A 288358-nucleotide genomic window follows, 5' to 3' on the forward strand; every position below is an offset into this window, starting at 1 on the left:
ATGGCTGACTAATATTTCATTTTATATATATATATATCTTCTGTATCCATTCATATATCAATGGATGCTTAAGTTGCTTCCATGTCTTGGCTATTGTAAATAGTGCTGCAATGAACATAGGGGTGCATGTAACTATTCAAATCAGTGTTTTTATTTTCTTCAGATAAATACCAAAGAGTGGGATTGCTGGATTGTATGGTCATTATTTAATTTTTTTGAAGAATCTCCATACTGTTTTCCATAGTGGCTGCACCAATTTACATTCCCATCAACAGTGCACAAGAGTTCATTTTTCTCCACATCCTCACTAGCATTGTTATTTGTTTTCTTTTTGATAATAGCCATTTTGACAAGTGTGAGTTAATATCTCATTGTGGTTTTGATTGGAATTTTCCTGATTGTTATTGATGTTGAGCATCTGTTGACCATCTCTATACCTTCTTTGGAAAAATGTCTATTCAGGTTCTCTGCCCATTTTTTAATTGGGTTATGTGTTTTTTTGTTGTTGAGTTGTATAAATTCTCTGTATATTTTGGATATTAACCCCTTATCAGATATATTGTTTACAAATATCTTCTCTTGCTCAGTAGGTGACCTTTTCATTTTGTTGATGGTTTCCTTCACTGTGCAAAATCTTTTTGGTTTGGCATAGTCCCATTTGTTTATTTTTGCTTTTGTTTCCCTTACTTAAGGAGGAGTATTCAAAAAAAATATTACCAAGACCAACATTAAAGAGCCTACTGTCTGTGTTCCTTTTTAGAAATCTTATGAATTCAGGTGTTACATTTAAATATTTAATCGTTCTGAATTTATTTTTGCACATGGTGTGAGAAAGTAATCCAGTTTGATTCTTTTGTATGTAACTGTCCAGTTTTCCCAAACGTTTATTGAAAAGGCTATCTTTTCCCCATCGTATATTCTTGCCTTCTTTGCCATAGATTAAATGACGATCTAAGCATGGATTCATTTCTGGCCTTTCTATTCTGTTTCACTGATCTATGTGTCTGTTTTTGTGTCATTCCGTACTATAGCTTTGTAGTGTATTTTGAAATCAAGGAGCATAATAATCCAGTATTGTTCTTCTTTCTCAAGATTATTTTAGGTTTTGGGGATCTTTTATGTTTCTATACAGATTTTAGAATTATTGTTGTAGTTCTATGAAAAATGCTATTTGGTAATTTCATAGGGGTTGCATTGAATCTATAGATTGCCTTGGGTAGTATGGTCATTTTAACAATATGGATTCTGCCAATCCATGAACACAGTATAACTTTCCATCTGTTTGTGTCATCTTTAATTTCTTTCAGCAGTTTCTTATCTTTTTCTGAGTATAGGTCTTTTACCTCCTTTGTCAGATTTTTCCTAGTTATTTTATTCTTTTTGATGTGATTGTAAATGGAATTTTTTCTTAATCTCTCTATTTGATAGTTCATTGCTAGTGTAAAGAAATGCAACAGATTTCTATATATTAATTTTGTATCCTAAAACTTTACTGAATTCATTGATGAGTTCTAGTGATTTTTTAATGGTGTCTTTAGGATTTTTAGGTATTGTTTCATGTTATCTGCAAACAGTGACAGTTTTAATTCTTTCTTTCCAATTTGTATGCTTTTTATTTATTTTTTTGTGACCTAGCATGTGATTTATCCTGGAGATGGCTCCATGTGCACTTGAATGTATATTCTACTGTTTTGAGATGGAATGTTCTGTGTGTATGTGTTAAGTTCATCTGTTCTAATGTGTAATTTAAGGTCAGTGTTTCACTGTTTTTCTGTCTGGATGATTTGTCCATTGATATAAGTGGAATGTTAAAGTTCTCTACTATTATTCAATTACTCTAAATTTCTCCCTTCATGTCTGTTAATATTTGCCTTATATATTTAGGTGCTCCTATGTTGGGTTGATATTAAATTTACAATTGATATATCTTCTTGAACTGAACTGGATCCTTCATCATTATGTAATGTCCTTCTCTGTCTCTTGTTACAGTCTTCATTTTAATGTCTATTTTTTATGTATAAGTATTGCTATCCTTCTTTCCTTTCATTTCTATTTGCTTGGAATACCTGTTTTTCCATTTTCTCACTTTCAGTCAGTATATGTTTGTCTTTAGTTCTGAAATGATTCTCTTGTACATAGATCTGCTAGTTTTTGTATCAATTAAGCCACTCTATTTTTTGTTTGTTTATTTGGAACATTTAGTCCACTTACATTTAAAATTATTACTGATAGGTATATACTTATTACCATTTTGCTCATTGTTTTGGAGTTGTTTTTGTACTTCTTTTAGTTCTTTTCTTCTTTTGCTCTCATCCCTTGTAATTTGATGATTACCTTTAGTGTTATGTTTGGATTTCTTTCTCTGTTTTGTGTTTGTATCTATTATAAATTTTTGGTTTGTGGTTACCAAGAGGTTTATATAAAGCAATTATATATGCATATGATTGTTTTAAGTTGATGATCTGTTCATTTCAAACCCATTTTAACAACCCTGCATTTTTACCTCCCACCCCACATTTACTATTTTTGTGATGTATTATTTTACATCATTTTGTTTTGTATATCCCTTAACTACTTATTGTGGATATAGGCGATTGTACTACTTTTGTCTTTTAACCTTCCTACTAGTTTTATAAATGGTTTATCTGCTACCTTCACTGTATATTTGCTTTACCAATGAGATTTTTACTTTCACAATTTTTATATTTCTACTTTTGGTTTTTTCTCTTCTGCTTAGATAAGTCCCTTTAATATTTCTTGTAAAGCTGGTCTCTTGGTGCTGAATTATTTTAACTTTTCTTATTTTTAAAACTTTTTTTTTCTTATTTTTAAAACTTTTGATCTCTCCTTCAGTTGTGAATGAAACCCTTACCAGTAGTGTACACTTGGTTTTAGATGTTTCCCTATAATCACTTCATGCCACTCCCTTCTAACCTACAGAGTTTCTGCTGAATAGCTTAGCTGATAGCCTTATGAGAGTTCCCTTATACATAACTTGTTGCTTTTTCCTTGTTGCTTTCAATATTCTCTCTTTATCTTTAATTTTTGCCATTTTAATTACAATGTGTCTTGGTGTGGTCCACTTTGTGTTGATCCTGTTTCAGACTTTCTGTGCCTGGACTTGAATATCTGTTTTCTTTCACAGGTTAGGGAAATTTTCAGCTATAATATCTTCAAAAATATTCTCTACCCCTTTATCTCTCTCTTCTCTTTCTGGGGCCCCTATAATGAAAATGTTAGTATACATAATGTTGTCCCTTAGGTCTCTTAAACTATTCTCTTTATTTTTTAATTTCTATTCTATTCCACTACTGTTTGTTCCAGATTATTGATCCATTTCTCTGTATCATCCGATCTACTATTGATTCCTTCCTGTTTTTTTGTTTGTTTGTTTTGTTTTGTTTTGTATTGTTTTGTTTTTAGTTATTGTATTCATCAACTTTGTTTGGTTCTTCTTTATATTTTCTAACTCTTTGTTAGAAACTTCTAACATCTCACTGTGTTCATCCATTCTTCTCCTGAGTTCTTTGAGCATCTTTGTACTCATTACCTTGAACTCTGAATTGGGTAGGTTGCTTATCTCTACTTCACTTAGTCCTCCTGGGATTTTTTCTTGTTCCTTTCTTTGGTACACATTCCTCTGTCACCTCATATTACCTAAGTTGCTTTTTATATTTCTATGTATTCGATTGGCTGTTTCCATATCCCAACTTGGAGAAGTGGTCTTACATTGACTATGTTCTATGGGGCGCAGCAGTGCATATAGCTCTGGTCACCAAACTATATGCCATAGAGTTTTTTCTCTATGTGAGTTTATGGGCCTTCTGTTGTGCTGGGCTGACTACTTTGGGTATGCTGGTAGACGTGGCTGGCTCCTAGTCTGGTTGATTGCCAGGCCCTGTCTTGTACAGAGGTTGCTGGCTCCTGTTGGACAAGGCTGGGTTCTGGCATGGCTTGCTGCATAGCCAGGTGAGTCCCTGTCATGGTGCTTGCCAAGTGGTAGGTGGGACCAGGTCATGAGACCTCTAGCTACAGAGCCCCAAGGGGTGTCCAGTGCTAGTGTTGGCCTACTAGTAGGCAACACTGGGTCCTGGGGGGGCTGGATGCAGGTCTGTGGGTCCTGAAGCTAGTATCAACTCACTGGTGGGTGCAGTCCTTTCCTAAATCAGCTTACTGTGGGGCCCATGTTATCCCAGTGATGACACTCTGGTGGGTGGATCTGGATCCTGGAGCTGTTTCAGGGTCCCAAGGTGTCTCAGAGCTGGCTTAGGTTTGCTGGCTTGTAGAGCCAGACCCCAATGTGTCCAGGGGATTATGCCAGCACATTGATGGGCAGAAATGTGTCCTGGGTCTTTGGTTGCAGGGTCTGGAGGTTCTGAAGCTAATGTCTACCCAACAGTGGGTGAGTCTGAGTGCTAGCCTACTGCTGGAAAGACCTTGGGACCCAAGTCTTTGGTTCCAGGGACCTGGTAATCCTGGAGTTGGTGTTCAGCTCCAGGTAAGCAGGGCTGGGGCCTGCCCCCTGGTGGGTGAACTTGGGGCTGACTCATAGTTGATGTCAGGTTTTGGGCCCTTTGATGTGTTGAGCCATGTCCCAGGTCACTGGTAAGGAGGATCAGGGGACCCTAGGGCAGCAGGCCTGCTGGTAGATGGGACAGTGTCCCTGCCCAGGTAGCTGCTTGGCCTGTGGCATCCTGTACTGGTGCCATCTGACTTGTGGTCAGGGCCATGCCCTGTCAATAATCAGTTAGAGGGAGGATTCCAAAATGCTGCTTGCCAGCATCAGTATCCTCATGATGGGGTGAGCTCCTAGAAATGTCTGCAATCAGCATCTAAGTCCCCAGGGTGAGTCCCAATTGTCTTCTCTTCTATCTATGAGGCTCTCCAAGATCAGCAAGTAGGCCTGACCCAAGCTCCTTTCAAATTACTGCTGCTGCCCTGCATCCCATGTGAGACTTTATGTGTGCCCTTTAAGAGAGGAGTCTCTATTTCCCACATCTTTTTTGCTCTACTAAAACTAAACTCCACTGTCTTTCAAAGTCAAATGTTCTGGGAGCTCATCTTCCTGGTGTGGGAACACCAACCTGGGGAGAACTCTGTGGGTCTTGGACCCCTTGCTCCTTGGGGATGACCTCTTCAATTGTAATTATCTTTGTAGGTCATCTTCCTGGGGGTGTAGGTCTTGTCTATATTACATCTCCGCCCCTTCTCCCCATATCATTGTGTTTTCTTTTTATCGTTACTGTAGAAGATCTTTTCTACTATTTTTCAGACTGTTCTCATCAATTATTGGTCTGTAAACAGTTGTAATTTTGGTGTGCCTGTGGGAGGAGGTGAGCTCAGGGTCTTCCTCCTTTGCCATCTTGGCCACTCCCCAAACTGTATGTATTATTTTTCAGTCTCCCATAAGAGATAAGTTCTGACCACAAATTATTCTGGGATTCACAATGGCAAAATACAGAAAAGTTTTAGATTGCCTTGAATTAAAGTTACAGGATATTGGAGCTAAACCAGTAATGGCCTTCAAGAAATACAAATTCTCCTTGTTGAATTGGAAGGCACTTGACATTATGCAGGCCTGTGGGGTCATTTAAACTTGGAATTTACCCTATTGAAATGGATATCTTCCTTAAACAATTGTAAAAATTGTTTGGTTTTTGTTTTTTTTGGGAAATGCTTTAGACTGGGTGGGAAACAGAATCCAAAAAGAAACAATTTAAAAGGAAATTTGAACAGATTACTGAACATGAAAGGATGTTTTACTAAAGACTTTTCTAGGGAATACAAACTCTATCTTCCAGAAAGCAGCAATGCTCATAGATATCCTATGACTTTATTTATATGACCCTCTGGGAAAGGAAACACTAAAATAAAAGAAATCTGGACAGTGATTGTAGGGGCTGAAAGTAGGGAAAAGGATTACAATGAGGCAACAAGGAAATATTTGGAGGTCAAAGATATATCAAATATCTTGAGTTTGACATTATTGTCACAACTCACAGAACTCTACATCAAAAACACAAAAAGGGTAAACTTTATTCTATGTAAATTATGCAATATGAAAATGACTTTAGAAGTTTTTGAAAACTTATATCATGATAACAAATATCAAACAAATATTGAACCCTGATTAGTGATATGTATGCTAAAGTATTTAGGCTGAAGTATATTGACGTCTGCATGATATTTTACAATGCACCAAAAAGGTAAGATGAGTTGAAGGATGGTGGGAGGATAGAGAGATGTCAGACAGGTATGTGTTAAAGCAAATACAGAAAAATATTAACTTTTTACTCTACAATTCTCTCAAATTTTCTGTATATTGGAAAATTTTCAAAATAAAATATCGAGGAAAACTACACACACATATTTGTAAATGTATGGGAAAAGTTTCAGAATCACAGTGCAATCACACACCAAAATATTTACAATGTTTTCTCCTAGGTAATGGGAATGGTATATTGATAACATGTGGTAAATGGATGGCAAGTTTTGCTTTATAAACTTTCAAGTTTTTTGATTTTCTTACATGCCTCTATATTTTATAATTTTAAATGCAAAGAAATAAATAAATGGGATGGTAATGATATACTGGTAATTTTACATATATATATATATATATATATATATTTTTTTTTTTTTGCTCACATGAACATTCTGTTATGCCATGTCTCCAGATTCCAGTCTTATGTAATTTATCTGTGGGTATTAATAGATAATCATATGCATGTGGAATTATAAGGACAGAAAGTGTCAATGTCAGCATCAGCCTACAACATACACTCCATTAAGTATTAACAGTGTCCCTTGGAGTAGTGAACCCAAGGCTGGAAATAACAGCATGGCAGTTTAAAAAATAAATCATGCCTGTCTTTAAAGCTTCCTCAACTGTCTCATAAGAAGTGGAGGTAACCAAGCCAATGCAAGTCAGATATCTCTGGCATCATTGACCTTACTACATGTAACAGTATTTCAATACTTATCAAACTATATAAATTTCAAAACATGTGTTAATGATTATCTTGTTGGTCAACTACGAGTGGTCACTTTGTGTGACATATGGATTCATCAGTCAAAACAATAATAGATAGGGCCATTTTGACCAAATTAAAGTAAAACTTGTGATTTTCTTTCACATGGATATTCAAACATATAGATTTGTGGAGGATTGAAGGGATAGTTCTTAACTTTTAATTGTTATATGATAATAAAAATCTTCCCAAGTCCATATAAGAAAGGAACTGAGCTAGGGTAGGGACTGGGTGCTAGGGTCAGAAGAAAGTTGAAAAAATAAAAGAACATGTAATAGTAATATATTTTTAACAGCATAATTATGAGTCTGATTAAAATCTTCTATCAGTTATTTTGCACTTAAAATGATCAAAATATAGGCTATAGACATGGTACTGGGTAAATTCTCTCCTACTTCATCCTCTCCTCATCTCTAGTCATCCTCTCTATGTTTTTCTAAGATCTAGCCCCATTGCGCTTTTGCTCAATGTTCAAGCACACAAAGTTTTCTCCTGTTCCAGAATAATACTCATATTTGTTTTAGTCCTCTTTTAGATCTATTATAAACTTTTTTATAGAAAACCTAAATATGATTTAGCTTCCCTTGAATTTATTCTTTCAGAATATCATATGCTTCCTTCATATAACTTACTATAATTGGTAATTATATTTTTGATGTATTCAATTGTTAACCAACTTTTTCTTGATTGTGAACTCTAGAAACTATGAACATGATTCCTCTGTTCACTACCACTCAGTCATTGACACACACAAGGACTACTGCCTTGTAAACACCCAATAAATGTCTGTTTATGGATGAGTATTCTAAATTACTTATGTAAATGCCATCTCCTTATTGAAGTAGATACTATCTTGTTATGTGTTCAATGCCAGGAATTCCTAGCACAGTATTTTACATATGATCTTAACATATGAAAGTTGGAAACAGTTAAGAACAGCGAATAATCATCAATTAATCAATATTTATTGAACCCCTATTAGGTGACTGACACTGGGTTAATTATTACATTTGTGGATCTCAGTTTTCTGTTCTGTAAAATTAAACTGTTGTGCTATGAAAGATCAAAGTTTTTTAGGAACTTACATTTCTAACTTTGAAAATATTCTACTTAGGATTTCCCTGGTGGTTCAGTGGTTAAGACTCCATGCTTCCACAACAGGTGGCAAGGGTTCAACCCCTGGTTGGGTAATTAAGATCCACATGATGCACGACACGGCCAAAAAATAAGTACATAAAATGAAATAAAATATTCTTCTTACCTATTAATGCCAGCTCTAAAAATTTGGAAAAAAAATTAAGTGTCTTACACACTACCTTCCTTCAAGGGACTGGTTATATAGAGGTTAAATAGTACCAGGCAATCTTAATTTTACCACAAAAGGTTGCAGCAAATTCTCAAATTTGAGAGAAAAATGCCTGAATAATATTGAGCATATAAATTTGATATTGAAAAAATATATATGTCTTTTGACTAGACTTCACAGAGGCTTCTTTAAAAATTAAAATTGGCGCTTCCCTGGTGGCGCATTGGTTGAGAGTCTGTCTGCCGATGCAGGGGACGCGGGTTCGTGCCCCGGTCCGGGAAGATCCCACATGCCAAGTAGCGGCTGGGTCCATGAGAGCCATGGTCGCTGAGCCTGTGCATCTAGAGCCTGTGCTCCGCAACGGGAGAGGTCACAACAGTGAGAGGCCTGCGTACCGCAAAAAAAAAGAAAAAAAAATTAAAATTTGTAGAACTGATATTTCTATGTCAAAAGATTTCTGAGATAATCAAGGTAGTTTTCTAAGTGAAACAGAAAAAGAATTCTGATTGATAAGCTCATGTTTTCTCTAAAAGCATTTGTGTGATACCAATTTTATACCAGATATAATATTGTTTGATGATATTGAGCTATCATTTACACAACTATTATCATTCAAATTTTAAGTTGATACTCCATATTTTTATTCCAAACTTAACCCAACAGGAAGCCATAAGGAATGATATATTGAGAAATATGATGTATTGTTTCCTTAGAGTGAAAGTAATAGATCATTTCCAAAATGAGAAAAGACAAAATTAATAGAATACATCTTGACACATTTTATTCAAAATTGAACACCTTTACATATCAGCATTCATGATGGCATTCCAAAGATAAAAATAATGTCTTACTTGAAGGTCAAAATAAAAGATAAGAGAAACTCAGGCTCATTAACATCTCAGAACATTTCTGGGGCTGATTTAATTAAAGATCATGGAAAAATTTGTACACTGTTCCTCAAAGATAGACTTTTATAGAAACCCTCATCTATTTTTAGCCTTTATTGGTATATGCAAGTTTAATTCTGTATATGTAAAATTTTTCATGTGGTAAAGAATATCATATATACAAATCAATAAGTGGTAAATGATTTAAAATATGATATCAAATGTTATATTTGTAAATATATCAATATGTATTCTTACATATAACTCAAAATCTTAAATATCTTAAACAGAAGACAGATCCTATGGCAGAAATATTTAATTTCAATAGCCATTCCAGATTACAATATTTGACTGCTTGGATTCATTTGGATCTTTTGGACCTAGGATCCGCTTGGATTTGGACCTAGGAAAAAAATTTCTTTTTCCTAATACCATATTTTTTTTTTCCATAGAGAGAATGCTATATAGAAAGTTATATCAAAAGATAAATGAGGGCTTCCCTGGTGGCGCAGTGGTTGAGAGTCCACCTGCCGATGCAGGGGACACGGGTTTGTGCCCCGGTCCGGGAGGATCCCACATGCTGCGGAGCGGCCGGGCCCGTGAGCCATGGCCGCTGAGCCTGCGCGTCCGGAGCCTATGCTCTGCAACGGGAGAGGCCACAACAGTGAGAGGCCCGCGTACTCGCCCCCCCCCCCAAAAAAATGATAAATGGTTAGCTTCAATTCCTACACTGTACAACATATAAACAAATTCTTAATAGAGTTAGCAAATATTATTAGGTCCCTCTTATGCTTATGCCACATCCTTAATGTTCCTTTCTTTCCTTTAGTGGAGACAAACCTGCAAGACAATGAATTTAGTAATAGAGGGGAAATATGTGAAGGTTTTATTAGCAATCTTCCCCAGATTATCTCCTTTATGAGATCTGAAATTTCTAATCCTGCTGTGTTCTGTTGAGAGTGTGGTGAAGACAATGAAGCGTGGTAGGCCTGATAGAAAGATGGTGGAGAAAGAGATTATTAATCTGAAACTGATGTTTTCAAGTATGCTTAGCTCTCTTTACTCCTTCTAAAAACTAGGATGCATATTGTCAACAAGACAGGTGACTATGCAATATTTTAAAATAACAAGTAAAATATTCTTTTTCTTCTTAGATCATGATTCCATGAGCAATTATACCTCCTCTACTTTGTAAACTAGTCCAGGTGTTCTTTCAGAGGTTCATCTGAAGAGATTCACCTGCGTAGTCTCACCTGTGCCATGGGTCATTTCTCAAAGGTCAAGTCCTATTTTATAAACAGACATTCATTTGTGGAGTTCACAAGGTTTTAAAAAATTGAAGAATCCTTCATACAGGCAGAACTCAAGGGCAGAGTGATCAGTATCTAAATATTCCTTGCAATCATATTTGATAGGTAAGAAAACTCCTTTAGCTTAATCTGTTTCCTAGAGTTCTGAAATTTCTATTTCATTGCAATAAAAGACTATATAAATTAATATAAGCACAATGTGGCTGAGATAAGCAGACATTTCTAATGTTGGGTAAGCTCCAGAACAAGGACAGTGTATAAGAAAGGAAGGATGCTGAGGATGAAAGCAGTTGGTATTAAGGTTTCAAACTGAAGCATTGCTCTTAAAAGCTTGATGCTGACATCTATCCATATCTGATGACAAAAGCATAAGCTAGAGAAAGGCCACCATTTTTTGGTTCTATTACAGGGATTAATTAAAATATACAAATACAAGAAAAATCTCGAGACCCAATAGAAGCCTGGCTCTTTTATCATTGTTTTATTATAGAAGTAGAATGTACATATGCATGTATGCATAACTGAATCACTTTGCTGTGACCCTGAAACTAACACAACATTGTAAATCAACTATACCTCAGCAAAAAAATTATACCTATTACTTAAAAAATTATGAAGGACAGCTGATTAGCAACTGTAATTTTCTCTGCAATCTTAATTTTCCTTAGCTATATAAGATAAAATATTCAGTTTCTGGAAATTAGAGGTTGAACATCTGTGAGGGTAAATATTCTGCCTACAGGTATGTTTTGAAAAATTTAGATAATGGAGGCGATAATTAACATTTAGAGTAGTAAGGAAAAGCTATGTAAAAAACATGAAATTTATGCTATACTTTGATATGTGTGTAAGATACAGGACAAAAACTACTGGAAATCTTGAGATTACCGAGTAAGAAAATCTCTATATTTCTACATTATTAGTTCCAATAAAGTCAGGACTTGCAGCTACTCCATGAACCATAAAGATAAATGTTATAGGGCTTCCCTGGTGGTGCAGTGGTTGAGAGTCCGCCTGCCAATGAAGGGGACACGGGTTCATGCCCCGGTCCGGGAGGATCCCACATGCAACGTAGCGGCTGGGCCCGTGAGCCATGGCCGCTGAGCCTGCGCGTCTGGAGCCTGTGCTCCGCAACGGGAGAGGCCGCAGCAGTGAGAAGCCCACAAAAGAAGATAAATGTTATATATTCATGTTTTTTATACTATCAGGCCTAAGTTAATCAAATAGTTATTGAGGACAGTGTTTTGTTTTTTTTTAATGTGTTAAGGTCAGCACAACTTTTGGCAGATCTCTTAAAAAGTATTCTAATCCAAGACTGTAAAATGTACATTTTTTTAATTATAAAGACATAATAGTACTGAAAACATATTCAGACAAGCATATAATTCAGTATGGCTGAATTTTATTTGCAACAAAATTCCATTATTTCTGCTAATTTATAGTATTTTAATTCCTTAAAAATTCATAGAGTTTAATAAAATGATAAACTCTCAGTTAATCTAAATATAATGTTATTTTCTTTAAAAATACAAATACTCTTGGTTAAGGAGAAGCATTGAATTTTCTAAAACTTTTACAACCATCTACTTTTAAATGCATTTGAGTCAGTGGCTATTTTTTATATCATTTTAATCTGGATGTTTGGTGTCTCAGGGAGAAAAAAAATAGTTCTTATTTCATGAACATCTGAACAGACCTCAAATCTAGATGAATGACACTATTACCTGGATAGATAATCCATTTTTCTATAGTGACAATCTGCTGTAATATTTCAGTAGTGCTGCTTTCAAGATATGAAGTTAAATGCCCAAATCTATGCTTTATTCCCTGAAGTGACAGTTAAAGAAAGGTACCACGAATGAGTATTTAATAAAGGGAATGAATATAATACACAAAGGACAATGATCCTTCTTGTATAATTAAATGATATGACAATGAGGAGGTAATATTCTTATTTTAATGTATTTATGATAAATAAGACAATGATATCTTTTCCCCTAATTAAATCTTGAATGCCTTGATGAAAATGCCTTTGATATAACAGATATCTTCAAAAATGTAAGGTGCAGCACCATTGAATTTCTGTTTATTATGTCAAATAACTGATACACTTTGGGGGGTCCATGTATTATTATATAATATCACACACTCTGTCACATATTCATAGCAAATGAATATGCTAACTTAAGAGCCTCCTTCGCATAAATACTACTTTATAATCGATATACTGACAGTTGTAAAGACAATAGGATTTTAAATATATTAATACGACAAATCAGAATAGTTATGAATAGAGAAAAGGTAGTTGGTACTTCAAAGTTCCTATAGAAGTTGTCCCAGGTTGGGGGCATTAAAGTGAATTTCTGAAAGGTCAGGAACAGATGCTTTCTGAACTGAGTTTTTCAAAAATTCGTACTATATATATATATATATATATATATATATATATATATATATATATATATATATATATATATATATATAATACTCTAGTTGATCTTTTAAGGAGTGTTATTGGCTGCTATCTCTCCAAATATTTCTTCTGTTCCATTTGTCTCTCTTTTTTGTTTTTCTCTCTTTGTGTTTATTTTGGATAATTTGCATTGAACTGGACTCAAGGCCACAGGTACTTTCCTCACTCATGGAAATATATATTTGATTATATACATTATAAATGTAATTATATGATAAATATTACATATATGATTAATTTATTTTAACTCTCTTGCCCTTCTCCCTGAATTCTGTGGACCACTGCTTTGCACATAGAGAAAATTAGAGAATCAGCATATACCTGCCTGTCTTCATTTTCAGAAGCTAAAGTCTTGAGCTCTGTGAATTCCTGGAATAAGATATAGGTATGGGTATAAATTAACTCTTTTGTCTTTTGATATACTATCCTTAAAAGCTTAGTAAAGAAGTGTGGGACAGAGTTAGTGGATTGTGGGTGGGACCCCACAAGATTCTAATACTTGACACTAGCTAATATGTGCTCATTAAAGTCATTGAAAACACCAGTTTATTCCTGGGTCATGTGGTAGTTCTATATTTAGTTTTTTAAAGAACTTCCATACTGTTCTCCATAGTGGCTATACTAATTTACATTCCCACAAACACTGTAATATTGTTCCTTTTCTCCACACCCTCTGAAGCATTTATTGTTTGTAGATTTTTTGATGGCCATTTTGACCAGTGTGAGGTAATACCTCACTGTAGTTTTGATTTGCATTTCTCTAATAATTAGTGACATTGAGCATCTTTTCATGTGTTTGTTGGCCATCTGTATGTCTTCTTTGGAGAAATGTCTATTTAGGTCCTTCACCCATTTTTTGATTGGGTTATTTGTTTTTTTGATATTGAGCTGCATGAGCTATTTGTATATTTGGGGGATTAAGCCATTTTCAGTTGCTTCATTTGCAAATATTTTCTCTCATAATGAGGGTTGTCTTTTTGTTTTGTTTATGGTTTCCTTTGCTGTGCAAAACTTTTAAGTTTAATTAGATCCCATTTGTTTATTTTTGTTTTTATTTTCATTACTCTAGGGGTGGATTCAAAAGGACCCAGAAACCCCAATCCTGGGCATATATGTGGAGAAAACCATAATTCAAAAAGATACATTCACCCCAATGTTCACTGCAGGGCTATTTACAATAGCCAGGACATGAAAACAACTTAAATGCCCATCAACAAAGGAATAGATAAAGAAGATGTGGTACATATATATAATGGAATATTACTCAGTCATAAAAAAGAACAAAATAATGCCATTTACAGCAAAATGGATGGAGCTAGTGATTGTCATATTGAGTGAAGTTAAGTCAGACACAGAAACACAAATATATGTTATTGCTTATATGTAGAATCTTTAAAAAAAAGGTACAAATGAATTTATTTACAAAACAGAGATAGAGTCATGGATGTAGAAAACAAACTTATGGCTTCCAGGGGATAAGGGGGAAAGGGATAAATTGGGAGATTGGGATTGACATATACACATTACTATATATAAAATAGATACCTAATAAGATCCTGCTGTTTAGCACAGGGAACTCTACTCAATACTCTATAATGGCCTGTATGGGAAAATAACCTTAAAAAAGAGTGGATATATATAAAACAGATTCATTTTGCTGTACACTTGAAATTAACACAGCATTGTAAAGCAACTGTACTCCAATAATTTTTTTTTTTTTAAAAACACAAGTTTATTCATTCTTACCCCCATTGATATGTGACCATTTTGAAATTGCTTGGTCATCCATGGAGGAAATCTACTATGGATCATACACCCACTGGGAATGCCCAGTCAATTTCTAGATTTTAGTTCATTTAGGTTTGTTTGGAGTTCTCAATTTGCTAATATGTTTTCAAAAAACTATAACTTTGCAATTTATCTAGCTTTTTCTCATTGTTAGAGTGGGAAATGACAATCTCTTATAAATTTCTACAATGAAGTCCAATATATATTTAATTTTAGGAACCTAAAATAAGTGTAAGAATTTTTCTTTAATCCATTAAATTTTATGCCATAGATATTTAAGCTCCACTGAATAAAATATTCAGAATGAAAGCATAGAATACAAAGAAATAATATGGAACAATTTCTTATATTCAAAAATTCTAAAACTTCTAAGAAAATGAATGGAGCAAACAAAAGAGAAGGTTAATAAATAGCATTTGGCAGTGATAAATTATGTGGCACAGATAAATCTCTATAGGAATTAAAGTATGTTTATTTAAGGCCTCTAGTTACTTCTCAGCCATCACAGAGGAGAAGAGATAAAAGTTGTACCTTGAATGTCTCTTTAAGTCAAAAGAGAAGTATATAATAGCATAAGAAAAACTTCATGTGCTACTGGGTTCTAGTTATTCATTTTCTATTCATATGTATTTATAGAGCATGTAGGAGGCCATAAACTCAATATCATGAACTATAGCTAGACCTCAGCTGGTACTGTAAGTAACCAGTCCAAAGACAAAATAGTTCTGAGAGATCTAGATACTGGAGGTAATGCCAAACAAGTTTCATTAGAATAAAATAATAGACCAAGGGTTCTAAAGAGAAAAAAAAATTAGCTAAAACTGTAGATTTAAACAGCACAAAATAAAAACAAAAATCCTGCAATTATTAAAGACCATAGTAAAACAGTGAGTCCAAAACCTGGATTACAATGCTATTTTTTTTTGTGGTCTATATTTCTGTTTTTGTCTGATTCCAACAACCCAGTCAAAATATGGACAGAAGACCTAAATAAACTTTTCTCCAAAGAAGACATACAGATGGCCAACAAACACATGAAAAGATGCTCAACATCACTAATTATTAGAGAAATGCAAATCAAAACTACAATGAGTTACCACCTCACACTGCTCATTACAAACAATAAATTCTAGAGTGGGAGTGGAGAAAAGGGATCCTTTTTACACTGTTGGTGGGAATTTAAATTGATATAGTCACTATGGAGATTCCTTAAGAAAATAAAAATAGAACTACCATATGATCCAGCAATCCCTTTCCTGGGCATATACCTGATGAAAACCATAGTTCCAAAAGATATATGCACTTTAGTGTTCATTGCAGCACTATTTACAATAGCCAGGATATGGAAGCAACCTAAATGCCCATCAACGGAGGAATGGATAAAGAAGATGTGGTATGTATGTATATATATATATATATATATATATATATATATATATATATATACATATATATATATATATACAATGGAATATTACTCAGCCTTATAAAGGAACAAAATTGTGCCATTTGCAGAGACATGGATGGACTGAGAGGTTGTCATACAGAGTGAAGTCAGAAAGAGAAAACAAATATATTAATGCATATATGTGGAATTTAGAAAAAATGGTATATATGAACCTATTTGCAAAGCAGAAATAGAGACACAGACATAGAGAAAAATATGTATGAACACCAAGGGGGCGCTGGGATGGATTGGGAGATTGAGATTGACATATGTACTGTACTATATATGAAGTAGATGGCTGGTGAGGGCCTACTGTATAGCACAGGGGGAAAAAAAAAAGGAAGGTACAATCTGTTTTCAGGACATGTATTAAGTAACCTTATAAATGCACTCCTATATACTTAGGTGCAGACAAATGTTTGATTCCACTTATACGAGGTGCCTAGAGTAGTCAAATTCATAGAGTTAGAAAGTATACTGTAGATGCCAAGGGTCAAGGGGTGAGGGCTTGGGGAGGGGGAATGGGGAGTTAGTGTTTAAAGGGGACAACATTTCAGTTTAGGAAGGTGAAAAATTCGGGAGATGGATGATGGTGAGAGTTGCACAACAATGTGAAAGTACCTAGTGTCCCTGAACTGTACAGTTAAATATGGTTAAAATAGCATGTTTTATATTATTTGACTTTTACCACAATAAAAAACAAAATATTTAAAAGTTGCTATTGATTTTTCTATTATGGCAAACCTTGAGTCTGAGAGTTACATATATATTTTCTACTTCCTATATAAGTGTTGAAGAATCCAAATGTGAAAACAGGTATGGGTATATAGCGGAACAGGAAAGTGAAGAGTAGAATTAACCAATAAAACTGATTATACAGTGGGATGTTGTCCCAAGATGGTGGAGTAGGAGACTCCAGCCTCTTTTACAACATAAAGATCAACAATTAGACAGAAATCCATTAACAAAAACAGGTCTGGGAAAGCTCTGGAGTCGGATTAAGAAGTTTCAACAATACAGTAGAACAAAAAAATTTGAGAATAACATCACAAAATGAGAAGGAAGAATAGCTTCATTTTGGCTGTATTCATTATCCCATCTGCAGGTTCACATTGCTCGGCACCAAGAGGAAACTTCCCAGCAAGAGTTACCCTCAATGGAAAAGGAAGAGCTGGGTGAGCATTCAGGGCATTATACAAAGGATCTCTTTCAGTTTCACCTCACCTGGAGACCAGCAAAACTGAGAGGTAGAGAGACAGCTGGAATAAGCAAGAAAAGCAAAGGCTACCGGCATCAGCCAGATAGCAGGAGCATATGCTGTTCTCAGTGATCTGCTTTGCAGACAACCCCAAAATCTTTTGCTACTGAAGAAACCAATGGCCAGCATGGCCTCTGCAGACCCCCTGCATATTTCACCAGTTATTGTCCCACATGTATTTACATTCACTGATGTCAACTGCATGAGTCCCTCCCTTCTCCCTACCCACCTCACCCATGCCAGAGCCTGGAACCTACAGAGGCAGCCATCCCAGGTCTCTGTGGCTGTGAGAGTCCAAGACACTAGCTTAGACTCCTCTAGCTGACCCTCACTGCTGTGTGTGAGCTTGGGGTTAGCCTTTCCAGCTGTGCACTGGCACGCAGATGGCTTAACACCCATCACTGGCCTCCATTATTTTGTGCATGCTAAGACAAAATATTATACCCACAGAAGTGCACGCTGAAAGCCAGGGACCCCATAGCTGTTTATGAGCCTAGATCTAGCCCTGTCTCTTGTCACTGACCTACATCATAGCCTCACCAGCAGCTAGCCCCTCCAGCTGTGCCTCTGCACAGCCCAGCCTGACTCCTCACACTAACCTTTACTGCTCTGCACCAGCAGTGAGAACCAGCAGCAAGAGGAGTGCACTGCGGAAGACAAAGTCTCTGCAGCTGCCAGTGGACTTTCACAATTGGACCTGTCACTTGCTGCTTAACTTGGCCCCCATCACTAAGTGTATACTTACAACTGGCCCTTGCCACTACACAGATACCTGCAGCTGACCCTCACAGCTGAGTGTGTGAACACCACTAGCTCCAGCCACCAATGTTGCCTGCCCTTGTTCTTATCTGCTGAATCTGGAGACACTACTGAGGGTCAAAACAGTCATTGCGGCTTCAGTGGATCTCCTTCAGCGATCACCAAGGACTATGCATTTGTTGATGCTTTGGTACCCATTGACCCAAGTTGATGAGTCACCTCACTTCCTGGACCCAGAGCCACCACATGCTCATGCACTTGACACCCTTTACCACTGGACCCAGAGTGACAGCACACTTCAATATATACCGACAAGCAAGTGAAGGTCTTTCTTTCATGGGTAAAGTCTATCAGACATTTAAAGGAGAATTAATTGCCAATTGTTCTCAAATTACTCCAAAAAATTGAAGAGAAGTAAACACTCCCAAACTTGTTTTACAAAGCCAGCATTACTCTGATACCAAAGACAGATAAGGATGATACAAGAAAAGAAGTCTACAGGCTAATATCCATAATGCATATTGATGGAAAAATTCTCAACAAAATATTAGCACACTGAATTCAGTGGCACATTAAAAATATCACACACCATGAGCAAGTGATATCTAAGCCTGAACAAGGACAGTTCACACATGCAAATAATATAATACATGTTAATAAAATGAAAGACAGAAGTTATATGATTGACTCAATACATACAGAAAATACATTTCACAAAATTTAGCATCCTTTCACAATAAAAATTCAACATGTTTTTTTTGTGGTATGCAGGCCTCTCACTGTTGTGGCCTCACCTGTTACACAGCACAGGCTCTGGATGCGCAGGCTCAGCAGCCATGGCTCATAGGCCCAGCCGCTCCGCGGCATGTGGGATCTTTCCGGACCGGGACACGAACCCGTGTCCCCTGCATTGGCAGGTGGACTCTCAACCACTGCACCACTAGGGAAGCCCTCAACAAATTTTTTATAGAAGGAACAAACCTCAACATATAAAGTCCGTATGTGACAAGTCCACAGGTAATATCATATTCAACAGTGAAAGATTGAAAGTTTTTCCTCTAAAATGAGGAATAAGACAAAGGTTCTCATTCTTACCATTCTTATTCAGCATAGTAATGAAAATCCTAGCCAAAGCAATGAGACAATAAAAGTGAATAAAATATATCTAAATTGAAAAGAAGGAAAACTGTTGCTGTTTTATGAAGATATAATCTTATATATAGAAAATTCTGAAGACTCTACCAAAAACATTTTACACCTAACAAACGAATATAGTAAAGTTTTGGGATACAAAACTAACATACAAAAATCATTTGCATTTCTATACACCAACAATGAACTACCTGAAAAAGATATAAAGAAAACAATCCCATTTACAATAATAACAAAAAGTATAGAATATTTAGGAATAAATTTGACCAAGGAAGAAAAACATCTATGCACTGAAAACTATAAAATATTGATGAGAGAAACTGAAGAACAAATAAATGGAAAGATATATCATGTTCATGGACTGGTAGAGTTAATACCAATTTAATGTGAAAATATTGTGAAAATATTCAGTGCAATCCCTGCAAAATACCAACAACATTTTTCAAAGAAATAGAAGGAAAAAATCATAAAATTCTCTGTAAGATGCTGAAAAGCAAAAGCAATCTTGAGAAAGAGGAAAGGTGGAGGCATCATTTTTCCTGATTTCAAACTACTTTACAAAACTATAGTAATCAAAAAAGTATAGAACTGGCATAAAAACAGAAATATAGGCCAGTGAAACAGAATTGAGAGCCCAGAAATAAATCCACACTTACATGATCAACTAGTATTTGCAAAGGAGGCAAGGATACTCAATGCGGAAAGTATAGTCTCTTTAATAAATGGTGTTGGAAACCAGATATTCACATACAAAAGAATAAAATTAGAACAGTTTCTTATAACACTCACAAAAAAAAAATAACTAGAAATAGATTAACAAATTAAATGTTATGACTCAAAACTGTAAAACTCCTAGAAGAAAACATAGTGGCAAAACTCTTTCACTTAAGTCTTGGCAATGATTTTTTGGATATGACACCAGCATTGGGACTATAAAAAATAAAAAAATCTTCTGCAAGGCAAAAGAAACAATCAAAAAAATGAAAAGGCAGCCCATGATATGGGAGAAAACATATCAAACCATATGTCTGATAAGGGTTTAATATCCAAAATATATAAGGAATTTACAATTTAATAGCTAAAAAACAAACAATCCAATGTAAAAATGGGCAGAGCAATGGAATAATTTTTCCCAAGAAGACATACAAATTGCCAAAATGTACATTAAAAAGGTGCTGTTGATCATCAGTCATCAAGGAAATGAAAATCAAAACCACAATGAGGTATCATCTCATACTCGTTAGAGTAACTATCATCAAGAACACAAGAAGTAAGAAATACCAGCATGGATATGGAGAAAAGGGAACCCTTGTGCACTGTTGGTGGGAATGAAAATTGACACAGACACCATGGAAAACAGTACAAAGTTCCCTCAAAATATTAAAAATGGGACTATCATATGATCCAGCAATCCCACTTCCGGGTATATATTCAAAGAAAATTAAATCACTATCTCAAAGAGGTATCTACATTCACATGCTCATTGCAACAATATTACAGTAGCTAAGACATGGAAACAACCTAAGTATTCATCAATAGATGAATAAATAAAGAAAATGTGGTATATATTTATACAATAGGATATTATTCAGGCATAAAAGAAGGAAATCCTGCTATTTGTGACAACATGGATGGACCTTGAGGGCATTATGCCAAGTGAAATAAGTCAGAGAAAGACAAATATAGTATGATCAAATGGTACAAACTTTCAGTTATAGATTAATAAGTTACAGAGGTTTAATGTACAGCATGGTGACTATAGGTAAGGATACTGTATTGTAGACTTGACAGTTGCTATGAAAGGTGAGCTTTAATGCTCTCATCATAACAGCAACAACAAAAAGGTAATTATGTGAAGTGAAGAATGTGTTAACTAACTTTATTGTGGTAAATATTTCACAATATATACATTTATCAAATCATCATATTGTACACCTCAAACTCACACAATTTTATAGGTCAATTATATCTCAATAAAGCTGGAAGAAAAATTGACCATGTGTGAAGAAAATTAGAGGTTTTTTTTGAGGATACATAATGAATAAATTTCCTGTCTTCAAGGATTATAAGCTTAATTGAGAATGAATCTAAATTGAAGTAGTTAGGAATATGTTGAGAGTCTCACTAAAGTAAGAGTTTGGGACAATATTTATATACTTTCAAGCAGTTTAAAGGTCACAAAAGTGCTTGAAATATTTAAAAAATACCTAATTCATGAGACAGTGTTGAAATAAATGAAAATTTTATAAAAACCTTTCAAATTAATTTTCAAGTTTTGTTTTAATTTTATTACAGAAAAATTAGAGCAGATTGAGAAGCAATAAGTCACAATAGATTCATTCAAGGTGAACATTATTTCCCTATTCCTTGCATTCATGTGAAAATTAGAGTAAGATAATTGCTCAAATAAATTCTGTATTTATCTTTAATTATGTGGGCAGTAGATATGACTTTTTAAGTTTTATTTTTTTTAATATCACAGACTACCTCTAGGCATTATCTTTATATAATGACTTTAGTTTTAGTTTTTAATTTTGTCCAATGAAAAACTATCTTTGTAATGCAGGGTATATGTTACAAAAGTAAACATACTTTTAGTATTGTTTAAGAAAAACAGATGAATGTGTATTTAAATTTCCCAAATAATTACTTAGTTTGAAATGCAACTTTAACTGCAGAGACCTGATTAGGGAGAGTGTAGTGAAATTATTAATAACTTGTCAATATGACCCTCTAATTAAAAAAATATGCTTAAAACAAAATACCAACCATAATATTATCATTCTCTGTGGATATACCTGTATTTGTGAAATATTTAAAGGAATCTATATTAAAACATTTAAATGGTGACACTTCTACAGCAGCACTTAAAATTAAAACCAACAATTAAAAGCATGACTGTTTAACCAAATTATTCAACCATATGGTAAAATACACATTACAAAAAATAGTAATATAGGCAATTAATTAGAATGGAAAATTGATTAACACTAAATCTTTTCAAAATATTATAAAACTAAATGAGAAATCAGTCTATTATTATGTTTTTGTTTAAAAATTCAGAATATAAGGATAATCTCATTTACTTTTATTGGTAAGTAAAGCAGAAATTTGCTTTAAAATAATAGTCACAATTTAAGATTAATATTGGATTTCAAAAGCTTATATATTTTGTTCTTAAAATACTTTAGGACTTAGTCCTGAAACTTAGTTTGATTCTATATAAATCTGATTTATTTATTCTTTCTATTTTCCATTTTTGATTGGAAATTTTTCCATAAATGACAAACTACAATTGCTTTTATGGTGCCTGTTGATCTTATGCACATTTTAACAAATTGATGGTGAATATATACTGAAAATGAGAAAGCACCTACATATTTCTATTATCGTATTTTCTTATTGATTCTCATAAGAGACTATCAGAAATCTATATATTCATCTAACTCTACTACAAATAAGGAAAATGAAAAGGAGATTTTATTACTTTTACCCCTGCCAAAGCAGGAAATCTAGCATTATGATTTTAGATTATCACATTAACTGGAATCCAGAGTATCAAACTGAGGACATAAAAATCGTTTTATGGCTGCAAACTTTTCTAGACTCAGTGGTACGACTGGATTGATGACTGTTTATAATAGCAATAATCCCAGCAAAATCAGTCATTAGTACAGTTAACAACAATTTGTTGGAGCGTTAACTGCCCTTGGCTTTGCCTCAAGCTGTTCGCAAACTGTCATTAACGGCTGGTTACAATTGATTTCTTGGGGCCCTAGTTAACAGAAATTTGATTTCAATTCAATACTGCAGAGGCTAATTTTGACTCAGTAAACAAGTCTCTTTTCTTAAGGTTAGTCTTGATATAATATTGCTTTTCCCCTGATATATCAAAAGACGTATCCCAAAAGTCAATGAACATGTGGAAAATGTGTGATTACTCTATAGATAGAGTAGATCTAGATTACTCCAGATCAATGTTTGTGTTTTCAACCCACATGGCAGGACTGACAGACAATATAAGACAAGAAAAGCAGTGAAGGGCTTCCTTGGTGGCGCAGTGGTTGAGAGTCCGCCTGCCGATGCAAGGGACGTGGGTTCATGCCCCGGTCCGGGAAGATCCCACGTGCCGCGGAGTGGTTGGGCCCGTGAGCAATGGCCACTGAGCCTGTGCGTCTGGAGCCTGTGTGCTGCAACGGGAGAGTACCACCAAAAAAAAAAAAAAAAAAAAAAAAGAAAAGAAAAGAAAAGAAAAGCAGTGAAGAATAAAATGTCTTCAGTTTAATATATTCATATACTACATATTTCCAAGGGTGTTCCAGTGAATGAAATCACAGTATATACTTCAAAAACTTATTGTATTGTTGAGCCATATAATGGTAACAAAAGAAATGGCTAACAATAAATAAGTATGAAAAATGTCTTATTTCACTATGAATAATCACTAAAAACTCAACATGTTATCTTATTATAGTCATGTTTGATTTCCAAGTGAAAACCTACATTCATATACTTCCTCTGAAGAGTGCTATTTAGTATGTCTTAAGTAATTCATTCATTTGTTTAACAAATATTCGTTGAGCATGATCTATGTGCTAGGCATTGTTGATCACATTTGAATAAAACAAATATTACTAATTTGGGGAAATATAGTTTCTAGTGGGGTTAACAGAGAGTAAACTAGAAATCAGAATAAAATATACGTTAGAAAATAAATTCTATTTAAAAAAAGGAAAAATAGAATAATGAAAGGAGTATCAGAAGGCAAAAGAAGTGTTGTTATGTTGGAATTTGAGATTAAACATAGGATGGTAAGGATAGGCTTCAATAAGAAATAGTTTCAACAAAGACTTGAAAGAGGTAAGAGAGTTAGCCAAGTAAATATTAGGCAAAGCACAATCCAAATAAAATAGCTAGAGGAAAAATTCTTTTATTTCTAATGTGGTCACATATACATAAAATGAAGTTTACCATATACACCATTTTTAAATGTACAATTCAGTGGAATTAAGTACATTTACAATTTTGTATAGCCATCACCACTTTTTATTTTCAAAATGTTTTCATTATCCTACACAGAAACTCTATAACCATTAAGCAATAATTTCCAATTACCCATCCTAAACTCTTCGTAAACACAGTTCTTCTTTCTGTCTTTATGGATTTTCCCATTCCAGATACTTCATGCAGAACTATGTGGAATTATGCATTATATTTATCTTTTTGTGTAGCATGTTTTCAAGGTTCATCTGTGTTATAGCATATATCAGATCTTTATTCCCTTTTAAGGCTGAATACTATTACATTGTTTATCTATTCATCCATTAATGAACAGTTGGTTTGTTTCTACCTTCTGTTTATTGTGAATAATGCTGTGAAGAACATTGGTGTACAAGTATCTGAGTCCCTGTTTGCAATTCTTTGGGTATATAACTTGGAGTGAAACTGCGGAGAGATATGGATAAGAATATTATTATAAGCATATTATGCTTAACTATGTTTAAATTTTGTAGGAACCACAAAACTGTTGTCCACAATGCCCCACCCCCAAACATTTGTTTCTTTCCTTCTTTTTTTTTTCTCATTTAACAGTAACCAGCCTAATGGATGTGAAGTGGCAGCTCATTGTGGTTTGATTTGCATTTTCTAATGACTAATGAAGTTTAGAATTTTTTCATATGCTTATTGGTCATTTATATATCTTATTTGATATAAATGGCATGATATACTTAAAGTGATGAAAGGGAAGAACATACAACCAAGATTACTCTACCTGGCAAGGATCTCATTCAGATTCGATGGAGAAATCAAAAGCTTTACAGACAAGCAAAAGCTAAGAGAATTCAGTATCACCAAACCAGCTATACAACAAATGCTAAAGGAACTTCTCTAAGTAGGAAACACAAGAGAAGAAAAGGATCTACCAAAAAAACCCAAAACAATTAAGAAAATGGTCATAGGAACATACATATTGATAATTACCTTAAACATGAATGGATTAAATGATCCAACCAAAAGACACAGGCTTGCTGAATGGATACAAAAACAAGATCCATATATATGCTGTCTACAGGAGACTCACTTCAGACCTAGGGACACAAACAGACTGAAAGTGAGGGGATGGAAAAAGATATTCTGTGCAAAAGGAAATCAGAAGAAAGGTAGAGTAATTATACTTATATCATTAAAAAAATAGACTTTAAAATAAAGAATGTTACAAGAGACAAGGAAGGACACTACATAATGATCAAAGGATCAATCCAAGAAGAAGATATGACAATTATAAATATATATGTACCCAACATGGGAGCACATCAATACATAAGGCAACTGCTAACAGCTATAAAAGAGGAAATCAACAGTAACACAATATTAGTGGGGGACTTTAATATCTCACTTACACCAATGGACAGATCATCCAAAATGAAAATAAATAAGGAAACAGAAGCTTTAAATGACACAATAGACCAGATAGATTTAATTGATATTTATAAGACATTCCATCCAAAAACAGCAGATTACACTTTCTTCTCAAGTGCACATGGAACATTCTCCAGGATAGATCACATCTTGGGTCACAAATCAAGCCTCAGTAAATTTAAGAAAATTGAAATCATATCAAACATCTTTTCTGACCAAAATGCTATGAGATTAGAAATCAATTACGGGAGTAAAAACGTAGAAAACACAAACACATGGAGGCTAAACAATAAGTTACTAAATAACAAGAGATCACTGAAAAAATCAAAGAGGAAGTCAAAAAATACCTAGAGACAAATGACAATGAAAACACAATGATCCAAAACCTATGGGATGCAGCAAAAGCAGTTCTAAGGGGGAAGTTTATAGCTATACAATCCTACCTCAAGAAACAAGGAAAATCTCAAGTAAACAATCTAATCATACACCTAAAGGAACTAGAGAAAGAAGAACAAACAAAACCCAAAGTTAGCAGAAGGAAAGAAATCATAAAGATCAGAGCAGAAATAAATGACATAGAAACAAAGAAAACAATAGCAAAAATAAATAAAACTAAAAGCTGGTTTTTTGAGAAGATAAACAAAATTGATTAACCATTAGACAGACTCATCAAAAAAACAGGAACAGGACTCAAATCAATAAATTAGAAATGAAAAAGAAGTTACAACAGACACTGCAGAAATACAAAGCATCCTAAGAGACTACTACAAGCAACTCTATGCCAATAAAATGAACAACCTGAAAAAAATGGACAAATTCTTAGAAAGTTATAACCTTCCAAAACTGAACAAGGAAGAAACAGAAAATATGAACAGACCAATCACAAGTAATGAAATTGAAACTATGATTAAAAATCTTCCAACAAACAAAAGTCGAGGACCAGAGGGCTTCACAGGCGAATTCTATCAAATATTTAGAGAAGAGCTAACACCCATCCTTCTCAAACTCTTCCAAAAAGTTGCAGAGGAAGGAACACTCCCAAACTCATTCTATGAGGCCATCATCACCCTGATACCAAAACCAGACAAAGATACTACAAAAAAATAAAATTAGAGACCAATATCACTGAAGAATATAGATGCAAAAATCCTCAACAAAATACTAGCAAACAGAATACAACAACACATTAAAAGGATCATACACAATGGTCAAGTGGGATTTATCCCAGGGATGCAAGGATTCTTCAATAGACACAAATCAATCAATGTGATACACCTTATTAAAAGACTGAAGAATGAAAACCATATGATCATCTCAATAGATGCAGAAAAATATTTTGACAAAATTCAACACCCATTCATGATAAAAACTCTCCAGAAAGTGAGCATGGAGAGAAGCTACCTCAACATTATAAAGGCCATATATGACAAACCCACAGCAAACGTCATTCTCAATGGTGAAAAAAAAATGAAAGCTTTTCCTCTAAGATCAGGAATAAGACAAGGATGTCCAATTTCACCACTATTATTCAACATAGTTTTGGAAGTCCTAGCCATGGCAATCAGAGAAGAAAAAGAAATAAAAGGAATACAAATTAGAAAAGAAGAAGTAAAACTGTCACTGTTTGCAGATGACATGATACTATATATAGAGAATCCTAAAAATGCCACCAGAAAACTACTAGAGCTAATCAATGAATTTGGTAAAGTTGCAGGATATAAAATTAATGCACATAAATCTCTTGCATTCCTATACACTAATGATGAAAAATCTGAAAGAGAAATTATGGAAACACTCCCATTTACGATTGCAACAAAAGGAATAAATTACCTAGGAATAAATCTACCTAGGGAAACAAAAGACCTGTATACAGAAAATTATGACACTGATGAAAGAAATTAAAGATGATACCAACAGATGGAGAGATATATCATGTTCTTGGATTGGAATAATCAATAGGGTGAAAATGACTATACTACACAAAGCAATCTACAGATTCAATGCAATCCCTATCAAATTACCAATGGCATTTATTATGGAACTAGAACATATCATCTCATAATTTGTATGGAGACACAAAAGACCCCGAATAGCAAAAGCAGTTTTGAGGGAAAAAAAAGGAGCTGGAGGAATCAGACTCCCTGACTTCAGACTATACTACAAAGCTACAGTAATCAAGACAATATTGGTACTGGCACACAAACTGAAACATAGATCAATGGAACAAGATAGAAAGCCCAGAGATAAACCCATGCACCCATGGTCAACTAATCTATGACAAAGGAGGCAAAGATGTACAATGGAGAACAGACAGTCTCTTCAATAAGTGGTGCTGGGAAAACTGGACAGCTACAGGTAAAAGAATGACATTAGAACACTCCCTAACAGCATACATAAAAATAAACTCAAAATGTAAGACCGGACACTATAAAACTGTTAGAGGAAAACATAGGAAGAACACTCTTTGACATAAATCACAGCAAGGTCTTTTTTGATACAGCTCCTAGAGTAATGGAAATAAAAACAAAAATAAACAATTGGAACCAAATGAAACTTCAAAGCTTTTGTATAGCAAAGGAAACCAAAAGCAAGACGAAAAGATAACCCTCAGAATGGGAGAAAATTTTTGCAAATGAATCAATGGACAAAGGATTCATCTCCAAAATATATAAACAGCTCATGCAGCTCAATGTTAAAAAAACAAACAACCCAGTCCAAAAATTGGCAGAAGACCTAAATAGATATTTCTCCAAAGAAGACTTAAAGATTGCCAAGAAGCACATGAAAAGCTGCTCAACATCACTAATTATTAGAGAAATGCAAATCAAAACTACAATGAGGTATCACCTCACACCAGTTAGAATGGGCAACTTCAGAATATCTACAAACAACAAATTCTGGAGAAGGTGTGGAGAAAAGGGAACACTCTTGCACTGTTGGTGGGAATGTAAATTCATACAGCCACTTTGGAGAACAGTATGGAGGTTCCTTAAAAAACTAAAAATAGAATTACCATATGATCCAGCAATCCCACTACTGGGCATATACCCAGAGAAAAACATAATTCAAAAAGACACATGCACCCCAATGTTCATTGCAGCACTATTTACAGTAGCCAGGTCATGGAAGCAACCTACATGTTCTTCGACAGATGAATGGATAAAGAAAATGTGTACATATATACCATGGAATATTACTCAGCCAAAAAGGGAACAAAATTGAGTCATTTTTTGAGACATTGATGGATGTAGAGACTGTCATACAGAGTGAAGTAAGTCAGAAAGAGAAAAACAAATATCATATATTAATGCATATATGTGGAACCTAGAAAAATGGTACAGATGAACCAGTTTGCAGGGCAGAAGTTGAAACACAGATGTAGAAAACAAATGTATGGACACCAAGGGGGGAAAATCACGATGGGTTGGGGATGGTGGTGTGCTGAACTGGGCGATTAGGATTGACATGTATACAATGATGTGTATAAAATTGATGACTAATAAGAACCTGCAGTATAAAAAAAACAAAAACAAAAAAACAACTAATACTAAACTTTCTTTGGGTTATTTGTATGGAAATATGTTAATATAAATCTTTTTAAAAAAAGACAGATGTCTATTAAAGACTTTTGTTCATTTTTGAATTGGGTATTTTGTTGTTTAATTGTAAGGGGTCTTTATATAATCTACATATTAATTTTTTAACAGACACATAATTTGCAAATATTTTCTCCCATTTTATGAGTTAGCTTTTCTTTCACTCTCTTTATGGTGTCTTTTGATACACAAATGTTTTTAATTTTGATGAAGTTCAATTTGTCTATTTTTTCTTTTGCTGCCTGTGATCTTGGTGTCATATGCAAGAAATCATTGCCAGGCCCAAGGTCATAAAGAATTTCTCCTGTTTTCTTCTAAGATTTTTATAGTTCAGCCTTAAATTTAGTTATTTGATATACTGTGAGTTAATTTTTGTATATGGTATAAGAGTTCAACTTCATCTTTTTTTATAAGCAGTGTCCAGCTTCATTCTTTTGCATATGGAAATGCAGGTTTGTAAAAATAATTTGTTGAAAAAACTGTTCTTTCAACACTGAATTGTGTTGGCACCCTTGTTGAAAATCGATTGATCATATATGTGAAGGTTTATTTCTAGGGTTTGTATTATATACTGTTGGTGTATATGCCACTACCACATGGTTTTGATTACATTAGCTTTGTAGCTAGTTTTTAAACCAGGGAAATCAGGAAATGTAAGTCTTTCAACTTTATCTGTCTAAATATAGAGAGTTGCTATTTGTGGTCCCTTGAGATTCCATATTGTGATGGAATAAATAATGTTCTCTCCAAATTCATCTGTTGAATCCCTAAGCCCCAATATTATGGCAGTTGGAAGGTAATTTTGGTTAGTTTATGTCATGAGGGCCCTCATGATGGGATTAATAATTTTATAAAAACAAGAAGAGACTTGAGATCCTTCTCTCTCTCTGTATACACCAAGCAGAGCCATATCAGGACATGATCAGGAAGAAGGCTCTTATCAAGAACTTGACCATGCTGGCACACTGATGTCCTACTTCCAGCCTCCAGGATGTGAGAAATAAACGTTTGTTGAAGCCACCTAGTGTATGGTATTCTGGTATAGTAGCCTAAACTGACTAAGACTCCTATAAGTTTTAGTATGAATTTTTCTATTTATACAAATGTTTGTCTTTGAGATTTTGATGGGAATTGCATTGAATATGTAGATCACAATGGGTAGCATTCAGATCTTAACAATATTATGTCTTCCAATCCATAAACGTGGTATTCCTTTCTATTTATTTGTCTTCTTTAATTTTTCAGCAACATTTTTAACTTTATGTGTTTGTCTTTTGCTTCTTTGATTAATTTTATTTCTAAGTATTTTATTCGTTTTCAAAGCCACTGTAAATGCAAATGTTTCTTACTTTCCCTTTTGAATTCTTCATTGCTAGTGTACACAGATACAGATGATTTGGGGATATTAATGTTTTTAACATCTTTATTGTAGTATAATTGCTTTACAATGTTGTGTTAGTTTCTGCTGTATGACAAAGTGAATCAGCTATATGTATACATATATCCCCATTATCCCCATCCTCTTGCATCTCCCTCCCACCCTCCCTAACCCACTCCTCTAGGTGGTCACAAAGTACCAAGCTGATCTCCCTGTGCTATGCAGCTGCTTCCCACTAGCTATCTATTTTACATTTAGTAGTGTATGTATGTCAATGTTACTCTGTCACTTCATCCCAGCTTACCCTTCCCCCTGTCTGTATCCTCAAGCCCATTCTCTACATCTGTGTCTTTATTCCTGTCCTGCCGCTAGGTTCATCAGAACCATTTTTTTTTTTTTTAGATTCCATACATATGTGTTAACATACGGTATTTATTTTTCTCCTTCTGACTTACTTCACTCTGTATGACACCTGTTACTTTGCTCCATTAGTTTCTTGGCTTTAACAGTTTGTGTATGTGTGTGTGGGAGGGAGATTCTTTACGGTTTTATACCTATAAGATAATGTCATCTGCATAGAGAGAAAATTTTACTTCTTCCTTTCCAATTTATATATATATATATTGTTTTTTTCTTGTCTAACTACTCTGACTAGAACTTAGAGTACTATGTCAAAAGTTAAAGAAAGGTTGTAATAGTGAGCATCCTTGTGTTGTTCCTGACTGTAAAGGAAAGATATTAGTCTTTCACCATTGATATGGCAGTAGCTTGGATTTTTAAATACATGGCCTTAATCACATTGAGTAAGTTTCCTTCTATTCCTAGTTATTGTGTTTTTACCATGAAAAGTTTGGATTTTGTCAAATGCTTTTCCTGAATCAATTGAGATGATCATGTGTTGTTTAGGGTTCCCTTATTTATTCTTCTAATTTGTTATTACAGTGACTGATTTTCATATTTCTAGGGTAAAACTCACTTTCATGGTGTATAATCATTTTAATATGCTGCTTGATTCAGTTTGCTATTATTTCATTGAGGATTTTTGCATCTTTATTCATAAGGGATATTTCCTGCAATTTTCTTTTCCTCTAGTGTCTTTATCTGATTTTTGTATAAGGATGATACTAGCTTTATCTAATGGGGTAGTGAGTGTGCCTTTTCTTACATTATTCAGAAGAGTTTAAGAAAAATTATATTAATTCTTCATAAATGTTTGGTAGAATTCATCAGTGAAGCAACTTTGTCCAGAAGTTTTCTTTGCTCTGAAATGTTTTATTACTGATTTAATCTCTTGTATATAATGAAACATTTCTTTCTTACTGCTTTCAAAATTCTTTGTTTGACTTTGGGTTTCAACAACCTATGTTTCTCAGTGTGCATTTCTTTAGGTTTATATTGCATGGAGTTTGGTGGGGTTTTTTGTTTGTTTGTTTGTTTTGTTTTAGTTTCTTGAGTGTATGTATTCTCTCTTTTCATTAAATTATAGAAATCTTCAGCCATTATTTCTTCAAATATTTTTTTTCTGTTCCTTTCTCTCTCTTTTCATCTAGGACTCATATGAAATATATATTGATATACTTAATTTGTGTCACATAGGTCTCTTAAACTCTATTTTTTCTTCATTCTTCTTTCTTTAAGGTCCTCAGACTTGATCATTTCAATTACCCTTTCTTCAAGTTTGCTGATGCTTTCTTTTACCTGCTCAGACCTGCTGCTGATCCTTCTAGTGAATTTTTTCATTTCAGTTATTATATGTTTTCATTTCAGTTATTGTACACTACTGTGGCTCTAAAATTTCTGTTTGGTTCCTTTTTATCTTTTTCTTGATATTCTTCTATTTTTCATATATCATTTTCCTGATTTCATTTAGTTCTTTGTCTATGGTTTCCTTTAGCTCATTAAGTATAAATGTGACAGTTGTTTTAATGTCTTTGACTAGTATTTCAAATGTTTAGGTTTCCTCAGAGATGGTTTCTGTCATGTATTTTTTTTTTCCTGTGAGTGGTCTATATTTTCCTGTTTTTTGTATGAATTGTATTTTTTTGTTGTTGTTGCTGTTACTGAGAATTGGAAACTCTGAGTATTATAATGTAGTCAATTTGTAAATCTGATTCTCTAACTCCTCAGGAGTTTCTGATTTCTGTTTGTTATGGTCTGGAGTTGTCTGCTGTAGACCTTTCTAAACTATATTTGCAAAGTTACATTCCTTGTTGTGTTTAGTCACTGAAGCTTCTGCTCTATTATCTCCGAAGTCTGTGACTTAAGATTTTCTTAAATGTTTGTCTCCAAAAAGGAAAAAAAATGCACTAGCTCTTTAAATCTTTTTGAGAGATGTCTCTGGTGAAAGCTACTGTGGTCAAAGGGTTGAAACCAAGGCAAGCATCTATGTGGGTCCCTTAGGGTACCAACCAAACTTCACACTTCCAAATTTTTGTAGAATAAGGATTCCGCTGCCCACCTTGATAGCAGCTAGCTGCTCCCGTTGTTCAGAAACTCCCCCCCACCAAATTTTGCTAGGGCTGAGGAATGGATATGGTGGCTTGTTCATAGTTACAGCTCTCTTTCTTTAGAGTAGCAACCTCTCCCTTCAAACTCCCCTAGTTGTAATAAGTATCCAATCGAGTACCAGAGTTCTAAATTATTTTACTTCAATGTCTCTTTCCAACTCACTTGTTGCTTGGGTGGTGGAGCCAACACCAGAATTTCGTACTCTGTGTGCTTGCATAATATCACTCCAGAGAAAATTAAGAAAATAACATGCCCATGTTAGGGAACAATTCTTCATGAGTCAGTCATCTTGTAAGCAAAGGCATTTGTATTCTGAATTATCTTTGCAATGTTGTTTGTATGGCAAAAACCCTCAGAGGATAGAAATGTCTAGGTTTGTTTGCTGTGCAGTATAATAGAGTTAATGTCTCCCTCTGGAAAAAAATAGGTAGTTTGTTGATAGTTCTTTTTTAAAAATTAGGATTTTCTAAGTTTGGAGTTTCTCTCATATAACAAAACCCATTGTATGTGCCAGTATCATCTGGTTCCTAGTATGCTGCCCTGCTGGAATTGGGGCTTGGGGGATGAGTAAAGAAAGTGTGATATTCTACCTACTTCTATTTCTTTAATATACTGTTCTTTGTTTCTGACACAAGAGTCTTATAGCTTCAGCCAGCTTCTGTCGGACTGTAGCAGACTAGCTTGTTAGCTTGCCCAAAGAATAAAACTTCAGACCCTTCAGAGTTCTTAAATGTCTAGTGTGTTTGAGGAATAGCAGAGTCCAATGTGAATTAAGCAGAGTAAAAAGTGGTGGTAGAATATTAGGAGATGATGTCAGAGACGAAGGAATTGGAAGGATGGACAGTGTATTGTGAAGGGTTTTGTAGGCTACTGGAAGGAAAAATATACTTGCAGTGAGTGAAGTGGGAAGCCATTGAAGGGCTTTAGGCAACATATGACAATGATGTGACCGAACTTATAAGGAGATCATTCTGGCTGCTATGTTTTTGCAGTTTACTGGGTATACTTGGTAAACAGGATGATGGATGGTGATTGGCTAATGGATATAAGAAAAAGGGTGTTGTCAAGGCATATGCAACTGCCATCACCTGAGAAGGCTGTAAGTGGAGCAGGTTTTGGTAATAACATCAGGAATTCAGTTTTGATATGAGATATAGTGTTTGAGATGCTTAATGAGTCATGCAAACCAAGATGTCAGTTAGACTGAATATAGTTCGGGGCTGGAGATAGATATTTGGTAATCAGCATATGAATAGTATATGACTAGACTGTACAAATCATTAGACTATATGTCTGAAAATGTCTTAATTCAACCTAGAATTCTAGCCTAGGAGTATTGTATTCTGGCTTCTACCTTGTGTGTATTTGTTGAATCATCAATTGTTAACTAGATTTTTACTCTTTGAAAGGTAATCTGTGTTTTTCTAAAGAGGTTTTTAAGATTTGCTTTTTGTCTTGATTTATTAGAAGTTTTACATAAATGTGTTTGTATATTGACTGCTTTATTATTTATCCTGCTTGAGGTATGCAAATCTAGAATCTATGGGTCATCTTTAATAAACATATCCTTAATTATAATCCCTTCAAATATTGTTTCTAGTCTATTCTCATCTCTCCTTTTGGGTCTTCAGTTACATATATATTAGACCATCTCACTGTGTTCTATATCTCTTACCATATCTTCATTATTTTTCAACTTTCTGTCCTTTTGTAATGCATTTTAAATATTTTCTTATGATCTGTATTCATATATGGTTTTATATATCCAATTTGTGTAGGTTTATAAATTGATGTACTGATTTTTCTATATGTTGTCTTATTCCCTAATGCACCTAGCTATGTTTGGGTCCAGATGTTATATTTGGATAAGTTTTTAGAAATATTGTAAAAACTAGGATGATATCTTTCTCCAAGGAAAGTTTGTTTCTTTCAAGGAAAAAAAGGGCATAATCACTCCAATATCATCTTAAACCAATATCAGGAACTAATATGATTTAAAAATGTACTACACTCTCTGTATTATTCTGAATTATTCTTTTTCATATTTTCAAATCATTTTGTCTCAACCTATTGTGAAGGGATTCACTAGGCATCCCACTTTGGCAACATGTAGAATTAAATTTTTCTTCCCCTCTCCTTGGGAGACTGTCAAAAGCTCGACTCCACCTACTGACTTTTGTCCAAGATCTTCAGAATTGACTACCTACAGCAGAAAAGAAGACTGGTCAGTCTCACCTCCCTGGTTTTTCTCCTTTCAAGCATCTTTGGTAAATTCTTTGAAACTTTGTTAACTTTCTAGTGCCTTCAATTATTCAGAGGATTGTTGTTGTTATTGAGCAGTAGTGCACTGAGTGTTTTTTGGTTGTTTTTTTTTGTGGTACACGGGCCTCTCACCGCTGTGGCCTCTCCCACCGCAGAGCACAGGCTCCAGACGCGCAGGCCTAGCAGCCATGGCCCACGGGCCCAGCCGCTCCACGACATGCGGGATCCTCCTGGACTGGGGCACGAACCCGTGTCCTCTGCATCAGCAGGCGGACTCTCAACCAGTGCGCCACCAAGGAAGTCCCGGTAGTTTTGTTTTAAATTACTCACTCACCATTATCAAAGAGAGAGCTGTCTCTATGAGTTTTCAATCAAATCTCTGGTTCTATAATTGGTTAACCAAAAAATTAACCTAAGTGTGTATAACAATGACACATGTCAATGCATTGTCCTAAATACCCAGGTCTATGGTAAATTATAATACTCTAATGTTCTTAATTGGAAGTTGTGCATATATTTATTCCATCTTTGGTACTTCCTTGCTAAAGTTTAACCTCTATTGAATGTCCTCAGTTCTTTAGAACTATCATCTTGCTTCATGCTCCCTGACACTGCAGAACACATGACAAGTATGAAAATTATCACAAATTAATGCAGTGGCTTGGGGGGGGAGGGTGTCATTAATTTAAATTTAATGGAATAAAAACTTTGAAAAGGTATTAAAAATTGCAACTAGTGATGTCTAGGTAAACGTTAGGTAGCTTATATTTATAACTAGAATAAGAAAGAAGGCAGTATACTGCTTATTCTTCTTCAAGTTATCATTATTATTTTGCTGGCAATGGCAACATAGAATGTTATTTTATGCCTTTTATATATATTTGAATGTATAAAGAAATTATACTGATTTCACACTAATGTGTTTGCCTCTATTTAAGTAACTTTCAATTCACTACTTTTGCCTTATATGATGAATATCCTACTCTTCAAGTAAACTCAACCCCAAATGCAGAAGCTGTACATTTTAAACCATGATGCTGTGATCAGAGAAATCTGCATCCTAATTATAGAAGCACTTTCCTGGCATGTAAAATGTTAGGGGGCCATAATATCTTATCTTCTCTGTCCTTCAAGTTAAAGACATGTTCTGTGATCAAAATTTAAAGGCAGCATACAAATGCATGCTTCTCAATTCAGCATGTTTCTTTAATTTTATTAATTTTTATATTATAGTATTCATATTATTTTGTATAGTAAAGCTATATAACTTCTTTTATTTTTTGCCTGAGGCAAAGCGCTAGTATTTGATTTATCTTCTATACTTGTCTTTCTTTTAACAATATGAACTTTTTCTCAGACAAGTGCAATGCTGTGTGTGACCCCACAGGGAAATCGCTTTCTTTTTAAGAAATGTGTACAAAGTACTTAATAAGTCATGTCATTCCATGACTTACTGTATATTATATTTTCAGTGACTACAGTTAACTTTCTTGGTCTCTAGATGCCAACATTTTAATAAAAACAAGACAATTTTCAACAAAATGTCAGAAATGAAGTGATCAAAGTGCTGTGGGAGCAGTTTGACAACAGTTTGAGCTTTGAATTTCCTATTCACTTTCCAAAACATTCACTTAAAAAGCATTTATTGAAGCTGAACTGCCTTTATCAGCCTGATCAGAGCTCCATAAAGAGCATGCATGATTCAACTGCCTTCCCAAGCTTTAAAAAATATAACTTTGATATATACCTCACAAGTGCAGCACAATAGTTTTCATGCTCATGTTTGTTAAGATTTAGTGCAGCCATTAAAGAACAGAAGGGCTCTATGGTGGCAACCCTCAGACATACCAAATATCCCAAAGCAAAACCTTCTACAAATCAGAGATTATGGTACTGACAAAAATTTCCACTTGATTGCAGTTTCCCCTTTTAAACCTTATATCAGGAGTGACTATCTTTTCGATCAAGTCTCTTAGGGAGGTGAATAGATAGGTTTTTTCCACTTGGAGAAAAATATCAACTGAAAGATAAAAAGTGACATTTTATGTGCCTTGTCCAAGAATCAGTCGATTTATTTAAAAAATGGTATGTGAGCCTGACCTATACATGAAGTTTGTGGCATGTCTCTTGTCAAGTATTGATCACTTAAGACTTTACTGTTTTCCTACTGCAGTGTAGCAATAATCTCTTTTTATTTAGTTTGTGGCTTTGAATTCTTATCATGGCTTTACTGATTTCTCTGGGACCTATTAGATCTTGCATTTTCTGTGCAAATGGCTATGGAAATTAAGCTTGCTGAAGCATTTTTCCTGTGCAAACACTCTTTGTTTTCCATCAGTTCATGTGTCAAGTGGTTTGCATGCAGATAGGGTCCATTTGGAAGCAGCAGGTGCCATCAATCTTCATGACTTTGCTATACACACCATTTCACCTCGACGTGTTTCAATGGGAGATTGTAAAGGATGGCTGAGCAATCAAGCTATTCCCCTTGACTGACATCAGGTATTTCTATCTAACTCACCTTAGTACTTTGGGGTCGATGCTGGGTGTTTAGAAAAATTGGCCTCTGGTTGATGTGGTCAAATGTCTTTCACATTTTGAAATATTTGCCAACTCTGTTGGCTTTCAAAATTGTATTTTTTAACTTATTCCACAAATCAGAAGCAAAACTGAATTTTCTCTGCTTATATGTATCCTCTACTTGTAGTATTGTCCAAAATTTTGTGAATGGTTAGTACAACTGTTTTATTTTCTGCATGACTACATCGAGTTATCTCTCATTCAACCAAGAAGTGAGCCATACTTATGAGAAATATGGTGTTTCACTTCCTTGTATTCCAACATGATCTACAATAAACGAATTAAGTGTCAATCCTTTCAAGACAGTGTTTGATATAGGTTAAGGAAATTATAATAACAATAAAAAAGTCTCATGCAAAATATTCTTGTGTGTGTGTGTATGGGTGTGTACATGTGTGTTTTGGTGTATATTGGTATACACATAGAAAGTAATATGCTATTCTATTATATATCAAAATTAGCAAATTGATCAATAGTGTTCATAGTTGTACATTACCATTTAGTGTATCTATCTGTTAGTCCCAGTTCATAGCTCAAAAAATAACTCACAATAAAATCAGATTATGTTGGCTATATAATAGCCACAAGTTTTCATTTTTTAATTGAAATGATATTGGTATCAAAATGTAACTTAAAGGAACTCCTCCAGATAGGAGAGTAAGAAAGCAGTATATTTAATTTTTTAATTTGGAAATCATATTCAATAATCATTTGCATTTGCAAATCAAGTTTCAGTGTAAATATCAGAACTATATTGCATGTGATACACTTGAATGGGAATACTGAAGGAAGAAAGTAAAATTTAAAAATTTTCACATAGATTAATTCTAATCAGTAGAGAAATATAAAGATTCAAACTCTTCCCAAATTAACACAGAATCCTTTGGTTTCTATATGTTCCAATGCTTTGGTTTATAAGTAAATATATGTTAAACATTCCATGAAGCCCTCTCAAACACTCAACTTTTTTATTAAAATATAGTTGATTTTCAATATAGTTTCAGGTGTACAACATAGTGATACAAAATTTTTATAGTTATCATAAAATATTGACTATATTCCCTGTTTATAAGTAAACATATGTTAAATATTCCATGAAAACTTCTTAAACACTCAATTTTGAATTGGTGACAAAGTTAGAATTGTGAAAAACTGTATGCATGTGTGTGTATGTGTGTGTGTGTGGCGTGTGTTTGAAGATACATGAATGCAAATATATAATGCTCACTTACTGAAAACAAGACTTATGTACTCACTAACTGAAAACAAGATGCTCACTTACTGAAAACAAGAATTATGAACTAGAATCTTTTAGATAATATACCTTAGAGAATATGTCATTTATATATCATTAATGGCTGCATTAAAAATAATAGTTCATGGCATTAAAAATTTAAATACTCTCAGAATGTATATAACTATTTTTATAGTATGTAATATTATAATTTAACCCTACTGTTTCTAAATATTTAGCTTCTTAATCAATGAATTCAAGTTACTAAATATTTACTATGAATAGTTAAAATGTATAAATACAATTTTTTGCAATTTTACTTATCCTTTTTGTCTTCCTTTATTGATAACTAGACATCTAAAACTATATCTATCTGCCATTAATCCCTTCCTTTGAAGACTGTTTTTCCTCCTCACTTCACACTCTAAGATCTATCAGGTAGTAGTGCCAAGGAGCAGTCATAACCTTATGTAAACTCTGGACATATTTGATTCATCCAGGAATTGGCAGTAGGTAAAATCTGAACAATAATTTATTCTCTGGAATTTTGCCAGGAAGTAAGTAATAGGAAAAGTTTATTTTTTGTGAGAATTACCTTTTACTATGTTTAAAATACTTATAGTAGTATCTGGCATATAGTAAATTCTCAATAAATGCCAGTTATTACCATGATTATTATGATTATTATTATCATATTAGAACAGGAGAGTCAAAATCTTGGTTTTAACCTTCAAATGCCACTCTCATAGGCAACATGCAAAGATTTTCTTGTGTTGTGCAATAGGAAAGCAGAAAAAACTGAGGACCAGGCATAGCATTTGATTGTCAGCATGGTTGATCTCCAAAGAAAGTTAAATTTCTGAACAAAACTGGGCTGCTATGTGAAGGTCAGGACCCTGCTTAGTAAATAATGGGACTACTTGACACATGGAATGGAGATATCGGGCTTGAGTCCTTGGAAAATCTTATATATACAGGTTCCTCTGAACCTAGAGGTCCTGCAGAAATGAGCCACTCAAGCACAGGATGTACTAGCATAAGCTTCTTGTCTGAGATGTTGCAGTGGTCTCTCCATTGCAAGATAGCATAATCCCCTCCCCAGTCAGGATCTGCCTCCCATTTCCTTTTAGGCCTATAACTAGAGATAAGTTACAACACTACCTACTGAAGATATGCTGGGCCTTATCAGAAAAAGGAGAAAAAAAATCACTGAAATCCAAAGGATTTGCAAGACTGAGCTAGTATGTACCACTAGGATACAGGAGAGTGTGTGAGGGATTGAATTTTGTGACTCTTTGATCCAGGGAGACTTTATTAGAGAGCACTGACCTGGAACACAGGATTTAACAACTTGGAAAGAGCCACAGAAAGACTTGCTACTAAAATGACTTACAGACATGGAAAAAGTAGTGGTCTACTCTACATGACATTGAAATGTTGCCCTTACATAAAGTGAAAGGATTAAAATACCTGGTAACTGGGCTTTGCTGGAGTGGTTACTTTATGTAAAGGATTAAAAATTGTAAGATACTTATATTACAAGAGAGAATCCATACAATATACAATTTATCATGTCCATTAGAAATATACTAATGAGAAGAGTACTAACACTACCACAGATTTGATGGTGGCTCTACATGTAGGTCACTCCTGACTATCTGAGAGGTTACTATAGAGTTAGGCTTACTGATAGCAATTAGGATGATAAGACTCTGAAACAATGGTACTTATGTATTAAGTCAAGTGGATGCATCAATTGTGATATGTGGTAAAGTCAAAAGGGCAACTATGGAAGCCTGACTTGAAAGTAGTATTAGAAATAGCATCCATAGTTACAGAACATGACATCCCAGGGAAAAATAACTGGGCAACCTACAAGTGTCTTATTCATTTTTTAACATTCAATGAAATAAAAAGTCTATAACCAAGAGGCTAAGGGATGTCACCTTAATAAATGTCAGCATATCTTCCCCAGTTCTTGGGACTGAGACTGTTTTCAGACTCAGATTCTTTGATTTAAGAGTTTGAATATCAGGAGGAAGGATCTTATATTGCCAACGTAAGTGTACAACTCAGATAGTTATGTATTAGAGAAAGGGAAATGTTCAAATATTCTGAGGACTCTTGGACACAGGACTAAATTCCTTTGATACCAAAGGATATGGAGAATTATAATGACACCCTTCTTAGATTGGACACATTGTTGCTATTGAACCAAACAAAGGCCCCTCCCTGATGCACAGCAAAACCAATCTACTGGCACAAGGTTGTGGTGAAGGAAAGTACAGCATTTATTGAAGGGCACCAATGAAGGGAGTGAACGACAAGCCTCAGATCCACTCAAACTTGGTCTTTGAGTTAAGATTTCTTTTTAAGCAGGAAGAACAAAGAAGCTGATCTTAATCACCCTCTTGTGACATTTCTTAATCATAGATTTGGGAGTCAGAATGTCTCTGGTTTACAATTCTTTGCCTAGGTGGTCTATGGATAAGGGTTTTCTTAGCTCATCTTGCGTTGGAGAAACAAACTGAGTTTGTCCAATAATGGTGATATCTATAATAGCAATTTTAGTACATTAATGATGTTATAGATGATAGCAATTTTGTCATCTGATTCTGGTTGATTTGTGTTCAGTTAACATGGGAATGAGGTCAGAGGGGACAAGAAAGGGAATAAAGTTTCATATAAAGGGATTAATCATAAACTCAGTAAGGGAACTTGGTTTTAGGTGGACTCGGTTTCAATGTGGAGTACGTGCAATAAGTGGCATTGTGACAAAAGTTTAACTCCCACTGTCTCCATTAGTTCTATAATCCATCCAATGGTTCTTTTAGAGCTAGAATAGGCATAACTCATAGTTGGCACAAGGTTCTTTTTGGCCTATGAGATAAGGGCTATCGTCATAGCAAAGGTAAAGTGGAAGCCTCTATAATTTATTCCCCCAACCCTAGCCAAGATAATAAATTTAACAAACAAATAAAATTATTATCTTTTCCTGAGGATATTATAGAATATATAACCACTTTTAAGAATATAAAGGATTATATGGGGACTCCACACCACTGAGGACTCCTTACACCAGGAGAGAGGACCTGAAAAAGAAGGCTGCACCAATGACATGGGTGGTACAGAGAAAGAAGAGAACATGGGCTTAAGAGAAGATTACCCCCAAAGAAACATGGCCACCAGAGCCTGTGTGTCCTGAGTACAGGGCACCAGGGCACAGTGCTAAGATGGGATGAGCAAAAGTAACTCAGGGCAAGGGTTGCAGTGGGACAGCAACAGCAGGGTGAACTCTGTGATTGCACCTCATGTGGCTAAGGTGACCTCAGCTTCAGTCATGCCACCCCCTGCCTGGGCCTGTGAACTCACTGTGCTTGAACCTGGTTGAGGACCACATCCTGGAGATTGTGAGAGACAGTTCCAAATATTCGGGAAAAATGAGATTGTGAAAGACACCATCTGCACACAGAAGGTTGGGACACTGAGGTCAGTCCTATGTCACCCCAAGTAAAAATGAGTCTGACCCATAGTCATACACAGTCATAAAGGATTTTCAAGATGGTGGAGGAGTAGGAGAACATGGAGTTTATTTCTCTTCACAAATACATTAAGAATACATCTACAGATGGAATAATTCTCACAGAGCACCAGCTGAACACTAGCAGAAGACCTTTGACTTCAGAAAGGACAGGAAAGATCCCTGTGTAACTGGGTAAGATGAAAGAAAGAAGAAGGGAAAGAGAAGAAGAGAGGAAGCTGGATGGGACCTGTGACCCTAGGGAGGAGCTGAGGAAGAGGAGAGGTTGCTGTATCTGGGGAAGACCACTCACCAATGCGGAAATCAGTTGGGACAGAAGGGGAGCATCTAAGTCTGTCAGAGCAGGGTGAAAGAGCCAGTCTGTGGCAGACAAGACAGAGTGAGACCTACAGATGGTCTGTGTCACAGCCTTGTGCACACCAGACTGGGACATGTGTCTGCCTGTGCACACCAGAGCTGGGAGCTGGAACATGGAGATTTTTTTTTTTTTTTTTTTTTTGCGGCACACGGGTCTCTCACTGTTGTGGCCTCTCCCATTGCAGAGCACAGGCTCCGGACGCGCAGGTTCAGCGGCCATGGCTCACGGGCCCATCTGCTCTGCAGCATGTGAGATCTTCCCGGACCAGGGCATGAACCCGTGTCCCCTGCATCAGCAGGCGGACTCTCTACCACTGCGCCACCAGGGAAGCCCGAACATGGAGATTTGAGAGCAAAACTGGAGAGAGGACTGCCGTTGTCTGCGAAGAGTCAGCCTGAGAGGATGGGAGGAAGGAAATCGGCAAACGGGAATGCTTGTGGAGCAGACCCAGTCTACTTCAGAAGCAAGGTGCCACTGTTGAGTGACATGCAGGGGTGGAGCAGCCATTGCAGCCTCTCTTTCCCCATGTGCCAGCCCCTGCCCCCTGGGTGCTAGGAAAACCCCCCAACGGGCTGGCCTTCTCACGCCTGCTGCCAGGTACTAGGATAGGCCCTGGCCAAGGCTGGCCCTCAGACATCAGCCACCAGACCCTAAGAAAGGCTGCCTCCACTGTTGATCCTCTCATGAGGCTACCAGGCTCTAAGAAAATCTCCAGCTAGGGCTGGATCTCTCACGCCTGTGGCCACTGGCTTCCATGTGCATCTCTTCACTGGTGGGACTTGACCTCTTGTAAATTCCACCCACCTTGCACACTGGTCGTCACCAGGGCTCCTAAGACTCTGGCAGCTGTGACACTTCTGCACACTGTTCTCACTGGGGCAGACCCGAGTGCTCCAGGGAAGCCTCAGGAGCAGGTCCCTGTGGGTGACCCACACACAGAGCCACCTCTGTGGCTAAGACAATAGCTGAGCTCCTGGGGAGGGGGGCGACTAAGGAAGAGGAACAAAAATCTCTTGGTGCAGCTGCACAAACCACAGATTAAATTCCCATGATCGGCTTGGTAAACCCTGCATCTGTGGAATATCTGAATGGAAATGAGTGTTCCCACAACTGACACCAGTCTAGCTTTAGCAGCTGTGGATTTTGGGAACAAGTACATATGGGAGGGAGTTGGGCCTGGTCAGAGTCTGAGCTGCCCCCACATTTCCCTCAACAGGTCCAGAGACCTAACTAGAGGTACTGAAGGGCCTCCTGGGGAGGCAGAGGTTGACTGGGGCTTACAGTGGGGGCAAGGACATTGACAGCTGAGACATCAGGAAAATATTGTTATTACTACTTTTTAATGTTTTGTTATTTTCTGTTGTTTTTTATTTATATTTTTTAAAGTTTTAAAAATTTTTAACACATTTTTTTTCTATTTTTACTTTACTTCTTTGTTGTTTGGTGTTTCCCTTGTTTTCATATTTTTATTTCTTTTCTTTGCTCTGTTTTGTTTTCAATCTTATTTTTGTGATCATTTTTGTGTGTCTCTTTTAGGTTTTCTGTGCCGTTTTCTTTTTCTAGTTTGCATTCTGCTTTTGTTTTGCTTCCTGTTTTTTTGTTTCTGTTAGTTTTATTTTTCACTGTTTGAGTTTGTTTTGGGGTTCTTTTGTTTGGCTGTTCTCTTGTTTCTTGTTTTCTTTGTTTTGTTTTTGTTCTTTTTTTTTTTGTATTTGTGTATGTTTGTTAGCTTTTGGTTTTGTTTGTTTTTGCCTTTACCATTTGTCTTGGGTTGTATTTGTCTGTTTGTTTGTTTTCTTTTTTTTAATAGTTGTTGCTGTTTGTTTGTTTTTGCTTTTGCTATTTGTCTTGGGCTTTGTTTTCTTTGCCCCACTTTTTTTAGCCATACTGGGTGGCTTGTGGGGTCTTTTTTCCCGAGCTGGGGTCAGACCTGAAATTTTGGGGTGGGAGCACTGAGTCCAGGATGCTGGACCACCAGAGAATTTATGGTCCCAGGGAATAATAACTGGCAAGAGCTATCCTGGAAGTCTCCACCTGCACACCAAGACCCGGCTCCACCCATCTGCCTCTGGCTTGAGTGCTGGATGTTTCATAACAAACAACAAGCAAGACAGGAACACAAATCCTCCCACCAGCAGACGAGCTGCCTAAAGTCGTACTAAGCTCACAGACACACCAAAACACACCACCTGATGCAGCCCTGCCCCTCAGAGGGACAAGATACAGCTCCACCCACCAGAGTGCAAGCACAAGTCCCTCCCACCAGGAAGTCTATACAAGCCACTGGACCAACCTCACCCACCAGCGGCAGACACCAGAGAGAAGAGGAACAATGACCCTGCAGCCTGTGGAAAAAAGGGCTCAAACACAGTAAGTTAGACAAAATGAGAAGATAGAGAAATATACTGCAGGTGAAGAAGGAAGGTAAAAACCCACAAGACCAAATAAATGAAGAGGAAATAGGCAATCTATCTGAAAAAGAATTCACAGTAATGATAGTAAAGATGGTCCAAAATCTTGGAAATAGAATGAGGAAGATACAAGAAATGTTTCAGAAACACGTAGAAGAAATAAGGAACAAAGAAGTAGTGAAGAACAACACAATAACTGAAATTAAGAAACACACTAGAAGGAATCAGTAGCAGAATAACTGAGGCAGAAGAACAAATAAGTGAACTGGAAGATAGAATGGCGGAAATAACTACCATCAAGCAGAATAAAGTAAAAACAATGAACAGAAATGAGGACAGTCTAAGAGACCTCAGGGACAACATTAAACACACCAACATTCAAATTACTGGTGTCCCAAAAGAAAAAGAGAAAGAGAAAGGGTTTGAGAAAATATTTGAAGAAATATATTTGAAAACTTCCCTAACATGGGAAAGGAAATAACCACACAAATCCGGGAAGTGCAGAAAGTCCCATATAGGATAACCCCAAGGAGAAATATGCTGAGACACATATTAATCAAACTAACAAAAATTAAATACAAAGAAAAAAAATAAAAGCAGCAAGGAAAAAGCAACACATACCATACAAGGAAATCCCCATAAGGTTATCAGTTGACTTTTCAGCAGAAATTTTGCAGGTCAGAAAGGAGTGGCAGGATAAGTTTAAAGTGTTGAAAGGGAAAAATCTACAACCAAGATTACTCTACCCAGCAAGGATCTCATTCCAATTTGACAGAGAAATCAAAAGCTTTACAAACAAGCAAAATCTAAGAGAATTCAGCACTACCAAACCAGCTTTACAACAAGTGCTAAAAGAACTTCTCTAAGTGGGAAACACAAGAGAAGGAAAAGACCTACAAAAACAAACCCAAAACAGTTAAGAAAATGGTAATAAGACCTACATATTGATAATTACCTTAAATGTAAATGAATTACTCATACCAACCAAAAGACAAAGACTGGCTGAATGGATACAAAGACAAGGCACATATATATGCTGTCTACAAGAGACCCAATAAAGACCTAGGGACATATACAGACTGAAATTGAGGGGATGGAAAAAGATATTCCATGCAAATGGAAAACAAAAGAAAGCTGGAATAACAATTCTCATATCAGACAAAATAGACTTTAAAATAAAGACTATTACAAGACACAAGGAAAGACTCTACACAATGATCAAGGGATCAATCCAAGAAGAAGATATAAAAATTGTAAACATTTATGGACACGACATAGAAGCACCTCAATATGTAAGGCAAATGCTAAGAGCCATAAAAGGGGAAATCAACACTAACACAATAATAGTGAGGGACATTAACACCTCACTTACACCAATGGACAGATCATCCAGGCAGAAAATTAATAAGGAAACACAAGCCTTAAATGACACATTAGACCAAATAGACTTAATGAAGATGTTTAAAGGACATTCCATCCAAAAACAACAGAATACACTTTCTTCTCAAGTGCTCATGGAACATTCTCCAGGAAGAATCATATTTTGGGTCACAAAGCCTCTGTAAATTTAAGAAAATTGAAATTTTATCAAGCATATTTTCCAACCACAATGCTATGAGATTAAAAATAGATAACAGAAAAAATAACTGTAAAAACACAAACACATGGAGGTTAAACAATACACTGCTAAATGACCAAGAGATCACTGAAGAAATCAAAGAGGAACTCATGAAATACCTAGAAATAAACTACAATAAAAACATGATGACCTAAAACCTATGGGATGCAGCAAAAGCATTTCTAAGAGGGAAGTGTTTTAACAATATGATCTTACCTCAAGAAACAAGAAAAAATCTCAAATAAACAACCTAACATTACATGTAAAGCAACAAGAGAATGAAAAGTAAACAAAACACAAAGTTAGTAGAAGGAAAGAAATCATACAGATCAGAGCAGAAATAAATGAAACAGAAAGGAAGAAAAAAATAGTAAAGATCAATGAAATTAAAAGCTGGTTCTAGTGGTTGAGAGTCCACCTGCCTATGCATGGGACACGGGTTCGTGCCCTGGTCTGGGAAGATCCCACATACTGCGGAGCAGCTGGGCCCGTGAGCCATGGCTGCTGAGCCTGTGCATCCGGAGCCTGTGCTCCGCAACAAGAGAGGCCACAACAGTGAGAGGCCCGGGTACTGCAAAACAAACAAACAAACAAACAAAAACAAAAAACCTGGTCCGTTGAGAAGATAAAACTGATAAACGTTTAGCTAGACTCATCAACAAAAGAAGGGAGAGGACTCAAAGCAATAAAATTATAAATGAAAAAGAAGAAGTTACAACTGACACCACAGAAATACAAATGATCATAAAGGACTACTACAAGCAACTATATGCCAATAAATAGCACAACCTGGAAGATATGGACAAATTCTTAGATAATTACAACTTTCCAAGACTGATCAAGAAGAAAGAGAAAACATGAACAGACCAATCACAAGGAATGAAATTGAAACTGTGATTAAAAATCTTCCAACAAATGAAAATCCAGGACCAGGTGGCTTCAAAGGTGAGTTTTATCAACCATATAGAGAAGAGCACCCATCCTTCTCAAACTCTTCCAAAATATTGCAGAGGAAGGAACACTCCCAAACTCATTCTATGAGGCCACCATCACCCTGATACCAAAACCTGACAAAGATACTACAAAAAAAGAATATTACAGGTCAATATCACTGATGAACATAGATGAAAAAATCTGCAACTAAACACTAACAACACGAATCCAACAACACGTTAAAAGGATCATACACCATGATCAATTGGGATTTATCCCAGGGTTGCAAGGATTCTTCAATATATGCAAATCAGTCAATGTGATACACCATATTAACAAACTGAAGAATAAATACCATGTGATCATTTGAATAGATGCAGAAAATGCTTTTGACTAACTTCAACACCCATTTATGATAAAAACTCTCCAGAAAGTGGGCATAGAGGGAACCTACCTCAAAATAATAAAGGCCATTTATGACAAACACAGAGCAAACATTATTCTCAATGGTGAAAACTTGAAAGCATTTCATCTAAGATCATGAAGAAGACAAGGGTGTCCACTCTCACCACTGTTATTCAACATAGTCTTGGAAGTTCTAGCCACAACAATCAGAGAAGAAAAGAAATTAATGGAATCCCAGTTGGAAAAGAAGTTAAATTGTCACTGTTTGCAGATGACATGACACTATACATAGAAAATCCTAAAGATGCTACCAGAAAACGACTAGAACTAATCAATGAATTCAGTAAAGTCACAGGATGCAATATTAATACACAGAAATCTCTTACATTCTTATACCCTAACAAGGAAAATCAGAAAGAGAATTAAGGAAACTCTCATTTATCGATACTACTGCAACAAAAAGAATAAAATACCTAGGAATAACCTTACCGAAGGAGACAAAATACCTTATGCAGAAAACTATAAGACACTGATGAAAAAAATTAAAGATGATACAAATTGTTATAGAGGTATACCATGTTCTTGGATTGGAAGAATCAATATTGTGAAAATGACTATACTACCCAAAGCAATCTACAAATTCAATGCAATCTCTATCAAACTACCAGTGGCATTTTACACAGATCTAGAACAGAAAATTTCACAATTTGTATGGAATCACAAAAGACCCTAAATAGCCAAAACAATCTTGAGAGAGAAAAACAGAGTTGGAGGAATCAGGCTCCCTGACTTCAGACTACACTACAAAGTTACAGTAATCATGACAATGTGGTACTGGCACAAAAACATAAATACAGACCAATGGAACAGGATAGAAACCTCAGAGACAAACCTATGCACATATGGTCACCTTATCTTTGATAAAGGAAGAAAGAATATACAATGGATAAAAGACAGCCTCTTCAGTAAATGGTGTTTGGAAAACTGGACAGCTACATGTAAAAGAATGAAATTAGAACACTACCTAACACCATATACAAAAAAAAAAAAAATAACAACTCAAAATGGATTAAAGACCTGAATGTAAGGCCAGTCACTATAAAACCCTTAGAGGAAAATGTAGGCAGAACACTCTTTGACATAAATTGTGGCAAGACTTTTTTGGATCCACCACCTAGAGTAATGAAAATAAAAGCAAAAATAATAAATGGGACCTAACTAAACTTAGAAGCTTTTGCACAGCAAAGGAAGTGATAAACAAGATGAAAAGACAACCCTCAGAATGGGAGAAAATATTTGCAAATGAAGCTACTGAAAAAAGATTAATCTCCAAAATTTACGAACAGCTTATGCAGCTCCATAACAGAAAAACAAAAAGCCCAATCAAAAAATAGGTCAAAGATCTAAATAGACATTTCTCCAAAGAATACATACAGATGGTCAACAAACACATGTAAAGTATCTCAACATCACTAATTATTAGAGAAATGTAAATCAAAACTACAATGAGGTATCACCTCACACTGGTCAAAATCATCATCAATAAAAAAATCTACAAACAGTAAATGCTGGAGAGGGTGTGGAGAAAAGGGAACCCTCTTGTGCTGTTGGTGAGATTGTAAATTGATACAGTCACTATGGAGAACAGTATGGAACTTCTTTTAAAAGCTAAAAATAGAACTACCATATGACCCAGCAATCCCACTACTGAGTATATACCTGGAGCAAAGCATAGTTCAAAAGGACATATGTATCCTAATGTTCATTGCAGCACTATTTACAATAACCAGGACATGGAAGCAACATAAACGTCCATCAACAGAGGAATGGATAAAGAAGATATGGTACATATATACAATGGAATATTACTCAGCCATAAAAAGGAACGAAATTGGGTTATTTTAGAGACATGGATATAGCTAGAGTCTGTCATACAGAGTGTAGTAATTCAGAAAGAGAAAAACAAATATTGTATATTAACTCATATATGTGGAATCTAGAAAAAATGGTATACCTGATCTTATTGGCAAAGCAGAAATAGAGACACAGATGTAGAGAACAAAAGTATGGACACCAATGGGGGAAGTGGGGGTTGGATGAATTGGGAGGTTGGGATTCACACACATGCACTAGGTACAAAATAGATAACCAATGATAAGGGACTGAATAGCACAGGGAACTCTACTTAATGCTCTGTGGTGACCTTAAGGCAAAGAAAATCCAAGAAAGAGGGGATATATGTATACATATAACTGATTCACTTTGCTGTACAGTAGAAACTAACAACATTTTAAACAACTATACTCCAATAAAAATTAGTAAAGATAAATACATAAAATTTCTATTAAGAAAAGAATATAAAGGATTGTAGTTTGGTCATATCTCCATTTCATTCTCCTGACAGATGTATGAGAATGAGAGTAGATTACCACAAACATAACCAAGTATTATCCCAGATTGCAGCCACCATGCAACCCTTGCTAGAGAAGATTAACACAGCCTTTGTTGAATGTGTTTTTGTTTGTTTTTCTCTCTTTATCAGAAAAAATGATCAGAAGCATTTCATGTTCACATGGAATGGGCAACAATAATTATTGTATATTAACACCAGTGGTATGCTGACTCTTTTACCCTCTGTATTAATCAAGCCCAAATGGATCTGCACTACCTGGTCATCCCTCAAAATATCACATTGACCATCTCTATTGTTGGCATCATGCTAATCAGACCAAATGAGGAAGAATAAACTACCAATCTGAAGATGTTATTATGACACAAGCCTAAGAGTGTGGGAGATAAATGCAATGCAGATTCACCTACAAAATCAGTGAAATTTTTAGGAAATCAGTGGTCAGGAGTATGTTGAGACATCCCTCCAAAGAAAAAATTAGCATATCTTGCACCTCTCACCAGGAAGAGGAAGCAGAATGTCTGGTGGTCCTCTTCAGGTCCTGTAGGTGGCACAACCACACCCGGGAATACTGCTCCATATAATATGTTGGGTCACAAGAAAATCTACTAGCATTTTGTGAGGTCCAGAGGAGAAAAGGACTCTGCATCAGGCCCAGGCAACAGTGAAAGCTGTTCTGAAGCTTAACCCCTAAATTCCAGCATACATTGTCATATAAAAATATAAGTACCAGGAACAAATCCTACAGAGTTTATGAATAGCTGTGATGGAAAATGCGAGTCTGGGTGGGCTGTCAGAAAAAAAATCTTATGCTGTCAGCTCCTTCATGGGTGCCTCAGCTTCAGAGAGCTACTTCCCCAAGGGCACACTCTTCTCAGGGCAATTCACGTCAAATAATGGATTGATGCAGGGGTGTAATCTAGGACAATTTTGGAGTTGATCAAGGCTGCCATTAGGCTTGCATTGTAGCACAACTTCTCAGATTTGGCTTCCACAATTATTCTGTGGGCTTTTTCCTTCTAACTTCTTAATATAGTTGATTACTTTAATTGATGTTATGCAAAATTTATAGAAAACCCAAGACTAATTTACAGTAAGCTCAATTTATTGATTAGAAATAAACCCAATTTTTCATATAGCTGGATTTTGTTTACTAATATTTTAAGTTATTTGCATCAAATTTCCTTTGTGAAATTGGTCTGTTAATTACCTTACTGCTATTGTCTTTATCAGATTTGAAATCTAGTTTTTGTTTTTATTTTTTAACTCATAAATTGAGCTGGAAGAACACTATCTTTTCCTATTCTTGGGAAGAGTGTGATAGTTCACTATTATGTAATATATATTATTAATAAAATTATTGATTATTATTACTTAATTATTGATTTTTATGTTTGGCATAATTCATTGAAAAATCATCCTGATCTGGGGTCTGCCTTGGATTATTTCAATTATTGCTTCCGTTTCTGTATTACTTCTGCTACCTATTTCTTCTGTATTTAATTTTTTAAGAAATATTTTTTTTCTAGAAATTTGGTCATTGCACTTAATGGTTCAAATGTAACTGCATACAGTTTTTTGTAATTATTATTATATTTCAACATCTATAGCATCTATAACTCTTTTTATCACTGATGTTGGTGAGCTAGGCTTTTTAAAAATCAATCTCTTTCTGACTTCACTCTGCATGACAGACTCATTTATTGAGTTATTGGTAGAATTTTTGGTGTTTTTCTTCCTTCTTATAATCATTTAGGAATACATAACCTTTTGCATAACCATGGTACTTCATCTAGGCACACAAAGTATTTATTAAAGTATATTGAAGTTCAGAAATGCAAATTAAGACCACAAATTGACATCACCTCACGCCTGTCAAAATGACTATTTTAAACAAAAACAACAAATAAAAAGCATTAGCAAGGATTGGGAAAAGGGAACCTTTGTATACCTCATTGGAAGGAATATAAATTGGCAGAGTCACTATGGAAAATACTACAGAGATTTCTTAAAAAATTAAAGACAGAACTACTGTACAATCCAACAATTCCACTGCTGGGTATTTATGAAAGCAACTAAAAACACTGATTATAAATGATATATGACCTCTATGTTCATTGTAGCATTACTTACAATAGCCAAGATATGAGAATAAATGTCAGTGCCCACTAAGAGATGAATGGATAAGGAAGATGTGAAATATATATATATATATATATATATATATATATATATTTCCATTATACACACACACATACACACACACACACACACACACACACACACACACACACATAGCTGAATATTACTCAACCATAAAACAGAATGAAATCTTGCCATTTTCAACAACATGGATGAATCTAGGGAGTATCATGCTAAGTAAAATAAATCTGACAGATAAAGACAAATACGGTATGATTTCACTTATATGTGGAATCTAAAAAACAAAACAAACTTAACAAAACTGAAACAGAGTTATTGATACAGAGAAAAAATAGGTGGTTGCTAGAGGGAAGGGGTGGGGAGAGGAAAGAAATAAGTGAAGGAGATTAAGAGGTAAAAACTTTCAGTTGCAAAAAAAGTAAGGGTATGAAATGTACAGTACAATATAGTCTGTACAGTACAATATAGTCAATAACTAATATCTTTGTATGGTGAAATATCATAACTACATTTATGGTGATCATTTTGAAGAGTATAGACATACTGAATTACTATGTTGTGTAACAGGAACATAATGTTGTTTTGAGTCAATTATACTTAAAAAGCAAACAAATAAAAACTTATGGAAAAAAGAAATCAGATTTGTGATTACCAGAGGTGTGAGGTATTGTCAATAATTATGAAGATATTTATGTGGTGACTTATAACTAGGCTTATCATGTTGAAATGTATAGAAATATAGAATCACTATGTTGTGCAACAGGAAGTAGCATAGTGTTGTTGTACATCGATTTTACTTTAAAAACAAGCAAACAAATTCACAGAAAAGAGAGATAAGATTTGTGGTTACCAGAGACAGGGGGCTGGGGAAGGAGAATTGGGTGAAGGCAATCAAAATGTACAAACTCCCAGTTATAAGATAAATAAGTACTAGGCATGTAATGTACATGATAAATATAATTAACACTGCTCTATATTATATATGAAAATTTTTAAAAGAAAATGTCCTGAGTTCCCATTATAAGAAAATAATTTTTTTCTATTTCTTTAATTTTATATCTATGTGAGATGATTGATGTTCACTAAACTTATTGTGGTAATAATTTTATTTTGTATATACATCAAATCATTTTGCTGTACACCTTAAACTTATACAGTCTTATGTGCAAATTATATCTCAATAAAACTGGAAGGAAAGAATATTGAAGTTAAGATTTTTATGGGTAGGTAGAAGATTATTTGATCAAGTTCTAGAAAAATTTTAATGAGACAGTTATCCTCAGTTAAATAATTTTGTAGAAGTGTTGTGTCTGCCGAAAGTGAGGTGTAAAAAGAGATTATTATGAAATGGTTGATATGCGTTCCATTGAAAACAATTTGACAGTCATATATGTTTTCTAAACACAGAAATCAAGTGTTCAATCTGTTCCTTATCCATTTCTTAAAATATTGTGTGTTTACATTGTGACAAATAGTCTGTGTTTATTATATATCTTAGATTTTTCAATTTCATTGATTTCTACAAAATATAGAACAATTTTCCCAATATTTTAAGTGATAATTTTCAATTATAAAAAGTAATTTTAAAATAATACAACAAATGCTAATCTACCTTACGTCTAGGTTCTATTTTAAACTCATATCTCCTAAAAATATTTTTTAAATATAAACACATAAATGGAACAATTTAAATGGAAACATAACCTCAATCTTTAAATTTTATTTGTGTTGTTAACTATATTGAAATAATTGGCAATTATTAAAAATCAAATATCATTTTAAAGAATCACCAAAAAAATCTGAACACTCTATTTGTTCACAATATTTGTTCCTGTGTGCATTCATATATGAACAACTATAGATTGAATACAGTACTTGTTTTCTTTACAATTTTATTTTGAATAATCATTGTATCTTGAATAATCAATAATCTAATATTGACCTATTAGTTAATTTATAATTTTATGCAATCTTAAGTATGTGAACATATTTCCAAATTATTGTTTTGTAGTCATTACAAATTTCAGTTAAAGTACCTGTAAACTAATGGGTAGAAATGTAGAAAATTGCATGTGATGTATTACAGTTGCAAAATACTCTTTTATTCAAAGTAATGGTTAATACAAACACACTCTCACAGAATCATTAGTTTTGCTTTAATCATAGTCTATATGTTTTAGAAAAAAAATGACAGCAGATCTCTAGAGTACCTCTATGTTCCTAAAGTCACAGTCTACCTGTCTTTAAAATGGAAGCTCACAATCCCCACAACGGGAGAGGCCACAACAGTGAGAGGCCCACGTATCGCAAAAAAAAAAAAAAAAAAAAAAAAAAGGTAGATTTTCCTGTATTTCCAAAAAGTCTTAGAAAACAATAAGTGGAATTTTTTCTTTAATACCTTTATATTTTTTGTTTGCTTTTTAGTTTTTATTTAGTGTTTGATAGACACATAGAGATATATTACTCAGAGTGATTCTTTTAGCTCTAGGCTAGAATCTTAATTTCTGCATACTTTATAGAAGAATATGTCTATCAGCAGGGTTAGTGTGTAAGCATGCTTTATTTTCCTTGTGAAAATTTGAGGTGTATTGAAAAGCATTTATATTTTTTTTTCCCAGTTCAGCTAGACAGCAGTTTAATCCAATATCAGTTTATTTTATCAAAATCTTAGGAAGTTTTCAAAAAGCATTGATTTCTGAATATACATGAGAACTACTTGACTTTACTTAAAGATTATTTTTCAGTAAAAGTGATATAGTGCTAGATAGGACTATGAATATTAAATTAGAACAATTTTATTTAAAATATCCTTGAAATATAAAATATATAGAAGAGAACAAGATAATCTTCCTGCTTAGAATAAGCATGCAGTTTTGCTTATTATATAGGTAAACAAACACATGAAATCTAAAACATTGCAACAGACATTTAGGAGCATACAGAGATTGGTATGAGCACATGTGAATGAAGTAGAAAATACAAGGAGCAAAGCAATAAAAAAGACTTTTGCTTGGAGAATAAGAACACGAGAATATAGCTAGATTCTTGACACTCTTGTAGTGTGAGACATCTTTATGTTTTTCAATGTTAATCAAGAATTTGCATAAATTTTAATGTTCTTTAAAATTCAAAAATTATAATGTAAGCATCTAAACAGTATATAATTTTAATTCTCTAAAGCTTAGTTGTTCTAAATGCTAGATATGTAAGGGTCTCGCTGCATCATTTAATCTAAGAAACTAACTGTATCTTCAATAATGTGTTTACAGAGATCACTGCAATAAACACACCTGCTTATAAGACAGGTGGTGTTATCTGCATATATATGAAGGATAGAATTAAGATAAAAAATGTGAATTTATTAAAGAACAGCAATGGACAATTTGGTCTGAAAAGTGTCTTATTTTTTAAAAAAATTGTGCTCTAAAGGAGATCATGGAAAAATGGGTGAAATGGGTGAAATGTCAAGAATAATTAAGAAAAATGATAGTGTTTAATATCAGCAAAGGAAATGCATCTTTCCTCCCACAATTTTCTTTCCAATTTTCTCCCTTAGTTTTAAATGTCATCTATATTTTCAAATTATTTAGGATAGTGTTTGCAAATGGGGAGAATAATTTTTAGGTAATTTGACATATCCCTTTGTTAAAGTTGTTGATTTGCTATTTTCTTATATATAGATCTATTTAACTTGTGAGCCTACTTTATTCTATGACTTAAATGGGTCAAAATTCAATAAAATAACTGAGGGATGTTGGCTTATCAAGGGGAACAGCTTAATTTATCTTTGGATTGTTTTCACCTCATTTCAGAAAATCTTTTTTTGGTTGATGCTTCATATGCAATTTAATAGATATTTAAAGTAAAGCCATAATGAGGTGTCACAGAGTAATTTATACTTTCATTATTAGTTAATTATACCAATAAGTTAATCCATGTACTAAAGAAAGTTTTGTTTTATTCTTTAACATAAATATTAAAATCATACATTTTAAAATTACTATATTTTGTAATGGGTAATTTTAGCTGAAAATACTGCATTTAAACAATTGACATACTTCTGCTTTGATAAAAAAAAATAATGTAGCTAGTTCACACAGTTCCTAGAACTAGTTCAGACACTTAAATAGAAGAAGATTTTTTTAAAAAATGAATTTTTAAAGCTCATGTAAGATCAAATATATGTAATTTGAAAAATCCAATGTATTAGCTTTGAAATTTTATGGAGTGTCAGGTAAAATTTCAAAATTCAATAACAAAATAAATCTTTGAAAATGGAAATTTTATAATGACAAGAAGTGAAGCCACTGGTAATTTAGCTGTAAACAGCTAAAGAAATAAAGTTTTATAGCAGTGTTGCTTATTTCATTAAATGTTAACTATCAGTTACTAAAAGGTACAAAATAGAAGAGTGGCCAAGATGACAGAGTAGGAAAACCCTGAGCTGACTCCTCCCACAGGCACACATTACAACTATTTATAGAGAAACCATAGATGAGAACAATCTGAAGACTAACAGAAAAGATCTTCTACAACTAACGATATAATGAAGGAACCACAATGAGACAGGTAGGTGGTGTGGAGATCCAGTATAGTCAAGATCCATACCCCTGGGCAGGTGATCCACAAATAGGAGAATAATTACCATTGCAGAGATTCTTCCCAAGAAGTGAGGATTCTAAGCACCACATTACGTTCTCCAGCCTGCAGGTCCTGCATCTGGAAAATAAGCCTCCAGAACACTTGTCTTTGAAGGCCAGCAGGGCTCACTTTAGGAGAGCCAAAGAGCTATAGGAAATAGAGACTCTAACCTTATGTACACAAATCTCACAAGTTTGAGACTTGAGAAAGAGTCAGAAATTTGAAAGGAGTCTAGATTGGACACACCTACTGATCTTGGAGAACTTCCCAGAGATGTGGGAGGGCATTGGGACTCACCTTGAGTACATACATGCTAGCAGCAGCCACGTTGGGAAGTTTAGTCTATCACGAGGACACTGGTGTTGGCAAATGCCATTTGGAATTCTCCCATTAGCTTATAAGGGCTGAGACGTAGTTCTGCTCACTAGCCAGTCAAAACCAGTCCTGATACACCACAGGCCAAACAGGTAGCCAAGCAAGGACACAGTTCCACCCACTAGTAGGCCAGCTGTCCTAGGACCCCCTTGAATTCAGCTGTCCCAAAACCTGGCCCCAGCCACCAGAGAGCCCAGAATATAGTGCAACCAACCAGTGGGTCAGCACTAGCTCCAGAACCTGCAGTCCTGCAGTCAGCCACACTAAGACACAGCTCCACCCATCCGTAATACAGCATTAACTCAGGACCTTCTGGGGCTCTGCAGCTACCTGTCTCATGACCCAGCCATGCTCACCAGCAGGTCTGCACCAGGACTTGGACTCTCTGGGTCATGGTGTTAACTGTGCCAAGACCCAGCCCCACCCACCAGTGGCTGGCAGCTTCTGGAATAAGCAGGGTCTGGTAACCAACCAGATGATGGGGTAGCCACATGTAATAACATACACATGTTAGTCAGCCCAACACAAGAGAAGGGCCCATACAGTTCACAAAGAGGGTACCCCTAGAGCATATAACTTTGATGATCAGTTATATGCACTGCTGAGTCTCATAGAATGTCTTCCACATAAGACCACTTCTCCAAGATCAAGAATTTTAGCTAACTTACCAAATACATAGAAATAAAAACAGAGAATTAGATAACATGAGGAGACCGAGGAAATTGTTCCAAAAGAAAGAACATGATGCAATCCCAGAGGAAGAACTAAGTAAAGTGGAAATAATCGATCTACTTGATAAAGAGTTAAATGTAATGATCATAAAGATGCTCAAAGAACTTGGGAGAAGAATAGATAAACACAGTGAGAAGTTAGAAGTTTCTAACAAAAAGCTAGAAAATATAAAGAAGAATAAAATAAAGCTGAAGTACACAGTAACTGAAATAAAATGTACACTAGAAGGAATCGACAGTATGTTAGATGATACAGAGAAACAAATAAGCAAACTGAAAGAAAAAGTAGTAGAAATAACTGAAGTTGAACAGAAAGAAGAAAAAAGAATTTTAAAAAATGAGGACAGTTTCAGAGGCCACCTGGAAAACATCAGTTGTACTAATATTCACATTGTAGGAGTCCCAAAAGAAGAGAGAGTGAAAGGGACAGAGAATATTTTTGAGGACGTAATTTCAAAAACTTCCCTAACCTGAGAAAGGAAACAGACATCCAAGTCAAGGGAGCACAGAGTCCCAAATATGATCAACCCAAAGAGAACCACATCAAGATGCATTGTAAATAAAATGGCAACAGTTAAAGATAAAGAGAGAATATTAAAAGCAGCAAGGGAAAAGCAGCAAGTTATGTACTTAGGAATTCCCATGAGGCTCCCAGATAACTTTTCAGCAGAAATTCTACAGGTCAGAGGGAGTGGTACTATATATTTATAGTGATGAAAGGAAAATATCTGCAACAAAGAATACTCTACCAGCAAGCCTATCATTCAGATTTGAAAGAGGAGATAAAGAATTTTACGTACAAGTAAAAGCTAAAAGAATTTAGCACCACTATAAGAGCTTTGTAAGAAAGGTTAAAGGTACTTCTATAAGCAGAAAAGAAAAGGCCACAACTAGAAATATGAAAATTACAAAAAAAAATCTCATTGGGAAAGGCAAATATACAGTAAAGGTAGTAGATCAATTGCTTATAATGCTAGTAGAAAAGTTAAAAGACAAGAGGAGTAAAATCATCTATATCCATAATAAGTAGTTAAGGGATAGACAAAACAAAAGCAAAAAATATGATGTCAAAAATATTAAAGTGTGTGGGGGAGTAAAATGCATATTTGTTAAAATACATTCAAGCTTAAGAGACCAACAACTTAATATATATATATGTATATATATATACACACACACATATATATTTTAAGTTGCTATGTATATATATATATATATATATATATATATATATATATATATATGGTTATATGTAAACTGTATGTACATATATATTCATTTTATATATATTTTATTATGTATACACACATATATTTTTAAGTTGCTATGTATAGGTGTGTATATATACACATACCTATATATATGCAAACTTCATGGTATCCACAAATCAAAAAAATATATAATGAATATACAAAAAAGAGAAAATAATCCAAACACAATATTGAAGGTAGTCATTAATCACAAGGGAAGCAAACAAAAGAAGAAAAGGAAAAAAAATAAGAACTGCAAGATAACCCCAAAACATTAGCAAAATGACAATAACAACATACCTCTCAATAATTACTTTAAATGTAAATAGACTGAGTGTTTCAATCAAAAGACGGAGTGGTGGAATGGATACACAAAAAAGACGCATATATATGCTGTGCAAAAGAGTCTCACTTCAGATGTAAAGACATTCACAGATTGAAAATAGGGAATGAAAAAAGATATTCTGTGTTAATGGGAACAAAAAGAAAGCCAGGTAGCAATATTTATATCAGACAAACTAGATTTTAAAACAAAGACTGTAGGAAGAGACAAAGAAGGACATTACATAATGATAAAGGGATCAACCCAATAAGAAGATATAACCAATAAAAGTTATATGTACCCAATATAAGAGCACTGGAATAGATAAAGCAAATACTAAAAGAAATAAAGGGAGAAACTGACAATAATAGTAGGGGACTTTAGTACTCCACTAACATCAATAGACAAATCACCCAGATAGAAAATCAATAAGGACAAATTTGGTTTAAACAACACATTCAACTAAAGGAGCAGAATACACATTTTTTTTCAAGTGCACATGGAACATTTTCCAGGATAAATAACACACCAGGCTACAAAACAAATCTCAATAAATTTATGAAGATTAAAATTATAACAAGCATCTTTTCCAACCACAAGAATATAGAAAAGATCAAAGAAACTGCAAACTGGTTCTTTGAAAAGGTAAACAAAATTGACAAATAGTTAACTAGACTCATCAAGAAAAAAAGAGGGAGGGGCCAAATAAATACACTCAGAAGTGAAAAAGGAAGTTACACCTGACATCACAGAAATACAAAGGATCATAAGAGATTACTGTGAACGATTATACACCAATAAAATGGACAATTTATAAAAAATAGACAAATTCCTAGAAATGTATACAATCTTCCAAGACTGCATCAGGAAGATATAAAAAATATGAACAGACTATTTACCAGTAATGAAATTCATTCAGAAATGAAAATAACTCTCAGTAAACAAAAATTCAGGATCAGAAGGCTTCACAGGTGAATTCTATGAAATATTTAAAGAAGAAATCACACCTATCCTTCTCAAATGATTCTAAAACTATTGCAGAGGAAGAGGTGCTTCAGAACTTATTTTATGAAAACAGCATTATCCTTATAACAAAACTGGACAAAGGTGTCAGAAAAAGCACATAATGGGCCAATATCACTGATAAACATATGTGCAAAAATTCTAAAAACAAAAATTGGCAAATAGAAGTCAACAGTACATTAAAAGTATCAGACAACATGATCAAGTGACATTTATCCCAAGGGTGCAAGAATTGTTCAATACCTGCAAATCAGTCAATGTGATACACCAAATTAACAAATTGAAGAATAAAAATTATATAATCATCTCAATAAAAATCCTGCTAACCAAATTCAACATCCATTCATTAAAAGCTCTCAACAAAGTGGGTATAGAGGGAACATACCTCAACCTAGTAAAGGCCATCAATGACAAGCCCACAGCTAACATCATACTCAATGTTAAAAAACTGAAAACATTTCCTTCCTCCAAGATTAGGAATAAGACAAGGATGCCCACTCTCACCACTTTAATTTAACAAGTTGTGGAAATCCTAGCTACATCAATCAGACAAGAAAAATAAATAAATGGAATCCAAGTTGGAAAGGAAGAAGTAAAACTGTCACTGTTTGCAGATACACAGAAAATCTTAAAGATGCCACCAAAAAGCTACTGCAACTCATAAATGAATTCAGTAAAGTTGCAGGATACAAAATTAATATAATAGAAATCTGTTGTGTTTGTATGCAATAACAAGGAAGTATCAGAAAAAGACATTAAGAAAACAATTCCATTTACAACAGTGTCAAAAAGAATAAAATAACTAGGAATAAATCTGAGGAGATACAAGACCTGTACTTGGGAAGCTATAAGACAGTGATGAAAGAAAGGTGACACAAACAGATGGAAAGGTATCTTGCTCTAATGGATTGCAAGAATTAATATTGTTAAAATGATCATAGTACACAGGGCAAAAGTACCCACAGATTTAATGAAATCCCTATCAAAAAACCAGTGATATTTTTTCACAGAACTAGAACAAATAATTCTAAAATTTGTATGGAAACTCAAAAGACTCTGAATAACTAAAACAATCTTGAGAAAGAAGAACAAAGCTAGTGGTATCACAATCCTGATTTCAAACTATACTATAAAGATACAGTACTCAAAACAGTATGGTACTGACACAAAAATGGACACATACGTCAGTGAAACACAATAGAGAGCCAAGAAAGGAACTTATGCTTATATAGTCAATTAATCTATGACAAAGGTGGCAAGAATATACAATTGGAAAAAGACAGCTTTTTCAATAAATAATGTAGAGGAAACTGGACAGCTACATGCAAAAGAACCAAACTGAACTACTTTCTCACACCCTTATACAAACATAAACTTATAATGGATTAAGAAACTAAATGTAAGCCATGAAACCATGAAACTTTTAGAAGAAAACTTAAGCCATATACACTTTGACATCAGTCATAGTAATATTTTTTGGATATGTGTACTCAGGGAAGGAAAATAAAAGCAAACATAAACAAATGTGACTACAGGAAATTAAAAAGCCTTCTCCTAGCCAAGGAAACTATAACAAAAGGACCACTTACTGAATATTTGAAAACATTTGCAACTGATATGTTTGATAAGGTGTTAATAGTCAAAATAATCAGAGGATTTCTACAACTTGATATCAAAAAGAACAAATAACCCAATTAAAATATGAACAGAGAACCTGAACAGACATTATTCTAGAGAAGACATGCAGATGATCAACATGGCTAGTCATCAGGGAAATGCAAGTCGAATACACAATGAGATATAACCTCACACCTACCAGATAACACCTGTCAGAATGGCTATTATTACAAAAGACAATAAATAACAAGTATTGGTGAGGATGTGGAGAAAAGGGAACCCTCAAGGCACTGTTGGTGGGAATATGACATGGTACAGCCACTATGGAAAACAGTATCGTTTCACCAAATAATTAAAAATAAAACTACTGTACAACCCAGCCATTCTTCACCTAGGCATTTATATGAAGGAAATGAAAACACTGATTCAAATAGATATACACACCCCTATGTTCACTGCAGTATTATTTACAATAGCCAAGATATGGAAACAAACTAGGTGCCAACTGAAAGATGAATGGATAAAGAAGATGTGGATAAAGAAGATAATATATGTAATGATATATTAGCCTTAAAAGAATGAAATCTCACATTTTAGGACAACATGGGTGGACCTAGATGGAATTACGTGAAGTGAAATAAGTTATATAGGAGAAAGACAAATACTGTCTGATATCATATATATGTGGAATATATAAAGAAAAACAAATGAACAAACATAAATAAACAGAAACAGAGCCATAGATACAGAGAATAAACATCTGGTTTCCAGAGGGGAGGGCAGGTAAGAAGATGAGAGAAATAGGTGAAGGAAATTAAGAGGTACAAATGTCCTGAAACAAAATAAGTGAGTCACAGGTGTGAAATGTACAGTGTGACAAATATAGTCAATAATAATATAACATCTTTATGTGGTGACAGATGGTAAACTATACTTATCTGGTGATCATTGTTAATGTATAGAAATACAGATTACTATGTTGTGAACCAGGAATGACAAAATGTTGCAGGTCAATTATACTTCAAAAATAATCAAACACACTCATAGAAAAAGAGATCACATTTGTGGTTACCAGAGGTGGGGGCGGGGAAAAAGGGAAATTGATGAAGGTGGTCAAAAGGTATAACTTTGTTATAAGATAAATAAGTACTAGGGATGTAATGTACAACATTATAACTAAAACTGTCGTATGTTATATACAAAATTGTTAAGAGAGTAAATCCTAAATGTTCTTATCACAAAGAAAGATTTTTTCAATTCATTAAATTTTGTGTATATATGAGATGACTGATGTTCACTCAACTTACTGTGGTAATTATTTCATGATGTATGTAAATCAAATCATTATGTTGTTCAGCTTAAACTTATACAGTGCTGTATATAAATTATATCTCAATAAAATTGGAAGAAAAAATGTTTTAAAATAGTAAATGGTACTGAAAGAGACAATAGGTATATAAAATGAGGAAGATATGCTTCATATCATCAAGTTTAAGTTTTTGTCGTTTTAATTCATAAATATAAATACTGTTTAAAAACTATATTTACGTGTGTCAAGAAACATTAATAAATATGCAGTGTTTATTAATCCATGAATAAACATGTCATACATTTAGAAGTCAAGAAAATCATGATAGAGCAGTCAAATTTTGAACTACATTTTCGAATAGAAACATATGTTTACCAGGTATTAGGAGAGGAAGTATTTTCCTAGCAGAATAAGTATACACAGGAATTTCACATGAACCAATGGGGGAAGTGTGTTTCGCTGGAGAAGAGAGTTCAAAAGCATTATGAGTCCAGAGAGAGAGATGAATAAAATACAGACAAAAAGAAAACTAGGAAAAGACTTGCATTTCATGGTAACTAGAGATTTTTTTCTGTGTATTTAATGAGAGATATTTAAGTCTAGAAAGTGTAGAATGACTTACCAGGTCATCCAATGGTAAAGAATCCATCTTGCAATGCAGGGGATGCAGATTCTATCACTGGTCGGGGAGCTAAGATCCCACATGCCGCGGGGCAAGTAAGCCTGTGTGCCAAAACTACTGAGCCTACACACCACAATTCCAGAGCCCATGCACCACAACGCCAGAGCCCATGTGCCCTGGAGCCTGAACACCACAACTAAAGAAGAGAAAACCCATGCACCACAACTAGAGAGAAGCCTGTGTACCACAATGAAAATATCCTGTATGCCGCAGTGAAGATCATGCATGCCACAATTAAGACATGATGCAACCAAAAATAAAAATAAATTAAAAAATACATATTTAAAAAATAAAAGTGTGGAGATTGCACTAGAGGTCAAGAGCGGCAGACAAGTTCAGAACCTGTAACCATAATGTAGGTGAAAAATGAAGAAAGTCTGAATTATACCCACAATGTGAAAGACCAAAAAAAAAAAAAAAAAATCCTTGAGCAGAGTGCATCCTTGGAATCTTATGGGTTTTATCTCTGATTGAACTGAGGGAAAAAAGGAATCAAAGAATTAATGGAAAAGGAAAAAAACAAAAAATATCATTTTTTAAACGGTAATATTAAGAAATATTAAGAAATAGTACCTCACTTAGAGAATGCTTATATCAGTTATATTTAAGCCTTCATGGCTGCAGGTCCAAGAGTCTTTGTTTTACCTATAGTTGTATCTTTCTCCTATGTCCCAGAGTAATGATTGATAGTAACACCCTTACTCTCAAGTGTCCCAGTTTAGTTGATAAATTACATGGTCCACACGGTTGTAACTTATATCTGCATATCTCTACATATTTTTTATTCTACATAGTATTAAAATCAAAGAAAGGATAACCATCCCCTAGTTGGAAAAATTACGGGTAAAATTATATGTAAAAAGCAAATTTAAAGAATTTAATTCAGCATTCAATAAATTTTATCACCTGAATGAAGCTAACTAATACTGAAAAAAATTCAAATTCAAGATCTTATGTACTTTTGACCAAAGCATAAGCAACTGTGTCTTTTCAGTAGTCAATATTTTCAGTGTTTCTTATAATATCCCCTATAGTACTATGCAATAACAATTTAAATTTTAAATAACAATCTAATATACAGTCTAATATATAGCATATATTATTCCTTGAAATTAAAACATTTTAGAAGCTATGTAGTTCAAGACATTTGTTTGCTACATATTGAGTCATTAACTTTATAACTGGCATTTTCATCTTATAGATATACTTTAAAACTGCTTCACTAGTAAAGCTAGACTCACTATAAAATATATATTTATATTCATGACGTAAGTCATTCTTATGAGTGTTATTTTGACTTTTTAGTTATAATTAAAAATTGTAATTTCTATCTTTTAAAATATAACAGTAAAACAAAGGAGTAAGGAAATCAAATTGTCAAATGGAAATCAATGTACATAAAATGCTTAGGACATTATTTAGCATGTCATGTATAATTATACAATTTTTATCTTTAATATTACTAAAAATTAACAGTATTATTAAAACTTCACCACAACAAGGCAACTTTAGCCCTTTTGCTGATAACAGCTCCAAACTCTGGACAAAATATCAGTGACTATCTAAATTCACTGAATAACAAGCAAGTGGGGAAGAAAGAAATTTGAAACTTGGAAAAAAGTAGTTACATTGGATAAATTTGTGCACATGTATGTGTGTGTGGTTTAATGGCTTTTATCCTTGGGGCAAGCCTCAATGTGTGGATCTATCAAATTCTTAGAAATGTTTACCAAAATTTTCTTGCATTTCTAAAGTTTTCTTTTATATACTTAGTCCCTATGCCATTTAGTATATACATTATTATACATAATAATTTCCTAAAAATCTACACCTCTTATCAGAACATAGTGTGTGTGTGTTTGTTTGTTTTTTTACTATTTAGTGTTTTTATCCTTAAATAACTTGTGTCTGAAATTGTTATTCTTTTTGTATGCACAGAATATTGTATTTATTTGCTCATTCACATATTTTGAAACTTTATTCACTTTGTGTTAATGTATTCCTTAATCTTATGTTGCTATGTTATTTAGGACAGCTAACACAGTTTCATGTGTTACACATAGGCAAAAATAAGGGATAAATTTTCCATATAATTTTCCCTCTAAGGTCTTTAAGACACTTTATATATACTTCAGCTTATTTTAGGAAACTCATCTTTTTTCTGTCTATCTACAGTCCTTCTCTACTTTAAATTGCAGGCAAGATAAAATTTACCCAAATATATAGACTGGCTCCTTACTAAAGTTACACAATTCTCTCCAATTAATTTCTGATGGAATACATATTCTCAATATCATAATTTTTCTCACACTGTTTATTAATCTCTTGGAAATGTTAAATAAAAGTCTTAATATTTATGTAAAATGTAAAACTTCAAGAATTTTGCTTCTATACACTCTATGACAGACTGTGATTCGAACATTTCACCAGAGGCTTCTTCAGTAATATTCAGAAGCTCAACAGATTCGCAGGGTTTTTGGTTCTCTCAGAAGGATTGACATCAATTTGCAGTAACACTGAATGTTCACATGCTTTTGAATACATCACAGGCAAGAGTCTATACACTGATTACCAAATGTTTAATTTTAATACTTACCTTGTCCTTCTTTAAATATCTCCCCTCTTTAGAATTAAAAGGGTCTCAAAAAATAATTTGGGTTTTTAAATAACACTGGATGAATAAAAGTTCTCTTCAAAAGGTTAAAAGAACACATAACTCTTTGAATAGAGAAAACACAGATGATCTCTTTTGGTAATTGTTAAAGGTCATGTTTTAATCTAGTGCCTCAAAGTGATAATAGGGAACAGCCACAAGACTATAGTTGAAGGTCATAGCATCAAACTGAACTCAAAGTATATTAGAGTAAAATCTATTAAGCATGGTATTTGTCTTTTGAAATTACTGGGTTTAACCAAGTTCACACCCCCATATTTGATATGAATATTTATTTAAATATTTTGAGGCAATTGCAATAAAGAAGAAAATAAATGAGGTGAATTAAAATATAATTCAATCATTTTAATATTTGTGAGTATTACCTTTTACTTACATGAAAGTCATTTTCATATATGCTGATTATTAAATAATACCTTGACCAGAGTTCTTAATTTAAAAATTATTTTTTAATTTTTTCCTTCCTCCATAATATTTATGTCCTGCCAGATGAAATATATAATTAATTGTTCTGATAAAATATGTCCAGATTTAAATCAAAAACAGATGCAAATTTTAATGTGAACTTCATTGCCTTTCTCTTGGTACATCTTCATTATATTGAAATAAACTTAACCTAAAAACTGAAAATTGTGTTGAAACTGTAACATTTTATGTTGTCAATATAGAACTCAATATTATTCACTATTCATTAAAAGATTAAGATTAGAGAAGTAATAATAATAAAGTAGATATTTCCTCAATATACTTGATGAGTTTTTGCATCCACGGGAGAAGGGATCCAATAATTTTACTCGCTTATAATTCTTCTTTACTAGGGTAAACCCTATGAGACAGATTTTTTTATGACAAGTTTTGAACATGTCAAACTAGGGTTACATTAGTTGTCAAAGTTTACCATATAAATTAGAAATGGATAAGAACCAACACAGAGATCTTTATTGGTTTTCTTTATCTACTAGCCCTCCTGCACTCTGTCCTTTGAATGATCTCTTCAAAGACTGGCTTCAGAGACACAGACAGTGCTCTAAAATTGTAAACCAAAGGGCAGGTGCAGAATGGCTTCTGGGCAGTGAATATAAAATAAAATACGGAGGAAAAAGACAAAATGAGATTATATTCTCCAAAATTAAGAAAGAAAAATAAGAGAGTAATACAAATAAGATGGAATTAGTTATTTACTTTCAAACACTCAGTAAAACCTATTATTGGAAGATTTTCTCTATTTATTGTTAATGAAAAAAATACAGTTTGTAGTCTCCAAGCTTTAGATTTGCTTACAGCCACAAATTACTTTGGAGGAAGAAAGAGAAAAAAATAAAAACATTCTACTATGTGTTAGAAACTGCTCCATATACTTAAAAACATAACAAATTTACTTATTAATTGCATGCTTTTTAGAATTTATTTAAATTCTAGTACTTTATTCTCACAATATCCCTGGGCAGAAGAAAGTGAGATTCATAGAAATCAATATTTCAAAGTTCACAAGGCTAGCTAGTGAAAGAATTGTTATTAAACCCAGTTCTGTTTTCCTCAAACATTTCATTGTGAAGATGGAGAGATGAAAAAAGAAAACTTGCATAAAGAAAATAGGAAGCAAAATCTTAAAACAGAAGATACAGGCTGTGATAGTATGTTGATATTTTCCATCTCAAGGATCATGAGTGATTACTACAAGCAACTATATGCCAATGAAATGGACAACCTGGAAGAAATGAACAAACTCTTAGAAAAGCACAACCTTCTGAGACTGAACCAGGAAGAAATAGAAAATATAAACAGATCAATCACAAGCACTTACATTGAGACTGTGATTAAAAATCTTCCAACAAACAAAAGCCCAGAAGCCGATGGCTTCACAGGTGAATTCCATCAAACATTTAGAGAAGAGCTAACACCTATGCTTCTCAAAATCTTCCAAAATATAGCAGAGGGAGGGACACTCCCAAACTCATTCTACGAGGCCACCATCATCCGGATACCAAAACCAGAAAAAGAGGTCACAAAGAAAGAAAACTCCACTTCAATATCACTAATGAATATAGATGCAAAATTCCTCAACAAAATACTAGCAAACAGATTCCAGCAGCACATTAAACAGATCATACACCATGATCAAGTGAGGTTTATCCCAGAAATGCAAGGATTCTTCAATATATGCAAATCAATCAGTGTGATACACCATATTAACAAACTGAAGAATAAAAACCATATGATAATCTCAATAGATGCAGAAAACGATTTTGACAAAATTCAACACCCATTTATGATAAAAAAAAAAAAAAACCCAGAAAGTAGGCATACATAGAACGAACTTACCTCAACATTATAAAGGCCATATATGACAAACCCACAGCCAACATCATTCTCAAAGGTGAAAAACTGAAACCATTTCCATTAAGATCAGGAAGAAGACAAGGTTGCCCACTCTCACCACTATTATTCAACATAGTTTTGTCAGTTTTAGCCACAGCAGTCAGAGAAGAAAAAGAAATAAAGGAATCCAAATCTGAAAAGAAAAAGTAAAACTGTCATTGTTTGCAGGTGACATGATACTATACCTAGAGAATCCTAATGATGCTACCAGAAAACTACTAAAGCTAATCAATGAAAGTGGTAAAGTAGCAGATACAAAATTAATGCACAGAAATCTCTTACATTCCTATACACTAATGATGAAAAATCTGAAAGAGAAATTAAGGAAACAATCCAATTAACCATTGCAACAGAAAGAATAAAATACCTAGGAATAACCCTACCTAAGGAAGTAAAAGACCTGTACTCAGAAAACTATAAGACACTGATGAAAGAAATCAAAGATGACACAAACAGATGGAGAGATATACCATGTTCTTGGACTGGAAGAATCAACCTTGTTAAAATGACTATACTACCCAAAATAATCTACGGATTGAATGCAATCCCTATGAAACTATCAATGGCATTTTTCACAGAATTAGAACAAAAAATGTCACAATTTGTATGGAAATACAAAAGACACCAAAGAGCCAAAGCGATCTTGAGAAAGATAAACGGAGCTGGAGGAATCAGGCTTCCTGACTTCAGACTATAGTACAAAACTACAGTAATCAAGACAGTATGGTACTGCCACAAAAAAGAAATATAGATCAATGGAACAGGATAGAAAGCCCAGAGATAAACCCACACACATATTGTCACCTTATCTTTGATAAAGGAGGCAAGAATATGCAATGAAGAAAAGACAGCCTCTTCAGTAAGTGGTGCTTGGAAAACTGGACAGCTACATGTAAAGAATGAAATTAGAGCATTCAGTAACACCATATACAAAAATAAACTCAAAATGGATTAAAGACCTGAATGTAAGTCCAGACACTATAAAACCCTTAGAGGAAAACATAGGCAGAACACTCTGTGACATAAATCGTGACAAGATTTTTTTGGATCCACCTCCTAGAGAAATGGAAATAAAAACAAAATAAACAAATGTGACCTAATGAAACTTAAAAGCTTTTGCACAGCAAAGGAAACTATAAACAGGATTAAAAGATAACCCTCAGAATGGGAGAAAATATTTGCAAATGAAGCAACAGAAAAAGGATTAATCACCAAAATATACAAGCAGCTCATGCAGTTCAATATCAAAACAACAAACAACCCAATCCAGAAATGGGCAGAAGACCTAAATAGACATTTCTCCCAAGAAGATACACAGATTACCAGCAAACACATGAAAGGATGCTCAACATCGCTAATCACTAGAGAAATGCATATCAAAACCACAGTGAGGTATCACCTCACACCTGTCAGATGGCCATCATTAAAAAATCTACAAACAATAAATGCTGGAGAGGGTGTGGAGAAAAGGGATGCCTCTTACACTGTTGTTGGGAATGTAAATTGATACAGCCAATATGGAGAACAGTATGGGGGTCCCTTAGAAAACTAAAAATAGAACTACCATATGACCCAGCAATCCCACTACTGCGCACATACCCTGAGAAAACCATAATTCAAAAAGAGTCATGTACCACAATCTTCATTGCAGCACTATTTACAATAGCCAGGACGTGGAAGCAATCTAAGTCTCCATCAACAGATGAATGGATAAAGAAGATGTGGCACATATATACAATGGATTATTATTCAATCATAAAAAAGGAAATTGATTTATTTGTAATGAGGTGGATGGACATAGAGTCTGTCATACAGAATGAAGTCAGAGAGAGGAAAACAAATACCGTATGCTTAACACATAAATATGGAATTAAAAAAAAATGGTTCTAAAAAAAAATCATTCTGAAGAACCTAGAGGAAGGACAGGAATCAAGGTGCAGATATAAAGAATGGACTTGAGGACACAGGGAGGGGAAATGGTAAGCTGGGACAAAGTGATAGAGTGGCATTGACATATATACACTACCAAATGTAAAATAGATAGCTAGTGGGGAGCAGCCGTGTAGCACAGGGAGACCCGCTCAGTGCTTTGTGACCACCTAGATGGGTCGGATAGGGAATGTGGGAGGGAAAGGCAAGAGGGAGGGGATAGGGGGATATATGTATACATATACCTGATTCACTTTGTTATACAGTGGCAACTAACACAACAATGTAAAGAAATTATACTCCAATAAAGATGTTAAAAATAAATAAATAAATAAAGGTTATATTGAAAAAAAAGAATAAAAGAAGTTATGTATATGCACCACTATATTCAAAAAGGATAACCAACAGGTACCTACTGTATAGCACAGGGAACTCTGCTCAGTGTTACACGGCAGCTTGAATGGGAGGGGAGTAAGGAGCGAATGGATACATGTATATGTATAGCTAAGTAACTTTGTTGTTCACCTGAAACTATCACAACATTGTTAATTGGGCATACTCCAATATAAAATAAAAAGTTAAGAAAAAAAGAAGGAAAATAACAGAATCCAGATTCTCCACAAATTCTCACTAACTAGTATAAAATCAAATATTAGACATGTGAAAACTAGAGTCCATAGTAAAAGAAAAAGAGTTAAAAAACTAATGGCATAGTAACCCATATGTTGAAATTGGTGTGAAATTGAACTATTATAAATATATTGAAATACTTGAAAAATATATTCATAATAAACACATGAAAACTCTAAATAAAAGATATTATGAAAATATTTTAATATTAATAATAGACTATTTTTAGAGCAGTTTTAATTTTACAGAAAAATTGAGCATATAGTACAGCAAAAATTTCAATATACACCCTCTCCTCTCTTGCAGTTTCCCCTATTTTCAATGTCTTGCATTATTGTAGTACATTTGTTAAAATTGTTGAACCAATATTGATACAGTATTTTTACTAAAGTCCATGGTTTGCATTAGGATTCACCCTTTGTGTCATACAGTTCTATGGTTCTTGACAAATGCATAATTTCATCTATCTACCATTGCAGTCTCATAAAGAGTAGTTTCACAGTTTCACTGCCTTAAAATTCCTTGTATTACAACTATTCACCCCTTCTCCCCTCTATCTCCAAACCCCTGGCAACCACTGATCTTTTTACTGTCTCTATAGTTTGTCCTTTTCTAGAATGCCATATAGATGAAATCATACATTTTGTTCTAGTTTTTGAACTGGCTTCTTTCACTTAACAATATGCATTTTTGGTCCTCCATGTCTTTCTGAATAGCTAATAGCTAATAACTAATACTTTTTTATCACTATATAGTGTTCTATTGTATGGAACATACATAAACAGTTTTTTTATTCACTTACCTATTTGGGGACATCTTGGTTGGTTGCAGTTATTAAATATTTGCAGATATTTGTGAACTAAATGGAAATTTTAAATTAAAAATTACAGTAACTGAAATAAAACAAAATAAGTAAATGACTATAATGTCTGAGGAGGACAGTAGAAATGTTTACTGAATTTGAGTAAAGACTTATAGATATAATTGGATCTGATGAATGAAGAAAAAACTTAAAAAAAAAAAAACCCAGAGTCTTATATTTCTATGGGACAATATCAGTTCATTTAGTGTATGTGTATATATATAGTTCTTTTTTTTGTAATTCATGCTTTATTTATATATACTTTTTATTGAAGTATAGTTGATTTACAATCTTGTGTTTGTTTCAGGTGTACAGAAAAGTGATTCAGATAAATATATACATATATTTATTCTCTTCCCATATATGTTGTTACAGAATATTGAATAGAGTTCACTGTGCTATACAGTAGGTACTTATTGGTTATCTTATTTTATATATAGTAATGTGTATATATTAATCCCAAACTTCTAATTTACCCCCTCTGCCAACCTTTCCTCATTGGTAACCATAAGTACGTTTTCTAAGTCTGTATGTCTGTTTCTGTTTTGTAAATAAGTTCATTTGTATCATTTTTTTTAGATTCCACATATGTGATATCATATATTTGTCTTTCTCTGTCTGACTTACTTCACATAGTATGATAAACTCTAGGTCCATCTATTTTGCTGCAAATTGTAATATCTATTATTTTTCATGGCTGAGTAGTATTCCATTGTGTATTTATACCACATCTTCTTTATCCATTTATCTGTCAATGGACATTTAAGTTGCTTCCTTGTCTTGGCTATTGTAAATAGTGCTGCTATCAACATTGGGGAGCAAGTATATTTTCAAATTATGATTTTCTCTGGATATATGCCCAGGATTGGGATTGTAGGATCATATGGTTACTCTCTTTTTAGTTTTTTAAAGAACCTCCATAGTGTTCTCCATAGTGACAGCACTAATTTACATTCCCATCAACAGTGTAGGAGGGTTCCCTGCTCTCCATATCCTCTCCAGCATTTATTATTTGTAGACTTTTTGAGGTTGGCCATTCTGACTGGTGTGAGGTTATACTTCACTGTAATTTTGATTTGCATTTCTCTAATAATTAGTGACACTGAGCATATTTTCATGTGCTTGTTGGCTATGTGTATGTCTTCTTTGGAATAATGTCTATTTAATTCTTCTTCCCATTTTTTTATTGGGTTATTTGTCTTTTTTTTATTAGGTTGTTAGTTTTGGGGGTTTTTTTGTTTTGATATTGAGCTGTACGGGCTGTTTATATATTTTGGAAATTAATCCCTTGTCGGTTGTATCATTTGCAAATATTTTCTTCCATTTGGTAGGTTGTCTTTGTTATTGTTTATGGTTTCCTTTACTATGCAAAAGCTTTTAAGTTTAATTAGGTCCCATTTGTTTATTTTTGCTTTTATTTGCATTACTCTAGGAGACAGACCAAAAAAAAAAAAGTATTGCTGCAACATTTAATTTATATTTAGTTAGATTCCCAGAAAGAGAGGAGAGTTAAAAATGCATAGAAACATATATGAAGAAAAAATGATGGAAATTTCTTCATTTTGGTGAAAAAAATAAACTTACAGTTAAAAGAAGCTCAGTGAATTCCAGCAGAATTAAAAAAAAAAGAAAAGAAAAAAAAGGAAGAAAAAGAGCAAGAAAGAAAGAAAACAAAGTAAAGAAAAATATAAAAAACACATTTATAATATAGTAGTCAAACTAATGATAACCACAGATGCAAAAGGAAAGATCTTGAAGGTAGCCAGAAAAAAATGCAGCATTACATAAATGGCAACCATGATAAGAAAGATGGCTGAATTTTCATCAGGGACATGGTGGTCAAATGACAATAAATCAACCTCTTGAAAATGCTGAAAAAAATGTCAGTCCCAAATTCTACATTCAACTGTTAATGCATATAAGCTTGTACCATTCACTGCATGACAAGCCAATAAGTTGAGAAACAAGGTGTTAAGGAAAGGAACAGCAACTCTTCAGAAAGCCAGCAAACTGAGAAGATGGTGGACTAATGTTCTAAAGAACATCTTGTCTGGGTTTGAATGCTAGTTTCTTTTATGCTACAAGGAGGGGGAGGTGGGAGGAAGTAAGGTCAAAAGGTAATAGACTTCCTGGTGCTGGCCAGACCTTGGAGGGGATGTGTTAAATTCCTTGTTCTTTCAGAAGTTTGTCATGGGTCTTGTCACAATATTCCTGTAAATCTATATAAAGTATTTTAGCTTAAGTCTCAAGCATGGGAGGCAGGGTACCCAGAAAGTGGCTATCATGTATATTTCAAGCTATAGGCAACATTCCTATAATGATTAACTTGCCTGTGTGCTGAGCTTGCAAGACTAAGCAAAAGCCATAGAATACAAAAGTTAAAGCAAAAGACACAGATCCAATATGGAGTCAGATTTGTTCTTCCCTATTACATAACCAAAAAAGCCCCACAAACTTGCTTTAAATATGAGACTAAAATTCATATATTTTCAGAAAATATAAAGTCTGAGAGAATTCAGTAGAACCAGGCCTACACTAGAAGAAGTGTTAAAGGAACTTCTTCAATTGGAGGGAATTGACAGTCGATTGAATCTCAGCTATACAGGAATAAATTCCAAGCACTGGAAATAATAAGAATAATAACTTAATAATAATATTGAGTTAAATATAAAATGCTATCATTTTCCTCTTTATTTTTTTTAAATCATAACTAATCAAAGCAAACTACATGGTGCATTACATTAAGTAGATAGATAGAAGGCTTATGGAAATAAAAGTGCACAGATGAGAGGTAAATAGGTTACATCATGACAAGCATCCTATACTATGAGTGATGTGGTGAGATATTAACTCTAAGTAAAATTATAGTGTAATGTGATCCCTACCACATCCAACAAAAGCAACAAAAAGAATCCCTAAAACAAACAAACAAAATTTAGAACTAAAACCAGAAACCTAATGAAAAAATGTATACAAACATCAAGTACTGAGAGGTATATCAAACATCAAAACTGAGATAAAGGAAAGAGATGTGGCTTTTGTGATAGTCTATCAAACACTTTTATTGTATCTCTGTAAAATACAGTGTATGTATGCATGTAAGTGTTTTCATCCTAATGTTGCTACTCCTATGGCAAAGAAAAAAAAGAAAGAAAAAAAATTGGAAAAAATTAGGCTCATAGCAGCTACTGTGTAGAAATTACCCCCTACTTTTAAATATTGTTTTTTATTTTCCTCAAAAAATCAGAATACTTACAAAGGCAAAACATTTTATTTGTTTTCTCTTTTTTTTCCCTTTTAATTTGATCTTCTAATCTAAAAAATTCCTTACTTCAATTTAAGATATTTTCTGTTAATATTATTAAGTTTAATTATGAGGCTAAGAATTGTTAATTTTTGTTTAGAGCCCACTTTGTAGCAGATTTATTTGAAATATTTTTTTATGAATATGTACACTTTAGAGAAACAATACAACAGCAACCATATCAATGTAAAATACATTAAAATATTATTAATTATACTATTATTAAGTATTTTAAAGTATTTTAGAGTCAACATTTTGAAAACATTGAAATTTCCTTTGCATATTTTTTGCTGTCTGCTTAATACATATCTGGAGACAAAATGACTGAAGTATGCTTTCCCTACAAAAAATTCTTTAAATTTTTTATAGTTCACCTTCTGATATCTAAATAATTCACATGTAATAATTCTTTTCTCGAAACATTACAATTAGTGTACTTCAATTTTTTTAATAGAAGTATTAAGTTAGAGGTAGCTTGACTTCAAATCATATATCTGAATTCCAGTGACATGTCTTTATTTCATTAAATGTAAATATGATAACTGTAATAGTTCTGATATCACTTTTTTTAAATTAAGATTTATGTAGATATAAAAACAATAAAAATTGTTGTTACAGAACATGTAAAATGATTACAGATTGTACAACTATAATTAATTAAATACTGCTTTGTACCTGGTACATTTTATAAATTATTTCTTAATATTTTGTTTCTATTTTACAAGTGTAGGTATTATTATTATCTCAATTTTACATTCAATCCATTGTTGACATCCTATTTCATCATTGGTCTCTTGGCCAAAGTCTTATCAATTCCCTTCATACAATCATAAAAATAGTCTAGCCATTCTTATTCACCTTGCTAACTCATTTTCCCAATTTATCTGCTCTAAATCCTAAATTGTTTACTTTCTGTTCCCACATTATATCACGCCCTATTCATTTTGGGGCACTAACAGGTTTCATTAATCCTACATACCAAGAGTATTACACTAGTCCTAAAAAGCCTTCTATCGAATTCTGTTGCCTTAGTTTACCTAAATTTGAAAAAATTTCTTCAGCACATGAGGTTGGCGGTAGGCCAAATAATTGTCCTCCAGAAATGCTCACATCTTAATTCCCAAAACATGTGTATATAATTTATATGGTCAATGGGACTTTACAGGTGTGATTAAGTTAAGGATCTTGACCTGGGGAGATTACCCTGGATTATCCAGGTGGACCGAATGTAATCACAAGAGTCTGATGAGAGACAGACAAAAAAAAACAGTCAGTAGTGGAAGAGGTGATGACAGAATCAAAAAGCTGGAGTAAGGCAAGAAGTCCAGTGTAAGTGATGCAGGCTTTGTTAAATAACCTGAAAAAAACAAGGAAATGACTTCTCCTCTGAAACCTCTAGAAAGAATGCAGTCCTGCAGACGTTTTGATTTTACTCTTCTGAGCTCCAGAACTGCAAGAGAATAAATTTATATTGTTACAAGACACTGTTTGTGATTTTTTATTATAGCAGCAATAAGAAACTATTATAGATTTTGGCACCTGGAAATGGAGTACTGCTGTAAAAATATCTTAAAAATGTAGAGGTGTTTTTGGAATTATAAAATGAGCAGAAGCTGGTAGAGTTTTGAGACACTAAGAGAAAAAGAGATAATCATCATAAACTGTTGGTAGGAGTATGGATGTTAAAATCTATGCTGGTGAGGGCTCAGGATGAAGTGAGGAGCATGAATTCATAATTCAGGAATCCTCTAGAAGCTGAAAAAGACAAGAAAATAGTTTCACCCTTCAGAAATTCCAGAAATTTACACCTTGATTTTAAAGCAGTAAGCCTGATTTTAGAGTTCTGACTTCCAGAACTGTAAAATAATAAATTTGTGTTAAGTCATTAAATTTGTGTTAAATTGTCACAGCAGCAACAGGAAACTAATAAGTCTGAAGGCAGCTGATTTAACTTCATTCTCAAACTTATTTTCCTTTCAGGTTATTTCAAGAAGTGTGATGAGGAAATATTAATCTTGTAGGGACAGAGGTTGCTTTCTGAGGGATTTCTGTGATTAAATTTGGTGGAAAAGGAATTTGATAGTGTAAGAATTTCTGTCATGTTTATGAAGAATTTTACATTGACATGAAAGTTGATAGAATTTCAAAGTGTCTCTTATAATAATGTAACACACTTCACTTTAATCTTGTCCACTAAGGTCCAATTAAGACTATTTTTTGCTGTATCCTCTCAATGAAAAGGAATATTTTGCCACTTTAGTAACTAGCACCCACCTCAGGTAGGTCAAAGGTGGGGTCACATTGAATAAATACACCCTATTCTATAGCTAATTATGTTATGCTGAGTTTCCCTGTCTGTATTTAACATTTATTTCTTGGTTCCAGAAAACCCTAATGATTGTGAATAAAATCATTTTTAGTTTTATTCTTTTAAAGGTAATAGTTATAATTTATACTTATAAATTGCCATTGTCTTGGAGTAGTTTGAGCTCTGCACATATTATGTCAGTTGTCAATATAGAAATTGAGGAGAATTTATTGGACACAATGTAAATAATTATTTAACAGAGCCAATTGTAATTACATGCTAATGTAAGTCTGATAAGCTATTTTTCTCTTTTTAAATGCAGCCCTGATTACCAGCTTAATAATATGAAAGTATCCTTTCCTCACCGAACAGCAAACAAGCATCAAGTTTTAGTACTAGAGTACTGATCCACTTTTTGAACCTAAACATAGGTCAAGTGAATTTTAAACAATGAAAGAAACTAAAGTAAATTATATTTAAGTGTCCAAGATATACGGTTATATTTTTGGCATATATTATGTTCACTTTATTGGAAAAATAATGAATAACTTCATCAGAAGTAATTGTTTTCTTTACTGTTGTCCCCATGATTGTTTTCTTTAATTCTTATATCTTTCTATTTATTCCTCTCTTCCCACTCATAGAACTTTTCACTGGCTAAACCTAAAGGGAATGCAAACTTCCTATAGTAAGACTTTATAGTCATTAAAAGTTCCAAAACTGATTTGAAATTCAATATACCACCTTCTACATTTACCCAAAATTTCCCAAACCAGCATTTAATTCAGTGAAATATATTTCAATATATTTTTTTGATTATCCATGTAAATGTAAATAAAAATACATTGCATTGTTCTTTTTTTTTTTTTTTTTTTTTGATGGTACGCGGACCTCTCACTGTTGTGGTCTCTCCCATTGAGGAGCACAGGCTCCGGACACGCAGGCTCAGCGGCCATGGCTCACGGGCCTAGCCGCTCTGCGACATGTGGGATCTTCCCGGACCGGGGCACGAACCCACGTCCCCCGCATCGGCAGGCAGACTCTCAACCACTGCGCCACCAGCGAAGCCCTGCATTGTTCTTAGTTAACAAATTTATGGTATTCTTGGCATAACTTACCTCCAATACAGTTGTAACTTCTAGTAAACTATGACAGAATTTATAGTCTTTATTACCAAATTCCCTATAGCAGAATCCACAATGAAAGTTCAGGTTATTTCACCTAAGCAACAGAAAGCTTCTTTTCTAAATAACCTCAGTGATATTTCTTGACAGATACACTATAAAAACAAAGTGAGATGTCGTGCCAATATAGAATCATCCTACTATAGTTGCTTCATAAATATGGAAGGGTATATCTACCCTATTTCTTTCTCTCCCACTCTCTTCCTCTCCCACTCTCTTCCTAAAAATGCAAGATGAGTTGAAAAATACATCTTTACAAGAACGACAGGTAAATTTTTATTCACCTTTGGTTGTGCAGAAACATTAATGAGTATGAGAGGCTGTTGTTGTCTTCATATGGGTTTGCTCTAAGGTGATGACAACGGCAATCTCAGAGTGTTTACCTATAGTAGTTAAAGTCCTAGAAAGAATTGTGTGTGTGTGTGTGTGTGTGTGTGAGTGTGTGTGAGTGTGTGTGTGTGTGTGTGTGTGTGTGTGTGTGTGTGTGTGGTCTATTGCAACCAATGGAACCAATAACCTGCACAGGTATATCAATATGTTTTGAATATTCTATAGACCTGTTACACTTTTTAACCTCTAAGCTTCTACAAATGTCCTAACAGAACCAATTAATAAGCTGCCATATTCTGATACCTAAAGACAAAACACCTGCAACAGACTATAAAATAGATAATTAATAATACAGCAATAAACACAAAATAACAGAAAATAAAGAGCAGACATTACCCTACCATTGCAAACTTAGGGTCAAATGAAAATATTTACTTGGCTTAACACTCCTGAAAAAAATCTGAAATTTTAAAGCCCTCTCAGTAAAATGCAAATCCATAATCTAGAGAAATAAAAACATGCCAAAAGATAAGTAAAATGAGAAAGATTTCAGTGGTCACAGAGAGTAAGGGTAAGATCTTAGCACTGGAGACAATACAGGTTTCTCCAGTGTCTGCCATTTCTTAGTTGTATGACCTTGTGCAAATTAGATAATATCTCTGTGCCTCAATTTCCTCATCAGTAAAATTAGGATAAATTCAATAGCTGATTTACAAAGTTGCTATGAGGAGTAAATGAATTAATACTTTTTAAGCACTTGAGCAGGGGTTGGCACACAGTAAGAACTGTGTATTTTTTATTTAGAAAATTATTTTAAAAATTCATGGCAATTGTAAATAGTGCTGCAATAAACATTGGGGTGCATGTGTCTTTTTTTTTAACATCTTTATTGGAGTATTATTGCTTTACATTGTTGTCTTATTTTCTGCTGTATAACAAAGTGAATGAGAAATACGTATACATATATCCCCTTATCCCCTCCCTCTTGTGTCTCCCTCCCACCTTCCCTATCCCACACCCCTAGGTGGTCACAAAGCATGGAACTGGTCTCCCGGTGCTATGGGGCTGCTTCCCACTAGCTAGTTATTTTACATTTGGTAGCATATATATGTCAATGACAAACTAGCACTTCGTCCCAGCTTACACTTCCCCCTCCCTGTGTCCTTGAGTGTATTGTCTAAAACTGTGTCTTTATTCCTGTCCTGCCCCTAGGTTCTTCAGAACCAATTTTTTTTTTTTTTTTTTTTTTAGATTCCATATATATGTGTTAGCATACAGTATTTGTTTTTCACTTTCTGACCTGCTTCACTCCATATGACAGACTCTAGGTCCATCTACTTCACTACAAATAACTCAATTTCCTTTCCTTTTATGGCTGAGTAATATTCCATTGTATATATGTACCACATCTTCTTTATCCATTCCTCTGTCAATGGACACTTAGGATGCTTCCATGTCCTGGCTATTGTAAAGAGAGCTGCAATGAACATTGTGATACATGTCTCTTTTTGAATTATGGTTTTCTCAGGGTATATACCCAGTAGTAGGATTGCTAGGTAATATGGTAGTTCTATTTTTTGTTTTTTAAGGAACCTCCATACTGTTCTCCATAGTGGCTGTATCAATTTACATGTCCACCGACAGTGCAGGAGGGATCCCTTTACTCCACACCCTCTCCAGCATTTATTGTTTGCATATTTTTTGATGATGGCCATCTGATCGGTATGAGGTGATACCTCACTGTGGTTTTGATATGCATTTCTCTAATGATTAGTGATGCTGAGCATCCATTCATATGTTTGTTGACAATCTGTATATCTTCTTGGGAGAAATGTCTATTTAGGTCTTCTGCCCATTTCTGGATTGGGTTGTTTGTTTTTTTGATATTGAGCTGCAAGAGCTGCTTGTATATTTTGGAGATTAATCCTTTTTCCGTTGCTTCATTTGCAAATATTTTCTCCCACTCTGAGCGTTATCTTTCGTCATTATGATTTTCTTTGCTGTGCAAAATTTTTAAATTTCATTACGTCTCATTTGTTTATTTTGTTTTTATTTCCATTCCTCTAGGAGGTGGGCCAAAACGGATCTTACTGTGATTTATGTCACAGAGTGTTCTGCCTATGTTTTCCTCTAAATATAGTGTCTGGTCTTACATTCAGGTCTTTGATCCGTTTTGATTTTGTTTTTGCATATGATATTACTGAGTGTTCTAATTTCATTCTTTTACATGTAGCTGTCCAGTTTTCCAAGCACCACTTACTGAAGAGGCTTTCTCTTCTCCATTGTATATTCTTGCCTCCTTTATCAAAGATAAGGTGACCATATGTGTGGGGGTTTATCTCTGAGCTTTCTATCGTGTTCTATTGATCTATATTTCTGTTTTTGTGGCAGTACCATACTGTTTTGATTATTGTAGCTTTGTAGTATAGTCTTAAGTCAGGGAGCCTGGTTCTTCCAGCTCCATTTTTCTTTCTCAACACTGCGTGGGCTATTAGGGGACTTTTGTGTTTCCATATATATTGTAAAATTTTTTGTTTTAATTCTGTGAAAAATGCCATCGGTAGTTTTCTAGGGATTGCATTGAATCTGTAGATTGCTTTGGAAAGTATAGTAATTTTCACAATGTTGATTCTTCCAATCCAAAAACATGGTATATCTCTCCATCTATTTGTATCTGCTTTAATTTCTTCCATCAATCTTTTATAGTTTTCTGCATAAAGGTCTTTTGTCTACTTAGGTAGGTTTATACCTAAGTATTTTATTCTTTTTGTTGCAGAATGGGAGTGGTAAATGGAAGTTTTCCTTAATTTCTCTTTCAGATTTTTCATCATTAGTGTATAAGAATGCAAGAGATTTCTGTGCATTAATTTTGTATACTACTACTTTACCAAAACCATTGATTAGCTCTAGTAGTTTTCTAGTAGCGTCTTTAGGATTCTCTATGTATACTATCATGTTATCTGCAAAACAGTGACAGATTTACTTCCTCTTTTAAGATTTGCATTCCATTTATTTCTATTTCTTCTCTGATAGCTGTGGCTAAAGCTTCCACAAATATGTTGAATAACAGTGGTGAGTGTGGGCAACCTTTTCTTGCTTCTGATCTTAGTGGAAATGGTTTCATTTTTTCACCATTGAGAACAATGTTGGCTGTGTGTTTTTCATATATGACCTTTATTATGTGGAGGTAAGTTCCCTCTATGCCTACTTTCTGGAGGGTTTTTGTCATAAATGGGTGTTGAATTTTGTCGAAAGCTTTCTCTGCATCTATTGAGATGATCATATGCTTTTTCTCCTTCAATTTGTTAATATGGTGTATCATGCTGATTGATTTGCGTATATTGAAGAAACCTTGCATTCCTGCGATAAACCCCACTTGATCATGGTGTAAGATCCTTTTAATGTGTTGTTGGATTCTGTTTTCTAGTATTTTGTTGAGGATTTTTGCATCTATGTTCATCAGTGATATTGGCCTGTAGTTTTCTTTCTTTGTGACATCTTTGTCTCATGTTGGTATCATGGTGATGGTGGCCTTGAAGAATGAGTTTGGGAGTGTTCCTCCCTCTACTATATTTTGGAAGAGTTTGTGAAGGATAGGTGTTAGCTCTTCTCTAAATGTTTGATAGAATTCACCTGTGAAGCCATCTGGTTCCTGGGTTTTTGTTTGTTGGAAGATTTTTAATCACAGTTTCAATTTCAGGGCTTGTGATGGGTCTGTTTATATTTTCTATTTCTTCCTGGTTCAGTCTTAAAAGGTTGTGTTTTTCTAAGAATTTGTCCATTTCTTCCAGGTTGTCTATTGTATTGTGATATAGTTGCTTGTAGTAATCTCTCATGATCCTTTGTATTTCTGCAGTGTCAGTTGCTACTTCTCCTTGTTCATTTCTAATTCTATTGATTTGAGTCTTCTATCTTTTTTTCTTCATGAGTCTGTCTATTTGTTTATCAATTTTGTTTATCTTCTCAGAGAACCAGATTTTAGTTTTATTGGTTTCTGCTATTGTTTCCTTCATTTCCTTTTCATTTATTTGTGATCTGATCTTTAAGATTTCTTTCCTTGTGCTAACATTGGGGTAGTTTTCCTTCTTCCTCTAATTGCTTTAGGTGTAAGGTTAAGTTGTTCATTTGAGATTTTTCTTGTTTCTTGAAGTAGGATTGTATTGACATAAACTTCCCTCTTAGAACTGTTTTGCTGCATCCCATAGGTTTTGGGTTGTCGTTTTTTATTGTCTTTTGTTTTTAGTTTTTTTTTTTTTTTTTTTTTTGCGGTATGCAGACCTCTCACTGCTGTGGACTCTCCCGCTGTGGAGCACAGGCTCCGGACGTGCAGGCTCAGCAGCCATGGCTCATGGGCGCAGCCGCTCCACGGCATGTGGGATCTTCCTGGACTGGGGCACTAACCCATGTCCCCTGCATCGGCAGGTGGACTCTCAACCACTGCGCCACCAGGGAAGCCCTTTAGGTATTTTTTAATTTCCTCTTTCCTTTCTTCAGTGATCTCTTGGTTATTTTGTAGTGTATTGTTTAGCCTCCATGTGTTTATATTTTTTTACATTTATTTCCTGTAAGTTGTGTCTAGTCTCATAGCATTGTGGTCAGAAAAGATACTTGTACAATTTCAATTTTCTTAAATTTACCAAGGCTTGATCTGTGACCCAAGAAACGATCTCTTCTAGGCAATGTTCCATGAGTACTTGAGCAGAAAGTGTATTCTGTTGTTTTTGGATGGAATGTCCTATAAATATCAATTCAGTCCATCTTGTTTAGTGTGTCATTTAAAGCTTGTGTTTCCTTATTTATTTCCATTTTGGTTGATTTGTCCATTGGTGAAAGTGCGGTGTTAAAGTCCCCTATTATTACTGTGTTACTGTTTATTTCCCCTTTTATGGCTGTTAGCATTTGCCTTATGAATTGAAGTGCTCATATGTTGGGTGCATAAATATTTACAATTGTTATATCATCTTCTTGGATTAATCCCTTGATCATTATGTAGTGTCCTTCTTTGCCTCTTGTAGTAGTCTTTATTTTAAAGTCTATTTTTTCTGATATGAGAATTGCTACTCTAGCTTCCTTTTGATTACCATTTGTATTTAATATCTTTTTCCACCCCCTCACTTTTAGTCTGTATGTGTTCCCAGCTCTGAAGTGGGTGTGTTGTAGACAGCATATATACAGGTCTTGTTTTTGTATCCATTCAGCCAGTCTATGTCTTTTGGTTGGAACATTTAATCCATTTACGTTTAAGGTAGTTATTGATATGTATGTTCCTATTATCATTTTATTAATTGTTTTGGATTTTTTATTGTAGGTTTTTTCCTTCTTTTGTGTTTCCTGCCTAGAGAAGTTCCTTTAACATTTGTTGTAAAGCTGGTTTGGTGGTGCTGAATTCTCTTATCTTTTGCTTTTCTGAAAAGTTTTTAATTTCTCTGTTGCATCTGGATGAGATCCTTGCTGGGTAGAGTAATCTTGGTTGTATCATTTTCCCTTTCATCACTTTAAATATGTCCTGTCACTCCCTTCTGGCTTGCAGAGTTTCTGCTGAAAGATCAGCTGTTAACCTCATGGGGATTTCCTTGTGTAATTTGTGTGTTTTTGTTGCTGCTTTAAACATTTTTTCTTTGTATTTAAATTTTGATAGTTTGATTAATATGTGTCTTGGCATGTTCTCCTTGGATTTAGCCTGTATGGGACTCTCTGTGCTTCCTGGACTTGATTGACTATTTCCTTTCCCATATTAGAGTAGTTTTCAACTATAATCTCTTCAAATGTTTTCTGAGATTCTTTCTGTTTCTCTTCTTCTTCTGGGACCCTTATAATTCAAATGTTTGTGTGTTTAATGTTGTCCCAGATGTGTGTGAGACTGTCCTCAATTCTTTTCATTCTTTTGTCTTTATTCTGCTCTGTGGTAGTTGTTTTCACTATTTTATCTTCCAGGTCATTTAACCATTCTTCTGCCTCAGTTATTTTGCTATTGATTCCTTCTAGAGAATATTTAATTTCATTTATTGTGTTGGTCATCATTGTTTGTTTGCTCTTTAGTTCTTCTAGGTCCTTCTTAAACATTTCTTGTATTTTCTCCATTCTATGTTCAAGACTTTGGATCATCTTTACTAACATTATTCTGAATTCCTTTTCTAGTAGACTACCTATTTCTTGTTCATTTATTTATTCTGGTGGGTTTCTACCTTGCTCCTTCATCTGCTGTGCATTTCTCTGTCTTCTCATTTTGCTTAACTTACTGTGTTTGTGGTCTCCTTTTCCCAGGCTGCAGGTTCATAGTTCCTGTTGTTTTCGTGTCTGCCCCCAGTGGGTAAGGTTTGTTCAATGAGTTGTGTAGGCTTCCTGGTATAGGGGACTGGTGACTCTGTTCTGGTGGATGAGGCTGGATCTTGTCTTTCTTGTGGGCAGGACTACATCTGGTGTTGTGTTTTTGGGGTGTCTGTGAACTTATTATGATTTTAGGCAGACTTTCTGCTAATTGTTGGGTTTGTGTTCCTGTCTTGCTAGTTGTTTGGCATGGCGTGTCCAGCACAGGAGCTTGCTCGTCGTTGAGTGGAGCTGGATATTAGCATTGAGGCAGAGATCTCTGCGAGAGCCTTTGCCAATTGATATTATATTGGGTTGGGTGGCCTCTGGTGGTCCAATATCCTGAACTTGGCTCTCGCACCTCAGAGGCTCAGGCCTGGCCAGAACATCAAGACCCTTTCACTCACATGGCTCAGAAGAAAGCAGAAAAATAAAATAAAGAAAGAAAAAATAAAATAAAATAATTAAAATAAAATTCTTAAAAAATATTATTAAAATAAAGAGGGTAATAAAAAAAAGAAAAGACAGTAATCAAACCAATAAACAAATCTGCCAATGATAACAAGCACTAAAAACTAAACTAAGATAAACATAAAAATCAGGAACTAGTCAGTCACATACAGCACATCCCAAGTCTATAGTTGCTCCCAAAGTCTACCACCTCAATTTTGGGGGTTATTCGTTGTCTATTCAGGTATTCCACAGAGGCAAGGTACTTCAAGTTGATTGTGGAGATTCAATCCACTGCTCCTGAGGCTGCACAGAGATATTTGCCTTTCTCTTCTTTGTTCACACAGCTCCTGAGGTTCAGCTTTGGTTTTGGCCCCACCTTGGCATGTAGGTCTCCCTCTGACATCTGTTTACCCAGACAGAAGGGGGTTAAAGGAACAGCTGATTAGTGAGCCCTGGCTCACTCATGCCATGGGGCGGGATGGGTATGGAATGTGGGGTGAGACTGCAGCAGCAGAGGTCAGTGTGCCATTGAAACAGCCTGGGGTGTGCTGTGTGTTTTCCTGGGGAAATTGTCCCTGGATCGCAGGACCCTGGTAGTGGTGGGCTGCACAGGCTCCCAGGAGGCATGGTGTGGATAGTGACCTGTGCTTGCACACAGGTTTCTTGGTGGCTTCAGCAGCAGCAGCATTAGCATTTCATGCTCATCTCTGGTGTCCACACTGATAGCCGTTGCTCGTACCTGTCTCTGAAGCTCATTTAGGTGGTGCTCTGTATCTTCTCTCCTTGCGCACCCAGAAACAATGGTCTCTTGCCTCTTAGGCAGACACTTCCCGGACTCCCTCCCAGCTAGCTGTGGCACACTAGCCCCCTTCAGGCTGTGTTTATGCAGCCAACCCAGTCCTCTCCCTGGGATCAGACCTCTGAAGCCTGAGCCTCAGCTCCCAGCCCCTACCTGCCTGGTGGGTGAGCAGAGAAGCCTCTCAGGCTGGTGAGTGCTGGTCGGCACTGATCCTCTTTGCAGGAGTCTCTCTGCACCACTGTTGTTGTGCTCTCCTCCATGACTCTGAAGCTACTCCCCACCCACCCACCGTCTCCACCAGTGAAGGGGTTTCCTAGTGTGTGGAAACTTTTCCTACCTCACAGCTCCCTCCAAGAGGTGCAGGTCCCATCCTTATTCTTTTGTCTCTGTTTTTCTTTTTTCCTTTTGCCCTACCCAGGTATGTGGGGGAGTTCCTTGCCTTTTGGGAGGTCTGAGGTCTTCTGCCAGCGTTCAGTAGGTGTTCTGTAGGAGTTGTTCCACATGTACATGTTTTTCTAATGTATTTGTGGGGAGGAAGGTGATCTCCACATCTTACTCCTCCACCATCTTGAAGGTCTTCTGGATTTTATAAGCTTTAAAAAGCATTGCCGGGGCTTCCCTGGTGGCACAGTGGTTGAGAGTCCGCCTGCTGATGCAGGGTACGTGGGTTCATGCCCCAGTGCGGGAAGATCCCACATGCCATGGAGCGGCTGGGCCCATGAGCCATGGCCGCTGAGCCTGTGCATCCAGAGCTTGTGCTCCGCAACGGGAGAGGCCACAACAGTGAGAAGCCCACGTACTGCAAAAAAACAAACAAACAAAAAATGCCAGTTTCATAGCAAAATAATGATATAATATTCTGTTTACCTTGTGAATAGAGCCTAGGACATAGTGAGACTCCAACAATGTTGGCTGTTGCTCCGTTATATTATTGTTAATACAGAATTTTTCCTTTCCCCACTAATCTCAATATCCACTTCATTATATATTAAGTTCATATACATACCAAGATCTGAACTTTCTGTTTTGGTTCTGAATTTGTACCCCCTCTCTCATAATCTATATGTATCCGATCAAAAGAGATCCTCTAAAATATTCTTAACTTAACCCATTGGAGTTACTCTGGCAATAAAAAATTTAAGCGAAAAATAAAAATATGGGATATGGGTGGGCAAAAATAGGAACAGACAGGTTTTTAATCATACCTCCCAAATCACAACTGCTGTCACAACTTAACCTTAGTTACGAGTTATTTCCTCTGTCTGTCTTATATAAACAAAATAATTCAAAGCATCAACTATCTCTACTGTATTGACCAATATAAATTTACTGTAGGAGGAAGACAAATTATCCATTGTTAAAATACTGTTGAATAACAAACCACCCCAACAGAGCAGCTTAAAACAAAAATTCTTTATTATATTTCTTGTGTCTATGGATGAGAAGAGTAGTTATGATGATTTGGGCCATTTCTGGGTAGAGCTCAGCTGGGTTTGTTCATTCCTTTGAGGTAGGTTGGCAGTGGATGATGGTTGGCTGCTAGAATTGCCTTGGCTGGGACACTGGGCTCTCTTACATGTATCCTTCACATTTCTACAGCATTCTAGCCATATTTTCATGGGTGAGGCAGGCATTCAAGAGGAAGCAAGCCCAGTCACAAAGTGGGAAGCACGTACTTCTAAAACCTATGCTTGTGACATGCTTGTTATTAATATCTAGTTGACCAAAGAAAGTCACATGTTGAGCCTAGAATAAGAATGGAAGGGCACTGAAAGTTACAATATTAAGATACAGGCTACAGGAAGACATTTATGGGCACAATTAATGCCACACAGTAAAAAAATTCTGAAGGTTACTGTGAATTGTATGAATTTTCAGAGATACCTGTGTTCCAGCATACTCAATTATTAAGGCCCTTAATCAATGCAAAAGGATGAATGGTAATTAGAGTCATTTTGTATGTTATGATTATAAAAGTATTAATTATAAAAATTGAAGAATTTCTGATAAATCAACAGTCATGTTAAAATTTTATAAATATTTTAATAATTTTGCTTTAACTATACATGTATGTGATTACATGTTAAAACAAAACTGAAAATATACTGTATATATATCATGTTTATACTGTGTTTATATGCACATAATGTGTTTATATGATCATGCATACATATACAATGTCATATATAAATATATACATGAACACACACATGTACATGTGCACACACATCCAGACACCCCCCACATATATGTATATTCTCATCATAAACATTTCTCCACATAATTAAAGATTATTGAAACTATCCTTTAATTCAACACCACATTTATTAAAATGTTTATTGTTGGGATCTTATAATGAATCTATATTATTCTTTCTAATACATAGATATTTTATAGTCCTAATTTTTTTTCCAGAAGATATCTTAGAAGTTGAATTATTGGATCTAAAATATAGACGTTGATAAAGTTCTTAACATATGATCATCTATTGCCCATGAGAATACTCTTACAATTTACCCTTCTAGTAAGAGTATCTGAAAAATACAGACTTCCCTTCACTCTCACTGAAGCAAGGTAATTTGATTTGCCAATGCAAAAGTTAAAGAGGTTTTTCTTTTTTTATTGTTACAGAGTAAAATCTTTAACAGTTGTATAATTTTGTAAAATTATTTAACCTTCCTCTCCTTCAGTTTCCTCATATGAAAAATTGGTGTGACTCCACAGAGAAGATGGTGAGGAATAAAAACAGTGAGAATTATTAATTGTGGAGCATATTTTCAGGTGCACAGCAAGTGCTCATAGGGGTTTGGTATTTTTTATTGTCAATATTTTTTATTGACAGTACATATGCTGATTTTTATCTGTTATAAATTGGGCAGTCAAGTATTTCAAATACTTTTCTATTAAGGTATTTCTCACCTTCTTATCAACATATTAGAGCTCATTATACTAAGTATATAAATTCATAGTCATATGCATAACAATGATTTTTCCAGTTTAACAATTACCTTGTTTACAGTGTAATTAGGTGCAGATATTTTAAAAATCTTTTTGTGTCCAAATATATTATTCTTTTTTTCTTATCTGAGTTTTATTATTATTATTATTTTTGGAAGGTGATTTCTTTTTTTAGTTTTTATTTTATATTAGAATATAGTTGATTTACAACGTTGTGTTAGTTTCAGGTGTACAGCAAAGTGATTCAGTTAAACATATACATATATCTATTCTTTTTCAGATAATTTTCCCATGTAGATTTTTACGGAATATTGAGTAGAGTTCCCTGTGCTACACAGTAGGTACTTGTTGATTATCTATTTTAGATATAGTAGTGTGTGTATAATAATCCCAAACTCTTAATTTACCCTCCCCCTCCACTTTTCCCCTTTGATAACCTTAAGTTTGTTTTCTATGTCTGTGAGTTTGTTTCTGTTTTGTAAATAAGTCCATTTGTATCATTTTTTTTTTACATACCTCATATGTGATATCATATGATATTTGTCTTTCTCTGTCTGACTTACTTCACTTAGTCTGGTAATCTTTAGATAATCTTTAGGTAATCTTTAGGTCCATTCATGTTGCTGCAATGCCAATATTTCATTCCTTTTTATGGCTAAATAATATTCCATATGTACTACATTTTCCTTATCCATTCCTCTGTTGATGGACATTTAGGTTGCTTCCATATCCTGGCTATTGTAAATAGTGCTGCAATGAATATTGGGGTGCATGTATCATTTCGAATTATGGCTTTTTCCAGATACATGCCCAGGAGTGGGATTGCTAGATCATATGGTAGCTCTCTTTTCAGTTTTTTAAGGAACCTCCATACTGCTCTCCATAGTAGCTGTATCAATTTACATTCCCATCAACAGTGTAGGAGGGTTCCCTTTTCTCCACACCCTCTCCAGCATTTATTGTTTGTAGACTTTTTGATGATCACCATTCTGACTGGTGTGACGTGATAACTCTTTGTAGTTTTGATTTACATTTCTCTAATGTTAGTGATGTTGAGCATCTTTTCATGTGCTTTTGGCCATGTGTATGTATTCTTTGGAGAAATATCTATTTAGATGTTCCACCCATTTTTGACTGGTTTATTTGTATTTTTTTGATATTGAGTTGCAAGAGCTGTTTGTATATTATGGAGATTGATCCCTTGTCAGTCTCATTGCTGGCAAATATTTTCTCCCATTTTGTAGATTGTCTTTTCATTTTGTTTATGTTTTCCTTTGCTGTGCTAAAACTTTTAAGTTTAATTAGGACCAATTTGTTTATTTTTGTTTTTATTTTCATTACTCTAGAAGGTGGATCCAAAAAGATATTGCTGCGATTTATGTCAAAGAGTGTTCTGCCTATGTTTTCCTTTAAGAGATTTATAGTATCCAGCCTTGCATTTAGGTCTTTAATTCATTTTGAGTTTATTTTTGTGTATGGTGTTAGAGAATGTTCTAATTTCATTCTTTTACATGTAGCTGTCCAGTTTTCCCAGCACCACTTATTAAAGAGACTGTCTTTTCTCCATGGTATAGTCTTGAGTTCTCTGTCAAAGATTAATTGACCATAGGTGCATGAGTTTATTTCTGGGCTTTCTATCCTGTTCCTTTAATCTATATTTCTGTTTTTGTTCCAGCGTCTTGATTACTGTAGCTTTGTAGTATAGCCTGAAGTCAGAGAGCCTGATTCCTCCAGCTCCATTTTTCTTTCTCAAGATTTCTTTGGCTATTTTGGGTCTTTTGTATTTCCATACAGATTTAAAATTTATTTTTGTTCTAGATCTGTGAAAAATACCATTGATAATTTGATAAGGATTGCTTTGTATCTATAGATTGCCTTGAGTAGTATAGTCATTTTGACAATATTGATTTTTCCAATCCAAGAACATGGTATATCTTTCCATCTGTTTGTGTCACCTTTGATTTCTTTCATCAGCATTTTACAGTTTTCTGAGTACATCCTTAGGTAGGTTTATTCCTATGTTTTTTTTTTTATTATTTTTGATGCAATGGTATATAAGATTGTATCCTTAATTTCTCTTTCTAAGCTTTCATTGTTAGTGTATAGAAATGCAACAGATTTCTGTGTATTAATGTTGTATCCTGCAACTTTACTGAATTCATTGATGAGCTCTAGTAATTTTATGGTAGCCTCTTTAGGATTTTCTATGTATAGTATCATGTCATCTGCAAACAGTGAAGTTTTATTTCTTTTCCAATTTGTATTCTTTTATTTCTTTTTCTTCTCTGATTGCCATGGCTAGGACTTCCAAAACTATGTTGAATAAAAGTGGTGAGAGTGGACATCCTCATCTTTTTTCCTGATCTTAGAGGAAATTCTTTCAGCTTTTCAATGTTGAGTATGATGTTATCTGTGGGTTTGTCGTATATGGCTGTTAGTGTGTTGAGGTAGGTCCTCTCTATGCCCACTTTCTGGAGAGTTTTTATCATAAATCAGTGTTGACTTTTGTCAGAAACTTTTTCTGCATCTATTGAGATGTTCATAGGGTTTTTAGTCTTCCATTTGTTAATGTGGTGTATCACACAGATTGATTTCTGGTTACTGAAATATCCTTGCCTCCCTGGGATAAATCCCACTTGAGCATGGCATATGATCCTTTTAATGTGTATATGTGAGATTCATATATATTTTTATTTTTATCATAGGACATTTTCATATTATGCTTTCAAATTAATATATCTGGATTTTAGTGTACCATAGTGGTATCATTTATGTACTAACTCTCATAGAGCTGTTGGGTAACATACCAAATTATTCCTTGTAGTAAGTTTAATACAATGAAAGGCCAAAAATCAGTTCTCAATGTATGTTTGCTATAAGTCAGTGTACATTAACTATAGATTTATTAATTTTAGCTGTAGATTAAGCCCTTACTCATCCCAAATGTTTCTTGTATTTTCCACAATATTTTTTAGAAAATGGCTACACTAGAAAACTCAAATATATATATATATATATATATATAGGTTAGATTGACAGCAAATAAGTCAACAGAATCTGTGAAACAAGTTATTCAAACTTAGGCTACTCACAGGCCTTAACTTGTGGGCTGTGTCCTATAAAAGCAGCTGATCCTTTCAGTGAAATACTGGAAAAACAGAGTGAATAGGGAAACCATGGATTTTACTTTTGAGGAAAAAAAGTGATAAGCAGTCATTTGTATACTATTTACCTGAGTCATATGGTGCTTCAGCCTCTCAAGACCTTGTCATACTGTCATGTAAAATGTCCATGGACACATATCACTAGTACTAATTGGTACAGATATAGGGCTTAATGGGGAAAAACATCATAGCAGAGAACACTTAATCACCCACACTGTCATTATCCTATGGTTTAGGCTGAGCACAGGTGCTCTACGAATGCCATAACCAAGTTCCAGTAGAAAGGTATCCCATCTACATAATGCTCTCTATATCTTTAGTTTGGGAGGAGGAGATATTATCCATGTAACTGTGTAAAATGAAAACTGCCTTGTCTGATACCTGTCCTTGTTAAAAAAAAAAAATGGAACAATTGGGAGTTCAGTAATTAGTACTAACCTATTCTTCTGTTGAACTAATTCAGACCTGCTGAGCCAAATCTTGGCTGAACCATAAAAAGAGGGACGATGAACATTCAGTGCCATCCTTTGGACATACTGATGAATACATGCATTGCTACCCATATCTTTGGCTTCTACAGAAAACAATGTTATATACAGCAAGAATTTTCTCTATCCATAAAGCATGCCAAAATTGTACAATTGAAATAATACCACAGTCAGGAGAAGAAGAAGAATTTGATCTTTTCACATAAGATTTACTAAAGAAATGGTGCTATTCGATATGGTTTCCAAGTATAATAACTCTGGCTCGCCCATGAAGGCCAGTGGTGCTTGGGACTTTCTGTGGATGGCAGAGTCCTGGATAAGAAAGTAAGCACCATTATACTTATGGTACTGACCCCTTAATTTTGAGTGTGTTGCTATTTTGTATTTTGCTTTCTATATTGCCAAAGCAATATACAAAAGCAACCACAATTGGTATTTTGTTTTGGATATTGTCAGTGCTTTATTTCTTATAGCTCTCCAGAAAGAAAACAAAAATAAGATTCTCTGCATTTGGCTTGGTATGCCAACAACCTGGCTTCAGGGAGTTTAATAAACTCTAGTACAATATGAACTAATTGTAGATGTATGGACATTTTGTTGATAGTAAACTGCTGACCCTTCAGCCACCAACTACAAATAAACTGACCTAAGACCAATTGGCCTATTTGAAAATTGGGAATAGCACATTCTACAACTGGAATTTGCTACAGACTTTATAGCAAGTAACCAGATATATATCTAAATTTGAATGGAACCCCTTAGACCAAGTAGTTTTAAATACAGACAAGAAAATGGTAAATTAAATTTTACTGTAGAGTATCTGAGCTTTTTTTGTGCCTATGAAACTTCAAATATTAGTGGTCAACCTCAGAGGTGACTAGAACTTTTGTCAACAAGACTCACCTGGTATTGTCCAGTTTGGGTCTGTGGACTCCAGGGCTTCCTACCTACATTGAATAGCTACTAACTGGTCTGTTACAGGATCTTAATGGAGACGTACTGTCTCATTAAAAAAAAAAGCCATGGCTTTCAAACATAGACCTCTCACCATGAAATGGGTCTCTCTGATTTAAAAAAATATAACATGGGACAAATCCATGAAGGTTCTACTTCGGTAAAATAAATATTAAGTATTAATTAGGTAAACCTCTAATTAAGAGACAAACTGACCCCTAAGACCTTAGCCATTTCATAAGTATATGGCTAAATACTCATTAAAAATAGACAATCTCCTAAACACCTACCTATGAGGTGGATAAACCAATAAAATGCTGCATCATAATAACAATGAGCTGCCAATAGGAAAAGACATGGGATCTTTTCTATAATAGGCTGAACATCACATAGTATTCTTATCTATGGAAAGACTGACCTATATATACCTTTATACAGACTCATAGTTCAAATCAAATAGCTTAACTAAATAATAAGGCTAATGGGCCACAGCACTGGATTACTAAGACACACATGTAGGGTTTCTCCCTCTAGAAACAGATAGAGCAACCTACTCAGGTACTGGATCTTTATGTGGCGCATGTGTATGCCCTTATGGAGAGAACACATTTAAAGAAACACTTTTGGATTGACGAATCCAAATCAAATATTTGTGGCCATTATCTTTATAGCCCACTGGATCAATAACAAAAGCTATCACAGTAATGAAACTACAACAATAGGCTAGATTTCCCAAAGAAAAAAATATTTTTAAATGTGTGAGAATCATGTTAACTCAGACTATGCTGTTTGCCAACCATAGCAGCTTCTCTAGCAATAACCTCCATGGAACATAAATTCAACTCTTTTCAATTATTTTTGTGTTGCAAATAATCTTACCCTCTTTGTTTTGGATGAACTCTCAGAACACTGAGAGTCACTGGGGGTTAGGCTCACTCCAGGACTCACTCGCTCTCTTTCCTCTCCCTCCCTCTCTCCCTCCCTCATTCTCATCCCACCTACCTTGCACTGTCCTGAGAGGATGAACAGGTAGTTCACATAACGTCAGTGAAAAAATTGCATAGTTCAGGTATGAACCCGGAAGATGGCGGAAGAGTAAGACGCGGAGATCACCTTCCTCCCCACAGATACACCAGAAATACATCTACACGTGGAACAGCTCCTACAGAACACCTACTGAAGGCTGGCAGAAGACCTCAGACCTCCCAAAAGGCAAGAAACTCCCCACGTACCTGGGTAGGGCAAAAGAAAACAAGAATAAACAGAGACAAAAGAATAGGGACGGCACCTGCACCAGTGGGAGGGAGCTGTGAAGGAGGAAAAGTTTCCACACACTAGGAAGCCTCTTCGCGGGCGGAGACTGCGGGAGGCGGAGGGGGGAGCTTCGGATCCGCGGAGGAGTGCACAGCATCGGGTGTGGAGGGCAAAGCAGGGAGATTCCCGCACAGAGGATCGGAGCTGACCGGCCCTCACCAGCCCGAGGCGCTTGTCTGCTCACACGCCGGGGCGGGCGGGGCTGCGAGCTGAGGCTCGGGTTTCTGTTTCCGACGGAGCGCAGGGAGAGGACTGGGGTTGGCGGCTTGAACATAGCCTGAAGAGGTTAGTGCACCACAGCTAGCCGGGAGGGAGTCCGGGGAAAAGTCTGCACCTGCCGAAGAGGCAAGAGATTTTTTTCTTCCCTCTTTGTTTCCTGGTGCGACAGGAGAGGGGTTTGAGAGCGCTGCTTAAAGGAACTCCAGAGACAGGTGCGAGCCGCGGCTAAAAGCACGGACCCCAGAGACGGATGGGAGACGCTAAGGCTGCTGCTGCCGCCACCAAGGGGCCTGTGTGCGAGCACAGGTCACTCTCCACACCCCTCTTCCGCGGAGCCTGTGCAGCCCGCCACTGCCTGGTTCTCGGGATCCAGGGACAACTTCCCCGGGAGAATGCATGGCGGGCCTCAGGCTGGTGCAACGTCATGCCAGCCTCTGCCGCCGCAGGCCCGCCCCGCATGCAGTGCCCCTCCCTCACCCCCGGCCTGAGTGCGCCAGAGCCCCCGAATCAGCGGCTCCTTTAACCCCGTCCTGTCTGAGCAAACAACAGACGCCCTCCAGCGACCTACACGCAGAGGCAGGGCCAAATCCAAAGCTGAGCCCCTGTGAGCTGTGAGAACAAAGAAGAGAAAGGGAAATCTCTCCCAGCAGCCTCAGAAGCGGCGGATATAAAGCTCCACAATCAACTTGATATACCCTGCATCTGTGGAATACATGAATAGACAACGAATCATCCCAAATTGAGGAGGTGGGTTTCGAGAGCAAGATTTATGATTTTTTTCCCTTTTCCTCTTTTTGTGAATGTGTACGTGTATGCTTCTGTGTGAGATCTTGTCTGTATAGTCTTGCTTCCACGATTTGTCTTAGGGTTCTATCCATCCATGTTTTTTTTTCTTAATAATTAATTTTAATAACTTTATTATACTTTACCTTCGTTCTTTCTTTCTTTCTTTCCTTCCTTCCTTCCCTACTTTAGACAACGAATCACCCCAAATTGAGGAGGTGGTCTCTGAGAGCAAGATTTATGATTTTTCCCCCTTTACCTCTTTTTGTGAGGGTGTATATGTATGCTTCTGTGTAAGATTTTGTCTGTATAGCTTTGCTTCCAACATTTGTCCTAAGGTTCTATCCGTCCCCCTTTTTTTTTTTTTTTTTTCTAAATAAGTATTTTTTAATTCAATAACTTTATTGTACTTTATTTTATTTTTACTGTATCTTTTCTTTCTGTCTTTTTTCCTTCTTTCCCTCCTTCCTTCCTTCCTCCCTCCCTCCCTCCTTTCTTTCTTCTTTCCTTCTTTCTTTCTTTCTTTCTTTCTTTCTTTCTTTCTTTCTTTCTTTCTTTCTTTCTTTCTTTCTTTCTTTCTTTCTTTCTTCCTTCCCTCCTTCCTTCTTTCTTTCCTCATACTTCTACTAATTATCTCTACTTTTCCTCCCTTTTATTCTGAGCCATGTGGATGAAAGGCTCTTGGTGTTCCAGCCAGGAGTCAGGGCTCTGCCTCTGAGGTAGGAGAGCCAACTTCAGGACACTGGTCAACAAGAGACATCCCAGCTCCACATAATATCAAACAGCGAAAATCTCCCAGAGACCTCCATCTTAACACCAGCACCCAGCTTCACTCAACGACCAGCAAGCCACAGTGCTGGACAACCTATGCCAAACAACTAGCAAAAGAGGAACACAACCCCACCCATTAGCAGAGAGGCTGCCTAAAATCATAATAAGGCTACAGACACCCCCAAAACACACCACCAGACGTGAACCTTCCCACTAGAGAGACAAGATCCAGCCTCATCCACCACAACACAGGTACTAGTCCCCTCCAGCAGGAAGCCTACACAACCCACTGAACCAACCTTAGCCACTGGAGACAGACATCAAAAACAGCGGGAACTACGAACCTGCAGCCTGCAAAAAGGAGATGCCAAACACAGTAAGATAAGCAAAATGAGAAGACAGAAAAACACACAGCAGATGAAGGAGCAAGATAAAAACCCACCAGACCTAACAAATGAAGAGGAAATAGGCAGTCTACCTGAAAAACAATTCAGAATAATGATAGTAAGGATGATCTGAAATCTTGGAAATAGAATGGACAAAATGCAAGAAACAGTTAACAAGGACCTAGAAGAAATAAAGATGAAACAAGCAATGATGAACAACACAATAAATGAAATTAAAAGTACTCTAGATGGGATCAATAGCAGAATAACTGAGGCAGAAGAACGGATAAGTGACCTGGAAGATAAAATAGTGGAAATAACTATTGCAGAGCAGAATAAAGAAAAAAGAATGAAAAGAACTGAGGACAGTCTCAGAGACCTCTGGGACAATATTAAATGTACCAACATTCGAATTATAGGGGTTCCAGAAGAAGAAGAGAAAAAGAAAGGGACTGAGAAAATATTTGAAGAGATTATAGTTGAAAACTTCCCTAATATGGGAAAGGAAATAGTTAATCAAGTCCAGGAAGCACAGAGAGTCCCATACAGGAGAAATCCAAGGAGAAATATGCCAAGACACATATGAATCAAACTGTCAAAAATTAAATACAAAGAAAGCATATTAAAAGCAGCAAGGGAAAAACAACAAATAACACACAAGGGAATCCCCATAAGGTTAACAACTGATCTTTCAGCAGAAACTCTGCATGCCAGAAGGGTGTGGCAAGACATATTTAAAGTGATGAAGGAGAAAAACCTGCAACCAAGATTACTCTACCCAGCAAGGATCTTATTCAGATTTGATGGAGAAATTAAAACCTTTACAGACGAGCAAAAGCTGAGAGAGTTCAACACTACCCAACCAGCTTTACAACAAATGCTAAAGGAACTTCTCTAGACAAGAAACACAAGAGAAGGAAAAGACCTATAATAACGAACCCAAAACAATTTAGAAAATGGGAATAGGAACATACATATCGATAATTACCTTAAATGTAAATGGACTAAATGCTCCCACCAAAAGACACAGATTGGCTGAATGGATACAAAAACAAGACCCTTATATATGCTGTCTACAAGAGACCCACTTCAGACCTAGAGACACATACAGACTGAAAGTAAGGGGATGGAAAAAGATATTCCATGCAAATGGAAACCAAAAGAAACCTGGAGTAGCAATTCTCATATCAGACAAAATAAACTTTAAAATAAGGACTATTAAAAGAAACAAAGAAAGACAGTACATAATGATCAAGGGATCGATCCAAGAAGATGATATAACAATTGTAAATATTTATGCACCCAACATAGGAGCACCTCAGTACATAAGGCAAATACTAATAGCCATAAAAGGCGAAATCGACAGTAACACATTCATAGTAGGGGACTTAAACACCCCACTTTCACCCATGGACAGATCATCCAAAATGAAAATAAATAAGGAAACACAAGCTTTAAATGATACATTAAACAAGATGGACTTAATTGATATTTATAGGACAGTCCATCCAAAAACAACAGAATACATATTTTTCTCAAGTGCTCATGGAACATTCTCCAGGATAGATCATATCTTGGGTCACAAATCAAGCCTTGGTAAATTTAAGAAAATTGAAATTGTCTCAAGTATCTTTTCTGACCACAACGCCATGAGACTAGATATCAATTACAGGAAAAGATCTGTAAAAAATACAAACACATGGAGGCTAAACAATACACTACTTAATAATGAAGTGATCACTGAAGAAATCAAAGAGGAAATAAAAAATACCTAGAAACAAATGACAATGGAGACACAACGACCCAAAACCTATGGGATGCAGCAAAAGCAGTTCTAAGGGGGAAGTTTATAGCAATACAAGCCCACCTTAAGAAGCAGGAAACATCTCAAATAAACAACCTAACCTTGCACCTCAAACAATTAGAGAAAGAAGAACAAAAAACCCCAAAGCTAGCAGAAGGAAAGAAATCATAAAAATCAGATCAGAAATAAATGAAAAAGAAATGAAGGAAACAATAGCAAAGATCAATAAAACTAAAAGCTGTTTTTTTGAGAAGATAAACAAAATAGATAAACCACTAGCCAGACTCATCAAGAAAAAAAAGGGAGAAGACTCAAATCAACAGAATTAGAAATGAAAAAGGAGAAGTAACAACTGACACTGCAGAAATAAAAAAGATCATGAGAGATTACTACAAGCAACTGTATGCCAATAAAATGGACAATCTGGAAGAAATGGACAAATTCTTAGAAATGCACAACATGCCAAGACTGAATCAGGAAGAAATAGAAAATATGAACAGACCAATCACAAGCACTGAAATTGAAACTGTGATTAAAAATCTTCCAACAAACAAAAGCCCAGGACCAGATGGCTTCACAGGCGAATTCTATCAAACATTTAGAGAAGAGCTAACACCTATCCTTCTCAAACTCTTCCAAAATATAGCAGAAGGAGGAACACTCCCGAATTCCTTCTACAAGGCACCATCACCTGGATACCAAAACCAGACAAGGATGTCACAAAGAAAGAAAACTACAGGCCAATATCACTGATGAACAGAGATGCAAAAATCCTCAACAAAAGACTAGCAAACAGAATCCAACAACACATTAAAAGGATCATACACCATGATCAAGTGGAGTGTATTCCAGAAATGCAAGGATTCTTCAAGATATGCAAATTGATCAATGTGATAAACCATATTAACAAATCGAAGGAGAAAAACCATATGATCATCTCAGTAGATGAAGAGAAAGCTTTTGACAAAATTCAACACCCATTTATGATAAAAACTCTGCAGAAAGTAGGCATAGAGGGAACTTTCCTCAACATAATAAAGGCCATATATGACAAGCCCACAGCAAACATCATTCTCAATGGTGAAAAACTGAAAGCATTTCCACTAAGATCAGGGACAAGACAAGATTGCCCACTCTCACCACTCTTATTCAACATAGTTTTGGAAGTTTTAGCCACAACAATCAGAGAAGAAAAGGAAATAAAAGGAATCCAGATCAGAAAAGAAGAAGTAAAGCTGTCACTGTTTGCAGATGACATGATACTATACATAGAGAATCCTAAAGATGCTACCAGAAAACTACTAGAGCTAATCAATGAATTTGGTAAAGTGGCAGGATACAAAATTAATGCACAGAAATCTCTGGCATTCCTATATATAGTAATGATGAAAAATCTGAAAGTGAAATCAAGAAAACACTCCCATTTACCATTGCAACAAAAAGAATAAAATATCTAGGAATAAACCTACCTAAGGAGACAAAAGACCTGTATGCAGAAAATTATAAGACACTGATGAAAGAAATTAAAGATGATACAAATAGATGGAGAGATATACCATGTTCTTGGATTGGAAGAATCAACATTGTGAAAATGACTCTACTCCCCAAATCAATCTATAGATTCAATGCAATCCCTATCAAACTACCACTGGCATTTTTCACAGAACTAGAACAAAAAATTTTGCAATTTGTATGGAAACACAGAAGACCCCGAATAGCCAAAGCAATCTTGAGAACGAAAAAAGGAGCTGGAGGAATGAGGCTCCCTGACTTCAGACTATACTACAAAGCTACAGTAATCAAGACAGTATGATACTGGCACAAAAACAGAAAGATAGATCAATGGAACAGGATAGAAAGCCCAGAGATAAACCCATGCACATATGGACACCTTATCTTTGATAATGGTGGCAGGAATCTACAGTGGAGAAAGGACAGCCTCTTCACTAAGTGGTGCTGGGAAAACTGGACAGGTACATGTAAAAGTATGAGATTAGATAACTCTCTAACACCATACACAAAAATAAGCTCAAAATGGATTAAAGGCCTAAATGTAAGGCCAGAAACTATCAAACTCTTAGAGGAAAACATAGGCAGAACACTCTATGACATAAATCACAGCAAGATCCTTTCTGACCCACCTCCTAGAGTAATGGAAATAAAAACAAAAATAAACAAATGAGACCTAATGAAACTTCAAAGCTTTTGCACAGCAAAGGAAACCATAAACAAGACCAAAAGACAACCCTCAGAATGGGAGAAAATATTTGCAAATGAAGCAACTGACAAATGATTAATCTCCAAAATTTATAATCAGCTCATGCAGCTCAATAACAAAAAAACAAACAACCCAATCCAAAAATGAGCAGAAGACCTAAGTGACATTTCTCCAAAGAAGATATACAGACTGCCAACAAACACATGTAAGAATGCTCAACATCATTAATCATTAGAGAAATGCAAATCAAAACTACAATGAGATATCATCTCACACCAGTCAGAATGGCCATCATCAAAAAATCTAGAAACAATAAATCCTGGAGAGGGTGTGGAGAAAAGGGAACACTCTTGCACTGCTGGTGGGAATGTGAATAGATCAGCCACTATGGAGAACAGTATGGAGGTTTCTTAAAAAACTACAAATAGAACTACCATATGACCCAGCAATCCCACTACTGGGCATATACCCTGAGAAAAACATAATTCAAAAAGAGTCATGTACCACAATGTTCATTGCAGCTCTATTTACAATAGCCCAGAGATGGAAACAACCTAAGTGCCCATCATCGGATGGGTGGATAAAGAAGATGTGGCACATATATACAATGGAATATTACTCAGCCATAAAACGAAATGAAATTGAGCTATTTGTAATGAGGTGGATAGACCTAGAGTGTGTCATACAGAGTGAAGTAAGTCAGAAAGAAAAAGACAAATACCATATGCTAACACATATATATGGAATTTAAGAAAAAAAAATGTCATGAAGAACCTAGGGGTAAGACTGGAATAAAGACGCAGACCTACTGGAGAACAGACTTGAGGATATAGGAGGGGGAAGGGTGAGCTGTGACAGGGCGATAGAGAGTCATGGACATATACACACTAACAAACGTAGTAAGGTAGATAGCTAGTGGGAAGCAGCCGCATGGCACAGGGATATTGGCTCGGTGCTTTGTGACAGCCTGGAGGGGTGGGATAGGGAGGGAGGGAGGGAGGAAGACGCAAGTGGGAAGACATATGGGAACATATGTATATGTATAGCTGATTCACTTTGTTATAAAGCAGAAACTAACACACCATTGTAAAGCAATTATACCCCAATAAAGATGTTAAAAAAAAATTGCATAGTTCATGTTGCTCAGATCAAGAGCACCTGGATAGACATGAATTCAGGGATTGCCTGTTTTTTCTTATAGTTCTACAGACCGTTCTGCTCTCAGATGTTGTTTATGATGATGAAACTGTGACTCCTAGATCTCTAAGAGCTTCTTCACTCCAGAAAAAGCAAAAAGAATTGAGTTTATCCCTCATGGGGTGGGGGCCAGGGGTGTGTGTGTGTGTGTGTAATCCTCCACCACAGCAGATAAGAGACATCAGTTAGTTTAACATGAGTAAGACTGACCATTGTAAGAGGATGGGGAATGAGGGGGTAAATGACTCTCTTTTCCTATTACATACCTAAATGAACTGCCACAAGTGGTCTTCCACAGCTGTTTCGAAACTGACTCATAAACTCGTAGTTGATAGATACATCACTTTGCCCCTGGCCTAGCATTTTGGGGATCTTACTGATGTTAGGCTCTCAGACAAACTGTAGAAACTTCTCTGTCCTGTGAAGGAAACAATTTTACAACCTGGTGATCAATTGCAACAGATAGAGATATTTATGTGTACAGAGACCTCAAAGGTTACAGGATGAACAGATGAGAGATATACTTGGATATCCATATCCTCTCCCTTTTGGTGCCTCAGCAGGTCTGAGTTTGTTCAACAAAAGGACAGGTTAGAACCAGTCACTAGGTTGCAAAGACCCTCTCTTTCTAAGAAAGTCACATTGCTAACCAAGGAGCTTTCAATGCTGCCTAGTCTGCTTATGCCTATATTCAGCCTCCCAGGCCATTAAATCTGTACAGCATCACTTTGATTGTGGTTCTTCATTAGAATATATGTCATGCTGTACACAGACTATCAGTGCCCATCCTAAGTTTTAGGATATTAAATGTTCAAGGCATAGTGTGTACTCCATTACTTATATTTAAAAATGTTTTCTAATAAGTCCTGCTTTGTATTTTTTCTGTGAGGTTCTAATGGTTTAAGTTCTAAACCCTTGCATGACATCCACTCAGCCATTGCTTCTTACGGGAGTGATAGCAATGCCTCAGACAAAATATATTTGTGTCCTGAGACCCTAAATTTACCTTTTTCTAGCCTCACTGACAGAATTGTTATGAGATTGTTTTAATTTGTAAGGAATGCCCCTTTTTACTAGGGAAGAAAGCACAGTGTCATTGTGAATGAATAAATCAATACTGGGGAATTATCGGGATTTTTTTCTGTTCCATATGAGCTACATTCAGGGGTTTGAGTGGAATTTTCCTTTATGGAAAGATTTTACCACTGCTATTCATCCTAAGTGAGAAAGAATGAAAGTTTTTTTGTGTTTGGGGTGAAGGTGACATCACATCATCTCTGAGGAATGGAGGCTCTACACTTTGAGGCTCAAAGATTGCTGTAGTGCTCCTATGGATAGAAGGTAAGTTCCTCCTCCCCCTGCTATACTGATGTTCATGCTGGAGTAGATGGCAATGCCATACATTTTCCCCCACTGGTAGGCAATTTGGTAGCATCACTGGAATTGGGTGCATTCGCTTTGAAAAGTAGTTGTTTTCTAAAACAGCTTATATGTGTAGCACAATTAGAGAGACCTTCCCTTTAAAGGGTAATGTCAATCCATGGTTTGGAGTAGGGGCTTCACCATTTGTTGCCAACTAAGACAGTTGATCCCAGCAGAGCAGAGATTTGGTGGGATCACCAAAAGATGAAATCATAAGAAGTGGTCAGCAGAGAAACATAAAGTGACAAAGATGAATGGCTGACTAAGTGATGATCAATAGCCATGGCAGACTTATGAAATATGGTAATATTCCTCCTGGTTAAGGGATGAAAATCAGTAGCTCTCCAGCAAGCTTCATAACATAAGATGGTGCTGATGACAACCATGTAGTGTATGTACTCTTACTGCTCTCTACTTAGTGGGTCCCGAGGTGTTCCACAGGGAGTCAAGGCTTCTGAGAGAGGGATGGTCTCCTCCAGCACTGTGGCATCTAGCATGGAACTAAGAACAGGACAGGTTGCCACCATGCCCCTAGCAGGGCGTATATGACAGAGGGCACAAGTTTGGCTGCATTTTAGAATAAGGAGGACTCAGTAGCTGTGTCAAACTTGCTGGATTATTTCTCTATTGCCCGAGGTATAATGGGAAACTGGCTATGGAGGATCAAGGTCTCAAGGGATCAAAGCCTTTGACAGTGTCTATTTCCAGGACAGCATGGCATGTGGCTAGAAATTATTGCTCTAAGGGCATATAGCATGATGCCAATGAGGACAGTAACTTGCATCAAAAGGCCAGGGACAGTTTCTAGAGACCATAAATGATCCAGAGAGTCTAGGAGGCTTGAGAGAAGGTTACTAAAGCCTCTAGTTTACTAAAGTAAAGTAATCTCTGAGCGATACTAATAGTAATGCTTATTGAATTTCAATTTGGACAGATTCTAGATCATTTTATTATAGGATACCCCATTCAAGGTGAGTCATTTTACAAGTAATAGCATAAATGGCCTAAGTAAAATTTTAAAGTAAGGAATAGACTGCTTCCAGAACACAAAAAGACCTGAAAGATGTCGGGCTTGTTGTTAATGTTGAGTGTGCTAAGAGGATCAATAGCTGTCTCTTGCTAGTGTCAAGAATGGAACAACCCTCATTCTACCAAATAGCTTTTAGGAATTTAACCAAGATGGCACAGACCTGCAGTGTGTGTGAATCAATGGCCAGTCCCCTTTTTGGAAGATTCTTTGTAAGTATTTCTGTGTCTTGAATAAATGTCAAATGCATCCCTTCTGAGTAAAATGTTATCAATGTGATGTCATACCTGTGCTTCTGGTAAAAAGTTGGATCAGATTAAGACCTTGCCTAAAAAGACAGTGTATGATGACAAGGAAGTTGAAGTACCCCATGAGTAGCCAGGTAAAGTTTTACTGTGACCTTTAGAGGTATCGTTAAAACTTTACCTAAGAGGCTGTTTAAATAGTCACTGTACAAAAAATTTTAGACAACTCTATAATCTCGAAATATTTACCAGTGGTTTATTGAATGGAGTCATTTATTTTTTGGTAGTTTGGTGGTTACTAGATAGATTCTTCTCTACCATGCTTATAAGATTTTTTTTTCTTCTAGAGAGCCTCAAATTAGTATAATCAGGGTTTAGAGCTTTCCCATGGCATAAGTAGAATAACCCTTTTGGATGTGCCACAGAAGTGCCATAAGTGATTTTCCAGATAACCATGAAGATCAAGATAATTTCTGGTAATAGAAGAATAGGCAGAAGCAGCAGCAAAGGTAATGAGGAAGTCTTAGTGAACCATTTGTTTTTAGGAGTGTGACCTCTGTATGCCAGATAGTAGCTGCTCTTCCTGCACATGGAAGTGGTCACTCAATGAACATGCATTATTGCATAAGTATCTGTCTTTCCTTAGAGCACTCTACAGAACAGAGTCTAATGCCTGGTTGACATACACAACTAACAGTCACAGGGAAGAGTTGTTTCCCTGAACTTAGCTAGCCTCAGCCACTGTTCATTCTGGGAACAACACATACAGTTCAATCTGAAAAACAAAGATAGGTCTAGGGCAAAACATATGAACCCGAGCCACTTTAAAGAGGACCCTAAATTCATACTCCTCTTTCTAAATGTCAATTCTTAGAACTTCCAACACATAGGTTAGTTAAGACAGAGACTGGGTAAGACTCCAGGAAATATAGCACAAAGCAGCACAGCCCAAAGTGCAATGTAACCACTAAGCAGTAGCTCAAAGAATATACTGTCAGCAGGCAGCAGAATCAGTTAGCAACATGGAGAAAAACAAGAAAAAACACTTGTATATAGCAGTGGTCATTGTTAGACATCCTTCTCACAGCACCAGTTGTTGTGAACACTCTACAGATTCAAAATGGACCTCTACCCAACTTGGTTCTGATGAGAATGATGATGCCACACACACACACCAAAAGATTGTGAAAAGGTTAATTACTCACATAATGAGGCTTTGTAGGGAGAACAGAGTAGATCTCAAAGAGGTACAAAAATAATTTGAGAGAGCACAGTAAGAAAACTGGCTTGGGATTTTACAGTGACTGGGGGTAAAACAGGAGTGAAAATTTCCCAAAGGCAGAGACTCATGGTTTGAATTCTCAGTGCTGCTAAAAGAAGGAACACCTTAATTTTCTTATCAGCTTATCCAGCTGCGAGCAGAAAGGGAAAAAGGAAGAGTGAAGCCTAAAAGCTATCAGTATCAACATCAATAAATAGAGTCATACTCTTTATTAACTCACATATTCAACTATCCCCCAACCATCTCCTTCTACATGGCAATCACTGATATTTTTTTCTGTCTCTATAGTTTTGCCTCTTCCAGAATGTCGTATTGTTAGAATCTTACAGTTTGTAGCCTTTCCAAATGGGCTTCTTTCATTTAGTGATACACATTAAATTTCCTCCATGTTTTTATCCTAGCTTGGGAGCTCATTTCGTTTTATTTCTGAATAGCTAGATCTCTTGTGTTGATGTACCACAGTTTGTTTATCCATTAACCTATTGAAGGACATTTTGTTTCCAATATTTGGTAATTATTAGTGAAGCTTGTATAAACACTTGTGTGCATAGTTTTGTGTGGACATAAGCTTTTAATTCAGTTGGGTGAATATCTAAGAGTACAAATCCCAGACTACATGTTAAGATTATATCTACCTTTGTGAGAACCTGTCAAACTATCTTTCACAGTGGCTGTACCATTCTGTATTTGCATCAGTCATGTATGAGAATAAGATAATCAGTTTATATGCTCCCATTTTAATTAGCTTAAAATCATTCATAATTCTCTGTCATATAGACATTTTGAATCATTCTCCTCAATATCTACATTTGAATATATAACCTAGTAGTATGTAAATGTGCATTATTTCAAAGTCTAAACTTCTACTGGCATCTAAACAATCTGCATTGGGAAGTGATACACATTCATCAAGGACCATTATCAACATTGCATGGTGCAGAGGGTTCATATATTTATCATAACAATAAATCATATGAAATGGGTATGATTATGAAATAGAAACTTATAGAGATTTAATGAGCTGTTTGAAGCCATACAGCTAATAAGTGACGTTCAAACTCAAGGATATACATCTTCAGAGATGATGCTTTTTTCACCTCATCCTACAGCCTTTTCATATTAGTGATGAGTCACTCATGTGGATTTGAAGAATGTTAAAGTGGAGGAGAAATAAATTAGATGGGAAGTGTAACTACATACACAGGTAAAATTGATGTGTGTCTCCATCAAGTGTGTTAACTTTACAACCACACCTGGAGCAAGTTTCTTTTCCTGGGTTTTGTCTGGGCTTCCTGTAGAGATCCTTCTTCACTGTCTGTTCCACTCCAGACAATAATAAAGGATTATCTTTTTATGATACCCATATTTTATAAACAGCTATTTAGCCTTTACTTTGGAGAACAAATTTTACTCTAATATTGTAAAGATTTCTAATATTTTTCCACAAAAGGAATAATGGCATCATTACTGTTTATAGAGGCTTTATCTGGAAACACAAATTAATGTCCATAGACTAAATGCAGTCAACAGAATGTATTATTTGTCATCTCCCTCATTTTAAAGATTGGAGCTGACAAAAAACAATCAGTAGATTTCATATATAAATCTATGTATCTGTTGAAAAGAAAATCTGTCAAACTCTTCCTATGTCCCTGAGTGGTCACAAATACTAGACACATGTTCTGCTGTCCACTGTAGTCCTTGCCTCTTCAGGTTGCTTTTTGCAGTGTCTGTTGTTATTTTTCATCTTTTCTTTGGGTATTTGTATGTATTAGGGACAGAGTTTAAATGTCTTCATATCTCCATGTCACACAAAGAATTGGGTAAAGAATATTTTTTTTAGAAATAAAAAATTTCCCACATATTTAATATGCATCCAAATATAGACATTTAAATTTGTAATCCTTGTTTTACATTATCCCATTTTGCTCACTTATTAATTCTTTACTTTGTATCATCTATTATACTATAATATCCTATACTGTAGTATTTTATTAAATATATAGACATTTGCATATTTTCAAATATATTAATGTTATTGAGAGTTGGCATTTATTCATTGGTTCATAGTAAGGCATCTAGAAAGTAAGTAATGAGCTGTGTGCTCTAAACTGCCTTATAATGCATTATTTATATATGGATAATCTAATGGAAGTTTCTTAACTTCATTTTATTTAGAATTTACAGGCACATGGATTGCAATTCAAATTTCATTTTCTCATAGCAACATGTTTATTAGAACATCTTACATGTAAAACACAGGTTATACACTCACAGACATTCTGCACACAGCTGTGTCTATTTGTATTGTATTGGTGCTAATTAATTTATGATAGCTTTAAACTTAAGAATTTTAGCCAGAATCTCTTTGATGTCTGGAGGAAATAACCAAGAATCAGAATCACTTCATTTTTTGTATTTGTTTTTGTTTTTTGCAATATGCGGGCCTCTCACCGTTGTGACCTCTCCCCTTGGCATAGCACAGGCTCCAAAAGCACAGGCCCAGCGGCCATGGCTCACGGGCCCAGCCGCTCGGCCGTATGCAGGATCTTCCTGGACCAGGGCACGAACCCGTGTCCCCTGCATCGGCAGGCGGACTCCCAACCACTGCGCCACCAGGGAAGCCCCAGAATCACTTCATTTTAAAAGTATATTTCACACTTAATGTTGTAGTTTTTAATCATTGTCTACTAATATTCAAAATTCAAAATAGGTACCAATGCATGTAAACAGTTTCTCAATTGTGTTCTTAATGCTTGTATCGAGACATGCTAATTTAGTTCAGAAGGATGTGTTTTTCATTTATAAAATTTATTTTATACCATATGTAACTTCAGGGTTTATAATTGCAAAAGTAAACAAAATAATGTATACATATAAGGTTGTGTTTTCTCATGGCCTTTTCTGTTAGTTTGAAATTTAGAAAAAAATAACTTTTTGACTTCATTTTTTTAATTGAAGTATAGTTATTATTATTGTGTTTGTTTCAGGTGTACAGCATAGTTATTCAGTATTTTTGCAGATTTTATTCCATTATAGGCTATGGAATGAGTATAATTCCTTGTGCTATTCAGTATTTCCTTGTTCCTAATCTATTTTTTATATAGTAATTTGTATCTCTTAATCCCATACCCGTAGTTTGTTCCCCCACTTCCCTCTTCCCTTTGGTAACCACAAGTTTGTTTTCTATATCTGTGAGTTTGTTTCTGTTTTGCATATACATTTATTTGTTTTATGTTTTAGATTCTACATGTGATATCATATAGTATTTGATTACTGAATTATTGTCACAATCTAAGACAATAGATTGTGGTCACTGGTATTCAAAATTTTTAATGTTTAATTTAATTTAATTAAAATTTCTTAAGAATGACCTCAAAATATGTCTATTTATGTGCTTATTATAAAAAATATTTTATTGTATACTAGAATACTGTGCTAAAATATTTTGCATTATAAAAGATAATAAAACATATGAGTTAAAATGAATGAGATAAAAGTAACATACTTTAAAGTATTTTCTCTTATATAGATATAAGAAATCTGTTTTCCTATATAAAAATCTTATTGAATTTAAATCTTTGGTTTATTATGTGGCTTATTGCATTTTTTGTGTGACCATGCAAGATTCCAAATCCATATTGATTTTATTATTAAATAATGGCAGCATGATTAAATATGCTTCATTATTTTTTATAGTTTTGGCATAAAACTTTGTACACCAGAGGTTTATTTTGATAATGGCTACCATATCTGAAAGACAGATTTCACAGATAAGTAGATCCAAATGGAAGTACGTTATTAACTATGTTCTCTACATTATGATGGTCAGGTTCCAAATCAATCTAACCATTATGCAAATATCTTTGTTAAAGTTTTGTTTGTAAATTTTTATTTTCTCTAATGTTATTTGATTGTTATTACAATCAAATAACAATGGAAACAAATAAACTAATGGAAAATGTAATGCTTTTTTTGTTTTTATATTTAGAACATATATTTCTCTGAAAGATTTTTAAATATATTAGAAAATACTTTGCTTGTAGTTTTTAAGCATGTGAATATGAAAGGGCTTTTATAAATAATAGAAATATTGTAGATAACAAGGTAAAATAGCAAAGAAACTGTTCTAAGTAACTATTTCAAGGTTTCTTCATAAAATGTTTTCACTGAAATAAAAGCAAAGCTATTATTTCCTCATTCATATTTAGAAACATCATTGAATCTTAAAGAAAAAGACAAAACATTTTAAAACATGTATATTAAGTAGCATACACAAATCATTATCAGTTTTATACTGTAACTTTGCTGATGAGTCATCATAGACAAAATATATTCAACTTTGCTGTTTTCTTGTTTTCTTTTGCTTATCTTCAATCTTGGTTTCATTGTCAAAAGTTCTCTATATCTTGTACTGATTTTGTGCATATTAATTACACGTTAATATGTAAATCCTTATAAGCAGAAACATGCAAACTGTAATATGTGAAGAGTCAATGAATAAATGAAGATGCCATTGTTGATGCCCCCAACATGTGAGAAATACTACCCTTCTCTGCTTTCCATAAATGATTCATCACCTTCTTATGAGAGGCTATGAGACAGCACCCATATCAATTTATGACTGAAATGTTAGAAAACCTAAGTATCCTTGAATTATCGTGTGTGTGTGTGTGTCTGTGTGTGTCTGTGTGTGTCTGTGTGTGTCTCTGTGTGTGTGAGATACATCACAGTAGATAGTGTCATGCTCTGCACTGGAGGTGCATGCATCTAATCTAGTCTAGACTAGTCTAGACTACTGAATAAATGCTTTATTTCAAAATCCCAAACATAGAATATATTTCTGAGCTACTTTTAAAAATAACACAATTGTAAAATCCTCAAGAATAATGAGTTTGCCTCATTTTTATATTATCTCCAATTTTGCCTAATAATATGCCTAAATATGCATTCACAAAGTAAGCTTATTTAATATTGATTGATAATTCAATCTAACAAATTGCTAAGGTACACTCCCAAATTGTAGATTTTGAGTTATTTACATACAGAACTTATGCAATATAAATTGTTGAACAGATTCTTTGTTATGCATATATTGTCTTTAGGAATTCAAAACCTTGTGCAATAATCTACTTTTCCCAGTCCCCAGGAGTAATTCCTTCAGCAGTGGACTTAGAAGACTTTTAAATAATTCAAAATTGGTCTCCTTTCCTAAAAAAAAAAAAGAAAAAAAAATGTATTTCAAATAAGTACACTTCAAATTTTGATATTGTTGCCAACTGTATTAGACTTACCTTGATCTAACAAGTTAAAATGAGGTGATAGAAGCAGTGATCAGCATTTTTAACAATCTCTTCTAGGACATTTTAAATCAGACTGAAGTTTAACAAACACGGCTTCAAATGTTTTCAGTATCATTTTAAATCACAGCTAAGTATATTATCCACTTTGTATGTGACAGAGCCAAAAGGGAACTCAACTCAAGCACTGTAACTCCAGAATCTGTGCTCTTAAATCATGATTATTATGTCTTTTGATAGATTCAAGATAGCATTCTTGCATCCCAATGATTTTTAAATGTTTCCTCTTAAATTATACCAAAGATTTCTTCTATCACAAGTTCCTTATCTGGAGCCAGTCTTTTTAATTAACCACCCTAACAAATTGCTGCAAGAAATAACACATTGAATTAAGAATATATTTAAGCAATCAATGTGGACAAATTAAACATGATCTAAAGGCATGTCTTATTTTCCTTGGTTAAATAGTCTCATAGTAGTCTCATATTCAACACCAGAGTTTTGCTATGTTGATAATATACTTTTGTAGTTTGCTCTGTGTGTTGAACAAGTTACTCCTAATGGTTTAGCATTCTGTTCCAGGAGCCTTTTGCAACTTTATTTGGTTCCCAAGAAAATGCAGGATGAGTCTCTAGAGGAATTTTGAGCTTCCCCTTGCAAATAATCTTCCTCTGAATAGGGCAAAGGATGCTGGAGAGTCGAATCAGATGTAGATAATCAAAGAAACAACCAGAGGAATTCCCTGGTGGTCCAGCAATTAAGACTCCATGCTTCCACAGCAGGGGACTCATGTTTGATCCCTAGTTGTGGAACTAAAATCCCACAAGCCACGTGGCATGGCCAAGAGAAACCATAGTTGATCATAATTTCTACTCTTGGGTGCTCACTTTGTCAACCATCAGCAAAGCTGATCCTTCTTGGCTCCACATCACTCGATGTGTCCCACCCATCCAAGTTCTTTGTTCACCTAAAATTTAAGCTTTTCTTTAAATTATTCCATTGCATTGTGCCATGTTGTATTGTGTTGTATTCTATTGTTTATACTATTTGTGGTGCCTTCCAAATTGCCAAATGCCACAATAGATTTAGACAAATTAATATGTGCTAATGTTCATGGATGAAGGTCTAGAAAGATTCCTGACAAATTATAGATGATTAATGTATAATGGAATAAATAAGTAAATGAGAAAACTGTGCTCTAATATTCATTCACAGCTTCTCAGGAAAGAGAGATGCATCTTAACCATAAAGAGTTGAAGGAAGTGTTTCTAATTATCTGGCTTAAATTATTAGACAAGTAAATAAGATAAACTGATAAAAGTTTGGTGAAAGACTGGAGGATGTGAATAATGTCTGTTGAAAGAGGTTTTTGGGATTCATGTTAGTATCTTCCTGAGTAATTTAATTTGTGAAGAGATTACTTCCTCCTTATAATCATATTTTCATATATTGGAAACAGTGGACTGAGTGTTTTTAATAATGTACTTTAGTAGATATGCCATTTTATATTTAATTTCCTTTAAGAATATAAACTAAAGAACTTCCTGATTAAAATATACTGAATACAAAAAAGTGTATAACCATTATGGGTAACTAAGACCAGACAATCAACTTTAGGTCATACACAGAAACCTTAACTAGAGAAAGAACTCTTAATAGATGAGTAACAGTTGGTTTTGTCTTTACATGTAAACATTTTGACTTCATTGGTTTTGTCTTTACATGTAAACATTTTGATTTCATTTTCTATCTATCTATCTATCACATCTATGTAGAAGAAAACCCTTAACTAGATAGTGAATTTAGAATGTCTACTGTATGTGTCTAATTTAAACAAAAATAAAGTTTCTTCATTGATTACATGTACATTTATAAAATCTTTTTATTTAACAATGTGTAACTGAATCACTTTGCTGTACACCTGAAATTAACACAGCATTGTTAATTAACTATACTCCAATATAAAATACAAATTAAAAATAAAATTCATTCTAATGAAAAAATAAACAAGTATTAAATACTCCTGTATATTTTGCCTATATAGACTCAAAGAGATTTAAGGTTTTTTTTCTTTTATTTAAAAATTTTTTTTTAATAAGAAGGGTTTTCTTAAAGTCACATGTAGTTAAACTAGAAGGCTCACATTCACTTTCAAATACTTTGGAAGCTCTGTGAATACTTTCAAACTTCTATTGATTTTAATGTATACAAAATAGAAGAATTTTCAAATAATGCAGTGCTTTTTTTTTTTACTTAGTAGGTTGTATCAATTAAAATTTTGAACAGTGTGTCTGTTCTGTGTCTAATTGTACTCAACCTACCCCAGAGAGAAATTAGAACTGTCAGATAACTTGTATTTTTTCACGAATTGAGAAAGATAGAAGCAGTATATGAGGTTGAGGGGATCAGGTATAATCTATCAATCCTGAAACTCCACCTAATGAACATTTATGAGGCGCTTTAGCCAGTTTTATCTTAGGTAGTTATCCAAACCCAGAATTTTAAATGTCCATCTTGTCACCAACAATTCCTTTCACACTTGACTTTAAGCAGTTTATATATGTACCTAATACCACTTAATTCAATCATTTTTATCCTTAACCACATCACCTCACACTCTTATGCAGAATATAATATTTTCTTGAATGCCATTCTGTGTATCTTTATAGAAATAATTTATGTGATCTTACTAATGAATAAATGCTAGCAAGTTTTATAAGACAAGAGGGTACTTTTAGAATCCTAGTGCCACTGTTGAAATATTCAAATTTAGAACAAGCTCAAAACATAACTACTGATGTTTAAAAGGGAAGTTTGATATACCACTTTTTCCCCTTGTAAACATTTCTGTTAACTACTTGGAGTTTGAAAATGCTTTACTTTATCCTGGCAGTTCCCTAGAGTTAACAATCTGTGGCTTGGTTTAGTGATTGTGGCAGAATGCCAGTTACACTGCATGATGAGTGAAATATCTGCTACAACTGTCAAAAAGCAACAAAAGTCACAGAAAACATTTACAAGCCAGACACTTAGTATTAGTTTTCTCACTGAATATGTAAACAAGACTTTATGTCTCAAACTTATCTGTAACAATGAGAAATATGTTCCCATATTTAAAAATACCAAAAATTATCATATTTTGTTATTTGATTTTCACTATTATGTCATGATCAAAAAACAAAGGAATAGAGAACACGTTGAAAAGGGAAGTTGCTACTATTATTATTTATTTTTAAAATTAGTAACATGAGAATAGTTTTTCTATGTTCCTGAAAATGCATAAATTAATGTGCATATAACTAGGTATATATAATATACAAGGTACAAATAATTTACCTAAGGAGTATTTGGTAATAATCTTAAGTATTTTAAAGTGGGTTAGGGAAGGGGCAGGGAAATTCTAGTGATACTGGAGTAAGTTTAAAGCACATATTATTTATAACACAAAACATCGAAAACCACAGGATTTCCCATTATGTACTTGTTTGGAAAAATAACAGTATAATTTTCACTTCATTTTATTTTTGTATGTTAGCTGCTTTGATACAAAATCTATTCGTAGTCAAAGATCTACAGAACTAGGATTCTCTCTTATACATCCTATTTTTGTGATGGGAGGACATAAATAATCCTGACAGGCTTCTCATTCTTTCTCAGAAGAAATTGCACACAGGCCCTTCAATATTTTTTAGCCACTACTCTCCTCCAAATACACACACACCCACCCCCCACCCCCCCCACACACACACCATACGTGTGTGTATACAATTTCTAACTTAAATTGACGATATGAAATCCCACTGAAAGATGATTTATCTGTAATTATTCACAATAGTAGGTCTACACTGTAAATATTGTTTTCTTTTATGTGTGTGAGCCATGTATTTTGTGGTTCTTCCAAAGAGGTAAATAAATCATTCAGGAAATAAAATAAAAATTGTAGAAAATAAAATATAACTAACTGCTGGGGAAATGCTTATATCGTTAAACACACAGGAAAAAAATTATAGAAAAAGAGGGTAGGATTTGCTGAATAAAAGATGGGATAAAATATTAAAGATGTATGTATATAAATACAAAATAATAGAAATGATTATGCAAAATATGAAAGTATCGTGAGCTTGTAGAGGCAAGAAATGGAAAGCAAATCAAAGATTTGATGAAATAAGTTATACATAAGAATTTAGAATTGTTTCTAAATGCCACCTCAGGCAATGTGTCTTCCCTCAAGCTGGTCCTCCAGTGCAGCTCTTCATTTTCTGACAACCAAGCGTGCTGATGACCAGCAGCAACGGCCACCATGGGAACTATATTTATTGAAGTCTCATACAGTCCTAAAAGTTTTCATGCATTAATTCATTTTAAAAAACCTGTTCAATTTTTTCCACACCTTCATGAAGTAAATGCTGTCATCATTACCATTTTATGTTTGATGACATTCAAGCCCAGAGATTTAAGAACTGTTCAAGGTCATAAGCAGAATGACAGAGTCCTGATTTTCATTTTAGTGATATAAACATTGTATTGATTACTACTTTCTCAGATTAGCAGGTTTGTTAGTATATACTCTCATATCTGTATAACATGACCCTATGTAGGTCACAATCTCTGAAAGCACAATGATATACATGGCACAAGTGTAGTTCATCATTTGTTTTTTTTTTTTTAAATAACCATTCACAAACATTAAGCCCTGAGAACCCTTAGATATAACCTGGAGATAAAGAAAGATAAAATTCAAAAGTAAATTTAAAAGTCAATTGATTCAAGTTTTCCTAACTTGAGCTTTTATATTTTGTGTCATGCTCTATGTTACATTCATTCAGTAAACATTGACTTTGTACTTACTGTGAGCCAGGGAATGGCAATAGAATAAAGTTCATATTCCCTATGTTCAAAGTGAACTGTGTATTCCACAACCACTTTGTAAATTTTAGAGAATAAAGTATTTTTAAGTATTTAAATTGATAGGAGTTGAATATAATTCATTTGATTTCATAGACAAACTTCTTAAATGCAAAATTTTATTGCCTAAACCAGGACTGAGGCTGGAGTATACAATGCCAGCAGTAAAGCCCTGTACACTTGTTTGATTGAGGGAGACCTCTGTTTGGATTGGAAATTTTTAACACCCAATGAAAAGAGCAATTTTATGTTAATTTATACAAAATGTACAAAAATTATAAGTATATTAGTTGTTCTTAACAAGTAAAGTGATTTCTGGTATTTAGATCTGAAAAAGCTTTCTTCAATGAGTCCTTATGAAGAATATATTATAGAACATAGTGTAAAATACAGTCAGCAATTTCCATGGAGTAAGGACAAGGAGTTTCATGAAATAGATTTTTATAAATCCTTCACTGTATTTAAAAAAATTAAAGTACTTCGACTCTGTAGTCATTCTAATTTATAAACATTTTATACATTTTTCTTCTTTGCTTAATAATCACAACTATATCAACAATAAGAACATTAGTTCCTTTGATTTAGCACCTGTGGCACATGCTGTAATACAAACTTTGCATACATTCTCAATTAATTCTTGATACATTCAAAATAATATAGATATCAGTAATAAGAGAGAAGGAAATTGACATGTAGAAAAGTTTAAATAGATTGCATGTAGTCACATAAAAAGAAAGTGAAAAAGGAAGTGGCAAGCTGAGCTTCTCTCATTGGGTAGATGGGTGGATGGATGAATGGATAGGTAGATAGAGAGACAGAGAGATAGAGAGAGAGATAGTCAATCAGTCATAGACGTGAAGAGATATCAACTGGGAATGAATTCATCTAGGGGCTTGATTAGGATAGAAGCTTCAAGACAGTTCGTTCACACTGGACACTCTTCCTAAGGCAGCAAGATATCTTCAGGGCCCTAGAAGGTGTGAGTTCCTATCTTCCTTGCTTCTCCACGTGGACACCCAATACAGTTTTTCTACATGATCTCTTCAGTATAATAGTTGGATTTTTTACACAGCAGTTCAAAACTCTCAAAATCACTAAAAGGGAAGCTTTCTGGCTTTCTTAAAGTATAAACCCATAACTGTTAAAAAATGACCTTTTTCCATATTATACTGGATACAAAAATCACACAGCTAACCTAGATTCAATATGGGAGAGCCTACATAAAGATTTGAATACTGGGAGATATGGTGCATTTTGGACCATCTTTGAGAATAGCTACCAAAATAAGATCAGCCCAGATTAAAAAGAGGAAGGAAGAAATAGAATTTCTCTGAGAATAGCAGTGATGTATTCCCAGAGAGATAAGACATGATGAAAGGAGGAAGTAAATTTACTTGGGGTCATTATTTTAATATTAGTCACATTACCCTTTTCATAATAATTGACTTCAAAATATCATCTAAATTTCATTTTGATTTCTTGACACATGAGTAAGTTTGAAGTATATGACTAAATTTCCAAATGCGTGAGTTTGGATAGACGTATTTATTTTCATTGCATTAGTGATAATAATAATGATAATAATGATGTTGATGATAAACAGTAGTACTTGCAGTAATAGTAGTGATGGATGTAGTGATAGTAACAGAAGTTGTTTCTAGCTCAGTTGCATGATAACCAGAATACATAGTCTCTATGATTTGAGTCCTTTGAAATTTGTTGAAACGTATCATGGCCTAGCATATGTTCAATTTTGGCTGTTGTTCGATTTATCCTTGTAAAGAATATATCCTTTGTCATTATTGAGTGCCATGTTATGTAGTCAATTAGGCCAAATATCAAACTCAAGTTGTACAAACCTACTTATTTGCTGACAATTTTCTTTTTTTTATCAATTACTGAAAGATGTATTAAAGTTTCCCATTGTTATAGGTTTGTCTCCTTTTTAAGTTCTCTCAATTTTTGCTTTATATTTTGAGGCTATATTATTATATTTATACAAATTTATTAATTTTATATCTCCCCCATGAATTAAACCTTAATGATTATGAAATTACTAATTTTTCATAAAATGCCTCTCTCTTAAAATTGATTTTGTCTAATATTACTATACCTTGTTTTAGTTTTTGCATTGGTATCTTTTCCATCCTTTTACTTTCAAACATTTTATTCATTATAGTGTGTTTCTTACAAGCTCAAGGGTTTTTATTTTTCATTTGGATAATCTTTCCTTTTCCTCAATTTGTGTTTCTCAACTATACACATTTAATGGCATTTAATGTGTTCCTATCAAGATTCTGGACCAAACTACTCATTCCATTCCCCAAGATAAATCCCAAAGATAATGTGAAAGAAATCAGGAAGATACTCTATTCTAGAAAGTCATTAGGGTGACAAGGGAAACTGCTTTGATCTTGTGCATATTTGGACAGTGGTTTTGGCCTATGACAGGAGGCAATCAAGCATGAATGAATGAGACAGTGAAAACAAACAAACAGTTATTCTCTTGCATTTTGCTCATTGATAACTTGGAAGAAACAGTATCTGGCCCTGAAACAGTATCTGGCCCTGTGCCTGATTTGTCTTAGATCTGTTCATGATGCTTCAGTAACAAAATCAGTGCAGAATCCCTGTACTTTTGAGCAGTTGAGAAAATGATAGTGATTAACTAGGTCCTGAATGTTACTTTCCACCTTATTCAAACCTCCTGGCCTGGTAAAAAATAATCTAAAGACAGTCAGCTCTAATGATGCTTTTACCTCATTAACAAAAAATGGAACCTTGATCTGATAAAATGCTTTGTGGGGTGAGGAAATGATTGAATGTGATTTTATGGTACCTGGTTGTCTTCAGCTTAGATCTGTGTTCTCCCTACCACTGAATTAATTGGCTCTCCCAAGTGCTGGGTCCCGGCCTTCACCAAATATATACTGGTTGAAAGAATAGTTGATATCCCAATCTTCACCAAATATATACTGGTTGAAAGAACAGCTGATATCTCCAGGAGGTAATGAGCTCTGGACTAAAGTAACATGATATATTATTAACACCATTATTTTAAGAGAAATGCACACACACACACTACTAAAGAGTGTCTAAATCAGAATTACTAGAACTGAAAAATCAAGAATTCAAAACAGAAATATTAAAAGAGCTAAGGGAATGTTAGCTTATAAAATAATAACCTGAAAACATAAATATCACCAATTAGAAATATGAGAAATAAAAAGCACCTATTAAACCATTCCTCTTCAGAAGCATTAAACCATTCCTCTTCAGAAGCATTTTTCTGATTATTCTATTGCAATGTCATTTTCCTCTCTTACTAGCTGTTGTATCTTTGACAAATTACTATTTTATGCTTCATTTACTTCCTATAAAGTGTGGATGATAACAGTGCTTATAGCATAGATTTATTTTAAAAATTAATTAATTTGTGTAAAACTTATTCTAATATTTCTGACAAGTAGAAGGATCTATTAAAATTTTATATTTTATTGTCATCATTATTGTTTAATTAAATCTAGGACTGAAAAAATAACAAGATTAATATAATAAATAGATATGCATAAAATATTAGAAAATGAATATTAAAGAATATATAATAGGTAAGAAAAGCTGAGGTTTTATTATGTTATAAAGATTTATATTTTATTTTTCTGACCACAATATATCAATTTTTAATAGATAAATAAATCCCAAGTCATTTAAAGTTTAGGAAAATACTTCTTAACTACTCATAGATCAAAGAGTAACTAGAATAGAAATGTAAACACTAAGAACTAATTATAAGAAAATATATATCAGAACCTGAAAGATGCAGTTCAAGCAGCAAAAGGATTTGTATAGGCTTCATCATTATATTAGTAATTAATTCAGATGAAAACAAATGAGTTATGTTTCTAATTTAAGAGAGAGAGAGAAAGAAAGAGGCGGGGAGAGGGAGGAAATGTACCCACTTAACATAAAGATGAGATTAGTTTGAAAGTATAAGGAGGGACAAAAGTTAGCAAAGAAAACACTAAGCATATGAAAGCTGGTGCAGCTATATTTATAACAGATGAGGTGGACTTGACCACCCTGAGTGACAAAATGGTCATTTCATAGGAACCCAAAATAATCACAATATGTATAGACCTATTAAAAGTGCTTTAAAATATATGAAGCAAAAATAAAAAAAGGAAAATAAAGGAAAAGTACACCAATTCATAAACCTATAGGAAGGTTCAGCTAGCAATTTTTAACAATTAGTAATGGTTGTGTGTTGGTTAGTGTGCAGTCCCTGTGGGCCCTGGTATTGGGGGTTCCCACCAATTCACAGCTTATTCCCCAGGAACACGGGGTCACGGGACACATTGTGGAGTGTCCCGAGAAAGCTTCTTCTGAGGTGTTGGCTAGAGGAGGGTAAGAGCACCCACTGCTAAAACTCTCCAGGCCTATCTCCCCTCTCTTCCTACGAAAAATTACTTTAATCTATAGAGCAAAGGGCAAAAGAACATAGCCTGAAGATCACTGTGGAAACTGCCTGTATCCAGGAGAAAATAGCAGCCACAGCAGAAGCCCCCCTCAAACTCATGACACCATTCCTCCTCCCACCTTCTACCTCCTATGGGAAAAGATAGAAAAGAGAAAACTCAAAATGGATACTACTAGTCTATAAGACTTCTGGAAGAAAACATAGGAGAAAATTCATGTGGTATTGATTATGGCAATGAGATTTTAGATATGAATCACCTTTATAGAAGAAAATCTTAAATTAGAATTGATCAAAACTAAAAACGTGTGCACTGAAAAAGACATAGTTAAAAAATAAAAAGGCAAGCTGCAGACTCAAGAAAAGTATTTTCAAATCAAATATCTGATATAAAGATTGTATCCAGAATATATAAATATCTCTCAAATCTTAATAATATGTATAACTTTGAGTGAAGAAAAGTCCCAGATTAAATTGTTTGACATTCATTCTATAAAATTAAAATCCAAACAAGTCTAAATAATATATTGTTTATGCAGATACATATACACGGGACTATATACACACAAAAGCAGTGGAATAATTAATACAAAAAGTTAAAAGCTAGAGTGAAAACATAGATTTAACTAAATTACTGGTAATAGTCTAGCTATCGTTTTGAGTGGTGAATTCATGATTGATATTTTAAAATAAATATAAAAATAAATCAAATATAATAGGGATATATGTAAATCAAAATGCTAGGTATATCATTACTGTGGTCTCAATGCTTATGTCACCCCACATTTCATATGTTAGAATTCTCACATCCAAAGTTATGATGTTAGGGAGGTGGGGCTGATCTTGGTGGCAAGAGGACTTCTGTCTTTGTGGGAAGAATTCAGCAAAGCGACTAAGATTGTAAGGCAGGTACAGAGTTTATTGGAAGCACAGTATGCGCAAAGAAAACAAGGCAGCCATTTATTTAGGGCAGATTGAAAGTTACACACTCAGAGAAGAAGAGTGTGGGCGTCCTCGCTAGTGGGGCGTGCAATAGGGGAAGCTTAGGTTGTTAATATGGGGTTAATTTTCCAGGGTTTAGAAGAGGGTGACTCCCCTTTTCCCTCTCTTACAAGTGTGTCATCTGAAATTCCTTATCTGGGCTTCTGCCAGGGACCATTTTCAATCTTTCCCGTGAGCACCTAAGGCAAAACCTGTGTCGGGGGAGAGGGGAATCACAACTGCAATTCAAACGATATTATAATGATATTACAATGTGGCCAAGGTTAATAGAGGACAGGTTGAGATCCCCTCAGTGCATGTGTCAGGCTGGGAACTCCTCTAGACCACAAGAATGAGGAGGGTGCGGTGGGCTGCTTTGTCTTTCATCAAATTATCAACAGCCTATGCATTTTTTTTTTTTTTTTTTTTTTTTTTTTTTGCGATACGCGGGCCTCTCACTGCTGTGGCCTCTCCCGGTGCAGAGCATAGGCTCCGGATGCGCAGGCTCAGCGGCCGTGGCTCAAGGGCCTAGCCACTCCGCGGCATGTGGGATTTTCCCAGACCGGGACACGAACCTGTGTCCCCTGCATCGGCAGGCGGACTCTCAACCACTGCGCCACCAGGGAAGCCCAGCCTATGCATTTTTATTTGTTCCATGGTTTTCAAGGCCAGAGTTTCTTGTTCAGATGCTACAAAGTTTCTGTTTCAGATGCCATTCCTCCACGCATCATGGCCTTATTAAGTACAAAACAAGAAGATGTCTTTGCCTTCTGCCTAATGCTTATGCATGAGGAGGCTGGTCTTGGGCCTGGCCCTGACTTTCCTGCCTCAGGACCTTTAGGCCCTGAGGATGGAGACTTCATAAATGGAATCAGTGCTTTTATAAAAGAGATCCCACAGAGCTCCTTAGCCTCTTCCACAAAGTGAGGACAAAGCAAAAAGTTGCCATCTACAAAGTGAACCCTCACCAAACACTGAATCTACTGGAGTCATAATCTTGGGTGTCCCACCCTCCAGAACTGTGAGAAATAAATTTCTGTTTTTTATAAAGCCACCTAATCAGTGGTATTTTTCTATAGCAGCTTGAACAGACTAAGACACTTATAATAGGAATTAAGTTTAAAAAAAATAGAACTTAAACAAGAATGGATAAATAAATCATGGTATACATGATTTGGCTTGAACTTTATACTAACTAGAACACCTGTCTTATGGCCTGTCAAACATGCATTTGTACTTCTGCTTTAACCATTAAAGGAAAGAATGCATTTAAAAATCAAAATGGAGTAACTGTAGTTCAGGTATTCAAAGTGGAGCTGGGTGGTCATTGTAGATATGATTTCAGACACATTCCTGCATTACTGAGAACTTGAACTTTCTGAACTGCATCAAACTCAAGGACGCTACCAGCTGTTATCAAAACAATATCTGCTACCAGCTGCCAGCTGCAACCTTATGGTCTCAAGTTCTCCCCTTGTAACTCTACAACAATTTTGGACCCAAGTCAATCCTTGCTTAACAAGTACCCTTACTTCTTGCAGCTCCAATAATAATTCTTGATAAACAACTCATGTAACTAACTGAAACCTTGAGGTTTTTGCCTATATAAGCCTTCCCCATTTTGTAGTCTGGTGGAACACAATTCAAGTGCTTCTTGAATCTATTCCCCCTAGACTATTGTTCTCAGTTTGGCTCTAATGAAAAATTTTTTCTATTCCTATTATAGATTGTTTATTGATTATTTTCATCAACCAAAGAAAGCCCCAGAAGAAGTTCACTCTAGTATGCATGTCTACTGTAGTCATGATAGTCTCTAAGATTCAAAACCAGTAATACAATATTATGGGTACTTATTACGAATATGTGCCATAAATGTAAAAAAGGAAAGTAGTGTAAATAATCTTCTTGAAACTAATGAGATTGGTTTTCTCTTTGGGAGGGTGGGGAAGAGAGTAATGGAATTGAGGAGTTATGTATAGAAAACTCAATTTTATTGATAAAATATTTTATTTCTTAAACTGATTAGTGTGTACATAGGCATGTTGCATCTTCAATAGGTAATAATTTGTTGTAGTTGAAATAGTACTTTTCTGAAATATGTAAGCATATATATATATATATTTATGTATATATAAATGAGAGAGTCAGAGGGAGAGACAGACAGAAACAAATAGAAAATTTATTAAAAACTATATGTGCATAATTCCATTTACAGCTATTGGAATTAGTATAATAATTCAAAATTATTTAATATCAGGGAAAGGAAAAAGTTAAAGCAACAAATGGGATAAAAGATGACACAATTAAATTAACTATTAATCAGCTAAGGTTTTTCAGATATCTCAAATTTTTATTTAATATTCATAATGCACTTATGTGATAGGTATTTTAATTCTCATTCTATAGATGTAGAATTTGAATTCAATAAATTTTTGGTTCTGAATTTCCTGCATCTTCCTGTATGATTGCTTCTAATGGAGTCACTGTGGGAACACTGGTTTCATTTCATAGCTGTGGAAATATAGGATTTAATTTCAACCAAGAATAAATGAATGAGAAGAGCAATCAAGGAGGACTTTCGGTTTGCCAGTAAAATTTTTGTGAATTTTTAAGGAAGAAATTTTATAGAATAGTGGGACTAAATTGTTCTTAGGAAAATAAGGCAACAAGTAATATTATTAGCTTATTTTTTTCTCCTTAAATTTAGCTGTGTGTTTTGCATTTTTTTCTGTTTTCAAGATCTTGTGCAGAGATGAACACCATTAACCTAAATACTATTTTTTTTTCTATCTTTCCACGGGTTGTTCAACTTGCTTAACTTTGGAAAAACTGAAACTACTGATTACAATGTTTCTCCGATATCTAATGTGGAACCCAAAAATTACATGCCTTTTGATGTTTTTATATCTGTTAACAAAGAAGTGTTCCCTCTCAGAAAAATGAAGTGACTCCCTGATGGACACTGTTTAGATACCACTTTAAAGAAAGCATTTGTTGGTTGCTAATAGGAAATTTTGTTTTTTTCAGTGCCTTTAGTAGCAAAAAGTATCCAGGAGTTAAAATACAGCTACAGCTGGAGCTGACTTCCATTCATTTGTCATTGTCACTTTGTGAATTAAGAGCCAACAGACCATATCTCTCACTTACCTCAGCTTCTTTTCAGAATGAGGTGAGGTTCATAATGCTCAGATATGATAGTTGTTTCTTCTAAACCATTATTTAGACGCAATCAAATTTGATCGGTGTCACTCTATAAACTATTGAGCTTTTCAAAAGGAAAATAAATTCTGATTGTTGTTTATGTATAATTATGTGCATCCATGTTAATGGGACATACAGCAATGACATTTGCTTAATATGGCTGTGGTGTTTTTATTGGGTACATTTTAACTTCTCTAAAACTTGAAACAGCTCTCCTTTTCTCTCATTCAAATAATCATATTCAACGTAAGTCCCTTTTTAAGGACGTTAAATGAAGATTCACATTTTCCACATCTCCAAAGCTTTTATTATGACATTTTAATGGTAGCGGATGAAATGATTATATGTCTACTGAACTGCCAATAGGATAATTGGTCACATCATCACAGAAAGGAAGTATTTCCTTAAAATGGATTGCATAACGTCGATTTATTCTCTCTTGAGAGTTACAAGCATTAACCTTTGAAATGACCATCACCCTTTAATTGGCATTCTTATACGATCCAATGTATCATTAGCCTTTGTAGATTGTGTCATTAAAAGTAGCAATCATATTATTCAGTAAATTATAATACTGTAACAAGTTGGGATCATTTTTTAGCCCCCCAAAAGGCACTAATTAACTATGTGTTTGTGTCAGAATAGAAAATGAAGCTTTGTGGCAAACAAACATTTTTTACCTGTTTAGCCTATCACAATTAGAGAGTTATATATCCACATAATTTATAAGGTCACAAATATAATCATAACTTAATCTTCGACAAGATATCTAAAGTACTCTATGTAAGAGAAAACCATTACAAAAATAAAGGCTCCTATAAAATGTACTTCAATGACATGAAAACCTTTAGAATTTTTTAATATAAAATCTATGATAAAGATGTGAGATTATATAGGTAGATTCCCTAGATTATTAACTACATAAAAGTCAACTTTTCAAATGTGAACAGGTGGAATCAGCATGGCAAAATTGTTTGAAAATATTGTGGTATCAAAATATATAGATATATAGATACACACATTAGGATTTTAAATTTGAAAAATAGGTCGCTATAACCCTTGTAACCGGTGGAAAGAATATTTGTAAACATTTTTGACACCAAGAGGTACAGAACTTACTAATTAATTTTCACACACAATTTAACAGAGGGATTCATAAGCCCAGTGTTGAATTAGATGTTTTGCATAATGAACATCATTTGGCATAAACATTTAAAGTGTTTGATATAACAGTTTTTAAACAATATTCTTATGTGTTTTTTAAAAAAATATAAGTTTGGCTTTATATCATGGTTTGTTTTATGACCAAAGCTATAAACCCAGAACAAGCTAACATTCTCTAAAGGAATGAGTTTGCTATGGGTTTCATACTATTGACACTGAAGGTTACTTAGTAAACCAATTCACAATTGAAAAGCTTTCCTCCTCTAGTCACCCTTATAGAAATCATATTTTTATAAAAAGGGGAAACCTTGAGCCATCATCACTGACTTCGATCTGTGATTAATTTGTCAGTCTTTGCAGATTTTTCCAATGTTCAGTAAAAGAACAGAATATTCTCTGCTATCAGAGGTTTTCCAAAGTAAAATAACTCACTCTGACCTAGCTTTCTCAAAATAGTGAATTAACTAATGATAATGCCAACAAAGATTGTTGTTGTTTTATTTCAGAATATACTTACAAAGAAAAGTACTTTGAGAATAAATTCCAATAAATAATTCACAGAATTCTGTTTACTTAGCAGACAATGTATGTCATAATCATTATGTTGAAAAATTGTTTAGATAAGGGCCTGTGAAGCTTAAGCACTGGAAGTAAAGCATCAGAGTACTTTTTGCTCCAGATTACAAATGTGTTAACATATTTATAATAAAATAAAAAGATGTAAAATTACAGAATGTTTTAACATGCAGCTACCTTAGAGATAACTGTATCCCCCTGATAATTTAAACATGAGGAAACTGAGACCAAAAGATCTTCAAGACTCAACCAATTTTATGTAGTTATTGCAGAATAAAAAACAAAACCCAGGTAGTCTGATACCTGCTCTTTCCACCACATAGTGCTGTAATCACTTACAAAAGTAAACATTCTTTTCTCCTTTTAATCAATGTTTATCTGCTAAATGCAGGATTACCATTCAACATAGGCAAATATTGACTTTATTAACTAGTCCTATTCATTATGCAAAAAGGCACTCTTTTGATTCTATTATATAAAGATCTGACCTAGATGACATAAAAGTTAAATGAACATGAGTAAAATATGGAGGCAGTTGTAATTTGGTGAAAAAGTAAGGCATTTTAAAGATAATTATATACCAAAATATATGCATGATCATAATAAAAGACAAAGTATAAGAGAATTCAGAGGGACAAAGTAATGTTTCTACCTGGAGTATCATTAAATTTTTAATCAAGAATGAGACCACTTATGTTAGGTCTTAGATATTGGTAGAATTTAGCATGAACAATAAGATTTTTGCATTTTTTCTAAATAAGATAGTTGTTTCAATAAAGGAAAGCAAGATTTTTCAGCACTGAAGAAACTTTCAAGAACATGCTGAGTGCTTTATAACAATTTATTCGTCAAAATACGAAACAAATGTATACATTATTTACTTAGAAGGGTAGGACTATTCATGTTTGTTGTCTGAAACTTCTTAGAGTTATGGCAAAGTTGGAGAATTAAATTCTAATGTTTTTGTCATCTGATATTGGATACTATATAACCTCTGCTCTAAAGTTATTTCTTTGGCCTTTGTTATGCTGAGGTAGTGTCCTTCATTTATTGAGAGTTTTTATCATGAAAAAATATTGATTTTGTCAAATGCTTTTTCTGTATCTATTGAGATGATCATGTGATTTTTATTCTTCATTCTGTTAATGTGGTATATCACATTGATTGATTTTCATATGTTGAACCATCCTTACATACAAAGGTTAAGTCCCACTTGGTCATATTGTATGATCTTTTTAATGTGCCGTTGAATTTGGTTTACACGTATTTTATTGAGGATTTTTACATTTATGGTCATCAGGTATATTAGCCTGCAGTTTTCTTTCCTTGTGGTGTCTTTTTCTGGTTTTGTTATCAGGCCAATACTCGCCTTGTAAAATGAGTTTGGAAATGGTTCCTCTTCTCTGATATTTTGGAAAAGTTAAAAGAAATGTTGTATATACATACAATGGAATATTATTCAACCTCAGAAAAGAAGGAAATCTTACAATACGTGACAATCTGAACCTGAAGAACATTATACTAAGTGAAATAAGCCAGTCAAAGAACAGATATTGCATGATTCCAATTATATGAGTAATTAAAATAGTCAAACTCATAGAAACAAAGAATAAAATGGTAGTTGCTATGGGCTGGGGAGTGCGGAATGGGGAGTTGCTAATCAAGGAGTATAAAATTTCAGTTATGCAAGATGAATTAGTTCTACAGATCTCATGTCTAATATTGTTCCTGTAGATAGGAATTCTGTATTGTACCTTAAAAACTATTAAAAGGTTAAATCTAGTATTCTTAATACAATAAAAAAGTTATTTGTATTGCTTTGGAGAGCTTAAAATTCATATATATAGTTATGTAATATATGTGTGTATACATTTTATATACACAAATATTAAAATGCAATTTGGTCAACCCTTTTTTTTTTGAAAAAGAACATCTCTGCTCAGTATCGAGTTGCAGAACTATTATTAACTAAGAACCACATTGCTCTCGTCAACTATGATACAGAAAGCAGTTTCCATACTCTTAAAATTTTACTAAAGTATTTGTGCTGAGTTTGCATTTGCTGACAGGATTGTGCAGTGATAGCATAGAGGACATGCAGTAGAAAACAGGTTGGAAAGCATCTCAACTCCACGAAGAGAAAATACATTGCAAAGCTATTCAGCAGCATGCAACAAATGTTTGAAAACAGCATACCATTTTCAGTTAGTGATTCTGTCTTGGAAATTTTATCAAAAAGTAATTCTTAGTTAGAAAAATAGCATTTATGCTTATGAGTCATTAAAGTATTTTTTTTTTTTACATTACCAAACTTGGGAAACAATGTAAATGAATAAAAATAGAGAAATTTGAATACATATAGTAGACATTAACTCAAAAGCATATTATGCAAGTGACCATATAAATTTTCATTCAGTTGGAGACACTTTTAATAAGGATGATTTGGAAGAAAGCCAGTGTTACAGGTATAAACTCGGACTGGTCCAGGTAAACCAAAACATACGGTTACTCTAAATATTATTCACCTTTTACTATAATGTTAAAAAATCATAATTGGCTTGAGGAAGCATTTATAACATTAACTGTATGAATAGTAAATTCAGAATCATCCAAAATATATACATTAAATTGGTGATCTGCTTTGTTATTGTAGATATGTCTTTTGGTAAAGATATAAATGACTACATTTATTTTCCAATTTTACTAGTTTTTTTATATTGAATACGCATTGATTTCATAAAAGAATATATAGTAAACATAGCTTTATTTAAAATATAAACAAGAATTGCCTAAGTAATGAAGTAGTATGACTTATTCAGAAGTCTTACAAAGTTAATAGTTAAGCTATAGAGGAGAGAGAAAATAGCATAAGAATATATATATTCTGTCTTTTTCCAAGTTATGCAATTCAAAATTATCCCAAATATTTTACAACTTTAAGGCACATTTCAGAACCATTAAAAAAAACTGGCAATTATTCTACAAGTGACCTGCAAATAGGTAAAACAGATTACAATTTTATTCTGACAGATTAACAGTTTCTAGACAATGCCTTGACGGTATATTACTTTTTAGTTTATTTGGTAATGTAGTTTAATTCTTTTAATACATTGCTCAGTTTAGTGTCATTCTCTTAATGTTAACTCACTAATAATTACATACAATTAATGATACACTGATTTTGGAATAAAATTACATTTTCTTACCACAGTCTGTATAGGTGAACAGGGAGTGTCCAGCTAATTCAATTACACAAGATATCCCCTGCCTTAAAGAAGCCTACTGGCAAAAGAGGGAATAAAGCAAGTATCTCAAAATGTTCCTTTCTAGGAAATATGCTACTTAATTTTCAATGAATGTAACTGCAGTTCTATATAGGTTTAGAATTGTTTACTTCAATCACATTAGAACAAACATAAAAATTATTAAAAAATATATTTGAAAGGACAGGGCTTTTCAATATCATTATAAGATGTTCCAATATTTATGTAATAATTCCCAGATCTGAGGTTCAGATATTAATATTTATAAGGCTAATTAAATTTGTGATCAGATTAGCTAATTCACAATAAAAAAATACTTGACCAGGGTATTTTTGACTTTTCAAAGTCATAATTCTAGAAAATTAAGAGTTTACGGTTACATGCATGATTGTTTGAAATAATAACCAAATGAGTCAAAGTCCAATCTTCCTCCAAAGCCAAATTTAGGAATTTCTCCCTACTGAAGTAAGGAAGCATGAGAGGAGAAATTATTGCAAAATCTCCAGAAAGACAAAAGAAAACAACTAACAGCCATTGAGTATGAATGGTTTTCATTCACCATAATCCTTTCTGTAATCTTGTGTGGTAGGTATTATCATCCTCTTTTGAAGATGAGTATACTGGGTCAAGGAGATATTAAATATATTTTCTAAGATGCACTCTTAATAAGAATCTTGAGGCAAGTCCACACTGTCCAAATACAAACGTTTTAATATTTTACCCCATTACATTCATAAAATTTTTGTTGTTGTTAACAGTTCCCAACATAGATTAGATTTTCTATTCTCATCTAATTAACTCCTCTGTATATATTTTAGAAAATATTTAGTCAAGAAATAACACATATCTCTGTTTTTCATGTAATTTAAACATCCCAGTAGCTATTAGATACTATTTCTTTTAAAATAATTTTACTAAATAAAACTAAACAAATTGAAAGAAGAAAGAATCCTCTGAACATGATACTGATCCTAGCACTTGTGACCTCCTTTGTTCTATTAGAAAACATATTGTATATACATCATATCATTTACAGTTAATCTTGTCATTTGAATTGAGCTACCTTACAACTTCATTCCAAATGTGTCATCATGTTGCTTGATTAAAAGAAAATAATCAAGAAGCTCAATATATCCTTTGTCTACTAATCTCTTTCATATAATTCAATAACACAGAACATGCCTATCAAAAAGAAAATGCAGCAGATTTTTCATACATTTTCATTGCTTTTTTTCCCCCTTAGCCTGAAAAGTATGGCATTTGTTTCCTTGTAATGAATTCACATGCTTCTCTTAGATTTCTTTTCCTCTGCAACAGTCCAATGAGTCTTTATCTATTGCTCCAGACAGCCATCTTCTCAAATCACCTACAGATGTGAATGATAACCCTATCACCTACTAGACAGAAACATCAAAATTCTGGCCACCATTCACCAAGATAGCTTTTTCTTATCTGAAGCTATCCATCTATAATGTGTAAGGACAGAGCCTGCTTTCAGTAATGCAGCTGGTGACAGCAACTAAGAATAGCACAAGCTTCTTTCCAGATGATGTAGAGTAACACACCTTCATCAAAATGAGATAGAACCAGATGCTTGACTTCTGAAGGACAATTGGAAAATTGTATATTGCATATAAATTGCATAGAAAGACTGAATCGAATAATTAATTGAAATATATTTTGTAACCAATTCTCTAAATAGGTATGATTTGACATCTATAGAGAGTTTAACCAGCTTATCATTGTTTTGTTTAATAAGGCAAGTACCAGTAGTTTGCATTTTTCATTACGTGATCAAAAACAATAGCAATAATTGTATAAATTAGTGAATAAATTAAATATGTTTGAGTGAACCTGAAATTTTAATGTCATGAAATAATTAAATACATATAGACCTGTCAGAAAACACACCTCTTAAACCTGGATTTTTCTTTTTGACATTACCTAATATTATATAAGCTGTTACAAGATCCTCCATGATACAAATTAATCCTGAATAAGCCATCATGATGCAAAAGTTACTTTGACAATTAAGACAAAAAAGATTATTGTCTTAACACTAACATATTATTGAATATAAAATTATTTTCCCCTCAATAAAATAGAAAAAAATTATAAAAATTATTTTAATAAATAGTCACTTTAGCAACAAAATGATTTATTATTTTTAACTTAAATGGAAAGCATCAGGCTCCTTTTTACATAAAGATGTTTGCATCTCTGTGTGTGTATATTTACACACACACACATATATATCTATATATGTACATATATAGGTATATAATTTTTTACCTGTGGCTCATGCCCTTCCTTGAGGGGATTTCCTTTTGTCTCATATAAAGCAGGTCTCATCAGATTTTGTGAAAGCCTGAGGTTAGCAAAAGCATTTTGTTTTAAGTAAATTTAAAACTTGAGTTGCTAAGAGTAAAAGGCAAATGCACCACTCCACTCCAACCTGTTCCCTGTTCCAAGGGTCTTTAAATCTTTCTGATTTGTGCTCCAGAAATGGAGGTAGACCCACCTGTCTACCTCTCATTTTAGAGCTCCTGTTAACACAGTTTGGGCATTTGCAGTAGGGAAGATGGAACAACTCTACACATGTTGTTGCCTCTCTACCATTTAATCATGGGTGTGGGGTTTTGTGCAACTTAAAGTATCAGAGGTATTAAAAAGGCTTTATTAAATGAGTGTGTAGGCAATTGAAGGTGCACCAAAGTGATATTACATAATTGTCTGTGGTGCATTTTAATAAACTACAGGCTCACATATCGATCACAGAATAAATGCCGGCATATAGAAATGTTTGGATTAATTGTAATGTTAATTGGAAATTAGAGCGCTTTGCTTTCTTGTGGCAAAGCGCATCAGTGAAAGCGTGAGTTAGGAGGTGAGGTACTCAGCACTGACTGCAGCTGACCCTCCTTTTCCACTAGCATTTTCCTGAAGTGTTGCTTGATATCAACAGCGTGACTATTATTTAAGCACCGTGCATGTCAAAAGATAAACTAATTGTGTTACTGTTGCTGTTCTTTCCAGAGGAGGAACCTGGCAACACTACCCTTTTTCTTTTCTCAAACATTTGCCTCCTTCACATATTCAGATCTTTAAAATACACAGAAAACGGGCTTCCCTGGTGGCGCAGTGCTTGAGAGTCCGCCTGCCGATGCAGGGGACACGGGTTCGTGCCCCGGTCGGAGAAGATCCCACATGCCGTGGAGCGGCTGGTCCCGTGAGCCATGGCCGCTGAGCCTGTGCGTCCGAAGCCTGTGTTCCGCCATGGGAGAGGCCACAACAGTGAGAGGCCCGCGTAAAAAAAATACACAAAAAACATTTTTCTATCAAAAAACAAAACAGTAGCAACTATAAAAAATAAACCTATGTTTCTGTAGTCCTTGCATGATTATTTCACCCATGAATCTTACAAATCAAGCAAAAGGGAGTGATGTAGGAACAAATGCGCAGCATCGATGAGGTGATAATGTACACACAGCCGTGTGCAGAGTGTGTGTTGGGCTCCATCTTCAACACCTACTATTTTATGTCTTTTGTGTGTTTAGGGTCTCAATTTCCTCTTCTCAGCTTCCTATGTGCGAAATGACGACAGCCACCCACTTCAACTGAAACCAATAAATAAATCATAAGACTTATAGGTATGTAATCATTTAACATGTTGAAGGAAGAATAAATAGTTTTCAGAAAGTCTTATTGGACATCAAGAAATTATTTCATGAAGTATTAAAAAGCCATTAAAGATAAAACCATGCTTAGGCAAGAAGTATCAAGAAATCATTAGCATTGAATATTTTAATTTTATTTAGATGAATTAGTGAGTTTCACTAGCAACTCAAGAGTGTAATGTTTAACTGAAAAAAGAAATCCAGTGGTTGGCTTGTTCAGGGGTGTGTTTAATTTGCTTATACTACTTATGTTAGTTTATACTTATCTCAGAGGTGGGACATGAGGATAGCTCTCTTTTTGTTCATCATTTAGTGCTCTCCTCTTTGGGGGCACATTTTATATTAAATATATCTAGTAAAGATCATTTAGCAATTAAACCATTTTTTAACAAATTTTTAGTTTCTAAGAAAGTTGAGAAATGTTTAAAAATACATATGCCCCATGGGAAAATTCTTGCCTATATTCTGGACCCTCTCATTTCCTTTAAACAGTGCAGAAGGACATTATCTCCTTGCCAAAGATCTGGAAGCTGGCTTTGATTTTCAGCTCTAATGGTCTCATCAGAATCCTCATCTCAGGAGCATTAGCTGACAGAGACCCCATGCTGTGATTCACACTGCTTAATGCCAAGTTGATGGGTAATAAAGTTATCATAATCCATAATTTAATTATAGATGATAGTCTCTGCTCTGATTGTAACACTGAGACTGGTTTCATTTACACTTCTGGGATGCTTGACAAATGATTTGGGCTGGTCTTTGATACAGGGTCAAAGGTGGAGAAATTTTTCATATAATTGCATTCTATCTTACTTGAAAGAAATCTTCTACGTCCAAATTGGATTTATTTTTGAGTTGACATATGTGTGTAGTTTCTATGGTAAGTATAAATTTTAATAAGGATTTGTGTAGGTGTTTCCTCTTTGCAAGAGATATTTAGATTGAGTTTATCATCCTATTTGCATGTAAAAATTGCTTCTTGTTACTGCTACAAACCTCAAAAACAGAAGCAAAATATACTGTCTCCTAGGGAAAATAGAAAAAAAGTGCATATTTGGAAATTGATTTTATTGTGCCCAAACTACGGTTCTCATGAAAATTTTATGTCAATTTATGAATTTGCTGAGGCTGTTCACTTACCTGAGCATAATGCCCTCCTTTCTTATTTTAAAATCATATCCAATTCTATCCTCTCTATTTTGTGAAGCCCTTTCCTGCAAAGAAGTGTAGTAGATGCTAAGTTCACAAGCAGCCTGTATTAGCACGTACTAGCTATGTGATTGAGGCATTCTCCAAAACTTTCTAAATCTCTCTAACTTCTTGTGATGATGGCAATTTAGCTTCTCTCAAAGGGTTGTAATGAGTAAGCAAGATAATACTGAGGCAGATCTAGCATTCTCTCAGAAGGACTTAATCAAAATGCTATGGCATATATGGATAAAAAAATGAAGCAGCTTTGCGTCAGTTTTAATTATATTTATGCATAAGTATGTATACGGGGGATGGTTTTAATGTATGTGTTTATAATAGAAATCATTACTTTAGAAAAATGCTTTATACTAAACATTCTTTGTATTCTTACTTTCATAGCTAAGAAGATTACCTTTATTAGATATTCCTTGGAAACTGCAATTATATTTAGAAAGGAAAACCAGTTGATTATAAGCAGCAAGAGACTACAGAGAATATGACTTACTTTCCAATATCTTAAAGAGTATACTAAGTCTCATAATTAAATAAAAGATTCAAGGTCTTTTGAGATCTCATATGTCAATGTTGAATACATAACTACAAAATTTTTGAAAGTGGGATGTAAACATCTCTTGATTAGACTGCACTAGACAATGATATATAAATCTATAGGCAGTACTATTGAGATAGAGAAATATTTACAGAAAAAATGTTACAGATAGAGAAATATTTACATTAAAAAAAAAGTTACAGAGTACTTTCTATGGGATAAACATAGGCTACTCTACATGAATAAATGTAAAGAAATAAATAAAAGTGATTGTGTACACATTTGTAGAATGAAGTTGAAACTTAATTTACTATGTTTAAATTTTAGATTTGTTTTATGTTGAGCATCCATAGATACTCTAAAGCCAAAGCTTTGTTTCATAAATGCTCTTTCACATTAAAATAGAAGTTTCCAGAACTTACCTATCACAGTAAATATGAATTTAACTATTTAATTTAGTTAAGTACATGGTTATTTATATTCCATTGAATTCTATGTTATATGTAACTCAAAAAATTTAAAAAATAAAATTTACCTCCTAAAGGAAAGTGATTTATATATGCAAATATTCTATTTGTATTTAAGATCTCATGTTCAAAATATGTTATGTTTAAAATATCTTAAAATACAAAGTATGTTAAAATAACCTTAGGTAAATATTAAATAAGTTGATATTTAGCTCACATTTTTAGGTGCATAATAAAGATGTTTACTTATTCACGCAAAATCAGGAGAAAAATTATATAAACTATGGTGATATTTGTGAGAATATTAATTGAAGGATTAATTAATATCAGAATATTAATTGATTGATGGATACCTGCATATATGATAGATATCTAGGCAGATAGATTAGATAGATTATGTTAGCACTTCTATAAAAATTCCTAGAAAAAAATTATCATTTTAAATTTAAACTTCCAAGTGCTGACTGATCTTAGCACATAACCAACCATTTTGTTTTAGAATCATCTTATTTTTAAAAATGTAAGTTATAGACATGTATGAAGCATATAATTTTTTTTTTGCAAATAGAAAAGGCTTTATTTGTGGTCTTAGAATTGCAGTTTGGGGGAGGCACAGATTTCAATAGCAACTCACATTCGTTCCTGAAGCATACAGTATTTTAACAATTTAAAAATTCTTATTTAATGTTTCTCTTCCTCTAAGTACTTGAAAAATATATAGATAATTTCATTTAATGTGTTGCACACTGATTTATAAAATAAATTTAAATGTGAAAGAGAAGTATTTTATAGCAATATACCAAAGAGACAAGAGTACAAATATCCAACTCAAAACTAGAAATAATTTTTCTAAGTGCTAAATCATAAATATCAAGAATGTCTACCTTAAAAAAAAAAAAGAATGTCTACCTTAAAATTTTTAAATGTTCAACAGTTGATTTTTTTTCCACATCTGAAATATTTTCATATTTTTCAATTTCTGATATAATATATATATCTTAGGGAGGTAGGTTGCCTTCTCTGGTTTTAATGCAATAGTAGATAATTTTCTTCCTGAGAAAAATAATGTTGTCCGTCAATTGTTATTATTGAAAACTCAAATATATATACAACATACTTCCTTATTGGGACACATTTGTAACAATGTATCTCAATTTAACACATATGAAAATCTACTCATTTTCTCCATAAATAAGGAGCCCAAACTCAGTCACTTTCTCCACTTATGACTGTTCTTTTCTCCTTTAATACAACCACATTCTGAATTTCATGTGCTATAAGCTTGAGCTAAATTACAGTGATAACCACTAAAATAATTTAAATATTAGTGTAAGCAGAAGAAAAAATAAATTAACATATACAAACATATGTAGTTTGGAAATAAACAAATAAAATATGAGAAGCTATTTCAATCTTCATTTTGTTAATTGGTCCCAAGGCTGTTTGGTATTCATAGCTTCTTTCCTCAGCTATTCATTTCAGGCCTTTTGCCCTTGGGAGTACATAAGTAACTGGAGTTCTTTCTCTTCTGTTTCCAAAGGATCTGAAATCTGGGTGGGCTTGCCTGTGTGGGAGTTCTTTAATCTTCCTTTAACACTGTCACATAAACATGGCAGTACTAGAAAAGATTCTAACAAATTCCCTAGATTCCACCCATATCTTGTCAGATACATTATAAAATAAAAATTATAATTTCTCTTCATATTAAGACTCAATCACTATAGCCAAAAAGTTATTACTTGTCCAGTGGAATGAGGTATTCTATCCAAATGGTTGGTGGTTGTTGAAACTTTGAATTTCACACAATTTTATTTTTTAACTAGGTTCCCAGGAGGAGGCATTCCTTCTTCAGTTTCTAAGTCCTGAAAACAAGCAGATCTCCAGGTTGAGTGGACCAAGTCAAGATTTTGTGATGAACCATTAAATGTAACATTTATAGATGCATTCCCAACTCTTCTTTGATTCCCTCTATGATACATTTTAGTTACAGGAAGAAACAACAGTATATAAGGGTTGCTGGTTTAAAGCATAATACCATATCCTATAAGAAAACACCTCAGACTTTTAAGGTTTTGTATTTCCAGCTGGCTTTTAACTGAGTTTTCAAAAAACCATTACACAATCAATAGTTTCTGGGCAATGGTTTCTTGGGAATTTAGAACATAATAAAATCCATAAATTCAGTATGTGTTGGCCTATATTGCCTTACTTTGTTTGCTGCAGAACTAGAAACAATGGTATTGTTGGTATTGTGTGGAATACCAAGAAGGTGAAAGAGGTATTTGGTAAGTCAAGTATGATTTTGCTGAGAGAGCATGACATATCGAGAAAATAAATCCATTTCCAGAAGTTGTAATTTCTAATCCTGAGGGAAAATCATTGCCTTCAATCTATGATCTGGGAGCAAATTTATACCCTGTAAAATGTTGACTACCAGAAACAAAAGATAGTTCATTGCTACTAACCAGCTGGGTACTCAGTTTTGGTCATAGCCTTGATATAAGAAACATGTTGTTGCAACCATGTGTAACTGCCATTCTGTCCCCGTGTCCACTGGGTTCATCGGCCTATTGGGTAAGCACAAGGGTGGCTGAGGAAGAAGTTGACTGTAATCAACCGTGTGGGTCACAATGTTCACCTGCTTATTGAAAATCTTCTATTTAATGAGTACCCTGTGGTGGCCTTCGCAAGGATAGGTATTACCAAACTCTATTCTGAGAAGCCCATTCACATACATTTGTTTAACTCTCCATGTTGCAATCTTCCAGTCTTGCTTTTCCCCAATCTCTGACCACCCAGTGAGTCATAACTGCTTGTCTAAAGTAAATATGTTATCAAGTCCAAGCTCAAACTGCTCACCCCACAACAGGCCAATAAATAGAGAGATGAGGTGTTTTAGGCAAGGAATAAGGACTTTATTGGGAAAGCCACCAGGTCTAGAAGATGGTGGACTAGTGTCCCAAGGAACCATCTTACCAGAGTTAGAATTCAGGCTTCTTTTATACTAACAGCGGGGAGAGCTTGGCTGGTGTTGCAAACTTCTTGGTACTGACCAGACCCTGGAGAAGATGTAATAATCCTTTGTTCTTGCAGCTGTACAGGTCAGTCTGCTCACAGTGTTCCTCTAAACCTCCAACAAGGCAATTGTTATTTTCTGTTCCGCAACTTTTTATCTCTATATGAATAGAGAAGTGTTATACCTTTAAAGGTCAAACCTGGGAGGCAGAGCCTTGAGAAAGTGTTATTATGTATATTTCAACATTCTATTACAAAGGTGCAGAGTCAGCACAACTAAGCACAGGCAATAAAGTACAAAGTTTAGAGCTAAAGGAATAAGTTTGCTCTTCCCTGTTACAAATAGACTGTCTTTGGACAGTGTTATTGTCTTAAGTCTGTATATATCTGACTTCAAATAACAATTATTATCAAGTAAACTGTGGCATATTGCTTACAATTTTACCCTTTGTAGGGAAATTTCTTCCCCACGTTCCTATAGGATCACATCTGAGTGTGAATGTAAAATCTGTATACTTTTGGATGTGTACAGACTATTTTTAAAGGATACTCAATAGTTTTCCTGAAGTCAACTTGTCACAAGAGCTTCTTGTTGGTTCACAGGTGTGGTGGTTTCAGAAGGAATAATAGTGTAGCAGGAGAAGGCATGCTGGGGAAAAAAGTCAATGGTTCACACAACTTTCTTACGACTCCAACATTGTTTTGAATATGTACTACTTCTACTTGATGTTGGAATGCTGTTTTGTGTATCTGCTCTAATTGCCACACTTGCCCTGTTGGCTATTGATGCCAAACCCCTTGCACATGCAATTTTCAGAGCTTTGATGAGGAGACTGTAACCTAGGACCTGCTGGATGAAAGTATTTTGGTATGTCACCCATGATGATTGATTGCAACATCTCCATCTCTTTTTTGTTTATTATACTGAGGAGTTTCCAGTTCTTCAATTCCTTTTAGCCTCCACTGAGTCTTTTTTTATTTTAAGCAGAAATAAAATTTATTGAATAACTTTAGGTTACTTCCAGAACTAACTTGAGAACCAGAAGGTCAGGATTCAAGGCTCTGCAGCCAGAAAAAAACTCCCAAACCACAGAGTGGGACTATTCCAGGGAAGAACCCTCTGCCTCTTTTACTGGATACAAACCCTGTAGTTTGCACTGCTGATATTGGGTGTCATGGTCCCTGAACCTGTACATCAAAATTATCATCTTTTTCTTGTTATTCCTCACCAACATGCAAAGCTCACATCCTACTCTCTAACCTCTTACTCTATCTAGCATAATAATCACTAAGGACATGATCTGCTCCCTAGGTGAGAGTTTTACCAAGTCCTTCTTTCCTGAATATGACGAATCACCATGCTGTTAGTTTCTGTTTCCTTATTGCCAATCAACTAACCATTCAATCAACACTACATAACTTAGGGTCTTGTTATAGTGGCATGCCAATTCTGACAACAAATGTCCATACCAGTCAGGATAGACTAGGTCTGGCTGCAATAATAAAAAAAGCTAAAACAGCCATCACATAACACAACAAGAATTCATTTCTCATTTCAGTATGGAGACTCTCCTCACTGCAATCATTCAAAGATCCAGGCTGACAGGAGTCCCTTTGTGACATAATTTTTCAAAGATTTTGAGTCAGATAAAGATGGATATGCCAATGGACATATATGCAATGAAAGCTCCCACCTACATTTTGTTGATCAAAGCAAGTCACCTGATTATTATACCTACAAGTCACAAGATAACACCCAACTAGAAAAGGGGCAGGGAAATGCAATCCCGCCATTGACTAGAAAAAAATTCAGACATATTTGGTGCATAGTATTTATGACAGAACACCTTTAGTAGGCAGGATTGATCATGTAAAATATTTCTGAAACATAAGGAAACATGTTCTAAAGATTCTGAGTGAATATCAAAAAATGATAACATTTTCTTCAGTGTCTAAAATTGTTTCTCTCAAATATATAACATCAATAGTTCTTAGAAAATAATTTTACCATTTCTTAATTTAGTTTAAATTGAAGATAGAAAACTATATAGAAATGGATGAATCACATTTATTTGACTTAGTAATTTCATGCTGTGGTAGACCAACTCTAGAGTGCCACCAGTAATTCCCACTTTCTGGTGCCCTCTCCTTTATGTAACCCTATTCCCTAGAACATGGAAGGGTCCTGTAACTTGTTTCTAACTAATAGAATATGACAAGGAATGGACGGTCACTCCTTTGATTATGTTATGTTACATAAGAGTCTGTCTAAGCACACTGGAGTAAGACACTCTTCTGCTAGGCTTCAAGAAGTGAACAGCCACATTGTGAACTGCCTACAGAGAGGACCACGTAGCAGGGAATTGTGGGCACCCCCTGGGATCTGACAATAATCTTCATTTGACAGCTAATAAGATGTTGAGACTGTCGGTCATACACCAAAAAAAAATGAACTCTGTCAACAACTTTAATGAGTTTGGAAGCAGACCCTTGCCCAGTCAAGCCTCTGAATGAAAATGCAGCCCAACCAATATCTTCATAGCAACCCTGTGGGACACTGAGCTAAGCTGAACTTAAAATCCTGCCCCAAAGAAACTGTGAGATAATAAATATTTGTGTTTTATTAAGCAGTAATATTTGGGTTAATTTTTTACACCGCCATAGAAACTAATAAACCTGCTTATTGCAATTCAACTTTACTACACTTATTTATCTTTTGCAATTTTTTCCTTTTTTTATTTGAAACTTTTTATTTTGTTAGTTTAAACTTACAGACAATTACAAGAATCCAGCAAGAAAGTCCAGTATGTTCTATATCCAGATTCATCAATTGTTTATATTTTGTTCATTTGCCTTATCATCTTCTCTCTCTCTCACACACACACACATATGTGTGAATGTGTGTGAATTCCACTGAGTCTTAAAAAGATAGAAAACTGGAAGGTCCCTATTATGCAATTTTCTACTATTCTGACTCACGGATCATAATGCTCTGACATAAGGATGAGAAAGTTGCCACCATGACTGTTCACTTCAGTGCTACAATAGCTTTGACACAATCCATTGCTATTAAATCGTTGCTGTATGCCCTGTCCCTCAAGCTAGGAACTGACCATTGAGTCCTGTGCATTGCTTCTCCAGAAAAATTGAATTCTTCTATACTCTGCGTGCCAGCAAAACCAATTGAAACAGAAAAAAATACATTTTTCCCTTATTTATGCTTTTCAGATACCATGTGGATCTGAATATTTGGTGAAAACCAAAACACTTGTAAAACCTGAACTGTTAGGAAGTCTAGAAAGGGTAGACTTTAAACATTCTAGCTTTTATCATGAACAAAGCCATATAAAAGAGAGTTGAGTGAGAAAATCTATACAAAATGTCAGATTTTCTGCAATTTTACTAATATGTGCCTCACAGTATATTTAAATAACCTATATCTACAACCACATTTCTTCAGGCTGCAGTGGCATTACCTCATCAGTTTATAACTTGGCCTTTAATTCACATTTTTGTGTGTAAAAACGACACTTGTGAATTTCCCTTTCTTTTGTCCAAGTTCAGCTATATATTAGATTTTCACTGTCATAATACATATTATAATATTTGCATAGGCTTGTAGAAGGAAGACAAGCATCCAAATTAACCCACTCTATATGGGAAATAGAAGTATCTTTTTATTTGCATGTTTCAATGGTCTTTTTTCTTTCAATTATTTTTGGCCAGCATTCTATCAATTGTTTCACTTTACTGTTCACATCTTGCTTCAGTTCAGGAACATTCTTTTCTTCTATTAATATTAGTATTATTTTAGTTTTTATTTTGTTCCATTTTCAGGTATTCATTCATAAAACATCTTTGAATATAATTTCTCTTCCATTGGCTCTAACTCCTTTTCAAATAATTTAATTATTATATTTATATATCTTCTCTCTATTCATCTTTCTGTCAATTTATTATGTTTTCTTAGGATTATTTTTAAACCTAAGTTCCAAAACATAACTTTTCCTATAATCTTTATTCATCACTTTTTTCCATTAGCACTTGAATATTTAAAGTTTCCTTACCCACATTTTCATTTAATTTAGGTCAGTTTTATATTCTTTTAACTTAATTTTTCACATTTTATTTAATAAAACTCAGAATACTTTCTATAAATTTATTTGGGTTACAACAAAGTCATTGTATAAACACTTCATGATTATTGATGTAGAAAATTTTATCCAACTTGAAGTTATTCTATACTCTTATTTTTTTGATATTGTTGATCCATGTACAGTTTTTCTACTACTTTTGTCTGATGATGATCAAATAGTAGTCTAGTTGCACTTGCACATTGCATCTCTCATTGCTTATTTAGGCAACATTCAAATTCTCTTCACTTCCTAAGTTCAGGACTTTAATCTGCAAGGGCACAAGAAAGCTTGAACCACATGCTTCATCTCTGGGTACTTTCTGCATCAGTAAACAGTTTCCAGTTAGTCAGTCATGGGAAATATGCTGTCTCTTTGGGGATATAGCTCAAGTTTCATCTTCCTCCATAGTTTAGGGATAAGCAAGTCACTTAGATAAATTAACTGACTACAGGTACTCCTAGAAGACTCCTAGCAGACTCAGTTAGCACACTGTTTTGTTCATGTATCTTTAACTTGATTTTTTACTGTTTTACCACACTTGAGAAGGGCAACTGAGAGATTACAGTTCATGTTTCCTGCCATCTATATTCAAATCTAAACCTCTGTTTTAACTGTGGAGCACTTTTTTCCTTATCATTCAATTGACTCTATGAAACTATAATACAGTCTGATAGAAAAAACAAAATAGATTTTGAAAAATAATTTCTCCTCCAGATTCATTATACCTGTTTATATATTATAGCTGCCATTTCCCATTTTTTTCCATGAAAATGGTTCTCATCTGTGGAAATTGGAAGACATTAGTTTTATGCTTCAATTTTTTAAAAATTATTTTATTTTTGTCTCACTTTCCATTAAAATGTATTATTCCTTTGAGAAATAGATAGTGTTTGAAGCTAAATGTGTACTTTCAATTTAATTGAAATTTATTTCTGGGAGATTACCCTCAAAATATTTTGTGATAAAACTAAAACTCTTAGAAAGTTTAAATCTAAGGAGCTCTTGGTGGCATTAAAAAATTAGATGTCTAACGACTTAAAAAAATTATTTGGAGACAGTTTTGATGAATCACCACAATTAAATATTTCAAATACCTACTATTGGTTGTCTTGCTTTATTAATAAAATTTAAATTGTTACATGGAGGATTCCTGTACCCTCAAAGGGAATAAATATAATTAATTGAAAAGAAATTATTCAGCAAGAAAATAAAACAACAATTTTATTAAAATTGCTAAAATTTTACTTAGTATATACTTTGAGTATTTCTAGAATGATACTAAAAATTTTTTATTCTTTAAAAATAAGAATTAAATCCGTTTATTGATTTAGAGCCTTTTGACTGATCTCATTAAGTTCCATCACCATGGTATTCCGTAATTTTAGTCATTAAAAACCCTGCATTTTATTTTTTAATAGTGGTTTCTGGTTGATAATTCAAGGGTTAATAGAAAAAATATTTCTAATAGTGTTTTTGTAGAAAATAATGAATAGGTGCAAATAATTTATTAGAATGAAATAGTACTTTTTGTAAATATATTCTACATAAAAGTCACTTGGAGAGTCTTAGAATTAAAGACTAAAATTAATAGCCACTTCTATTAAGTATAAGCTGGGGAAATATTCTGTATTTAAATTTATTATTCTATAATGAAATTATAATTCATTTAAGGCATGTAGATATATTTTGAATCATTAGAGTGTGCAATTTCTAACCTATTTCAAACTTCTAATTTTCACCTACACTATATTAAGTTGTCAGAAAATTAAAGCAAGACACTATCGGTGTTATATGGGGCAGTTTATCAAATTCACTAAGTTACTGGAAACTGGGAAGAAGAAAAACTCCAGTATTCTAAAATACAGTATACTAAAAATTTCCTGTGGAAGATTTAATTTCATTAATTTACACTTTATGCAAGAAATTTGCTAGTTTGATCAGGTATAACCTAAAAAAATGAATTTCAAAACATTTTTGGTCAGGTACTAATAATTATAGTGATATAATAAAAAATGTTTAAGGAAAACTATTTTATGAATAATAAATTAAAACTAAATTCATAGTATTTCCAAATAATTCAAAACTATTGCAAAATATATTTTTCTCTATCTATATGTTCATAAGGGTTAAATTCAGCTTGAATTGACCTTTACCTGCTATAAATTTTTTAAATGTCTTTCAATATCTCAAACCAAAATAAATCTCAACACATTGCCTGTATTTAGATATTTTCATGTACTTTTTCATATATTATGCCCTACTGATGACAAAAAGATAAGTAAGACATCATTTAATCAAATCAAAAGTACAGTAAGTAAGTAGGTATATGAGAGGAATAAACAAAAAATTCTTTGGTACCATCCAAGGCCATCACAGAAATACAGAACATACTTTTGCAAGGATCAAAAAATTAGAAGATCAGAGATGTTTAGAGGTAACTAGTCAGAATATCTTGAGAATGTAGCATGTGAAATAAAACCTGAAGTATAGATAGGATATTAACAGAGAAAGGAGGAGGCGTTAACTCAGAGAGAATATTAGGAGGAAAGGTGTAGGGGCAATTGGAAGTTGGGATAAGTCTAAGTATATAAAGGAAATACCACACAACACTTGCACAATAAACGTTTGAGACATTTGTTACATATCCATGCAGAGGATTTCTAATTTACTTGTATAGGCAAATAGGGAAGTCCTGTGCAAACACTGCTTCAAGAAGATTATATTGTCAGCTATGTTTAAGTGCTGACATTCCCATTCATGAGCACGATGAGAATTACTTTTCAGTAGTTTTCAATAAGCTGGACATAATTAGGACCCAAACACATTCGTTGATGGTGGCTTTGGAAATAATAGAACAGATGAGACTTAATGGAGGCAAACTATATATAACTGGGCAATTATTTGCAGAATGAAAGAGAAAGGAGTAAAAGTGGTTAATTCCAGCATAAGTGACTCTAAATTGTATTATTATTACCAAGGTTAAAAGGATTTCCACTGACATTTGCTTTTTTGTGTATTAGATAATATTAGATTTCTCTGGAAAAAAAGAATCAATAGGAGATATATGTGTATATATATTAGAATAATACATAATATACTATGTTTAGATATTACATATTATAAAATATTTCTATATAGCATAATGTATATTCATATATGTGTATGTAAAGATATTTATTATAAGGAATTGGCTCATATGATTATGGACACTAAGTTCCATGATCTGTTGTCACCAGCTGAAGACTCAGGAACATTGGTGATGCAGTTCTGAGAACCATAGTGCCAATGGTGTCTCAGTCTGTGAGGGCAGGAGAAGACTGATGTCTAGCTCAAGCAATCTGGCAGAGAGAACAAACTCTCCTTCTCCATATTTTTGCTCTAGTCAGGCCCTCAATGGATTAGATGAGGCCCACACATACTGAGGAGATCAATCTGCTTTACTCAGTCTACCAACTCAAATGCTAATATCATCCAGGAACACCTTCAGAGACATACCCCAAAATAATGTTTAGCCAAATATCTGGGCATCCCATGATCCAAACAAGTTGACACATAAATTTACCCATCAAACCATGGTTAGATTAGAAGTATATTGCCTATTTTTAAAATAGTTCTAGTTATATTTTTGTAATTGGTTTCTTAGTTTTACTATGTTCAGGGATATAACTTAAATCCTTACAAACTTGTAGACTATGACTCAGTATGTGGTCAATTTTGGTAATTGTTCTATGTGCATTTAAAAATAGTAAGTATTCTTCAGTTGTTGGATGCATTACTCTAAGTGTGTCAATTAGGGTTAAGTTTGTTAATCATATGTTCACATCTTCTATATCCTTAATACTTTAAATCTACTTAGGCTATCAGTTCCTCAGAGAAGTACTAAAAATATCTCACAATGATTGTAAATTTGTCTATTCATACATTCAGATAGGGTTCTTTTTTATATGAAATATTTTGACAGCATGAGATAGTTAAACACAAGTTTAGATTTCTTTATTTTCCTATGGATTTACATTTTTATCATTATAAAGCATTTCTCTTTATCTCTAGTAATGCTTATTCTTTTAAGTATACTTTTCCTAGTATTAATATAACAGTCACAGCTTTCTTTTGGTTCACATTTTCAGAGTATATCTTTTCCCATCTATTTAATTTTGATATTTCTGTGTACTTATATTTAGGGTATATATCTTATAAGCAACCTAAGAATTATTTAATCCAGTCCAACAATCTTAGCCTTGAATCTTTATAAGATCAGAGATATTATCTGTCTTCTTCATGATATACTCTAGGTATAGCAACATATTTTACATACAAGAAGTGCTAATAGAAAAGCAGAAACATTCCTGCACAGAGGCTCAGTGCCCACCATCACTCACCAGCCCGAGAGGCTTGTCTGCTCACCCACCGAGGTGGGCAGGGGCTTGGAGCTGAGGCTCGGGCTTCGGTCGGATTGCAGGGAGAGGACTGGTGGCACGAACACAGCCTGAAGGGGTTGCACCACGGCTAGCCGGGAGGGAGTCCGGGAAAAAGTCTGGACCTGCCAAAGAGGCAAGAGACTTTTTCTTCCCTCTTTGTTTCCTGGTGCGCGAGGAGAGGGGATTAAGAGTGCTGCTTAAAGGAGCTCCAGAGACGGACGCGAGCCGCGGCTAACAGCGCAGACCCCAGAAACGGACATGAGAAGCTAAGGCTGCTGCTGTCGCCACCAAGAAGCCAGTGTGCGAGCACAGGTCACTATCCACACCGCCCCTCGTGGGAGCCCGTGCAGCCCGCCACTGCCAGGGTCCCGGGATCCAGGGACAACTTCCCTGGGAGAACGCACGGCGAGCCTTAGGCTGGTGCAACGTCACGCCGACCTCGGCCGCCAAAGGCTCACCTCCACCTCGGTGCCCCTCCTGCCCCCCGGTCTGAGTGAGCCAGAGCCCCCGAATCAGCGGCTCCTTTAACCCCGTCCTGTCTGAACGAAGAACAGACGCCCTCTGGCGAGCTACACGCAGAGGCTGGGCCAAATCCAAAGCTAAACCCCGGGAGCTATGCAAACAAAGAAGAGAAAGGGAAATCACTCCCAGCAGCCTCAGGAGACACGGATTAAATCTCCACAATCAACTTGATGTACCCTGCATCTGTGGAATACCTGAATAGACAATGAATCATCTCAAATTAAGGAAGTGGACTTTGAGAGCAAGATATATTATTTTTTTCCCCTTTTCCTCTTTTTGTGAGTGTGTATGCTTCTGTGTGAGACTTTGTCTGTATAGCTTTTCTTTCATCATTTATCCTAGGGTACTGTGTGTCCACCTTTTGTTTTGTTTTTTTTTTAATTAAATTTTTTTTTCCTTAATAATTATTTTTTTATTTTAATAACTATTTTATTTTATCTTACTTTATTTTATCCTCTTTCTTTCTTTCTTTCTACTTTTTCTCCCTTTTATTCTGAGCTGTGTAGATGAAAGTCTCCTGGTGTTGCAGCCAGGAGTCAGTGCTGTGCCTCTGACGTGGGAGAGCCAACTTCAGGACACTGGTCCACAAGAGATCTCCCAGCTCCATGAAATATCAAATGGAGAAAATCTCCCAGAGATCTCCATCTAAACACCAACACCCAGCTTCACTCAACGACCAGCAAGCTACAGTACTGGACACCCTATGCCAAACAACTAGCAAGACAAGAACACAACCACACACATTAGCACAGAGGCTGCCTAAAATCATAATAAGGCCACAGACAACCCAAAACACACCACCAGATGTGGACCTGCCCACCAGAAATACAAGATCCAGTCTCATCCACCAGAACACAGGCACTAGTCCCCTCCACCAGGAAACCTACATAATCCACTGAACCAACTTTAGCCACTGGGGACAGACACCAAAAACAACAGGAACTATGCACCTGCAGCCTGCAAAAAGGAGAACCCAAACACAGTAAGATAAGCAAAATGAGAAGACAGAAACACACACAGATGAAGAAGCAAGATAAAAACCCACCAGACCTAACAAATGAAGAGAAAATAGGCAGTCTATATGAAAATAATGATAGTAAAGATGATCCAAAATCTTGGAAATAGAATAGAGAAAATGCAAGAAACATTTAACAAGGACCTAGAAGAATTAAAGAGGAAACAAGCAACAATGAACAACACAATAAATGAAATTAAAAATACTCTAGAAGTGATCAATAGCAGAATAGCTGAGGCAAAAGAACGGATAAGTGACCTGGAAGACAAAATAGTGGAAATAACTACTGCAGAGCAGAATAAAGTAAAAAGAATGAAAAGAACTGAGGACAGTCTCAGAGACCTCTGGGACAACATTAAACACAACAACATTCAAATTATAGGGGTTCCAGAAGAAGAAGAGAAAAAGAAAGGGACTGAGAAAATATTTGAAGAGATTATAGTTGAAAACTTCCCTAATATGGGAAAGGAAATAGTTAATCAAGTCCAGGAAGCACAGAGAGTCCCATACAGGATACATCCAAGGAGAAAAATGCCAAGACACATATTAATCAAACTATCAAAAATTAAATACAAAGAAAACATATTAAAACCAGCAAGGGAAAAACAACAAATAACACACAAGGGAATCCCCATAAGGTTAACAGCTAATCTTTCTTCAGAGACTCTACAAGCCAGAAGGGAGTGGCACGACATATTTAAAGTGATTAAAGGGAAAAAAACACAATCAGGATTATTCTACCCAGCAAGGATCTCATTTAGATTTGACGGAGAAATTAAATCTTTACAGACAAGCAAAAGCTGAGAGAGTTCAGCACCACCAAACCAGCTTTACAACAAATGCTAAAGGAACTTCTCTAGACAAGAAACACAAGAGAAGGAAAAGACCTACAATAACAAACACAAAACAATTAAGAAAATGGGAATAGGAACATATATATTGATAATTACCTTAAATGTAAATGGATTAAATTCTCCCACCAAAAGACAAAGACTGGCTGAATGGATACAAAAACGAGACCCATACATAAGCTGTCTACAAGAGACCCACTTCAGACCTAGGGACACATACAGACTGCAAGTGAGGGGATGGAAAGATATTCCATGAAAATAGAAATCAAAAGAAAGCTGGGTAGCAATTCTCATATCAAACAAAATAGACGTTAAAAAGAAAGACTATTACAAGAGCCAAAGAAGGACACTACATAATGATCAAGAAATCGATCCAAGAAAAAGATGTAACAATTGTATATACTTATTCACCCAAAATAGGAGCACTTCAGTACATAAGGCAAATACGAAATTGACAGTAACACATGCATAGTAGGGGACTTTACCACCCCACTTTCACCAATGGACAGATCATCCAAAATGAAAGTAAATAAGGAAACACAAGCTTTAAATGTTACATTTAAAAGGATGGACTTAATTGATATTTATAGAACATTCCATCCAAAACAACAGAATACACATTTTTCCCAAGTGCTCATGGAACATTCTCCAGGATAGATCATATCTTGGTCACAAATCAAACGTTGGTAAATTTTAGAAAATTGAAATTTTATCAAGTATCTTTTCCGACTACAACGCTATGAGACTTGATATCAATTACAGGAAAAGATCTGTAAAAAATACAAACACATTGAGACGAAACAATACACTACTTAGTAACAAAGTGATCATGGAAGAATTCAAAGAGGAAATCAAAAAATACCTAGAAACAAATGACAATGGAGACATAATGACCCAAAACCTATGGGATGCAGCAAAAGAAGTTCTAAGAGGGAAGTTGATAGCAATACAATCCTACTTAAGAAACAGGAAACATCTCGAATAAACAACCTAACCTCGCACCTAATGCAATTAGAGAAAGAAGAACCAAAAAAACCCAAAGTTAGCAGAAGGAAAAAAATCGTAAAGATCAGATCAGAAATACATGAAAAAGAAATGAAGGAAATGATAGCAAAGATCAATAAACTAAAAGCTGGTTCTTTGAGAAGATAAACAAAATTTATAAACCATTAGCCAGACTCACCAAGAAAAAACGGGAGAAGACTCAAATCAATAGAGTTAGAAATGAAAAAGGAGAAGTAACAACTGACACTGCAGAAATACAAAAGATCATGAGAGATTACTACAAGCAACTTTATGCCAATAAAATGGACAATCTGGAAGAAATGGACAAATTCTTAGAAATGCACAACCTGCCAAGACTGAACCAGGAAGAAATAGAAAATATGAACAGACCAATCACAAACACTGAAATTGAGACTGTGATTAAAAATCTTCCAACAAACAAAAGCCCAGGACCAGATGGCTCACAGGAGAATTCTATCAAACATTTAGAGAAGAGCTAACACCTATCCTTCCCAAACTCTTCCAAAATATAACAGAGGGAGGAACACTCCTAAACTCATTCTACGAGGCCACCATCACCCTGATACCAAAATGAGACAAAGATGTCACAAAGAAAGAAAACTACAGGCCAATATCACTGATGAACATAGATGCAAAAATCCTCAAAAAAATACTAGCAAACAGAATCCAACAGCACATTAAAAGAATCATACACCATGATCAAGTGGGGTTTATTCCAGGAATGCAAGGATTCTTCAGTATACGCAAATCAATAAACGTGATACACCATATTAACAAATTGAAGGAGAAAAACCATATGAGCATCTCAATAGACGCAGAGAAAGCTTTCAACAAAATTCAACACCAATTTATGATAAAAACCCTGCAGAAAGCAGGCATAGAGGGAACTTTCCTCAACATAATAAAGGCCATATGTGACAAACCCACAGCCAACATCATCCTCAATGGTGAAAAACTGAAACCATTTCCACTAAGATCATGAACAAGACAAGGTATCCCAATATCACTACTCCTTTTTTTTTTTTTTTTTCTGTATGCGGGCCTCCCACTCTTGTGGCCTCTCCTGTTGTGGAACATGGGCTCCAGACACGCAGGCTCAGTGACCATGGGTCACAGGTCCAGATGCTCTGTGGCATGTGGGATCCTCCCAGACCGGGGCCTGAACCCCTGTCCCTTTCATGGCAGGCAGACTCTCAACAACTGTGCCAACAGGGAAACCCCCTCAGCACTCTTTTCAACATAGTTTTGGAAGTTTTAGCCAGAGCAATCAGAGAAGAAATGGAAATAAAAGGAATCCAAATTGGAAAAGAAGAAGTAAAGCTGTCACTGTTTGCAGATGACATGATACTATATAGAGAGGAACCTAAAAATGCTACCAGAAAACTACTAGAGCTAATAAATCAATTTGGTAAAGTAGCAGGATACAAAATTAATGCACAGAAATCTCTGGCATCCCTATTCACTAATGATGAAAAATCTGAAAGTTAAATTAAGAAAATACTCCCATTTACCACTGCAACAAAAAGAATAAAATATCTAGGAATAAACCTACCTAGGGAGACAAAAGACCTGTATGAAGAAAATTATAAGACACTGATGAAAGAAATTAAACATGATACAAAAATATAGAGAGATAGACCATGTTCTTGGATCGGAAGAATCAATATGGTGAAAATGACTCTACTACCCAAAGCAATCTACAGATTCAATGCAATCCCTATTAAACTACCACTGGCATTTTTCACAGAACTAGAACAAAAAAAATCACAATTTGTATGGAAACACAAAAAGCCCCGAATAGCCAAAGCAATCTTGAGCACGAAAAATGGAGCTGGAGGAATCAGGCTCCCTGACTTCAGACTATACTACAAAGCTACAGTAATCAAGACAGTATGGTACTGGCACAAAAACAGAAAGATAGATCAGTGGAACAGCATAGAAAGCCCAGAGATAAACCCACGAACATAGGGTCACCTTATCTTTGACAAAGGAGGCAGGAATATACAATGGAGAAAGGACAGCCTCTTCAATAAGTGGTGTGGGGAAAACTGGACAGGTACATGTAAAATACGAGATTAGAACACTCCCTAACACCATACACAAAAATAAGCTCAATATGGATTAAAGACCTAAATGTAAGGCCAGAAACTATCAAACTTTTAGAGGAAAACATAGGAAGAACACTCTATGACATAAATGACAGCAAGATCCTTTTTGACCCACCTCCCAGAGAAATGGAAGTACAAATCAAAATAAACAAATGGGACCTAATGAAACTTAAAAGCTTTTGCACTGCAAAGGAAACCATAAACAAGACCAAAAGACAACCCTCAGAATGGGAGAAAATATCTGCAAATGAAGCAACTGACAAATGATTAATCTCCAAAATTTACAAGCAGCTCATTCAGCTCAATAATAAAAAAAACAAACAACCCAATCCAAAACTGGGCAGAAGACGTAAATAGACATTTCTCCAAAGAAGATATACAGATTGCCAACAAACACATGAAATAATGCTCAACATCATTAATCATTAGAGAAATGAAAATCAAAACTACAATGAGATATCATCTCACACTAGTCAGAATGGCCATCATCAAAAAATCTAGAAACAATAAATGCTGGAGAGGGTGTGGAGAAAATCGAACACTGTTGCACTGCTGGTGGGAATGTGAATTGGTACAGCCACTATGGTGAACAGTATGGAGGTTCCTTAAAAAACTACAAATAGAACTCCCATATGACCCAGCAATCCCACTACTGGGCATATACCCTGAGAAAACCATAATTCAAAAAGAGTCATGTACCAAAATGTTCATTTCAGCTCTATTTACAATAGCCAGGAGATGGAAGCCACCTACGTGTCCATCATTGTATGAATGGATAAAGAAGGTATGCCACATATATACAATGGAACATTACTCAACCATAAAAAGAAACAAAATTGAGTTATTTGTAGTGAGGTGGATGGACCTAGAGTCTGTCATACAGAGTGAAGTAAGTCAGAAAGAGAAAGACAAATACCGTATGCTAACACATATATATGGAATCTAAGAAAAAAAAAAAAACAAAAAGGTCATGATGAACCTAGGGGTAAGATGGGAATAAAGACACAGATCTCCTAAAGCATGGACTTGAGGATATGGGGAGGGGGAAGGGTAAGCTGTGACAAAGTGAGAGAGTGGCATGGACATATATACCCTACTAAACGTAAAATAGATAGCTAGTGGGAAGCAGCCGCATAGCACAGGGAGATCAGCTCAGTGCTTTGTGACCACCTAGTGGGGTGGGATAGGGAGGGTGGGAGGGAGGGAGATGCAAGAGGGAAGAGATATGGGAACATATGTATATGTATAACTGATTCACTTTATTATGAAGCAGAAACTAACACACCATTGTAAAGCAATTATACTCCAATAAAGATGTTAAAAGAAAAAAGAAAGAGAAAATCTTAAAAACAGCTAGAAAAAAGAGATATTATATATAAAGGAAAAAAAAAAGAATTATGTCAGATTTCTCATCAGAAACAATACAAGGCAGAAGACAGTGAATCAAAATCTTTAAGTTGCTGAAAAAAACGACTAAGTCGGAATTCTAAAGCCAACAAAAATACTTTTGAAAAATGAAGGCAAAATAGACTTTTAAAGAAAATCTGGAAGAATTTATCATCAGCTGACCTGTACTCCAAGAAGTATTAAATAAGAAGTTCTTCAGGTAGAAGGCAAAGGATACCAGGTGGAAATTTGGGTCTATATAAAGTAATGGTGAACACTGAACAATAAAATGAAAGAGACCACTAATACATTCAACATGAATGACTATCAATAGTCAACTAAGTAAAAGAATCCAGACACAAAAGGCTACATATTTATGACTCCTTTTATACAAAATCCTAGAAAAGTCAAAACTATAGAGACAGAAAGCAGTTCAGTGGTTGCCAAATTCTGGGGTTGGGGAAGAAAAATGACACCCTAATAAAGTTGGTCATTTAGAAAAAGTCAAAAAAAGAAAAAAAAGAAGTGCTAATAAATGTTATTTAAGTTATAGCTAAATAAAAGCATTATGAACTCTCATTCTAGTTATCTTTAGCATCAGTTATCACATTTTTATCCTGCTTTTTCTGTTTTATTTTTCTCAATGGTAGTCAGTTCTCCCCATCTATCCCCTAAACTGCTTAAAGGCAGCTATTTTGTCAAATAATTTATCTTTATCCTATGTAATATTGAGACAATATCTATCTATCCATCTATTTATTCATACATATGAATATATGTATATATCCATATATTGGAATATGTGCACATCCTATTTCTTATCTCAGATCCTAATGTAGTTCCAAAATTAATAGCAGATTTAGGTAATGAAATTTAGGTTCATGTATTCATAAAACCTACTCACTAATTGTACTACATAACACACTTTTATAACATACACTACTTGCAGTTACAGAATAAATTAATGTAAAACTATGCTCTCATCTATGCAATCCAAGCACTGAATTTCCCTGTTTAAATTTTCTGGATTATTAAAATAGAATATGATATACTTTTGGATAGTCAATTAATCTAAATTTCAGGAAATTTGGTAGGCTTATGAGAGCCTACCAAAAAATACAAAAATAAATTTTTCTTGTAAAGGATGTGAAGTAGTTCATTATATACTAGATAACATGTTTGTGTTTTAATGGAGACATTGGGAGTTGCTCATATTTAAGACTATAATAGATAAATTTAAATCTGAAAATATTTTAATTAATTAGATCTGTCAGAACAATCTTACACAGTTGCAAGTTTACTTTGCTATTTAAATATATAGTAATACTTGTGTATAGGTTAGAAACATCTGGTGTGGAATTTGGACACGGCATACACATGCATCATTTATATTTTGATTGCATTATAAGTGCCAACAAGGTGTTGTATTCATGAATAATTCAAACAATCTAAAAGAATGGGCTTTTTACAATTCCATTCCAGAGTTTTGTTTTTCAGACAGGATGTCTTAACAATGTAAAACATGTGTCACCGATGGAATATGATTAGAAGTACACTGTGATCTGACAGTTAACAATTATCCCCATATGTACTATTCTTACAAACTATATAAATGATATAAAAGATGTACAGTAAGGCTTCCCTGGTGGTGCAGTGGTTGAGAGTGCACCTGCCGATGCAGGGGACATGGGTTCATGCCCCGGTCTGGGAAGATCCCACTTGCCGTGGAGCGGCTGGGCCCGTGAGCCATGGCCGCTGAGCCTGCGCGTCCGGAGCCTGTGCTCCGCAACGGGAGAGGCCACAACAGTGAGAGGCCCGCGTACGGCAAAAAAAAAAAAAAAAAAAAAAAGTACAGTAGCTCAAAGTATAAGTCACAGAAACGTAAAAAGTAAGTAATATGTGTAATATATTTTGTATGCAAGATAGAAAAAAATTGAAGTATAGGAGTACAGTGTTTTAGCCAACTAAATGCAATGGATTTCATAAGCAGAATGCAAAACTTACTACCAAAAAGTGCACTAAAACATGATAAACTAAGCTCCAGCTTGAAATGCTGTGTTTTCATTTTCTTAAGCGAAGTTTATAAATATTAAAGAATACATTTTTATACTTAACTGAAGTTCATGATTTTCTTCATTAATAATAAATTTATCTCTTTTGCTTTTAAGTTTCTCTACTAAAGAACAAAAAGTATAAGACTTACAAAAATTAAAATTTGAAAATAAAATCAAACAGGAAAAAAGTTATAGTTTTCCAACCATGATACACAGTCTCAGTGTAGGTAAAAATCAGACACTAGTAAATGTATATATACATTTCTAATAAAACCGTAGTTAATTTCAGCTCAGATATTTAGATATTTAAAACTATTTAATTATAGGGTGGAAACAGGCAGCAATTTGGGAACATTCATTTGATGTGTTCTCAATCACTGATCACTTTTCTAAGCCAGTTTCTTTCCAGTAATGTATAACTCAAGATCGACAATTTTGACCAATTGACAGACTAGACTAAATTTTAGAAACATTTTTACTACATATTCCACTCTTTTATTTGTAATAACATATTCACTTTGTTACACAGAATAGTATACATTCTGCATAAACAATTATTTACAAATACATATTAATTACATTGTGTTATTTGTACAATGTGTAATTTTTAAAAATATATTAATGAATAATTTATTACTTTGATAATAACTCTTTCACATAATTCATAACTTAAAGAAGTAAAAATAATTGAAAAGCACATATAACTGAAAGCATAAATAGTTCAAATAAATCTTCCTCCCACTTCTGTTCCCTTACCAAATGAATCACCTCCAAAGAGACATTTTCTATTGCTCTTGCATTATATATGTTTACAGATATTCTCTCTATATGCAAATAACATGCATACTAATTTTATTATAAGTTATAATATACTATGTGTAATTTTGCATCTTGCTTTTCTTCATTTTTTAACATACATTAGAGATTGAACTGCCTCATTCTTTTCAATTTTATACTACTCTATTTAGGACTCTACTGTAATTTATTTGACTGTACCATATTGAACATTATTTAGATTGTTCCTGAAATCTAATGCTGAAATGCCCTTATCCTTCCTTGAGTATATTCCTGAGTATAGTTTACATCCCAAAAATTGCATGGTTGAAGGGTATGTATTATTTATTTGACAGATTGTGCCGGGAATTGGTAACAAAGACTAGATATATTCTTTATTATACTACAGTAACCTGACAGTGTTGTCAATCTGATACTTTAAAATGGCATTTCTTTGTTCTTTTAATTTTTATTTACCTTATCATCAGTGAGGGTGAGCATGTGTTTGTGTGTTGAAGAGCCATTTTTATTTCCTATTTCTTTATTTTTAAACACTTTATTCTTTTCCATAGCCCATTTCTCCCAGATATTTTTTACTCAAGTCTTTTTGATTTATAATATGTATATTGTGCTGCAGTTATTTTTCCAGTTGTCTTTTGTGTTTTACATTTGTGCATGTTATTCTTTTTCATATAGAATTTTTTTAATGTAATTGAATTTATCAACTTTTACATTGTTTTTGCATCTTGAATATGATCATGCTTAGAATAATGACATATTATGCCCAATTTTTCATGTTTTTTTCTCAATAAAAATGTTTGATTTAATATTTTTACCTGGAATACATTTCATAAACAATTACATTGAGTATTACTAAATGTCTTTTTAGCATGATAATCAAATGATTTTTATTTTTCTTAGATTCAATACAATAATATTTTAAAAGATATCCTAATATTAAACCATAATTTCATTCTTGGTATGAAACTGGTTTTGTTATGTTCAGTTGTAATTTCTCCTGGTTTGTGTTTACTAATTTGAGGTGGATGTAGAAACTCCTTTTACCTGGCTTTATGTTTTTGTCATTCAGTTAAAAATTTGTGGCCTAATTATATCATCTTACTCCATATTTGTCAAAGGAGAAATGGTGAATTATCTTGCTAATGAGGTTCTCAGCCTGGGTCCCCCCAAAAGGAGAACCCCAGAAAAAGTCCCCCAGACAAGAAATTAATCTGGCTTATAATCCTAGCTGTAATGAGCATTTGGGGGATTGAAAGAGGAAATGACAGACAGCCAGTTAAAAAAAATATCCTATCGTTGATCACTGCTATGGATTACTGGGCCTTAACCTTCCTGAGATTTCTTAAAACATATCTTAGAACTATCCCACTTGGGCACACAGAGGAAATAGTTACCTGCTGCCTTAATTTGCCTAGTGGTTAATGACAATACTACACATTTTAAGCCCCTAATGTTCAAGATTGCTTATGTGATGACGTTAAGTGGATTCCCACAGGCATCCTACATGAATAGATTAGAGAAGTGAGAGTTTCTGGGGCTGGAAGTAATAGGCAGGAAAAGGCTCAGCCTTTTTATCTATTTTATCCAGTTACTTCCGACATACAAGATCCATTGTAAGACCAGTGGAAACCATGTTCATATGCTTATAATTGCATCTTCTTTGCTGTAGCTATCCATTTTATCTGCAAAGCTTCTCAAAGGGCTACTTAGAAATAGTTGCTTTAGCAGTGCTGGGAGCAAGAAAGACCCTCAGAATTTACAATAGTGCCAAAAAATGTCCAATGTCATCACCTATTTGTATCACTTAGCTATATTATGGCCAGTCAGTCACAGGCATCTTCAAAGTGGTAACCCTATCTCTTAAATGGCATAATACAAGTCAATTAATAGAAAGAGAAAACAGCTTTCTTCTCCAGCAACAGCACGCATCCCTGAAGTAATGGTTAACATTCATCATTCTTTCCCCACCACATACTAAATTTCACTCACTCTTGGCCTTTATTTAGGCTGGTCAAGATTGCTTACAAGGTGGATTAATCCAGATCTTCTTTCCCAAGAGTTACGAGCCCTTGTTTGTCTTACCATTGTCCTTCTGTGATTGTTGCAATTGCCCAGATGCAGTTACCACAAGGTAGGAAAGAAGCAAGAGAAATCTCAGTGAGTTTTCCAGTTTCCAGATGTACTCTCACCTTCCCCCACCACGTAGCTTATGGCTCCTTATGGAAACTGGCTGTTATCCCCCTCAGTACAGCAACTATTTTTTTTTTTGTCTGATTGTTAGTCGGAAGGAGGGGTCCAAAGTTGCCAAGTAGTAGTCATAATTTTCATTTCTGTGGAATGTTTAGTGTGTTACCTAGAGGAAGTATTTTGTCAGTGGGAGTAAGGATCTTTAATTTAGCCGAGCCTAAAATAGTGGTGGCAAACAGCACACATTTTCCAAGTTAATTTCTTAAAGTTATTATAAAAGGAACCAACATGACTTCCATATCCCAGTTCCTAATTTCTTGTTTTCTACCTGTTAGGGACACATCACCATTTATCAGGAATTGGCAAGGTACCATATTTCCATGGATTGATGTTCTCAGGCTAGGGTGTCAATTGAGCCTTTAATAGGCTATTTCACTCTTCTAGTAGGCCAGTTACTTCCGACATACAAGATGCATTGTAAGACCAGTGGAAACCAGGTTCATATGCCTATAGTTGCATCTTCTTTGCTGTAAAATCAATTCCTTAGTCTGAGTCAATGTTGTATGAATGATCATGCTAATAATTGATCACTCATTTTTAAGTATTTGGTTGTGAGACACACCATGGTCAGGAAAAGCAAACATATATGGAGATGATATCAGTCCTATTAAGGACAAATCACTGCTCCCTTAATGGTGAAAAATATCCCTCCAAGGTAATCTACATGCCAGCAACTGACTGACTTAGCTCATCAAGGGATAGTTTTATATATGCTAAGAACTTGGCATCAGTCTCAGTTGCTGGTATTCTGTAATACATTCTGCAGTGTCAGTATCTAGAACATCCCTGATAAGAGGGAACCCCTGCCATTGAGCCCATGCATAGCTATCACCACTGCCACCATGGTCAATTTGTTTATGTACCCATTATGCCAGCATTGAGGTGGCTGAAAGTTAGGCTGTCTGAATTCTACAGAGTGAGTCATCCTGACCACTTAGTTTCTGAGTTCCTCTTGTAGAGATCATTGACAAGACAAAAAAAAATAACAAAACTTTGTCCACATTCTCATACCATACACATGTTTCTTCTTTAGTGTTCTTGTTCTATTTTCTAATTTTGCTCCTTCTATGTCACTAAGTAATGTACCAGGCCGATTACTACTACTCAGGAGTCCATGTATATCTGAACTTCAGGTTACTTTTCTACCTCTCTTTCCAAACAAAGTGAACAAATAAGGTTTAGCCATCCCCTCTGGGAGGATGTTTTTGTTTGTTTGTTTTTGCACTGTCATTTAGGGCCACTCTTGAGTAAGATTTTATTGTGGCAGGAGTACATCTATTGCTTTTGACTCTCATTACTGTTGAAGCTTGAGAAGAATGAATTTTCCAGGTCAATATTTATATAACAAGTGTTAGAGGCTATGTTGTTCTGCTCCAGTAAATATACTACTTCTAACATAATGGCTGTGATTGAGACAGCCATTTGGTAAAAGTTTTGGTAGTTCATCATCATCTGTCACAATCTAATTGGTTTTTCTAAAGCCAAACCAAAAATAATTAGATGGGGAGATGACAGAGACAATGCCCTTGAGTACTTTCAACCTTTGATTGAGGCACTAATTTCTTCCAATCTCTCCAAGATTCAATATTATTTAGATAATTATCTTGGCCAAGAGTGGAAGAGTGTCAGGGCTTGCATCTCCCCTTCCTACTGTTATAACCCTTATTCCACAGGTCAGATAACCAATGTGATAGAAGAATAAAATATGAGATGGTTACACTTGTCTAATAGTAAAGACCTAAAAATAAGAAATAGAAGAGACAACATCGTCTTTACAAAATGCTGGATTTGGTGTCAACTTAGATCCCTTCTGGGTGAGGTCAAGTGGCCATTAGGAAATGATAATGTCTATGTCTCAGTCAACATTCAAACTTATTTGAAATGTGTCCTAAATCAATAAATTGACTCAATGATTTCAGTATACAGGGATCTTTTTATGTTAAGTCTGAATCTCACGAAATGATAACATTTATTATAAATTGATGTTAGAAAAACCATGTATATCGTGGATCTAGATCAGTTTGGAACATTATGGCATATACTGAAGGACTAAAATTGAGTCCAGGAATTGTAATGTGAATGGTACATTTACATGATACTCTGAAGTAATGGGTTTTGATTTGAAAAGGAGTAAAACGGTTACTTTGTAAAAGAAAATTCTAAAATACACGATTAAATATACCCTTAAGAATGTCTTCAATGGTATATATGTAATAATCATATAAAAGTAATTTAATAGGATACTAATTGTGATTCAACTTTATAACTGAAAATGAAATGATAGGAATATAGTTAACACTTTTTTCATTATCACAATAAGTCTAATTAAAATTCTCTCAATGATGTTTTTAAAATTGTACTCATATACACCAAGAGAGAATATGATTTTAATATATTCATTTACACTAGATGTTATAATAAACTTTAAGAAAACTCTTTAAATTGACCTAAATCCACTATGTAAAACATTTTATTTACTTAATATGTAAAGCCGTGTCCAAATTAAAAAAAGTAAAAATTTAAACTGCTGACTTTAATTTTACTTATGTATAGAAAAGGGCAAAGCAAAAGCATTTTAATTTTACAAAAAATATATTTGATTTGAGTTTGATGCTTTCGTACCCAGGCAGAAGTTAACTGTCAAGAAGTCAGAAGCTATGGTTTTTAGGATTTTAAAGTGTTTCTTAAAAAAATAATTTGTAAATAGAAATATGAACTGCTTTTCTCTTTCCATTATTAATGCTAGGATATATGCTTAATATTTAAATGCACATCTCATTCATATCTTTTGTTTCTATACAATTTTCCAATAGAGTCTCAAAGCTGCTGAACACAGTTTAATTCCAAATTTCATTTCTTTCTGAATTGCACCATCCTTAAGCAATGCATCATCATCACAGGTCATTGCACCAATGAAATTAATCTGATAAAACACCTGTGTGACACAGAAAATGATAGATTAGTATGATTCATCATTAATGAACATCGTCAGCCCATGATCTATTAGTGTATTGCTCAAAGGATGGTGTCATTAGGAGTGAGTTCCTAGTGTTAAATTATGGTGTTGAAGGCAGTAGCTAGAGCTTGGCATAACCCAGAAGGCAGAAAGTAGATGTACCAATACAAAATCAAGTTCCCCAGAACTTTTTTTTTTTTTTTTCTGGCTTAAAAGTGTCAGATTTGCATCTTTTCTAATAAGGTTTACTACCCTGGGGAAAAATTAAGTTTGCCCTTATTATTCATCTACTATTAAGTGCATATCTATCCTCCATAAATTATACCATTTATGGGGCTGACTCACATATGCTGTATCACCAGTGAGAAATGCAAAGAAAATTTTATTTGAAAGGGAAATAAAGATGAATTTGAAATATCTGTGAAAAAATAATAATCTTGCAGGGTTGTTTCTTCAAGCACTTATTTAGGCATAAGTGTGACACAAACTATATTTCACTTGACCAGCTCATATCGAGATTGGAAATTGCCCTGAAATACCTTTGTTAAAGTAATCCAACCAGGAAATTTAGGTTTATTCAAGATAAAAATATGTTTGTATATGCAACAGAATTTTAAATTAGTGATTGATAAATAGGTAACAAATTTTCAGAATTCAGAATCTGAATAGATTATTTTCTAACATAAACTTGATAACTTTGCTCTTTTCGATTAAAGTAACCCTAAAATGTGACTGGATATTTAATAATTGCATTACTTTGAAAAGATATTAAAAACTGTTCTTTTCCAAGAATGTTTGCTGAATGAGGCAAAAGGTTTTATCTGTTTAATTCATTGTTTTATTCCTGGATATAGACTAGAGACATGCTGCGGAGCAACTAAACGTGTGTGCCAAAACTACTGAGTCTGTCCTCTACAGCCTGCACTCTACAGCCTGCAAGCCACGACTACTGAAGCCCTCATGCCTAGAGTCCGTGCTCCACAAAAAGAGAAGCCACCACAATGAGAAGCCCATGCACCACAAGGAAGAGTAGCCCCCCGTTTGCCATATCTAGAGAAAGCCTGTGTGCAGCAACAAAAGCCTAACATAGCCAAAAATAAATAATTAATTAATTTTTAAAAAAGATGCTGTCACATAAAAATTTGCAGTAGTCTAAACATGCATAAAGTGAGAGTAAAAATTTTATTAAAATCATTCACAATATAAGCAAGAACTATTAACTAAACTCATTGGGATTTTCGGTTCAGACAAGATGGCATAGCCTCATTTTTGTCTTTTCCATTAAGTATAATTATAAACCTTTGAAATAACACCCGGGGCAAGTATGGAAATTTCTGAAAGTTGCCAAGAAGGAAGTTAAGTAATTTAGAATCCCAGGATTGGAGAAACAACACAGTGGCTCCCATCGACCAGAAGGTCTTCTAGACCAGGCATTTCCCCAGCCCCAATCTAGCAATAGAAGGCAGCTCAGGTAGGTCTCTTGATGAGTCCACTTGTTTGTTTTGTTTGTATGTTTGTTTTCTACCTCCAGATACAGTTTGTTTCCTCAGTAACAGTGTTCTCATTGGTAGTTATGTGTGCATTTGGTTAGCTACTTTTTTAATATTAGTCACCTAATTAGAATTTTCCTAACTATAAGCTCCATTAGGCAGAGTGATTTCTGCTTTGTTCATTGCTCTGTGCCCAAGGCCCACTTGAAGGCTTGCCATGGAGTGATTCTGTCTTTAACTATCTTAATTCACTCTCCTCCTGTTCCTCCTCTTATGTAAATTCCTTCTTCCATCTCTGCTTCGCTTCCTTGTCCTCCTAATCCTGTGGAACAAGCTGTTCTTTTAAAAATCAATCTCTGTCTCTACTGACTCTTTCTTATTAGCTTTTTTATTACTTTAATTCTTCTTCAGTACAAACAAACCAACTCAACAAAATCTGAACTCCAGACTCTTCAGTTTCCTTTAGCTGTGTGAGTAACTTTATCCTTTACCTTCACAGCCAAATATCTTTGAATAATCGAGCATGTTTACAAAATCTCTTAGTCAGCCATCCTCTTAATCTAGTTTCCAGCCCCCATTCAGCTACAAAAAACACACTGCAAAAGGTTAACAATACATATTCATATATCTACTCTTTTTCAGATTTCTTTCCCATATAGCTTATTATAGAGTATTGAGTAGAGCTCCCTGTGCTAGACAGTAGGTCCTTGTTGATCTATTTTACATATTGTAGTGTGCATATGTATAACTAAATCACTTTGCTGTACACATGAAACTAACACAACATTGTGACCTAACTATACTCCAATATAAAATTAAATATTTTTTTAATTAAAAAAATTATAAATGGGAGAAAAAATGGTCAGCATTGCATCCAAGTCAGTAAATAAAAAGAAAAAATTCTTAGGTCTCCTCTTGTAACACATCTCAGCAAGAGTTGTATGTCTGATCTCTTCCAACTTTCAGAGACCCACCCTAGATCCATCTTACCTCTTTAATCACGCCTTTTTCCATTCCTTATTGGCTCATCTTCCTCAACCTAAGCATCAAATGTTGGAGATTCTGAACTTCAGTGAAATTTTAAAATCATACCCAAATTCAACACACAAATACTTAGATAAACTTATCCATACCCACACCTGCAATAACCACCTAGATGTAGATTCTTCACAAAGTTATGTTACTAGCGTGTAATAAAATGGCTGATCTTTATCCCTGGTTCCTGGGTGATAACCTGTAAATCCTTGAAATTTCTTGAGTGATAGAGGTGCCCATAGTGGGTCCCTCATACCACAAGGAATGGCATGTGCTAACAGGGTGTCTCAGGGTGGGACCTTCGATAGTTTGTGCTAATGAGATAGCTTAACATTGGAGTTAGCCATGCCAGAAAGACTAACTGTGTGATTAGATGGTTGGGATTCTTAGCCAAGTGATGTCAGTTTGACCTCTGAGGAGGGGAGGGGGGTGAATTTTGAGTTTAAATCACGTGTCCAATGATTCAGTCAATCATGCCTAGGTAATGAAATGTCAACAAAACTCCAGGTACTAAAGCTTAGGTAAACTTCCCTGGTTGGCAGTACTCTGTGTACTGTCACACATCAGTGTGCTGGGAGGTTAATGTGTCCTGACTTCATGAGAAGAGGACAAATAGAAGCTGAACATTTGAAACTTCTCTGTATCTTACATATGCATCTCTCCCTTTGGCTGGTTCTGATTTGAATCTGTTTGAGATAATAAAACTGTAGGCATAAGCATAGCATTTTCCTAAGTTATGTGAGATGTTTTAGTGAATTATTGATTATTTAGTAAATTATTTTGTCAGAGTAGTTTTGTGAAGGACTGTGCCCTTAACCTATAAGGTTTGACCTAAATCTGGGTACTTGGTATCAGAAGTCATTGTAGCTAGACTAGACTTTTTCTTCTATTTCAGATTGTATGTCCAGCTCCCTATTATTATCTCCTCTTACATAGCTTGAAACCACAAGTTGGTGAATCTGTTCTAACAAAATGAATGACCTTCCCACATATGCCCTTCTTCAAAGATACCTGAATTACTGAATGACTCTATCATCTACTGAGTAATGCACGGAAGAAATACGATGCCATTCTTAACTATCCCCATTCTTTTGCCCACCCAGTCAAATATCCAATTTACTTTTTTTTTTAAACATCTTTATTGGAGTATAATTGCTTTACAATAGTGTGTTAGTTTCTGCTTTATAACAAAATGAATGAGCTATACATATACATAGCTCCTCCCTCTTGTGTCTCCCTCCCACCCTCCCTATTCCACCCCTCTAGGTGGTCACAAAGCACCAAGCTGATCTCCCTGCGCTATGTGGCTTCTTCCCACTAGCTATCTATTTTATATTTGGTAGAGTATGTGTGTCCATGCCACTCTCTCACTTCGTCCCAGTTTACCCTTCCCCCTCCCTGTGTCCTCAAGTCCATTCTCTACTTCTGCATATTTATTCCTGTCCTGCCCCTAGGTTCTTTTTTTTTTTATATTCCATATATATGTGTTAGAATATGGTATTTGTTTTTCCTCTTTCTGACTTACTTCACTCTGTATGACAGTCTCTAGGTCCATCCACCTCACTACCTCACTACAAATAACTCAATTTCATTTCTTTATATGGCTGAGTAATATTCCATTGTATATATGTGCCACGTCTTCTTTATCCAGTCATCTTTCTATGGACACTTAGGTTGCTTCCATGTCCTGGTGATTGTAAATAGATCTGCAGTGAACATTGTGGTACATGACTCTTTTTGAATTATGGTTTTCTCAGGGTATATACCCAATAGTAAGATTGCTAGGTAATATGGTAATTCTATTTTTAGTTTTTTAAGGAACCTCCATACTGTTCTCCATAATGGCTGTATCAATTTACATTCCCACCAACAGTGACACTCTATGACATAAATCACAGAAAGATCCTTCTTGATCCACATCCTAGAGAAATGGAAATAAAAACAAAAATAAACAAATGGGACCTAATGAAACTTAAAAGCTTTTGCACAGCAAAGGAAAACATAAACAAGACAAAAAGACAACCCTCAGAATGGGAGAAAATATTTGCTAATGAAGCAACTGACAAAGGATTAATCTCCAAAATTTATAAGCAGCTCATGCAGTTCAATATCAAAAAAAAAAAAACAAAAACAAAAAACAAAAAACAACCTAATCCAAAAATGGGCAGAAGACCTTAATAGATATTTCTCTAAAGAAGATACACAGATTGCCAACAAACACATGAAAGGATGCTCAACATCACTAATCATTAGAGAAATGCAAATCAGAACTGCAATGAGGTATCACTTCACACCAGTCAGAATGTCAACATCAGAAAATCTACAGTAAGTGTTTTTAGCTGACTTTTATTTAAATAGGGAGGAGAGGGGAGTATTAGAGGTACCTTTATACTGAACACTGCCCACTTATCAACTTTGCATTGAAAATATCTGAATTTCGTGTTTCTCATTTTGCTCCAACGTTCTGTCACTTGTTTGGTTCTATATAACTAATTCTTCCAAATTAACTAAGGTCTCATATTGAGGGGGAAAAAAAGCTCTGCACAATTTCACAGCATTCTCAAGTAGTTTGATTTGGGCTGTATTTGATAAACCCTCTCCTCCATGAACCTGCCCATTGTCCTAACTTTTCATACCCACATATCCCATCAAGTTATTCTATTTTTAGAAGACAGTTATCTTCTGCAGAATAATTATGTATCTGACTTTAGGAATGATGGGTTTTCTTAGGCAATACTTTATCTCTCAAAAAGTAAGTTAATAATGAAGTCAAAATCTTATAAGAAAGGTTTCTGACATGACAGAAATGTTTCTGACATGACAGAATTTCATTGAAAACAAAATGAAAGAAGCCCCCAAATTATTTAACACTGAGTGTTTATGACTAAAACAGAAATGTTAACTCAAAATCATTACTACAAACTAGAAATGCCCCAGTATATTCTAGGAGCTCATCTTACTATCCAATTCTCATTAGAATTAGTATCCAATTCTAATTTCCTAAACATGCTAAATTACATAAAGGTTAATCTTGCCCCCAACATGTGAAATTATCATTTGTTTTACTCCATTCAGTCTGCTATAATAAAATACCATAGACTGGGTGGCTTATAAACAAAATAAATTTATTTTTCACAATTCAGGAGGCTGTGAATTTCAAGGTCAAGACACCAGTAGATTTGAGGTCTGGTGAAAGCCTGCTTCCTTGTTCATAGATGGCCATGTTCTCACTGCATCCTCATGTGACAGAAGGATTGAGGGAGCACTCTGGGGTCTGTTACATAAGGATACTAATACCATTCATGAGGACTCATGACCTAATCACCTCCCAAGAACCTTGCCTCCAATACCATCACATTGGGGATGAGGTTTCATCTAGTGAATTTATGGGGTACATAAATCTTCAGTCTACAGCATCATTACATGCATTCATGCTACCCTTGATTATTTTAGCACATACAAGTCATAAGCAACTAGTTACTAAAATGATAAATACAAATCCATTCTTTTGGAAAATATTAATACATATTGATGATGCCACTTCCTATAATTTTATTTTCAATAAACTGATAGATGTGTTATTCTTATTATTTTTCCTAGCTCCTAATGCAAAGTTAATTTTGGAGAGCTATAGATAAAAGTAGCTGGTTTTAGAAAAGTGACACAGCACACAAAATAATTGTATCCCAAAAGACTAAATTTAAGTGATTGCTGCAAGAGATTTAAAGGTTTCAGGAGTTCCAGCTTCCAAAACACTCTTTCTATAGTAACTTTAGTTTTTTGACACTAATATTGATAAGCATGTTAGTGAAGAAATATTTTCAATCTAAGCTCAATAAAAGTGGATATAAATCAATGTGTATACTTTGCTAAATTTGGCATATTAAATCACTTTTGGATTTAGAAAGTTGGATTTAAATCTCTCAACTTCAGAGAAACTTTCCTCATACCTTTAAATGTATGATATCATGAAAATAAATAATAAGATATAAGTAAATAAAAATAAAACCATTTTTTCCTGCTCTAATAAATGACAATGCTTTTATAATACACAGAAAATTGTTTGAATGATCTTCAGAGCTTTGACATTCAGTAGAAAAATTTTATATTAGATTCCAGAGTAGTTGCCAGTAAGGAAAAGAACAAAAGGAAGAAAACTGAAGGGCTATTCCAAATAGCACAGAAAAGAGGAATAATGCAGACCAATGAGACAGGACAGTATTCCTGAAAGGCAGTTAAAAAGATGTATGAAAAGTCTTGAAAAACATACATATCTACTAATCTAGCAGTTTCACTTTTGGAAATGGAAACTTTTTCCTAAAAAGTAAACAATTGGGGAAAAAAATCTAAGATTTATATATGAACTCATTATATGTAATAGAAAAAATTAAAAATAATTCAAATGCTCAAGAATAGATGATCACTTAATTAAATTATGGTAATATGTATAAAAATTTAATGTCAAGAGAAATAAGTATTATCAAATGTTAGGTATAAAATTCAATAAAATCAGTAGACAAAAATATGAAAAAGCTGTATATGTGTGTTTCTGCACATATGTGTATACATGTGTGTCAGCTATACTACAACATGTCTGTGTGGTAGATTTATGAGGTTTCTTTTTTTTCTGTATACTCCATGAGAAACCATGAATTTATTTTATATACATATTATATTTAAAATTGATTATCCAAACATAAAATATTTTCTTATTTCTAGCATTAATATAGAGCTGCATGGCCTGTGAGTTAATATTTATCAAGTAGTTACTATGCACCAGGCAGTGTGTGGAGGCTTTCTACATAAAAGTATTCTGCATATATATTATGTATGCTTTTTTTGTAGTAGTGATACTTTTTTCTCAGTATCCAAATGCTTATGTTACAAAATACTCTCATCATTTACCTTATCTATTTTAATCCTGAAAATATTTCTAAAAATAAATATTATCCCTGCTTGACAGAAAGTTCATTAAGTTTTACAGTATACTAATATTTCTAACCTTCAGAAAATAATAAAATACAGATAGAACTATCTTAACTACACAAATATAGAAACTGAAGTTTAGAAAGTTTTAAAAATTGTCCAGGGCCACTCATCTCTAATTGTTATCAGGAATTAAGTCAAGATCTCTCCGACTTTAAATACGATTATCAATTTTTTTGCAGAGAAAAAATAAGGCAAGTAGAGGTAGCAAGAAACCCATGATCACACTATGATTCATAGGATGCAAACCAAGGTAATCTGACTTTATGTTATCTGGAGGCTGAGTCACTGCTACTCTGGCCCTTTATGAACGAAGATAAGAGTAAAGAGACCCAGAACAACTTTCTCCTGTTAAACCGAACTGTTCTTTGATTCTCAATGCCTTACCACCCAATCCCCAATCTCTCTGAATCTAAGAGACAGGTTTGGATGGTCAAACAGACCCCTGGCAAATGCAGTTTTATTATTACTAGTCAAGTGTCCTAAACATTCTGAATCCCATTTTCCTCCTTTGTAAAATGACACTGACTTCATAGAAGTGGGAGAATGTAGAAATGTGCAATAAAGCATAGTGTCTGGCACAGAGGAAAAAACTTATAAAATTATTTTCTTATTGCACATTCTCTTTGTCTGCACAAACATTTCTTCCTGTCTCCATTTCTGAGTCCTGCTTTTCCTTCAATGTTCTGCTTAATTTTTTTTCCTGCAGAAAATGTTATTTCTATATTCTGGAAGAGATCTCCTCCACTGCTGAATTCTTGAAGTAATTTCCTCCATCCCTTTATGGCAACCATAACAGTTTTACATTTTATCAGAGCCATATTGGTGCATGCCTTACTCTCCTACTTGGCTATATGCTCCTCAGGAAAATTCAGTTTTGTTCAAAATTCATGCAACACCTCTTAAGGGTCAGAATTCATATAAGTCATTGGAGATTCAAAGTAAAAAGGATCCCTGCCATGAAATTTCTCACAGCATTAGTAGGAACAAACCATTGATCTACTACTATGCAGATGAAGAAAGAAATGAATTAATTCATTATTTAACTTATTTATTGTCATGAGCTTTACATATTTTATCAACCAACTGTTAAGTACTCATACAAAACTTTTGAAGTATATATATATACGTAAATTTATTTTGAGTAATAAATATACATATATATGAGCATATGCATATTTATGTATAATAAATAACACAAATTTCTACAGGAACTTCATCCAATAACTGGTTTATGTAGTTTCATCTACTTTGAAGGGAGGCAAGAAGAAACAGAAATTACCTGTTATTTCTAACAAGATTTTCATTGTTGACACCTTAAAACCTAGTTATAGACCCTTTGAATAGTGACTGGATTTGGGCTTTGGACAAATCTGCATCAAAATTATGGCTCTACCTTCTATATATGTTCCCTGGGATAATAAATCAGTAACATTAACCACAACCCCAATCACAATCAAAACCAGTAAGCTACCAATTACCAGGTGTCTAACATACCAGGCATTATGTTAAGCATTACTGAAACCAAACAGGACACTGTGCGGCTCCTGGGCATGGAAGCCTTTCTGTGTCCCCTGTTTCTTCTTGCTAAGGAATATACCCCAGTGTCCATGACATTTCCTGAGTTCCAAAGGACAGATCTGAACAGTTGTTAATCAGGGAAGGAAGGGGATGAAGAGACGAGGGAGGAGCAGTCAAGAAACAATAGTACAACTTTGGGGTAGGGTCCTGGTTCTGCCTCAAGGGATACACAAAACAATATCTTTAAGCTCTCTGCAGAACTACAACCTCACCAAAAGGAAGATGTTCCAGAGAGAAGGTCACAGTTTGATAACCTCAAGAAGTCACAAGCCTGCTGTGTCCCCCTTTGCCTGGCAAAGCAATAAATCTATTATTTTCTTCTTCACCCAAAACTCTGTCTCCAAGATTCGATTAGGCCCCAGTGTACAGAAGTCAAGTTTTTGGCATCATTACTACATATTATTTCATTTAGTCTTCATTAAAACTTTGAAATAAGTATTATAAAGCTATATAGACAAAAGAAAACCCAGGGAACCAAAGTAATTGGATTCAGTACCACATCTTTCTTACTTTAATGATCAGGAACTTAACTAGAAGCAACATGGTGCTTCCTGTTTGCATTCAGTTGCCTTATTAATAAAAAATATATATATATTATGGGACTTCCCTGGTGGTGCAGTGGTTAAGAATCTGCCTGCCAATGCAGGGGACACAGGTTTGAGCCCTGGTCTGGGAAGATCCCACATTCCGTGAAGCAACTAAGCCCGTGCACCACAACTACTGAGCCTGCAAGTCACAACTACTGAAGCCCTCATGCCTAGAGCCCGTGTTCCACAATAAGAGAAACGACTGCAATGAGAAGCCTGTGCACCACAAGGAAGAGTAGTCCCCGCTCGCCACAACTAGAGAAAGCCCACACGTAGCAACAAAGACACAACACAGACAAAAATAAATAAATAAAATAAATTAATTTTAAAAAAGTAATTATATTTAACAGGGTTGTTGAAATGATTAAAGTATGTCAAATCATATGAAAGGTCTGGCATACCTGACTGATGTTCAATAAACTAGTGGTAAAATAACCAAGAATATATAGCAATATATAATGTGAGTGCTGGAATCAAGTCTTGTGATTTAGACTTACCTTTCCAGGCTGCCAAAAAATAAACTAGCCAGCTGGAAGATTCAGTGAGTTACAAAGATCTCAAACAACCAGTTGATGGCAAAACTTGTAGAAGTTTAATTTCATCATAGCTTGGACCTTGCAGTAGTAAAGTACTGTGAAAAACAGAATGAGATTAAGAGTTGAAAGAGATAACAATATTGTAAGAGATGAACCTCTGAAGAATTATGGAAAATTATATATATTAAGCATTGAGACAAAAATACAACTTAATAATTCTCCTTTGGCATATAAAAGTTTGACCATTCTCTTTTCCACTGAGAATGAAAAAAAAAAACACACAAAATTGCAGTTAAATTGAGCAAGAACTCTAGATAAATGTGAAAGGCTGTTTTGCTGAAAATTAGAGTAGGTTAGTAGGGGAGGTCTGAGAAACTCTCTTAAGGCTATAAAAATCAAATGGATAATGATCTCTTTGAGACGAATTAGGCTCAGTACTATCTATGCAGTGGAATAAATATGAAGCCATCTGGATCTCAATATTTAGTGATTTGTATTCTGCCAATGTACAAAATTGTCTTAATCTTTGTATCTTATTATATTGAAAATTTGATATTTTGTATAATTAAGAGAAATCTTTCAAAAATTCAAGCATTTTAAATAAGCCATTCAGCTTTAAGATTCTCTCTAATACTGTTTCAGTTGAAATAACTCCTACAGTTGAAGACAAAATAATGGTTCCATTTTACTCTTTTAAATTCAGCAGTAAAAATGGTTTGTAATTATGGAGCACCTCTGTTCTGTGGAGCTTAATGTGTTTTGTGGACATTTCCTCATTAATCCTTCCACCTTTGTTTTAAGGTAGATATAATGGTAGTCATTATACAGATGGAGAACCTGAGGCTCAGAGAGGTTAATTGATTTGCCCAAGGTCACACAGCAAGTAAGTGATGAGGCTATGACTTCTGACTCAGCATCTAATGTCTTGCACACCAGGCCATTCAGATTTTCCCAATGGGGAGAAATAATCCATTCATTTTTATCAAAGTTCAACTCCAGGCTGCTAAATTCCTTGGGGCAAAGTTGCATAATGCAATTTCACACCACAGCATTGGCACACTGTCAGTTAACACAGAGGAGATCTCAAACTGAGCTGCAAGGTTACTAATAAAAATAGAGATGAGAAGAGGTCTAAAAATGGCTCTTTGAGATGCCTGAGTTTGTGCTGCTAAAAACTCACACCATCCTTCTCAACCAGGCTGCAGTATAGAAACCTGCAGACTCAGATGTAAAATTCTAATGATCATAAATGGTTTGAAAATATTTTTAAAGCAATAAAACAAACGTCTTAACTAGGTTATAGTAAAAGTGTTTTACAGGTGTGCCTCACTTATTTATGCATGTGTATTTTTATTGATTTGTCTCAAACATAAAACCTTCTCTATCTAGTCTTTGGTAAGCATTCATAAATAAGCACCCTCATCCAAACAAGACAAATAACCAGCACATTAAAAAGTTATCACTTCAAAACAACAGCAAAACATTATGTGAACCCACTATCTAATCTGCACAATAAATCTCTCCTTGTGTAAAACCTGAAGGAAGATATTCCGGAAACAAAGGTTGTCTGATTATTTGATATCCCAGTATCCTCTCTAAGTGAGCAGCACAGAATACCATTTTCTCAGTGGCTGAAGATGCAATAACACCATTCAGCATACTACTTGTACTGCTTACCCAAAATGGTAGGAATTCAGAGAAGTGCCAAAATGTAGCTTTCGTTATTCCAAATAAGTCTCAGAATGTTGTGAATTATTTTTCTCTCTGAAGCACAACCAACCAAAAACTGCAGAAATTCTTAGCTGATTTAATGTCCTATAGACACCGCAAAATGTTAGTGGAAGTAAAACAATAACAAAAATCCTTTCCCATAAAACAGTATTGACATTTAATTAGGGAATAGCCTCCTACTTGCAGTGGGTTGAAACTTTAATTCACCCCTGCAGACTCTAAGGAACCGTCATTGCTGGCTTGTAAGGGGGTGGTACGCCAGAGCCTATGACATGGACTATTAGTGTCCCAAGACATATTTAGTTAAATCTTTCTTTGCAGGTCTGGATCCACCTGGCACTCAGTGTAAGGTCAATGATATTTATTCCCTATCTCTTCAGCGAAAGATGGAAATAAGCAAATCTTGCCCCTCAACAATTCCCTATCTGAAGAAGTAAACTCAATGAGGGTGAGAATCTTCCTGTTCACTAATGAATCCCAAAGCCTACAACAAAGATTTTCAATAGAAATTCATTAATTGAATAAATAAAATGAAAAGAATCAATTGTTAAAAACAAAGTCATGCTAATGACTCTGTGCACATACCTTAGAAAGTTATTTCCATTCTTTCTACAAGTGGAATATATCATGCATATATGGTTTCTGGAAGAAAGTAGTCTCCAAACTTGTGCCAAATTGTGGTTTAATGTTTCTAAATTTCCTAATGGTGAAGAGTCAGACAGGCTGGATTTTAATCACAATTCTAACACTTAATAACTTTATAACCAACTGTACACAGGTTATTTAACCTCTCTGTGTCTCAGTTTCTTCTCTAAAATGAGAGTAATCATAAAGCCTAACTCATATGGTTATTGTGAGGATTAAATGAGTTAGTATATGTAGAACTCATGTCAAGTTCCGTGAAAAAATATTAAATGTTACATAAGTATGAATTATTATTAATTAGTAATAGAGATGGGCCTGCCTGTGGATCCTACTTCAAATGATGTTATCAAGTTATAATTACATCATAATTGCTAAGAATTTTTTTCTCCATAGAGAGTATGAATAGAACATTAGCCCCTCCATCGTTTAAAGCAGGTGTTTCTCCTTCTGGCCTCCCATATTCCCACAAAATAACAGCAAACAACAATTCTTACATGCATAAGAATTAAACTAATCTTTTAAATTCTGAATAATGTGTAAAATCTGAATCTTATGCAAAGCATCTCTTTGCCAAGTCACTGGGTTTCCTTGTTTCCTAAAAAATTGAGACATTACTTATTTGAAACAAAGAAAAATTAGGCTTGATCTCAAGAATGTGTCAACTGGGATTCTTGGCAAGTACACATATCAAAGTAACCTTAAGAATGTGTGCTCCTCAGCACTAGGATATATCTTGTTACTTTTGGCTGTTGCTGTTGGGTCAAAAAGAGGACTTTGGTCTGGAATTCATATCCTTAACATAGTATCCCCCAGAGAGAGGCATTTACCTCCAGATTGGATTTTTTTTCTCTTACAACATCAGACAAAATTAGTTTCCCAGGGAAACCTCTGGCTTTTGGACCTGCTAGCCAGCCCACAAGATGAGAGGTGTGTATCAATAAAACCTCTCAGGGCAGGGCCAATATTCCAGATTTTAAAAATCACAAATATCTTTTTTTCTCTTTTTTGTAACAGGTACCACAAAACAAAACAAAACAAAGAAAGGGAAGAAAATGAAACACCAAATAATTAAAATGACTATGGCAAGAAATGTCATATTTAACTGTCCAATAATGATGAAAATGTAATGGTCATTCCAACTTATTCTAGTATCTCCCCTTTGCTAGTTAGCAATTAAACAATGTCAGTATGAAACAATGTCAGTGACTTTCAAATGCACTCACAGCCTCCCTCACAACTGCTTCTTTCCTAATCTCAGAACTAAAATCACAATCCAGAAAGTCACACTCATAGTTGTTCTTAAATCCTCTCTTTCCATTACACTTCACATGTAATCCAATAGGTAATTCCATAGACTCTATGTATAGAATATATTATAAATTGGATCACTCCCCCTTCTTCGCTGTTACTTCCCTAGTCCAAATTCTACTTTAACAGCCTCCTAACTCACCTCTCTGCTTCTAGTCTCACCTCACTCCTTGGATATCAAAAGTGATCCTCCATCCATTAAAGCATGTCCAATGGTTTCCCTTCACATTTAAAATAAATATCAAACTCTTATTTTTGGGTACAAAGCCCAACATGCCCTAGCCCTGTCTACCTTTCCTACTACCACTACTATACTCTTGTTGACTTAAAACAAATAGACTGTCAGTTATTTCTCTAGCAAAAATGAATTTATTTAGGATCAGCCGAGAACTACAATTTAGTGTCTGCAACCATGATGAGCCATGTTCAAGTCCCCATACAGCAAAGGAAGGAGAACTCTTTTATAGAGGGGAAAAGGAAGTTGGGTGGGGGGGGCGGTGGTTGGCTGAGTTGTTGCCAGAAAGAAGAGGAGTCTTTCTCTCTGTTGGGCTCTGCTATCTTTGCAGAGCATGAAAGCTCCCTCTTCTGGTCTACTGACCCTATTTAATTGAGGTTTCTGGGTTTTTTGTTTTTTTTTTTTTAAACTCTGAATCAGCCATGTAGATTTCCTTTGTGTTCTTTGAATAATCCTAAACTTATTCCTGTCCCAGGGATTTAGAATTTGTTGTTTTTCAACCAGAAATGTTCTTTTCTGAAATCTTCATGTGACTGGCTACCTCATTATTCTGGTTTCAGATCAAAGGTTACCTCCTTAGATTAGTTTTCTGATATGATCCACGCTAAAATAATCTCCACACACCCTATCTCTTGTTCTGCTTTATTTTCTCATATATTTATTTATAATATAAATTATTCTTCCACTTGAATATAGATCAGAATTTTGTCTGTGTTATTCACTACTCTACTCCTAGGTCCTTGACAAACAGCATACATTTACTAAATATTTGTTGAAGGAGAAAATGGATGAAAAAATGAAATGAAGTAATAAATAATCAAAGAAAGGTAAGGATATAGTAAAGATCACCAGGTCTAAATCCCTTATTCTAGAGATGGGAAAATAAAATAACTTGCTCAAAATAACAAAAATAATTACTATTATCTGTGTGTCTAAAATCCTGAACTGTTGGTATTCAGGTTATCACCATTTCCATTAGCCATACTGCCTTCCAAAGCCATAAATGTTGTGAGGGAACTGTAAAAGTCTACCAAGTAAATCATACACTTGCCATAAAAAAAGAAATAAAAAACTTACTGTAAATCAATTCATTGTTTTCAAAACCTAACCTGCCTTGGAAGCACAGTTTACATCCCGATATATCTATATCCTCCTCCTTACTATTCCAAATTTCACTGTCATCTTTCTCTGAATTCAGAACCTGTATATTTTTTGAGTACCTGAATATACAGCCAATAAGTGACAAAAATTAAGTAAAATATAGCATGACACATTAGCATAATTGTGATTAAAAAAAAGTGAAACAGGAGAGAAGGAAAGAGATTGGGAATGAGTTGTAGGGCCAATTTTAAATGAGATAAGCAAAAACCTGAAAGAGTTATTTGTGAAAAAACTTTTTGACATTTTCAATATTTTTAATAAAGAAAGAAATTTAATATTAGCTGTTATTCCTTCTATGGAATGCAATCTTTACTTATTTCTAAATAGAGAAATTCTCCTTTTCTCATATTTTACTGTAGAAAGTACACAAATTCAGAAAAATCTATTAGCCAAGTTAATGATTGAGTATTGGTAGATTTCCCCTGTTTTCTTCTAATTCACATGAGGTTTGAATTGCTAAAAATCAATTTTTTAATTTAACTTATTTTAGATTTGGTTTGACAACATCCTTTTCCTTCTTCTGAACACAGTCCCTGTCCCTCCCTGTTCAGTAAATTTCAAGTATTTTCTATATACTCTATGAAGCCTCATGAAATAGCTTAATGGCATGGAATGGTGAAAATGTAAGGATGAAGTGTGTTACAGGCTATTATGTTTATAAAATATAGTTAAAGATTAATCTAGCAGCCACAAATGTCTTTTAAAAATTGGCAGTCTAATGGTGAAGTAAACACAGACACATAATTTGAGGAAAAACTATTTTTTTTAATTTTAACTTTTCTTTTTTTTAAACTACAGCTATTTACAAAAAGCTATCTCATTCTGTCTTGCATTATATTCAGTATGCATCGGGATGATACTCCCAGGAGAATTTTCAGGATTATTCATCCTTTGAATAATGGCTTGTATGTGGGCTTCAAAGAAAGGCAGTAGGAGTGGGAAGAAAAACATTTTCATTTCCATAGGAATGTTCTGAACTTCCCAGGGGAAGCTGGGAAATGATTTTGTTGAACTGGCTGTCAAGTGTTGAGGACACTTGACAGCCAGTTAAGTGGCTCAGTGCATTCATAGTAAAAACTATTTTTCCTCCTCCCCATATCCTAGTTTTATGCATGAGAACAACTTGGTATTCAACTAATGCATAATCTTACTTATAGTACAGGGGATTCATTAATGGGTAATGCAGAGAATAAGTGATACAATGTCATCCGCAGAAAAAGCAAAGTGCTCCCTTGTGGCAGGACAAGGTTTCATTCTGTCTGATCTGAATCGAAAGAGTTGTGAGCCCCTTCTCTGCTTAGAGAGTTTGGCTTTTCAACAGGAGCTGCTGAAGAAATGTAGAGTTTTGAAAAAAGCAAGTATATTTTGATCAGCATTAAATTCAGGGCACTAATCTTCTACTACTCCTTATCATGTGTCTGGCAATACCTCACTTGGCCAAAGAAAAGTGGGTTTAATTCAATGGGAAACAGATGGCTTGAGTGTGTAACCACAATGCACTTAAGTCAGTTTTATATGCTGACTCTTCCTTTGTTTTTACCTAAGGGTTTGCAAAAATTTAAAATATGAATCTAATGGCATGAGCATATATAGCACTATCATACTACACATAAATATTGAAACTGGATGGAGTCAACATAATAGAGCTGTTAGAATTCTTTCCCATATAATTAATATTAAATCTGAGCAACGAGAATACATCGTCTTTTGTGTTTTGTTTCTAGTTAAGAATTTTTTAATTTTTTAAAAAATTTATTTATTTATGGCTGTGTTGGGTCTTCGTTTCTGTGTGAGGGCTTTCTCTAGTTGTGGCAAGCGGGGGCCACTCTTCATCGCGGTGCGCGGGCCTCTCACTATCGCTGCCTCTCTTGTTCTCTGAGGAGCGCAGGCTCCAGCCGCGCAGGCTCATGGGCCCAGTTGCTCCGCGGCATGTGGGATCTTCCCAGACCAGGGCTCGAACCCGTGTCCCCTGCATTTGGCAGGCAGATTCTCAACCACTGCGCCACCAGGGAAGCCCAGAATGTTTTTTTTTTTTTTTTTTTTTTGGATGGGATCTAAAGTCTTTAACAAGTCTTATCACAATTCTCAGTGTTTTGTTTTTAATACTCTATTCATGCAGGTAATGGATGACATCTATAACAAAAGTTCTTTTTGTCATATATGTAGTTTTCTACTCTCAGGGATTTTCTTTTTTAAATGAATGCAAAACTGTTTCTTGTAAAGAGTATAGATTCTGATCACTGAGAACTTTACCCACTGGTTCATTGATTGCATCACCCCCATCAGCATCCAGATATCAAAATTTATTCATTGAGTTTAAGAATGATTTTAGGGCTTCCCTGGTGGCGCTGTGGTTGAGAGTCTGCCTGCCGATGCAGGGGACGCGGATTCGTGCCGCGGTCCGGGAAAATTCCACATGCCGCGGAGCGGCTGGGCCCGTGAGCCGCGGCCGCTGAGCCTGCGCATCCGGAGCCTGTGCTCCGCAACGGGAGAGGCCACAACAGTGAGAGGCCCGCGTACCGCAAGAAAAAAAAAAAAAAAAAAGATTTTAATAATTTATTGAGTGTCTGCTATGTACCAAAACCTATGTTTAGTGTGGGAAATTCAGCATAAATAAGGCAGACAAGGAAACATTGTGGGGATTTTAAGAGAAGGAGATCTATGAAGATTGGTGTGAGAGGAATAAGAGAGACTACAAGGAGACCAGCAAAAAGCATCTTGTTTTGCACTTGGGTAGATGTGATTGATGGTGGATAGGTCCAGAGTAGTTGCAGTTGAGGTAAAGAATAGTGAAAGGACAGAAATGAAGCTCACAGATTGGACAGAAAGAGAGGCAGAGGTCATACTTGTTGCTAACAAAATTTCTGGAAGCCAGATTATTTATTAAGATAGGTTAATTGGAGGGGAAACTAGTTGCAGGGGAATATGAGTTCAATAAGAGTTCAATTTTGGACTTTCTGTGATATGTTTGGCAAATAGAAAGGATCAGTGAAAAAAATAGCTATATGATTCTGATGCTCAATGTCAATGACTGTGTTCAGAATATACTATTTTTTCTGATTCATTGAGATGTATTTTTGTACTTGAAGTTATGAAAATGGATGAGGGTATTTTAAGAAGAATGACTAAAACCACAATATAGAAATTTTAAAGCCAAACCCAGAGGAACTTAAAATATAAGGATTAGGTAAAAGTGATAAAACTAGAAGTAGGGATCAAAAATGTAGCCAAAGAGGTAAGGAAATTAAAAAAGTGTGATATTTTTTCTTCCATAAGGAAATGCTTCAAAAGAAGTGTATCTATTTGTGTCCAATGATGTGAAGAAACCAAACAAATAAAATAAATAAATAATTGAGCCTGTGTTGAAATAAACAAGGAGATCTGAAAGGATAGAATTTTCTCTTTATAAACTGATGCACAGCAGGGATGACAGCCTCCGAAGAAACTACTTCAAAGAGATTAAACGGGGAAGGGGATTTGTAGGGCTTTTGCAGATGGAGCCATGCTAAGGACAAGTAGGGGTGATTCTGGGAAAATAAACTGCAAGGCTTTAAACATTCTGACATGCAAGCTTTCAGCAAAATAGTACACGTGTTGGTGTGAGTAAAAACAAAATGACCCCTGCAGGTTTCTTGAGAAAGGTACAGGTTGTTATTTCTAGTAACCTTGCTTTAACTTGGGCTAGAGTGTTTTTTATTTTCACCTGGGGTAAATGGGGCTTGGGCAAAGCTTATAAGAATAGAAAGATCCAAGTGATTTCAGGACAATACAGTCTTTCAACTGAAATCTATTATTTGAATACATCAACATGGATGCCATTGTTAACAAAGCTAGATTGGAATATGTTGAGAAGTAAATTAAAGAAGAAAGGTCTTCCCTGGTGGCGCAGTGGTTGAGAGTCCGCCTGCCCATGCAGGGGACGCGGGTTCGTGACCTGGTCTGGGAATATCCCACATACTGTGGAGCGGCTGGACCCGTGAGCCATGGTCGCTGAGCCTGTGCGTCCAGAGCAAAAGAAGAGAAAGTTTTATTAGGAGTTTGGAAAACTCATTCGAGAAAGTCAACTCTAAATTAAAGATGAGAGAAAGGAATAGTTAGAGCTGTGTGCAGTGGATGGAAGAATGTGCAGAATTGAGTGATTATTTATGTATCAATTATTAGAATTTTTATTTATTATCAAGATATTGTTAATATATTATTTACCACTTTTATTATTTATGTATTGACGTGATAAACTAGAACATAGGAAATGAAGTGAAAAGATCCAGTGGAAAGGAAAATGTTGATGATAAAATATAGAAAATAATCAACAGTACAAGGTTCGGGAGATTAAGGAATAAAATCAAAACAACAGGTAAAGCATATAGACTTTGAGGGAACTTCTTTTGTCTAATTGCATCAGGATAGTGGAAAGTGACTTTAAATTTGGTGTTGAAAAGTTTAGAAAATCCCCACTTGTGACTTCTATTTTGTCTATGATGAAAACAAAAGTCCTCTGACAAGAGTGGGAATAAGGGAAGATGAAATATACAAGAAAGCTGAAAAAAAATGATATTGTTATTCAGGAGAGTGGAAAGAAAAGCTGGCAAAAGAAATAGTAAAACTGATTAGAAATAATAATGCTCCAATAATTAATCACCATTCACTGTTATGAACTCAAATGTTCAGGAAATAGTATTATTCTTCCCAACTTTATTCAGCTGCTTGGTTCAGCTATTGAAAATAGAGACGGCTGAATTCATCCATAGTTAGAAATTTGGCAAGAAAGTAAACATTTCCTTTTCACATAAGAATGTAAGTATCCAACAAAAGTAAGAAATCTCCTTTCAGAAAAGCAGGTAGTATGTACCTTGAGAGGGTGAGAATATAAATAAGAACATCAGGATGGACAAAAGCGAAAATACACACAAAAATAGAAGACAAGATGAGGTAAAAAAATGGAGGAGTAGCTGTACAGGATAGATAAAATAAGAAGAATGAAAAAAAATTTTTTTTGAAAAATACAAGATAAAAAGGCAGAATTTTATATCCTTTCCCACAAAATTAGTACATCTTATGTAATTTTGCATAAAATTTAGTTGCAGATCTTAAGTTTTAATCAGAGATTGGCAAACTACAGCTCATGAGCAAAATCTAGCCTGTGGGCTGTATTCATAAATAAAGTTTTATTGGAACACATCGATGCCCAGCCATTTGCGTATTATCTAGGGCTACTCTTGTGCTGCCAAGCTGAAGTTGAAAAGTTGCAACAAAAATCATATGCTCTGGGCTTCCCTGGTGGTGCAGTGGTTGAGAGTCCGCCTGCCGATGCAGGGGATACGGGTTCGTGCCCTAGTCTGGGAGGATCCCACATGCCGCGGAGCGGCTGGGCCCATGGGCCCGCTGAGCCTGCGCGTCCGGAGCCTGCGCGTCCGGAGCCTGTGCTCCACAACGGGAGAGGCCACAACAGTGAGAGGCCCGCGTACCGCAAAAAAAAAAAAAAAAAAAAAAAAATCATATGGTCCTCAATGCCTAAAATATTCACTAGCTGGAAATAGACACAAAAAGCTTACCAATATCTAAATAAAAGCGATGAGAATGCTACATTTAAATTTTATATTCTGAATAATAATTTTAAATGCAAAATTAATTCTTCAATCTCTTAAAACTCATTCAGTTAACAGACGTTTTTGAGCCCAGTGAAAGTACTGGGCTGTTTTTGAAACTCTGACTATCCAACAGTCACAAAGATGAGGGATGTGTTTGACCTTAACAAGTATAAATTTCAGTACAAAGGAAAATTAAACAAGTGCAATAGATAATTAGTCAGCATTAAATACTAAACAGAGAGTCAGAAATTTGTAGGAAGACAAGTTACTTTAGGTTGGTTTCAGAGACGCTTCCCCAGCACAAAGAAAAAGGAGATCACAATATGTTAGAACACATTTCAGGCAGAGGGACTAGCTAAAGAAAAGGCTCTGGAGCTAAAAATTAGTTTGACATATTCAAGAAACAGGAAGCAGGTCTGTTCCCTGGAATTATCAGGCAGGTGGGAGAGTAGCTTTAGAACATGTTAGTCAGATAGATGAAAGTCAGTTCATGTTAACACCTTGTAAATTGGATAGCAGACTGAGTTTTATTTCAATTAAAATGGAAGAGCCCTGAATTATTAAAGTAAGTAAGTGAAATGGTATGACTTAGTTTGAAGTGAATTACTCTGGCTGCTCTGCAGAGTTGTAAGGGGTTAGGTGGAGAAAAGATTGTAGGTACAAAGAGGAGAAGCTGGGAGACTAGTTAGAAAGCTACTGTAATTTTCAAAGCTGGTGTTGAAGGTGGTGTGGGTGTATATGGATGGTAGTGAAGATGGACAAAACTGAACTGATTCTAGGATTTTTTTTTAAAGAAATAGATGCAATAGATTTTGTTGATGGAATGAAATAGGGATGAGAAATATAAGTGAACAAAAGATAACTTCTCTGGTTTTGACATGAGCAATTTAGTGGATATAGGAATAGAACCCCTTTTAGTACATTTAGTACATTTAGTACGAAGAAGGTAAAAATGTGGGGAGAAACCAAGGGTTCTCTTTTAACAATGTCAAGGGAGGTGACTTTATGTCCTAGTGGAAAAGTTACATAATTAATTCGTTATTTATCTGTAGCTCTAAAAAGATCAGCATTAGATATAGTTTGTGATAGTTATATTGGGTTATGGGGGACTAGACGGACTAATCTCAATATTATACTAAGATAGAAAATAGAAGGGAGCAGAATGGAAACTACAACATTTAAGAGTCAAGAAAGAGGGACTTCCCTGGTGGCTCAGGGAAGAATCCACCTGCCAATGCAGGGGACACAGGTTCGATCCCTGGCCTGGGAAGATCCCACATGCCGTGGAGCAACTTAGCCCATGTACCACAACTACTGAGCCTGTGCTCTAGAGACCATGAGCCACAACTACTGAGTCTACATGCCACAGCTACTAACCCCCACACTCCTAGAGCCTGTGCTCCACAACAAGAGAAGCCACCGCAGTGAAAAACCTGCACACCGCAATGAAGAGTAGTCCCCGCTCACCGCATCTAGAGAAAGCCTGTGCACCACGACTAGAGAAAGCCTGCGTGCAGCAATGAAGACCCAACACAGCCAGAAATAAATAAATATAAAATAGATAAATTTATTTAAAAAAGAATATATGGTACATAGATATAAAGAAATACCCCTCAGCCATAAAAAGATGAAATCTTGCCATTTGCAACTACATGGCAAGATTATAAGAGAGTATAATGCTAAGTGAAATAAGTCAAAGTAGAAGACATATAGAGTTTGATTTTATGATTATAAAAGCAAAATAAATAAATAAATAAATGAACAAACAAAAGCAAACAAACAAACAAAAAGTCAAGAAAGAGGTATAACACAAAATATGGGGTAGGAGTACAAGGGAGATGGCAGACAAAATGGTGAATATGGTGTGAAGGAAACCAGGAGAGTAAAGACTTAAATATAAGAGTCACTGTTTCTAATGTGTATATATAGTAGATAAATAATAAAAACATTTAATTTTGAATCTGGAAATATAGAGTTCTTTGATTTTGATGGAGTTGAGGGAATGGAAGACTGATGAGATTGAGGAGAGGGTGTGAAATGAGGACATGGATATAGTTTCTAGAATCAAACTTTTCAAGAACTTTTTAAAAATACATAGGTACAAAGGGGTATTGTTGTAGGCAGAGAGAGGATACAGTGTCAAGGAGTATTGCTAATAGAGGAAATTCTAGGGTATATTGTACTCCTATGTGAATAATCCAGTAGACAGGTCTTGAAATATTGATACTGGGGATAATTAAGGGAGGAACATTCTGGAAAAGAAGGGGGAGGAGGCTGATCTCTAAAGAAGCAGAGGAAGGGTTAACCTAAAATGTATAGTTATGACTATGCATTGTAAAAAGAAGGGAAGTACAGATATGAATAAGGATGTGCAGATGTTGATACATTTTTGGTAGGCACATGAAGTGGTTCCTGCCAGATTACTTCTATTTTCTCCATAATAGGTGAGATTATGTCATCAGTTGAGATTTTCTGGCACTTTAGCATATTCCTGTCCTCTGTAATGCTCATGCCATAACCCCAGAAATTGCATTTCCCAGGCTTCCTTGCCATTGAAGTTTGGGGATGTGTTGCCAGTATGAAGCCCCAAGTGCTGTCAAGAAAAACAGGAAGCAGTGGGGCTTTTGAAAGGGTAGAACATAAACCTGGGTTCCTGTGGCAACTGTATCAGGGAAGTGCCTGCTTCTTCAGGGCGGTGACAGTTTCCTAAAGTTACTGACTTCCAGATAACACTACCTTCCCTCCTCATGTATTTCAGTCCTTCCAACAATTTTGCAACCTAAGTCCCATTCTTTTCTGCTTCTAGTATCTAGAGTGATAGCTTCTGTTTTATTGCCTGGATCCTGATATCAGTGAGTGAAATCTGAGGAAGAGAAGATAGGAAAGAGTCATAGTCAGAAGGCTGGCACGTGATGCATATAAAAGCAACCCTTTAATGATTGCAATAAGACAAAATTGCAGACCTCCAGCTACTTAGCCCCTTTCATCTTGCCTCTGCTATAGTGTGTGGTTCATTAAGCAACTCCAGAGAAACACCCAAGGATCATGGAACCTAATTTTAAAATCCCCAATAGATGCTTTACTATTCTTTAAGATGTTAGCAACAGTGTTTACTCAGCCAAAATCTGACCCCTGTTAATGGCAGAACTTCTTAACTTATTAGGCCATTTTATTCTTTAAGCAAATTTATTTTTTTAATAAACTCTTAAATACACCATTCTATTCTATGACTGTAACTTCTTTCCCTTGGTCTAAGTGTTTGCTTTGTGACCATTCTGAAAAGAAAAAAAAAAAGTCTCAATAACAACCCTGTAAATATTTTAAGATCTCTATTACGAGAACTCTCCAGTTTTTTTTCATCTTCAGTAAAAAATCCCCCACCCTGACCCCAGTCTCTCCTTGTAGATAATGATACTGAATCTATTCAATATCCATGCTCCTGTCTTCTGGACCTAATCAGGTTGCTTAATACCTCTCTTAAGTTCTGGCAGCTAGAATTATATAAATACAGTATGAGTGGCCTAGAAAAAAAATTGGACAATTGCTTCCCTTGCATTTAACTTCACATCAGCATTAATAGCAAAGTTAACAGCACTGATAAATATTTCAGTAACAGTCAATTAAAATAGTTAAGACTTTGTTTTTGGCATTTCATGTGGTGTATTTGGCTATGTCATCTCTACTTTATAAATTTAGTTTTTAGACTTAAATTCAAGGCTTTATATCCATGCTTATTTAACTGTGCTTCATTAAATTTGGCTTGATGCCAGATCTTTTCTTGGCTGCCCCTTCAGTCATGCATTGCATTCACTATATCGTGGCATCTATTATATCAGTTGGCAGATTTTATCATGACAGTATTATTACTTTCATCTAAGTCAATGTCTACACTATTTATGGATGATTACTACAGGATGACATCGGAAACTTGAAATTTACATTGTTCAGACATCAGTGCACTATTTAGGACATCAGAATTGAGACCATGCAGAATAGAAAATCCAAAAGATGGAGACATGTGGGGAAAAAATATAGGCTGAGACCAAAGATGATAGTCTAAAGAATCAAGAGGCTGGAAATCCAAGATCAAGGTTTCAGCAGGGTTAATTCCCTCTGAGGCCCTCTCTCCTGGGCTTGCAGGTGACCACCCTCTTGCTGACTCTTCACAGTCTTTCCACAGACTATGTGATTTTTTAAGGAGATCGCCAGTTAATGGCTCAATGGCACTTCAAACTCAATATATTCAAAGTTCAACTCATTTTCTGCTCATGTTCATACCTGTTATTCTTCCTGTGTTACTTCTTCTGATTGATGGGTCAGTCATGTACCTAAGGGCTCAGGTTAGGGGAGCCATTGGGAAACCATTATCCCAATGGTTTTCCACACTCACTGCTATTAGGATAAATTCAAACTACTTACTATGGTGTCACAAGGCCATATACATGACCTGGCCTTTCATCTTAGACATTATCTCCTATTACGTTCCCTTCTTTTACTATATTTCATGTACACTGGGCATCTGCTCATCCTTAGAAAAGTACACCAAACTATTCTCAATCTCAGGATATTTGATTTCCCCTTGACCTCTTCTTAGAACGTTATTCAACAAGATTTTCAGATGACTTATTCATTCTCAACATTCCGGTCTTATCTTAAATGTCTCTCATTGGTAAGGTCTCAGCTCAAATGTCACCTCCATAAAGGATTTTTTCTTGACTACAATATCCAAATTAGGTCCCCTAGTGTCATCACCATTTGTCACTCTCTGTCCTATCACCTGCTTTGTTTTCTTCACCTATTGTAACATGCATTATTCTTAAAATTTATTATATAGTTAAACACGACCATTCTACTTATATTACAAAAAATATTTAAACTATTTAAAACAATTTTAAACATCTGGTCTGATAACATGAACATTTTTTTAATAAACTATAATTATTAAACTTAATAGTAGGGCATTAAATTATAATTATTAACTTCTCAAACTGTATAGACTCAAAAGAGCATTAAATCCATTTCACATAATACTTTGCATGATTTAAAACATTGAAAGGGGAAAACAAATAATATGGTAATTGTACTTGATGTACAAGTGGGTCTTTCTACTTTATTGATCCAGTGCATGAACAAGACTCATATTTGTTTTGTTTACGTCTGTTAAATGAAAGCAGAAAGTGTAAGAGCCATATATATCATAGTTCCTAATATAATGGACTGTGGCTGTCTAGCATAACTGGACCATTGTGTTTGCCTCATAACAAAGTACTGGAGGGTTCATTCAAAAACTACATAAGCCAGGTGGCATACTAATTTCCATGTCAGTATATCATTGGCTACACAGTAATAGAATCTTAAGGCAGATAGTGTTTTGAAAAATAATTACACATGGGAAGTCTCTTATCTGGGAGAAAGAATGTTTAGAACATATCTATTTCTATAATGTAAAAGAGTCTTAAATATGAACCCTAATGTTAGAGTTAACAGATATCATCCAGGTCAATTATTTTACCAAATTACAGAATTCTATCACAAAATTCTGAAAAGTTCTGGCTCATCCTTTCTTTAAAATCTTCCAAGGATGAGTAACTTGATATTTCACATGTAATTTCATTTTTAAAACAAAACAAAATTTCTAATTATAAAACTTCTTTTTTAAAGCTGAATGTTAAAATCCCCTTTAGTTCTTCTTTCTCTAGTGATGTATTAAGTCTATTCCCTATCCAAAAGCAGTCCCATTTTTGCTTTGATAATGGATATGATACCCACCTCCCAATCCTAGGCCCAATGTTATTCTGATTGCAATACTATGGAATTGTTCAAAGTTGATTTGGTTGATATGTTCCTGGAGAGAATACAATACAATTAAAGTATCTTGGATAACAAAGTAACACATTATAGATTCACAGAATCAACAAACATAAATCTAAAAGTGCATTGTATATCACTCTCCATTATATTCTCTATTCTATCTTATAATCCTGCAGTCTCTCATGAATACCTCCAATAATGGAGAAGTTTCTGACTTCAAAGACAATTATTTCTATTTTAGCCAATATAGCAATTTCAAGTCTAGTAGAAATCATATATTTAATAGAAATCAGATGTTCTTCAGTTTACATATTTAATATTGCTTCCAATATTTTAGACCTATAACATAAACGTCACTGCTTTCACAAGACAAATTGTTCAAATATTTAAAGAGAGCTAGTTAAGGAGTTCCCTGGTAGCACAGTGGTGAAGAATCCACCTGCCAATGCAGGGAACACAGGTTCGAGCCCTGGTCCGGGAAGATCCCACATGCCGCGGAGCAACTAAGCCCGTGAGCCACAACTACTGAGCCCACGTACCACAACTACTGAAGCCCGTGCACCTAGAGCCCATGCCCCGCAACAAGAGAAGCCACCACAATGAGAAGCCTGAGCACCGCAATGAAGAGTAACCCCTGCTCGCCACAACTAGAGAAAGCCCGCGCGCAGCAGTGAAGACCCAATGCAGCCATAAATAAATAAATAAATAAATAGGTAGATAGATAGATAGATTAAAAATAAATAAATAAAGAGAGAAAGTTATTCACTGCCTCCCACTCCCATCTCCCAAATCTGCATTTATTTTGTTTTATTCTAAACACTACTGTTTGATTGCACAACCTAAGTTTGCAGAAAGATTTTTGATATGCAATCACACTCATATTTTGCTTATAGTCTAATAAAATTCTTACTTTTATTTCCTACACTGTACTTTTTTCATTCCTGTGTTTTTGTGTATTTTCAGATATTCTCAGTGTAGTATTATTGAGATCTAGATATTTAAGATTAAGTTGTGAGTTTGGAAAACTTGATAAAAGGGGTTGATAGATCCAATTTTATTTCTACAGACATATCCTAGACCACTGTTTGTCCAAGTATTGTGTACTTCTCACTGGTGGGTCATTCACTGATTCATTTCTCCATTCAGTATACATTTATCATAGGCTTATTTGTGTGCAAATAATATTAGTAAAAATGTTCAACTTAAATTTTTTTGACAATGGCGGGAAAGTCATACACTTTCAAATAGGCTATAGAATAGTATAAACTGTATTTTGAAGTTTGATCTTTTCTGCAAGCTAGTTATATCTGGTAGACACTTTCTTGTGATGCTGGGCAATAGCAGCGAGCTGCAGCTCCCAGTCAGTCACAGGATCACATGGGTAAACAACCAATACACTTACAACCATTCTGGATCCAGTTTTTTATTTTCACTATTAGTACTCAATAAGTTATATGAGATATTCAACACTTTATTATAAAATAGGCTTTGTGTTAGAAGATTTACCCAATTGTAGACTAATGTAATTGTTCTGAGCATGTTTAACTTAGGCCAGGCTAAGCTATGTTTGGCAAGTTAGGTGCATTAAACACATTTTTGACTTAATGATATTTTCAACTTAGGGTGGATTTGTCAGGACATAACCTCATTGTAAATCTAGGAAGATTTACAGTACAAACAATATAGTTACTACCTCAAGTGGTTTATTTTAAAGAACTAATTAAAGTATCCATATAAAAGAACTTAACATAGTGCTTGATACATAAAAGTAAATCAATAGAGCAGCTTTTCTGTCATCATCATCATCATCGTTATTTTTTTGTTGTTGGTATTTCTTTAGACCTTCTCCTTAGGTTGCTATGACCTGTGACTGAGACCATCTTAATGTTTCCCTCAGCATGACTAAATTTTAGACAGGTTTCATCCTGACTGTAAGTCTCGGGTCACCCTTTTCTTAGAGCATTTGCTTTATAAACTTGCAATTATAAATTATTTTTCTTCCCCTTTGAGATGTAAGTTTTATCCCAGCATCTTGTTAGGTTTTACAACTCAGGAATGTCTTTCTCAAGGACCTAGGAACCATCTCTTTACAGTGTAATTATCAAGAAAGCTAGCACCCCTATCTTCCAGTCTCTGTTCTGCTTTTATAATCTAGGCCCAGAAAATCAAACCACTTTTTGAACAACCCCCATCCAGTTGCCTTTTGATTTTCTCAGTGTAACCTTGCCTTTTAAACAAAAAACTTCAATTAAGAAGAGAAAAAAAAATTATATTTTGCTGTGTACATCTTCAACTGTCCTGTTATGTTAACAAGAAATTTAAAAGAAGGAAATTATATTACAGATTTAATGAGGTAGAATCCTTCATTCCATCATGGATCAGAAATAAATGGTAGCCATTGGGATGTATATATCTTCAGACTCTTAATCATGACTTGCACTTGGTACATCCCCCAGGAAGATAGCATGCCTAGCAGTTATTCCTGCCTTCCCACAGATGACATTATCTTGTTTGTAGCAGAGACAATAAGGAAGCCCTCTGTACCTGGCCAAATAAGTATTATTTTTCACCATTTATATTCTGTGACTGTTCTGTGTTGTTCTTTTGACTTGAAGTATTATCTCCTCAAAACATCTGAATTTATATTTCTAAATGTGTTATTTAGTCTCAGTAGTATATGTTTCTTCTGCTTTTTTCTCTGTTTCAGTTTATTGAGTTGCCAAAAGTGTCTTGAATTCATGATTGCATTTGCAAAATAGTTTTCAATTATTCTATTTTATTGAGGATATCTTCATCTTTTATAAATAAGATAACAGTTCTAAATCTTGTCACTCCTTTTTAAATCTAGGACCAACTCATCTCTAAAGCACATCTAATTGGTGAGTCCCTCAGCAGGAGGATAATCTTATACATACATTTATGATCATGGAACAGTTCCCTTTATACCTATACCTCTTAGGTATCAAGGTAAACTAGTGTCTATCATGGCTTCCCCTGGACAGTCTCCACTTTTCCTGGCCTGTCTTATCCTGGGCTTCTTGTTCTGTATTACTTCTAATAAAGTTATTACTCCTCCCTTCATGCTAGTTTCTGCTAACATAGTGAAATACTAACAATTGCCATGTATTTGTTCAGTTAGTGTCAGCAGAAGTTTCTTCAGAAACTGAGTGAAGTTTCATCTGAATAATCCAAAAGTTTTTATAGCTTATTTTACTTGTTTTACAAATATTCACAAGCACATACTCACATGTATGCTTTTATGAATAAAAAGAGATCTGAAGTGAGTATTTTGGTTTTTAGAGACTATATTGAGAACTACTATTAAAATCCTAAAAAAATTTCCAGTACATCTTGAAGGACTTGATTCAAAGAGTCACTTAAATATGGCTGAACCATTCCTAGTTAATTGAGCTTTCCTCTATGGGATGAATTATCTCAGCCTTTGATTTCACTTCCCCCCTATAAATACTTAATGACAATAACAGAATACTATATGCACAAATAAACTTGGGAGTGAGTCAACAGCAAACTTACTGTGAGCCAAAAATGTGACATAGTACTTAAATAAAAGAGATGCAATCTTTGGCTACATGAGTGAATAATAACAAGTGTTATGTAGTTTATGTTGAGAATTTACCATGCAGATATCTCTGATCACAGCTGGAGAATCCCACATGGATTGTCATATTTTACAAGACACATCTTAGAGCACCTTCACAATAGACAATCAGAATGATCAGAGCCCTTAAACAATATCATGTGAGAAATCACCCACAAGGAATGATTTTTTCATTATTTTATTCATATATTCAACAAATATAGGTTGAGTAAGAATTATGTGCTATGACTGTTTCATTCTCATGGGAGAAGAAAAAGAAAATAATGTAATGTAACAAAATGCAATGTAACATAACAAAAAATATGTTGTGTATTTTGGTGTGTAAAATGCAAAATATCTGCACATTTTAAAGATGATAAAGGCTCTGGACAAAAAAAAAAAAAAAAGCAATGAAGGGAATACCTCATGTTGGGAAGAAAGTTTGATAATTTAAAAGATGGTCAGAGAATGCCTTACAAAGACAGGGGCATTTAAGTAGAAGACTGATGGCAATGAGAGGAAAAGAAGAACTTGTGAGTGGGTAGTTGAACTACTTTTCAGGCAGGGAGGAGCATCACTAAGTGAAAATTCCATAAGGCTATAACTTATCTGCTGAGGTTGAGGAAACAGAAAGAGGACCATGTGGCAAACGTGATTAATGCAGAGAGTAGAGATGAGGCCAGTGAGATAAGGGCCCAGGAAGATAGGCCTTATAGAGTCTTGTAGGCCATTTCCAGGACTTGGACTGTTATTCTGAATGAGATGGGAGCCATAGAAGAGTTATGGGCAGAAGAATGACAGTAAGGATTCAGTTTTAACAAACCCACTCTGGCTGTTCTGATATAGATAGTCTCCAAGGATGAAAACAGAGAAATTAGTTAGAAAGTTTTTGTATTTAATAATCAAGACATAATGGTTAAGTAACACCACTGTTGATAAGAGGGAAAGCAGTCAGAAGTGGTGAGATTCTGGATTTGTTTTAAAGATTGGTTAACAAGGTGTGCTGATGCACTCACTGTATGTGGGCCTCAAGAAGAATATTCATTGTGGATATTTACAGCAAGTCCCTGATTTGCACTGTAGCGTGGGATGGTGAAATTACCCTGCAAGCTGAAACTACACAAAGCAATCTTTGTAATCAATGGGAAAATTTGATTGTTGCATGACTTTTAAGAATTTTTGTAAAATCATTAAAAACTCTGATACTATCTGTTATAAATGTATATAGAAGTAAAAAAGTCATGTATAGAATCCAATATTTATTTAATATACTATCATATAAAATATTGGAAACATACAGAATTAAAGTGTCTTATTTCCTTGTAAAAAAGATAAAGAGTAGTTTATGTAGTTTGAACAGTGTTTGCCTTCTTCTCATTAAATATGTTTGGCTGAGCTTCCAACATTTTATCCTTTGCACTTTCAATGTTGTGAAATATCTCCAGGAGTCTCTTCAATGTGAAGTTTTTGCCAGTGTCAGTGTCTCTGATGTTTCTTCATTCTTTTCATCACAAGGCCAATTCCCTCTATTGATCATTCATTTTTGTAAAATGCCACCTTGGTTTATCACCAGGATATTAGGAGGTAACACAAGTGCATGCTTTGCTGTCTCTGCTTGTACCAAATAACAGATTCACCAAAAGGCTGAAAGAAGTAATGTGACTGATGACACATCATCTGTTTTTTACATAATGATCTGGGGACTAAAGAGCTAACAGCAATGTTGGTACGTTATGCAATTTGTCACAGTTTATCCACTATTGTAACTGAAATTTGAACCTTGGTGTTGGGAGACTGATGTTATTTAGCTAGACCTTGGTAATTGAAACTCATGCATAGTACAAATCATATAAAGTGAGGATTTCCTATTCTCTGGATAACAGACATTTTAGAAGGATTCCAGTTGCTACTTTCAAATATATAAACTGAAAAATATAAATGTCTTGTATATAGTCAAGAAACATAGGTGAAAGTTATAGATGGTAAGATGGTAATTTTTTGCAGGTAGGTAAATTCATTCAAAACAAGATAAGGCTTATAAAATTTAGAAATGTCTAATATTGGAAGACATTGCCTCTGAAATAAGTAAAAGCCTGACCAGTAGATATTTTCTAACACACTAGGTAACCATTTTTTGCCCAGGAGTGTTACATGGCCAACTCCAAAATTAAGTAGACCTTTCTACTAACTAACTCTTTTCATCTAACTAGAACATGCTTTCTTATTTCTGGAGTATATTGGATGGAACCTCCACTACTCAGGGACATCTACTCCCTCATTTCCTGTAGTGAGAAGAAAAGAAGTGTTTTTTGAAAAGAATAGGTCATTCAACAATGTTATATGTACTAACACATTTTGACTATCTATGTATGACACTTTTAACCAGTTACTGGAAATGTGCAAAATTTAGTCAACAAATCAACAGTGTGCTCAAAATAGATAATGTTGCAATAAGTAGTTATTATTTTCTCAGAATTGGAAACAATTTATAATAGTTGATTTGTGCATGTACCATGAAATATCTATAGGATATCCATATGTGTTCTTATAAACTATAAAGCAAAATATACCCTAGTAAGTATGCATAAGAGTAATTTTATGCCATATGATATGCACTTGTTTATTATACAACATAATATAATGATGTTTCACTATCCTTCATGTTTGTGTCACCAGCATTATGGCTGGGAAATTTCAGTAACTGTGGGAAATTGCTGTAATGTGAGAGATGCTACAGTAGCTTTAACCTTGTTTCCGTGTAAAAGATCAAATTAATTAGTCTTACATTAGAAAACACTATTGTAAAATTATTCCAGAAAAAAATATAGTATGTTTTTTTACCAATGAATTCAATCTGTTCTGTTTGAAAGTGATGTGAAATCTTTGATGTGGCACAGCTTCTTAACAGATAATCTATCAGGGAGCAGGATATGAATACATAGAATTTTAATCATATTTTCTAACTGCTACTTTAGTTTTTTTGTTTCTTTTTGTTGTTGTTATTTTAACTTTTTATTTTATATTGGAGTATAGTTGATTAACAATGTTGTGTTAGTTTCAGGTGTACAGCAAAGTGATTCAGTTATACATATGCATGTGTGTATTCTTTTTCAAATTTGTTTCCTGTTTAGGTTGTTACATAATATTGAGCAGAGCTCCCTGCACTATACAGTAGGTCCTTGTTGGTTATCCATTTAAAATATAGCGGTGTGTACATGTCAGTCCCAAACTCCCTAACTATCCCTTCCACCTACCCTTCCCCCCAGTAACCATAAGTTCGTTCTCTAAGTCTGTGTGTCTGTTTGCGTTTTATAAATAGGTTCATTTGTATCAGTTTTTTTTTAGATTTTGCATATAAGATCTATCATATGATATTTTACTTTCTCTGTCTGACTGACTTCACTCAGTATGACAATCTCTAGGTCCATCCATGTTGCTGCATATAGCATTATTTCATTCTTTTTAATGGCTAATACTCCACTGTATATATGTAACACATCTTCTTTATCCATTCCTCTGTTGATGTACCTTTAGTTTTCTTCCATGCCTTGGCTATTGTAAGCAGTGCTTCAGTGAACATTGGGGTCCATATATTCTTTTGGACCATGTTTTTCTCCAGATATATGCCCAGGAGTGGGATTGCAGGATCATATGGTAGCTCTATTTTTAGTTTTTTAAGGAAACTCCATAAAGATCCCCATGCCAATTTACATTTCCACTGACAGTATAGGAAGGTTACCTTTTCTCCACACCATCTCCAGCATTAGTTGTTTGTGGATCTTTTGATGATAGCCATTCTGACTGATATGAGGTGATATCTCAATGTAGTTTTGATTTGTATTTCTATAATAATTAGTGATGTTGAACATCTTTTCATGTGCCTCTTGCCCATCTCGATGTCTCCTTTGGAGAAATGTCTATTTAGGTCTTTGCCCATTTTTTGATTGGGGTGTTTGTTTTGATGATATTAAGCCATATGAGCTGTTTGTAAATTTTGGAGACTAATTCCTTGTTGGTCACATCATTTGTAAATATTGTCTCCCACTCTGTGTGTTGAATTTTCATTTTGTTTATGGTTTCCTTGGCTGTGCAAAAGCTTTTGAGTTTAATTAGGACCCATTTGTTTATTTTTGCTTTTATTTCCATTACTCTGGGAGACAGAAAAAGATATTGCTACAATTTATGTCAGAGAGAGTTCTGTCAATGATTTCCTCTAAGAGTTTTATGGTGTCTGGCCTTACATTTAGGTCTTTAATCCATTATGTGCTTATTTTTGTGTATGGAGTTAAAAACTGTTCTAATTTCATTTTTTTACATGCAGCTGTCCAGTTTTCCCAGCACCATTTATTGAAGAGACTGTCTTTCCACCATTGTATGTTCTTGCCTCCTTTGTCATAGATTAATTGACCATAGGTGCGTGGGTTTATTTCTGGGCTTTCTATCCTGTTCCATTGATCTATAGTTTTATTTCTGTGCCAGTACTATAATGTTTTGATGACTATAGCTTTGTAGTATAGTCTGAAGTCAGGGAACCTGATTCCTCCAGCTCCATTTTACTTTCTCAAGATTTCTTTGGCTATTCAGTGTCTTTTGTGTCTCTGTATAAATTTTAAGATTTTTTTCCTCTAGTTCTGTGAAAAATGCCATTGGTAATTTGATAGAGATTGTATTGAATCTACAGATTGCCTTGGGTAGTAGAGTCATTTTGACAATATTTATTCTTCCAATCCAAGAACATGGTATATCTTTCCATCTGTTTGGATCGTCCTTGATTTCTTTCATCAGCTTCTTATAGTTTTCAGAGTACAGATTTTTTTTCTCCTCAGGTAGGTTTATTCCTAGGTATCTTGTTCTTTTTGATGACATGGTAAATGGGATGGTTTCTTGAATTCTTTTTCTGAACTTCCATTGCTAGTGTGTAGAAATGCAAGATTCCTGTGTATTAATTTTGTAGCCTCTAACTTTACCAAATTCATTGATGAGCTCTAGTAGTTTTCTGGTAATACTTTGGATTTTCTATGTATAGTACCATGTCATCTGTAAACTGGCAGTTTAATTTGGTGATATAGTGTATCACACTGATTGATTTGCAGATATTGAAAAATCCTTGCATCCCTGGGATAAATCCCACTTGATCATGGTGTATGATCCTTTCAGTATATTGTTGCATTCAGATTACTAGTGTTTTTTGAGGGTTTTTGTGTCTATGTTCATCAGTGATATTGGCCTGTAGTTTTCTTTTCTTTTTTGTTTTTTTTTACATCTTTATTGGAGTATAATTGCTTTACAATGGTGTGTTAGTTTCCACTTTACAACAAAGTGAATCAGTTATACATATACATATGTTCCCATATCTCTTCCCTCTTGCATCTCCCTCCCTCCCACCCTCCCTATCCCACCCCTCTTTGCCTGGTTTGGTATCAGGGTGATGGTGGTCTTAAGGAATGAGTTTGGGAGTGTTCTTTCCTCTGCAGTTTTTTGGAAGAGTTTGAGAAGGATGTATGTTAGGTCTTCTCTAAATGTTTGATGGAATTCATTTGTGAAGCCATCAGGTCCTGGACTTTTGTTTATTGGAAGTTTTTAAATCACTCTTTCAATTTCAGTGTTTGTGATTGGTCTGTTCATATTTTCTATTTCTTCCTGGTTCAGTCTTCGGAAATTGTACCTTTCTAAGAACTGGTCCATTTATTCCAGGTGGTCCATTTTATTGTCATACAGTTGCTTGTAGTACTCTCTTATGATCCTTTGTATTTCTGTGGCTTCAGTTGTAACTTCTCATTTTTCATTTCTATTTTTATTGATTTGAGTCCTCTCCCTTTTTTTCTTGATGAGTCTGGCTAAAGATTTATCAATTTTCTTTATCTTTTCAAAGAACCAACTTTTAGTTTCATTAATCTTTGCTATTGTTCTCTTCAACTCTGATTTATTTCTGCTCTGATCTTTATGATTTTTTTCCTTCTACTAACTTTGTGGGATTTTTTGTTCTCCTTTCTCTAGTTGCTTTAGATGTAAGGTTAGGTTTTTTATTTGAGATTTTTCTTGTTTCTTGAGGTAAGATTGTATTGCTACATATTTCCCTCTCAGAAATGCTGTTACTACATCCCATGGGTTTTGGATTGTTGTGCTTTCATTTTCATTTGTCTCTAGGTATTTTTTGATTTCCTCTTTGATTTCTTCAGTTATCCACTGGTTGTTTAATAACATATTAATTAGCTTCCACGTGTTCATGTCTTTTACAGTTTTTTTTCTTGTAGTTTATTTCTAATCTCATAGTGTTGCAGTCAGAAAAGATGCTTGATATGATTTCAGAATCCTTAAATTTACTGAGCCTCACTTTGTGGTCCAGCATGTGGTCAATCCTGGATAATGTTCCTTGTGCATGTGAGAAGAATATGTATTCCACTACTTTTGGATGGAATGCTCTCTATATATCAATTAAGGCCATCTGGTCTAATGTGTCATTTAAGGTCTGTGTTTCCTTATTGATTTTCTGTCAGGATGATCTGTCCACTGGTGAAAGTGGGTGTTAAAGTCCCCCACTATTATTTTGTTACTGTCAATTTCTCCCTTTATGGCTGTTAGTATTTGCCTTATATATTGAAGTGCTCCTATGATGGGTGCATATATATTTACAATTGTTATATCTTCTTCTTGGATTGATCTCTTGATTATTATGTAGTGTCCTTCCTTGTCTCTTGTAACATTCTTTATTTTAAAGATTATTTTGTCTAAAATAAGTATTGCTACTCCAGCTTTCTTTTGGTTTCCATTTACATAGAATACCTTCTTCCATTCCTGCTACTTTACTTTTCTTCATTTTTTCAGGGTGAGTAAAAATGCTTTTGTGAAATAATCATACTTATAGATTTGTTTGTCTCAGCAAGTAGAAATTCACAGAAGGATCTTGTTCATAATTTGCATTTAAAAATTGTACTATTTATTTTGATATTTGTATATATATTTTCCAGCTTTTGTGAGCCAATTTTAAGCAACTGATCATTGAGAATGTAAAGCAACATTATAGAAAACCACCCAAAAGAAACTTATCAAATATATTCAATAATGTGAAATGACATGAAAATGCTTTAGCTGAAATGAAACACTTCTTGTTACTAGTAACCCACAGAGTCTTTTTATCTCATGCACAACCTTTAAGAATGCATCAGTTACTAAGATCATATTAAGGTCTCTGGGAGCCATACATTACCTTTAGTTGCAAGTTTAAAAATATCTCTGAATAAAGTCATTTAAATATTTTCTCTACTTTTTTCTAAAATATCTTGATTAACATTTGATAGACCAATGGCTAACCAATGATCCTTAGATGAAGATGAGATGGGATTCAAGTTGGGTCAAGACTTGAGTTTCTAATGCACCTGCAAGGTGTCATAAGCACAATAATTTCTTAAGTACTTTATCAATGTTACTTATAAATCATACTTGATACTGCGTAATCTAACTTGCCTAATCTTACACTGCAACCTGATGATCCATATTAAAAGGACACATGGTAAAACATAATTTATTAGATTGGATTTATGTAGAAGATAAATTGTGGAAGGTGTTAAATAATTGTTCAAATTTTCTCATCAAAATTCCAGCTATCAGGATAATAATTTAAAAATTACATTGATGTTGAATTTCCATATCCTTAAACTATAAATAAATTGTCAGTGGCTTATATGGTATGCCACATATACCAGATGTTCCAAAATTTTATAAAAGTGAGGTGGAGTCATTTTTTTAGATTCAGCAAGCATTTACTAAATACTTTCTAATAGGAAGGTTCTAAGGGACAAACATGAAATTTCCTCGACCTTGAGGAAATAAAATTAAAATAGTACTATTTATATTAAAAATATAATGAAAAAAATTAACCATTGATTTTAGACAGCTTGATGATGAAATTCTGATCCTATGGATTAGGAACAAAGTGTAAATTGCCACTACTAATCATGGTTTTCTATACAGTAGAAAGAACAAGTGCTAGTAAAATTGGGGAAATTTTAGTTTTAGACTTAAAATTATTTCATTTATATAGTTATTTCTGAAAATCATCCTACAAGATACAAAACAGAGCAATGTTTCATTTTTATTTCATTTTTTAGAAGATTGAGGCTCATGAAGATTAAATGGCTTATTACAAATCAGAGTTAGGGACAGAGTCCTGACAAATGTCCCCATTCTTTTTTCATAATGATTCTATAACAGAGAAGACAAGGAGAGAGAATTGAAACCTTCATGGGGATCTGGATCATTTGGATAAAAAGGCATAGTCAGTAGTATAATGCAATTTATATTTGAGAAAATGAAAAAATAATTTTTTCAGTAGCTCAAGCCCAACACATTCTAGTAGTGATTAAGCACATGCAGAGAATGAATTGTGTGCCAGCAATTCCCTTGAGTCAGGTGTGTCCTAGGAGAACATAATGGAACCTTGAAGTGACAAAATATTCCTATTTACTATAAGGTAGAAATATTTAAGGAAGAATGGAAAAAAAAACTGTCTTATATAATATTAAATTATTTAGAATAAAATGAACAAACCAAAAAAACAAATAAATACCTTTGATTTAATATGTATGATGAAAGAAAAATGTATTATGTAATTTCTATTTCATATGAATTGCTCTAAAAATGAGAAACACTTATTACATTCATTAAAAATCATTATTAGAATTATTCTTATTACTCATATTTTCAAGCATCAGAACACTTTTTTGAAACAATATTTAGTAGATCAAAACTTCAAACCAAAGACTTATGCACAGACCTACAAACACTGCATTGAACACAAGTTATTGAATGGATTTCAAGTTAAGTCATAAAATAAATAGATTTCAATATGTGTAACAAAGCATAATATTTTTGCAAAATTCTTGTCTGACATGTGCTACTGCAAAGTTTCCCAGACCTTTTTTCTAAATTATTTCTCACCTAAAATAACTTTTAATATATTTTTCCTAACTGTTCCCTCCAATGAAATTTTAATATCACAGAGAGACTGTATATCTGTTTATGTACTGTGGCCTTCAGGAAGACCATAAATCCCAATAAAGCCAAGCCCCCTCAAAAAACAATTTTCTTTCCCTTGTTGTAATACTTTCCAGATTGATTATGCATGTGATACAGTAATCAGTTTTAAAAGTACAGAAATTCTAAAAAAATAATCTGGTTGATTATATAAATGCATCATCACTCTTTTGAAATTCATAAATGCCTGGCTAGCTCTTATCAAACACTTGGTAGTCAATTCATCACAGTCTGAAGAGTCATCATGTCATACTTTTAATATACAATTGTAATTTTTCCCAATTCTAAAATATGAGATATATGTATTCCATCCATAAATACTACTGTTCTTTACTGAAATTTATCACTGTTACTCTAGAAACATAAGAATGCATAGAAAGTGTACATATCAAAGTCAAATTTTCATATAGAAAACAGAAAAAAAATTATTGTTTTACCATCAATTCAAGAGAAAACATGTGCAACTAATGGAATTATTTTCTCCTGAGCTTATTTTCTGTATGTAAATATGTCCTTATTTCTGCGTTTGAAAGGTAAGTTAAAGAAAATTATGTATAAATTCATAATTTATGTGACCATTAATGTTATTTTACATGTATTTATATGCTAATAGAGAAAATACAAACTACACAAAAAAAACCTAAGATGAAGAGTAACACATAATTAATTCTTAAAAATAAAAACCACACACACAGCTGTACTTAGAGATGCCAGTGTCTTTCTGCTCTCCTCTGCCATCAACTTCTTGCAATCAGAACCTCATATTTTTTAATTCCAAAAAACAATGATATATTCACATGAGATTTCTCTCATGTTGAGCCCTCCGCATGTCCCTTTATAGCACATTTCCTTCTTGTCTCACAGTGGTTCAAGATGTAAAACTTAGGTAAGAAGGGAAGACATGGTGTAGCTGCAAGTGACATGATAGATGCGTTGTTCTTGAAAGATTACTATTTCATTAACTAAAGTTTATATAATCATACAATTGCCTATGATTTAAATGTCTTCACACCTTGTGTTGAAATCATATATAATGTTTGCTTCTGGTGCTTAATAAGAGAAGAAACATGCACCCGGACATCCCTTTATGTGTACACCACCAAACACATACAAGGAAAATGCTAAATAGTAAAGAATTTGCCTATTCCTAGAACTTTATAATTAACTTTATTTAAGTTTATTCCTAGAACTCCATGAGTAACTTTATTCCTAGAACTTCATGAGTAACTTCATGAGTAACTTTATTTACTAGTTCTTAGTCCTTACAACATTATGAAGTAGAATTATTAGAATTATTATATTCTTTATGAATACAATAAAGTCCTAGATAGGTTAACTTAGATACATGCTGTTAAATGAAGGGACTGATATTCTAGGCAAGATATGACTCATTCAAGAGCCCACGCAAATATCCTTCTATTCAACAGAAAAATATGTCATTCTAAATATACCATTAATGTCAGACTTGGTCTAAAAATGTATTTGGGTAATGAATGTAACTCCTTCCCCTCATCGAGTCCTAGTGAGATAGCAAATATATGCATGTGTATGTATTTAAGGATGAATACATAATTGGCATAAAAAATCATGGCAATTGTACCATCAATTTTCCAGAAATTTTAGTGAATTATTTTAGAATTTGGAGGAAGGTAAAATCAGATTGACTGAGAAATAAGAAGAGAGAAAGAATAAAATAAAGGCCACACAAAAAAGCCCACATTCATGAATAAGAACTCTATTTAGTTAATTTTTGTAATATAAAGTATTTGAAAGATCCTAAAATAAAATAAGTAAAACAATTTAATGGAAACATGGGCAAGTCAGACAAAAATGCAGTCCATGAACAACAAAAATGCATCACATAAAAACATTAAAATGCATTAAAAATAGCTTCATTAGTATCAGAGACAATTTAAAACAATAATTATTGTTGTTGAAACAATGATTTTGCTCCCATTCTATTGGCAAAAATTAAAAGTTGATTAGTCGATTCTACCTGAATTTGTTTTAGATGTGGGAACTGGCTCTATCAATGTCACTGATGGACATGATAATCAGTACAGCCAAAGATATATAGTCATATTGGATGTATTTATCAAAATTTAAGTGCGTGTGTCTTGTGATTCTGAAATTATCCTTCTAGAGATCTATCCTGTAGACAAGGTGCATATATATTTAAGGGTGCTAGTTGCAGCATTGTCTGTAATACAAAAAATGGAAGAAAATATATCATAATTATGGTATAGAATATTATACCAGGGTTGCAATGAATGAGGTGTGTATCTATATACTGACATGAAACACAATCATAAGAAATTTTGTTTAAAAAAAAGACCAGTTACCTAACTGCATGTATAATTCCAGTTATGTTTTCTAAATTTGTGAATACAAAGACACAGACAAAAACCTAAACATGTAGAAAAATGTGCAGAAGAATATATATCGAATTATTGAAATCCTTGTTTAAGGGGAGAGGAGATGTTTGATATTGAGAAAATAAAGTTACTTAACTTTTTCTTTCCTATGTCTGCACTGATAGTTTTAACATTTATTAGGAATTAATATATTATAATTATAATAATAAATGTATACTTTGAAAAATGAAATTAAAATACACTATGATTTAATGATAGTGAGATGAGGGATGTGTTTACTAACCATATTGTGGTAATTATTTCACAATATGTACATATTTCAAATCATCACATTGTATACCTTAAATCTTCACAATGTTACACATCAATTATATCTCAATAAATCTGGAAAAAAATACTATATTTTCATTTTATTAATACATTTTTACAGATTTTCTTTGTGACCATTAAACTTCATTTTTTTCACTAAAACCTATATATTTGCACCACAGGTGAAGATATCTGTAATGATAATATATTCATTTAAGTTTTGATGAAAATAAGGGAATTTCCTTTATGGCAGCTTCAAAAATAATTCCTTCTTTATTTACTATGGATTTAATTTATCTTAGGTAAGATTGCACTTGCTAATTCAACAGTTCTGTTTAATTAGACTCTTGACTACTCCTGTTATTAAAACCCACCTATTGTCTAATATGTAATTCTAAAGTTAACCCTGAAAATTCAGTGATTATTGATGTTAATGCCAGGATGTTAATATTTTAATCGATGACAAATACACATATGATTACTACATTGTTTTGATATCAATTAAGTTTGTTATGAGGGTTCTTAATTCTATAGGTTAAAATGACAAAATAAATATATTCAGATTTGGGGGTGTGGACATATGAAGGTGCACTGTGTATGTATGTGTGTGAAGGAGGGATAGAAAGAATACTAAATATTTTCTAATTTTGATTATTATTGTGATAATCGATAGCTTTATACAATATAAACTGTAATTCATAATTTATCAACAGATAATGTCCTTTTTATTTCTTTTAAATTTTGTTTCTAGAAATTATCAGACATATACCCAGAAACATTTAGGGAACTTATCCAAATTAAATATGAAACAGTTTAATGTGAAATAATTTATCTTTTATATGTTTTAGTCTCAAAAAGTTAAGCAGACAAACATATTTTAAAAATTAAATATCTTCATTCAACATTTGTGCTACATTTTTGTGGCATTTGATATATAATGCTCTAGTGAAACCAAATATTTGTAAGGACAAATTTAATTTATCTTAGGTGAAATTGCAAACTGTAGTAAAAAAATATTGTGTGTAAATAAACCTGGATTAGACATGCCTTATCTCATCAAGCATTATCCTTATTCCTCCATTTCAACATTCTTTTACTTTCTATATAAATGTTTATAATGTCTTCTTTTTCTTTAATACACTTTAAAGAGAAATTTCATCCTTACTGACTTCAGAACAGGAAATTTGAATGCTGAGGCTCTGCCAAGATTTTATTCGTAATAACATCATATTGTCTCTGATGTGCTTACAGTATTAACAACTTGCCATAAAACAAATTATAGCTCAAAGGCTTAAAATCCATTCCCTGTGAAGCACACCTGCTGATGACTCACTCTCAAATGATGTAAATTTCAGGGTTATTTGATTTCCCATATTGAACATTTTATATTAGATCCATCTTTTAATCAGAGAGCATACCATGTCATATCTATGAATTATAGGAAATCAGTGTTTGCATATTGATTGTTCAGAATTCAAAACACATTTTCTCATGAAGCAGTAGTTTAGTCTCAGGATACTGGGCACACAAAATCCTATAAAGTGGCTAAAAATAATGCAGTTGTATTCACTCAAATTTTCATTCCTGAGACCAGAAACATTTGATATAGGATGTAAGAAGTGAAGGAAAAGAAAATGGACAAAGAGAAATAAACAATTTTCTAATATTTGTCCTGGTCTTAAATTCTGTCTCTTTCACATATTAGGCTGCTTGAGTTTAGGAAAATTACTTAAATTTTCTGGTCTTAGTTTTAAAACAGACATATAATACTATCTTGATTATTTCTAGGATAATTAATGCATGATTCATCTTGATGTACTTCCCTAAAATTTTTATGATTTTTGCTATAAATCTCCTTTTTATAAATGCAAATTTTAATTAAACCAACTATGCATCAATAGAATTATAAGAAATTTTCTGACTTTGTGGATTCAGTATTTTTAGTACATTTTTTACCAGGAAGCATGATGCATTATTTTCTAGAGATATGGTATGTATCAAAAAGAAAATTAAAAAATACCATTTGTTTTCATAGAAGTTTGTATTTCAGGTATAACCAACCCTGCCTTGATTTACTATTTACTATTGACATAACTTGTCACTACCAAAAGGTTAGAGGTGGGGAAGATAGTGACAGAGAATAGACTTCAAATTTAAAAATTCAAATACAATTTGTTAGTTGTCCAAGCATCTTTAGAGTTCAAATATGAGACCTATCACTAATGCTGGTATCTATTCCCCCTCCAACTATGATACTAAATGCAAAAATAATAATAATAATAATCTACAAAGCTGAAATTTGAGAGTCATAGGGTAGCATTTGAAAAAGAGAATCAACATAAAGGGGAATATGTTTCATAAAAAAAAAAATGTCTCGTAAGAAGTGTGATGCTTGGGCTTCCCTGGTGGCGCAGTGGTTGAGAGTCCGCCTGCCGATGCAGGGGACACGGGTTTGTGCCCCGGTCCGGGAGGATACCACATGCCGCGGAGTTGCTGGGCCTGTGAGCCATGGCCGCTGGGCCTGCGCGTCCGGAGCCTGCGCGCTCCGCGACGGGAGAGGCCACATCAGTGAGAGGCCCGCGTACCACAAAAAAAAAAAAAAAAAAAAAAAAGAAGTGTGATGCTTGCTTATTTTGGCTAAAAACATGTTAGGCAGTAGATTAATTTTACTTGTTGCTTCAAATTTGTTAATTCACCAAAAACCAAGTTTTATTGTTGTTGCTCATGATTGCCTTTTTTAGCCACATCACACCTCTGACTTATAGCTAGGCACAAAGAGATTAATAGAAAAAAACTTGTTAGTAAGAGTGATATTTGAAACTCTTGAAGGAGATCAAATCCTTTAACAGGGTAAATGGCCTATGACAATATCTGTAGATAGTTGTTATTTTGACTACAGCACGCATCAGGCACTTCAGAGTGGTTAAGGAGTACATCCCAAGATTGTTTTATGGTACGCAATGCTTCATTAAAATCAGCACTTTTGAAACTGAAACAGTGTAACTTTGTAAGATTTTATTCTCATTCTAAGGTGAATACATTTCAAGCACAATGTTTTCTCCAATTATCAGTGCAATATATCTTTCTATTTAGTTGCCTTTTTGTATTCAATCATCTTTTATGCTTATTGTAGAAATTGGAGCTTGCAATATTCAAAGTTTATTATGCTAACAAATTATCATTAACAACAAAGATTTTTTGACAGGGTAGTAGTCATTTTAAGTTTTCTTTACAATCAATAAGGTGAAAGGAGAAACTCTGAATCATCGGTAAGCTTTTTCAGTTCTACCACAGTAAATACTCACAATGAATGTATAAACAGAATCACGTTTGGGACGTCAAAAAAGAAATATTTCCTAGTTGTTTTTGTTGTTTTTCTAAAGGTGACTGTCCTTTTAAAATTATTATCATTACTAAAATTTTACACATCCTAGACATTCAATAAATGTTTGTTTTTGATGAAGACAGTGTTGCTGTAAAGAATGTCAAAAAGATTAAAACTCAAACTCCCTTATAACCAAGAAAACTTGAAGCAGAAATCTTTATGCGGATATGTCTATCTCAAAAAGAAAATGATCCCCTAGATCTTAGAGAAATGTTTGGGTCTCAGATTGTCGTATCTTATCAATCTTTATGCACTATAGATTTATAAACTGTAATAATGACATTGATCATGTTAGAATTTATACTTGCTCAAGTTCTTTCATAAAAATAAATTAAATTTTAAGATTTCAAGGTTTGAGGTATGGTTTTGCAACGTTACAACTTCTCACAAAGATGAATAAAATGCAGAAATTTTTGCCTTTCTAAGTTGTATATATATATATATATATATATGTCTTGGCTATACACATATATATACATATTCAAGACAAATACATATGTATATGTACATATATACATGTATATGCTATTTTATTACTTATCCTCTTGTGGTATGAATATTTCTGAAGGGTCAACATTATTGAAACACACACAAAAGTGTTTCCTTAAATTCATAGTATAAACTATACTTGTGGGTATATATTAGAATTCATATACTACCATGAATTTTTGGCTTGTTAGGAAACAATATATATGGCTCCTATAATGTTAAAATTACTAAAATTATTTTTGACTTCTGAAAGTTAAAAATCACTTAAGGTAACACACATCACAATATTATCAACACATTTTAATTTGAACTTCAAATTATAACATCATTAATCATGATATTCAAATATACCCATCAAATTTGACTGCTGATAATTTGGCCATTTCCAAAAGTCAAATTCATTCTCAAGGGACTACGTTTTGCCCCTATTTAACAAGAGTAAATATTAGAGCTCTCTTATTAATCACTGACTTCTCCCTACTCCCTTAGCTTTTCCAAATGTAACTCTAAACAACACCCTCATTTTTGTTAAATAGTACCTTCAGTTAGTCCATCTTGACTGGTTCCATTTTTTTTTCTATTTATAATCATCTTCAATCATCTCTCACCCAGAAATGACTAACCATATTCATGCCTCTCCTCAAGATACCGTTTTTTCCCCTTGCTAACCAGATTTCTTGAGAAATTAGTATCCACTGCCTCCACTTTATTTTTGCCTTAGGTCCTTCACAGCAGTCTGACCTTGGTCAACATTACACTTGTGAAATTGCTCTCACCAAAATTACCAGTTATCTAGAGCTGAATTGAAGGTGATCCTCTCATATTTCATTCTATGTTTACTTTCTGACACATTTAGTCTTTTTTTTTAATTTCTCTCTTTCTAATCATTATCCTTTAAGTTTTTTCTTTACTTTTAGAAATTTATTTAATTTATTTTGACTGCGTTGGGTCTTCGTTGCTGCGTGTGGGCTTTCTCTAGTTGCGGTGGCTTCTCTTGTTGTACAGCACGGGCTCTAGAGTACAGACTCAGTAGTTGTGGTGTATGGGCCCAGCTGCTCTGCAGCATGTGAGATCTTCCTGGACTAGGGCTCGAACCCATGTCCCCTGCATTGGCAGGTGGATTCTTAACCACTGTGCCACCAGGGAAGCCCACATTTAGTCTTTTGACTAAATTCTTTGCAGTCAGAGAGTCTCTGTGCAAAAACCACTTGTATTATTACTTGTGCATACATTTTTGTCCTTCCTTTCTAAAGTGTTGTCTATATTTGACTCCTTTCACTTTATTTTTCTTTTCACCCAATATTTGTATTTTATTTCTTATGTGTAATTCAAATATAGATGAACATCAGCCAGAGACCATCAGGAGCACAGTTGTTTTCATCAAAGTTAGATTCTCTACTTCCTGTAGCAAGGGAGATTATTTAATATAAATGTGGGCTGTCTTTAATAGCAGGTAACAGAAAGAATACTTCGGTTTTGTGCTAGAGTTAGGTATAGGAGAGTTTTGAAAGGGATGTTTCAGATTTTGCAAACAGCAAAGTCCGTGGACTTACCTTTAAAGTTGTAGTTCTAAACAAAGGAAACCAAAATGAGAACAAACAGAAGCTATTTATTCAAAGGTGGTTATAACAAAGGAGTTGGCCACAATCACTTGAGTTTTAGAGGCTCATGGGTAGGCACAGAAATGGGAAAGCATTCTTTTCTTTTTATACTGCATAGAAAAAGGAAGTCTTCAAATATTATCTAATCGGAGGCTGTTTGCATGGGGAAGCTGGAGGCAGGTGACTAGAAGTGGGACATTTATGTGATTAGTTTAGGGACCATTTTTGTTTTTATCTAGTTGGGCCTCAGAAGTGGGGACAAAAATTGGGGAAGTTGACAGTTATTGATGATTTTGGACTGATTGCTGCAGCGGTTGTGTCTTGGCTTCCTGGTCAGGCTGCTGTGGAAGTTGTGGGGTAGAGCTCTGTTGTCATTTATGGCTGACCAGTGTCCATGTTTATATTCAGTCTCTCAGAACCCATGAATTTGTGCTGAGCAAGTTTTAGGTCAATTTCTCTATAATCATCTTGGACCATATGGCTCTGGATGAACTGCTGTTTAGAAAAAAATTGATTCAGATATTTTGTAGAGAACATGATGGCTTTGGTTTGATTTGGTTTCCTGTTTTGAGAGTCATGGTTTATTGGACAAGCTGTGTTTTATTTTTCAATTTGCAGTTCTTCCCTAACAGTTTAGCAGCCAGCAGGTCAGGTTTTCACTTATCAAAAACTACAAATAAGATATATTCACCCAGATATTTCAAAAGCATCTCAAAACAAGTGGCTAAGCTGTCCACCTATACCTATAAAATATTTTTACTTATATTTAATTACCAAGTGACTGTTGCTTTTGTTTCCTCATTTTTGTTTGTACTGATGTAGTCTAGGTTTTAGCTATCTCCTGAATGGACAATTGTAATATACCCCTAACTGGTGTATCTAATTCCAATCTTTCCTATGTCCAATCTATCTACGCCCAAGCTACTAAAGTTTTATTTCTAAAGCATAGAATTTGCTTTAAAATATAAAGTTAATTCTGTATTTAGTACACAATAAATCCCAAACATAATAGCCTTCATATCCTGGTTCAGCCCACTTTTCCACAGCCTTTCCCTTTCTCTGCCATATCTATATCCCCAAGGCCCCAAATATTTCCTGAGTTTGACAAATGCTTTTACAACATTGTTCACTTATTGCTTTTCCTCCTTTGTCTTGCCTGTGATTTCATTTTTATCTAAACCTTCAAGGTAGGTCCATCCAGACTAATATAATTTCACCAGCCTTCTCAGACAAACTTAACTGCTTCTTCCTCTGTGTCCCTATAGCCCTCTGTCTTAGAATCTCCATAGCATTCCAATCACATTGTCATAATCTGGGGTCATGATTTATTAGGTGCCCCTTCATCAGCTTATCATCCCCATTTATACAGATGAGGAAACTTAGTGAGTTAAGAACTTGTGCGCCATCTTGAATATTTAGTTTTCCATATATAAACTTGCTTACTTTACTGCCTTCAAAGCCTATTATATTTACTAGTAATCCACCTTATTCCTCCTGCATCATAATTAGAAGTGTAAGCATATTTCTCTTTTTCACCATGTATCAGCTCCTCCAAGGCAGAAGTCAGGTATAATTCTTTTTTAAATTCCCTGTGTAATACATTGTCTCTCCTATACATAACACGGGCAAAAATTGAATGAATGTGACAAAACTTCTAAATTTCTAATGGCATTTCAGAAATACCTTTAGAAATTAAAAATTTATCTCAAATATTTCCCCTTGTAGGTTAAAATTTTCTCATTATAATATATAACCATGATTGAAAAAGTAAATTTCATAAAATATTAAACTGAACTTTAATTTTTGGTAAAAATTAAGTAGTTAATCTATTTGTTGAATTAATTTCTTCGCTTTTTTTCCTCTAGTTAAAAACATTGTAGATGTATCAGAACTACATACTATTTACATACCATATCACTTATATGATATTTACATATACATTGTTTAATGCTTAGTATTTACATACATACCAAATGCATAATCTCTTATTGGTTATGCATTGGTTATGCATTATGGAGACATAACACAATATTTATTTGTCAGTTATTGTTTTAACCATCTTCAAAAAGTTTTAGATCGGGCATAGCTAAGGGAAAAAATATTTGGGGGCAAATAGATGTTGAAATTACATAGCTTAAAAGAAGAAATATAAGATTTTGTAGTTATCTTCTTGAGTCACAATTCCTTTGCTAACATGTTGTCAAGCAAAAAAACGAACCTGGCCTTATCAGAAGAGACTTTCTTTGAAAGGGTTATCAGAAGAGTGGGAAAGAGACAATTGTTATGGGGGAGACCAAGTATTGACATAGGTAGAATGCTCTTAACCTTCTCTCTCTTTCAGAATCACAGGGCTCATGTAAAATTCAACACAGCCAGGATTCTCTTATATCACAATTTATGCTATATCATCTATTTATCCCAAACTGCCCTGACTGTGGAAAATGTTTTGAGGAGGCCAGAGTCTGATACAAACCCAGCTCTCCTACACACCCGTAGCCCAAGCTGGATGTTATCAATCACCTGGGAAGAAGACTTCAGAGAGGTGGTGTGAAATAACTTTTCATGATGAAAAGCCATCAATAAACCTAAGGCTATTCCATTGGTCTCCTCCCTGTCTGCTTTTCAATATCTTGCCTTACTTATTGCAAAAAGCAAAAAACTCAATGGCCACAGTGCTCTTGGATATTCTTTTCTATGTTTAACTTAAAAATAATTGTTTCTTTAGAAATAGCATATATCCATCCCATGTAGAAAATCAGGGAAGTACATAAAAATAAAAGAATTGAAAATTACTCATAATCATATTACCAACAAATAACTACTGTTAATGTGTGTGTATCACATACATATTTATATACTTGAGATAATGCCATTAGAAAATTTGTATTCTACTTTTTTATATTTCACATTTTATCATATATATATAATTATTATAAAAATAATTTTAACTTTTGTATAATAGTCTATGTAATAATCCCATATAATTTTATACCATATTTAATGAAATATTATCATGTATTTAGGATATTTGATTCTTTATTTCCTAATTTCCTAGTAAGGTAAATAAGACTTAATAAAAATAATAGTGCATAAATATTTGGCTGAACCTGATTACCTCTTAAAGTTATATTCATGTTACTATAATTACTGGCATAAAGAATATGAACAAGTTAAAATATTTATTTCTGAGTTGCCTTCCAAAAAGAATCATTGAAGTATACTATTTCACCACATTTTGTAATAGATGTATATATTCAAATTTTCACAAATTTAAAAAAAAATGGTTAAATAATATTTCATTATTTAATGTACATTTACTGATAATGTTGGACAGAATATTATCACCTTATTTAATTTGCATTTACTAATAATGTTAAACATCTTTTGTTTCTTTAATTTTGAATTGGTGTGGTTCCTTTTCTATAGGAAATCTTATTATATTTCTTTCAAACATACATGAGCTCTCCACAATTTTTGTCTCCTCCTTAGTCAATAATATTTAGTCCTTCATGAACCCATTTATAGTTTTAAAATAGGCCCTGTCTTTCCTGTCTCTAGGTAGATTTGACTTTCTCTAGTCCCCCAACCTCCATTTTGTAATTCATGTATTAAAAGGTGAGAAAGAAGGGTTCAAAATACCCAGGCTTCCTAGTGCTCCTTTTAAAGCATTGTTCTTGAAATGATGACAATGAGGACAACTCTTACTTATCATTCCTGTAGTCCATGAATATCAAGGTTACTATTCCATTTCTATCTTTTTGTCTTTGCTTATATCTTACCATCTACCTGGAAGAACCTTGCCATTACCATTTTGTCTTCTGGAAAAATTCGACTTTATCCTTCAGCATAAATTAAAATGCAATTTATCATATGACGTCTCTATAAATTTCTTCAATCCAGAGTAAATACCTCTTCTGTGTTTTCATAATTGTTTCTATTGCTTAGAACAGTGACTATCAGAGAATAGATGTTAATGATTTTTTTGAATGGATTGATTTATATAAAACATGTTATAACCTTCTTCTGTAGTTGTGTTCTTTTTGTAATTGTATGTATTCATAGCACATAACATATATATGAACCTTTTTTGTTCTAGATTGTGAGTTTATTAAACATAAGGACCAGCTTTTGTTTGGTTTTGTTTGGTTTTCTTCATATAATGCATGTGTTAAATGTTTCTGGAGAAAAGAACCTAGCAAATACAAAGACAAACGTGATAAACCTGTGATACAGGGTGAGCTAATGTGGGAATTAGTTACTCAAGATCATCAGAGGATCATGAAAGAATTGACAAATCCAGCCAGAATATTTGAAACCAGAGGTAAGGAGGGACAAAAATAAAGTCATTCTTGATTGGTTTAAAACTGGATTTGTAGTTGGCTCTCAGCAATCAACAGAAAAATTAGAACAAAAGGTTAGCAAGTAACATGGTAACATTATTCTAATATGTATCTTATTCAAAGATTTTTTTTCAGGTTCTCCACTACATTTTGAAGTAGCTAGCATCAGTCCACTGACAATCTACCAACTGTTTTTAAAAGGCCTTTTATCTGAAAATGTATGGGCACAGAATGTATAGATGTTTGGACTGTTTTAAGATCTGATTTAGATAGTTTTATGTAAGGTTAGATTAGGTGTAGAAATCCTGACAGAAAATAAATCTAATTAAATGACAGATACGTGATCAGAGATAATTCTTTACAAAACAGTAAATGTTCAAAAGTGCTCCAGATAATTGATCAATGCAGAGTGATGTTCTGAATATTCAGAATAATACATTGTACTTTGGCTCCTCATTGTCTAAAAATGATCAAAATATTCAGGTAAGGTTTGGTGTGCACACAAGTGGACACCATGCATTTCCATTTTGAGCTACATTTTGCAATGAAATGCTAGATAGCAGTTGGATATAATTTTTCCATAATGAAAATAACAAAAAGCCTTCCATGTTAGCACATAACAAACAATATTCATATCAAAATGAACCTATTTAATAAAAAGTGTAGCTGGTTTTATACACTTTTATAGCAGTTTGATCATATTTCAGCATAATCAGCACTGAAATAAATCTAGTATACGTCTCAACAGAAAGTGTTAAAGCTCAATAAAAAATTGCACAAATCTAGTTTTCTTATGCGTAGTTTTTAAAATGATGTTCAAAATTATACAGAACTATGCTGCTTAGGCATTTATTTAATGAATCAGAGTGAATGATAGTGCATTCTTATAAACAAACAGGCATATAGAAACAGTAAAGTAGAAAGGAGGATTCAGAGAATTGCATTATGCTAATCCTAAGAAACTAATTCTTGTGATGTAGTACAAGAACAGTCTACATCCCATTCACTTCAAATAAGAAAATATACTGCAGAGACCATTCAGAAATTACTGTTACTTCAGAGTACATTCAGCAAATCAATATAATGTGTGTTCACTATTTTGGCAATGTGGGCTGTATGGGTGCTGTCAGAGTTCTAAAACTCTACCAATTCATCTAGAAGAGAAGGCAATTGATTTAAAAAAAATAAATAAATGTAAAACTGAGGACTCATAGTCTCACGCATAGGAGAGTAAACAAAGGAGCATGCATAAGTACAGTATTTTGAATTTTATACAGCTCCGTTATTCAACTTAATTTTAAATGTCAGTCTTATGTACTACGTTTAATGGACAGTACAACACAAAAATAGTTAATAAGTATTAATTTTGTTAAATGGAACGTGTTATTAATTAATGAAGTTTTCCTTTGAAGAAATTTATAATGTCTGATTTTAAATATGTTGTGATTATATTTTTATGGGACCACCATGATGATTTGGTGGCATAATTTAAGTAGATGAATATTTTATTTATTTGATAATTAACTTATCATTTCTCATTCAAAGTAATACCAAATAGGAAATTTTATGTTTGGTATAAATGATATTGATTGTCTAAGATGCATGCTAATCTAAGATAATAAAAAATGTGCAAATCTTGTTGTTTGTAACAGAAAGACCAATTGACAATTTTTATTAAATTGCTTAAAAAAAAATATGTTTTACTTGAAGAGGACTTTATGTCAAAAATATATAAAAAGTATTGAGTGAAGTCAAGTACAAGACTCAGTCATCAAATGAGGTTTACATTTTTATAATTCCTTTTCCAGATAGCTTTCAGAATTGCATTAGAAGCCAGGCTCAAACTCAATTTTGAGTCTGGAATATTCTAATCATTTGGATGGGGGAAATTTTGCAAACATGTTGTTTTTGATCCAAATTTTTTCATTAAGGTGGTATTATGAAATGGGATCTCTTGTTCTAAGGTGACTTTATTCATATAGAGTGCTGAATAAGATATCCTATAGCACCAGATGCCTGTATTTAAACCATACTTCATCTAATCCTGTATAAGTGACCTTGACATAATTAAAAAGCCTAACAATACATCAGTATATTCATCTTTAAATGCAGGGTAATAATAGAAACTTTTTAATAGAGTTCATCAATGTGTAATTTTCAAAAGCTTTGTAAAGCATTCCTCTCATACAAATATAAAATGAACATCTGTCAGAGTTGATATTTAACTTACTATTTAATAAAGGAGACAGTAACATGTTATGAACAGTTTAGAGAGCATTTAAATATATACATAGAAATAGAAATAAAGATAGATATGAAATTTGATAGACTGCTGAGTAAACTACAAAACCGGCCAATATCCAACAAATCAACAAACCATAATATTTGGGATTATCTCTTCTACTGGGTAGGAATTATTTACATCTCTACCAGGAAAAATTCTATGTTTACCACTGCCCCTAGAGGGTTGGTAATCACCAGTAAAAGAACCCAACACTGTGTTAGAAGAATACCTGGTAATCTCTTTACTTATATCCAAGTTGTGGATATTTTTGATCTGACAGTTTTTTCCTGTTGTGATCAGAATCTCCAAAGATTATTCTTGATCACAAAAAAAAGCTGTTCTTATTAGATTTAGACTGATTATTTGAATAGATAAAGCAAGAATGTTACTTACTTCAATAAGCCTTCTTCAGATCTGAAAATCAGACTTGAATAGTTTGGGCAACTAATAATGTCAACTAATTAACCTCTTTGTATAAAGTTTCAAAAGAAATCCTAGATTGACTCCTCAAATTATATGATTTTTTCTTTATTGGTGAGGCTGAAGTTCCAAGCCCAAGACACACTATCCATTGGATTTCAACTGTTATATTTATATATTTGGGTAGATTTCTTTTGAGTTGAAATTATCTAAGATTTGTTAAGGTCCTTAGATTACTAGGTAGTGAATTTCTTACTGAGAAAATTCACCTGTGAATTTTTAAACTGTGGTACTTACTTGATAATCCAGGTAACAAGTCAGATTTCTTGGAAGAATATTACAGAATTTGGCTCCAAATATTGTAAATCCCTATTCCTTAATATGTGCTTGTCATACCTGATTAGATGAGATTTCTCTCAAATGTAACCCTCCAAGTATAGCCTTGTTTGCACTATTGATTTGTCCAATTATATCCTGGTAAGACAGAGGACAGATCTGTATGGCATTTACTTTTATAAGAAGACTCAGCAAAAATATTTGGTTTTGATTTTTGAAGGGGCAGTGAGAATCAGATGTTATCTTAGAATTGTTCGTTTCAGCTTAGAAAAGCATAACCTACTAAATAGTGGGTTAGAGACAGCTTAAAAAGAAAGAGAAAGAGCTTCCTCATATACCCATATAAAATAGAACATCAAAAATAATGCTAACAGTATTCCAGGACTCCCACGTGAAACAATTAAGAGTTCAGACAACATTTTTCCAAACATAGATTTTAGAATTTGAATGATTGGCAGCTCAGGATATTGATCCCTGAGCAAGAACTACAAAAATGATGAGCCCTATGAATGTTCTAGCTTATTCCTGGGACAAGTGAGTTCCCAGGATGTGGAAAGATGTGACTACAAAAGCAGAGACCAGAGTGATGTGATTGCTGCCTGCGAGAAGCTCCTGAGCCAAGGAATGGGTGTAACCTTTAGAAGCTGAGAAATTCAAGTTAACAACATTTTCCTTAGAGCCCTTGATAGGCATGCTGCCCTGCTGACATCTTTACTTTAGCCAAGTGAGACCCAATTTGGACTTCTGACTTCCAATATCATGAGGCAATAAATTTGGGGTGTTTTTAAACCACTAAGTTTGTGGTAATTTGTTACAGCAGTAATAAAAAACTAATATAAGACTTATAGATCAAGGTAAATAATATTCCCTCACCTCTCATATCTTTTATAACTTGGTATACTTCCTCAAGTTTTGTCTTTCATTATATACTCTCATATATTCTGAGACAACTATATCTACACTTTAGAACAAAACTATTTACTTTACCCTTGAAAAAATTAAAATTCTTCCTATTATCTTGCATGCCTGGTTCTTTTTCTTTGTCACTATTGCTGAGTATACTCTAAACTACACATGTGAATCACTTTTAATCAAAGAAGCTCACTCCTAATTGACAGATAAAACTGGGAAGTAAAAAGCTCCAAACTGTTCCACAATCAAACATTATAGCAGGTTAGCTAAACTTTAAAATGCACATCACACAAATTTCTATAGTCAACACACATCTCCTTTACACCTTTTTAAGTGGTAATTAACTCAATAATGAATTATTATTATATCATGAATTAGCTCAATTTAATAATCCAAGTCTTTAAGTTACCGAAATATCTTGGAAATAGTTTGAGTTGAAAAAGGAAAAAAACATAGTGATGTAAAAACTTCTACTGTCATTATTATGCTGTTATAATTTATGTTAGCTTACTTGATCATATAACCAGTATAAGAAGTAAGAAGTTCAGATTAAACTAGCCTCTTCATTTAAAACAAACAGAACATAAATTTATTAAAGATAATCAAGCAAATAAATAAAATGTACGTGTTCATTATCCTCAAGAAAAAGATATATATCTGTTTAATATTTTTAAAAACAGAAAATTATTACAACAGTCTAAAGACTTAACTATGAATGTACACTCTGAAAATGTTTCTAAGCTAGCAGTTTCTCTAAGGATTGTTTTTTCTTAAAATTCCGTAAATTAAAAGTATTAAGATTTAGTATTTTTTTTATTCTCAGAGAATCTTGGAATATTCTATTTATTTAAGCATTTATTAATACCTATACATCAATAAAGTATGTTTTATGTAAGAGATGTTAGAGTAGGAAATAATCTCATGCTTACATAAAAAGGAAAATCTTTTCTCAAGTACAAACACACAGACTCACAGACACAGGGAGTTTATATTTTTGGTTCTACAATATCATCCACAGTTGAAAAGCAAACAGAAACACAATTACTGTCTATTCCAGATCTCAATGGCTGCTTTCTTTTCTGTCGTACAGGAAACTACTAATTGATTTGAGCTCATAAATAAACAGACAAACAAAAAAGACTAACAAACTTGATTCTCTATCATCTCTCACTCAACAGAGAATTGTTCTCAATCATTTGTTTACAGAGATCACCAATGTTCATATCATTAAACTAAACCCTGCTAAACTAAATTTCTGCCATTGATGAGAAATAAATTATTAACCATGTGAATCAAAAAACAAAATCAGTAAATATCCTATAATAAACCATAATAGAAAAGAAATACACAAGTAAGAAACCCAAAAGCAGGGGAGGGGGAGGGGCAAAATTCAAGTTCTGTTACTTCTTAACATTCTCTCTAGCTGTGAGCCAAGAAAGAAAGAAAGGAAGGTAGAGAGAGAAGGAAGGAAGGAAGGAAGGAAGGAAGGAAGGAAGGAAGAAAATAAAACCAAAATGGGCTAAACAGCCCATGAAGCACCTGTTAGGAAACAATTCTCCACGCCTGTCTCAAAGTTCTCCAAAGGCAACAGCTTCTTGTCTAGACTAATACTTCATGATGTTTATAGAGCCAATGACATTGCAAGTTAGAGTGTGTTACTCACTCCAGGTCCAAGAACAGATTTGTTTACAGTACAGAATAAGGAAGATAATACCACCCTCCAGGTCAAAGTTTGGACAGGCTTGCTAGGAGCCACTTTAAAAGATTAGAGTTATCCAAAACTGTGGCTCCTCAGCCGTGTTTCAAATGTACAGTGTGTGCAGAATTCACCTGGGACCATCTCTTCACCATCCTACAGACATGGGGGTGCAAAGGGAGCCTATGAGAACAGGAATTTGTGTTGCCTTCTGTGCTGTAATAAAGTCCTTTGCTCTGTCCCGGGAGTCTCATATCTTCTGCTAGTATCAATGAAACTGTGGCCAGCTAAATTGTTAACTTGTAGGTTAAAAGCTTATTCCCTAAGCAGTTCTTGACAAGGACATTTCTTTAACCATGGAGTTTCTTTGAATCTTTTAGGGAAGACTACTTGGTCATCTTCCCAGATGATTTCCAAAACTCTTAAAGCATAAGTTTCAAAAGTATGACTCTCCTACCAATATAAAATGAACATGTGTCAAAGATTTTCTTTAAATCATTAACTACTGTAATAAGGTAACAGGTAAATTATTGTGACTCCTTTAAAGAGCATTTGAGAAGCTAGATTACTTATAGAAATATAAGAGTGCTGGGTTGGATACAAAAGTTGTTAATGTTCAGTTGGAATAGAAACTATAACTTTTGGCCCTCTACCAGAACAAAATAGTCAAGACAAACCCAGCCACAAAAAAGTTGTAAAATAGTCCAATGAAAATTTGTAAATTGTTCAGTTTCAGTGCTACACCAAAAGAGCACCCAGTAATATTTTACTTATTTCCAGGTCTCAGATGATGTTTCCTACTTATGGTTGGAAAGATTATATAGGTTAATAGATTTAAATCTCTTAGAACATATTTAAATGTCATATAATATATATACATATTAGCCATTCTTTCTTTCTTTGGTTATTTTGTTTGTTTGTTTGTTTGTTTTTTGCGGTACACGGGCCTCTCACTGTTGTGGCCTCTCCCATTGCAGAGCATAGGCTCCGGACGTGCAGGCTCAGCGGCCATGGCTCACGGGCCCAGCCGCTCCGCGGCATGTGGGATCTTCCCAGACCGGGGCACGAACCCGTGTCCCCTGCATCGGCAGGTGGACTCTCAACCACTGCACCACCAGGGAAGCCCTTGGTTCTTTATATGATTTGCAAAACCAAGTATGAATTAGTTTTCTGTTTTTCTAGACAGGAAAAAGAGCTAAATCTTAGCTTATCAATGACCTATTCCTAGATAATTTTTTTATTAGTTATCTATTTCATACATATTAGTGTATATATGTCAATCACAATCTCTCAATTCATCCCGCCACCACGTCCCCAACTTTCCCCATTTTGTGTCCATACGTTTGTCCTCTACATTTGTGTCTCCATTTCTGCCTTGCAAACCAGTTTGTCTGTAACTTTTTTCGAGATTCCACATATATGCATTAATGTATATTTGTTTTTCTCTTTCTGACTTTCTTCACTCTGTATGACAGTCTCTAGGTCCATCCATATCTCTACAAATGACCCAGTTTCATTCATTTTTTTATGGCTGAGTAATATTCCATTGTATATATGTACATCTTCTTTATCTATTCCTCTGTTGAAGGACATTTAGGTTGCTTCCATGACCTGGCTATTGTAAATACTGCTGCAGTGAACATTGGGGTGTCTTTTTGAATCATGGTTTTCTCTGGGTATATGCCCAGTACTGGGATTGCTGGGTAATATAGTAACTCTATTTTTAGTTTTTTAAGGAACATCCATACTGTTCTCCATAGTGGCTGTATCAATTTACATTACCACCAGCAGTGCAAGAGGGTTCCCTTTTCTCCACACCCTCTCCAGCATTTGTTGTTTGTAGATTTTCTGATGGTGCCCTTTCTAAGCAGTGTGAGGTGATACCTCATTGTAGATTTGATTTGCATTTCTCTAATAATTAGTGATGTTGAGCAGCTTTTCATGTACCTCATGGCTACCCATATGCCTTCTTTTGAGAAATGTATATTTAGGTGCTCTGCCCATTTTTGGGTTAGGTTGTTTTTGTTTTTTTTTTAATATTGAGCTGCATGAGCTGTTTATATATTTTGGAGATTAATCCTTTGTCTATTGATTCATTAGCAAATATTTACTCCCATTCTGAGGGTTGGCTTTTTGTCTTATTTATAGTTTCCTTTGCTGCACAAAAGATTTTAAGTTTCATTAGGTCCCATTTGTTTATTTTTGTTTTTATTACCATTACTCTAGGAGGTGGGTAAAAATGATCTTGCTGTGATTTATGTCAAAGAGTGTTCTTCCTATGCTTTCCTCTAAGAGTTTTATAGTGTCAGGTCTTACATTTAGGTCTTTAATTAATTTGAGTTTATTTCTGTGTATGGTGTTAGGGAGTGTTCTAATTTCATTCTTTTACATGTAGCTGTCCAGTTATCCCAGCACCACTACTGAAGGGACTATCTTTTCTCCATTGTACGTCCTTGCTTCCTTTGTCATAGATTAGTTGACCATAAGTGGGTGGGTTTATCTCTGGGCTTTCTATCCTGTTCCATTGATCTATACTGTTTTTGTGCCAGTAGCATATTGTCTTCATTACTGTAGCTTTGTAGCATAGTCTGAAGTCAGGGAGCCTGATTCCTCCAGCTCTGTTTTTTTCTCTCAAGATTGCTTTGGCTATTCGGGATCTTTTGTGTCTCCATACAAATTTTAAGATTTTTTTGTTATAGTTCATTAAAACATGCCATCAGTAATTTGATAGGGATTCCATTGAATCTGTAGATTGCTTTGGGGAGTAGAGTCATTTTCACAATATTGATTCTTCCAATCCAAGAACATGGTAAATCTCTCCATCTGTTTGTGTCGTCTTTGATTTCTTTCATCAGTGTCTTATAGTTTTCTGAGTACAGGTCCTTTACTTCCTTAGGTAGGTTTAATACTAGGTATTTTATTCTTTTTGTTTCAGTGGTGAATGTGATTATTTCCTTATTTTCTCTTTCTGATCTTTCATTGTTAGTGTATAGGAATGCAAGAGATTTCTGTGCATTAATTTTGTCTCCTGCAATTTTACCAAATTCATTGATTAGCTTTAGTAGTTTTCTGGTGGCATCTTTAGGATTTTCTATGTATAGTATCATGTCATCTGCAAACAGTGACAGTTTTGCTCCTTCTTTTCCAATTTGGATTCCTTTTATTTCTTTATCTTCTCTGATTGCTGCAGCTAGGACTTCCAAAACTATGTTGAATAAGAGTGGCGAGAGTGGACATCCTTGTCTTGTTCCTGATCTAAGAGGAAATGCTTTCAGTTTTTCACCAGTGAAAATGATGTTTGCTGTGGGTTTGTTGTATATGGCCTTTATTATTTTGAGGTAGTTTCCATCTATACCCACTTTCTGGAGAGTTTATATCATAAATGGGTGTTGAATTTTGTTAAAAGTTTTTTCTGCATCTATTGAGATGATCATATATATATATATATTAACATCTTTATTGGAGTATAATTGCTTTGCAGTGGTGTGTTAGTTTCTGCTATATAACAAAGTGACTCACTATACATAAACATGTATCACCATATCTCCTCCCTTTTGTGTCTCCCTCTCACCCTCCCTATCCCACTCCTCTAGGTAGACACAAAGCACCGAGCTGATCACCCTGTCCTATGTGGGTGCTTCCCACTGGCTATCCATTTTACATTTGGTAGTGTACATATGTCCATGCCACTCTCTCACTTTGTCCCAGCTTACTGTTCCCCTTCCCCATGTACTCAAGTCCATTCTCTACATCTGTGTCTTATTCTTGTCCTGCCCCAATGTTCTTCAGAACATTTTTTCTATTTTTTAGATTCCATATATATATGTGTTAGCCTACAGCATTTGTTTTTCTCTTTCTGACTTACTTCACTCTGTATGACAGTCTCTAGGTTCATCCACCTCACTACAAATAACTAAAGTTCATTTCCTTTTAAGGCTGGGTAATATTCCATTGTATATATGTGCCACATCTTTATCCATTCAGCTGTTGATGGACACTTAGGTGGTTTCCATGTCCTGGCTATTGTAAATGGAGCTGCAATGAACATTGTGGAAGGCCAGACACTAAAAAAAAACTCTTAGATGAAAATACAGGCTGAACACTCTATGACATACGTCACAGCAAGATCCTTTTTGACCCTCCTCCTAGAGAAATGGAAACAAAAACAAAACAAAAACAAATGGGACCTAATAAAACTTAAAGCTTTTGCACAGTAAAAGAAACCATAAACAAGATGAAAAGACAACCCTCAGAATGGGAGAAAATATTTGCAAACGAAGCAACTGACAAAGAGTTAATCTCTAAAATATACAGGCACCTCATGCATCTCAATATCAAAAAAGTAAACAACCCTATCCAAAATGGGCAGAAGACCTACATAGACATTTCTTCAAAGAAGATACACAGATTTCCAACAAACACATGAAAGAATGCTCAACATCACTAATCATTAGAGAAATGCAAATCAAAACTACAATGAGGTATCACCTCACACGAGTCAGAATGGCCATCATCAAAATATCTACAAACAATAAATGTTGGAGAGAGTGTGGAGAAAAGGGAACCCTCTTGCACTGCTGGTGGTAATGTAAATTGATACAGTCACTATGGAGAACAGTATGGAGGTTCCTTAAAAAACTAAAAATAGAACTACCATATGACCCAGCAGTCCCACTACTGGGCATATACCCTGAGAAAACCATAATTCAAAAAGATCATATGGTTTTTATTCTTCAGTTTTTTAATATGTTGTATCACATTGGTTGATTTGTGTATATTGAAGAATCCTTGCATCTCTGGGATAAATCCCACTTGATCATGGTGTACGATCCTTTTAATGTGTTTTTGGATTCTGTTTGCTACTATTTTGTTGAGGATTTTTGCGTCTATATTCATCAGTGATATTGGTCTGTATTTTTTCTTTTTCTTGTAGTATCTTTGTCAGGTTTTGGTATCAGGGTGATGGTGGCCTCGTAGAATGAGTTTGGAAGTGTTCCTTCCTCTACAATTTTTTTGAAGAGTTTGAGAAGGATGGGTATTAGCTCTTCTCTAAATGTTTGATAGAATTCACCTGTGAAGCCGTCTGGTCCTGGACTTTGGTTTATTGGAAGAATTTAATCACAGTATCAATAACATTACTTGTTATTGTCTGTTGATATTTTCTATTTCTTCCTGGTTCAGTCTTATAAGGTTATACCTTTGTAAGAATTTGTCCATTTCTTCCAGGTTGTCCATTTTATTGGCACAGAATTGCTTGTGGTAGTCTCTTACGATGCTTTATATTTCTGCAGTGTCTTTTGTAACTTCTTTTTCATTACTAATTTTATTGATTTGAGTCCTCTGCCTCTTTTTCTTGATGAGTCTGGCTAATGTTTTATCATCTTGTTTATCTTCTCAGAGAACCAGCTTTTAGTTTTATTGATCTTTGGTATTGGTTTCTTTGTTTCTATTTCATTTATTTCTGGGGAGATCTTTATGATTTCTTTCCTTCTACTAACTTTGGGTTTTGCTTGTTCTTCTTTCTCTAGATCCTTTCGGTGTAAAGTTAGATTGTTTATTTGAGATTTTTTTTTGTTTCTTGAGGTAGGATTGTATTGCTATCAACTTCCCTTTAGAGCTGCTTTTGCTGCATCCCATAGGTTTTGGATCATCATGTTTTCATTGTCATTTGTCTCTAGGTATTTTTTGATTTCTTTAATGATCTCTTGGTTATTTAGTAATGTATTGTTTAACCTCCATGTGTTTGTGTTTTTTCCTTGTAATGCATTTCTAATCTCATAGTGCTGTGGTTGCAAAAGATGCTTGATATGATTTCAATTTTCTTAAATTTATCGAGGCTTGAATTGTGGTCCAAGATGTGATTTATCCTAGAGAATGTTCCATGTGCACTTGAGAAGAAAGTGTAATCTGTTGTTTTCAGATGGAATGGCCTATAAATATCAATTAAATCTATCTGCTCTATTGTGTCATTTAAAGCTTGTGTTTCCTTATTAATTTTCTGTCTGGATGATCAGTCCATTGGTGTAAGTGAGGTGTTGACATCCTCCACTAATCTTAGTGTTACTGTTAATACTTAGTGTTACTGTTAATTTCCCCTTTTACAGATGTTAGCATTTGTTTTATGTTGTGGTGCTGCTATGTTGGGTGCAGATATATTTATAATTGTTATATCTTGTTCTTGGATCAATCCCTTGATCATTATGTAGTGTCCTGCCTTGTCTCTTGTAACATTCTTTATTTTAAAGTCTAGTGTACCTGATATAAGTATTGCTGTTCCAGCTTTCTTTTGATTTCCATTTACTTGGAATATCTTTTTCTATCCCCTCACTTTCAGTCTGTATGTGTCCCTACATCTGATGTGGGTCTCTTGTTGACAGCATATATATGGGTCTTGCTTTTGTATCCATTCAGCAAACCTGTGTCTTTTGGTTGGAGCATTTAATTCATTCTCACTTAAGGTAATTATCAATATGTATGTTCCCATTACCATTTTCTTAATTGCTTTGGGTTTGCTTTTGTAGGTCCTTTTCTTCTCTTGTGTTTCCCACTTAGAGAAGTTCCTTCACCATTTGTTGTAGAGCTAGTTTGGTGATGCTGAATTCTCTTAGCTTTTGTTTGTCTTAAAACTTTTGATTTCCTTGATGAACCTGAATGAGATCCTTAGCGTTAGAGTAATCTTGGTTGCAGGTTCTTCCCTTTCATCACTTTAAATATATCATGCCACTCCCTTCTAGCTTGTAGAGTTTCTACTGAGAAATAGCTGTTAACCTTATGGGAGTTCCCTTGTATTTTGTCATTTTTCCCTTGTTTCTTTTAATAGCTTTTCTTTGTCTTATTTTTTGTCAGTTCAATTACTGTATGTCCCAGTATGTTTCTCCTTGGGTTTATCCTGCCTGGGACTCTCTGCACTTCCTGGACTTGTGTGGCTATTTCCTTTCCCATGTTAGGGAGGTTTTCGACTATAATCTCTGCAAATATTTTCTTGGGTCCTTTCTCTCTCTTTTTTCCTTCTGGGACCCCTAAATGAGAATGTTGGTGCAAGTAATGTTGTCCCAGATGTCTCAAAGGCTGTCTTCATTTCTTTCATTCTTTTATCTTTATTCTATTTCACAGCAGTGAATTCACCATTCTGTCTTCCTGGTCACTTATCTGTTCTTCTGCCTCAGTTATTCTGCTATTGATTCCTTCTAGTGTTTTTTTTTTTTTTTTCTTCGGTACGTGGGCCTCTCACTGTTGTGGCCTCTCCTGCCATGGAGCACAGGCTCCAGACACACAGGCCCAGCAGCCATGGCTCACGGGTCCAGCTGCTCCACGGCATGTGGGATCCTCCCAGACCAGGGCATGAACCCGTGTCCCCTGCATTGGCAGGCAGGCTCTCAACCACTGAGCCACCAGGGAAGCCCCCTTCTAGTGTATTTTTCATTTCAGTTATTTTTTTTTGTTCATCTCTGTTTGTTTCTTCTTTAATTCTTCTAGGTCTTTGTTAATCATTTCTTGCATCTTCTTGATCTTTGTATCCATTCATTTTCCGTGGTCTTGGATCATCTTCAGTATCATTTTTCTGAATTCCTTTTCTGGAAGGTTGCATATCTCCAGTTCATTTCATTGTTTTTCTGGGGTTTTGGCTTGTTCCTTCATCTGGTACATAGTTCTCTGCCTTTTCATTTTGTCTATCTTCCTCTGAATGTGGTTTTTGTTCCACAGGCTGCAGGATTGTAATTCTTTTTACTTCTGCTACCTGCCTTCTCGTGGATGAGGTTATCTAAGAGGCTTGTGCAAGCTTCCTGATGGGAGGGACCGGAGGTGGGTAGAGCTGGTTGTGGCTCTGGTGAGCAGAGCTCAGTAAAACTTCAAGCCACTTGTCTGCTGATGGTTGGGGCTGAGTTCCCTCTCTGTTCATTGTCTGGCCTGAGGCAACCAGCAGTGGAGCTTACAGGCTCTTTGGTGGGGCTAATGGTGGACTCCAGGAGGTCTCACACCAAGGAGTACTTCTCAGAACTTTTGCTGCCAGTGTCCTTTTCCCTGCAGTGAGTCACAGCTGACCCCACCTCTGCAGGATACTCTTCACTAGCAGAAAGGTCTGGTTCAGTTTCTTATGTGGTCACTGCTCCTTCCCCCTAGGTTCTGGTGTGCACACTACTTTGCATGTGCCCTCCAAGTGTGGAGTCTCTGTTTTCCTGAGTCCTGTCAAAGTCCTGCAATCAAATCCCAGTAGCCTTCAAAGTCTGATTCTCTGGGAATTCCTCCTCCCCTTGACAGACTGCCAGGTTCTGATACAGGACTCAGAACCTTCAATCCAGTGGGTGGACTTCTGTGATATAATTTTCTCCAGTTTGTGAGTCACCCACCCAGTGGTTATGAGATTTGATTTTACTGTGACTGCACCCCTACTGCCATCTCATTCTGACTTCTCCTTTGTCTTTGGACATAGGGTATCTGTTTTGGTGAGTTCCAGTGTCTTCCTGTTGATGATTTCCAGCAGTTAATTGTGATTCCAGTGCTCTTGCAAGAGGTAGTGAACACACATCCTTCTACTCTGCCATCTTGAACCAATCTCAAGTCAGTCCTATTCATAGATAATTAATGATGATACTTCCCCTCCACTCAAACTGCCATAACACAATGGTATCAAAATCTTAGGCCACCTATCTTAATCTGTTTTCCCTTTTTATTTTACCATTCTATATCTATATGGTAGGAGCACTGTCAGAATTATGTTACAGGAGAATTAGTTATGAATTCTCTGTCAATCATGGCTCCCTGAAGTTTCCATTGTGTATAATGAATTAACTTATCTTCTATACATCTAGAAGATACTAGCTATATATCCTCCTTGGGACAATGAAAAACAGCCACTAAAATTATTTGTAGTTCTTCATTCTCTTAAGGAACCTTGATTGAGAAAGGCTGGAGCTGGACAAGCAACATCAGTAACACTTGGAGGATTGTTAGAAACTTGACATCTCAGTATCTACCTCACCTACTAAAATTCAGAATGAGAATTTTAGGAAAATTCAAGAGTAATTCCTATGTTTATTAAGTTTTTGTGAGGCACTGCTCTAGAGTATCCATCTGTGCAGATCTTCCTCGGTTTATGATGGGGTTACATCCTGATAAATCCACTGTAACTTGTAAATATTGTAAGTCAAAAATGCATTTAATACATCAACCCTACTGAGCATCAGAGTTTAGCCTAGCCTACCTTAAATGTGCTCAGAGTACTTACATTAGCCTACAGTTTAACAAAATCACCTAATGTAAAACTTATTTTGTAATAAAGTGTTAACTGTCTCATGTAATTCACTGAATACTGCACTGAAAGTGAAAAGCAGAATGGTTGTTAGTATACTGGCTGTTCCTCTCATGATCACGTGACTGATTGGGAGCAGCTGTCCTGCACAGCTTCATGAGAGAGTATTGCATAGAGCTAGCCCAGGAACAGGTCAAAATTCAAAATTCGAAGTACAGTTTCTACTGAATGTGTATTGCTTTCACACCATTGTAAAATTGAAAATCATAAGTGAAACCATTGTAAATCAAGCAGTTGACTAGACTGCTCCAGAGGGTAAACCTTCATCTGAGAGGCAGTTCATGTAGTAGTTAATTGTGGGGCCTCTGAAGCCTGACTACCTGGTATAAAGCTTGGTTCCACCATTTAAGAGTTTTGTAACTTCTGCAAGATAAATAACCCTTAACTAAGTACTTTAGTTTCTTTATCTGTAAATTGGTTATAAGGATACTATCTAATTCATAGCATTGTAGAATAGAATTCTACATATGTAAATGCTCTATATCAGCACCTGACTCATGATAAGCTCTTAATAAGTGAGGACTATTGTTATTTATATTCATGTCTTGGAGACACTTTTTATGTTTTTATCCAGATACAGCAATTGGATATATTTTAATTCCCACCATTTGTGAACTGAATATTTTACATCAATACTGTATTGTTTTACATTAATACTGCATGCTTTTCTATATGAATTTAATAAAGGATGTCATAAGCACTGTAGGAAAGCAAAAGTTGAATATTGCCTCGTATTGCAACATTTAAGGATTTCAAGATTACATTTATGGTCAGATAAATTATATTTATTTTCATTTTATAACATGGTCTTATGTGATTTTCAGTTGCTGTAATATTAGATCTGTTTGAATTAATAAGTATACACACACCTTGCCACATCGCTCAAAATCCTGAAATAAGGGAATTAAAGAGATTCTTAATTGTTTGATCTATGAAAGAAGAGGAATTCAGGCTCAAAATAACAGTCCAAGGGAAAATTTAATTGCAGCCTAGGAAATAAGTAACTTTAGAAAAGAGTCATTCTCAGGTGGAGAAAGCTTTGGAATAATCTGACAACATTTTAGTGTTATTACCACAAGAACACCACAGAGCTATAAACACAGAATAGTTTTCCTAAGAAAGCTATTAATCTTGAAGAATTAGACAGAAAGTCACTTTCTACTCTAGAAAGAATTCCTCTACCTTTGTTTCCATGATAATATGCTCATGTGAGTTCTCAGTGTCTTTCTCAATGTTCCTTTTGCCGTCTTTTGCTGAATAATTCACTTTTCTATTTTCCTTAGAAACTTAAAATATTTGTTCATAGTAAAAATAATCTAATACTACAGATGTATCTAAAAATAAAAAAAATAATAATAATATCCTGCTCCAATTCTCCACACTCCCTCTCCCATTCCTTGTAAACTATTTTAAATAATTTGTTTTTTAAAAAAAAATATTTGCCAGTTTCACTGACAAGATTAACAGGTTTATATGGTATTACTTGATTTGTCCATTTTAGAAACTTTAGTTCTATTTTTATCTTGCTATAATTCCCTTTTTTAAACTTTTTATCATCTGTGTCCACACACTAAAGTCCTGAAAAAGCAGAAACGTACATCCGCTTGGCTCACTGCTCTAATCTCAGTGATAGAACAGTGTCTGACATTTAGTACTGGTTGAATAAATAAGTCATAAATAAATAGATCAAAACTGCTCACACATCAATCCCCAGACTTTTAGCCCTCTAGTTTTTGGTAACCTAATTCTTTTTCTTTTTCTTCCTTTATTTAAATTTTCAATTTCAATTACCTTCCTAAACTAAGGGCCTTACTTCTTGAACTAGAAACTCTTGACCTTCTCACAATGAAGGCCCTCAATTTTTTTCCCAGTTACCTCTTCTCTACTCATAGATGATGCTTCCTAAACAAGGCCATTCATATTCACATTCTTCATTTTGATGGCTTCTGAATTTATATCATTATTTTTTATATGACCAATGAGTTACACAGTGGTATATTCAACTGCCTATTTTATAATTCCATTTGGTTATCTAAAAGTAAATGTAAGAGTTTTAGTTAAAAAAAAAAAATTGCAGTTGAAATTGCTGAAACACCACCATGCACCAAGCTTAATGACAGTATTAATTTCAGGCATTTTGTTAGACTCCCATGACAACCAAGCTTTAGGAAATTCCTTCATGACATGTTGCTATAAAATCCATATATTCTAGAGTATTCGAGATTTGTTTTTACAACTAAGTCATAATCCATCTTGAAATGATTTTGTATACAAAATGAGCTAGACCGCTAATGATTTTTTTTCAATCAAATAATAACTGTTAAGTTCAAACCTGTGAAGGGTCTGATATACTATCCTACTTACAAGTTAACAAGTTAGCCTGCTACAGTTACACACACACACACAAATCACACAATTTAGTCACAGATCATCTTAGCAGCACTTGTTTCCCACATGAATTCCTCCACAGGATGATGTGTTGAGGTTCCGATGTACTTACATGTGCAGTGAAGTTTACACCACAGGTGAGGGACCCTAAAAGTATGAGGGTCAGATCTTATGTAGAGCAGCTGTCAGATCTCTCCCTTTGAATCTCTGGAGAGAAAAACAGAGAACTTTTCTCTGGAATATAAAGAAATTATACTTGGAGGGAAAGAAAGATTTCTAGGTGTATTACCTTTGGAATTTTTGCCAATAGATCCAAGGGAGAGGAGTCTTTAACTCTCTCCTGAGCAATTCACTACCTCTAACTTCCAGGACATGCTTGTCATACAATAATAAACCCTAAATTGAGTTGAAATGTGAAAACACTCATGGAAAATTGTTTCCCAAAAATAATTTTCCTTAATATCGTTTAGTGAGTAGTCATCTTTTCCCCAAGGATCTGCAAAGCAAATTGGTTGTACAGTATGTTTCATACAAACCTGAACCCATTTTGGGCTCCCTATTCTGCTTAACTGCTTTATTTCTATTTTCACATTAATACTGTTATTTCACATTATTCATGTCAATTCTTATGACAAATCTTGTTACTTGATGGGGAACGTTACTCTGCTTTATTGTTCTTTTAAGATTCTCCTGGTTATTTTTGAGAGGTTTAGAATTAGTTGATTGAGTACCATGGATAAATGTTTTCAGAATTTTACTGTATTGAATTGAATCTATGAATCAATATTGGGAGAACTAATGTCTAATAATATTTAATAACCTTATTTATAAGCATCACGTTTTATATGTTTTATTTAATATTAAAATATTCAAAATATAAAAAAATAATTGGCTGTTTAAAATAACATCTCAACTATCATGAATACAGCATATAAAAAAGTTGAGGTTTATTTTTTCAATGGAACCTATATTACAGTGAAAAAGAATAAACTGCAATTACCTTCTTGAACATAGATTTACCTCAACAAATAATACTAAACAGGAAAAACAAATTTCTGAGAAAATAATTTTTTTCTAAAACAGTTTTATATAATTTGAGTATGAATATGTCCCATCCCATATTTGGGGCAAATTTCATAAATCTGGCCATCCTGGTTCCAGGTTAGTTGTTGGTATCTCCCTTAACTAGCCCTCAGGTAACAGAACTTGGCAATATATAGTTCATCCTAGACCCGCCTGGCAATTCAGGTGACAATCTGTGTTAACTTGTCAGCTTTATATAGAAGGAAAACAAACAAACAAACAGAAAAACAGAGACAAAAACAAACAATTTTCCTCTTTTTATGACAGGAGGCAGTTTTGAGACTTGGAGCAAGATGTTCACTGAAGTTAGGCTCCTACCCTCCCACAGAAACTGGGAGATAAGGGACAGGATCTCCCTTGATGTCTACATTTCAAAGGGATGGCTCCCAGGTTCTTAAGAAAGTTTTTCCTGGGTCACCAAAGTGGTGAAAGGTCAGCTAGAAAGATCTTTCTAGTTTTCAAAAGAAATTACATACATTTTAAAGAGATGAGAAAGTGCTTATAATTACAGGTTTTCTAAGGAAAATACTGAAAGAGAAAGGAAGGAAGGGAAGTCTCTTCCTTATTTTCAACAAGGAGCACTAAGCCTCTTATTTTTAATTTGCATTTTTCATTATAGTTGTCAGATAAAATACAAGAGGCCCAGATAGATTTGAATTTTAGATAAATATGTTATATATATATATGTGATATATATATGATATATATATTATATATATATATATATATATAATTATCATATATATATATCCCAAAGTATGTGTGAAACAAACTTGGTAAATCTGCCCATCTTCGTTCCAGGTTAGTTGTTGACGTGGTATAGAGGAGAAAATTCATACCAATGCAGTACTCCAAGCTCACTCAACTATATCAGGTGGAAGATCCCTTCCAGAAAATCCCAGTGTTTCAAACAGAAAGCACTGAGGCTCTGCTTTCCCATTCAAACATCATCTGATAGATAATAATTCTTAAGAGGAGAAGGCAAGTAAAGGCAGCTAGGTCCTGGGTAAGTCTGCAAGACACTTCACCCAAAGAACTTTATGCAAATAGTAAATAAATGTAACAATCGTTTTAGACAGAGATCTCAGTAGGTTAAGAGAGGAACTTGAACCCAACTTTAAAAAAGAACAGTTAAATTAAGTAATAATTAATAATTATTAATAATTATTTATTAATAATTAATTAATAATTATTACAAAATAATTTTAAATGTGCATACCTATTTTGTATATTGCAGCTTTTCGAATCCAACTAGAATACCTAAAATGTAGATCATTATCTGCATGAGTACAAAAGATTAATGAATTACTAACAGCCCCTCTCAGGCTGAGCACAGCTTAAGCTTCTTCTTTGGTATGCAACTAGAGCTGCTGTTTGCAGACCCTAATCACTTATACTCACAATTAATCTCCAGACTTTGCTCAAAAACACTTATTCCATCTGTAATTATAATGCTTTGCCTAACTGATTTTAGCAATTGCTATTTCTCTAAAGTTAAAATTCCCTGTTGCTTGCACTCCTCTTCGGGAGGAGGAAAGCTTGTGTATAGTTGTCTTGTATGGTCTTCTCTAACCTTGCTTCTTAGGTTCATATTATTCAGTCACTGAGAAAACTGAATGGTGACACTTTAGAGGTTTGCATACATTTTATTTAAACAACAAATATTGTCATTTTACAACATTTTCTGGATTAACACAAAAATGTTGGGCTTTCTTATTCCCTTCACTAGATCATGTAAAGAGTAGATTATGGGGCCAACACTACATCTCCTGAGGGAAAATCTTCAGAAATCTCAGTAGGTTGGTAGCTGAGTTAATCAGCCATGAAAAGAAAAAATAGTATGTAAATCATCAAATTATATTTCCCAGTTAAACTTATACACATGCAATACGTATACCCAAAATCTGGTCAGGAATGCTTCAGTTGGTTGGATTGTTTCCATGCCTTACGATCTACATATTAGATCGATCACTTAAACCATCTCCTGTTTTCATTTCACTGCCCATCATTTGCTAGAGTGCCTACTGACTGCCATCACCAGCAGAGGTACGTCACTAGACAGAGCACTAGCCTACAGAATTAAGGAAAAGAAACAAAAACCTCTCTGTCTAATATACATGATCAAAAAAATGATATTTTACAAGCATATTATCACTGTCAGGTAAATGAATAAGTAAGTGAAATAAATGTGATTTGAAATTAGAAATGAAAAGAGATCCTACAACTTAAATTTTCAAAGACAGAACAACACATTACTTATGACTGCCACATTGTTTTACAGTCCAAAGCATAGAAACATTTTCAGATAATTCATATCCTTACTCTTCTGTCATGTTTATGCAGTTTGTGAGCTGAGTGGATTGTTGTTAGTGATTTAACACTCTTGTGTTTTTTTTTTCTCTGACTGTAAAACAACAAACAAAAGCCACCATAATATCAGAACATTTTGGATCAGCTTATCTAAATATGCCTATCAATCCATGATTTTTTTAACAGTTACACAATTGTTTTTCACGGTATATGAAAGAAAATAACTTACACCATCTGGATTTATCTGAACAGAATAAACTTAAAGAGTAGTTTAAAATGCAGTTTATAGCTTAACGCTCTCTGTAGCAATGATCTAAGATAGCATCTTACTGCTATTCATAATTGCAACTTTAGCGGAGACGGATTAAGCATTGTTATCAAAGTTATAGAGTAAATAAGTCAGTCTCTTCTCCATGAGTCCTTACACCATGAGGCCACTTACCATTCCTGCTGTATCGTCTTAAAGCCCACAAGCTCTTATGGAAGAACGCTGTGCCCCTAAATCTCAATTTAAAAAAATCCAAAGGAAACATCACACTCCCTAAATCTTCTTATAGTTCCGCATTTTCCATTTCGATGTTAATTTATGAAATCTACACGTGAGAGCCATTGTTTCTATTTTGCACTGGAGTGACCAGTACTATGATCTAACAGGTCTTTGCCCCTCCAATTTCAAAGATTAAACTGAATTGTAAGGACAAGTTATTTGTGCAGAAACACTTACACTAATGAAAGAAGCTTGTATTAAACCTTGAATTTTCAGAGTGCAATTCCTAAGGGAGTTGTTGGCAATCTTTTATCCCCAGCACCTTCCTTCTGACTAACTCTTCTGGCTACTCAGCTTTCCTGATGTCAAGTGCATGAGTTTCCCCCACCTCTGCCCTTCAGGAGTTTTCATCACCTTAACTGTGGTGAGATACTTGAAATACCCTATCCAGAAAACTCTCCCGCTCTCTTCTTTTGCTATTTTCATGCAAAATTCTAACCTGGGTTCATAACATCGTAAAGTAATATAATTAAAACCTAGTTAAACTAAACACAAGGGAGAGAACAGAATATAAAAGAAGTTGGATAACCTAAAGGAGATCAATTTAAATCTGCTTTTAAGCTTATTAATAACATAGGGCCTGCCTTCTCCCACATTAGTGGACCTTCTGGGATTTACAGAAATAACCTAACAGGAATGTTTCTCTTTGATATGTTTTGTCTTTGGGCATCTTAGTTCCCCATCTGGAACACCTCAAGTCTTAAGCAGTTGTCAAATTACTTCCTTCAAGTCCCTTTAGTTTTCTTGGACCTCCTCTAATATTTGTTCCTTATTTCTCTTGGAAAGCCAATGTTATTCTGGAAATAAAAAATTCTCCACCATATTTAGAACATAATTCTCAACTTACCTACTGAAAGTTCTCAAATCTTCTTTGTTTAAATCATTTGCATTTTTTACCCTATGCTTGTTCTGATTTCTCCCATGAAAAATAAATAACAGAATAAATTTACATACAAACATAAAACAAGCAAAACAAATTCTTGCTCATTTTTTCTCCTACTTCCTTAGCATCAATCACATTATTTACCTGTCTTTAAAAAAAAATTATCTTCCTTTTCACATATTCATTGTAAAAACAAAAATCTTGACACATTGTAAATACAAAGAATGTGCCAATAAAGAGGTAATTATTAGCAGAAAAAAAAAGAATAAAGGTCTTACAAACAAGAATATGTTAAGTCTCACAATTGGGTAATCTATAAGTATAGCTGATTAAAGCATATTGCTTTGAATCAAATTAAACAGGGTTGAATTATGAAAGATGCCCAATAATCTCATCTAACATGTTTTTCTTTTTTTTCTTTTTTAACATTTTTATTGGAGTATAATTGCTTTACAGTGTTGTGTTAGTTTCTGTTGTATAACAAAGTGATAACATGTTTTTCTTTATTTTAAATTTTGTTAATTTATTTTTGTGTTGTTTATAGAGGATGGTTCCTGGAATTGGGCTCAGCACAATATCATAACAGTAACCTCACACATTACACATAGTCCAAAACAACTAATCCAAGCTCCAACAGAATAAGTCTTGAAGAGCAGAATTTAGGATATAACTTGAAGAACTCTGTTCTTGTTTATATATTTGAAAGTAGTTTGTATATACTTCTAGAAAAAAGTGATTAGGGGTAATATGTTTTCTCCACATATATATATTTTTTAAACAAGTAAATTTTCATATGGAATTCTCATATATAGCAGAAAAAAGTGTTATGGCAGTTTTTAATTAAAATGATTTACTGTTTGAATAAAATTTGACTCTAAGATAGTGTTGTTTAGATTAGAATTGTTACTGTGCATCTTACTACATTATCTGCTTAGTTAAACAATTACTTGCATTTTGTTAGATGATTAGCCATTACAGAGTCAGTCCCACACAGAGTACCAAATGTAAGCATGAATGTCAATGAGGTAACCAAGGAAATTTTTTAGAAAGTTGATCAAGTGCTTTTAATATTTTCTGCAGAGCTTCATTCTAGATGTACTTTGTGTCATTGTTTAATAGTTAAATATTAGTTCTTTGATTTCTAGGAATGTCTGTTAGATAGCCTTTCTTCTACTTTAATTTACAATCATTGTCTGCCAATTTAATTTATAAAAAAACAAATTCTGCTACATGTCATTTACAATAATTTTTGAGGTCAGAGCCTATAAAAATTGAGAACAATAATTTTGTAGAGAAAAACACTACCCCTTGGGCCTACTAGAAATGCTTCTCAGTTTTGCTATTACAATTGCACCCCACACTCAATAAAAGTTGTCCTTGAAGTAGCCCTTCATTGTAACAAATGGCACCCAATTTAGTCATTTCTAAGCAAGATATCAATTTGTTTCCCAAAATGAAGAGAAGGCTGACAAGATAGGAAGCATACAAGGCCCAGTATTTATGGATTGAACACACAGCATGAAGTGGAATGAAGGTGCTAAAAGGTGGTTATTTGGAACTGTTGTCACCTGACCCAGAAAATGCAATGTTTGAGATTTTTCTGTGCTTCTTCATCACTATGCAACTGATACTTGGCTGTACATAAGCAGAGTAGGCCATACTTATAGACTTGGAAACAAAGGGCAAGAACGTGGGGATGATGTGGTCAACTGTGCAATCATCTAATAATCAGACAAAGTCTGGGTTAGGCATCCATGTTAACTCTTACCTACTATGACTGACCACCCAAAGACAGAGAAGCAAAGAATAAATATTTAAAAAATTCCTTAATCTTTCCTAGCCTTTATTATTTGACTTGACTAATGGGAAAAATACTCTGTGTACACAAAGTCAATTCTTCATCTCCATTTCCCATACACAGTGTTACACAGCTTAATTCTACCCATGATAAAATTAGGCAGAAACCATAACCTGCCCTCCACGTTCGACTTGTTTACATTTCAAGAGACTACCAGTGGCTTAGCACTTTTAAATCTTTGCTCTTATTTGATTTGGTCTCATCTCTCCTCTCAACCTAAAATTCTTCCTTTATTAAATATAAATATGTATGCAACAAAATATGTTAAAAATAACTTGAGCTACTGTGAATTGTCAGTTTAGAATATCTCTAACCCTATCTATCTACCTATGTCTATGGTGAGATGACTTTGTTTCCTTTGAATATCCTAATAGCCAATCAGGAAACATCTCTAAACTAAGCTACTTTACTTATATTACTATTTTAACAAGTCCACAACATATCATTGTATTATCTTGCTGAACTAAGAGGAGACTAGATGACATAAAAAAGCAAAGATAATAGAAACAGGCAATGCTGATGTTCACTTCTCCTTTTTCTTAAATGCCTATTAGTTTAAAACTAGAAATTTAAGTAATAAAATCATATATCAATGGAAAATGAATTTTTAAATAAAGGATGCCAAGAAGATCAATTTATTGCACACAACTCTAGTTTTTCATAGTTTTTCAAAGATCAATAATTTGAAGGCAAATGTAGTATAAATGTAATGAATCATCCCACACATCTGGCCCTGTTATTGAAAACAAGTTTTGTTTTCCACTAGTTCAATAATACATTGAAAAATATAAATACAAAAATTACCCTGAAAGCAATTTAACTTTCATAAGAATACTGCTTTAAGTTTCTCCTCTTCCTTTCATGGGTGGGGTAAAATTTTATGTTGTGTGATTAGGTTTTGTTTGGATGGTGACATTCTAGTTTATGAATTGACTCCTCTAATCTGTCAAAATCATTCTCTGAAGTTGAAAAGATTAATACTGATACAATAGCCTTAGGCCTTTGTGCAACAACACGTATTTTTTCTAAATAGTTGGTGATTTATTAAGTTGGATAAATATTACATTTATCAAACTAGAAAAGGCATACGTTCTTAATAATATAATATTCCCAAAGGGTACCTAGTTAGTTCACAAACATAATATATTATTACTATTGATTTTCATTAATATGGTTATGATGAATATTTTGCAATAACATCTTGATGTTACTTCCATTTTTATTTCCTTCCTATTATTATAAATCAATATTATATTAATTAGTGAACTATAGTATGACTAAGTTGATGAGCTTTTTTTTTTTTTTTTTGCGGTACTCAGGCCTCTCACTGTTGTGGCCTCTCCCGTTGCAGAGCACAGGCTCCAGACGCGCAGGCTCAGTGGCCATGGCTCACGGGCCCAGCCGCTCCGCGGCATGTGGGATCTTCCCGGACTGGGGCACGAATCCGTGTCCCCTGTATTGTCAGGTGGACTCTCAACCATTGGGCCACCAGGGAAGCCCTGAGCTGGTTATTTTTAAGAATTAGATTTATTCTGATTAACTAAGAAACAACTAGATTCCTTATTTACTTTTTATGCCATTTTATTCCTTCAGTTTATTGAGCTATAACTGACATACAGCACTGTTTAAGTTTAAGGTGTACAGCATAATGATTTTGACTTACATCATGAAATGACTAACAAAATAAATTTAGTAAACACCCACCATCTTATACAGATAAAAAATGAAAGAAAAAAATATTTTTTTCCTTGAGATGAGAACTCTTAGAATTTACTCTCTTAACTTTCTTATATAGCATAGAGCAGTGTTAATCATGTGTATTACACTCTTTGTACTTATTTATCTTATAATTGGAAGTTTGTACCTTCTGACCACCTTCATCCAATCCCCCCCTACACCCCACTTTTGGTAACCACAAATATGATCTATTTTTCTATGAGTTAGTTAATTTGCTTTTTGAGGTAAAATTGACTTGCAACACTATATTAGTTCCTGTATACAACATAGTGATTCAATACTTATATACATGACAAAATAATCACCACAATAAGTCTAGTTACCATCTGTCACCATACAAAAATACACAATATTATTGACTATATTTCCCATGGAGTACATTTCATCCCTGTGATTCATTTATTTTGTAACTGGAGGTTTTTACCTCTTAAATTCCCTTAATTATTTCAGTCATGCCACCACCCCGCTTTCCTCTGGCAACCACCTGTTTGTCTTCTATATCTATGACTCGGTTTCTATTTTATGTTTGTTTGTTTTATATTCCACATACAAGTGAAATCATATGGTATTTGTCTTTCTCTGTCTGACTTATTTCACTTAGCATGATACCCTGTATCAGTTCATCCTCGATGGGCACTTAGGTTTTTTCTTGGCTATTGTGAATAACACTGCAATGAACATAGAGGAGCATGTATCTTTTCAAATTAGTGTTTTTGTATTCTATGGAAAAATACCCAGACGAGGAATTGGTAAATCATATGATAGTTTTATTTTTAGTTTTTTGAGGAAGCTCCATACTGTTTTGGATAGTGACTGCACCAATTTATATTCCCACCAAGAGTGCACAGGGTTCCCTTTCTTCACCTGCCTTCCAATACTTGTTTTATATAGTCTTTTTGATAATCCCATTCTGACAGGTGTAAGGTGATATCTTCTTGTGGTTTTGATGTGCATATGTCTGATGATTAGTGATATTGAGCATCTTTTCACATGTCTGTTGGCCATCTGTATGTTTTTACTTTTTTGGAAAAAATGTCTATTCAGGTCCTCTGTTGATTTTTCAGTCAGGTTGTTGTGTGTTTTGTTTTGTTTTGTTTTTTGATGTTGAGTTGTATGAGTTCTTTGTGTTGGGTTAGCCAAAAAGATCATTTGGGTTTTTCCATAACATCTTAACAGAAAAACCTGAATGAACCTTTTGACCAACCCAATATATTTTGGATATTAACCTCTTATCAGATATATTGTTTGCAGATAAATTGTTTACTTATTTATTTTTTAAGATTATTTTTCTTGTTATTGTTAGTTAAAATTACTTACCAATATACAGTATGATTGGGTTCATTAATCATTTTTAAAATTAAAGGCTTTCTGATTATCCATGATACAATTTGGTTTTATTTATACCTGTTAAAAACTAGTCATATAAACCTGAAAATGTTCATAAAATCCTATTTTTAGTAATGACATAGTTCAATAATATAAAGCATATTGAAGATATAATTTCCAAATAACACTCCTATGCTGCAAAGTTCAGTATGAATCTGGAATTCACTTAAAGAAACACTCTACTCATTTCTTCGTTAAATAACCAATGATCGTATACAATGCAATAGTGAAAGTGCTAAGAGCAGGATTAATCAATTTAAGGTTTAGGAATGTTGACTGTCAATTTTTTTTAACAGTTTTATTATAGAGAAGGTCTTCAATTTGGTAACTCCACTTTATATGAAAGCAAACTGATATTTTGCTATGTGTTTAAATTAAGCATGCTATTTTGGCCTTGACACTTTCAAAATAAGAACATTATTTAACAGCAGCACAACTTGTCTATGTATCAACCAGAACTATTGGAGCTTAGTGTCCTTTGTAGACATTGAGCACAATTACTCAATGAGTGGAAAGCTGATTGTTTTTCACTGACTCAAAAGGATATATGCAATAATTAAAATTTGTTTAAAAAACTGACTTTGCCCTTTTGAACCTGACTTGAGAAAATGATGGCTGAGCAGTCTTTAATGGAATTGCTTTCGGACACCCTCAGCCAGACCTTAGGAAAAGTTCCTCTGATCCTTTGTATTTGACAAGCATTTGACAATTTAACTGAAGATCTTTTTGCATTTTCCATAGGTTTTTTTATTCACCTGTTTGCAAAAGATTATGAATGCACAGCAGAAGTAAAAAAATATCACTTGCTAAATTTCAAATCTCTTTTTAAAATTTACTTAATTCTCCTGTTTTTAAAGAAATATAAAAGACAAGGCAGGCTGCTTCAGATTGCCCCCAACAAAGATCATCACCATTTTTTTTTTTACTAGTGAACCAAATGCAGCATTTTGCTTGTAGGTTTTTAAGCCTGACAGAGAGAATGGGAAAATTTTAATTATTTGATGGAGAAGTCTTTCGTTAAATCAATTGAGAAGTCTTTCATTAAATTATTTCTAAATAATCTGTATGAAGCTCTCTCCTTTCATGGGGACTATAATTGTAAGTAAAAGTAATTCTCTGTATCCTCAATAACTATTTAGGGAGAGTATAAAACAAGCACTGCAGGGTGTATTCCATTCTGTGGAGAAAATCAGAATGCATGACCATGCAATTACAAAGTCAGAGAGGTCTCTACATCTTTAGATAACTTTAAAAAATTGAATATTTCTCAACCTGTCATGTAGCAAGAGTCTCCTGAATGCTTAATTACCTGACAATATTGAAGGCTCCTCAGGCCTTAATGGTGCTATTGAGTGCCTGCCCTGTAAGAGCAGAGAGTTGTTCCTTAATGTCAGGTTAAAGTGTAACAGAAAACTGCTTTGATTTTCTGATGCATAGAAGTGATGGTCTCTAAAAGCTGAAATCAGAAAGGAAACAAAGACTATTAGAAAATGATGGTATTTCATAGCAGTCTTCTTAGTTTCTGTTTCACCAATAGATGATTTCAGGAGTATCCAGTCTATGTCGGTACTTTAAAAGTAAAATTTATGAACTATATGTTCATCAATAAATGAACAGAGAGGCAGGAAAAATTTTAGACTCCATTCTTTGGCATGAGTGCTCACTGACAGAAAGATACACTGGTCAGGCAGTAGTGCAAAGCCTGAGTACGTGAATACAGACGTTATGCCTGATCATTCAGATTGTCTCTATCTTGCTCTTCCTTTATTCTGTAGTGAATCTTTCTCTGTCCCCCTTTCTCTTGTCTACTGGGTAAACCTTCTATAATTCTTTAGGGTTCAAGTTAAGTATTTATCCATTATTAAAACATTTCCAGATGCCCCCAAGAAGTGTTAGATGCTGTTTTGAATATTATTGTATTAAAGCTATGATGATTTATTTTCAATTTTGAATTCTCCAAAGTTTGGCACAAACATGCACACATACACCCACACCCTCAACATTGTATCAATTAACAATACAGAAAAAATACAGATGGATGTATGTGTATGTGAGACAATAGGGACTGTCTGTTAGACATCCTCTCTTATGGCTACTCCATCTATACGTGTTTAAACTTCCATATAACAACAATATCAACAACATCATGCTTATACCCCAGAGGATGCAACTATCCATATGCAAGGAAAGAAGTGCTCATCTTCTCCAAAAAAGATACATCGGATCCTATCAGTTATTATATTCTTTTCTGAATGAAGTTAATTCCTTTTCTAGATTAACTGCAAAGTTACTTCATTATTACATAAAGATCAAATATTATATTTTAACATCATTACAAGACCTTCCCATTATATCATCATCATAAAAAGGCTGTGACCTGACTCAGTTCTGGCTCATGTTTCTTTATGGTAACTCAACAGCCATCTGTGTTCACCAGACATACAGTTTTTCTGACTACATATGCAAGTAATACAATAATAGGCTCCCCGTCCAGGATATTGTGGTTAATTAAGCCACTAATATTAATCTCTGCGGGTCAAAACATTGCAATTGTCACTCTGGACTTACACTCATCACGGTCACTGTATCTGCCACTCTAGGATTCAAATCAAACCCACTGAAATGAGAGAGACCAGGCTAATGGAAACATTGGCCATTATCGTCACAGGCCTGCGAAGGATAAAATCCATAGAGCTTATAAGGATGCTGAGCTCTTTTTGCCAACACATTTTCAAGATGTTTCAAATATTTTCAAGTTAGTATCCTTCAGATCCTCTCATGGGACATATTATTCATGAGAAACCCACACCAAGATGACTATCTCCCTACATACTTGGATTCCTTCCTCCTGGTGTACCAAGGAAATTCTGGCAATCAATCTCACAATGTAGGCCACTGTTGAGACCAGATTTCAGTCAAGAAACCATGAAAAGTGTTAAAGGCACTCTAAGCTGCTTGAGTTAACAGTTGAATCAGAATCTCTGTTACATAATCTAATGTTATGTTCTGTCCTTCTTGATCTCACACCCTTATGATATGTCCCCACAAACAATGTCTGGGTTTTTGCTCATATAAGTTAGTAAAAATTGGTAAATCTTTTAGGGTATAAGCTATATTCTTCCAAGTCATCCTTTCTACTTGTTCCCTAGAAACACTAGTAGATCTGCTCTAGTAATAGATATGAAGGGGAAGGGGAGTAGGGTGTGGAGACTGGAGAATAAATAAATCTTATAAAGCAACTGCCTAGGGTAAGATTATCACAGAAATTTGAAGCAAAGGATAGCTAGTATGTTGCCAAGGTAGGAGGGGCAGTTCTGTTAGTAAAAGAGGCTTGAAGGTTTTAAAAGGTTCTTATATTCCTTGGGATCTATCTAAATGTCCTCAATTGCTACCCTCCTGTTCCCAATTCGTATCAAATAATATATCACAGGTTAAGCTCTGAATTCTACTTCTGGTGCATGATTATATTTTGATGTTATTTTAGTGTCATTACAGGAATTTTTCTCTTATTGGATCTTGATCTCCAAGTTTAACAGCCTGACCTCTGGTATTATTTTCCAGTAAAGTCTCCAGGACAGTCATAAGCAGTCAACAGCCCATAATTCTTGTAAGCATTATCCACTCTGTCAAGTGCAGCCTTGCCTTCACTAATCACTTCATCCCAGGAAACAGGTATAGAAATGACCATTTGCCTGTGCATGCCATGATTACCTGTGGCTCATATTCTAAAGGTGATGAATCAGTATTTACAATCAGGTCAGATAAGTACTCTCACATTTACAGATTTAGTGTCTTATTTCTTGGGGACACTCCTTAGCACATCTACTAGTTGATATTCTGTCATTACAAGAGACACCACTCTTGATATTTCAAGTAGAAAGGAAATTGATTAAGATGGTGTTATCTGCAGGCATGGGCCAGAGGAGCAAAAGGGAAAAGGGACAGTTACATCAAGCTCAGAAAGCTGCTGCCTACCCTGAACTCATGAGCCCACACACCTGCTGAATTACTGGAGATTCTGAGGGAATTTTTCTCATGGCTACTGAGCGGGATTCCAGGATCTGACCTTCTGCTGATGTGCTTGCAATTATGTTAATACAGCTGTTGTCTGCAGCTATCTGCAATCACCATCACTTACCCCACATGGCTGCAACTATTGTCAAAGGAGGCAGAGAAATGTGATTTTTTTTTCCTCCACCTTTCAATCTGTCACTTGTGCCTTCTAATTGTAGCATATTTCTTGAGCATATTTTGTATACAATTTATTTCAGTGTTTTGAATTGGCAGAATGGTTTAAATATATCAACTTTTCCAATAAGTAAAGCTCAAAGTAAATTTAATTAAAAAAAGAACTTACAAAGATCAAACTGAGAGCTTATAAGGAAGGGGAAAATAATTGTCATAAACTTTATCTTAAATTGGTTGGGGGAGTAATATTTTCATACAGATGAACAAAAGTGTATTTTGACCTGGTATCACCAATTACTTCCTTTTCTCCAGATTACTACTTCTCTAAAGGACATCAGAATACTCACCCCTATATCATCATCTAAGATGATGCAGTCTGAAAATTTTCTCTCTATTGAAAATGATTTACTTTCTATAAATTTTATATATATATATATATAGCCATACATATACGTATGTATTTGAAGATGTTTTGCAAACTGTAAATTAGAACAGAAATGCTATGTTGCATGATTATTTATAGCATAGTATTAGAAACATCTGAAATTCTTTGAAAAATTACAATTAATTCCTGTTTTTAAATATAATGTGGATAGAATCATTGAGGCTTTTGCATTATTTGGGGGGAGACGAGAGACATTGCTCCTGGAGAAAACTTTTGTAAGTGTATACACTGACATTGCATTAGAAAGGGAAGATTCCATAAAATCACTACACAAAAGTAATTGTTTTTAAAGTCAAATAGTAGAAGAAACTAATAAAATATCATATTTTCCTGTCATGCAAGACAATTTAGTCTCTAAATGTCATCACTGACAGTATTTAGGGGTCAAAACATTTAAGGTCAGCAGACAGCTCTGCTTTCACAAAAATGTGTAAATTTTGCAAAAATGAAATCTGCAGATTTCCTTGCAAAATTAAGTGGAGTATTGGTATATCGGTACCCAGACATCTATGAAATGTTTGTCAGGAAGCACTACAAATAGATAAATATAGATTTCTCAGTAATTTTCAATAAACTATTATCCAATATAATGTTGACATGTTCAGTAAATGTAGCCACTATGCTTTGAGGAGTAATATCTGTCCAATAATTATCTCACAACTGTTTATTAGATGCTTGCCTTATTTTGTTTCTTTATTATATATATGTGTTTATGTTTATCCTTATTATTCTCTACTCAATTTTACCTTACTCTTATCTTCTGTTTTGTACTCCCATCAGATTTTTTTTTTAAATTCTCTTTATAGTGCTTTTAATTCATGTTATTTTTATATACATAAACCATTTAACAAATATTTGTTGAATGATCAATATCAGTAAGGTACCTTTAAACTCCATGAGTGATGCAAAGATATGTGGATTCCCTCCTCATCCCTCCATAAAGACATGCAACCTAGAAAGAAAATGAGATGATTACAAAATGTACTAGAATAACTTAATTGCCTTAAAGCTAAAGGGGAAAGATATTTCAATATGTTTTGGCCTAACCTTTCCTAACCAACAGGGGAATACCCAGTAAAATGTCCTTAATAGATACTTAGTCTATCTCAGTTTTGCATGGAACATTCCAAGCTCATTGATTGTATTCATTAAAAATCTCCCACTATATGAAGCTGGAATCTACCTCCCTGTTTTATCACATGATGAATAGATATTGTGGGCAAAGGTCTTTAAAGAGGAAACAACAATATTAAACCACAAAGGCTGAAAAGCATAAGGATTCTTTGACAACAGTAAAATATTCAGTTTAAATAATGCAAGTAATAGAGGCATAGAGACAAAGAAATGTATTGATAGTGATATTTATCAGAAACTTCAGAATTTTAACAATGTTTTAGTAAACAGTACCTCTGATGAGTAGGGAAACAAAAAACGTGAGAAGCAAGAGGTAATTGGTAAATTACCTAAGTTCATAATTTACCAATTTTCTGGATACCTGCCTTTTATTAGCTGTGCTTCGTTGAAAAAATATCACTTATTCTCTGTACCTCAGTTTCCTTATTTGTAATATAAGATTTTTAATACCTATCTTAAAAGGATCTTTTAAGCATAATAGTATATTTGAAAGTACCTCATAAACTATTTTATTGTACAAGTTTAAACTGTTATTTTATGTACATGATTCAAGTATATTACCACTTTCAGCAAGTTTAAAACTTGACATTGTACATTTTGCCGAGAAAGCAATCAAAAATGCTGTTACTTTGACTTCAATGAATGCTTTCTCATTCATAGAAAATAAGAAACCATTAACATTTATTTCAATTATCTGGCATATTATACACATCACATATCTATTTATAATTATCTGAATAATAAACATATACACACACATTCGGTGGCTTAGAGAGGTTCAGGAACTTCTTTAAAGTTCAGACTTAGTCAAAGGTTTGAACAGCTGCCAAAACTTGTGGGTCCATCCACCAAGCAGTCTTGTGCATGATTCTACTGTCTGGAACTCATACCAGAAATATGATAATAGAAATATGAATTTTCCCCGTCAAATAATTCATCCATTATATGGGTTAAAGTTGTAGAAGCAAAATGTATAAATGTATTGATAGGGAAATCCACAGACATAAAGCAATCTAAAAGTTATTTAAAAGGACAAAAGGAGAAGGCTAGGATCTGGGGAACATCATCGTGTGACCACATACTGCCTGCTTGGCTAGGCAGAATATATGCTTTTCCATGAAAGCTACAAATATGTAGGTAAAATGTGCTTTTTGTAAAAATAAAATTTCAAAGCTCTACATGCTCTGTAGTAGTTGCAACAAGCTAAAAACAAAATTTGCAACATTGCTAAATTGAATAAATAGTAATCTGTAACTCAAATATTAGAACTAAGAGTGGACAATCATACATTGGACTTAATTCTGACCAAAAATATGGAACAGACTAACGATAAAAAAGTGAAATAAATGCAACAATAGTCATATCATCACAGAGATTATAATAGTAAATTTCTTTTACTTTTTTCTAAAGAACAATGTTCAACAGACAAAATAGTCCTTGTAATTGAGCAAAAGAGCTTTCTAAAGGTTTCTTCTAAAGGTGAAATAAGTCTGGTTTCAACCCAAAGAGTTTTATTTTTAAGTGTCAAAAGGAACAATGTGTGTTAAAACACTAATATCTGATAAAAAAATTACAAATGTCTACAAATAGATATAAAATATAGTGTGGATGTCATCCTTCAAGTAATGCATCCATGTTACTATAGAGATACTACTTTTTAAGACCAAAGACTATATGTAGGTCATATGATCAACAATAAAACAAAAACAAAGCAAACACATAAATTCACCTAAAATAAAACAGAAGAAAGATCTACTGAGGCTCTAATTACATGTTACATAAAGGAAATAGTATCTACTTTAGAAATACATGGTTTTAGAGAGGAATGATAAGAATTTGTGACCTCTGGGGGGATGATAAGGATAGTAAAAAGTCTTCCATAATCTTTATGCTGGAAAAAGATTTTTGGATTGTTATGTGTGCAAAGCCAAACTATACCATTTAGAGAATAAAGTTAATTACTATTAATGAAAATGACACTGATTTAATTTTGAATTAATTTGAGGGGTTGTTTAAATATTATAGAGAAATATAATGATTTTTACGTTTTCATACACTGATGGATTTGTTTCAGGATAGACTCCATCAGAGAAATGACTCTTGAGACCAAAAAAAAAAAAAAATTAAAAATCGCAATCTTCTTTTTATCACTGTAGTGCAACAGAAAATCCAGCACTTAATAAAAGGATACAGTCACGAGAAGACATAAAACACTAAGTCAGACAGTTCATTAGTCAGGGTGCCTAGCCTCTGGTAACAACATCTCAGATATATAATGGCTCAACACAAGAGCAGTCTGCCTCTTGCTCATGTCAATAGTGAGCAGATGAACAGGTCCATGAGACAGGTCTTCTCTACAGTTATTCAGAGACCCTAGCTAATGATTCCTCTGTCATCCTCAACATGTGACATTCAAGGCTTCCATAGTCTTCTCCATCCCACAGAACTGATTGTATGGGTCAGAGGGGAAACTCACATTAGTGAGTGGGAGCTTAAGACAGATACCTGGATACCATGAGAAGATAATGGGACCCAGAACCTCAAATCTGGCAAGGATACAGGATGAAACAGACCCCACAAATAGTGAGGGTTGGAGGTAAACAGATTCTGGGTGAAGCCTGGCACTGGTACTGTGTTTGTGTACAAGAGAAGGAAATGGAAGAAGATCCAACTATCCCCTTAGTTTGGGGTCCATAATTCACTATTTGCCTTTAGAAAAGAGAAAAAAATAATCAGAACTAATTTCATGTGCAGAAGTCTCATACCTGTTGGCACTGTTGAAGATTATTATGCCATCCTCTTGAAGGTATCCACAAACAATATTCCCTCTGAGCTGTGTTCCCTAGGAAGTAACTGAGGTGTAAGACAGCTGCCAAAATGCTGGAACAAAAGAATGGATGTAGAGAAAGAAAACCTCATATGAAATGTGGACCCTCAGAACAAAATTATAGTGTACAGAGAAACCCAAAGCCATAGAGAAAAGCTACTAAATCCACAACAAACAGTTGAATTCACAATGTTGAACTGAAAACAGCAGAGTGTTCTGAAGATATTAAAATGAGTGTATTGTCAATGCTCAGAGTGACTATGAAGAAAATATCATCCATAAAACAAGATTAGAAGATAGAAAAAGAAAACACTGAATTGCAGAAATATAAAAACGTTATTAAGATGAAAATAAAAATGATAGGATAAATAGTAGTTGGCGAACAGGGAAAGAGAGAATTAATGAGTCAATAATTACAATTGAGATAGGCATCTAAGACATTATGAGATAAAAATATAAAAGATAGATTGAGTGGTTCTAAATGAAATTTAATGGAAATTCCAGTAGAAGAAAATGGGATAATTGAGAGAGCATCTAAATTTAAATAGGCAAGATTCAAACTTTTCTGTAATTGACAAAAAACATACTTTAGAATGAAAATATATTCCACTGCTGAGTAAGACAAACATAGAAACAAACATAAGGGCAACTAATACCTAGCAAAAATAAATTATAAAATAAAATTTCAAGGAAAATGGGAAAATATTAAAAACTACCAGAATTAAAAATCTGTAATCTGATGTAGGACATTCTATCAGGTATAGTAGATAAGTCACTACAGTGAAAGAAAATAAATCCCAATATTTGTCTCTATATCTAGCTAAACATATATTACTGAGTTAAAAAAAAAAAACAAATCATTTTCACCAATAGAGTTTATTGCTCCAGATGTTTGCCAAAAATTTACTGAATGATGTACTTGGGCAAGAAAAATTGTGAACCCATTAAAAAGTGAGGAGCAAAAAGTAAGTGAGCAAACATACAAATAAAGCATGTCAGTAAATTAGACTAAGTATAGAAAGCTTATGAAATAAATACACCAATTTTGTTTGCTTTAAAAAAAGGTACAAATATAATTTTACAAGACAAAATCTTATCAGGTGTGTAAGTAGTATGTAAAGAAATTTTATAACAAGCTAACCTGTTTAACACGGATGGGTTAGAGAACTATAAAAAAATTAAGCATGCTAAAACTTTAAGGAAAATTACTATAATAAGATATAGTATATAGCTTTCCAGCATAGTAAAAATGAAAGAAGAAAAAAGATTAATTTTCAGTCCCACAGAAGGCAGAACAAAAGAATAATAAGAGGTCCTTAGTAGTGTTTTGCTGTCTTGGTAACAGGACAAAAATTGCATAACATTTTTATCAAGTACTTGAGGATATCACCATGTCAATTATGGGAAAATTATTGGAGAAATTTCTAATACATAACAATTAGAAATCAAAGACATATTTATAAGCTAAAATGGATGTGTTAAAACCAATAATTCATCAGAGCAAAATAGTGTCCTTACTTTAAAATTTAAAAAACATTTGAAAAACAGTCTATCTGGAATTAACTGTAACATGTGGGAAAATTCTGTGAATTCTCAGTAATCATTTATAAAAATTTTTAAAGATATAACTATGTGATGAGCAATGTATAATGTAAGTAATGTATGAAAATGATTTATAACATTTATTCAGTTCTTATAATACTCAGTTGCTAGACCATTAGCTCATTTAATCCTCACAGCAACCTTATGACACTTACGTTATTATAATTATTATTCTTATTGTGCAAAGGAAAAATAAAGTCACAGATAGCTTAAATAGCCTGATTAAGGTACACAAATATTAGATGAAGAAGCCAAGAATAAAACCTAAACAAATTGGTTCCAAAATGTGAGATTTTGACCACAATGTTCTATTGCCTTATATATTGTTACCTCTCATTAGTTGCCAGTCTCTGACAACTATTGGGTTGCCCAAAAATTTTGTTTGGGTTTTTCCGGAAGATGTTACAATAAAATTCTATCCTTAACCACAATACTATCCTTCATTGTAATGTAATGTCATCCTTAACTACAAATACAGTGAGCTGATTGAGAGGGTTGTGATGATTAAAATATCACTTTTTTTTTTTCTTTTGCTCTCACAAGAGGTGAAATCTATTCCCTCTTCTTTTGAATCTTGTATGGCCCTATGATTTGCTTCCACCAATAGAATGTGACATCTTAGAATCCTGAGACCCTCATTTTATGTGTAAGCAGAGTTTAACCTCTTTGAAGATGAGAAATCATGTGAAGAGAGACATCACATGGACAAAGAATGTCCAGCCAAGCAGCAAAAGCTCCAGACATGTAATGAGTTCATTTAGGACCATCCGGCCCCGGATAAAGAAAGTTGCATGAGTCACCACAGGCAAAACCAGCAAAAGAGCTGCCCAGCTGAGCCTAGCTTACCAAGCTGTCAACAGAAAGAAATGTGAATAAATAGATGATGATTGTTTAGAGCTACTAAGCTTGTTATGCAGAAATTTTTTTCCCAAAACAGGGGTTAATAAGCCTTCTGTGATTTTTGCCAGTCAGACACATCTTGAATATTGAGTCTGTTTCTCCACTCCACGACTGCAAAATACATTTGACAAAATATGTCTAAAGGCTGATGACCATAGTGCTGACATATTCAAATACCATATTAGATAAAGAGATAGCAGCTGCTCAAAACTACTAACCTATATTCAGAAATTCCTGGAAGTGTGGTACAAGAATACTGCCTCCAGAAATAAATGTGCAGTGATACCTTATCTATGTTCTACCAAGCTGAGCAATTGCATCTCACTCATAATTTTTTATTGTAGTACTTTGACCAGTGGATTGCAGCTGTAATGGGAGGTATGTACCTTGACATATATTCCTTAATGGGTTATATGACATGCAGAGTATAAATGATAGGAAAGAAATGGCAGGGATATGTTTAACAAATTAAAGTGGACAGAATTGACTTCAACTTCAGTTTTCTTGTTTTTGTTTTTATGAGAAAGTGCACCTTGTACAGTGCAGAGACCTGCAAGCTGTGCTTGAGGTGGAGCCTCACCTCCCCAAACAACTGCAAGTTAGTGTACCTATCATAGGCAGGGATGCTGGTATGTTAGGGACCTGTATCTAACAAGCCAAAGAAAAATCGTTCACAATTGCACAAAGAATTGCTCACCAGTGTGCCTATTGTGCATCATTTAATGGAAGCAAAATGAGTTGGGGACTTATTTCTTGTGAATCTTTTCATGGATTCTGAACTTAGTATCATGTGACATTGAATCAATGGTTGTATAGCAGGTAGATTAGGGGCAGAAGTAGAACTGATACAAACACACCTATTCGACACGTATAGAAAAAGATTTATACGGTGAAAGACAATATGGAAGAAAGGAACTGATAAGACTTTGATCTCTGGATGGTGGCCAATCCATCCATAGTCTGAAATAGTGAAAATCTTGCCACATGTGACTAGGAATTTCTCCTTTTAATGGAATTTATATGATGTAAATTTGACTACAGTTGAATAGAAAAAAAAACTGTGAAAATGTCTAGAAAATAAAATGTACAGTGACTATTATTGACTGTGTTGGCAAAAGTGAAACTGTCAGCTAGAGAATAACCAGGTAAATAATTTGAGGTCAGTATATGACAAAAAGAAATGGTTCATAATGATGTTCCAGTACTCTTTTGAAGATTGGAAGAAAATTAAGGTTAATCTAACAGTTTGATAGTTAGGTATTACAGAATAAAGGGATCTATTTGGAATAAGTAGCTACCTAAAATTAGTTGTGGTTTTGGCATTCAATTCATTAGTGACAAAAAAGTAACAGATCTCTCCTCTTCAAGGTGGTAAAACCCAGAGTCAGGTGAGTGTTCAAAAAAACTGAGAATTGCCTTATTTCCTCTTCCATGTTAAAATGGAACATACGTATTGAACACTGAAAATGCTAAGAGGGGCAATGCCATTTCATTGGTTATATGGTAATCAAAATAAAGTTGCCCCTAATGGCATGCTGCTCCCCCAAACAATTTTGGGAACAATAAAATTCAGTGAAACTCCAATCTTCTTGTTTAAGGAGCAAAAGGGCATTAAGATATAGTAGTAGATTAACTTCCTGAATTATCTTCCTTGGAGTTTGAGAGTATGTAAAAGGTTAGAGCAATTCAAAAAGGCCAAAGAAAGAGAAAGGAGACAAAGTGTAATGGTTTAAAAGAAGAAAAAGATTAAGCCAGGTAGAGTTGTTCTGCTCTTTATTTAAAAAAAAGAAGAGGGAAGTAAAATAGAAAAAAATAAGTACCCACAAAACATCTACTTTACATCCTTTAAACACCTCTTAAAGGATGTTGTCACATTCAATCTATCCTCTACTGGGTGAGTTTAAAATAGGTAAAATGAAAGGATAATTAATAGAAAGGCTGAAACATGGTGAACAATTCATCTCATCTATTTAGTCCAGGACCTTGAAACTGTATCTCCCAGCATGATCTCTATGGCTGTGTGAAATGTTTAGGTTAAATATCAGGGTGTGTGAAGCAAAATTTCTTTGACTTGTTGGATACAGGTCCCAAATACAACAGCATTCCTGCCTATGACAGTGAAGAGGCACTGCAAGGACTTCAGTGGAATTGGGTGGTTATGGAGATACTTTCTTGTAAGGCATTCAATGAATGAAATTATTCGTTAATGAAAAAAAAATTGCAGATCAAAGTACTGGAAGCAAAATACCCCTAAATACATAATTGCAATGAATGCGACATAAGTGGCAAACATTGCTGTTATGTCCTTTAGGTCAAATTTCATTCAGAATAAATTGGACATGAAATTTGGTAATGAGTACTAGGTAATATAAAATTCACAAAGGGCAACAGAAATTTTCAATTTTTTTTAATAAAAGAATTTATCTAAATTCTAACATCACAACGAATATTACAATGGTGTTTTATAAACCTTTTCTGCGATTATATTTTTTTAATTGAGGTATAGTCGATTTACAATGTTTCAGGTGTAGAGCAAAGTGAATCAGTTTTATATATGTACATACGTATGTGTATATATTATATATGTATATATATATATACACACACCTATATATGTATATACATATGTATATTCTTTTTCAGATTCTTTTCCTTTATAAGTTATTATAAGATATTGAATTTAGTTCCCTGTGCTATACAGTAGGTCCTTGTTTATCTATTTTATATATAGCAGTGTGTATATGTTAATCCCATATTCCCAATTTATCCCTCTCCCATTTCCCTTTTGATAACCATAAGTTTGCTTTTCTATGTCTGTGAAAACATTTAGAAATGTTTTCTAAATAAGTTCATTTGTATCATTTTTCTAGATTCCTCATGTAATTGATATCATATGATATTTGTCTTTGTCCGACTTACTTCATTTAGTATGATAATCTCTAGGTCCATCCATGTTGCTGCAAATGACATTATTTCATTCTTTTTTAATGGTTAAGTAATATTCCATTGCATATATGTACCACATCTTCTTTGTCCATTTATCTGTCAATGGACATTTAGGTTGCTTCCATGTCATGGCTACTGTAAACAGTACTGCAATGAACATTGGGGTGCATGTATCTTTTTGAATTAGAGTTTTTGTCTTTTCTGGATATATGTAGAGGAGTGGGATTACTGGATCATATGGTAACACTATTTTTAGGTTTTTTTTTCTGAATTCTATTTTATTTATTTTTTTATACAGCAGTGATGAATTGGGAGATTGGGATTGACACATATATACTAATATGTATAAAATGGATAACTAATAAGAACCTGCTGTAGAAATTTTCAACTTTGTTTTAAAAATGTTAGAAGTGGGGGTAATAATATCAATGCATGCTACAACAATTTGAGTTAGGTTAATGAGAAAGGTAAGAGGGTCATGGAGACTGATGCTGTACTAACAAGGAATGAATAATATAGTACGGTTAATAACAGTATCTGATAGGAACTATCTAAAATATGCAACAGACTAACAGAGATTGGTATAATGTGACATTGTGTTAACACTTTGTTTTCATATTTAGAGTGAAAAATTTTAAAAACCTTACAACTGGGCTTCCCTGGTGGCGCAGTGGTTGAGAGTCCGCCTGCCGATGCAGGGGACACGGGTTCGTGCCCCGGTCCGGGAAGATCCCACATGCCGTGGAGCGGCTGGGCCCGTGGGCCATGGCCGCTGAGCCTGCGCGTCCGGAGCCTGTGCTCCGCAATGGGAGAGGCGACAATAGTGAGATGCCCGCGTACAGGAAAAAAAAAAAAATACACCTTACAATTGCCTTTATATGAGTGGAAACAATACAATTTTACCATATTGTCAAAGATATTAAAATTCTACCTTGTACTATCATACTTTTTGTGAGGAGAAATTTGGTCATGATATTGGTGAAGAGCAGGCTGAATCACTGTGCTGTTGGCATTGTATTAGTAACAGAATTGGAAAAGGAAGTAAAAAATAAAAAAAAAAGCTTGACAACAAAAGTTACACATAAATCTTAAAGAGAATGATTGATGAGTTTCAAAAATTTAGAAATTGGTTAAGACTATGAAATTTGGGAAATTAGTTGCCTGGTGCCTCAAGAGGCTTCCCCTAAAATAGAGGTAATTAGTGTTTCTGAAGAATTTAACTACTAAAAAGACAGTCCATATTTAGTGGATATATCTCATTCCAAATTATGCACCTTCCTAATTTGGTGAATTTAATTACTTCTTTAAAAGAGGCAAAGTGAAACAACTAAGTGACTAGAAGAAGACTATTCAAATGGACATCTAAATATGGTGGGATATAAAAAGTGTTATAGAACAGGACTTGTCTAGTCCACTGGGACCATAAGGTCTAAGTGAATATATGATATTAGATTTTACCAACTCACCACCATGCTCATTGGACTTAGCGACAGAAGTCAGATAATGCTTCTCCAACCCCTTATTACAGGCTCCTAGAGTCACAGACCTAAAAGCTACCACATGCTGCTATTATATATTTTTCTTTTCAATAGAAACTGTTCCCTTGTAATTAGGCTCTAGTAGAGACAGCACCCAATAATAAACACATATGGAAACAATAATGGATTTGCTTTCTTAACTATCCTGCATGGGAGTTGTGGATGGGAAAAAGACTAGAATAATCCAGAGAAAGTGTATCAGAAGACAAAAGGGAAACTCTGAGCCTATGATTGAGACAATTGAGACTATTATGAGGATGTTTCCCAAGAGAGTTTATTTATCAAGTGAAAATTGTGTGTGTGCTGAATACTGAATACTGTAGGTGTTGCCTCAGGAGGATTGTCACATAATATGGCTACCATTTGCATGACAATCGATGAAACCTAGGACCTTCTTTCTCCCAGAACTCGTTGATGGAGTACCTGACCATATGACCCTCTTATTAATAAAACAATGCAAGTATTATGGTGTACCTATGATAACTCTCAGAAGAATGGAAATTTCAGCTATTCAGCTGATGGAGAAAAAGTTCTTGTAAGAGTAGGAAAAGGAAAACCCATACAGTAGGCTAAATTACTTGCAGTAGTACATTTAGCTTTTGTACAAATGCTAGAAGCCTATTCTCAAGGGACATCTGTGGATTTTTTACAAATTCTTGGACAGTGGAGATAACCTACCTATGTGTTTGGTTAATGGGTCACAGACAATTGGAAAATTAAAAATACACACATGTGGAAATCCCTAATCTTGAAGGACTTCAGGAACCCCAAAGAATGAAGAAAAGGTAGTATGTGTTGGATGGTCCCTAAAAAACCTAGCAGAAAGTTCTGAAGAGGCTGGAATGGGATGTTTAAAACAATATTTGAAGTAGCAGGCTGAGCATAAGAGATGAATCTCCATGGGTACTACCAGTTGGACTGAATGAAGGTAAATTTCTTTGTTCTCCATTGAAGTACTAATAGTTGCCTATGGCTCTTCAGAATGACAGGAAAAGGTCTTTTTTTCTTTTTTTTTACTTGCTGTGGAATGAATTCCACAGAGACAAAATCCAGCTGATAATTATCAGTTAGATCATACTAGGCCATCACTTATAGCTTCCAGAGAATTTCCAAGTGTTTGTACATTCTCTGTTTTTGTTTGTTTGTTTTGTTTTGTTTTCTTGTGAATATCATTACTGAAGCAATGATCCAAAATGTTATAAAAAGATAGAAACAATGTGAATTATTTCAATTTGGAGCATCCAAATCTATTTTCTCAACTTAAAGGACCTATTTCACAATAACTATGATGTACTGTTCAGCTAAAAGCACCATATTATTTGGACATATTCCATACATTCTCACCTTCAGAGTAAAATTTTGATAAGAAATTGAAAGGGGCACTTAAAACATTTGATAAAAAGTGGATAAAGGAACAAAGAGCTTGTCTGCATGATCAGATGACTGGATTTAACATTTTAATAGGGAGGATATAAAATGGGGTTATTTGGGGTGCAGAAGTGAGAATGCATGTGTAGGAGATGATACCATAATACAACTTTGTCTTTTCCACTTGACAAATTGTTTCTGTTGTAATGTAGTATCACATGATGCTAAGATCTTGATTTTGTTTGTTGGCTCCAATTGAGAGAGACATTTTGACACATAACTTTATTGCTAAGACTTCAAACCTCGCAGCATTAATTCCAAAAGAATTCCTGGTTGGATGGGCCTTATGTTTGCAGCTTTGAATGTGTTTTGTGTGAGAGATATCTCTATTCCTTTCAAATCCAGTGACATGAATGGATGAAAGAGAAGACATTGGTGCAGTTACACCCTTTGCCAATGTTATGGTTGAGGATTGTGCCTGAATTCCTCAACCCAATTCAGGTAGGAAGAATCCAGGTAAATCTAGGGATAACTAAAAACAGGAGAAGTGGTAGGTAGTAAAGTAAGGAACTTGGAAGTGAGTGATAACACCAGGAAAACAATGTTGTTTTTTTTTTTCCATCAACAGTATCTCAAGGCAAGAGAATGACCGACATTAGTTTTTGTTCCCTCTGGAAGACCGCCAGCACTGCTTCCTTCTGAGAAATGTCCATTGCACTGAAGGTGAGGTAGGAACTTTGCCAAAAAAGTTTTCTGTGTAATCCAGAGGAAAAAAATTGTGATTCAGCACTCTTTAATGACTCTACCAAATCTTGGTCCTTTTGGAAACTTCTTTTAGTTAAAGGTTTATAAACTCTGTTCACTAATTAAGCTCTTATGCTATAATCTAAAGGAGATACTACCTTTGAATTGCACAGATCTGTGATTGTACAATGGTTGATCACTTGTGCATTAGATAATTATGAACCAGGCTGATGCACTGTTGAAGTAGTTGCCAGGATATGAGGGATGTTGTATTTCTATAGTTTGCTTGGTGTGCTAAAGCCTGCTCTGCTGTTCTGAATATGTTAATTGGAAGTGTGATTAACTCAAGAATGGGAATTGAAAAGTGGTTGATGATAATAAGAAAGGTTAATATAGGGATGATGCAGGATCCACACTAATTGTTTTTGTCTTCTAAATCTCCAAAGAAACCCTCTCTGGGAAGTTCTTATGGTACATGTAGAATGAATAGATTTTAGAAGTAGAAAATGAACAAAAAATGAGTTCTCAATAACCACAATATGTGTGTGTAAATATGAATTTTCTATACTACAATCATGCTCAACAATAACAAGGGCAAGTGTAGAGCGAAGTCAACACTGTTCCTAGTGGTCTTGAAGAGATTCAGGAACCATTGATTTGTAGCTAAGTGTTTTGAGCCAAGCAGAAATAGCACTTTTGGAAGCATGCCACAGTGTTAAAATGTACATTGTATTCCATACAGAAATTTTAATGGGATTTCTTTGGCAGGAAACTAGCCAAATTTGGCAAGACTCAGAAAAATGATGAACAGGTGTGTAGAGCACATATATTCATGAAATGATGAGGCAATTTTCCTAAGTGGCTCTTTGGGAGAAGGTATAACCCCTTACATAGGATAAGCTCTTTTATATGTTGATGACCAAAAAATCAAATAGGTTGTGAAGAGTATAACTGAGTATCATGGAAGTACAGGCGAGAGGAGCTCACTCATGGAAAGAGTCTTAATGGCCCAAGTTGTGAAGAGTGTCACAGAGAAGCATTGAGTAGGAAAAGTTTCCTGATAACACAATTGGTGGAAACAGGGAAAAATACAATCTGCAATATATCATCTTAGTGGGAAATAGACAAATCATAGTACACAATGATATTTAAAAAACAGTATTATTTGTAACTAGGTTATGACTGGGAGCTAAGCTTTGATAGGCCTTAAATTTAATAAACAGTGACTTTTAATAACTGCTTGTGTTATGGGGAATATGTAATATAAGTGAAGTACCACTGGTATATTTTGAATATATATTTGGTGTGGAAAACTTTAATAACACATCTAATGGTATTCAGTATAATAAAAGATTTATTGTTTGAAAGTAACTGAGTAAAAAAGGATATTCCAATGAAAATAATCACAGAATGGAACATTATTTGGAAAAACTGATTTTCAAGTCTTAACTGATGTAGCTTCCATGGAAACTAACTGGACTGAAGAAGAAATAAATTTATTTTCAGAATAATTAAATATACATTAAATTCATCTCTCACATTTATTTTTTTAGAAGTACAAATAGTAGTAAATGAAGAGTTAAAAGTAAAATCAAATTGATTATAAAATATTCAAAAACTGAAAAGATGTGATCAAGACTAACATATCTAGTCAATCATACTAACATTCACAAAATTTTGCCTATCCTGTTGGTTACAGACAGGAAAAATCTTTCTGTTTGCAATGTCAAAAATATATCTTACAACAGGGAACTCTACTCAGTACTCTGTAATGGCCTAGATAGAAAAAAGTCTTTAAAAGAGTAAATATATGTATATGTATAACATATTCACTTTGCTGTACACCTGAAACTAACACATTGTAAATCAACTATATCCCAATTAAAAAAAAATGTGTATATATATATATATATATATATATATATATATATATATATATATCTTTCAAAAGAGCTATTAAAAGGTGTTAAAATTATATGACATGACCGTATCCAGAGTTCAGGGGTAGACTATTGTTAAAGGGTTAACAGTGGGTCTAAATTCACACTCCATATCCAGGAACAACTGAGAATATGACCCTGGATTTACCTGCCCCTTGGAATGTGTTGACAATCTGAACAATGATATATCAAGCATATTATACTTGGTTATCAGAATTGTTTATTGTTAAACTCTTTGTTGAGTTGTGGTTGCCCTGGGAATGATGCAACTTGCACACACTGCTAGAAGGACTCCATGGGAAAAATAAAAGTTATGTGAGAGATGGGAAGGGCTGCTTTCATGAGTGGCTGTATCTGTGCCCTCTTCAGCCTCTTTTGCCTTCAAACATGCCCCATGCATTGGAGACTCTGGAGAGCCTTGACTACTATGAAACCCTGGATGTAGCTTCTATTTGGTTGTGTGATATATTCCTTGCTTCCAAGTGAATGAGAAAGTGAGGAAGGACAAGCCAGACAGAAGTCATAGTCTATTTGCAATCTAATTTAGATGTGACATCCCATAACTTTTGCCATATTCTGTTTGTTAGATGTGAGACATTAGATCCAGCTCACAATCAAGGAAAGAAAATTGTATAAGGTAAGACATAAATACTAGGAGAAGTAATCACTGGGAGCTGTCTTAGAGGCAGCCTACCACACTTGTGAAGAAAATATTTAAGCATTGAATTTACATTTGTCTAGAAGTGAGTTCATATGACTTCTAAATTCTTTTCAATTCTATATTTCTATAATTGTATGTCAATAGTGGAGTTAGAGAGATTGTAGAAACATTTTTGAATACATTGTAAAAATTGAATGGTTTTTATATTTTATTTACTCTTTGGCTTAATACAAAAAGAATTAAAAATACTTTGATAAGGATTCATTTTGAAGATAAGAACTCAAAATACTTTGTCAAAATTCTATTTTTATAATGTTAAAGTATTTTAAACTCTTAAAACTTCTATAATTTACTTTAAGTGAAATTTAAAATACTTTCTATTTAAATAAATTGTTAATATTATCATGAATTGTCAAAAATTTTCCCAAATCTATCTGTTTGGTGGGTTTATTTTTTTAAATGTGCTTTTCTCAAGCAATGCAAATATTTTTCCTTAATTTCATAATGGTAAGATTAATATAATTTTGTAATTACAAAATGTTTCACGTTCACCTTTGTCTATCTCTCAGGAACTAAATGTCTTCCTGACATTTACAAAGTTTGAATTAAAATCCTGAGAGTCCAACCTACTTCTTAAATGAATGAGTCACACCAATTCATACTTGTTCAAAATAAATATTTTTTTTATGATACCTGCCCTTCCTCTATACAGTTGTAGTATTGCTTAACCTAGGGTACTTTTTAAAGGAATGAAGCAAGCATTTATTAACTCTAAGTGCCTAACTTGTTATTTTTAAATACTAGATTTCTCTAAACTGAAATTTTAACTTATTTCTACTCTAATATACAAAATTAACTTGTATCAAGAGGACCTTAATTTTTCTATTAGATAATAAGGAAACCTGATTGAAATATATACGAGGCTTCAATACCTGTGACTTTTTGGAACTCTCAGGAAAGATTCAAAGGATACATAATTTTTAATACTGTTAATTGACTTTTCAAAATCCATCAGAACTGATATCTAAGTTACAGATATTTGTATAACTGGGTCAGAGCAAATATTCTGAATGATCCTACAATGTTAAATTAAATAAGATACATAATTTTGCTTCTACTGCTGTAACCAGGATATGAGCAGGTGAAAGTCACATTTACAATGTCCATAATATTATCCTTTCCATAATAATATGTCCTGAACTTAAAAAAAATTATCTTTACTTTCTAAGCCTCTTCAGTGCAAAGTATGCCTCTGTATGATTGCTTGTTGGGTTAAGAGGTTGCATAGATTACTAGATCAAGCTACATTTTACATCCAAATTAATGTCACAAGTGTAACAAATTGGGATGCTCAGATATTGTCAAACAATGTAAGGCCAAGGTCGGCAAATTAATTAGTATTACCATATAGACCTTTTGGCAGGAAAGAAAAGCTTTTTACTTGGAGCTGGGCATTCTGCAGGATTTGTCAACTCGAATCTGCCACTGGTCTTATTATCTCATTTGTCTTATTTAGGCTAAATTGGCAGTTATGTCTTCATGGCAAATGTTTGTTTTTACAAATGAGCAATGAAGCAGAATCTGGGAAACACACACTAAAATAGGTTTGGTGTAAGTTTTTAAGATATTTCTAGAGCTGGATCATCCATAGAAAATTTTCTTTACCAGTTGACTTTGTTTATGTTTTAAATTTGTGGCTATTAGGGCAAATAACATAGAAATTTGAGTTCCTCTAATCAAATGGACAAAATATATTGAGTATTGAAAATGTGAATGACTTAGTTATGACATTGGACAAGTTAAAGAGTAAGAGTTTATTTTTGATTTTGATTTTTTAGTGTTGTAAATTAAAATTTCCTTGTGTGATCCTGATTGGCACAATCATATACCTGATGCACCTATGTGTGTATCTATATGTGTGCACAAAACCACACACACACATACAAACACATATATATATATATATGTGTGTGTATACACACACATACACACAGGACTTCACTGTAGCATATTTTATTCTGATCAATAATATGTAAGACACACTTATTTTGTTTAGCTTGTGAACAAGAAGTTTAGAAAATTCAGTGATAGACAAACTCTATTATGAAGACATATAAACACAGATTTACATATACACACATACACATAGCCTCAGAATAGTATGGTGTGTAAGTAATATGTTATGTGTAAGTAATAGTATGTGTGAAAGTAATATGTTAACAATAATATATATGGAAATATATAAACTGTTTAATATATCCGTTAAGACTAGATCAGCTAGGTTATACTATATGTTACAAAAATAACATCATTCTTAGCAAAATATTAATTAAAAAAAAAGATATCGGGGCTTCCTTGGTGGCATAGTGGTTGAGAGTCTGCCTGCTGATGCAGGGGACATGGGTTCATGCCCCGTTCCGGGAAGATCCCACATGCCGCAGAGCAGCTGGGCTTGTGAGCCATGGCCGCTGAGCCTGTGCATTCGGAGCCTGTGCTCCACAACGGGAGAGGCCACAGCGGTGAGAGGCCTGGGTACCGCAAAAAAAAAAAAAAAAAAAAAAAAAAAAAAAAAAAAATATATATATATATATATATATATATATATATATATATATCTTGATTATTGTATGTAGAAAACCAAATAGAGAAAAAATAATAAATGCTACATTAGAAGAATTTTTCATAGGATTATCTTGTTCTTTAATCTTACTTTAAGTTATATCCTTGAAATTACAGTTTAAGATCTACCAGACATGTGCTGTCATTCTCTTCACCCCAAATCTTTACAGACTTCATAGATTATGAATCCTGAAAAAATCTTTGCTTAAATTTACAGACAAATTGTTTATGGACAAATGAAGAGTTCCTTGTAAAAACAAGAGTGAATATTCCTTTACTAAAATGAGTAACACAGAAAAATACATTTTCCTGATACATAATCAAAAATAGTCTCTCTGGCTTTTATTTAAAATGTGATTACTGAATTTTTATAGAGGAATTCACAATACAGAGTTCATTTGATATTCAATAAGTGCCTTGTCCTTTTGTCACAGATATAATTCATATTGGTTCTTCCTTAGATTATGGATGTATAAAGAAGAAAAATTCCTTTAGCTTCAATGTCAGTGACAAGAATAGAACAAGACCTATGGATTACAGTAGAGACTCCATGTTGAAAACACTAGTAAATAAATACTGGCCATAGTAGGCATGAATGAAAATATATTAAATACATTTTTATCTAAATTTCTCAGAATATGTATTTCCAAATACACAGGAAATAGATCTTTTGTAATTATTACTACATGTAAATTTTAAGTTACACTTTTGCCAATTACTATGGGAATTTGTTCATATTTTTAAAATATAATTCTTTTATAGTTCACTTAAAGATAAAATGAGTAATTTTTTTTTTTTTTTTTTTTAGCTTTGCACAGTTTGGTTTCAGTGAGGTCTGATCAAACCATGTGGGTAAATATTGGCTTATGTGGAGTATTCTGCTTTATAAAATCTCTGATAGAGATTAGCATTTAGGTTTGAGAAAGAAATATATAACTTATTTTCTGTATTGACACCATTTCATGACACAGTATTGCTGTCTTAAATGTGTAAAAGAAGCTGCTATGAACTCTCTTTAACCTCAAAATTCCAAAGAAAAAACTCTATTCTGGAAACTTGTGGTATACTATTTCAAAAAGGATAATTATCAGTAATTATCAGATAATTATCGGCAAACTCTCAATAAGCAATAATTACTGCCATAAACTTGGAAAACTGAAATAAGTTTCTACAACCTATTATGTAAATTCTATTTACTTGAAATAGCTCTGAAGTAGGACTATATTACCATTTTCAAAATGGAATCCACTTTTTAATGAACTAAATAAATCAATATTTACAAAAACTGAGACATCCTTATGTTTACTTCAATACAAACCAATGGCTACAAAATATCTAAAATAGCTACATAAAATAAAAATTATATTTTTAAAAAGGTGGTTGTATATGTCATAGAGAAATAGAATTTCTTTGAGGACAGACTAAATTGGGAAGACAAAGCCAAGAATATGAGAAATTGCTGAAGTTGCTGTATATACTGAATATGTGTACCTCTGGGAGAATATGCTAGAAATCTGTGAGCCTTCACCTGTGCAGTACAGGGAACTATATGGGAATTCACCACACATTAAGTTAGGAGTAGAGGAAGACCTATACTACTAGAAAATATAGTTAACTAAAAAGTGAATTTGGGGTTTCCCTGGTGGCGCAGTGGTTGAGAGTCTGTCTGCCAATGCAGGGGACATGGGTTCGTGCCCCAGTCTGGGAAGATCCCACATGCTGCAGAGCAGCTGGGCCCATGAGCCATGACTGCTGAGCCTGCGTGTCCGGAGTCTGTGCTCCACAGCGGGAGAGGCCACAACAGTAAGAGGCCCGCATACCACAAAAAAAAAAAAAAAAAAAAAAAAAATTGAAGACAGTCAGAAAGTAAGGAAAATTTCTTTCTCATATTTCAGGCTCTTGTTAGAAGTAAAATAGAACTTGCTCCATGAGAACTTATGGCAATGGGCTAGGTATAGGAACTGAATTTGTGCTATTTGTCTGGTTCCAAAAAATACAAAAGAATAATTAATTTGAAGTGGAGTGGACTTGTATTTCCTCCAGGTCTCAGGGAGAAAAAAAGGAAAAGAAAGAAAAAGAACAACATCAGAAAGCTTAACTTCTAAGAGAATTGACCCTAAAAAAACAGGCCTCATAGAAATGCCATAGAGTTACAAAAAAATTATGAGCCCCAATTAAAAATCATAAAATATTATAAGAAACAAGACTATGTAAATGGTATTCATCAGAGAAAAAATTAATAATACCAGGTATATAAAGATTATAAATTAGAATTGTTGAATATTGTGGTAAACTGAATAATGAATGGTCTCCCAAAATATTGACATCTGAATCCTTGGAACCTGTGAATATGTGACCTTACATGGTAGAAGAGGCTTAACAGATATGATTAAGTTAAAGATTTTATAAGGAGACACTATGCTGGATTATTCTGTAATCACAAGTGTCCTTATAAGAAAGAGTAGAGTTACAGTCAGGGGGAAAGTGATGTGATAATAGAAGGAAAGACTGAAGTGGTGCAGCTATAAACCAGAAAAATCATGGAGTGCCAGTAGCCTTTACAAGCTAAAAGAGTCAAGGAACATATTTTCCTCTGGAACCACAAGAAGGAACCAGACCTGCCAACATCTTGATTTTAGCCCCTTACAACACATTTAAGACTTCTGGCCTCCACAACTATAAGTGAATATACTTGTGTTGTTTCAATCCACTAAGATAACTATTGCAAAAATTAAAACAAATTATTGTGATAATTTGTTACAACGGCAATAGGAAAATAATACACCATAAATATGAAATGAGAATACTTAAAATGTTTAAATTATTAGAATATAAATTGAACATATTCCTGAGGAAAGGAGATTATAAATATATATATATATATATATATATATATATATATATATATATATAAGCACATTTAGGGAGGAAAGTCCACTAAAAACCAATTAGTTTTCAAAAATACAGTAACTCAAATTAAAAATTCTATATGGGAGTTAAATAGCAGTATAGACACAGCTAAAGAAAGAATTAATTGAATGGATGAACCATCTGAAGAAAATACAGAGAATTTAATATAAAAAGCCATAAATGTAAAATGTAAAAAATTTAAAATATATGGGAGAATATGGTGAGCAAAGATAATACCTATCTAAATGTAAAGTGATAAGATGAAGAAAAAATTGGAAGAAATTTCACCTGAGAACTTTCTAGAACTGATGAAACACACAACCTTCACACTTAGGCATAATTAGTTACTTCTTCACAAAGAAAAATCCTTATTAAATACAACATGATCAAATTGGAGATCACTAAAGAGAAATAAAAGACATGAAAACTCACCAGGTAATATTTACTGCAGATATATGGCTGAAATATGTCAAAACATTAAATAGCTCAGGAATATATATTATAGAGGGATGGTCAGTGTTTTAGACATACAGAACCAAAAGATTCTTTGTATATTCACTGTAAAAGAGGAGGAAAGAATACCAAACTATATGTTCAAATGTAACTTTTATAATATATGTTACATTATATTATATAATGTATATATGTATAAACATCACATGTGTACTTATTTATATGAATATAATACATGTTATATTACATATAATACATGTGTATAGTATGTAAATTACATATAATACCTGTCATAATGTATATAAATTATATTATATAATGTGTCAGTCAAGGGATGAGACAAAGTAATGTTGGTTCCTTTGACTTTTTAAAATTTAAAAAAAATAAAAATTTTTAAAGGAGAAACAAGAACAATATGACAAAATAGCAATGACAATGGCATGCACCACCTTCTATATTCATTACCTCAAATTATATTTTCTTCCTTTTTCAAGACTTTGTTCATAATACCAGAAATTATCAAGAATATTTTTTTAAAATTTTTATTTCTATGTATTTCTTATCATCTAAATTTACCTTGCAATACATACAAAATACTCATATTTTCTGTCCAAATCCAGCAATCTTTCTAGGTCTAACTCAACTTGCCCCATTGTCATGATTATTCCAGGACTCATGAACACTTTTATGGAAGAACCTTGGGAAAAATATAAAAACGAAACCTAAAACAATAAAACTAAACTGATCAAAAAATCCTGCATATTTATTTTACATGAGTCCATGAATCATATTTATTTCTCATGAGAGACAGGTATAATTAAAGTTTGTGCCTATTGGCTATTGGCTTACTGAAGCTATATTAAGTCCTATATGCCCTCTAAAGAAATAACTTCCCCTTATTCAATGAGTGATGAGCACAGGTGATATCTTCAGATAATTCAGGAGAAAATTCTTCCTTATTAATAAAATATGCTTGTTTCCTTGAATAAGAAACCAATATCTCAGACACAGTAAAATAATAATGTGATTGGATATAGCCACAAACCCTTAAATTATGCCCTGAATTGAACATTAAGAAGAAATAAAATAAGTTACATCCCAAAATAAATTTACATTAGATATACAGAACCAAATTCCAAGAATCTCATGCCATAGTGCAGAACACCAGATAAAAGGCAAATAATTTTTTGAACAATTGAAGACTTACACCTTCATGCAGAGAACTTAGACTAGTGAGACCTGGTTGGAAATAGCAAGTGGCAACTACGTGTCTTCAATTTTCAGTTCTTTGCGATCAACAAACTTAATGTGCAATCTTACCGAAAGAGCAAAGGCATATATCCCTAACTGGAGCAGTTCCTATGGCACTATCTCCTGCCATTTTTACTAATAATACTGTAATTAATAATCATAATTAATTAATACTGTAACCTAGTATTCCATACATATGCTATTTTGTACTGTTTTATAATTTCATGGGTGAGAATGGCACATCTTATACTTAAAATATTTCCCAATTTTTTAAAATTTCAATATTCTGAGTTTTAAAGAAATCTCTTTCAAAACAGTAAAACTTACATTACAAAAATCCTCTACAGTTAAAACCTTGCTGTTAAAGGTAAAAAAAGAAAAGGATGCTTACTAATTTTTGCATTAATTGATGAGGATTCATATTCACCATTTATTCATTCTACTTGATTCAGAACAAGCAGTTTACCATATTATCGATTGATCCATTGATCTATATGTACCACCTAATAACACTAATATTTTAATATAATGAGAAGAGTGAATCTAACTTCAGAAATTAGTTATTATCCTAATTGCTAGAATTCCTCCCTTCTGGAAACAATGCCCTCTTCTTCTCTCAACCTCTCTACAGCTAGCATAAAGTCCCAATGTAAGCAGATATTACCCCTTTCCCTTGGACAAAGTGAGTGTTGAATAAATAGGTCCCTAATCAAAACTATAAAAACGTGTTTGTTGTGATTGGGTCACAACATGGACAGGCAAATGAAGAATCCATATGAGAGATTTCCCCATTTTTTCTTTCCATGGGCTCAGCTCTGAGGGTTCGGGTCTGTAGCAGTTGGCGGTGCCAGGAGAAACCTGATCAACTTTAAGAAAAATGAAACCAAATAAGAAAGAGGCAAAGGGAGAGAGTGCTAGATTCAATATCCTTGAGTATCCTTGTTGGGATTCCTAGGGCTTCCAGGTATTTGCATTCCCAAAGTTTGACATACTAACTCCTCCTTTGATTGAGCTAACTGAGGATTCTTTAATATATTTTCAAACTAACTCAATTTAAGCTTACTTTATTAGAAGAAAAATTAAACTTCTAACTAATAAACATGTGCAGATTATACAATCTATTTTCCTGCATTCTATTTTATGCTATATAAAAATTTTAACATTACAATTAGCAATGGATCCACAGAAATACCTATCATTTTTCTTATAAAGAATTTTAATTCATATGTACATAAAATTTGACAGTAAAAATATTTTCCAGAGAAATAAAAACATCTACATTTGAGCTTTATTCTAAAGGCAAGATGGTAAATGAAATACATTTTGCTTTAGTTTAATCTTTAGATCAACCTAGTGATGATACGTATTATTATTAACATTCAGGAGAAAAAAAATTGGCTCAGAGAAGCTAAGGGAATTGTGTGAATTCAATTTATGACTGTATTGCACCAGAGCCATGTACTTAACCACTACACTATAGTCATTCGTCATTCACTGGGTGCTTTTTTAAGAGAAAGAAAACTTTTAAAGAACAAGTGCATCAGCTTTCTAAATATCTTTAACAAGACACATTAAAAACTATGGCAGCTGACATATGGTTATTGATGTTAGCCAGTGAATCCCCCTGAAAAAAATTGATGCAATAATTTCTTGCATTAATATCTACCATATATTGCTAAATATAAATATGATGAAGATCCCAGAGTGTATTTTTTTGCTCTTATTATTTAGATAACATGCTTATACTCTTGTACAGGTTTTCCTATTGGCCATTATATCAAACTAGAAATAAAAGATCATAAGGTAAGCAATGATATATATATATATATAGCTGGAAAGTGATATAAATATATATATTTAGCTGTAAACAGAATAATTTATTATATCAATGTACAGTTGTCACAGTGATAGGAAATCTTAAACAGATGAATAGAATAATAATAGAACTTCTTGCTATCATTGTTCTCACTCTCTTTTCTCACTCTGTCGATCTGTATTTCTTTCCATCTATGTCTCCCTCCCTCTATTTAGTCTCTCTTTCTCCATTGTTATATAATATAATACATGCAAAATATATACATCTATAACTTCCTGGTTTACTTTTTATAGTTTCAGCCGAAGAGAAAGAGAAAAGGATTTACATTAAACGAGCATACTAAGCTGAAAACATTTTTAATGTATTGAAGCAAATACAAATTCTGCATGAGTAACAGGAAGGTAAAACACATGAACAAATGTAATCATATATATTACATATGGTATATATGTCACATGAATCAATGTGCTATAATCTAAGCTGTGCTGTCCAGTAGAATTTACTGCAATGTTGGAAATTCTTTCTTTCTTCTCAGTCCAATTGTGGTAGCCACTAGCCATGTGTGGTTTATACTACTTGAAATGCGGAGAGTAAGACTATGGAACTGAACTTTTAATTTTATAGCAACGTGTGGCTAATGCCTCCTGTGTTGAACTTCTGCAGATACAGAAGAAATAGATTTGGAGCAAATAGATTCATAAATATCAAGAGAAATACTGATTTTAATAATAAAATTTTAAATAATTATTCTGTCTAGTTGAATGAATGTGCTAAAGAGCATTTGAGTTGACAACCTGAAAATGTTAAGAAAAAGCACTTAGAAAATAAATTTATGCCATAGATTCTAATATAAATGTCCTAATTTTTAAGATTACAGATTTTCAGGATCATTTAGTATGCAATACTTTTTCGTCTCTTTTTTCATATGGAGGGAACTTGAATTGTCACCTCCAGTAAGCAAATAGAATAAATAAGTTAAAAAAGTAAATAACTAGATACTGAAAATTACTTGATATCCACTAGGTAAGTTTAAAATATTTTGAAATAAATGGGCCACCACCCAGGATGAAGGAATTGCCTTTTCCTGTGTAGCATCCTGTTTTATGCTTGATGAAAGTTGTTTTATAGCGATATGCTTTTGCTCTAAATTTATTAGTAATTTTCCCCCAAAAGGAACAATTTACTCAGAGAGATTTTATATACAGTCTTATGAAAAGGAACCTCAAAAAGAGGATCTGAAGGGTTCAAAACTGAAGGTGACAAATACAGATTTAGAAAAAGTGTTGAAATTCTTAATGATTAAAAACTTTTATTTTCTGATCTAAAAGTCCTGTCTCTGAGATTGCTGTTTGAATCACAAAGAAATATTCCCCAATTGCATTTCAGATTCAGAAAACGTTCCTTTAATTTGTGACTGAAACTAAGGACAGGGATCACTAATTGAGCCATGTTTTGTATTTATGTGTCATCTATGTTTGGAAATTGAACTGGGACTATCAAGTAATTTCACTTAGTCCATTGAAAAAGCTATTGGATATTTTAATGTTTAGTCACCAGTGGTTTGTTTGAATTTAATACATCTGTGAGCTAGAAGTTAACATCTTTGTATCTTATTACTAATCTCCTGAGAAAGCCAGACTTATTTATTTCCCCATTTTAAATTCAAAGGGGTCATTTGTTCTTGATTAAAGGCAAACATTGATCCTTAAATTAAAAAAAAAATAGTTTTCTAACGCCTGGTACTTGGTTTTCCTACTGTGACTTTTAAGTGTGAAAGTATAATTTAGTCGAGCAGAAAACCTCTTTACAGAACCAATTCTGCTCTAAAAGTATCAATCTCAATATGTTGGCCTTTTTGAGAAAGTACTTCCGTTTCCAAAGCAGTTAAATTTCTCTTGGTATCATAGAGATGCTGAGATTTCTTTCCTTTTATTTCTTAGTCTGTACAGGAGTCAAAAATTGTTGAATTCTTTTTTTTTTTCATTACAGAGTTAAGATGCTCATCACAATTATTACTTCCTTTCTTTTCTGCAATAAAAATGAATGTTACTGATGTCAGTAACGGCATCATTTGAAAAGTAAAGAGTAATGCTGTACTGTTCCTTGTTAACAGTCAGCCCTATGAGCAGTCAGCCTCTGCAAGTTCCCAGGTCTTACTAAAGAAAATGTGTCAAAAGAGAGAGATAACCCTGCTGGGTGTACCCCCACTCTGTTCTATCATCAGGATTTACATTACTGCAGGACACGACAGCAGAGTTATAAATAAACAAACAGCCTGTGACTCACGCTGAAGGACAATAAAGCATCTGCACCAGACAGACAGTCACCTTCTTGTTCTATTAAGTTATCATTCCAATTTTAGATTCAGGTTTTCTGAAGCTCTTAAATTTGATTTTTCCCACTTCAAGTCACATATCGCCTTTTATCTTATTTTCCTATCTCAAAATTTCTAACAAAATTGCTGAATAACAGAACTTATTTTATCATGCCATGTTTCGGATGTACATCTCCATCCCTCCCAGGATTTCAACACTTTTCTCTGTCATTCGTTTATTAATTCATCTACTAATTCAACCCACAAATAAATTTTGATAACCTGCTATATGCCATGTTCTGTGCCAGGAACAAAAATGTCACATGAGTAACATCTTCTGAAAAAGGAGCATCCAACTAGTCTTCCTGTAAAAAGGTATCACCTGTAGTATAAGTATTGGACCCCAATAGACTGGAACATGCAAACTATCTAAATAGTTGCTCTAAATCTCCAGATGATTTAGAACCATCTGTGAGGCTTTTAAACACTAAATTATTCAAGTCTCACTTCAGACCGACTGAATTAGACTCTCTGGTGGTGGGTGTTGACATGTATGCTGTGAATAACAAATCTAAGTGACTTTAATAATGCCAGTTGAGAACCACTGCTCTGAGATATTATAGAATTTGTATTTTCATTATAATGGGGCAGCGAACAAATATAAATAAAACATGATCAAGTGAACAAACACTAACATTAAATTATAGAAATTATTTTGTAATCATGTAATCAATGATTCCACATGTTGAATTAGCACCCTATGCTACAATGCTTCAGGAAAGAGAACTGTATTTAAGTGTATTTTTAAAAAGATATCTGTTATAGAATGAATTGTGTCCCCCACCCTCCCAAAATATATATGTTGAAGCCCTAACCCCAGTGGGAATATATTTGGGGATAAAGACTTCAAGGATGTACTTAAGTGAAATCATAAGGGTGAGGCCCTAATCTGGTAGGATTGATGTCCTTATAAGAAGAGGAAGAGACACCAGCAATCTTTCTGCCTGCAAGCACAAAGAAAAGGCCATGTGAGGACACAGTAAAAAAGTAGCCACCTTGCAAACCAGGAAGAAATTCTCACCAGAAACCAACCCTGCTGGCGTTTTGATATTGGACTTACAGTCTCCAGAACTGTGAGAAAGTAAATGTCTGTTGTTTAAACCACCAAGTCTGTGGTTTTCTATTATGGGAGCCCAAATAAACAAATACAATATCTTAAAGCTACTTCTCCTGTCCTTGTGTTCAAAGGAGACAGGAAGAAACCAGACATGAATAAAATATGTCATCTTAATTGAACATAGTAAAGCCAGAGGTAGTTACCCATTCCTGCAATAGCTGACAGGAAAAAACAAGCTCAAAGAGACATGCCATATATAAAATGACAATCCTAGCATATGACAGATTCCTCAAGACCCCTCATGCTCACAATCGACTACCAAAACTGATTATTTCAACATTAATTAATTAATTAATCCAAAGGCATTGATATCAGTCTCTGTATTAATTCCCGGATGATTCTTTGAGTTTCTTTGTAAGCTGCTACTAAAATGTAACAGTGGCCATGGTATTCAACAAGGGAGGAACATATGGCTGCAAAGTACACAGCAGGGCAGTGAGAAGCAGGTGATCAGTTCATGGCAATTAGTAGATCAGGCATTCCCCTTCAAATAAAGAAATGAAACTTAAGAGCAATAGCAATATCCATAGGGCAGCACAATTTATTGTGCAATATTTTATGATACATTTACCTCTTGTATAGTTGTTTTATTATTTTATGGCAGAATAAGATAGAGAAATACTCTTTCCCATTTCATGGCAGAGGAGAAAGAAATAGGTAATTATTATTTATAGAGCACCTTTAACATGCTAAGCAATATGTTAAATATTTTACATTTCAAAGAGGCAGTATAATCTTAAAAGTTAATGTAGGTCATTACTGTAGGTAATAATCCAAAAGAGGCCTAAAGTTATTAGTAGTATTTTAAAGGAAAAAGAAAAAGGCAAGTGGAAGCTTGGAAATTTCTGAGCCTGTGACCCTATTAGGAATGTGTATTTACTGACAATACTAATTTATTTTTCCACAATTGTGTGTCTTTATTTGGTTTAGGGAGAGAATCAAGGGAGTAATTTCCAGAACACAATGGAACAGCTATCCCTAAAACGATGACAGTTTTGCTATAACATACCCATAAATGATGGATGGCATACCTAACATTCTGAATGAAGCAAAAATAATTTTGTCAGTTTTGTTCAATGCTATTGAACAAAGGAGTTGAAAACTTATGTCCACACGAAAAGCTGCACCTGGATATTTACAGCAGCTTTATTCATAATTGCGTAACTTGGAAGCAACTAAGATGCCCCTCAGTAGGTGAATAGATAAATAAACTGTGGCATATTCAGACAACGTAATATTATTTAATGCTACAAAGAAATGAGCTATCAATCCTAAAAAGACACACAGAATCCTTAAATCAGAAAATGCTCTATGCTTTCTGATTTCAACAATGACACTCTGGAAAATGCAAAACTATGGAGACAGTAAAAAGATCAGTGGTTGCCAGGAGTTAGGTGAGAGGGAGGGATAAATAGGGATGAATAGAGGATTTTTAGGACAGTGAAACTACTCTGTACAATACTATCAATGGTGAATACATGTCATTATAGGTGTGCCCAAACCCATAGAAAGTAAACAACCAGAAGTGAACTTTAATGTAAACCATGGACTTTGGGTGATAATGGTGTGTCAGTGCAGGTTCCTTAGTTGTAACAGAAGTGCCACTCTGATGGGGATGTTGATAATTGGGGAAGCTATGCGTGTGTGAGGGCGGCAGGGGGGTTATCAGAAATCTCTTTACCTTCTACTCAATTTTGCTGTGAACACAAAGTTGCTCTAAAAGATAGTCTACTTAAAAATACAAAAAAAAAGAATAAGTACTCTAAAACATCTATTATATTCATTCAAATAACCTGTTACTTATGTATAAACATGCAGATATATGATAAATAATAATTGGGACTGTAACTACCTCTGCAGAGGGAAGGATATAAAACATCCTTCAATTTTAACTCTAAAGATGAATTTTCCTAAGCTGCGTGGTGGTTTCATGTGTGTTTATTATATCATTTGCTACAAATTTTGTATGCCTGAAATATTTCATGTGCAAACACAATAATGAGAAATGTATAGTGTAGAATGGAAGGTTTTAAATGAAATACCCATAATTAACAACTTCTATCCTCAGTAAATATTATTTCCCAAAATCTGGTCTGTCGATAGTCCTAATTAGGGTTCCCTTTATTCTCTTTTTTCTCTTCCTGCTAACACAGCTTCCCTGCTCCTAGTTACCTTCTTCACGATCCCTATATTATTCATTCCTTAGTCATGCAGGCAGAGATGTTCAGCTGTCTCCACCCCCGCTTCAAAATGTGTGCCTCCAAACCTACTACAGAGCACAGCAAGACAAACAGATAACCTTCTAATTATCAGGTCCCCATTTCTACCCAAACACGTATATATACACACAGAGTGTTAAAGACATTAAAAATATATACGCATATACAAATATGTATGTATTATATATGTGTATATATGAAAATGAATCTTTTGCAAAGCATAGGACCATTTTATATTATTCTTTTTTCCCAGTATGTAGCACATACCTCAGTACAAGGTCAGACCTACCAAACAAGAGGTCACTTGTAGTTGACATGGCCTGACTGGCCCTTGCCTTGACAGGCTGGCTGCCTGAAAGGTTTGTCATTCGTGTCCATGTACATAGTACATTCCTCGAGTCTTTTTTCAAATATATGTGCAACAAAAGAGTATAGGAGGAGAGAAAACATTACAAATCACGGTTAAAAAATATAGAAATCAAGAAGGGGGGAAATGTTGCTCAGATAAACTTTGTCAGTTTGCATAGAAAGCAGTCTTTATTTTTTTTTTTTTAATATCTTTATTGGAGTATAATTGCTTTACATTGTTGTGTTAGTTTCTGCTGTATAACAAAGTGAATCAGTTATATGCATACATATATACCCATATCCCCGCCGTCTTCTGTCCCTCCCACCCCTCTAGGTGGTCACAAAGCACTGAGCTGATCTCCCTGTGCTATACAGCTGCTTCCCACTAGCTATCTATATTACCTTTGGCAGTGTGTATATGTCAATGCTACTCTCTCACTTTGTCCCAGCTTACCCTTCCCCCTCCCCGTGTCCTCAAGTCCATTCTCTATATCTGTGTCTTTATTCTCGTCCTGCCCCTAGGTTTATCAGAACCTTTTTTTTTTTTTAGATTCCATATATATGTGTTAACATATAGTATTTGTTTTTTCTCTTTCTAACCTACTTTACTCTGTATGACAGACTCTAGGTGCATCTAATCTACCTCACTCAATTTTGTTTCTTTTTATGGCTGAGTGATATTCCATTGTATGTGCCACATCTTATTTATCCATTCATCTGTGGTTGGACACTTAGGTTGGAAAGCAGTCTTCTTTAAATTTTGTTCAAAAACAGTCTAAAATAATTTATTATTGAAGCTTAAAATAAAAGGGATTTACATACTATGCTAAAGATGTGAAAAAGGAGAGATACATTTCATATATAAGCAGGCTGTCATAATTATGTTTGCTTTGGAGAATGTATGTTCCTACCAAATAATAATGAAATGAATGCTTGTGCCATTGGCTGTTTTCCTGATTTTCTGAAGCCCAATCCCATCTCTGATTGTCACTAACCAAGTGCAGACCACCAACAGCTCTTATGATCTGCCAGTTTATTGCTTTGTGGCTCTCCAAAATTGTTTTTGGTCAGTTTTTTGTTTGTATATTTTTGTTTTGATCTTTCTCTCAACTTCAACCCACAGGTACCTGGAATTGGGTTAGGTAAATTGTTGATAAAAATTTGATTCTGGTTGAATTGAGATGCATTTGCTAAGCCTTCTGTTGGGTTCCTTTGCCCAAGCCTATCTACTCAGGAACACTATCTCTTAGAGGTGAAAGACCTGCAAATTATGTGTTTTTGGTAAATTAACAGAGGCTGGTCTAGCTCTTTGAGTACACAGAAGTGTTAAGCATTATTAGGTCTCTTTAAATTTTCACTAGAAAGTTAATTTAATTTAGAATATTAATATTTTTATGCATCATTTTCAAAATATTTCCACCATTCTCTATTTTTTGGCTTTGTTTTCTGTTGTAGTTGTTTCAAAAGATTAATAATCAGATTTCATCCACAGCATATACTTTTCCTTAGATATTTTTTACAAGCATGTAAAAAAAGTATGAAATGCCAGCTGAATTTTAAGGTGTTTTGAAGAAAGAAACACTGAATATTCTTATCTAACAGGGATATGCTGTTAATACATGAAGAAAAAAGAAGTTTGGCTTTAGCACCTAGGAAGATATTTTTGGTTGATTTGAAAACACTGAGGCAAGTGAATAGCAAATGCACAAATTGACTTTTGGCTGATATACTTGTATTTTCTAAATACGACTCTTAGCGCTCTTTGGAAAATGCCATTTTATGAACTGAATTTGAACTCAGAAGGTCAACTTATTAAAGGTTACATCACTACCCAAAAGGGCTTAATAAACTATAAAACCTCTATGTTGTATATATCATAACTCAGAATAAAAGGGAAAATAGTGCAGTTTAAGGAAAGACTTTAATATCTCGTGTCCTTTCACCAGCTGCTCTCTTAACTAGATCTTATTTTATTTGTGTCTGCTAACTCACTTAAAGTATATCAGAATTAGATGTAAATTACCTCAGATAATTTTCTAATTGCAACAACTGCATGTACTATTCTAAGGCCAAATAATATATAACTAATCTCATTATAACCTTCTCTCTAACCACCATTTTGAGAGACAAAATAACAAGTATAGGTCTTCCACATCATCAGAGAAAGTGACACTTTATACCTCTGGGAACTCAGAACACATAATTTGACCCAAAAGAAAAAAAATGTTAATGAGTAGCCTTACCCTGAGATTGTATATTTATTGGTCTATTTTATGTTGAAGGAGGTCATGGATATATATTCCTGTGTCCTGTACCAAAGTATAGATGCCTTGTGGATTTTACTTGGCATTTTCTAGTATCAAGATATACAAACCTTTAAAAATGCCATACCCTCACATTTTGCCAAGTAAAATATAGGAAACCAGTAGGATGGCTCTGCCTTGACATATAGCAGTCACTCAGTGGCAAAATAAGAGTTGATTTCCATTTCAGTAAAAGTGAACGTAGAGTCATCAGGGAAAAAAATGTTACAAGAATATATAAGAATTATAGAAATGGATAGACTAAATATGAAATTAAAATACATATAAAGCAGAGAGTCGCTTCTTTTTCTTCAATAAGTTGATTCAGAGTCTCTTGACTTCATTATTTTTCACACTGTGTCTCCTCCCCATATTTTCCTCTCAACATCTTATTTTTGTTTTGTCTTTTGGGAGTAGTCCATCTTTTCTTTTTAATATCCTCTCCTGTAACCGTAGATTTTAAAATCCTAGCTCTTCCAAGAGTCTTCCTAGATTGGATGGAAATTGGCCCTTGTTTCTATCCCTGTTTTTAATTATCTAACTGTGGTACAATCTATAAGCTAATCAAGTGTTATAGCCATTTTTTATTATTAGCTGTATTTCAGCTTTTCAAGTTGTTGATTGTGCTCAGCTTGTTTTATATTCTTTGTATTTCTTTACATTTGTCTTAACAGGGCATTAACATCCCTTTAATTGGGAGTCTCAATCTTAAGTATTTTGAGAAGCAAAGTGGTAAAGTCGTGCACATCTACAGAGTGTGAGAAATCTGGAGAATTAGAACTTGACACCTTTCCTAAAATTATTCAAATTTAAATTCCTGGGAAATATATTAGTCAAATTAAGTATAAGATACTGCTACCAGTTATAAAGTAATTTGTAGCGGAACAAACAGAATAATATACAATTAGAAGTAGACAAACAAAAATTGCTTACCTCAAATAACTAAACTTCCACTGAAAATTATCTTTATATGTCATGGTAAGGACCTTTTGATCAATATTAACATTAAAATAAATTGTCCCATATGCATACACATAGCTCAGTATTCAAAAAATATTTGAATACTAAGTTATAGACTCTGGGTTGATGGTAGAAAGAACAGCCAAAAATTATATATTGGAATAGATTCAGTAACAAAAAACACTGTAAGTGAAATAAAGTAAATTTTCACAAAATGACTGAATACTAGCTTCATATCTATGGAAGAATATTACTGATGTTGAACCATAGCAAAGGGCTGTGAAAAAAAGGACAGAACCCTGACTAACCCAGCAGTTACAATCAAAGATAGGGTATAATTTTTGAACAAAATTAAGTGCTACAGATTAAAAACCTAAAACCTCTTTTGCATATGTATAATGTCACCTAACCGTGAGTCAAATTTGTCTTTTAGGCAACTGAGAAGATATTATCAACAGTAGTATTTGCCAGTAAGAAAGAAAGGAAGAGGAAAAAATAAACCAAACCAGTGGTGTGATTTCATCAAAATGATACTCTACAGGAGGGCTTCTCCGGAGGAGAGGGAAGGAGTATGAGAAACACATGGGGGTGTTTCTCAGACTGTAATAGCAGAGGTGTGATCTCCAGCCAAGAAGCATCTGCAGAGTCCTTTCTGGCAGAGGTAAAGGAAGCTCAGAGATTCTGTTTAGCATTGCTGTGTTGAACATCATCCCTATGTGTGTATCTGAACTTTCACGTCAGTCCCATGCAGCCTGACCACACACACTCACACACAGGCTCAGTGCATCTACATGTGCTCTTACACTCTCACACATGAGCACTCCCACTCACATTTACTCATTCGCACTGTCCTTCACACTCATGCCCCCGTTCAATTACACTTCCCCTCCTACGCCAGCAGAGAGATATAAATCCTATAGGAATTAAAAATAGATGTTCAAAATTCCCCTTTAAATAAATCTTTAATTGCCAGCAGATGGATTATGGACTTGATATTTACATTTTGAGAGGTTTCCAATTACAATAGAATCTACCAGCATTTTTCACTCTATATGGAGCCATTCACTTGTATTTGGAACACAATTCAATTTTCCAAATTTGGCTAAACTAAACATTTTAGGAACACAAATATCCATCAAAAGGAGGTAGATTTACAACTGGGCAAAGTGCAATGTTTGCACATTTATTTTCCCCTCTGAGACATTATCAATTTTGACCAAAAAAATGTTTTTCTCTCTCTGAAAATTAGGCACCTGATACACTCTCATTGACCATATGAATACTGTTAGGTCTCTGACTTCTTTTCTTAAGTTTTCAAATTAAAAAAAAAATTTTTTTGAAGTATAGTTTATTTACAATGTTGTGTTACTTTCTGTTGTACAGCAAATTGATTCAGATATACATGTATATATGTTCTTTTTAAGATTATTATTTCAGATTATAATGCATTTAGGTTATTACAAATTATTGAATCTAGTTCCCTATGCCATACAATAGGTCCTTGTTTATCTATTTTATATATAATAATTTATATATATTAATCACAAGCTCTTAATTTATCCTTCCCGCCTTTCTCCTTTGGTAACCTTAAGTTTGTTTTCTATGTCTATGAGTACGTTTCTGTTTTGTAAATAAGTTCATTTGTATCATTTTTATAAATTTGAAATACAAGAGATATCATATGATGTTTAACTTTCTCTGTCTTACTTCACTTAGTATGATCATATCTAGGTCCATCTAGATCTCTAACTCCTCTTAAGAGAAGGAGAAGCAAACAGAATACAGGGATTGGACTCAGAATTGAAGAGGGGAAGAGAACACTAGCACTAGAACACACTGTGACTCTTACTGAGGTCTAGGCACTGTGCTAGATCACACAATAGGTGTGATATAGACATATTCTCACTTAAGAAGGCTAGGGTTTTATTCTTGCTTCTGGGGAAAGCAGCTATGCAACCTTGGATTCCAGTTAATTGCTCTAACTCAAAGCTATGACTTTTAAAATTATTTAACTAGATCACTTATACTATCATATCCAGATTTAAATTTATATTACTAATAGAACCTTATTTAATACTATATTGACAAAATGATATTTCTATGAGTATTATGGTCTATGACAGTGCTTGCTCACATGTCCTTTCTTCAGCAGGTTTTAACATAGTACAACATTTATTTTCCTTATATTTCATTTAAAATCTAATTCTCTTTTGGGAGGTTGAAAAAATGTAGACTACATGTCATTATTTCTAAGTACTTGTCTTCACTCAAATTCAATGTAAAATAGCTAAAAATTTTATAGCCATTACTGTTTATAGAATGCTTTCACAAATGCTAAATTGATCCATATTTATGTAATAGAGATCTACAATATTCAAGGAATTAAGGAAGATTCTGAGTTTAGAATCACCTGGTTAAAAAAAAAAAAAGAAAGGTGGTAAGGAGGATTAGTCCACTGTTAGTCCAATGAACAGTCCACTGTTCCTCCTCCAATTTCTGAACTGGTAGAAAGAAGTGTCACATAGATGGAGATCAAATAATAAAACTGTTAAACTATTTTTGACAAAATCCAAAATGGAAATTTTGTATTAGATATCTAGACACAAAGAGGGATTTAACATTTCACTACTGATCAGTGTTCAGATTGCTCCCCAAGTCACTGGCATAGCCTGAATTGCAGACTTCACCATCAGTACAGGCCAGGAGCCTATCATGGAAGAGAGAGAATAGCCATCCAGAAAAGAGGCTGCTCCAAAGAGTGAGGACTCAGAAAGCCTTAAATCCTGTATACTATATATTGAATGTTTTTGTCCCTCCCCCACCCCACAAATTCGCATATTGAAACCAAATTCTCAATGTGATGGTATTAGAGGTGGGGTCTTTGGGAGATAATTAGGTCATGAGAGCAGAGCCTTCATACAGTATATTACTGCCCTTATAAAAGAATCCCAGAGAGCTCATCTGTATCCTCCTCCATGTATGGTTACAGTGAAATGGGAGCTGTTTATGAACTAGGAAGTGGCCTTCCCCAGACACTGAATCTGCCAGCACCTTGATCTTGGATGTCCCAGCCTCATGAATGAACTGTGAGAAATACATTTCTGTTGTTTATAATCACCTAATCTGTGGTATTTGGTTATAGAAGCCCAAATGGACTAAGACAGAAGTCTAAGAACTCCCTTCTTCCCAGCTCATCACTTAGCAAAGTTGCTCCTCCAGGAAGCACGTATGAAAGGATGTATAGAGGAATATAGTGGAAGGGTCTTGTAATACTCTTTCTACAGAGGAGTAGTAGTTTCCTACCTTCTAAAGAAACATGGCAAGTGGGTACTCACAGTTCTTTCCAAGTGGTCATACCTAAAGAGACTCAAAGCCAATTGCTTGAGCTTCCATGGGGCTGCAAAAGGGAGACATGATTTCTCTTCTACTTGAAGACTGAATATTTTAAGTGTGTAACTGTGGAAATCAAATAATCTACTTTGTATCATGCAATTAGCATGTAAAATGTTACCTAGGAAATGGCAATTATCTGTGGACAGAGTAGATTCTCAAGTCTGGATCTTCTATTTACTAGCTCTGTGTTCTCTTTACCTAACTTTTTAGCTAAATAGTCTATTTACAATGAGCAAGTTAAAGGATTTTTTTTTTTTCATTTATAAAACTGAGAAATAATCTGCAGAGTTTTTGAGGAGAAGTATTAAAAAAAAAAACACAGAGAAAATATATGTAAATCAATGAAGCTGAAACGACATATACTCATTAAATATTAACAATTATTTTCAAGGGAAATGTTCAGATTTGGAAATCTGCTTGTAGAGTCAAGTATCATTTGTTCATTCAGCATAAATTCTTATATTTTCTTATATTAAATACTAGGCAACAGCACTGTCCTAGGCATGTGAGGTACATTAGGGAAATAAACATTAAAAATACCCAACCTTGGTGGAACTCAGATGACAGTAACAGATTTAATTGTTAGATGTCATAAATATAAATAGAATATAAATACACAAAAAGTGTCATTCCACTCTTCACACAAATAATCAAGATAGGTCTCAGGTAATTTTATGAACAGCTGACTTTCTTTTCCTCAAAACACATACACACATTTAATATCTGAAGAATAAAGAAAGAAAAAGTATGAAACTAACATGCTTCTTATTTGGTTTTGGTAGAGATGGGTAGCTTTTGAAAAAACTGAGAGATTTTTATGTGTGTGACTAAGATTCAAGTTAAGAAATATATGTTGCAGCCAGGTCCCATGCAGACAGTGGAAGTAAAAGACCTCCTTCACCTAGAGAAGTGAAATTCACAGAAGTGAAATAAGACCAAGGTAATAGATTGAACAGCAAGGACATTCATGCCTAGTGGAAATGTTCAGCAGGAGAAGTTGTCCAAAGAATTTCCAGAACATAGGGAGAACAATGAGATGGATAACATCAAGCAGAGAAAAGCCAACATGGTAGCAAGGTAGGTCTGAAGCTACAGATAATAGGAGATTGTAAAATGGCAGCAATATATCCTTAATTCTGATTAGCTTTGTACAATCCACAAACACCTGTTTATGTTCCATATCTTTTATTTTACCTGATTTACCAACCTTGTAGCCATAAGAGCAACACATTTTGTTATGTTTCTGGAATATGAGATTCTGCCTTTAGAAATGTATTAAAAATGTATATACTTCTCTTTATATAGAGCTTGCACCTTTCTTGCTAAATGTATTCTTAAGAATTATATAAATTTTATCACAACAAGTTTCTTTTATCATTTCTGTTTTTAGTTGGGCATTGCTAGTGTCACTGGCTACACTACACAGGCTTTTTTTTTTTCATTGTTTTAATGAAAAGTACCACCTCTACTTTTATTCTTGTTTATTTTACACTAAAAAATGTCATTTTCTTCTCACCTCTTAACAGACTGCAAACATTGTTTTCCTGTCTTTAAGAAAAGGGAAACTATACTTTTTTACTCATTAATAATTTAAGACCACTGTTTTAATAAGCCATCAAGGTCTATGTAAAACAAAACAAAATGATAATATTTTTTAGCAGAAGATAAAAAATAGGAGACAGATATTTAGTGAGTGAGAAGGTGAAATAAATATGAAAGAGGACATCTGAGTCCTGGGGAGAAGAAAAGACATGAACTACATTAATAGCAGGATTTCCCAACTACGAGGCTTTGCTATTGATACAGAACTAGCCCAACAAAGGAGGAGGTCAGATGCCAGTTGAGTAAATACAGAAGGACTCTTTCGAGGAAAATGGTTCATATGACTATTAACCTGGGAGCTAAGACATCATTCACTAATGTACCAATTCTCACTTGATTGAGAATTTCTCACTACTTACTCTCAGAACCTTTGCCAGGTTAATCCCCATCAATGTCTAAAGAAGTCTCCTCACCAACTTCATCCATTAACTCTCTTGTTTCCTGTCTATCCAAAATGAAGCTCATCTATGCCATACTAAGATTCTGTCTGGTCTTTTTTTTGGAGGCCAGTGTGGATTCTATCCTTTGAATGCCCAGAACAGCCAAAAGCTTGTAAGAGGAGACAGAAACAAATGTACCTAGTGATATATATTTTGAAGGTAAGATGAACAGAACAGGTTATGGGATATCCCTTTATATTAGCACTTAAAAACAAACAAACAACAATTAGAGACCATCCAGCCATCTTACTCTATTGTCAGTCATAAACATCATCTAGTTGAGTTCATCAGGTTTTCTAAACTCGGCTATAAAATCAGATTCCACGGAATAACAATGAGTAGTAACCTTAGCTCCAGCACTACATATTCTCAATTTTGAAGTTCAATGAAAACTGGCTGGCCTGCTTTGGGTGACATGCCCAACACCAACCTGTCAATGT

The sequence above is a fragment of the Delphinus delphis genome, chromosome 18 (assembly GCF_949987515.2).
Source record: "Delphinus delphis chromosome 18, mDelDel1.2, whole genome shotgun sequence".
Classification (NCBI taxonomy): domain Eukaryota; kingdom Metazoa; phylum Chordata; class Mammalia; order Artiodactyla; family Delphinidae; genus Delphinus; species Delphinus delphis.